The sequence below is a fragment of the Mesoplodon mirus genome (genome assembly GCF_964341445.2).
Source record: "Mesoplodon mirus genome assembly, chromosome: 3".
NCBI classification, from domain to species: domain Eukaryota; kingdom Metazoa; phylum Chordata; class Mammalia; order Artiodactyla; family Ziphiidae; genus Mesoplodon; species Mesoplodon mirus.
Window position 1 is genome coordinate 8404737 of NC_138978.1, and position 285571 is coordinate 8690307.

The following is a 285571-nucleotide window of genomic DNA, read 5'->3' on the forward strand; positions in this document are numbered from 1 at the left end:
ATTATCACCCCCTATTTGACTGATCGGGAAACTGAGGCACAGAGAGGTTAATGCCTTGCCTAAGGTCACACAGCTAAAGAGTGAAAGGACTGGGCCTTGAACCACGGCAGCCTGGCTGCAGAGGCTGCAAACTTTCCTCTCCCCCATGCCTCACACATTTAACAGCGAAAGGGCAAGAACAAAACTGCTGGGGCCTGCGCTTGTGGGCAGTGCAAGCGGGTGGGAGGCATGCCCCAATGCTGCCCACCACGCTGTTTCACACTTGGCATTCCCTGGGGTGCTTCCAGGACTCACCCCAGCAAGGGGGTCTCTCAGAAGCCCCTCCACGATGCTCTGAAGCTCAAGAGGCCTGTGCCTTTCAGGGCTGGTTGCCAGCGTGGGCTCTGCTGGCTCCTGCCGGGGTCTATCCTGGCCAGCAGTGAAAGGGTCTCTAGGCTCGGCCAGGCTGAGTGATGAAATGTCCGTGGGAGCCCGCAGGCTCTGAGGTTGCTGGACGTGTGTGTGGCCCCCCTCTCAGCCTGCTCCACTGGCCAGCTACAGGCTGACTTGAGGCCTCAGGCTCTACATGACTTTACCACAGATGAGGCAGTGGGTTTCTCGGAGGTGGAGGCCGGATGGCTCTCGGGAAGAGCTGTCAGGTGGCTGCACTCTGCTGGCAGCTGCTCAGCAGTAAGAATTGGCAGGGGGCTGCTGGGCCCTCCCTGTGCCTCCCCTTGCGCTCCGGTCCTGAGGCCCTCAGATGGGCACTGGGGCCTCACTGCCGCCACCACACCTTGGAAGTATTCACCATTGGGGCAGTGCTGTGGCATCCGTCCCCAGAAGGAGGGTGAGTCCCCTCCAGGTCCTGACTTGGTTCTGGGAATGAGAGGTCCAGGTGCCCTCTGGCCCCTCCCTGGGTGGCCCCCCAGCTTCCATTCTGGAGGATGTTTCCTGGGGCTGTCCAGGGGAGCAGCAGGAACACAACACCTCTTCAGCCAGGCTGGTCATCCAGGGCTTTGTCAATGGCTGGACCTCCTTGCTGGCCTGCCCCCACATGGGCTAGTAGGCAGCCGCATGCCCCTGTGACAACCTTCCAGTAGGAGGGGACTTCTTGGTAGCTAGGCGGGGCTCTGCTCAGGCCTAGACTGCCAGTTAGGATAACAGATGGCCTGAGACTATTGGGACCCCCAGAGAGGCAGCTGGAAACGAGACATCTGAGGACAAAGGCATGGTCCAGGCCCAGGGGGCAGGAAGACTGGACAACTACTCTGGACACTGAGGACAGTGCAGCTGAAGGCAGGGGGTCCAGGTCACCCCACTTTCCCTGGGGGAGGTGATCCTCTGGGAAAGGGAAAAAGGAAGCCAGTAGATGTCCACCTTCTTCCACAGGTTTGGCTGTTTGCAGAAAAGGTCCAAGCCCCTTTTTCAGTGGGAGAACAGTGGAGAGAGAAAAAGCATCAGAAATAAAAGGATGTGGTTTCGGCCACCCTGAGGATGGCAGACCGGGGAAAGGCCTGTGGCAGCTGCGACCTCAGGCTGGTTCTCCAGGCCTGGCTCCTGGGCTCCAGCTCCTTTGAAGCGTGCCTCGGTTTCCCTCCCGTCTGTGTGCACCGCTGCAGGCCCTCCCCTCCACCTCCTTGTGCCGGGTCCCAAGGCCCTGCGTGGCTGTGAGCCAGGCAGGACAGCTGGGCTGCGCCCAGGTGGGAGCTCTCGGGGAGCCCCGCTTTCTCTGGGGAATGGTCAGAATTTGAAGAGGAGGAGACATGGCCGGAGGTCTGAGTGGGACTCCCTTTGGTAGAGTGGTGGTGAAAGAGAGGGGCCTCGTGCCTGGCTGGGTCCACTGACGCCTCGTGGGGATGCGCCCTTCAAGGGAAACCGTGGGTGGAAGTCAGGGCGAGGGACTTCCATTGGCCAGTCCACAGGAAGGCTAGTGAGCGAAACTCTGAGAAAACCCTTCCCGGAGGCCTCCAAAGGCAGCTGGTCCTGCAGTTTGGAACTGGGAAAAGGCAGCAGATGGTATTCCTCCTGGAGGGGCTCCTGCTGGGGAGTGGTCCTCGGCGTGGCAGTTGAGGCAGACAACTCCCTTCCTAAACCTCCCAGAAAGGAAGCAGAGGTCAGTCCTCCTCCTAAGGGAGCAGAATCCTCCCAACACCCTGCTGGAGGGGCCACATGGGTCTCCTTTTTACAGACGGGGAAATAGAGGCTTTAGAGGTCAAGTTCAAGCACCGGATTAGGAACTGTCCTCCTTGGCTGAATTTCACAGACCTTTGACCTGAAGTCCTTTTTGAGATCATGCAGGCATCAAAATCTATTTCTTTTTTTTTTAATGTTCATTTTATTCATTTATTTGGTTGCGCCGGGTCTTAGTTGCGGCATGTGAACTCTTAGTTGTGGCATGTGAACTCTTAGTTGCGACATGTGAACTCTTAGTTGCGGCATGCATGCAGGATCTAGTTCCCCAACCAGGGATCGAACCCGGGCCCCCTGTACTGGGAGCGTGGAGTCCCAGCCACTGCACCACCAGGGAAGTCCCTATTTCTGAAATTGAATCACAGAATTTCAGGTTTTTTCTAAAGAGCACCTGTCCCTGACTCTCTGCCTCTGCTTGATGCCACCAGGCGGTGTCGTCTCTGAGCCATTCCCTATTCTGAGGCCAAATCCATCAACCCAGCCCAGGAACCACACAGACCCAGACTCTGCCTCGACCCTGTTGACATCCTGGGCAAGATCATTCTTTGTTGTGTCGGGGAGAGGGCTCCTGTGCACTGTAGGGTGTTTAGCAGGATCCCTGGCCTCTACCCACCACACGCTAGTAGTGTCCCCCTGCGTCGTGACAATCAAAAATGTCTCCAGACATTGCCAAGTGTCCCCCCGGGAGGCAAAAATGCACCCCCAGTTGCAAATTCTGGCTCACGGGTCAAATATAGCCCTTAGACATGTTTGGTTTGGCCTGCAGAGGGTTTTAAATATTTTAAAATTAACTGACAAAATTTTATAATTTTCCAGCTTCTCCTGGAAAGTCAGAAGATTTGGCCACACTGGCCTGCCTCCCTACAAGGCAGGAATCGGCTCCTGTAAATGAGACTACTCTCTTGAAAAGAGCCTGGTGGGACTTCCCTGGTGGTGGCGCAGTGGTTAAGAATCCTCCTGCCAATGCAGGGGACACGGGTTCGAGCCCTGGTCCGGGAAGACCCCACACACCGTGGAGCAACTAGGCCCGTGCACCACAACTACTGAGACTGGGCTCTAGGGCCCGCGAGCCACAACTACTGAGCCCGCGTGCCACAACTACTGAAGCCTGGGTGACTAGAGCTCATGCTCCGCAACAAGAGAAGCCACCGCAATGAGAAGCCCGCGCACCACAACGAAGAGTAGCGCCCGCTCGCCGCAACTAGAGAAAGTCGTGCACAGCAACGAAGACACAATGCAGACAAAAATAAAAGAAAAAGAAGGGGTCTGGTGGCTGCCAGTTCACCACTGGAGTCCCCACCACTCCCCACTGGCTCCTACACTGAGCTTTGGCATCCTACCCTTGGGCCATGGGTTTTCTTACCCTCATTCCTTTACACTCCCTGCCTGACCCCTAGAGGCATTTTTGCCAGTAACCCCTGCTTTACAGTGTAAAACAGCGGGAGCTAAACCACCCTCTTGGCTTTTCTTCTCAGGCTGGGCACTCCATTGCCTCCACTGCTCTTGACACCTCCAACCTTACATAATTAGGATTTCTCCCACAGGTTCTAATCACTTTTTGGCGGAGAGGAAGGAGATTTTTAAAAATCTGTAACCACCAAGTGCTTAGGCAATCCTGGTGCCCTAATATTCCAACATATTCGCCACATATTATCGCAGAGAAATGTTCTTTGTCTAAAACATTTTTTTTTTTAATGCCTGGTGTGGGGCTTCCCTGGTGGCACAGTGGTTGAGAGTCCGCATGCCGATGCAGGGGACACGGGTTCGTGCCCCGGTCCGGGAAGATCCCACATGCCGAGGAGCGGCTGGGCCCGTGAGCCATGGCCGCTGAGCCTGCGCGTCCGGAGCCTGTGCTCCGCAACGGGAGAGGCCACAACAGTGAGAGGCCTGCGTACCGCAAAAAAAAAAAAAAAAAAAGATGCCTGGTGAAAATTCAATCCAACAAGCATGTATGAAGTGCTTACCAAGGGCACGGCAGTATGATAAGGCCCCTGAAGAGTAAAATGCTGAATAGGGCATGGCCCCTGATGGCAAGGAGTTCACAGACCACAGGGAGAGCCGAGAGCATGTACCACGAACACTAAGAAAAGAAGCTGCAGGGGAGGTGCAGGGAAGGTGCGCTGGAAACCAGGGAAGGGAGAGGTTAATTCTCGCTGCTGATATGAAATTAATAAAACGAGGAAGAGAACATTCTCTCCCCGTGTAAATCTCTCCAGAGAGGCCAAAACGCCTTTCTAAAATGTTCTTATTGCTGTCGCCGCAGCTATTTTTGTATTTTAGGTACTATGTCCCTATCAAGAACCTACCCTCTCTCAAAGCCCAGGACAAAGGTCACCTTCTCCTTGGCGTCTTCCTCAAGCCCGCCTGCCCTCGTTACAACTCTCTGGACATTGCTTCTCTCCCCTTCCAGACAGGCCACGAGTTGAAAGCAAGGACCAAATCTGGTGGCCTCTGTTCCCTCCCACGGGGCCTCACGCATGGCAAATGCTTAGTGAATATTTGTTGGATAAAGTTCTGGCCCTCCCTTTCCAAAATCAATGTCATCGCTGCAGGAAACTGTTAAAATAAAAACAGCCGAAATGTGTAAAAACTTTCAGGAAACATTTCCATTTTTAGCAGACTGTTAGAACTCATCCCCGCCCCGCCTTTTCCTTTGTTTCTAATTCTGAATTTGGGGCTGGATGGTAGGCAGTCCCCCTTTTAATCTTTAAATATAGTTCTGAATATAATTACATTTTTATGCAGCACCGAAACATCATATCCTGGTAACGGGGCATTCTTGCACTATTAACATCTGAGTTAAATCTCCTTTGCGTCTGTCTTCTATTGAGGACAGTTAGGAAGTCGAAGATGAAAGTGATCGACATCATTTGTGAATTATGTGTATTTCCTTATGCTGTATTTCAATGGGTTCTGCTCCTAGTGATTTTGTGAATACCAGGTTGTCTGGTAGCTGTGCTTTCACCAAAAACGCCTTTCAAGACTTGAATCGCAGCATCCTGGCACGGAGGACACACACCACGTTTAGAGGAGGGTTTGTCTTGGTTAAGAAATAAGTGGTAAAGCAACTATACCCCAATAAAAAAAAAAGAAAAATAAATAAGTGGCCTCGCATAGTGCTCTTTGCCAAGGAGCCTTCTCCGCGCCGTAGGTCGGCGGACCCCGACCTTGTAGGCACCAGGGACCGGTTTCGCGGAAGACAATTTTTCCACGGAAGGCGGGGGGATTGTTCAGGTGGTAACGCAAGCTATGAGGAAACGCAGATGAAGCTTTGCTCGCTCGCCTGCCGTCCACCTCCTGCTGTGTGGCCTAGTTACTAACAGGCCGCGGCCCGGAGGTTGGGGATCCCTGCGGTAGGTGACCCGTGGAACTGGAGCTCACACCAGATCGCTGGATGATCGAAACAGAAGTGGCTCATCTTGTGCCAGGAACTCTGCTGAGCTCCTAACTCCATCATCTCCAGTCCTCACGACAGGTAGCGGTATTCCCACTTAAAAAAAAAAAATTATTTATCTATTTGGCTGCACCGGGTCGTAGGTGCGGCAGGCGGGCTCCTTAGTTGCGGCATGCATGTGGGATCTAGTTCCCTGACCAGGGATCAAGCCCGGGCCCCCTGCATAGGGAGCTCTTAGTCTTATCCGCCGCGCCACCAGGGAAGTCCCGGGCTCTTTCCATTTTGCAGATGGAAGAAACTGAGGCTTAACAAGGTGAAGTGAGTCGCCCAGGTCCTGCAGCTGGATAGAAAGTTGATGTGCCCCCCGCCCCCTCCCCGGCACTTTGACTCCACCTTAGCTCCCGCAGCCCTCCTGCTCCCCAGCCAGTTCCAACCAGTGTGCCTGACACCATCGTTTCCCCGGGTTGGGTGTGAGACCTGTCAGGCCGGGGAAAGGAAGCCTTGTCGTGGGAGAAAGAACCACAGGCAGAGCCTGCAGGCACACCCTCACCGTGACTCTCACCCACACAGTGGAAGGAGCTCTCCACCGTCCAGAGGATGGGGGCGGCCACCTCAGCAAACCCCAGGCTCAGGACTACCCTATAGAAAGCCTGCGTCCCCAGAGCTCCTTGGGCCTCCTGGCATTGCTGTGGGGCAACAAGGAGTTAGTCGCGTGTGGCAGGGTGGTGCATCCTGTGTCCTGTGGCTTCCCTCCCATGGGGCCACCCTGGCAAGAGTGCCAGGCTTCCGGGCTATAAGTGGCAAAGGTCCATTTTCTGCTGGCTCCACAGCTCTGCTGTCACGTCTCTGACTCCACATGGCATCAGTGGCCCAAGGAGAAGGGGTCTCCAGAAGGGGCAGGACAGCCAATGCCACCACCAAGACCCTGACCTGGACCTGGAGCACCCCAGCCGCCAGGATGCCGACCAACGCAAAGTCCCTGTTTTCGGTCACTGTGAAGGTAAGGAAGTGGTGGACTCGGGAATTTTAGGCTCAGACTTTCCTCCAAGTAGGAACCTCTTTTGACCAGATCCAGTCTCTGCTTTGGGATGTGAACAAGACCTCCATCTCTGGCTGGGATGACACTGGAATGGGGAAGGACACATGACACAGAAAAATGCACACTCTGCAGGCACGTGGACGAAAGGGTGGTGACAGGACCTCAGCCAGGGGCCACGCCCATGGCCGGCACTTTCGGGATTGGTGACATGAGATTACTCAGTGTTTGGTGTCACTGCCTGGGCTGGAACGTGACCGCACTGATGCGGAAGAGAAGGAAAGGCCATCCCCAAACACCTGGGGAGCCCGCTGTTTGCAAAGACCTGTGAGGAAGCAGATGCTAAGAGCAGGGCTGCCCGTGGAAGTTGCAGAAATGTCTCTGCCAACACTGTCTTCAGCTCGGTGACCTAGCCTCGTGCCCCTTCCATTACCAAAGCTGCTCTTAAGAAATAAAGCTTGTATCAGTTGTTTACACTTGAGCAAGAATTTCGTTGTGTCAGCCCTCTCACAGGGGCATTTAAAGCCAGCTCTGCAGTGGCTAAATGAAAGCATCTGTCTCCACGTAAAAGGATTTCAAGCATCATGAATAAGGAAAGGGATGTTTGGGGGCTTGGTGAGGCCGTCCTCAATGCCCTAAACTCCCCAGAGCCCCACCATGAAACCTCGTCCATGATAAAATTCTATACAAATGTCAAGTCTTAGTCATCTCAGACCTACCCACTCAGGATGAAGGCTTTTTTTTTTTTTTTTTTTTGCGGTACGCAGGCCTCTCACTGTTGTGGCCTCTCCTGTTGCGGAGCACAGGCTCCGGACGTGCAGGCCCAGCGGCCATGGCTCACGGGCCCAGCCGCTCAGCGGCATGTGGGATCTTCCCGGACCAGGGCATGAACCCGTGTCCCCTGCATCGGCAGGTGGACTCTCAACCACTGCGCCACCAGGGAAGCCCAGGATGAAGCCTTTGATGTACCTAACTGTGCATACAGAGTTCCTTAGAATTTAAATTTCCCGGAGGTAGGAAGTGGTCTTCCAGATTCCGGGCCTCTCTGTATCACACCACAAGCTGAACGAAATACTTATCACATACGAGGTCTAGATCAAGGGTCCCAACCTCTGTCAGAGCATGGAGCCCTCAAGAGCCTGATGAAGACTGCAGACCCTCTCTCATCTTTGTTCTCGGACCGCCTGGAGGCCATCTTGGGAATTCCCAGGAGTTCAAAGAGCCCGGGTTTGGAAAAGTGGAGGATTCCACTTTTCATCCACTCTCTACACCCCACCCCCGCTCCACACACACTTGTACCCGCCAGAAAGAGCCAAGGTCTCTCTATCCCAAGCAATCCAGGAACGTACGGCCAAGGTTGGGGCTAAGAAGAGGCGAGATGGGGTGGGACCACGGACATAAGGTGCCAGAGGAGGGAGGAACACAGAAGGGACAAGGGAGCGATGGAGCCAGAAAGGATGGGCATTGGGGGCCCTCTTGGGTCTTACCCTGTGGGCCAGCGGCTCCTAAAGACAAGGCATAGCCGCTCCCCACGAGCAGCAGGGGGCCTGTGGGGTGTGCAACTCTTGCTGAGGCAGGGGTGCCTCCCCGTGGCCTCCAAAACTGCTCCTTCCTGAAGCAAACTCCCTCCACAGGGCCCCCCTCCCACCTTCGCACCAACCTGTGGACTGAACCCCCAAGGGTCGCAGAGCTCAGGTCAGGGACGGTTCTCCAATGCAACCAGGATATATTATTTAGCCGGGATATTTTTAGCAGGAAAGCGAGCTGAGAGCAAATGTCATGTGAGCCGTCTTCTCTTACACGGCAACTTTGGGCTATTTAAAGAGATGGTAATTACGCTCCTGCCACCATGATCAGGACGACGAGCTGAATGCGTGATTGCAGGAGCCGCTCATCTGCCACGCAGAGCGCTTGACACTAATGGAGCCCAATTTTCGAAGCTGCCTGCCTAAATCTGTCCAGTCTCCAGGTGGACATCTGAATCGGCACTGGAGCGCTGGCAGACTGCTCTCCGGGGCCTCCCCGAGGGTGCCACGCCCTGAGGCTCCCCGCCTGGGAGGGGTGCTGCCCACCACTGACCTCCTGCCTCTGGACAGGGTCTTGCCTTGGGGCTGTCCATGGGCTCTGGATGGTGAGGGTGGTGGTGATGTCCACGCTGATCATCGTGCTGTTGATAATCCCATCAGGCTGGCGTCCCCCAGAGAAGCCACTGGCTCCCCTCCGATGGACAGCAGCCATGGGGTCTGGACAAACAGCAGGTACTCATAAACAGTCTGGCCAAGGAGATGGGGTTGCTAGGGGTTCAAGGAGAAGGCACACTTGAGAGAACACTCAGGAAGGTGACAGGGCCAAGGGGAGAACAGGCAGGACCACGAGGGAGGAAGGCAACCTGGACATTTACGCTCCTTATGCGCCAGGGAAGGAGACCCCTGGCAGGAGCACTGGGCACGTGGTAGGTGCGCCACGGGGCTGAAAGATCCAATGAGCCGTTACCCCCACTAGCAAGGCCAAAGGGTGACCCACACTCTGCCCAGTCTGAGTCCTGGCCTCGGTTCCCTTTGCAATGCTCCAGAGGGACATTGGCCATCGGGGCCTTGAATAAAGGCGGGTGCCTGGAGGGCGGGAGGGGGACAGAGAGGGGTCCCCGGCCCCTATCCTAGGGGGACTATAGCAAGAGGAATTCAGAAGACTTGAGGAAGGGAAAGCTCACTGACTTCAAATATTCAAAGGGCCATGAAATGGAGAAGGGACCGGCTCCTTCCGGGGGGCTGTGGAGAACAGAGGACCAGCAGAAGGAAAGTTTGGGGAAACAGCTGTGCAATATGGCAACAGGTGGTCTTGCAAAGGAATGAGCTCCCCATCACTGGAGACTGTGCAGAGAGAATCTTAGCACGAGGAGGACCTCAGAGGCCTTCAACCCAAAGCCGGGACCCCTCCTCAGGTTTCCTCTCAGATGGCCTCTGCCTGCAGGACACCAGGGAACGCTTCCAGCCTCGGCTGCCGAGACACGAGCCCAGCAGAGCTGGCCTTGTCCACCAACTCCCCAAAGGAGAACAGAAACCAAAACCCCCTGCCTCAGGGTGTCCCCAGGCACCAGGCCTGGCAGAACCTTCCAGCAAGTTGCTCCTGACCCACCTACCTGTCCACTGGTGCTTCCCACGGGTAGGGGCAGGGAGACCTGCAGAACAAAAAGGAAGCAACATGTCCTGGCAAAGCAGCAAAGGAAGGTGAGAGTAAACATTTCTGTCTGAGCACAGAAGCGCTGACAATTACCCCAGCAGGAGGCCCGCACGGCTGGGTTGTTTGCTCATTAAGACAAGAACATCATTTATGTTCTGAGACTCCAGTGTCAACAGGCCCAGGGAAATGTCGTTGCCTCAGCTGCCATCCTGGGTCTGGCCAAGGGGGCAGCTAGGGTCCTGGGAGCAGCTGGCAAGGCCAAGAGCGCAGGCGCATAGCCGGGATGGTCCTCTCCCAGTCCTCCCAGCTTGTTTTTCTCCCCATTTCACCCGTTTCTCCCTCGCCCTTTCTCTTTCCTTTTCAGATCCAAAAAGCAATGGTGGAGGGAGGGCTTCCAAGGGCGGACACTTTCACCACCGGCACTGAACTTGGGGTGACCATCCAACCCAGTTTCCTGGGGACTGAACAGGTCCCCCTGGGACTTAGTGCCAAAACAGGAAAGGCCCAGGCAAACTGGGATGGTCGGTCACCGTACCGCCTGTGAATCTCGCAGCCACGCCACGAGGGGCACCGTTCTCCCAGACGGTCATCTGAGAAATGCACAGACGAGGGGAAGGTGGTGGTGTGGGCTGGGCACCTTTCCTGGAGCTTCTGCTGCAGCCCACAGCCTCCACCCTGCCCTTCTCTCAGTTCTTTCTGCTTTCTCCAAGCTCCACTTTGCATTTGCTTCAGACCTTGGCAGGGAAGTCTCGGCACAAGGAAGGAGTCACAGACCAGCCGAGGGTCCCTCGGAGATCATGTGACCAACACCCCTCCCTATCCAATGTGGGAAGGGATGAGGCCAGAGGGGACTGGCTTGCCTTGATGATGCCCCCATCCAAGACCACTCCCACTCCTCCAAACGGAGGGACAGAGAGGGGCTCCCTGCAGCAGAAAGAAGCAAAAGGGACCGGGCAGCTCAGCCTTCTCAGCTCCCCAGCCCTGCTGCTCCTTGGCCCTGAGAGCCCCTCCTGGCAGCAGGTTCACGATGGCCCACGGGGAGCTCCTTGAGTGAGCCTGGCTGTTTCCTTGTCTTTGGAGGTGCTGCCTTCACTTGTGGGGCAAAGGGGCAGGAATGGGACGGATGCCTGAGGTTTGGTGAGAGGATGGAGAGGATTCGGCATCTGCCTTTGCCACCACCAAAGCTGTCCCGTCGTTCCCACTCCTGGCCTCCACTGCAACCTGGAGGAAGGCAGGGAAGCCCCCCGGAGGCTGAGCTTTGAAGAGGGAGACAGTTCTGCTCCAGGAAGGAAGAGAAGACAGATCAAGAGCAAAGCAAAATGCACGGCCCTTTAAGGCCCCACGCGGAGGCTATATTTAGGGCCGCAGGACCTCGGGCAGCCTTCCTGGGAGCAATCGCTAATCACTGCATTGAGTTTACGGGTGCCCCTGGGCACACTTAACCCAGGGCAATGAATAGTTATTGCGCGGCCTCCTGCTCAGGGCCTGTGGGCACACTTAAGCGAGTGCGCCGGATCGCTGGGAGCGGGCACGGCTTGGGTACACCCTTGGGCACCCTGCGCTTTCAGCGGGGAGAGGCAGAGTATTAAATATCTATGTGCCCTGTGCCCACAGCTGCATTTAGCCAAGGGCAAGGCCGGTGAAACGGCTTTAATTAAAACTTAATGCAAGTTCAAGGTGCAGACACGGAAGCCGCGGCTGCAGAAGTCACCAGGAATGAATCAGTCAATTCGATGAGGTTCTTAGGTGGGGGAAGGGGGTGGCGAGGAGGGGGGCCTGGGCTGCGGAGACCTGTCTTCTGCTGAGTACTTGCTGCCCACCTCTCTGCATCTGTGCTCTAGGACTTGGGGCCACCGCACACGCCCATACCTCGCTTGATGAAGGATGCTGGGATTCGGGTATCAGGGCTTCAAAGGCAGGTGGTTGGAAATAAAGCAGGCCCCTGGGCCGGGGGCGGGTCCTGCTTTTCTCAGCCACGCGGCCCAATGTCGCTTGACACGGGCAACGCCGTCCCCCTGGCGGCAGCTCCCAGAATTACAGGCCCAGTGCAGAGGGAGGAGTGACCAGTGCCGGAATGTCAAAGGAACGTGCTGGTGGCAATGTTTGGGGATCCTGGGGTCCGACCCTGCGATTCTTAGGAGGACCAGCACCAGGCTTGGTGTGGCCACTTGTGCCACTAAAAAGGCAAGTAGGCAGAGGAAGCCTGGGAAGCAAAGGAATCTCAGAGAGGTCTGCCCATTGGCCCAAGATGGCAGTGAGCTGGGCTCAGAGTTGGAGGAGCTAAGGTCCTCTGAGCCGTGGTCCAGGAATGCTCCCTGCCAGACACACCTGCTTTAAAATTCAGACCAGGGCTTCCCTGGTGGCGCAGTGGTTGAGAGTCCGCCTGCCGATGCAGGGGACACAGGTTCGTGCCCCGGTCCGGGAATATCCCACATGCTGCTGAGCGGCTGGGCCCGTGAGCCATGGCCACTGAGCCTGCGTGTCTGGAGCCTGTGCTCTGCAACGGGAGAGGCCACAACAGTGAGAGGCCCGTGTACCGCAAAAAAAAATTCAGACCAGATGAGAACACAGCTATAAAGCCTTCCTGGGGTAAACGCTTCACGTCTCATTCAAATCTGTTCCCTTAGCAACAGCACAGCACCTGGCATATAGTAGGTGCTTACTAAATGCTTGTTGCATGAATGGTGATTGTCATTAGCAGGCTTTTTGTGCCAAACTCCTCTTTTCATGTCTCCTTTCCTGTCTCCTGATCTTTAAAATGGAGGCATTATACCTGATTGTAACAGAGGTACTTTTATGACTAAAAGTCTATAATTCCTCGGCACTACCCAGGTCAAGAAGGAGCATGCAAACTGGCAACTTTTTTCAATGGAGAGAAAAAGAACACAAGGACATAATATTGCAGATTTGGTGATGATCCCGTCCTCCCACTGTCCCCAGTGCCAGCAACAATGGGAAGTGGAGAATATTAGTTCAGAACCTTTAATAGTCCCACTCCCACTCCATCCCATCTCCTCCCAGGTTGCTCAGACAACAGCCCAGCGGACCTGGGCATCCAGCCAGGGCCCACAAATGTCTTCAGAAGAACCATGCCACGCGGCACCTCCAGCTGCCACCTGTGGGCCCGGCCACATCTTGAAGCTCAGGAGCCATGGCCTCTGGAGAGAAGCCCAGCCTGGGAACCCCTACTCCCACCCCCAGGCCTCTGAGCCCATTAGCTGAATGAATGTGGGCCAGCAGTGGACACTCTCTTGGCCCAGCCTGGACGTGATCACTGGACACTTCATTACGTAGCAGTCACTCTGCTCCAACCTTTTCACCTCCCCTTTGAAATATTCTGGTTTCCAACCTGTAATTTGCTTTCTAGAAGTAGGACAAAATTCCTGTGTGCAAATGAAAGAGGAAAACACAGTTAATAGGCTGCAATTATAGGTCAGTGACTATTCACAGCAAATATGATTAACATCAACCCACTGGAAGCTGGGCAGTTCTCATGGAAGAGGCTAGGAAGTGAGCTGAGGCTGCCGGGGATCAAAACCTGGGTTCAGTTTCTGGAATCCAGCAGTTCAGCCTCCACCAGGGAAGCCCTCAGGGCCAGTGGATTTCAGGAAGGTCCAACCTGTCCAGACAGAACAGGAGCTTGTGCCTGAACATCCCTTGACAGGTGTCAAGCATCTGCTCACAACTTGTCTCCCTCGATCCTCACAAAGATCCCATAGGGTAGGCTTTCTTATTCCCATTTTACAGATGAAGCAGTTGAGGCTCAGAGGAGGTAAATACTAAGCCAAAGGCATGTGGCCACTCTGGGACTGCCTGGCTCATTCCATCATGTGCCAGATTGAGCTTCAAAGATGTCAAACCAGTGGGTCCCACAGGGGATGCTGGGACTGACCTCATTTAGCCACAGAGGATGAACCCAATTTGAGGCTTTGTGGTGGGGACTGAGAAGAGTGTGTACTGATGGGGTGGGAGGTGGGGAACGTCAAAGAGGAGGGTGATTGCAGAAAGGAAGAGAAAGAGAAGAAAGAGGATAATTCCTGAAATTTCTCCCCCATTATGGACCACAACCCCCTCGGTAGAAATTCTGGGCTGGATTGAGGGAGGAAGACAAAGAAATGAAGGAAGAGGAAATGGAGGTGAGGAGAAAAAGAGAAGAGGAAAACATGAGGGTCCATGGAGCTGTTCACACCGTCTTGGGGGCCAGGCGGTGGAATAAAGCGACAGGTGTGCCCAGGGAGCTGCAACCCTCCAGCCCCCAGTCCCTCAGCCGCTGCCTAAATCAGGGTGGCTCCTTGTCCTCCTGGCCCCCAAAGAAGCATCAGTTCCCCCTCTGACTGACATGAGCCCACCCCTCCAGCCCCAGATTTGAAACCTGCTTCCCTGGATGGGGTCCATGTTGTATGGGGCCTGCAGCTCATGCAATTTGGGAGAAGGACCTCTTTAAGAAAAAGAATATAAAAATATCTTACTTTTGCAAATTTTACAGAGTCATATGGTCTTGTAGGCATGTAATGGGCTATGCGACTGAGGGGCCCTGGGTTTATGCTCTGTCAGATCCATGGTCAATCAGCATTTACTCACCTCACTGAGCACTAACTGAGCACCTACCGTGTGCCAGGCCATAAGGCAAACACTGTGGGGGGGACTCCCTTACCCCAAAGACACTGCAGATCTAGCAGGAGATGCGGTGTGAGCAGCTGTTATTAATCAGGGTGGCAGGTGCCAAGGTAGAAGCAGGTACAATGCACAGAGGAGGAGAGATCAGCTATTAGGAAGACTGCCTGCGGGCCTGGAGGAGGCATCATCTGAGCTGGGTTAACAACCTCAGCAGTCTTCTGAGATCTGCGCCCATAGACTCTGAGAGGGCAGGGCCTGGTCTCACCCCTCTCCCTCGGCTGACTTCATGTGGAGGAAGGGCCACAGTGTCCCCTTTCTGGACACCTGAGCTCAGGCTGAGCTCCTTGTGTCTCCCAGAATGGAAGCATCTCAAGAGACATCATTGAGTCTGATGTTTCCCAAGCCTACTTCCTTCTGCGTGCAGAAGGCGAAGTATCAGGCTCGAAAAATGAAATTACCATCAGGACTGTGATGCAGGAAGTAGCCCCATTTGGCAGAAAAAGAATCCAGGCTGTTGGGGGTCCTGAAGGTCCCTGTAATGAGAGGGGGACAGCAACATGGGTTGAGCCTCTGCTCAGGCTGCTTCTCTGCAAGGTCAGAAACCTCAGACACCCAGATAGAAACCGAAAGGCTGCTCTGCCTAGAAGCTCCTTACTGGTAATAAATAAAAAATAGCAGTAATAGGAAAAAGTCTGGAAAGGTATACCCCAACAAGAAATCCCACTGGTCCTACCTTCAAAATATATCTAGAATCCTCCCCGATCTCCCCACTCTGGTCCTGGGTTTCTGCAGCTGCCTGCTCCTTGTCTCCTGGCTTCCCCCCCTCACCCCTAATTGTCTGCACTCCACACAGCAGCCATGGGATCCTGTTCAAAACTAAGTCAGCTCGTGCCTCCCCTGTTCAAACCTCCCCATTTTTCACTCTGAGGAAAAGCCAAAGTCCTTGAAGGCCCCAGTGATTTGCCCCCTCACCTCCCTGACCTCCTCTCCCACTTCCTCATCTCCCTCCCAGCCGCACTGCTCCAGCCACACGGGTCTCCCCGCCCTTTCTCAGACATGCCAGTCCTACCTCAGGACCTTTGCACTGGCTGTGCCCTCTGTGTGGAACTCCTTCTCTTGGATGCCTGCATGGCTCACTCCCCCACCTCCTTCAAGTCTTTGCAAAAATGTTGCCTTTCAGAATTGGAGACACAGATGCAGAGAACAAATGTATGGACACCAAGGGGGTAAAGTGGCGGGGGCGGGGGTGGGGTGGGATGAATTGGGAGATTGGGATTGACATATATACACTAATATGTATAAAATAGATAACTAATAAGAAACTGCTGTATAAAAAAATAAATTAAATAAAATTCAAAAAAAAAAGTCTCCTTTTCAGTGAGGCCCACCCTGACCTGCTTTATCCTATGGCCCTGCTTCCTTTCTCTGTAGCACCTGATACCTTCTAACCTTATTTGTTATATTTAAGGCTCATGTCACCCCACCCAAAGGTCAGCTCCATGGGGCCAGGGAGTCTGTTTTGCTCATCGCTGCATCCTTGGTGCTTTGAGCAGTCAGGCATATAGACGGCTGTCAATAAATATTTGTTGAATGAGTGAAATATACAGAGGACTGTCTCTGGGTAGAGAGATTATGGGTAATTTTCATTATCTCCTTTGGATTTTCTCTAGTTTCTATAATTATCACATACTGCTTTGTCATGATTTTTTTAAGTCATTTTTAAAAGCTCATGGTTTCTTTTTCCAATGCTTGACTCAGTTGTGTACTTGATAGGAGATGAATGCGTTATTTCAAAAAACAGCTCTGGAAGCCTTTCTGGAGGAGATTCTCCGGTGACATGCCTTTTCTTTTAAAAGCACGCAGCTTCCACCTCTATCTTAGCAAGCGATCACGGCCCTGCCTCTGGCAGGGGGAAGCTCTGAAAGGTAGATCACTGGGGAAATAAAGTGTCTTAGCCTGGATGTGCAAATTGACCTGGATCGTTTTAGTTTTGCATTCACGTTTGCACTTTGTAAATATTTGCCTGTCACCGCGCTGCTCACACCTGCTTGCTGTCCCCTCAAGTTTATGGAAGGCAGCAGGCACTGCCGTTTCTCCAACCCCACCTGGAGCTGCTGGCGCTGCCAGCCTGGCCGTGTGAAAAGGAAACTCGCCTGCGAAAGCCACAGGTGTCTCTGACAGCGCCTAAAACTAATGGCCTGTGGCTGGCCGCTGTGACTAATTCTCTGATTATTGACTTTATGATTTTACGCTTAAAACTTCTTTATAATAACACACAGAAATGTTTAATGAGCTCTATCCAGAGCCATAAAAATTACTTATTGAACAAGCGTTTTAAAACTATTAATCTATTGTTTTCCATTAATAATGGCTCTCCAAAGAACGGGCGACAGCTTAATGTATCCACAGCATTTCTCCTCGAAAAGTGGCCTTTTAAGACATAAATGCCGCTCCCAAAGCATCGCGGGCTGGCCGGCCATTAGGTAGCTGACCCTCCCAGGACAGATTTAGGCTCTACCAGTCCCAGAGGGTGCTTTAAGGATTCCCAGAATGACCAGGGGCCCTGGGAGATTTTTCTAGTCTCTCTGGAAAGCCCCTCTCCTCAATTTCTCTCTTTTTGTGAAAAAGACAAGAGGTATTCCGGGGGCCTGTTTTGCAATGCCCGAGGGAGAGCACAGAGGGAAGCAGACAAGTTATACATTACTATCCTTGTTCCTTCTGGAAGGTTCCAGGTACCCATCTGGTTGTACCCATCACCCCTTCTTCTGTTGGCAAGCCTATGGCTGAAAGTTTTCCATGATACTATGCCCCTGTTTTTGCTATTTTCGGGGCACAATTCCCCCACTAAGTATGAGATGGCTTCCTACTTCAAGTGTGTAAGAATAACCCCTTTAAAATAAATCATCCGGGACTTCCCTGGTGGTACAGTAGTTAACAATCTGCCTGCCAATGCAGGGGAGAGGGGTTTGAGCCCTAGTCCGGGAAGATCCCACATGCCGCAGAGCAACTAAGCCCGTGCGCCACAACTACTGAGCCTGCGGTCTAGAGCCCGCGCTCTAGAGCCCGCGAGCCACAACTACTGAGCCCGAGTGCCGCAACTACTGTGCCTGTGTGCCACAACTGCTAAGCCCGAGTGCTACAACTACTGAAACCCACGTGCCTAGAGCCCGTGCTCTGCAACAAGAGAAGCCACTGCAATGAGAAGCCCACACACCATAACAAAGAGTAGCCCCCGCTCTCTGCAGCTAGAGAAAGTCCGTGGGCGGCAACAAAGATCCAAAGCAGCCAAAAATAAATAAATGAATTAATTTAAAAAATTATATTTTAAAAATAAATAAATAAAATAAATCATCCATTTATTTTTCTGGGTAATTTAGATTGTGAAACATATTGGCACCAGATGGGCACTTCTTCTAAGAGCTTCAGGCTGTTCGTTCATTCAGCAAATATTTATTGAGTGTATACTAAGTACCGGGCTGTGTTCTCGGTTCTGGAGACACAGGAATAAACCAGAAACACATGGGCCTTGCCCTCACAGAGCCCATCTGTCAGAGGGGAGCAAAGATGACAGCAGGTGAACATTGTAGAAGATAATTTTAAGATCATTTAAGTAATAAATGCTGAGAAGCCAATGGGATAAGATTGTGACAAGAGTGGGTGGGGACTGCTTTTGATGGAGAGTCAGGAAGGCTTCTTGGGGAGGCGGCCTTTGAGCAGAGATTTGAGTGACAGAAAGGAACCAGCCATGAGAAATATTCCTGGCAGGGGAAAGGCAGTGCAAAGGCCCTTGGGTGAGGTATACATACAGGTCTCTCTCCCTAGGTGAAGGCCCTGCCCAGACAACAACAGTCCCTTACCTGGCACGTGCAGGATCTGCTCAGCCACTGCCTCAAACCCTCCATGTGGCTCCTGGGACCCATAGGGCATGTAGTGGAGAAGCATTCAACCTCGTCTGTTGAACAAGAAAATACTTCTCCTCCAAGCCCTACTTCAATGGAATGGTTAGGAAGAGGCACAATGGAGTCATATTGTCACAATGAGAAAGACCCTTTACACCATGCAGAGGTCACAGAACAGTGTCAGAGGAGATATGTTTTAGGGTTGCAGCTTCTCAAACTTCAGGTGCCTACAAATCACCTCGAGGTCTTTTTCAAATATAGATTCTGATTCGGTAGCCCCAAGGTGGGGCCTGAGATTCAGCAATTCTAACAAGCTCCTAGGTGATGCCAATGCTGCAGGTCCAGGGACCACACTTTGAGTAGCAAGATCCTAGAGGTCATTAAATCTCACCACTGTGTTTTACAGGGGGAGACGGAGAACAATGTGACTTAATGGTAACAGGGATCTGGAGTCAGAGCACCTGGGTCTGTTCTGTGTGTGTGTGTGTGTGTGTGTGTGTGTGTACCAGTTCCTTAGTTTTAGTTTCTTCCTGTAAATTGATTGTATAATGACAATGGCAGTGATGACGGTCACAGTAGTGGTAGAGATATGGATGATGATGGTGATGATGATGGTAGTGATAATGGTAATGATGGTGATGGTGGTGGTGGCAATGGTGATGATGGTGATGATGATGGTGGGATAATGGTGATGGTGATGGTGGTGGTCATGATGGTGATGATGGTAGTGAAAACGGTAATGATGGTGGTAGTGATAATGGTGATGACGGTGGTGATAGAACTTCACAGGGTGGGTGTGAGACTTGAATGAGGTCATGCACACAATGATCGTCACGGAATGCTCATCACAGAGAGCGGTGCCTAAAGATGACAGCTCTTACAATGATAATTACTGTCACCTAGAGATTAAAGGACTTGTACATAGTCACGGAGCAGCAGGACCAGGTGCCTAAACATTCCTACCATCATTTTGCAGTTCATAGTCCATAAATTAGGATGTCAGAGAAATCGAATAAACACTAGAACGCACATGACCCTGAATCAATACTGAACTCAATGTGATGTTCCTCTGCTGGCTGGCCTCAAGGTCATTGTTGTAGACACAGCCTCCTACAAGGAGGCTAGAGAAAATGGGGGCTCTGGGCTGAATCTGTCCAACACAGGTACATGATAGGCATGTGCAGTTTAAAGGTATGAATTGGCCCTGAGTAGGAGCTTGTTTACAAGTCACTCAACTCATAAAAGTGAAGTAGGGGGAAACCAGGGCATTCTTGGAGCTTTGCAACTCAGCTGAGGACTCTAGCTAGTGGGCACAGCCAGAGGTGAGAGGCAGTGTGCAGTGTTCTGGTGACACCCTATCTTTACCTCTGCTCCCCACCCCCAATCCACCCCAGATGGCAGTCAAGAGGGATCTTAAAGTGTAAATAAAGGACTTCCCTGGTGGTCCACTGGTTAGGACTCCATGCTTCCACTGCAGGGGAAACAGGTTTGATCCCTGGTCAGAGAACTAAGATCCCACAAGCTGCATGGAGTGGCCAAAAAAAAAAAAAAAAAAAAAAGTAAATAAACTCATGTCAGTCCCTTCTCAGAACCCTTCAATAGCTCCCCACTGCCCTTGGAATATCTCACCTGATAAGTGTCTTTGTCTACCTGGGGGCCTTGGACCACACAGGATAATCTGTATTAACTGTGTGATATATGGTGGGGGGCTTTGAACCTTGTGGTATCAGCTCAGCCTCTGGAGGGGCTGGAGACTGAGGTCATCCCACAGGGGGTCAGCCATGCCTACATGACTGACCCCTAGTAAAAACTCTGGACACCAAGCCTCAGGTGAGCTTTCCTGGTTGGCAATACCCTGACATAGTGTCACACATCATTGCTGGGAGAAGTTAGCTCTGTTCTCATGACTCCACTGGAAAAGGATGTCTAGAAGCTTGTATCTGGATCTGTTCTGGATTCTGCCCTGTGCACCTCTTCCTTCGGCTCATCTCAATCTGTAACCTTTAACTGTAGTTAACAAGAACCATGACTATAACAGCTTTTCTGAGTTCTATGAGTCTTTCTAATGAATGACCAAACCAAGGGTGGTCTTGGGGACCCCTGAACTTAAAGATGACGTTAATGGGCTTCCCCAGTGGCACAGTGGTTAAGAATCTGCCTGCCAATGCAGGGGACACAGGTTCAAGCCCTGGTCCAGGAAGATCCCACATGCCACAGAGCAACTAAGCCCGTGAGCCATGGCCGCTGAGCCTGCTCTCTAGAACCCACAAGCCACAACTACTGAGCCCGTGTGCCACAACTACTGAAGCCTGCGCACCTAGGCCCGTGCTCCACAACAACAGAAGCCACCGCAATGAGAAGCCCGCGCACCGCAACAAAGCGTAGCCCCCACTCACCACAACTAGAGAAAGCCCGCGCGCAGTGACGAAGACCCAACTCAGCCTAAATAAATAAATAAATTCATTTAAAAAACAATTGATGTCAAAAGAGAGGTTGGTCTTGGGGACTCCTAAACCAGCACCTCCCTCCTTGGGTACCGAGAAGATAAAATGAGATGATGTACATACAACACTCAGAATAAGTGTTCAATAAAGATGTGCTATTTTCTAGTGTCTTCTATTTGGTGTGGTGGCAGAGCCTCTGGAGCTCGCCTGCCTGGGGTGAAATCCTCTGGCTCACTGCTATGGGACTTCAGACAAGCCAGTCCCTCCCCTGGACTTTGGTTTCCTCGTCTACGAGTCATACTGTCATAAGGATGGGTCAATGGACACAAATCCCTGAAGGCAGGCCTGGCACACAACACATGCTCCACACTGGTTTGTATTACTGAAACAAGTGCTGAACTCTGAGTCAGAGGATCCAGGTCCAACCCCAACTCAGGCACCAGCCAGCCACGTGACCACCGGCACTTGGTCTCCCAGTTCCTCACTGGGAGAACAAGAGACTGAAATCCAGGTTTCTGCAGAAGGCTTCTCACTTTCCAAGTGACCCAGAATCACCAGGTCACTTATCAGTCTGCTCAGTGGAGAAATGCTTGAAGCCTGATGCAAGCCATAAAAATGTCATTCATATACCTGTTGAAATTTCAAGCGCAGGGATGGGCCTGTCTTTGTTTGATCTGAAGGGGAGGATCCCTGGGAACACCACAGGTGAACACAGACAAGACAGACGGACCTGTAGGAGAGGAGGGACAGAGAAGGGCCGTGGGTAAGAGACAGCTGCTACTGATCTACCTACCTTCATTCAGTCCATTATATTTATTTGCAGTGCCCACCCCATGCAGTGACCAAGACAGGGAAAGACCACCAAAAACAAGTAAAGAGGGCTTCCCTGGTGGCGCAGTGGTTGAGAGTCCGCCTGCCGATGCAGGGGACGCGGGTTCGTGCCCCGGTCCGGGAGGATCCCACATGCTGCGGAGCGGCTGGGCCCGTGAGCCATGGCCACTGAGCCTGCGCGTCCAGAGCCTGTGCTCAGCAATGGGAGAGGCTACAACAGTGAGAGGCCCGCGTATCGCAATAAAAAAAAAAAAAACACAAAAAAACCAAACAAAAAAAACAAGTAAAGAAATAAATGAACAAAGTATCTCAGAAGATGATACAGCTCTGAAGAAAGTAAAACAAAGCAATGAAATACAAAGAGTTTGGGTTGGGGAAGGTCGGTGTTAAAAGATAATTTTCTAAAAGCTGTAACATCATGACTCCTGTACTGACTAAAAAAAAAAAAAAAAAGAACCCATGTTAAAGATTTTATCTAACTCATTATTAATGAGGGAACCAGGCAGATGTTACAACCAGTTCAAAGGAGAAATCAAAGAACAGACACATTTATGATGAAAAATGTTGGAATGAATTTTCAAATAGACCAAAACTGGCTTCTTCCGCAGGGTGTTGGAAGTTGATTGAACTGCCCTGGACTCACTTTATTTGCAAAGACAAGGAACACTTGCATTGCCATAGGTGCTCCACAACTTCCAACACTGTAAAATAGGTCAGAGACAATGAAGGACTGGAGTCAGATAGCAGGAAGGGTGTCCTGTAAACACTGGAGACAGGCAGTAACCTTTTTTGCTTGTTCCAAACTCTCTATGTCAGATAAAACATTGCTGAAAAGTAACATCTGAGCCAAGACGGTGTGTCAAGGAGTCCCGGGCAAAGCTCTGGGGAGGGGTATCCCCAGCAGAGGGAACAGTAGGTGCAAAGATCCTAAAGTAGGGGATGAGTCAGGTGTGTTTAAGGAACCAAAAGAAGGTCAGTGGAGCTGGAGCCAGTGACAAGGGAGCAAGTGGTGGGCACAAAGTGAGACAAGCAGGCAACAGCCAGAGCAAAAAAGTGCAGACTAGGATTTTATCTTAAAAATGAAGATTTTTACCCTGGAGAACTCAGCAAGGAAGGGACAGGCTCTCCCTTATGTTTCAAAAGAATCTTTCTGGCTGCTGAGACTGTGGCTACTTAAAAATGACTTGTAGGGGCCAATATCACTGGTGAACATAGATGCAAAAATCCGCAACAAAATACCAGCAAACAGAATCCAACAGCACATTAAAAGGATCATACACCATGATCAAGTGGGGTTTATCCCAGGAATGCAAAGATTCTTCAATATATGCAAATCAATCAATGTGATAAACCATATTCACAAACTAAAGGAGAAAAACCATATGATCATCTCAGCAGATGCAGAAAAAGCTTTTGATGAAATTCAACACCCATTTATGATAAAAACCTTCCAGAAAGTAGGCATAGAGGGAACTTACCTCAACATAATAAAGGCCTTATATGACAAACCCACAGCCAACATCATTCTCAATGGTGAAAAACTGAAACCATTTCCTCTAAGATCAGGAACAAGACAAGGTTGTCCACTCTCACCACTATTATACAACATAGTTTTGGAATTTTTAGCCACAGCAGTCAGAGAAGAAAAAGAAACAAAAGGAATGCAGATTGGAAAAGAAAGTAAAGCTGTCACTGTCTGCAGATGACATGATACTACACGTAGAGAATCCTAAAGATGTTACCAGAAAACTGCTACAGCTAATCAATGAATCTGGCAAAGTAGCAGGATACAAATTAATGCACAGAAATCTCTTGCATTCCTATACACTAATGATGAAAAATCTGAAAGAGAAATTAAGGAAACACTCCCATTTACCACTGAAACAAAAAGAATAAAATAACTAGGAATAAACCTACCTAAGAAGACAAAAGACCTGTATGCAGAAAACTATAAGACACTGATGAAAGAAATTAAAGATGATACAAACAGATGGAGAGATATACCATGTTCTTGGATTGGAAGAATCAACATTGTGAAAATGACTATACTACCCAAAGCAATCTACAGATTCAATGCAATCCCTATCAAACTACCAATGGCACTTTTCACAGAACTAGAAAAAAATGTTCACATTTGTATAGAAACACAAAAGACCTCAAATAGCAATGAAAAGACCTTTCTCAAGCAGTCTTGATAAAGAAAAACGGAGCTGGAGGAATTAGGCTCCTGGACTTCAGACTATACTACAAAGCTACAGTAATCAAGACAATATGGTACTGGCACAAAAACAGAAATATAGATCAATGGAACAGGATAGAAAGCCCAGAGATAAACCCACACACATATGGCCACCTTATTTTTGATAAAAGAGGCAAGAATATACAATGGAGAAAAGACAGCCTCTTCAATAAGTGGTGCTGGGAAAACTGGACAGCTACATGTAAAAGAATGAAATTAGAACACTCCCTAACACCATACTCAAAAATAAACTCAAAATGGATTAAAGACCTAAATGTAAGGCCAGACACTATAAAACTCTTAGAGGAAAACATAGGCAGAACACTCTATGACATAAACCACAGCAAGATCCTTTTTGACCCACCTCCTAGAGAAATGGAAATAAAAACAAAAATAAACAAATGGGACCTAATGGAACTTAAAAGCTTTCACACAGCAAAGGAAACCATAAATAAGACAAAAAGACAACCCTCAGAATGGGAGAAAATATTTTCAAATGAAGCAACTGACAAAGGATTAATCTCCAAAATTTACAAGCAGCTCATGCAGCTCAATATAAAAAAAAACAAACAACCCCATCCAAAAATGGGCAGAAGACCTAAATAAATAAACATTTCTCCAAAGTAGATAAACAGATTGCCAACAAACATGAAAGGATGCTCAACATCCTTAATCATTAGAGAAATGCAAATCAAAACTACAATGAGGCATCATCTCACACCAATCAAAATGGTCATCACCAAAAATCTACAAACAATAAATGCTGGAGAGGGTGTGGAGAAAAGGGAACCCTCTTGCACTGTTGGTGAGAATGTAAATTGATACAGCCACTATGGAGAAGAGTATGGAGGTTCCTTAAAAAACTAAAAATAGAACTACCATACAACCCAGCAATCCCACTACTGGGCATATACCCTGAGAAAACCATAATTCAAAAAGAGTCATGTACCACAGTGTTCATTGCAGCTCTATTTACAATAGCCAGGACATGGAAGAAACCTAAGTGTCCATCAACAGATGAATGGATAAAGAAGATGTGGCACATATATACAATGGAATATTAGTCAGAGTCATAAAAAGAAACGAAATTGAGTTATTTGTAGTGAGGTGGATGGACCTAGAGTCTGTCATACAGAGTGAAGTAAGTCAGAAAGAGAAAAACAAATACCATATGCTAACACATATATATGGAATCTAAAAAAAAAAAAAAAAAGGTTCTGAAGAACCTAAGGGGAGGACAGGAATAAAGATGCAGACATAAAGAATGGACTTGAGGACACAGGGAGTGGGAAGGGTAAGCTGGGACGAGGTGAGAGAGTGGCGTGGACATATATACACTACCAAATGTAAAACAGATAGCTAGTGGGAAGCAGCCGCATAGCACAGGGAGATCAGCTCGGCGCTTTGCGATGACCTAGAGGTGTGGGGTAGGGAGGGTGGGAGGGAGAAGCAAGAGGGAGGAGATATAGGGATATATGTATATGTATATGTATAGCTGATTCACTTTGTTATAAAGCAGAAACTAACTCACCATTGTAAAGCAATTATACTCCAATAAAGATGTTAAAGAGAAAAAAAAAGACTTGTAGGGACTTCCCTGGCAGTCCAGTGGTTAGGACTCCACACTTCTACTGCAGGGGCACGGGTTTGATCCCTCATCAGGGAACTAAGATCTCACAAGCTGTGCGGCATGGCCAAAATAAATAAATAAATAAAAATTTAAAATAAATAAAGTAAAAATGACCTGTAGGGAAGAGCCTAAGCTTCCTGGGAGGAAATTTTCCTTAGGGAAGTTCAGAAAGCAATCCTGGAGCCAGAAGCTGGAGAGGACTGACTATAACAGGAAGAGACAGCTACTGAAGCCTGCGCACCTAGAGCCCGTGCTCCGCAACGAGCTTTGGGAATGAGATTGGTTCAACCACTTTGGGTGCCTGGTAGGATCTACTAAACTGAACATTCCTCCTCCAGCCTCTGACCTCCAGCAATTCCACTCCAACTGAAGTGCGAGCACATGGGCACCAAAAGACACAGAGAAAATGGTTCACCACAGCACTATTATTTCCTAAAACTAGAAACTGCTCAAATGCCCATCAATAGTAGAATGGATATAGGGGTCAGTTCATCCAGCTGTCGTGTGATAAAAAGGAACAAATTACTGATGTGTACAACAGCACGAATGAATCTCAGCAACATTTTGAGGAGGGTAGGAAGCCACGTATAGAAGAGTCTTTGATTACGTTGATAGAAGTTCAAAAAGAGAAAAAAACAGCCCTTGGGTTTGGAAATCTGGAGAGTGGTTACCTACAGGGAGGAAGACAAGAGTAATGAATGAATGAGAAGAAGCCCAAGAAGGGCCACCAAGGAGATGATGATGGTCTGTTTCTCGTCCTGGATGGTATTTACAAAAGTGCTTGCTTTGGAACAGTGAATGGGGCCATACACTAGCTGAAGGGAAAACTGAAATCCTTTGAAATAGATCTCCCAAATTCCTAGGTTTCTTTAATAGAAAACCAGGAGTTGTCTAGTGCGCTCTTTGGGATTATTTGATTCTATGCACCTTTCATCACCTTTGAGCTACTTTACAACTCTGTAAGTTGTTAAATATCGATAATAATACAAATGATTCTTGTCCAGAAAAATGCATATATTGTGTCCAGTGGGGTTGCAGTTGGTTACTGACTTGTGGATACTGACCAATTTTGTATCTACTAAGCAAATTCATTCCAGCATTCCTGACTGCCTATACGTGTGTCTGCTCTTTAGATTGCCCTTGAACAGACTGTAATGTGTTACTGGTTCTCTTGTTAGTTAATGGGTTAAATAAGATCTCTACATGTGTTTTTGTTTGTTTGTTTTTTAATGGCCGCACTGTGCAGCATGTGGGATCTTAGTTCCTCAACCAGGGATCGAACCTGTGCCCCCTGCAATGGAAGTGCGGTGTCCTAACCACTGGACCACCAGGGAAGTCTCCACATGTTCATTTTATATTTGTATGAAAGTCATGATTATACCATTTTTTAAAATTCTCATTTAACAAGATCTATAGGTTTTTCTGTCTGTGTGTTAGACTTCAATTTTAAAAGTTAAATTTAAAAAGTTAAATATAAAAGGGCAGGGACTTCCCTGATGGAGCAGTGGTTAAGAATCCTCCTGCCAATGCAGGGGACACGGGTTTGAGTCCTGGTCCGGGAAGATCCCACATACCGCAGAGCAACTAAGCCCATGCACCACAACTACTGAGCCCATGAGCCACAACTACTGAAGCCCGTGCTCCGCAACAAGAGAAGCCACCACAATGAGAAGCCTGCGCACCGCACTGCTCGCCACAACTAGAGAATGCCTGCGTGCAGCAACAAAGACCCAACTCAGCCAAAATAAATTAATTAATTAAAAAATAAATGATAAAAGGGCAGGGAGGGTAGGGTGCTGTGGCTCCATCTAAGACTGCTGTTATCAAGCCCTGGGATGGGGCAGCCAACTGCCAAGGCCCCCAGGCTCCCCAGAGTGGGTTGGCAAGAATGACAGGGCAATTCCCTGGCCGGGAATCTGAGCCGAGCCTGAAGCCTGAGAGCCAGAGGAACAGGAGGCTGAGGGAGCCTAACTTCATTCACCAAATTCACCAGCAAGAGAGGTCTCCCTTGGAGGAGGCAGGCCCCTCCCCCCTCGCTGAACCTGCTGCGTCCTCTGGCCCCAGGCAGGGGGGAACGCTATTGTTATTTGATTAATTCTGAAAACAAAGACCTGGCTGGGGCAATAGGGCTTGAAGTAAGGTTCTCTAAGGGCGAGTAAATCTGGAACTAGAACGGAGAAATAAACCAGGGAAGGAGAAGCGTTGTCTCTGACATTCGGCCCCATCCTCCAAGGGAAATTCCTGCATCTGCCTTTACATTAAGGAAAGCTACATGAAACTGACCTTGCAGGAGGCTGGGGGCTGCCGGGGTGGGCGGCCACCCTTCCTTCCCGACCCACTCCAATACTCCTCCTTGAGCTTCCGACCCACTGAAGATTGACAAACGATTAAGAGAAAGATGCAGGTTTGGGTTTTGCCCCCTCACTTCTGCAACCCAGCTCAGGCGGCTCCTGAAAACTCCCGTCGCGGCTTCGAGATGGAATGACGCCCTCTCCCAAAGCTGAGCCCCCTCGTTGGGCATTTGTGAGAAGTGGGTGGGTCCTGGGGACCTCACAGGGGACAGAGCCCAGGCCTCCTCCCTGGCCTCCTCCGCTCACAAAACTTGAAACAGAAGCCCTGCAGCCAACTGCCAGCCCCACCCCGGGGGGAAGTGACAACAGCCAGCTACTGTTGACATTCAAGCCGGTCCTTGGAGGCCTCCCTTCCCACTCACAGGAGCTTTTCAAAGTGCTTCTGAAAAGTGGGTCTCAGCTGGGGAAGGGAAGCAGCAATCGTGCTGCTGATGCAAATGAGATTCTCTCCATATCCTCACCGTTCCCTAGTTTGTGACCAGGGCCCCTGCCATTTGAAAGCTCCTTGAAATCAAGCATCTCTCAGGCATCGTGAACCCTAACTTGTTTTAAGGACCGTCTAAGCAAAACAAGGAGTGTTGCGCTTTCTCCTTCACAAGACAGAATGACTCGAATTCCAGGAGCCCCAGGAAGGTGGGAGCAACTGTGGCTGGGCATCACCCCAGAAGCCCAGCCGCTCCCAAAGCACGCCCAGACCTGGTCAAGCCTCACACATTGGGGCCCCTTTTCCCACTGAGATGTGAGGTTTCAGGATTCTGACAAAGAAAAACAAATATCGTATAATATCGCTTACATGTGGAATCTAGAAAAATGGTATACATGAACTTATTTGCAAAGCAGAAATAGAGTCACAGGGCTTCCCTGGTGGTGCAGTGGTTGAGAGTCCGCCTGCCGATGCAGGGGATGCGGGTTCGTGCCCCAGTCCGGGAAGATCCCACATGCCGCGGAGCGGCTGGGCCCGTGAGCCATGGCCGCTGAGCCTGCGCGTCCGGAGCCTGTGCCCCGCAACGGGAGAGGCCACAACAGTGAGAGGCCCGCGTACCGCAAAAAAAAAAAAAAAGAAATAGAGTCACAGATGTAGAGAACAAACGTATAGATACCAAGGGGGAAGGGGGTGGTGGGATGAATTGGGAAATTGGGATTGACATATGTACACTGTTATGTATAAAATAGATTACTAATGAGAACCTACTGTATAGCACAGGGAACTCTGCTCGGCGCTCTGCGGTGACCTAAATGGGAAGGAAATCCAAAAAAGAGGGGAGATACGTATACGTATGGCTGATTCACTTTGCTGTACAGCAGAAACTGACACAGCAGTATAAAGCAACTATACTCCAATAAAAAAAAAGAAAACATATTGCATAAATGACTTTTTTATTTGAAGAGTTTTCAGCCTCTAAGTTACCATGTTTTTAGGTAAAAAATGTATTTCATTTCCAATGCTTTTCCTATTCGTTTCCTTTTCTTTGGGATTATCCCTGTACAAACTTGGTTTTGTAAAAATTGAGTTATTTAAATATATATTTCCTTTAAATTAAATATTTAACAATTCCAAAAAAAATAAAATCAAATCATTTTTAAAAAGAATTCTGACAAAATATTTGGTTTCTGCTCCAAGCCGTGCTCAGCACTCCACCAGCCTCCCCAAGTCCCACAATAACAAGGTGAGAACTTTGGGGACAGCCTGGATAAGGGACACTCATCAGACCACCCCTGGGGACCCCTGTGTCCTCAGGCTCAGCAGCTTTCTCCTGCGCTGGACGAATTTACCCGGAAGCAGTTCCAAGCACATAAATGAATGGCCAGCCTCTCCCCGTCCCCTCCAGTACAGATCTCAAGGGTCACTCAGAAAGCACAGGTAGGCATCAGCATCTCCCAACTTCTGCTTTAGCCCTGGGCTCTCCCAACTTCTGCTTTAGCCCTGGGGGCGCCAAGTAAGAGTGGGGATCAGAAAGATGACAATAGGTCGGTTTCCCTGAGAGGTAAGGCCTCAACTTCAGTTTGCAGGAGAAGCCTGTGTAGGGAGGAAAGAAAAGTTTTCCTAGACCTTCTTAGGGTCCCTGGTGGGGTCTCAAAATTAAACTGACGAGACAGATTAACAGGAGAAAAGCATACACATTTATTTCATATAAGTTGTTTTTTAAAATAAGTTTATTTATTTATTTATTTTTGGCTGTGTTGGGTCTTCCTTGTGGCGCAGGCTTCTCACTGTGGTGGCTTCTCTTTGTTGCGGAGCACAGGCTCTAGATGCGCGGGCTTCAGTACTTGTGGCACGTGGGCTCAGTAGTTGTGGCTCACGGGCGCTAGGAGCGCAGGCTCAGTAGTTGTGGTGCACGGGCTTAGTTGCTCCGTGGCATGTGGGATCTTCCCCAACCAGGGCTCGAACCCATGTCCTCTGCATTGGCAGGTGGATTCTTAACCACTGCGCCAGCAGGGTAGTCCCTATTTCATATAAATTTTACTGGACTCAGGAGCCTTCATAAGAAAATGAAGACCCAAAAAATGGTCCAATCTGAATGTTTCTATGCTAGGTTTGAGGAAGAGTGAGAAGTCGTGGAAAGCAAGGACAAAGGGTGTGAGTTGAGTGTAGTCAACTGGGGGAGACAAAGCAAGGCCTGTTCACTGAGATTCCTCTCAGTGTCGCTCTGTCTTAGAGAAAAGGATGCTCTCTTCCTCTGGGTACAGGGAGGGCACCTCTCACCTGAGGGTTTATGGCCTGCTTCCAAGGAGAGTCACAGAGTCCTTCTGCTTCTGCTGTTTTTCTCCAACTCCTTCAGCTTAAAATAACCAATACACCAAGGTGCCGTATTTGGCGTAACGTGTCCTGAACCTGTCAGCTCTCTCCAGGCCAAGTGAAGGAAAGAAGCTGAGAAGTCAAGTTTAACCTGAGGAACAGCCACGTTCTCTTGACCCGACTTCCCAGAAACCTACCCAGGGGTCCCACCCCCACCCCAGCAGAGTTCAAGTGCAGCTGGGAGCAGCTGCACCAGCTGGCAAAGCTTGGAGGGAGTCTGAGAGGATGAGTGGAGACTTTATGAATAAACCAGCCCAGGTGAGAAAAATCATGATGGAGGGGGGACGTGAACTGACCTGAGGTTCTTTTTTTTTTTTAATTTATTTATTTTATTTATTTATTTTTGGCTATGTTGGGTCTTCGTTGCTGCACGTGGGCTTTCTCTAGTTGCGGCAGTTGGGGGCTTCTCTTTGTTGCGGAGCACAGGCTCTAGGCACCTGGGTTTCAGTAGTTGCAGCACATGGTCAGTAGTTGTGGCTCGTGGGCTCTAGAACGCAGGCTCAGTAGTTGTGGCTCACGTGCTTAGTTGCGCTGCGGCATGTGGGATCCTCCCGACCCAGGGCTTGAACCCGTGTCCCCTGCATTGGCAGGCGGATTCTCAACCACTGCACCACCAGGGAAGTCCATTTATATAGTTTTATGATGAAAAGCATACCTTTTCCACTATACTTTCTAGTTGGATATTATTGGTGTGGAGATATGATTTTTTTTTTTTTTTTTTTTTTTGCAGTACGCAGGCCTCTCACTGCTGCGGCCTCTCCTGTTGCGGAGCACAGGCTCCGGACGTGCAGGCTCAGCGGCCATGGTTCACGGGCCCAGCCACTCCGCGGCATGTGGGATCCTCCCGGACCGGGACACGAACCCGTGTCCCCTGCATCGGCAGGCGGACTCTCAACCACTGCGCCACCAGGGAAGCCCCTGGCCCCAGTTTTATTGCTAACCAGCTCGGGTGAGTCACTTCATTTTCCTGTGCTTGCCTTTCCACATATGCTGTTATGGACGGAGTTGTGTCCCCCCAAAATTCATATGTTGAAGTCCTAACCCCCAATACTTCATTATGTGACCTTATTTGGAGTTACAGTCTTTATGGAGGTAGCTAAGTTCAAATGAGGTCACTAGGATGGGCCCTAATCTAACCTGACTAGTATCTTTATAAGACGAAGTTAGGACATAGACACACACAGACAGAAAACCACGTGAAGACACAGGGAGAAGACAGCCATCCGCTAGCCAAGGAGAGAAGCCTCAGAAGAAAGCAACCCTGCTGACACCTTGATCTCGGGCTTCTAGCCTCCAGTATTGTGAGAAAATAAATTTCCATTGTTGAAGCCCCTCAGTCAGTGGTACTTTGTTACAGCAGCCCCAGCAGACTAATACACATGCAAAATGAGGGCTTAGGACCCCAAGGCTCCTAAGAACCCTTGCGAGTAAAAAATATACAGTTTTGATTCCACTGTTCTATTTTATCTATACATATGCCTTTCTTTCCCCCCCAAAGAGTTGCCATCACTGAAAATCAAGGAGCTTCAAAATTCTGGCAGAGAGCTGGACACACAGTAGCTCTTAATAAATGCTCACTGAGTGAAAAAAGGAACAACAGGGCAGAAGTAGTAGGGAGTGCCCTTAGTTCTGTGAAGTATAGTGGACATTCATTCAACAAATGTTCATTGAGCACCTACTATGTGTCAGGCCCTGTTCTAGGTGCAGGGATCACAATGGTGAACAGGAACTGTCTTCCCTGCCTTCCTGGAGGTGACATTCTAGTATTGGGGGAGGGGAACAAGCCATAAGCACATAAAAAATTTAATTATGTAATAGGGCTTCCCTGGTGGGGCAGTGGTTAAGAATCTGCCTGCCAATGCAGGGGACACAGGTTTGAGCCCTGGTCCAGGAAGATCCCACATGGAGCTAAGCCCGTGCACCACAACTACTGAGCCTGCGCTCTAGAGCACGCGAACCGCAGCCACTGAAGCCCGCGTGCCTAGAGCCCGTGCTCCGCAACAAGAGAAGCCACCACAGTGAGAAGCCACCACAGTGAGAAGCCCACACACCAGAACAAAGCGCAGCCCCTGCTCAACACAACTAGAGAAAGCCGGCGCATAACAACAAAGACCCAACACAGTCAAAATAAATAAATTAAATAAATAAATTTATAAAGACAAAAAAAGAAGTTAATTATGTAATATTGTTAGTCAGCCCCAACTACTTATTGATGAGCTACTTTGTGCCAGGATCTGGCCCAGAGGTGAACAGGGCCTTCCTCCTCTGTTTCAGCTACAGCCCAAAGCAGCCACTCTACTACAGGGCTGCCGTAACAAAGTACCACACACTTGGTGACTTACAAAAACAGAGGTTGATTCTCACAGTTCTGGAGGCCACAAGTCCAAATCAAGTTGTCAGTAAGGCCATGCTCTTTTTGAAGGCTCTAGGGGAGGATACTTTCTTCCTTCTAGTTTCTAGTGGTTGCCAGCATCCTTGGCGTTCCTTGGCTTAGAGACGCATCACTCCAATCTCTGCCTTGATCTTCACATGGCGTTCTCCCTGTATGTCTCTGGTCCAAATTTCCTTCTTCTCATAAGGATACCAGTCACTGGATTAGAACCCATCCTAATCCAGGATGACCTCATTTTACATTGATTACATCTGCCAAGGCTGTATTTCCAAATAAGGTCCCATTCACAAGTACCGGGGGTTTGAACACATCTTCTGGGAGGACACAAGCCAGCTCACAAAAGCCACCATCTTGCTTTGCCCACTCAGAGTGAGCAAGATTGCAGCAGAATTTAAACGTCAGGAATCTACCTCTCCATTTCATTCTTAGAATCCAATTAATTCTTTTTTTATTATTATTGGAGTATAGTTGATTTACAATGTTGTGTTAGTTTCAGGTGTACAGCAAAGTGATTCAGTAATACATACACATATATTCATTCTTTTTCAGATTCTTTTCTCTTATAGGTTATCATAGAGTATTGAGCAGAGTTCCCTGTGCTATATACAGTAGGTCCTTATTGGTTATCTATCTTACATATAGTAGTGTGTATATGTTTATCCTAAGCTCCTAATTTATCCCTGCCCACGTTTCCCCTCGGTAACCATAAGTTTGTTTTCGATATCTGTAGGAATCCAATTAATTCTGTCAATCATTTTCAGATTCTTTTTTTTTAACTGAGCTGGAAGAAAATTATCCCAGCTACATAAAAATTAAAAAGTTGGGAGTCTGGGGATAACAAGACCTTTTCTTTTTCAGTTGGACTCTCCCTTTACACAGCATTTTATTATGATAATTTTCAAACATACAGAAAAGTCGGAAGTGTAGATAAACACTTATGTAACCACCACAGAGATTCTACTTAGATTGTTGACCTATTGCTCCATCTATTTTGGATTATTTCTTTTGACTCATCGGTCTGTTGATCAACTTTTCCTTAATCCCACGTTGCTCTGGATTTATCGTGAGCCACCTGAGAAAACATGGGGTTGGACATCAGGACCCAGTGCGGTACCTGAAGGCTGCTCGTCACCAGAGTCTGTTCATGCATGGATGGAAGGCCCTCACGACACCCAGCAGAAGCAAACAAGAGCAGAACACACAGCTGGTTAAACCTTCACAAGTATTCTCTGGAGGCCCCGGCCTCTTCAGAAGGCCTCACCCAGGAATGCCAAGGCCAGTATCCCCGTACACAGCTCACTCATCTCACTCAAGAGAACCTACGAGGACCAGCCCCGAGCTCTTGTTTATATCTTTTTTTTTTGCGGTACGCGGGCCTCTCACTGTTGTGGCCTCTCCCGTTGCGGAGCACAGGCTCCGGACGCGCAGGCTCAGTGGCCATGGCTCACAGGCCCAGCCGCTCCGCGGCATGTGGGATCTTCCCAGACCGGGGCATGAACCCATGTCCCCTGCATCGACAGGCAGACTCTCAACCACTGCGCCACCAGGGAAGCCCCTATATCTTGTTTTTAACTGAAATATAGTTGTTTGTTTTTTGCAGGGGTTTTTTGGCCATGCTGCCTGGCATGGGGGATCTTAGTTTCCCAACCAGGGATTGAACCCGTGCCCCCTGCAGTGGAAGCACGGAGTCCTAACCACTGGACTGCCAGGGAAGTCCCTGTTGAAGTATAATTGATTTACAATGTTTCAGGTGTACAGCAAAGTGATTCAATTCCATATATTTTTTTCCAGATTCTTTTCCATGATAGGTTATTACTAGATATTGAATATAGTTCCCAGTGCTATACAGTGGGTTCTTGTTTATTTTATATATAGTATACAGTAGGTCCGTTGTGTTTCTATTAATCCCAAATTCCCAATCTATCCCTCCCCCCTTTCCCCTTTGGTAGCCACAAGTTTGTTTTCTATGTCTTTGTTTAAACCTGAAAAAGAGAAGAGGAAACAGTATTTGAAAAGCAAATTTCTTCCCTATTTGACAATCCAAAGTCCATTCCTCCTACACACATACCCCTACACACATAGCTAGACACACCCCTATTCAAGCCCTTACACATATGCCCTTCACACACACACACACACACACACACACACACGCGCGCGCGCGCGCAGCTCCTGTGTTGGACATTCTTAAAGAAAGCAGTTTCATTGGGATCTTTTCACTCGTGTTCAAATTTCATTTCTCCATTTGGGAAAAATCACATTTTCAAAATTGCTTTTACTCAATAGATTGGATGCCTTGGGAAATGGCCAAATCACAACCCCCACACGGTTTCACCACGGTTTTATTTATTAACACCCTCCCTCTCTTGCAAATGAGAAATTGTGAAATCCTTTTTAAACGAAGGGCTCTTATACCTACTAAGCTGGTTTTTCAAAAGCAGAAACCACTGACCCACTCACTAGTTTCCTTTGATACTTAGAGATCAAATGGTAATGAAATATATTAACTCCAACTGCCAAGCTTCCAAAGCATTTTAATTTCGCCCATCTCAGATCTGGCACCATCATTACCACTTTATAAATGAGGAAACCAACATTTAACCAAATGATTACCAGCCTTGTTAGAAAGCTACTGAATAGTCAGTTACAAAACCCACACGGCACCCTGGGAACCAGGAAATGAATGGTCAATGACTGTGATAAGGAAACCCAACTTTCTTCTTTGCTCCGTTAGAAGCAGCAATTTAATCCATTCTCAGGAGGAGTTCCCTCTCCTCCTGGAACAGAATTCAAATCTTTGATTATCCTTCCCTCCAAAAGGGGAGCCCGTTTTTCTGCTGCTAAGAACCGCCATTTATCAAGTGATTCCAGAATTAGACATGGTTCTAAGACACAGAGCATCTAATTCGGGGATTTTTACCCAGGGTCCACCCCAAGGATACATGTATAGAATCTGGAGGGCCCTTCAATTTGGATGAGGGGAAAATATCACATCTTTATTCCCACTAACTTCTAAATGGAATTTAGCATTTGTTTCTGTTATGAAACCAGGCAACAAGCCTCATCATTATTGTGACTCTGTCCTCAGTGGAAATCCCAGGTATTTTTGTACCATGTGACAGCTGTTACAGATATCTCCAGAGATCTTTTACAGGTATCACTACTTTTTTTTTATAATAGTGAATTGACCTGCTGCCATTTAAATCCTAATAAAGCTGTGCTTTTTATGTCATACGTCATACATTAGCTTAGCATTTTGATAACTGAATTTTGATATAATTTTTTTGTAAAACACCTTTATTATTTTCATTTGTGGTAAAAACCACGTAGTAATATAAAATTCACCATCTTAACCATTTTTAAGTATACAGTTCAATAGCATTAATTACATTCACAATATCGGGCAACCATCACCACCATCCTTCTCCAGAACTCTTTCTATCTTACAAAACGGAAACTCTATACCCATTAAACAATAACTCCCATTCTCCTCTCCCTCAGCCTCTGGCAATCACCATTCTACTTTCTGTCTCTATGAATCTGACTACTCTAGGCGACCTCATATAGGTGGGATCATACAGTATCTGTCCTTTTGTTTTTGTTTTGTTTTTGTTTTGGCCATGCTACATGCCATGCGGGATCTTAGTTTCCCAGCCAGGGATAGAACCCGCGGCCCCTGCATTAGAAGCATGGAGTCTTCACCACAGGACCGCCAGGGAAGTCCCAAGTACCTGTCCTTTTGGGTTTTTTTAAATTTTATTTATTTATTTTTGGCTGTGTTGGGTCTTTGTTGCTGCGCCCTGGCTTTCTCTATCTGTGGCGAGCGGGGGCTACTCTTCGTTGCGGTGCAGGGGTTTCTCATTGTGGTGGCTTCTCTTTGTTGTGGAGCACGGGCTCTAGGCACACAGGCTTCAGTAGCTGCGGCTCGTGGGCTCTAGAGCGCAGGCTCAATGGTTGTGGCCCATGGGCTTAGTTGCTCTGCCACATCTGAGATCTTCCTGGACCAGGGCTCGAACCCATGTCCCCTGCATTGGCAGCGGATTCTTAACCACTGTGCCACCAGGGAAGTCCTAAGTCCCCGTCCTTTTGTGATTGGCTTATTTCACTTAGCATAACATCCTAAGCATAACATCATGTTGTAGCATGTGTCAGAATTCCCATCTTTTTTAAGGCTGAATATTCCACTGTATGTATGTACCACATTTTGCTCACTCATTCATCCATCGATGGACACTTGGGTTGGACATAATTATTTCTTTGTTATACCATGTATTTTATTACATGCATTTTAAAACGTTCTTTTATTTATTTATTTATTTTTGCGGTACATGGGCCTCTCACCGTTGTGGCCTCTCCCGTTGCGGAGCATGGGCTCCGGACGCGCAGGCGCAGCGACCATGGCTCACGGGCCCAGCCACTCCGCGGCATGTGGGATCCTCCTGGACCGGGGCACGAACCCACATCCCCTGCATCGGCAGGCAGACTCTCAACCACTGCACCACCAGGGAAGCCCCTAAAAACGTAATTTTGGGGAGTCCATTGGCTTCACCAACCATCCAAGGGATCCATGTGTAATACACAAAAGTTGAAGAAGCTCAGTGAGACAGACATTAGGAAATGGGCTCAGAGAAGTTAAAACATTTGCCCAAGGTCACCCAGCAGGGAGTCAAGCCCAGCTCAGTCAGAATCCAGAGCCCACCTCTATGGTATGACTTCCCTTTCACTGCCAATGACTTAGACTCTGGTTTCAATGGACATTTGGTGTTTTTCCAGAGAGACCCTCCAGGAGCACTGTGAAGGGAACGGAGGTAGCTTACATCCCAGCACTGAAGTTCAGGGCATGGGTCACCATTTGTGGGAGGAAAGTCCAGCACTCTCTCCACTCCCACTTCTCAGGCAGTGCCCCTTTTGTCTGGGTCTTCACTCACCTCTGTCCAACTCCCTAGTGAGGACCCCAGGACATCTGAGACACAAAGGGACCCCTGGATGTCTCCTAAGTTACCTAAACCCTGAGATCTGGGACAGTGGGGAGTGTGCACCCCATTATACCCCCAAGTCTGTGAGCAGACAACTAGAATACCCTCATCCTCACCTAATAGCTGGAAGAGGGCAGTGATTCCTGAACCTTCTCTGAAGTCATATTGACAAACAATCACATGCTTTAACTCCTGATATAAAATTTGGGCCTTGTAATTGCTCTAGTCTAGCAAAATTTCCCCCTGAGAAAACTAAGAACTGAGATTATTCACACTGGTGTCATGAGAGACCCCCTGGAAAATGCTAAACTCTCCGACATCACCGCATAACGATTCTTTTTCCCTATCTTATGAGCACTGATGGGGTTAATATTAGGAGGTAATAGCAGAGGGGAAGCGGAGGGAGGGATAAACTGGGAGAGTGGGATTGACATATATACACTACTATATATAAAATAGAAAACGAATAACAGGGAACTCTACTCAATTTCCTGTAATGACCTATATGGGAAAAGAACTTCTAAAAGAGTGGATATATGTATATGTATAACTGATTCACTTTGCTGTACAGCAGAAACTACCACAACATTGTAAATCACCTATACTCCAAATAAAAATTAATTTAAAAAATAAATGACAGGGCTTCCCTGGTGGCGCAGTGGTTGAGAATCTGCCTGCCAATGCAGGGGACACGGGTTCGAGCCCTGGTCTGGGAAGATCCCACATGCCATGGAGCAACTGGGCCCGTGAGCCACAACTACTGAGCCTGCGCATCTGGAGCCTGTGCTCCACAGCAAGAGAGGCCGTGATAGTGAGAGGCCCGCGCACCGTGATGAAGAGTGGACCCCGCTTGCCACAACTAGAGAAAGCCCTCGCACAGAAACGAAGACCCAACACAGTCAAAAATAAAATAAATAAATAAATATTTAAAAAAAATAAAAAATAAAAAATAAATGACAGTAGCTAATACTTATTGACACCTTCTTTGCACCAAACATGTTAATTCTCCAGGAATCATATGCAGCAGGGGCTACTACTGTCCCTCATTTTACAGAAGAGGAAACAGAGGCCCAAAGTGGTTAGTAATTTGCAAGAAGTCACACAGCTGGTGAGTAGCTTGAACTCTGACCCCAGGTGGTCTGCATGGAGCACATCATGGCCAAGATCTGTGAGTCCTCTTTCTAGGACACAAGCCTCAAGTTGCAACAAGGGAGGAAGGCACATAAATGTCTTTGAGTTTCTTTGTTAAAACTTTTTCTTCACCTTGTGTAGAAGATAAACTGGTTTGCTTTCAAGAAGCAAATTAACTGTTAGGAGCCCAGATTCTAGAAATATTCAAATTCACTAGACGTCAGAGAAGTGCAAATTAAAACAACATTACAAGAGAGGATTTACACTCATCAGAATAGCAAAAATCAGGGAGGTGGACATGAGAGAGGAGGAGTGTCTGCAAAACCACGCAGAGAGGCAGGAGGACATAGAGCTAAGAGCCCGGGTGCCACAACCAGTCTGGGGGGGAGTCACACCCACCCGGGCACCTCTGCGCTGTTTTCCTTATCTGGAAATGGAGGTGATTTTATCTATTTCATAGAATTGTTGCGAGGATTCCAACAGCTAATGACACCAAGGGCTGGCAAGGGCACCTGTGCCCGTAAGGGCTCCATGAAAACAGCACAGGCAAGCCTGAGCTCCCGGAAGACAAGGCCTTTTCTCTGTTCGTTGGCTGTATCTCCAGTGCCTAGAATAAGTGGGAACTTAGTAAGTGAAGTGCTCAATTAATATTTGTTGAATAAATGAATGCATTTACAAATGATATGGGGAGAAGGCGATATCTCACCACTACTTGATGAAACATCAAATAGTGAAAAATTAAAAATCTTGGAAATTGGGACAATACGGAAAGAAGGAAAATTAAGTAGTTTGTCCACTCCATGAGCCAGCTATCTCACTTCGATGTATCTCAGAGACTTCCTCCTCTGGTTCACGATGGGTAACAAACCAGGGGACAATCCAGGGACATTCACAGGGAACAAGCGAGTCAATGTGGGAGAGCCACATGATAGAACATGCTGCAGTAGTTAGAAGTGATCATCCAGAGCAGGGCTTGGCAAACCTTCCTGTAAAAGGCCAGATAATAAATACTGTAGGCTTTTCAGACCATAGGGTCTCTGACGCAGCCTTAGATGGTCTGTAAATGAATGGGCGTGGCTGTCCTAACAGAACCGTTTATGGACACTCAAATGTGAATTTCATATAATTCCTACGTGTCCCAAAATATTCTTCTTCTTTTGGGTATTTTCCCCCCAGGCATTTAAAAATCTTAGCTTGTTGGGCTTCCCTGGTGGCACAGTGGTTAAGAATCCGCCTGCCGATGCAGGGGACACGGGTTCGAGCCCTGGTCCGGGAAGAACCCACATGCTGCGGAGCAACTAAGCCTGAGAGCTGCAACTACTGAGCCTGTGCTCTAGAGCCTGCAGGCCACAACTTCTGAGCTTGCATGCCACAACTACTGAGCCCATGCGCCACAACTACTGAAGCCTGCACGCCTAGAGCCCGTGCTCTGCAACAAGAGAAGCCACCGTGGGCTTCCCTGGTGGCGCAGTGGTTGAGAGTCCGCCTGCCGATGCAGGGGACACGGGTTCGAGCCCTGGTCTGGGAAGAACCCACATGCTGCGGAGCAACTAAGCCTGAGAGCTGCAACTACTGAGCCTGTGCTCTAGAGCCTGCAGGCCACAACTTCTGAGCTTGCATGCCACAACTACTGAGCCCATGCGCCACAACTACTGAAGCCTGCACGCCTAGAGCCCGTGCTCTGCAACAAGAGAAGCCACCGTGGGCTTCCCTGGTGGCGCAGTGGTTGAGAGTCCGCCTGCCGATGCAGGGAACACGGGTTCGTGCCCCGGTCCGGGAGGATCCCACATGCCGCGGAGCGGCTGGGCCCATGAGCCATGGCCGCTGAGCCTGCGCGTCCGGAGCCTGTGCTCCGCAACGGGAGAGGCCACAACAATGAGAGGCCCGCGTACTGCAAAACAAATAAATAAATAAAAAATAAAAAAGAACAGAAAAAAAAAAAAGAGAAGCCACCGTGATGAGAAGCCCACGCACCGTAGCGAAGACGCAACATAGCCATAAATAAAATTAATTAATTAACTAAAAAATTAATTAAAAAATAATAAATAAAAATCTTGCAGGCTGCACAAAAACTTCGGGGGCCCAGGTTTCTCTCAGGGTCCATAATTTGCTGTTCTACATGTATGTCGGCAACATACAATCAAACACAATCCAATCAACAAACCTGGTGATCTTGGGCAGGATAAGGGTTAAAGAGAAACGACCATACATCCTAATTTTCCAGGGACAGACTAGTTTACCCCACATTGTCCCAGTAATTAATAGCCTGTCTTTCACTCTGAAAAATCCCAGACTGGATGATGAATTACATGTCACCTTCCCCAGTTAAACCATCATCCTAGTTATATAAATTACAAACATACGTTCATTTGTGTATCCCCCAGCATGTAGAGCAGGGGTTGGCAATTTTTTCCCCATAAAGGACCAGATAGTAGATATTTTAGGCCTTGTGCCATGTGATCTGTTGATGCAGCATGAAAACAGTCGGAGACAACACAGCAATGAAGGAGTGAGACTGGGTACCACTAAAACTCACTGATGAACACTGAAATTTGAAGGTTGTATAATTTTCACATATCACAAAATATTATCCTTCTTTGGATTTTTTCCAACCATTTAACTATGTAAAAACACTTTCAGCTTGTGGGTCATACAAAATCTGGCAATGGGCTAGATTTGGCCCAAAGGCTGTAGTTTGTTGACTGCTAGTCTGGAATAACACCTAGCCCCGTGGTAGGTGCTGCAGAAATGTCTGGTTTTTGCTGAGTACACTCACTGTGAAAACCCGTGCCTGTTTTACAAGGACACATGCAGATTTAAGGACAGATAAACACCCGAGTGAGGGTCTAGGAGGGGAATGGGGGGAAAATAGGGACTGGGAATAAATAGGGAAAATAATGAAATAAGAGAAACTTCGTCCAGACTGAGCAGAATGGTGGATCATGAACTGAAGAAGGTAATAAACGCTACTCCACTTCTGCGGCCCAAAAAGAAAAAGGAAAAAAAAAAGTGAGGGCTCTGGAGCCAGAGAGCCCTACATTTGAAATTCTGAAGCTGCCCACCCTATCTGGTGACCTTGAGCAAGTTTAACCTCTCAAAGGTTCTTTGGAAAATGGAACTAAATATACTACCTACTTCCTAGGGCTGCTGTGAGGATTGAATGAATCCATACAGGTAAGGGCTTGGCATAGTGTCTGGTCAATGAATGTTATACTGTAGTGGTCTTTTTCCATAAAGAATAGAGAGAAACGTGTGCCCCAGGGGTCCAAATAAGGTGATTGATTAGAGGTGATTAAGAGGACAGGCTCAGGAGCCAAGAACCCCAGCTTTGCCACGCACTGGCTGTGTGACCTTGGCCAAGTCTTGTGTCCTTCCTGTGCCTCAATTTCCTCAGCTGGGCAATGCTAATAATAGTAGTACTTGCCTTGTAGGATTAATGTAAAAATTAAATTACTCAAAACATAGCCTAGGGACCTCCCTAGTGGCACAGTGGTTAAGAATCCTCCTCCCAATGCAGGGGACACAGGTTCAAGCCCTGGTTGGGGAAGATCCCACATGCCACGGAGCAATTAAGCCAGTGTGCCACAACTACTGAGCCTGCGTTCTAGAGCCCATGCTCCACAAGAGCAGCCACCGCAATGAAGAGTAGCCCCCATTCTCCACAACTAGAGAAAGCCCACATGCAACAACGAAGACCCAACACAGCCAAAAATAAATAAATAAATTTATTTAAAAAAAAAAACAAAAACACATAGCCTAGCAATTCTGACATACGCTGCAACATGGATGAACCTTGAGAACATTATGCTAAATGAAATAAGCCAGTCACAAAAAGACAAATACCTATGATTCCACTTACACAAGGTACTTAGAGTAGCCAAAATCATACAGACGAAAGCAGAATGGGGGTTGTTGGGGTGATAGGGAGGGGAGAATGGGAAGTTATTGTTTATAGGCATAGAGTTTCAGTTTTACAAGCTGAGAAAGTTATGGGGCTGAATGGTGGTGATGGCTGCCCATAATGTGAATGAATATATGTAATACCACTCAAGTGTACACTTAACAATGGTTAAGATAGTAAACTTTATGTTATGTGTATTTAACACCATAAAAAACATTTGGTTACAAAAAAACAATGAAACAAACACACCATAGCCTAGCATATAAGTGCTCAAATATTATACATTAGTATGTTATCACTCTGGACCCACAATTTCTGCCCCAGGGGAAATTAAAAAAGGAATCAGACCAACAATCCCCTGTGAAATACTCCAAAAGATCCAAGGAGTTGGGCTGTGGGCTTTGAGGAAAGATTGCATTGAGGAAACATCTAACATGAAAGACAAGATCAAAACAAACAAACAGACAATAATTATTCTGATGAAACAGACATAATGTTGTGCACAAGAAAACATCAAAGAAACTAACATTAATATTCTCAGAGAGTTAAATTAAAAATATTACCTCCATGAAACAAGAACAGTTGCTATAATCAAGGAAAAAATCAGAGAATAGGAAAGATCTTTTGGAAAATAAAAACATAGATTCCAGAAAACAAAAAATTCAATAGAAAGACTGAAGGTAAGGTCGGTGGATAAATTTCACAGAAAGTAGAAAAAATTTGCAAAACAGAGGAAAAAATATTTTTTAAATGGTGAGTCATTGCAGGAGATTCAATAGCTAACTAAAGACTTTTAGAAAGAGAGAACCAAGAAAACTGTGGGGGAGAAATTGTCAAAGTAATAATACAACAAACTTTTCCAGAATTAAAGGAGAAGAATATTCAGAATGAAAAGACCACCATAGGCCCAGAACAATGAATGAAAAAAAATCTCCAGGAAGACAAAGTAAGACATCATCTTCAATTTCAGAATACAAGTGGTAAGAAGATTATGCAAGAATGTAGAGAAAATGCAGATTACGTGAATGACCAAGAATACAATGGACTTCTCAAAAACAAGAGAAGCCAGAGGGCAGTGGAAAAATATCTTCAAAGGGCTGAGAAAAAATAACTTTCAACCTGAAATTCTGTCTACAACCAGACTATCAGTCAAGTGTGAGAGTGGAATAACGCCATTTTCAGACATGTAAGGAAGTCCCAGGATGACAGCTGATACAAGTCCCAGAAAGTGACCAGGAAAGGGGGTCTGAAACCTCCAAGAAATTTAAAAATGGAAATGATAATTGTCTGACAGATTTAACTATAAGGAAAAACTTAAGAGCTTTCTATACCTTTTGGAGGGTATAGGGAGATGTAGCTGTTCAAAGAGAACAGAACAAATGAAAAAACAAGAGGGGAGGGAAATTTAAAAAAAACAAAGGAATTAATAACTCCAAGAAAAACAAAAAGTTGCACAAGAAAAGATACTTCTTGGTTCAGCATTGAATAAAATTTATGTAGTCATAATAATGAAAACATTGAATGTGTATTTAACCAAAATTTGTGATATAAGTATATTAAGAGGATGGAGGAAATGATAATGGAGTGTGTGAGTTAAAAATCCTCACCGATCATACAGGAAATCAACAGATAATTTCTAAAACAGGTGAATCAAAATATAGCAGAATAGTTTTATTATTTAAAAAATATGTAAGTAGGGCTTCCCTGGTGGCGCAGTGGTTGAGAGTCCGCCTGCCAATGCAGGGGACACGGGTTCGTGCCCCGGTCTGGAAAGATCCCACCTGCTGCAGAGCGGCTGGGCCCGTGAGCCATGGCTGCTGAGCCTGTGCGTCCGGAGCCTGTACTCCGTAACGGGAGAGGCCGCAAGAGTGAGAGGCCCGCCTACCAAAACAAAACAAAACAAAACAAAAATATGTAAGTAAATCCATAAGAAGCAACTAAAAGAATGGTTGGTTACCTCTGAAAGGGATAGGAGGGTTTTGGGGAGAACATGGGATGGCAGTCTTTTGCTATTCGTGTTTTTGCACTAATTGGCTTTTTACAAAAATAATTTTAAAAGTCTAAGACCTAGGCTAAATAGGGGAGGCAGATCTTAATTTTGGAAGGTTCTAAGACACTTCAATGAAAAGGAAAGTAAGTCATGACGAATAAAAATGGCTTGCCTTGGTATTATATTATTTTACCTTTCAAAAATGCTTCTGACAACCAAGGCAGCAATGAGCACACCTAATGACCAGATTCTAGTTTCTAAATGTCTTTCCTGACTAAAAGGAACCAGGGCTCTTTAGAGGAATGGCTGATTCCAGGGCTGGCGCAGGGACAGTATATGGTGAGTCTGGAACACTTTCTTGTGCCAGAAAGCAAGAACGTACTCAAAGACTAAAGGGAGGGCATCCCTGGTGGTGCAGTGGTTGAGAGTCCGCCTGCCAATGCAGGGGACGCAGGTTCGTGCCCCGGTCTGGGAGGATCCCACGTGCCGCGGAGCGGCTGGACCCGTGAGCCATGGCCGCTGAGCCTGCATGCCCGGAGCCTGTGCTCCGCAGCGGGAGAGGCCACGATGGTGAGAGGCCCGCGTACTGCAAAAACAAACAAACAAACAAACAAACAAAAAAGACTAAAGAGAACACATCAAAAGAACACAAAGCCAGTTTAAAGGGTTTCCCCAGGCCATAATTAGGACAATTTGATCATTAAAAACACGAATGACTGTAATTATTGCAAAACATTGAATAAATAAATTCCAAGAGTTCATAGTGACTAAAAAAACAGGAAAAAAATAAAATTAATTTGTTTCCATTGGAGATGACTATGATGTCAACCTACTCTGAAACTTGATACAAAGTTAAGCATTTAGGGGGAACTGTAGTTCATCTCCAGTTAAGGAAGGAAAATTCTTCTTTACAAAGGAATGTAGAAGAAATGATATATTTAAAATTTTGTCTTTTTGCAACCCCCAGTGAAGTAACTGAAACAGGCAGGGATCGTTAGTGGATGCTAAAACCATTAAGTAAAAGGTTGTAGGGAAATGGGATATTTCCTTGTGCCAAAGTATCCAGAGATTACTTGCAAACTGCAAAGAAGGAAAATATACTTTTTCTGTGGAGGGATCCAGTGGTCACAATATTAACCAAAAGACCAAATTTAGGAGCTTCCCTGGTGGCGCAGTGGTTGGGAGTCCGCCTGACGATGCAGGGGACACGGGTTCGTGCCCCAGTCCGGGAAGATCCCACATGCCGCAGAGGGGCTGGGCCCGTGAGCCATGGCCACTGAGCCTGCGCGTCCGGAGCCTGTGCTCCGCAACTGGAGAGGCCACAGCAGTGAGAGGCCCACGTACCACACACAAAAAAAAGACCAAATTTAGCATTGCTGAAAGTGAGACAACCAGTCATTGTGTTCCCGATGGAGTGCAATGGGACGTACACGGCTTTACCCACAAAGTGTTCTGGCCATTTTCTAACCTGAATGTGACCATGAGTTTAGACCAACTTCCACTATGCAGGAAAATAGAGGAGAGAGGAATGAGCTAAATAATGCCATGAGGAGCCAATCAGATGAATCCAGAATGTACAGTTGACCCTTGAACAACACAGGGGTTGGGAGTGCCGACCCTCCAAAAACTCAAAAATCCGAGTACAATTTATAATCCGTTTCTGTGGTTCCTCTGTATTCGTGGCTCCCCTGTATCTGTGGTTCCCCAGCCTCAGATTCAGCCAACCAAGGATCATGTAGAAGTGTAATATTTATTACTGAAAAAAAATCCATGTATAAGTGGACCCATGCAGTTCAAACCTGTGTTGTTCAAGGGTCAGCTGTACACATTCCACAAACTATCTGACCAGATCTCTTTAAAAAGCCAGTGCCTTAGGTGGGGAGATTATTTTAGATTTTAAAAGACTAAAGGATATAATAACCAAATGTAATATGTTAATTGGATCCTGACTCAATAAAGCAAATGTAAAAGACACTATGTTGTGAAAATTTTGAATATGGACTAGATATCAGATAATATTAGGAAATAACTTAATTTTCTCGGGTGTAAAAGTGGTATTATGGTTATGTATGAGAATGTCCTTGTTCTTTTTTTATCTTTATTTTTACTATTTATTTGTTTATTTAGGCTGCACCGGGTCTTAGTTGAGACATGTAGACTCTTAGTTGTGGCATGTGGACTTCTTAGTTGCAAACTCTTAGTTACATCATGCATGTGGGATCTAGTTTCCCTACCAGGGATCGAACTCAGGTCCCCTGCATTGGGAGTGTGGAGTCTTACCCGCTGGACCACCAGGGGAGTCCCAAGAATGTCCTTGTTCTTCGGAGATACAGGTTGAAGTATTTCCTGACTGCAGCTTAGTTTGAAATGGTCCAGCAAAAGTAGAGAGTTAGCTATATACACAGATAGATAAAGCAAATAGGGCAAAATAGTCACAGTTGTTGCATCTAAGTTGTGGCCATGTTGATGTTCTTCAACTGGACTGTTGCTTCAATTTTTCCATACTTTGACATTTTTCAGAATTAAAAGTTTAAAAATTAATTGTTGAAGAAATAATGGGGGAAAAAAAAGAAATAATGGAACTAGAAAATCATCATTTTGCAACCATTCGAGTGGCAACTAATTAGGCAAGCGTCATCGATGGATCCTAAAGCCAGTAGGTGAAAATTTGAAAACAAACAGGATATTTGGGGTCATCTCAGTGTATCTACCCATAGGTTTGTTTGTTTTTTTCCACACGGCTTGCAGGATCTTAGTTCCCCGACTAGAGACTGAAACTGGGCCCTCAGCAGTGAAAGCGCAGAGTCCTAACCACTGGACCACCAGGGAATTCCCTCCCATAGATTATTTATTAGTTCCAAAAGGGGGAAAATGATATTTTTACAGTGGAGAATAGCAGTACAAGAAGGGCACAACACTGCCTCTGTGGTATTCTTGCCAAAAATTTATATTATATTAATGTTAAAATTCCCGAATTTGATAATAGCACAGTACTGGGTTATACATATTATTATTATTTTATATATCTTTCGAGAGACATGGAGTGATAAAGCAAATGTGACAAAATTTTATCAGTTGGTGAATCTGGACAAAGGGTACACAGGAGTTCTGTCTACTATTCTTGCAACTCTGTCATGTTTTAAATTATTTCAGAGTAAAAATTTTTTAGGAAAATCTAAGTTAGACCTAGACTAGTTGGGGAGGCAGTTCCTAAAAATGTAGGGATTAACAGAAAATTAAAATCTTTTTTTTAAGTTTTTTTTTTTTTTTTTTTGGTTGCACCGGGTCTTAGTTGCAGCCTGCGGGCTCCTTAGTTGAGGCACATGAACTCTTAGTAGAGGCATGCATGTGGGATTGAACCCAGGCCCCCTGCATTGGGAGCTCAGAGTCTTAACCACTGCACCACCAGGGAAGTCCCAAAAATTTAAATCTTGATAAAATAAAGTTACTTTTCTTTAAATACTTTTATTACCTTGGCATTTCTTTTAGCTTTCAGGAATACTTGACTTCATGGAGCTGGCAGAAATGGGACTCCAAGAGAGGGGCTGGAAGGTGCGAAGGCATGCGTGCCCAACTGACCGGGTTGCAAACTGAAGTCTGTTCCCACTCTGGTTCTCTGGCCAGTACCCTTTCTTTCCAGGTGAGACTCCTCATTCTTATATGGAAGCCAGCTCCCCAAAGAGCGGTTGGGGAACCCATCAGACCCTCAGCATCTGCCCAGCACTGGCACCCACATGCTTTATACCTCTTGGGATTGTTTTCCAATTATTCTGTCATCACCCTCACCTGGATTAGACCATTCCATCCAGGCCATGACTGGCTTCCAGTTTTCTTGCATGTCTTTACAGAATGGTTTTAGCACAGTGCTGAATAAGGCATAAAAGCTCAATATATCATTTCTGATCCATTATTTTCAGAAAGCAATGAATAAACAGATACTTTTTGGCCTTCTAACAATCTTTGGGCTTAATGTGTAAGGGATATGAACCAACAAGGAAACAAAGCAAGATAATTTTTTTTTTTTTTTTTTTTTTTTTTGCGGTACACGGGCCTCTCACTGTTGTGGCCTCTCCCGTTGCAGAGCACAGGCTCCGGACGCGCAGGCTCAGCGGTCATGTCTCACAGGTCTAGCCGCTCCATGGCGGCATGTGGGATCTTCCCGGACCGGGGCACGAACCCGTGTTCCCTGCATCGGCAGGCGGACTCCCAACCACTGCGCCACCAGGGAAGCCCCCAAGATAATTTATAAAGCACATTTCAAACAAGTAGAAGTTGTTTTGTTTTTTCTTTTGAAGTATAGTCGATTTACGATGTTGTGTTAGTTTCAGGTGTAAACAAGTACAAGTTTTGACAACCAGTACTATCAAGCTGAAACCCAGAGATGAACTCCACTAGGAGTGGGAGAACTCCAGGGTCCAGCCTCCCTCTGGCCTTAGCAGTTCTCTTCCTGAAGGAGTTACTTACCTTCCTCAAGACTGTGTTTGCTGGTCTTCCCAACTGGCCTGAAAACTTCTGGGAGAAGGGACAGACCTTGTGGTTTTGTCCCTGTGTGACCTCTCTCCAGTTTCTGCACACTCAGCTCTGCCCACTTGCTGCAGGCATCCCAGGCCCCACGGAGCCGCCCACACTAAATGCCTCAGCCTCAATCTTGTCAGAGAGAATGGTCCAGGGAGGTGGACAGAGCACAGCTTCAGGATCTGACAAACCCTGGACAGTAATTTACGGGCAGTGTGACATGCTCAGGCAATTTACACGGCCTCTGAGCCTCAGTTCCTTCTTCTGCAAAATGGGGGTAGTGGGAATTCCCTGGCAGTCCAGTGGTTAGGACTCCATGCTTCCACTGCAGGGGGCACGGGTTCGATCCCTGCTCTGGGAGTAGTAAAATTGACTTCTCCCCCAAAATGAGTGGGTGGACTGTGATGACAGGCCTCTGTACTTCATCCAGTGTTTGGAAACCTTAGTGACCGTCAGGGGCCATCTGTCCAGCTTCATCCCCTGTGTGTTGAGCTACCCCTGGGGGTGGGTAGAGGTCACTCATTCTGACTGCCTCCACTCCCTCCTTTCTATCTCCCCAAGTTGGTTCAGGTATAATCTGCTCAATATGAACAGCAGGTATCAGAGATGGATGTGCAGGACTCAATATTTATTCCCTAGGAGGCTATAAGAAGCAGGAGGCACCATCTCCCGACCCAGACTGCCTGGGTTCAAATCCCAGCTCCACCATCTACCAGCCCTGTGAGCTTGGGCAAGGTTACTTAACCTCTGTGCCTCAGTTTCCTCATCTATAAAACAGGAATGATAACAATGACACCTACCCTATAGGGTTATTCTGAGGATTAAATGAGTTAATGCATAAGTATAGAGCGCTTTGCTAGTACTGCATTTCATTGAATCTGATACGCTGGTACACTAGGAAATTAAGATTGTTGCCAATTAAACTAGGACATATCATCAGTGGAACTGGAACTGAAATCACATATTGATTTCAGAAATGTGAACCATAACATATGTCAAAATAGATGAAGTACACTTTTATTATTAGCGTACTTAGCTGGAATACAATAGCATTAGAGTTAGGGGTCAAATCCCAGATTCACCATTTACTACCTGGGTGACCTTATTTATGCAAGATCCTGAGCCTCTCTGCGCCTCAGTTTCCTCCTCACCTGTATGCGGATAACATCAGTAGCACCTACCATACATGACTCTTGGGGTAATTAAATACGTGAGGACTTAGGAAGTACCTGGTACACAGTAGGCACTATGATTGGTATTATTTAGAACTATTCTCTCCAGGTGTGGAGGTTGGCTGGGGAGAGAAGAGAGGACGAACCTGGCTGGCTTTTTAGATAAAAAGGTCTTGGCCTCCACGTCCCTCCCCAGTCTCGCAACGGTCAGGAGGGCCCAGGTGCCCCGCCCCAACCCGGCGCCCCGCCCCCGCCCCCGCCCCCGCCTCGCCCCGCCCGGCCCGGCCCCTGAGCTAGTCTCGCGCACTTTTAAAGTGCGCGAGCTCAGGCCGAGACCCAGGGCCGGCGGATGGTAGGGCGAAGCCATCTATTATGCTACGTGGGGGGAGCTAAAAGCCTACGCCTCCAGATGTTTTTCCATTTTTAGCTTTTCAGGCCCAGATTCTGGTCCCCTTTTAGCCTTCAAATCAGCCCCCTATACTCTGACTCCGAGAAGGGCGTTCTGATTCTCTGGGGAAAGGGGTCGTTGTGTCTCTGTGCGGCGGCCTCCCCCTCTGGACGGGAAACCGGTGGGAGAGGACGACGACCGGTGGGGGGAGGAGGCGGCCCTAGCGCCATTTTGTGGGAGCGAAGTGGTTGCTGGGCTGCTCTTGGATTCCTCGCTGCTTCAGTTTCTCTGTCGGGCTTCCTAGCAGCGGCCTAGCGGGTGAGTCGCAGACGCTTCTCACTGAGGATGCCCTGTGTGCCTCGGCTCCCGCAGTGGGGCGGCCCCCGCCCCGGGAAAGGAGCCGTGGGGCCGGGCCTGCCTCATTCTGCCCGAGCGGGCTCGCGTGGGAGCGACGTTAGGGCCTGGCGCGGGGTGGCAGCCGGCGCCGAAGCAGGGACGCCGGGCCCGCGGAGCCGTGCAGCCCGAGGCAGAGGTTTGTCCTGGCTGCTTCCGGGCCCGGGCACTGTTTTGTGTCTTCGTACTTTGCGCCAGCACAGCGTTTAGGCCTGGTGCCCCAGCGGTCCCACCCCGGCCGCGCTTAAAAACTCCTCCCACGGTTGTCACGCACTGGCTTCTGGGAGGTGGCGGCCCGCGTCGCGAAGGACCTGTCGCCGCTGTCATTGCGGCTCAAGTTTGGAGAGCCCCCAGAAGTCCCCAGATTTGGAACAGGGAGGCACTTTCCCCTTGTCCTCTTCATCTCGTTCACTGCTCCTATTTAGTCCTCCAGACTCAGTTTCTGCCTCGCTTTCTTAGGGAAATCCACTTTGACGTTCCCCTCACACACATCTCAACCAGTTTAGTTTCTTCCCAGTCCCTAAGACTACTCCTTTCCAGTAGCATAATCACGATTGTAATAAAATAATTACTTGTTTGCTTGCTTTCTCCTGCTTATCTCCCCCTTTGCAACCAGCATGCCAGCTGGGACTGTGGTTTCACACACAGTTAATAGTTGCAGCACCTGATGGTTAGTAGGCACTCATCAAATAATGGATGAATGAACTAGCAAGGCATTACATTTTAATAGGAATAGCTATCCTTGCCTGTACCTCCTCATTTTTCAGGGATAACCCACACCTGTAAGAATCCAAACACGGAGAATTTTTCTGGAAGTCAGAACAATGACATGGTAGTGGTATTAGCTGGGATAATTACTTTGACACAAGTGTTGGTCATTCGTCTCTCTTTTCCATTTAAGCAAGACAAGCAAAGATGTCCGAATATATTCGGGTAACCGAAGATGAGAATGACGAGCCCATTGAAATACCATCAGAAGACGATGGGACAGTGCTGCTGTCCACAGTTACAGCCCAGTTTCCAGGGGCATGTGGGCTTCGCTACAGGAATCCTGTGTCTCAATGTATGAGAGGTGTCCGTCTGGTAGAAGGAATTCTGCACGCCCCTGATGCTGGCTGGGGGAACCTGGTGTATGTTGTCAACTATCCCAAAGGTTTGTTGCCATTTGGTTTTGCAGTGATGCTAAAGTATAAAGTAGAGGTTTGTGTCTCGTTCTAAGTCATAGGTCATGGCCTCTTCATGGTGAACCGTCTCCTGTAGCCCAAGTGTTTCTTTAAGTGTTACCGTCAGACAAGTTTGAAAGACCACTCGTTTAAATTAGTGAAAATTGGAAATGACAGGACATTTTTAAAAAACTGTGTTAGAACAATTATCTGGACTAACGTTGCTGAGCTAATGCGAAATTTAAGGAATTAAGAATGCTTTGCAGTTGTTACCAGTCTGTTGTAAACAGATTTTTCTGAAGGGCCTCCGTATTTTGGTTTGGTCTTTGTCCTTGCAGGCTTACATCATTCATCCAGCTAATCTTTTTTTTTTTTCCTCCTTAAATGAACATCAGTTGCAGTAGCCCAAACCTTGAATTAGTGCAGTCGTAATTATAATTTTGGGTTCTGGTCTTATTCTCACTGCCCCTTATCGATGATGTTTTTAATCTAAAAGGAAGCATGATGATGTAGAAGTGAGCCAGGGAAATGAGTACATTTTAGCAGTAGGAGTGTGCTAGTTGGTAGATCTCTCTGTTACTTTTTTTTTTCTTTTTGCGGTACGCGGGCCTCTCCCTGTTGCGGCCTCTCCTGCTGCGGAGCACAGGCTCCGGACGCGCAGGCCCAGCGGCCATGGCTCACGGGCCCAGCCGCTCCGCGGCACGTGGGATCTTCCCGGACCGGGGCACGAACCCGTGTCCCCTGCATCGGCAGGCGGACTCTCAACCACTGCGCCACCAGGGAAGCCCGTGTCTATTACTTTTATTGTAACGTAATATTGCAACAAAGTCATATTATTTGGTCAGTATTTAAGACGTTGCGTCAAGAAATTTTTTTATATATCAAGAAAATTGTTAATAGCATCAACTTGATTTTTTTTTTTTAGTATGTAGTTTCTTGATCCATTGGCTGTAGGTTAATATTTACCCAAACTTAAAATGTCATTTATATAGTAATGTGTCGATGTAGGTTCATGGTTGTAACAAACGTACCACCCTGGTGGGGGATATTGATGCTGGGGGGACTCTGCAGGTGTGGGGAGCGGGGGTATATGGGAAGTCTCTACCTTCCTCAGATTTGCTGTGAACCTGACAGTACTCCAAAAAATGGTCTGTGTGTCTGAATGTCATTTAGTTCCTCTTCCAAATACTGATTTTTTTAAATAACCTTAGGTTTCCTTTCTGTTTTAAAAAAATTTATTTATATTTATTTATTTTTGGCTGCATTGGGTCTTCGTTGCTTCGCGCGAGCTTTCTCTAGTTATGGTGAGCGGGGGCTAGTTTTCGTTGCGGTGCGTGGGCTTCTCATTGCGTTGGCTTCTCGTTGTGGAGCACGGGCTCAAGGTGCGTGGGCTTCAGTAGTTGTGGCCCATGGGCTTAGTTGCTCCACGGCATGTGGGATCTTCCTGGACCAGGGCTCGAACCCATGTCTCCTGCATTGGCAGGTGGATTCTTAACCACTGCACCACCAGGGAAGCCCAGGTTTCTTTTTTATTACAAAAGTAACGCGAGTTCATTGCTGAAAGTTTAGAAACAAAACAAAAAGAAAGAAAATTGAAATCACCCTTAAATCCACAGCTGGAGATAAAAGTTGCTAATTTTTTAGTAGTCTTCAAGTTATAGGCCTTAAAATAATCAAGCAAATATATTTAATAGGCACAAAGATAGTATCACAGTTATACAACCTGTTTTTTTTCTTCCTTAATGTATTTTAAAGTGAAAGTGAAGTAATTTTTGTTTTGATACACCTTTTGAGAGGAGAGAACATACAGTTGTAATCTTGAGACATTATGGAACCAGAGGTTGGAATCCTTGGATTGGCTCCAGAAAAGCACCTTAGCCACTTATTCAATTCTTATTCTGTCTGTGAGAGCTAACATCACTCTTTGGCGAAAGTTTCCAGCGTCTTAACTGTTCTGAGAATGTTTGTACTTCTCATTTCTAGATGAAGAGGGTGTGTGTCTTAAGAAGTGTTTAATGAAAGTTCTGAAAGGTTTCTGCTCATTTTGTTTAGATAACAAAAGGAAAATGGATGAAACAGATGCTTCATCAGCAGTGAAAGTGAAAAGAGCAGTCCAGAAAACATCTGATTTAATAGTGTTGGGCCTCCCGTGGAAAACAACTGAACAGGATCTAAAAGAATATTTTAGTACCTTTGGAGAAGTTCTTATGGTTCAGGTAAACTTTGATTTCATTTAACGGTTTTTCTTTTGCAGTGAATGAGCACCCAGAATTCCTGTTGTTTTAGTGACGCTGCCTTTCATGTTCAGTAGATGATATATTTTTTTATAAGTTTTCTTTCTTTTTTTTCCCCCAAATAAATTTATTTATTTATTTATTTTTGGCTGCATTGGGTTTTCTTTGCTGCATGCGGGCTTTTTCTAGTTGCGGCGAGCAGGGGCTACTCTTCGTTGCGGGGTGCAGGCTTCTCACTGCGGTAGCTTCTCTTGTTGCAGAGCACGGGCTCTGGGCGCACTGGCTTCAGTAGTTGTGGCACATGGGCTCAGTAGTTGGGGCTCACGGGCTCCAGAACGCAGGCTCAGTAGTTGGGGCACACGGGCTTAGTTTCTCTGCGGCATGTGGGATATTCCCGGAGCAGGTCTCGAACCCATGTCCCCTGCATTGGCAGGCGGATTCTTAACCACTGCTCCACCAGGGAAGTCCCGATGATATTTTTAATATTTGTTATGTGTATACGTAAGAAATTTGGTTTATACTATTTCCCTTCACGTATGTGCTCTGAGTTGGTTACGTGTGTGTGTGGTTTTAGTAAATTTAAATGATTTGTTTCTAGGTTAAGAAAGATATTAAAACTGGTCATTCAAAAGGGTTTGGCTTTGTTCGTTTTACGGAATATGAAACCCAGGTGAAAGTAATGTCACAGCGACATATGATAGATGGACGATGGTGTGACTGTAAACTTCCAAATTCTAAGGTACTTTGCTCTATTTTTTTTTCTCTGCTTTGGCCATTTTTGCTGACAGACTTACTTAGAAGACACTGTAAAATAAAACATTACGGTTGGAAAATGTAGTGGCAGGGTGTGTTCTTGAAATCTTTTTGCCTTGTTAAAGTCTCAGGACCTTAATGCATGCTGAATATTTTATATGTTTGTTTGAAATATTCAGTTCATTGCTCCTCCAAACTAAAATGTTTTTCGTTTTGTTCTTCCTTTTTCTCTTGTTATTTTTAGTGATTTAACAATTTCTTACATAGTTACATGTTAATAAAGACAATTAGAATATGTTAATCTTTTTAAAAAGCCTAACTTGTTCCAAGCAAGCAAGACTTGCTTATTTGGAACATTATCATCTTTGCCAAGACATTTCTCAATCATCAACTTTCCTTAATCCAAATATACTTTCATCAAAGTATAAGACACTGATGAAAGAAATTAAAGATGATACACATGGGCTTCCCTGGTGGCGCAGTGGTTGAGAGTCCGCCTGCTGATGCAGGGGACACGGGTTCGTGCCCCAGTCCGGGAAGATCCCACATGCCATGGAGCAGCTAGGCCCGTGAGCCATGGCCGCTGAGCCTGCGCATCCGGAGCCTGTGCTCCGCAACGGGAGAGGCCACAACAGTGAGAGGCCCGCGTGCCGCAAAAAAAAAAAAAAAAAAGATGATACATACAGATGGAGAGATACACCATGTTCTTGGATTGGGACATCTTGGATTGGAACAGTCAACACTGTGAAAATGACTATACTACCCAAAGCAATCTACAGATTCAATGCAATCCCTATCAAACTGCCAATGGCATTTTTCACAGAACTAGAACAAAAAATTTCACAATTTGTATGGAAACACAAAAGACCCTGAATAACCAAAGCAATCCTAAGAAAAACGGAGCTGGAGGAATCAGGCTCCTGGACTTAAGACCGTACTACAAAGCTACAGTAATCAAGACAATATGGTACTGGCACGAAAACAGAAATATAGATCAGTGGAACAGGATAGAAGGCCCAGAGATAAACCCACGCACCTATGGTCACCTTATCTTTGACAAAGGAGGCAAGAATATACAGTGGAGAAAAGACAGCCTCTTCAATAAGTGGTGCTGGGAAAACTGGACAGCTACATGTAAAAGAATGAATTTAGAACACTCCCTATTACCATACACAAAAATAAACTCAGTGGATTAAAGACCTAAATGTAAGGCCAGAAACTATAAAACTCTTAGAGGAAAACATAGGCAGAACACTCTGTGACATAAATCACAGCAAGATCCTTTTTGACCCACCTCCTAGAGAAATGGAAATAAAAACAAAAATGAACAAATGGGACCTAATGAAACTTAAAAGCTTTTGCACAGCAAAGGAAACCATAAACGGCGAAAAGACAACCCTCAGAATGGGAGAAAATATTTTTAAATGAAGCAACTGACAAAGGATTAATCTCCAAAATTTACAAGCAGCTCATGCAGCTCAATATCAAAAAAAAAAACCCAATCCAAAATTGGGCAGAAGACCTAAATAGACGCATCTCCGAAGAAGATGTACAGATTGCCAACAAACACACGAAAGGATGCTCAACATCCCTAATGATTAGAGAAATGCAGATCAAAACTACAGTGAGGTATCACCTCACATCAGTCAGAATGGCCATCATCAAAAAATCTACAAACAATAAATGCTGGAGAGGGTGTGGAGAAAAGGGAACTCTATTGCACTGTTGGTGGGAATGTAAATTTGTACAGCCACTGTGGAGAACAGTATGGAGGTTCCTTAAAAAACTAAAAACTACCATACCACCCAGCAATCCCACTACTGGGCATATACCCTGAGAAAACCATAATTCAAAAAGAGTCATGTACCACAATGTTCATCACATTTACAATAGCCAGGACATGGAAGCAAACTAAGTGTACATTGGCAGATGAATGGATAAAGAAGATGTGGCACATATATACTTTGGAATATTACTCAGCCATAAAAAGAAATGAAATTGAGTTATTTGTAGTGAGGTGGATGGACCTAGAGTCTGTCATACAGAGTGAAGTAAGTCAGAAACAGAAAAATAACCGTATGCCAACACATATATATGGAATCTAAAAAAAAAAGGTTCTGAAGAACCCAGGGGCAGGACAGGAATAAAGACGTAGACGTACAGGATGGACTTGAGGACGTGGGGATGAGGAAGGGTAAGCTGGGACGAAGTGAGAGAGTGGCATGGATGTATATACACTACCAAAGGTAAAATAGATAGCTAGTGGGAAGCAGCTGCATAGCACAGGGAGATCAGCTTGGTGCTTTGTGACTACCTAGAGGAGTGGGATAGGGAGAGTGGGAGGGAGGGAGATGCAAGAGGGAGGAGATATGGGGACATATGTATATGTGTAGAGCTGATTCACTTTGTTATAAAGCAGAAACTAACCATTGTAAAGCAATTATAGTCAAAGATGTTTAAACATATGTATATACTTTCATCAACTTTAAACTTTAAAACTTATTCTTCACTGAAGTCTTACAAGAAGAAGTGCTAATGCAAAAAATAAGAATGTACCTACTTTTTAATGACTCACCTAATATAAAAGGCAGATAGGTTGTATTACATCCTCTACCATAATGCTGTTTTCATTGCTCATAAAATATTTCTGATGGTTTTCTTCCTTTCAATTTGACCAGCAAAGCCCAGATGAGCCTTTGAGAAGCAGAAAGGTGTTTGTTGGGCGTTGTACGGAAGACATGACTGCTGATGAGTTGCGGCAGTTTTTTTGCCAGTACGGAGAAGTGGTAGATGTCTTCATTCCCAAACCGTTCAGGGCTTTTGCCTTTGTTACGTTTGCAGATGATCAGGTATTTTCTCTTAATAATTTTGTCCCAGCTAATTAGGTAATTTCTGTGGAACTTTGCCCTTCCAGCTAATTGTCACCCTTAGCTAATCTCTCTGACCTTGTACGCTGTGGGGTATATGGGCCTAAACATTTGTGATAAACCCCTTAGATATTTTTTTAGTACGTGAGGTTTAAGTGGGGGTGTTACATGTCCTTTGAAAAAGAACTAAAAAATCCCTGCTGCCATTACTAAAGCTAAAGGCTATTTTATGGTTTTAAATAAATAAGTGTTCATTGCTTACTTTTTCTCCAGTTTAGATGATGGCTTGAAATCTAAGTTTTATTGCTACTTTGATGTATGAGTCAGTGGTTTAATCTCCTTTATTTACATCCCTTATTTTTTTGTAGGTTGCCCAGTCTCTTTGTGGAGAGGACTTGATCATTAAAGGAATCAGCGTACATATATCCAATGCTGAACCTAAACACAATAGCAATAGACAGTTAGAAAGAAGTGGAAGATTTGGTGGTAATCCAGGTGGCTTTGGGAATCAGGGTGGATTTGGTAACAGTAGAGGGGGTGGAGCTGGTTTGGGAAACAATCAAGGTAGTAATATGGGCGGAGGGATGAACTTTGGTGCTTTTAGCATTAATCCAGCAATGATGGCTGCAGCCCAGGCAGCTCTGCAGAGCAGCTGGGGTATGATGGGCATGTTAGCCAGTCAGCAGAACCAGTCAGGCCCATCAGGTAATAACCAAAGCCAAGGCAACATGCAGAGGGAGCCGAATCAGGCTTTTGGTTCTGGAAATAACTCTTACAGTGGTTCTAATTCAGGTGCAGCAATTGGTTGGGGATCAGCATCAAATGCAGGGTCAGGCAGTGGTTTTAATGGAGGCTTTGGCTCAAGCATGGATTCTAAATCTTCTGGCTGGGCAATGTAGACATTGGGTTATCATTGGTATAAACTGGTGGGAATTCAGATTTTTCTAAACTCATGGTAAGTATATTGTAAAATAAGTATGTACTAAGAATTTTCAAAATTGGTTTGTTCAGTGTGGAGTATATTCAGCAGTATTTTTGACATTTTTCTTTAGAAAAAGAGGAAGAGCTAAAGGAATTTTATAAGTTTTGTTACATAAAGGGTTGAAATATTGAGTGTTTGAAAGTGAACTGCTGTTTGCCTGATTGGTAAACCAACACACTACAATTGATATCAAAAGGTTTCTCCTGTAATATTTTATCCCTGGACTTGTCAAGTGAATTCTTTGCATGTTCAAAATGGAAACCATTGGTTAGAACTACATTCTTCTCTCCTTGTTTTAATTTGAACCCCACCATACGGATTTTTTCCTTAGGAAAATCTCCTTTTTGGAGATCGTGGTGTCACAGTGTTTGGTTCTTTTGTTTTTTGTTTTTGTTTTTTAACACTTGTCTCCCTTCATATACAAAAGTACAATATGAAGCCTTCATTTAATCTCTGCAGTTCATCTCATTTCAAATGTTTATGGAAGAAGCACTTCATTGAAAGTAGTGCTGTAAATATTCTGCCATAGGAATACTTCTGTCTACATGCTTTCTCATTCAAGAATTCGCCATCACGCTGCACAGGCTGTGTCTTTGACGGTGGGTGTCCCATTTTTATCCACTACTCTTTATTTCATGGAGTCGTATCAACGCTATGAACGCAAGGCTGTGATATGGAACCAGAAGGCTGTTTGAACTTTTGAAACCTTGTGTGGGATTGATGGTGGTGCCGAGGCATGAAAGGCTAGTATGAGCGAGAAAAGGAGAGAGCGCGTGCAGAGACTTGGTGGTGCATAATGGATATTTTTTAACTTGGAGAGATGTGTCTCTCAATCCCTGTGGCTTTGGTGAGAGAGTGTGCAGAGAGCAATGATAGCAAATAACGTACGAATGTTTTTTGCATTCAAAGGACATCCACACCTGTTGGAAGACTTTAAGTGAGTTTTGTTCTTAGATAACCCACGTTAGCTGAATGTGTTAAGTGAAACGATACTTGTATTTCCCCACCCCTTTGTCAACTGCTGTGAATGCTGTATGGTGTGTGTTCTCTTCTGTTATTGATCTGTAAGTGTGGTAATGTGAACTGAAGCTGATGGGTTGAGAACATGGACTGAGCTTGTGGTGTGCTTTGCAGGAGTACTTGGAAGCAGAGTTCACCAGTGAGCTCGGGGTGTCTCACAATAGGGTGGAAGTTCTAATGTCTGTTAGCTACCCATAAGAATGCTGTTTGCTGCAGTTCTGTGTCCTGTGCTTGGATGCTTTTTATAAGAGTTGTCAATGTTGGAAATTCTTAAATAAAACTGATTTAAATAATATGTGTCTTTGTTTTGCAGCCCTGAATGCAAAGAATTCATAGCAGTTAATTCCCCTTTTTTGACCCTTTTGAGATGGAACTTTCATAAAGTTTCTTGGCAGTAGTTTATTTTGCTTCAAATAAACTTATTTGAAAAGTTGTCTCAAGTCAAATGGATTCATCACCTGTCATGCATTGACACCTGATACCCAGACTTAATTGCTATTTGTTCTTGCATTGTCCAAAGTGAAAAGTTTTTTTTTTTCTTTTTAAATCTAGTTTTTAATAAGTCTGGGTGACCGCACCTAAAATGGTAAGCAGTACCCTCCAGCTTTTTCTTAGTGCCTCTGTGCATTTGGGTTATGTTCTATTTACATGGCCTGTTACAGATCTCCATTGGGAAATCATGCCTTCTAAAAATATTCTTATTTGGAGGAGTGGGCAAAACAATGTTAATTATTTTAAAATGCTTTGTAGCAAAGCCTATGAATTGAAGGGAATATCAGCGCCTTTCTAGTTGGGGATTTGAAAAGTGGAATTAATTGCAATAGGGATAAAGTAGAAGAAACCACAAATTATCTTGTGCCTGAAATCCATTAAGAAGCCTGATAGCTTTAAGAACTAGCAGGGTGGGTTGTCTCTGTGGAAGTGTTAAGTGAAATGGGCTTTGTCTTCCAAAGGTGGGGAAATAGAGTAATGTTGAATAAAATCGCTTATAAAACTCAGATTAGACTCTCACGATGCATTGTTAAGTATGTAAAAGCAATAATATATTCTCTATTGTACTTAAAATGTAACTACTATGAGAGTTGAGCTCCTTTTCTAATGGAAGAATGTAAGTTTTTGTGTTGATAATTTACCTGATGCCCTTATCTAATTAGATTATGATAAATAGGTTTGTCATTTTGCAAGTTACATGTTTTAAACTTATAAATGAAATCGTCCTTTAGACTTATGGTCGCCACATTGTTTTATTCTGTTTCCTCTGTAAAAGGATCTTGCGTTGTTTTAATTTTTTTTTTTTTCTGCATCTAAATTGCATGATTTCCAAACCCTGTACCATCTGAATTTTGCATTTTAGCACTTGCACTATTACTCAGCAGCAGTAACATGGTAACACTTAAAATGGTATTCGGGGACCTCCAAAGACTAAACTGACAAGCCTTCAAGGAGCCCAGGGGTAAGTTATCTTTGTCAATGGCATGGTTTTGATCCCTTATTTACACTTGTGTAAATCTAGTTACCAGTCTTAGAAGGCTTTCAGTGTTGACTAGCCTTCTGTTAACATGTTTATGGTACTACATAGCTATGGGTATTTAATTCTACCCTAAAGAAAAAAAGAAAATGAAGTTTAGAAGTAAACTATTTGGCAAAGATTTGTTTTTAAAGTCTATTTGATCATCTAAATGCATTCATTCTAAAAAATTTTTTGAACCAGTTGAATAAAAATTTTTGTTGTCACCACAGTTTAGTGTCTGGAGTCTTACTGGAAAAACACAGTTTCTTTTTTTTTTTAATGTGACAAAGATGCTGGAAAGTTACCTTTAAAAAGTGAGTCTCAAGAAGTTGCACTTCATATGCACAAGAGAAGTTAGTCAAAACTCACAATGAATTTCTACATATAATGGTAACTGTTTGGCTAGAATGAAAAACTTTGTTAAATGTTAAATATTAAAACTTTTTAGGGAGGAATGGCCAACTAAATGAAATGAGATTTTTAAGGTTAAGTCAGAGCTTAAATGCTGTCCTTAGGAAACAGATGTTGAGTACTTAGTAATTCAGAAGATGTATGTGATAATTAGAATAATTTTTTTGTTGTTGAATACTAGGAGAGTAACTGTGTATTTAAGTTCTGCACTTAGCTGTTGTACGATCTGTAATCTATTTTTAAGTGTGCCCAAGTATTCCACGTTCGTGGTAAGAAGGAAAGAAACACTACAGATTGATTTATCAATAATACCGCCTCTTATTTTTAATGTTGTATTTCATCTTATGGAAATGCCACATTTGATTCAACTGTCTTAATTTGAAAATAAAATATTTAGGCTATTTCCAAGTGCTAGGAACATCCTCACAGCTAAATTAAAATCTTAGCATTGGAATTACCAGGTCAAAGACTATGCATGCTTTTAAGATTTGTGAAATATATTGCCAAATTGTCCTTCAGAAGATTCGTTGTCTTCGACAGTGTGAAATAGTGCTGTTCCATGTTCTTTTTGTCTGCCAGTTTGAGAAGTGAAAAATTATAGCATTGGTTTTAACATGGAAATCAGTCTATACCTAGGCCAAAGTATTGATATTTCCAGTTTATCTACCCAAGAAAAACATGATTCAAAGTAATTCCTGAACCAATACTGCTATAATATGTAACGCTCTCAGAGAACAAAAAGAACAAGTACAAAAAACTGGAGAAAAACAGTTAAAGAACATGAACAGGCAATTTCCAGAAATGCAAATGGCCAGTACAAAAAGACACTGGACTTTTGTAAGTAAATCCAAATTTAACCAGTGAGTTTCTATTGGATTGGCAACGATGAATATCACTACAATGGTTTATGTCCCCTTCAAAGAGTAAGTGGTGGAAAAGTGGCAAGTGGAGAAGTGCCTGAAAGGCACATCTCACCTGTAGTTTGGTTTGATTTTGAGGTGGAATGGCAACTGTCGTGTTAATGTTTCTCAGGTCAGTTTGCTGCTGAGGTCTTTTACAGGTATTTTTTAGAACAAAGAATCATGTACTCACTGAAGACACACAAGTTAAAAATTATTAATTATGTTCTTGATCCAGGGAATATAGTTGATGACTTTTGTGTAGACCCCATACTGATCTGCTTCCCCACAATTAATGGAACCCCAGGACACTATTCCTCCCACAAACCATTTCTGTGTCTCATTGTGTAGAAACACTAATGCCCCCCCACTATCGCCTTTACAGCTGTCCTTGCCCCCACTTTCTAAACCAGCACAAAGCATGTTGTCAGTTACCCTTCCCCCCGGATAGGACTTCTTTTCATATGCTGCCGTACAGTTTTGATGGTCAACAACTGGTATGTCAACAAACATTAGATTTCTGGCAAGAACACCCCTTTGGGTTAATCCCCATCCAGATGCAGTTCCAATATCATTGGTTCTCATGAAGCATTCAGCTTCTTTTCTTGGCAAACAAATAGGCATGATGTTGCTATTTAATACAACTTTGTTCTTCAGTTTAATCAATGCTATGTCATTATCGTAACCAGCATTATGAGTGTAATGTTCATGTATAAAAATGGCCTCGGCCCAGGCTTGTGTATAATGAGGTGACAGTCTCTTCAGGGCACCCATTCTAATGTCTAGGGAGGAGGCGTCTTCTCTTTGCTCATATACAGCATGAGCAGCTGTTAGGATCCAGTTGTCATATAGAAGTGCACCTGCTGCTATAGTTTTACCTAATAACAGGGCTTGCCAAGGAAAATCGCCAAGCTTTGCCTTTTGTCCTCCATATATGCGACCTTCTGTGGTACGGGTGGATATTCCACAAACTGGGGGAAAAAAGATGTATAGAGCCTTTATAGAAACCCGATGGTGTTTTTTCTCCAGTTATTACCACTTTGGAGTTGTGTATATGTAATGTCAACCAAAAATTGCATCACATAATTTGGTGGGTGTCCACCTAAACAGGCAAGTGAGACTGCTTAAAACACTGTTCAAAGACCTGATAAAACCATTTGGTATTTTTTAGCTCCGCAGAAAATGAGGTGAGTGAAAATTAACTTTTAGAAACTGTTTTGCTAAAATAATTTGGTCTCACAATTGGGAAGATATTTAATACGGCAAACAGGAATTGCCTGAGCTGATGTGCGTAGGAAGTGAGAACCTTTTCATTGCTTCTGTTTTCCTACTTGTAAAATGGGGTATTTACCATGTAGTTCTGGGAAAGCAGAAACTAAGGTCGCTATTATAGGATTTGCAGAATTACTTTCACCTTTGTACATTAAAATGTTTTTAAAAATTAGAATGTTGCAGTTGTAGCCAGGAACCTTCAGGTTCAGAAATTATTTTTGGTCTAGTTGATTCTTCCAAACACTAAACTTTATTATGTATTGCTAACTAAATATGCTCATTAATGTAGCAAATATACTTCCTGTTGCGGCAGAATACTCTTATTAAAGCTTACAAACATTGTGTCAGCTAAGATGCAGGTTTTTTAAAAAGACTGATTTAAGCCAGATAACACAGGGGTGATGAATATATTATTACCTTTCTGATTTTTTTTTAAAAATCATTCAACTATATCTTCAGAGCCGATTCTGGTAAAACTTTTTTTTAAGTACTGTTAAAAGGCAAATTGCATTAATGTTTAAAAACTAGATGTCATTGAAAACAATTGCTTAGGGAAATAATGAGGTTATTAGCTTTGGGTTTTAATAGCATTTTTAAAGAGAAGAAATCATGTTTATAAATGTATAAATGGTTCAAGATAATTTAAAAAATCATTTAATTTTTTATGCTTGCCTAGTTGTAAGGTCAAAAATAATCAAATGACTGATACAGTCAGCACCAACGACCTCTCCATATGGAAAGGGTAATGAGAACATACTGTTTGGAAATAATCAGTTGGTCTAAGAGCCAAGTGCTGAAGTTACGTTTCTGCCTACACAGCTGAAGCACTACTTACTGTCTGCTACCCAGTTCTACTTTCCATCAGTTATGAATCTCGTGTCTAAATGTATCCATTACCAGGCTCACAGACGGGGGGTGATTTTTCTCCTTTGGAGCTCGTCCAGAATCCATCAGCCTCACACACATATTTACCTGCAAATCATTGAAAGAGCAAAAATGTTTAACTGCATATGAAAAGGTGGTTGTCATCTGCTTGAATACCCCCCTTGGAAAATGTAGATTCTTGAGCATCAGTCGGAAATAGAGGTGTCTGAATAACCATTTTACATGATTTCATAAATAGGAGGTCTCTGCATTACCATGTATGCTTGCAAAGTGGAAACCTTTTAGATGTGTAACTTGAATATGTATCAAGATCTTAAGTGCTTAATGATAAGGTTTTGACTTGTTAAATTAAACCATTTGGAATATATTGTGTGTTTGTAGTAGTCATTTACTAGATAAGATCTGTTTTCAGATTCTTGCAAATTGACATTAAAGTCACTTCAGCTATATTATTTTACTTAGCAGGTGGAAGAAGTGCCTTGTAATCTTTTGTCTAGTCTTAGCCAAAAATGCTGGATTAGTTTATTTTCAGATCATGAGGGCTTAGGTTCCAAATATCACCCACCCCCAGCTTTGAACAATTTGCTTACCATCATTTGTTTTCATTGTGTAGAACTCATTACAGCGGTATTTAACCACAGCTTTGTATATGGTCACCTCGGTACCCGTTATATAGTCCACTTGGCCACTGGGTAGATCATCAGGAGGGCCACAGTCAACAACTAATAAACATGGGAGAGGGAAGTCAGTTTATACTTTGAATCCTAACATTAAAACGATGTGGAGTCTGATAGGTGGTTGTGCTGTGTGTTATAACTTGAAGTCATATTCAAGATGGACATCATTTCATCTCTGAAAATGGAATCACCTTAGTGTGATTTTAAAGCATCACTCTCATCTCTGTTCCTAACTAAATGGCTAGGTTGAAGTGAAGACCCTGGGCAAGGAGTTGTATGATGCCTTCCCTAAAGGAAGGGAATTTGAAACTACTTGGACTTCCTTAGCACTCACAAAAGAAAGGAAACAGCACAGCCTGCATATGCCTGTACAGTCTGGTTTGATGTTAAATGGTACAATTTGGTTATCCTTAAAAATAGAACAATACAAAGAAGACTGAAGAACTTGTTCTTATGCTCCTTTTCCTAAGTTGACCTTTTTAGAAGACCTGGAAGTCATAATACCTTGAGTTTGGGTTAGAATTCACAACTGTTAGGACATTACTTAATGTGACATAACTAACCAATTTGTGAGACAAAATGATACCAGTCTAAAAGTCATAGTTTTGTACACAGACATTAAAAATTGTTGATGTATTTCTGTGGATATTAAAAGATAACAAATAGTTTTCAGCAACTTAATAGCAGTGTGTCTGGCTTTGTGTCAAGTGCGTTGTCTACGTTGTCTTAATTCTCCACAGATGAGATGCCTGTAACTACCCAGTGACAAGTGGCAGAATCAGGGCTCTAACCCATACCTTAGTCCAACAGTCCTTCGGTGCCAGCTCTTCTTTACTGGTTTTTAAACTTAAAGAATTAGTAGTCTCACAGGAATATAAATTTTGAAATAAAAATATTCCCCTAGGAATTTTGTAGAAACCCTTGCACAAAATATGTGAAAGTAGGGACTTCCCTGCTGGCGCAATGGTTAGGAGTCCACCTGCCAGTGCAGGGGACGCAGGTTTGAGCCCTGGTCCAGGAGGATCCCACATGCCACGGAGCAGGTAGGCCCGCGTGCCACAACTACTGGGCCTGCACTCTGGAGAACGCGAGGCACAACTACTGAGCCCACGTGGCACAACTACTGAAGCCTGCAGGCCTGGAGCCTGTGCTTTGCAACGGGGGAGGCCACTGCAGTGAGGGGACAGCATGCTGCGGCGGAGAGTAGCCCCCGCTCAGTGCAACTAGAGGAAGCCTGCGCACAGCAACGAAGACCCAATGCAGCCAAAAACTAAATTATTTTTTAAAAATATGTGAAAATATGCGTACAGAGGTGTTAACTATGGCAGCGTATGTAATAGTAAAAAACTGGAAACTAGAAATCACATGAAGTAAAAAGCATAGGTCCTCTGATGGAATACTATGCAGTCATTAAAAAGAACGAGCAGCTCTCTGAGTGCTTGGATTGTTGCGGAAAGATATCCCAACAATGTTGGGGGGAAGAGTACATTGCAGTCAGATTTAGTTCAAAAGTATGTAATAGTGAGATATGTTAGTATGAATAGTATAGGAAATAAAGAGTATGAAGGAATGGACCCCAGTGTCTTACAGGTAGTTTGAGGATTTGGGCAAGAGAGGCTTTCACTGTATATTTTTGTGAATTTATATGGTTTTTCCATTTAACATTTATCATAATTTTAAAAATATTAAAAATAAGGTACGTGATTCTTAGTTCACAAAATGGTAGTGAACACCGTTATCCCAGTTTGATGCATATATGCCCCTACAAACAGTAGCCTCTACATGTTTACATGTGTGATATATGGAATTGGAGGGCTAGGCACCAAAATAACGAGAGTGACTATACTCTGATACGGCGGGATTATGAGTATTATAATGTTTGTAATTTTCTCTATTTCCCATCTTCTTTGAGTATTTTATACTTAGAAAAATATTTTTAAATACATACTTTTCTGAAGCAAATACTTTTCCTAGTAGCTTGGTTCTGTTTTAACCTCTTAAAAGTGCTCTGAGAGACTGGGGATGAGAAGCAAATTTGGAATTCAAGCCCTGATAAATCATTTTTTTAAAAGACCAGAAGCATCAGTAGTAGCAGAAGCAGCTACAGGCGTTGTGGTCACACATACGTACTGCTGCACTCTGGCATCGGTTGGTCCCAAGATCCATCTGCCTGACAGACTGCAACAAATGATTTCAGGGGCAAATAACCCTAAAGAGGAATTGAGAAAATATTAATTTCCTTGTTTATGTTATGAAACCACTCCCCAAAGCTCTGCTCCCACAGTAGTTCTTCTTCAAGTGTTTCAAGAGATGCTCCCAAGGGGGTGATGCATCCACACGACTGGACACGCAGCCCAACTGCCTTGATACATGTGTGTACTTGTTGGTGATGTCACCTATGTGTGTATCTCATTTTTAAAGATGTTGACTTGTGCAGCAGTTTATATCCACTTAATCCAAGAATACGTCAGATTTCTCACAAGTTCCTGCTGGTGTTCCACCATTTTTTTTCTTTTTTTTTTTTTTTGCGGTATGTGGGCCTCTCACTGTTGTGGCCTCTCCCGTTGCGGAGCACAGGCTCCGGACGCGCAGGCTCAGCGGCCATGGCTCACGGGCCCAGCTGCTCCGCGGCATGTGGGATCTTCCCAGACTGGAACACGAACCCGTGTCCGTGCATCGGCAGGCGGACTCTCAACCACTGCGCCACCAGGGAAGCCCCCACCATTTCTTTATGTAAAGTGCCAAAGGGTGACAGTCAAAAGTTTGGGGAAGATCAGCCTGATCAGACATGGAGTGAATGTGTCTGGATTTTTCTAGCCTGCGGCTATTAACTGGAGGAAAGTTATTTAAAATATCAATATTTTCAGAAGCTTCACATGTGTGTTCTCAATCACTTTCCATTGCTAATATTTAGCGGGACATTTTTGACTTATTGAAATATTTTTCTAAAATCAGACTTTAAAATGAAAGAAGGTGGCTTTGACTGAAGCTTTATGCTTCAAAGGAGAGCAGGATGACTTCTTTTTTCCTCAGAAACTGAACCGGCTTGCGGTCCAAGTTGCTGTGGAAAGAGCCTGCCAAGAAGTTTACAAGTTGAGCAAAGTGTCTCACTTTTTGGGGGGGCGGGGGCGGTTGTGCCTCCACAGGACTGGTTGCATAACCAGCTATCTTTTCAGTGTTATTGCTTTTTACCACTGGGATTCAGTGACATTTTGAAGAACATAAAGAGGACATGTTAATCGCTTACCTGTGCCCCTAAAGCAACACACTAAGCATTTTTTGAAATTATCCTCCTTCTCCCTTAACAGTGGTCGCTGTTTATAACTTTGCAGAATATACTGTTTCCAAGGGCCATTTAATTTTTTTGTAGGCCCAGGAGTTGTTTCATGTAAAGGTCATTTGACCAGGAGGAGTTTGATCTAATGCAAGGTGATAACACAGAGCACATGACAAACATTTCAGCTGCTTTACCAAGAGCTGCTGTAATGTGTGGACAGAGAAAAGGTGTACATTTTAACCGCCAGCTTTCCAAAAAAAAAAGAGAGAGCTTTTTTAAAAAGCGGAGTTCCGGGCTTCCCTGGTGGCGCAGTGGTTGAGAATCCGCTTGCCAGTGCAGGGAACACGGGTTCGAGCCCTGGTCCGGGAAGATCCCACATGCCGCAGAGCAACTGGGCCCATGGGCCACAGCTACTGAGCCTGTGCTCTAGAGCCCAGGAGCCACAACTACTGAGCCCACGTGCCACAACTACTGGATCCCGCACACCTGGTGCCCGTGCTCTACAAGAGAAGCCACCGAAACAACAAAGAGTAGCGCCCCGCTCGCCGCAACTAGAGAAAGCCCGTGCGCAGCAACGAAGACCCAACGCAGCCAAAACTAATAAATAAATTAAAAAAAATTTTTTTAAACTGGAGTTCCTAAGAATAGAAAATTCTCTGTAGCCGTTTCTCTTAGCAAATGTATCATTTCTTTGAATTTTATTGTTTAATCATAGGCAAAGTAAACCACCATGCTGACAACGGCTGTTTCCCCATTTTCCTTTCACATACTTGCTGATATAAATATGTATTCATTCAAAAACCGTCATGATTGTGGTGCACTTAAACAGCTTTGTATTAACTTACTTGCAGAAGTTCGTAGCCCGACTCGCAAAAGACAAAGAAGCGGTCTTTCATGATGTATTTGGCCTGCACAGGGGAGATGTGGCCGTTAGGTGGTGCCGTCGGGTCAGGGCAGGGCTGAGCTGCACAAGGAAACCAGATGTCGGGGGTTTAGCTCTATAGCAGCAAGTCTGAATTTAGCAATTAGAAGTTCTTGGTTTATAAATGAAACACTTAACGTGTAAAGAGAGCTTGCCACAGTGGGGTAGAGTTCTTAAGATTTAAAACCAAAGGCAAGATTAAAGTCTCGGCTGCTTATCGTACAAATTAGGATTTGTCTCCTGGCCTGGGCTTCAGCCAAAGTGATGAAAAGAAAGCCAGGCATGTGGTAAGGGAGCAAGGTCATGGCAAAGGGAGAATCTGCTCCACGCCAGGGGCCTCACACACACTGCTGAAAACTGGGGGAGTGTAACTTGGGGGGGCGGGAAGAGCTGGACAGCGTGAGTTAAAATCACAGGAAAGCCTCAGTTTCCTCATCTGTAAGCTGAGTGATAAGAACGTTTGCTCAGCTTCTAGGGCTGCTGCGAGGACCAAATGTGAAGCACAGAGGAAATCGCTTTGCTAATAAGTGCTGGGCAATGGGGGTTTGCAGCCAGTGAACCCTCACAGCAGCCCTTGTGGCTTAGAGAGGCACCGGGGCTCAGGGCCAGACTGGCACTCAGGAAGCCTCGTACGTCCCTCGTGAGCACGTGCCCAGGGCTGGCTTCCACTTTGGCCCCCAAACCCTGGCCTGTTGTCACCCCAAGGCTTCAGCCAGTCCCCCATGGCTGCCCATCCCCCAAGGCCACCCCTCAGCCCACACAGGTCATTTGCCCAGTCCCCTCCTTCCTCCAGCAGCTGACTCCTGTGTCCTGCAGTGACTCTCAGTCCCAGGCAGGCCCCAGAGTCTCCCCTCTTGGAACCAATCTGCAGGGATGTTCCAGATGGCCCTGTCGGGGCCCAGGGCTTCCCGAGGCCACCTCATACCCAGGCCAGGGCCCTGCTGGCACTTCCCTTCACACACACCTCCAGGCTCTGCCCTGGCTCCTTCTCACCCACCAGCCTGGCAAACCTGACTCTTCCCTCTGACTCACTCTGAAACCAGTGCTTCAGTTTTAGAAGTTTTATTACTTCAACCCACGGGAAAACAAAAGGCTTTTTAAAAATGAACAAGAGGCCCGTGAAGTGTTCCCAACGTGCTGGTCTCTCCCTTCCTGACCCATCTCTCACCCTTTCCCACAGAGCTGGCCCAAAGGTTAATATCTTTCCTAATTCAATCTCATTTTTTAAATTACTCAGTACCTCCTCCATGCTCACTCGGTGTCTTCTGAGTTAGCCCACTAATCCCCACCTTTCCAAGGAGATATTGTCCTTCATTGGATAATTGGGACATTAAGTCTCAGAAAAGTTATGTTAAGAGGTTCAATGTCACATGGCCAGGAAACAGGATGCGTTACAGCCCGGACGCCAACCCGGACAGTCTGACACCCAGCCTGCACTCTGAGCACGGCTTGGGGCCTTGGGTATTTTGCTTTGGAGCTTCTCCAGCTCAGTTACTCTGTCCTTCCAAAAACATCCTGAAAGACCTGTTGGCTGAGAGTGGGGAGAGGGACAGATACGTCCAGAGGTCAGTGCCCAGAAGGTGGGGGACTTGGACTCGTGTCTCAGGAGGTGGCACCAAGAACTACCGTCTACGTTTGAGGGTCTGTCACGAGGAAGAGGTGGTGGAGGGTTGGAGAGGCGGCGTGCAGACTCCCTGTCCAAACCCTCCATGTCAGGCGGGAGCCCCCATCTCTGCCTACCCCATCACACCCTCTTACAGCTCACACCAAGAAAGCTGGAGCCTCTGGGCTTTTGCACGTACACTTCCCTTGCACTTGGAGCACCCTTCCACCTTCCTCCAATACCTACTTATCCTTTCAATCCAATCTCGTATGTTTCCTGTCCCGGGCCCCTTTTGTTAGCACCCAGCCCCTGCCTGGGCCAGGTCCCTCCTCTGGACTCTCACTGTGTCTGGTGCTCGGCTGTGCTTGTCACAGGGCTGTGGTCATGTTGCTGTGACTAGACTGGACTGACAGCAGAGGTATTACGTATTCCCCACACAGGGCCCGGTGCACATCCATAAGACGGATGGATGGATGGATGGATGGAAGGAGGGAAGGATGGACAGATGGATGTGTGTGAGGGGTGGCATGAACATGACTTAGCATAAGGATTATAGCTGTCCCGTGATGTCTGCGGGGCATTGGTTCCAGGAGCCCCGTGAATACCAAAACCTGCGGCTGCTCAAGTCCCTTATACAAAATGGCAGAGGGAATTCCCTGGCAGTCCAGTGGTTAGGACTCAGCGCTTTCACTGCCGAGGGCATAGGTTCAATCCCTGGTCGGAAAACTAACATCATCCCACAAGCTCCTCGGCCAAAAGAAAAAAAAAAGGCAGAGTGTCAGCCATCTGTATCCATGGGTTCTACATCCACGGATGTGGGGAGCCAACTGTATTTTGAGCTGATTATTTTATGAAACAGCAGACACAGGAGAGACTCTGAAAACAGAGTAGAAATTACCCTTCTCTAAGGGAAATTTACGTTTACAGAGGAAATCTCCATTTGTAAGAGTGTCTCCCACTCTGTACCAGGAGGAGGATGACTAAATCACTAGAAACTCTTAACAAAGGAAAAGACAGAAAAATTTTTTTTACTAAAATTAAATTTCAAAAGCAAAAAGAAGACAGAGTCTTTAATCTGCATAACGAATCTTACTCTTGCTTACCATGCTTTTCCTGGTCACCTCCTCATAACTGGACTTCCCTGTACCCTTTCTCTCTTTTGTCTTTAGCTGAAGATGTTTAAGCCTGAATTCTAAGCCACCGCTGAGACTCATTTTCCCCTGGGTTATCTCCCACGCATGCACGAGATATCCATGTTCATAAACTTGTTTCTTTTTCTCTCGTTAATGTCTCTTGTTCCCAGCCAAGAATTTGGAAGGGCAGAGGGAAAATTATTATTTCCTCCCCTACAGATGGAAGGCGGGATGGTTGGATGGCTGGGTGAATGGCAGAGGGGAGGGTGAGAGGTAGGGAAGGAGAGAAGGAAGGCTGTGTGGACGGGTAAATGGGTAGAAGGAGGGATGGTTGGATGGAGGGGTGAGTGAGTGGGTGGATGAATGGGGGGGTGGCACTTCCCATAGGGGACCCCTGCCTCACAGATGACCCCACTCAAACCTGGCCTGTCTTCTGATGGAGTTCAGGACACACTACCTCAAAATACGGCACCTTGGCATGTTGATGATTTTTTTTTTTTTTTTTTTTTTTTTTGCGGTACACGGGCCTCTCACTGTTGTGGCCTCTCCCGTTGCGGAGCACAGGCTCCAGACCTGCAGGCTCAGCGGCCATGGCTCACGGGCCCAGCCGCTCCATGGCATGTGGGATCTTCCCGGACCGGGGCACGAACCCATGTCCCCTGCATCGGCAGGCGGACTCCCAACCACTGCACCACCAGGGAAGCCCCATGTTGACGATTTTAAGCTGGGAGTTTGAGAAAATGGCAGAAGCAGGAAGGTCACTCTGATTCCTCGCCTCTTGCCCTTCCTCCCTGAAGCAGGTCATAAGACCCTCATGTGACAAGTGTCTGCCCTACACCCAGAGGGAAGCCTTATCACCAAAGACAGAAGGATGCCAAGAAGAATCCTAACAAACAGGCCTGGCTAAATTCCCCCACCCCGCTTACCACCCTTACTTCATATTCCTCAGCCTATCACACTCCTCAGCAAACCTAGCACAAACGTACACAGGCCCAGCTGTCTCTCTGAGTCTTTATTTCCTTAAAAAGGCTCCTGTGCCACATAAAATTTACATGAAATAAACATGTATGCTTTTTTTTCCTGTTAACCTGTCAGGTTGCTTTTCAGACCCAGCCAGGGACACTAAGAGGGTTAAGGAAAACTTTTCCCTCCCCTAACTTCCCAGGCCCAGCCAGGAAGAATTCCATCCTATGTGGCTCCTTGACGCTTCTGGAAGAGCTCCCTGCCAAATCGGAGCCCCACCTGCCCTCACCTGTGCTGTTGTAGTGGATCTTCCAGCCCGTGTGGTCCCCCGACTGATCGGTGGCAAAGGTGATGGTCACAGTGTTGCTCTTGCTTTCAATCCTGCCGGGCAACGCCTTCCCACAAAATGGGCCATATTCCTCCTTGTCTGTTTGAATCTGAAAGTGGAGAGGCCCCTGTCACCTCAGGACCTGCCGGGCCAGGGGGAGGCAGCGGCCAGGGGAACCAGACCTTCAGGGAGTCGTAGGGGCACTGGGTCTCAGGGTGCATCTCCACGTCAAAGGACTCCACGAAGTCCAGGGTGACATGGAACCCCTCCTCCAGGCGGATGTTGTAGGTGCAGCTGGAGAGCTTGGGGTACGGCTGAGGGTATCCAGGGCTGCTGAGCACCCCAGACCGGGCAGTGAAGACCTGGCCTGAGCACAGGGCTGGGGAGAGGGGAGAGGACGGGCAGGATGAGCCAGGCGCAGGCGGCGTGGCTCAGGCCACCTGTCCACCGTCACTCGTCAGCCCCAGAGGCATCTCCCAAGACTGAACGCCCCACCCAGTGGCTGAAGGCACAGTTTAGGGAGAGGTCTCCCTGGCTTCCAGGATTTAGCTGAAACAAGTGACACTTGGAGGTACTTTCTCCAGGGGCCCCACTCACACCCCTAGGGAGGATGGAGGCCCTAAGCTGAGGCTCCTGGTTCGGGGAACCCTGGGCCAGAGCCACAGTTCCAGGGGTGCGGGGAGTGAGCCGTGTCAGGGTCTGCCCAGGGGAAAGGGGCACCAGGAGAACTGAAGGGACTTTCCTGTTCCCAGGAATTGGGTGTGGGGAGGTGGCAGGAGAGGAATTTCCCCTGGGCCCCTTCCAGGAACACTCAGGAAGGCATCCCCTTGCCCACCATCCCTGGGTCTAGGCTCTGCCCTGGGGGGCAATTGAGGGCAGTTCAAGTCCACACTGATCGTGAGTCTGGTACCCACTTTCCCCATGGAAACAGCTGATCCTGCCTTTGCAGAGGGAATGTCTGCTGGCATCCCTCGTAGGACGGTTCTACCCCCCATCCCCCCGGTGGCAGAGGTGGGGACACAGGCATTCCGGGAAGTGAGGAGTCCCAGCACTGCCTTTCTTCTTCCACGTGGCTGCTTCCCATGGGACAGAGGGAGTCACCCCCGGACGTGGGGGACCAGACTGCCCCTCAGTGAATCGATACCTCCTTGGGCCTCTCTGCTCGGGGTCAGACTCCCCCAGCCCAGCACACCCAGGACCTGAGGTACCCTCTGCACAGGAGGTGGACCCCAGGATGCTCTGAGCTCAGTCCTTGGATTCCTGGTGGTGGAGGAGCAAGAGCTCGGCTCCCCTGTGTGAGCCCCCTGCCCTCCTCTGGGCCTCGGTGCCCCATCATCAGAATGAGGGTGAGGACAGAGAAAGCCCCTCTGGCAAAGGAGCCTGTGGCCCCGCAGAGGCGGCTCCCACCAACTAGGGCCCATCGGGCTGAGATGAGGGTGGGAAGGAAGGGGCCAGAGTGCACACTGCTGCCCCCCCCCACCCTTCCCCCGCCAGAGACACGCAGCAGGTGGAGGTGGAGCCGAGTTTATTGTTAGGTCCATGGGCGGGGTCAATGGGGGCTGCAGGCTGCAGCGGTCTTGCCCGAGCCAGACCGGAGCTGGAGGGCAGGCTAGAGGTTCTGCTCTGGAAGAGAGAACAGAGACGGGGAGAGACACGGGGGAGGGCACTGAGCAGGGGAGCAGGCTCAGCACCGAGGGTGGGGGCTGCTCGCTCTCAGGGCGCCAGCTGGTTTTCCGTCCAGGCCCCTGGCAGGGGCGCAGAGGGGAGTCCGGGCCGTGGAGGCCAAAGGGGTTGGTCTGCTGGGGGCTGAACCGGCAGCTTTGAGCTGAAGTTTCATGGAGGGAAGCTTGTGTGAGGCAGGCCTAGGGCCCCCACTCCTTCATCCTGAAGCCCCCCAAGGAGGATGAGTCCTGATTGGCCAGGTACACAGTGAGGGCCTACCGCATGCTCACCAAGTGAATGAGCTGGAGAGGAGTGAGAGTGAACCACGGACAGGGTGGAAGCAGGTGAGGAGTGGAAAGCGTGGATGGATGAGTGCCTAGGTGGGTGGATGGATGAGTGCTTAGGTGGGTGGATGGATGGGTGGATGGGTGGATGGATGGGTGGGTGGATGGATGGGGATGGGTGGGTGGATGGGTGGATGGATGGGTGGATGGATGGGGATGGGTGGGTGGATGGGTGGGTGGATGGATGGATGGGTGGGTGGATGGGTGGATGGATGGGTGGATGGATGGGTGGGTGGATGGGTGGATGGATGGGTGGATGGATGGGTGGATGGATGGGGATGGGTGGGTTGATGGATGGATGGGTGGGTGGATGGGTGGGTTGATGGATGGATGGGTGGGTGGGTGGATGGGTGGGTTGATGGATGGATGGGTGGGTGGATGGGTGTATGGATGGATGGATGGATGGGTGGGTGGATGGATGGATGGATGGGTGGGTGGATGGGTGGATGGATGGGTGGATGGATGGGTGGATGGATGGGTGGATGGGTGGGTGGATGGGTGGGTGGATGGGTGGATGGGTGGGTGGATGGGTGGGTTGATGGATGGATGGGTGGGTGGATGGGTGGGTTGATGGATGGATGGGTGGGTGGATGGATGGGTGGATGGATGGATGGATGGGTGGGTGGATGGGTGGATGGATGGGTGGATGGATGGATGGATGGGTGGGTGGATGGATGGGGATGGGTGGGTGGATAGGTGGATGGATGGGTGGATGGATGGGTGGATGGATGGGGATGGGTGGGTGGATGGGTGGGTTGATGGATGGATGGGTGGGTGGATGGGTGGGTGGATGGATGGATGGGTGGGTGGATGGGTGGATGGATGGATGGATGGGTGTGTGGATGGGTGTGTGGATGGATGGGGATGGATGGGTGGATGAGTGGATGGATGGGTGGGTAGTGGGTGGGTGGATGGTTGGGTGGGTGGATGGGTGGGAGGGTGTGTGGGTGGGTGGATGGATGGGTAGATGGATGGATGGTGAGAGGGGACAGAAGATCTGAAAAGGAACCGTCACCCAGGAGAAGTGTCTAGTGGGCCAAGGCCAGTGGGCCCTCCAGTCGCCTGGGCAGAGCAGCTATGGTCTTGAGAAGCCAGCTGTGTCTTGGGCAGGGTGGGGGTGGGCTGGGCACAGGGTCCCCCTCCAGCTGCAGCTCACCTGAGCAAGCGCGCTTGTTCCTGTGGAGAACGTAGCCCATACGGCAGGAGCAGTAGAAGCCACCCAGGTGATTGTGGCAGTGGTGCTCGCAGAGGGGGGCCTCTCCTGGGGGCACCTGGCACTCGTCGATGTCTGGGGGAGGGGCCGGCAGGCAGTCAGCAGGGAAGGAGATGGGACATCGCTGAGGCCTAGGCTCGGGTTTAGGGGCCCTCCAGTATCATGGCCTGACCTGAGAGGAGCCTCCTCTTGTCTGCAGGTGTTTCATGCCCAGCTGAGCGCTAGAGGCCCAGGGTCACTGCGACCTCCCTGCAGCACTTGGAGGGAGACCTAAATACCATCTGTTTTAAACCAATGACGGTTTAATGGTCCTGCTGGTGGTGACTAGGCTAGTGAAAGGAGCGCCCAGCACGGGAACCCAGTGGGTGGGCCTCTATATGGGTTTCACCAGATTCTTGCAGCAGCCTCAGGGTGAGCACAGAGAGGTTGAGCCACTTGCCCGAGGCCAACAGCAAGTCCCTGCAGGAGCCAGAATCTGAAACAAATGTCAGACTCGAAGCCCACAGGCAGATGCAGCGCTCAGGCCAGTGGGGGGCATCACTTTCCATCTGTGAATGGGCTCACTGGGTCCTTGCATCACGGGGGCCCGTGAGGATGTCCTGGCTCAGCACCTGGCACAGAATGGGGCTCAGCCTAGAGCAGAGGTCCTGTCTGTTGCTGATATTTGCACTGTGATGATGATGTCAGACCAGGTGGGGACTCTCTCCTGCTGGTTTGGCAGGAGTCCAGCCTCAGGGAGCGGGGCAAAAGGGAGGGCTGCTCTGGCCCAAGACGGAGTTGCCCCCGCGCCAACCGGCCTTCTCTCGGCTCACCCTCTGCTGAGTAGAAGGCCTCGAAGCCCGCGAACGGCTTCTCGTTGGAGTAGTCGGAGCGGAAGGTGACGTCGAGGCTGGAGCCCGACGAGTAGAAGGTGGCGTTGCCGGGCGCCCGCTCCGTGTCCGTGCTCTCTGACCCGCACAGCGTGGCCAGCACCGTGGTCCCGGCGCTCAGCTGTGGGGTTGCGGGTCACGGGGGGAAGGCGAGACCCCGGGCCTGCCGGCCCTCCCGCCCTCCGCTCTGAGGCCAGCCCCCGCCCCCAGGTGTCCCCAGCCCGCCCTGCCGGCACCTTGACGAAGTCATACTCGCAGAGGTAGGAGGGCTCCAGCTGGAAGTGAGTGAAGTAGAGACGCAGGCGGTAGCCGGGGGGCGCCGTCAGGGCCCAGCGCTGCTCGTGGTTGTTGGCATACGGGCCCGGGAAGCCAGGAGATGCCAGGCGCCCGAACACGGGCTTGGGCCACTGCGGGCCCGAGGACGTGGTGGCTGCCGAGCCCCACAGCAGGCCCAGGATGACCAGCAGCCTGAAGGCAGAGCAGGGGAGGGGCGGTGAGGCCCAGTCTCACCCCTCACCCCCGCTGGGGAGACCCCGAGGGCTTCCACCCACCTCATGGTGCACTCGGCCAGGCCCGGTCTGGAGCCCCAGGGCGCCTCACCTTTGATCTGTTTGTCCAGCGGCCGGCCCTGCCCCCAGCTGCCCTGCCCCTGGCATTCTGGGAACAGACCCCATGACTCCTGCCTGCCCAGACTTCCGGGCAGGGAGGACAGGATGCTCCAGGAGCCAGGGGGCTGAACCTGGCTGACAGCCAGCTCCGGGAACAAACCCTGAACCTCTGTGGTTCCCCCGCCGTGTGTGACTTCCGAGGTCGCCCAGGGTCTCTGTGACAATGACCTCGGCAGTGATGGCTTCTAGGTGGAGATGGGGGAGGCACACACACACACCTACCTTTGCCTCCTGAAACGCTACGATAAGAGAGAAGAGAAAAGTCTTAAAAACAGGAGCCCAGACGATGGGGAATGTGGGAGAGGAGGGAGCATCAACATTTGGGAAGCCGGGGAAACAGATGGACAGGTGGAAACAGCTCTCCGGGAAGCAACTCTAAGTTGGCAGGAACCAGGAATTGGTGGCACCAGGTCCTTCTGGACGCATGTAAGAATCTGGCCAATCCCTATTTCCCATCCCCCGACCTCAGCAGAAACGTGGAGACTTATTCTTGGAGGGAGTATATGGAGAGTCCCAGGCCCAGCTGAGCCTGGGAGGGGCAGACAGAAAACAGGGGCACTAAGCAGACAGACCAGCCTCCCTTTGACTCAACTCCTAGAACCTGGCCGCCACCAGGCTTCTCTCTTTTTCCTGGGAAGTGTGACGAGTTCAGGAGGAAAGACCTAAAGACACTGACTTAAGGTTCTACAAGCAAATGGCTCAGCCGCCTCACCCACAGTGAAAGTCAGCTGACAAGCCCCCATCATGCGCTCAGAGCTTCCAATTAGCTTTTTAGTCCCCAGTCTTACACAGGAGCAGAACATTCAAGGGTTACTGAGGAAAACCTCACACGTGAGGGAGAAAGACCAAAAAAATCAACCAACCAACAACAAGAACAAAACAGTAAGAAGCAGTGAGAAGAAAATGTCCAAAACTAAAATGAAGCAATAATTAATATCTTCAAAGCAAAAAGAGAGGCCAGAACAAGAAGCAAGAACAGTATGCTATATAACAAGAGCATTCAGAGAACAAAAAAACAGTTTGGGGAAATAAAAATATGACAGAAACAAAAAACTCAATAAGATGTTTGGAAGATAAGATTGAAGAAATCTTCCAGAAAAATAGTCAAAAAGAAATGAAAAAAGCAGTAAAGTCCTATACAGTATGTCAAAGACTAAATAACAGGAATTCGGGCTTCCCTGGTGGTGCAGTGGTTGAGAGTCCGCCTGCCAATGCAGGGGACACGGGTTCGTGCCCCGGTCCGGGAAGATCCCACATGCTGCGGAGCGGCTAGGCCCGTGAGCCATGGCCGCTGAGCCTGCGTGTCCGGAGCCTGTGCTCCACAACGGGAGAGGCCACAACAGTGAGAGGCCCGCGTACCCCACCCCCACCCACACACAAACGAATTCCAGAAAAAGACAACAAAGAAAACAGAGGAAAGGAAATTATAAACAAAATAATGCAAGGAAATTTCCCAGAACTGAAAAGAATGCGAGTTTACTAATTGAAAATGTCCTCCAAGTGCCCAGAACAACAGATGAAAATAGAACTTTACACCTGATATTTGCAAAACACCAGAGAGAAAAATTATGTTCTACAAACTCTGAGAGACAGAGAGAGAGGGGAGGAGAGTGAAAACAGAGCAGATCACATACAAAGGATCATGAAAAGAATGATTTTGGAGCTATCGAAATAACAGTGGAAACTAGAAGCCAGCGACCAGTGAATCCCATATTGGGGTATTCAGGCCCTCATGTGTGGTCCTCTCCCACACTGAGTAGGGCTTATGGATAGGGCATGACTGGAATGATGGTGTGTTATGTGTGGCTAGGCATACAAGACATCGCAGCGTCCACCTGGCTCTGTCTCTGATCACTCGCTCTGGGGGAAGCCAGCCGCCATGTGTGAGGACGCTCAGTGTCCCTGTGGAAAGGTCCACATGGGGAGGAACTGAGACCTCCTAACATCTGTCAGCGTAATCTGATAGTCATGTGACTGAGTCATCTTGGAAGCTGACCCTCCAGCCCTAGCGACAGCTTTACTGCAACTTCATGAATGACTCTAAACTGAACCAACCAGCTAAGTCACTCCCAAATTCCTGACCCACAGAAAAGACATGTTTATTGTTATTGTTTCAATCTGCTACATTTTGGGCTAATTTTAAACACAGGAATAGATGATGACAATGGAAAACAGCAAATCTCAAAATGTTGAAGATAATTTCCAACATATTTCTATACTAAACCAAATTCTGTATCCATCAAGCATGAAGATGGAATCAAGAGTTTCATGCATGTCAGGTTATTTAAAACTTTCATCCCTTGTCCCCTCTCTCAGAAGGCTCCTCTAGGATATGCTTCACCAAAACGAGGGAGTAAACCAAGAAACAGGAAGATATGGGGTCCAAGAGACAAGAGTCCCGACAGGGAGTCCCACTTGGGGTAGTCAGGAGGCTTGGAACAGATTCTTCAGGAAGATGAAAATGATAGGACACCAGTAGAGTCCAAAGATCCTCCAAAAAATTTTTTTTCCAGTAATTATTTTTCCTAAATGAAAGTGTTATATACATTATGGTACAACTCATAATAAAGAAATGCATGGTATATATATTAGTTTCTTATTACTGAACATTCCATTAAATATAATCATGAATTATAATTATAATGAGGCTAGGTAAAATACTTAGAATCTCACAATAAAAAACAAAACAAAACTGATTAGCGTATTGACCAGAACCTCAGGAAGTGTTTTGAATCCAAACATCTTAAGAGCTTTAGCGATTTGGTAAAAGTTTGGGGCTAAATTAGTGATAAATTTATTGAAAATTAAGCGAATGCAAAAACCCTCCAGGAAAAACAAGAAGCTGTGCCAGAGATAAAAAGTTATCATTTTCTCTGAGTCTCAGCTGCAAACGGCATTTGCATAAGTTGTAACGGTGCAAACACTGACTGCGGAGCCAGCCAAGATTATCGTTTAATGCTTGAGAGTGTGGTGGGGCAGGGAAGCAAAGAGCTAAATCCTCAGGTTCCCCAGTGGAAAATCAACAATTATGACTGAAACTGACAAATCGAGAAGTAGTAATACAAGCGTATTGTTTAGAGGCGTGACCAAAATGATCAGCTGAAAGAGGTAAACGTGGCTGCCTCCGGGGAGACAAGCAGGCACAGCAGGGCTGCTATTTCCCTCCTAACAATCCGCATGGGAACTACTTGTATCCTTAAACCAGGGGCGGGGGCGGGGAAGCAGGGCTAATTTTTTTTTAAACTTTAATTTTATTTATTTTTTTATACAGCAGGTTCTTATTAGTTATCCATTTCATACATATTAGTGTATATATGCCAATCCCAATCTCCCAACTCATCCCCCCCAGCCACTTTCCCCCCTTGGTGTACATACGTTTGTTCTCTACATCTGTGGGCAGGGCTGATTTTAATACCTGAATTTCAGAGCTCTAGATAGGATTGATTTTATTCTCCGTGCCACAGACTGGGCCTGTTCACGGCCCTCTTCCAGATTTCTGGAACTTTGGAGGACTCAGGTCGCATCCCCACAGAACGCCTGCTTTTGCTTCTGCTTCTGTGGATCAGTCTGTGTCCAAATCACATCCACCCAGCTGTGGGGTTCAGTGCTTGTCCTCAACGCCCACCCTTTCCAGGTGGGTACATGCACGCAGACTCCACTAAAAGTTGGGGAAATGGAGGGACTGACACTGCAGACACCTTCTAGTCCAGGTCAGGCATTCCTGCAGCAACTTCTGCAACCTGGGCCCTCTCTTCTTCCTCTGCCCTGAGAAGAAATCCTGATTTCCACCAGCTCAGTGAGAACGACGTGACATGTGCTCCTTAATGAAGCCTTGTAACAGGTGAGGACCACTGCTCTCATTTTACAGACAGGGTGACCGAGTCAGGAGTTGTGAGTAGCTCAAGTCACAGAGTTAGTGTGACCCAGGTCCAGTACCCCCAGCGCTGGGACCACCCCTCTTCCCTGCCTACCTTCACTCCCTGGGTCATCCTCATGATGGACCTTCCTGGAGCCTGGTCAGTAAGATGAGCCATGGGGAGGAGGGCCACTGAGAGTGGAAGTCCAGGCAGCTGCCCCTGCTGGGAGCCCCAGGGTTCCCCGGCTGAGCTGCAGAGGCCCACGGAGCGGAGTGGCTCCTGGGAGGCCCGCTGCCTGGTAAGGCCTCAGGCATGTCACCTCATCTTGTGTGGCGTTAACAGTATCTTCCTTCCTGCCTTCCTTGTCAAGGTTAAAGGAATTCAAGCAGGTGACAGGACAGGGCTCCAGAACTGGCCGTCGCCAGTGCTCCTTTGCCTGGTACTTTCTTGCCAGCCAAGTCCTGACTCCACCGGGCCTCCGCGGGAGGGGGAAGACCCAGGGGGTTGGAATGGGGAGGTTAGCTTGGGATCAGACTTGCTGACCAGGGGTGAACCCCAAAACATGCTCACAGTCCAGGGGCTTCGTGAGGGTGGAGCATGGGAAGCCCAGAGGGGGCGAGTGACTGGCCTGAGGCCACTCGAGGAGTTGGTGGCACAGCTGGACCCCTGTTCCCACCCCTATTATGACTGCAGTCTTAGCCCCTGCCGAGTGGGGCCTCCAAGGTGGGTGTCCAGGGTAGGAGTGGGGTTGGGAGTATCCTTGAACCACCACCAGGGTTCCCACACCCACGCTGGCCCCCAACCCGCCAGCCCCAGTCTCCCAGGTTAACACATTCCCTGACCACGTCCCTGCCGAGGGCAGGTGTGGGGTGGGGGAGGTGATGCCGGCTTTTGCAAGGAGCAGGGGCCAATCTCCCGAGTTAGGAGGGGGCTGGAGGCCCCCTCCCCCAGCCTGCATCCTGTTGTGGTGGCTCCTGTCCCAACACCAGACCCTCAGTCCCCGCAGTCAGCAGGACCGAGGTGCCTGCCGGTTCAGCACCTTGGAGAGGGGACAGTCACGTGCCCACAGAGTCCTTGTGTAGCCGCCCACACCTGCTTTCTCAACCTCTCAACACTTGGGGGAAGCTTCTAGGAACTTACCAGAGGGCAGGCTCACGAGGGGGGCAGGCAGGATCTGAGACCAGGTCTGTAATCTGAGCCGAGTCAAGGCACCTGACTTGCGGGCCCAGGGAACCAGACCTCAACCATGCTCCTCAAAGCTGCCTCTGGGGTCACGTCCGCACTCACCCCAGGATGGGACCTGGCCCAGAGTCTTCTGAGGACCCTGCCGGGCAGCCCCAAGAGAAAGCAAAGCCCTTGATTTTGACAACCCCCAGCCCGGGCCCCATGGGCCTATCACCACCAGCCTTGTGCGGGCCTTGGTGAAGGAAGGCTAAAGCTTCTCAGGACAGACTTGGGTCCAGTTTGATGACCGCTGCATCCCTGGGCACCATGGGGCTCAAGGGGCCGGTCCACGGTTACACAAGGAGGCGGGCCTGCCTACTCCCATGGCAGACAATTGAAGGCCAGACAGCAGGGCCAGCTCAGGGTCTGGCACACAGGGGAACCCATTAATGGCTGATGCAGTCCCTGCCTGGGCCCATTTGAAGTCCAGGGACACACGATTCAGCATTTTGTTATAAATACACGTGTTTGGTGAGTGAGGGGCGACAGAAGGTGGGTGGATGCTGTACACAGCTGGTATAGGCTTGGAGGCTGAACTCCACACACAGGAAGACAGACAGTCCGCCCAGCAGGGCCGGCCGGGCAGTGTTCTGGGGCCTGTAACACTCGGTTGGTGGGTGAGCCAGCGGGGGTCCTGTCCAGGGCTGGTGGGGCCCAGGCGCCCCGGAGGCTCCCTGGCCGAGGTCCTGGGCAGCGTGGGCAGCGGCACGTGGGCTCAGTGCACATCATTCAGAGCCTGGTGGGACACGAGGCCTAGTCAGGAGGGTGCTGGGTTGTGAGGGGGCCAAAGGGGTCCTTCAGGGAGCCCTGGGTCTCCCTGCCCCGCAGGTAGCTCACCTTCCGGGCAAACTCGGGCAGGACGAAGGCTGCCTGGTGCACGTCGGAGTTGTAGTATTTCAGCTGCATCTCTTCCACCTGCTTCTGCGTCAGCTGTTGCACGGGCTCCCGGAAGTTGGTGCTCTGGGGACAAGGGGGGGTCTCAGGAGAGCGCTTTCCGTGCCCACCTGCCCTGCTCCCGCCCCCAGGACAGCCCACAGCTCACTGGGTTTTTGCTGCACAGCATGAAGCCGATCTGGCCACTGGGGTAGGTGGGGATGGTGCAGTAGGCGTAGTCCACCACGGGGAAGAGCGACTTGCAGAAGTGCCGCATCTCCTTGATGAGGTCCAGGTGCAGCCACTGGCACTCGCCTGGGGGCCGGTCAGGCAGCATCAGCACTGGGCAGGCGGTGCTCCCCCCCGCCCCACCCCGCCGCGCTCCCACCCCAGCCGGCCCCTTCCCACGGGGTGGCCCGCTCACCCTGGCAGCAGAGGATGCCGTCCTCTTTGAGGGCGGTCTTCATGAGCTGGTAGTAGGACTCCTTGAACAGACTCTCAGCAGGGCCTGGAGGGGAGTAGGGGATAAGGGACAAGGAACGTTCCGGCTGAGACTGCCTGAGCCTGGCTCTGGAGGCGGCAAGGGCCGCTGTCACCTGACCACACAGACCCTCACAGCTGCCCAGGGGCAGAGCTGAGAACTGAAGCCAGGTCTGTAGAGTTCAGAAACCAACTATGAAGAGGGTGCTTTTGAGAGGGGCAGGGATCCAGTACCCTAGTATGAGGGGGCTCCACATTTTAATCCCATTCCTGGGGGGATGCTCATAGGCATTGCATCAGGGGAATCTCCACCCTGAGCCTTGGTTTAAGGCTAGATACCCCGCACACCCTGATGCTGGCCTGTCAAGAGCAGAGAGGAGGCTGAAGAGGAAACTGGGGCCTCAGTGGCCCAAGCCCAGAGCCCCACTCTCTTCCAGGTCCTCAACCAACTGGTGAACTTTGTGCAGTCACCCAGTCCCCCTATTCTGCTGAGCCATGTTTGAGTGGGGAGGTGACAACTTAGAAGGGAAAAGAGCTGCACTAATTCTGGGGCCCCCTGTGTCCTCTATTCCGCAACTCAGACTTGGGACACAGCGGGGGAGGCTGGCTTTCCCTCTGGTGGCTGCCAGAGGCCCCAGGCCATCCGTTGCTTACCCATGGGGTCTGAGGAGTCAGTGATGATGACGTCAAAGGCGTCCTGGTTCTGTTTCATGAACTCAAAACCGTCACCCACGTGTAGGGTCAGCTTTGGGCTACAGTAGCCAATGGCCATGCCCGGCAGGAACTTCTTAGAGACTTGAATGACATCCTGGGGAGGAGACAGGAGGGAACAGGTTGGGCCACGGGGGTTGGGGGCCCTGGAGCCAGACAGAGTTGAGTGGGACCCCCTCTCAGAGCCCGGTCACCTTGGACAAGCCACTCCCTTTGTGGAACCCCAGTTTCCACATCTGTAAAACAGAGAGCAGTCCGGTACCTCCCGGAGGGCTAGCTCCGGCCTGCAGCCCGGCCCACACCTCCGCCACCCCTGCTACCTCTCCCCAGACCCAGCCACCACAGCTGAGTGGCTTTCTTGCTATGTCAGAGGGTTAGAATTCCAGCCTCCACCGGGAGAGCCTTTCCCTGTCTCCACGTGGCCAGCTGCTTCTCATTCAGACCTCAGCATCAACCCACACCCTAGGGACCTTCCTCACCACTATGCCTTCTCTCACATTCCTTTATCAGATAACCCTTTGATATCGCCTCCTAACTAGAATATCAGCTCCAAGGAGGCAGGGACTGAACCCGGAACCTAGATGCTCCCTGAAGCAGGCTGCTGTAAAGGGCAGGTGCACTAGTGGTTGGGACTTCTTCTCTGAAGCACCAGCTCTTAGTCTCACTAAGAACTAGCATCAGTGGCACACCTACTCTGTGCCAGGTGCTTTACTATCTGGTGTTCCTACTGAATCCTCCAAGGTGTTCTTGAGACCAAGAAACAAGGCCGAGAAAGGTTACGCCACTTGCCCAAGGGTAAACAGCCAATTCAGGGAGAACTGGGACTTGAATCCAAACCCCGCCCAGCTCTGCGTACTCACCTCGTCAATCTCGCACTGGACCACCGACTCCACGGAGGAATGCTTGACCACCTCCCGCAGGACACCCCCATCCCCGCCCCCGATGATCAGCACCTGCCAGGGGAAGAGTCAGCCAGGAGCGGGGCCCTGGGCACCAGCCCCACCAAACAGGCTCCAGCAGGACTCAGTGGCTGGCCTCCCTGCCCCCCAAACTGCGCTGAGCAGACAGAACCACCTGGAACAATTTCTCCGCTGCTCTGTTCCACAAGCCTCATTACTTCACTTTCGACTCTTAGAAAAGCTCTCCGGCCCTAGGAACCTGGCACGATGTGTCCCCCTTTCCTGGAAACTCCCTCCAGCACTGCTCCTTCTCAAGCTCCAGGCCTCAGCCAGGCTGTCAGCCCCCAATCCTTGTAAAATGGGTGGCTCTCTCCCCACTAGCCCCCTCGTCCTTGCTAGCACTTTCTCTGAAAACCGTTTGGGAAACACCTGAGCTGAGCACTGAGCGCAGCTGCGGCCCCCAGCACTGTTCTGTGGGACCTATCACTGGCCTCAGGGCTGGATGTGGGTGGGATGGGAGTACCTTGCGTGGGTTGGGGTGGCTGTAGAGAGGCAGGTTGGCGATCATCTCCTGGTAGGAGAACTCGTCCCTCTCTGTGCACTGGATGACACCGTCCAACACCAGCACGTTACCGTAGCTCTTACTGCGGGTGGGAGTGACAGTCAGGAATCTGGGTTCCCCGGGAAAGGGGCAACGTGCCCCGACTCGCCCTGGGTGAGAAGAATCTCCCCCAACCTGCAGAGGGGCTCCAGGGGTGAGTCCTAAGGGGTGACACGTGGCGAGGATCGGCGGGCAGGCCCGCTAGGTGGAGGCTGGACTCGGGGTCCCGGCTCTGACGTGTCCGGGACTGACACGTGGAGCTCGGCGCGTCGGGTCGGCGCAGACTCCGGCTCCCTCCCCGCCGAAGAGGACCGCCCGCAACGCCGGCCCCCCAAGCCCGGCGAGACGGGATGCAGGGTGGGGAGGGGACGGAGGGAAGAGACGGGCCTAGTTACGAGAACTTCTGACAGTTCTGCAGGGACAGGAGCGGGCAGAGACGGCCGGGGGCGTCCGGAGGTAAAGGGCGCAAGACAGGGGTCCGGCAGGAAGAGGGGCGGGCTGGGCCGAGACCGGGGCAGGAGTCCCGGCGGGCTGCGTGGGGTTGGGCAGCTGGCAGCCGGCGATCTGGGCTGAGAGCCGTCGCCGGGGCTCCGGGGCGCGGGGCCGGGCGGGCGGGGGTACCTGCGAAAGACGAGGATATCCTGGTACCGCGAGCGTCGATGGTGTAGCAGCTGCTCCACCTGCAGAGACAGGGCCTGGCCGGGCCACAGGCTGCACGTCTCGCGGAACCAGCCCTCACGGATGGCAGCGGGGTCGGAGGCGGCGGGGCCGTCAAGGCCGGGCTCCATGGCGGCGGGAGGGCGGGCGGCGCGGGGCGCGGGCCCGGGACTGCAGGCCGCGCGGAGCCGCAGCACAACGGGACCAACTCCTCCCCGCCGCCCGCGCCGCAACCTAACCCTGCCGGCGGGGCGGGGCCTGTTGCCAGGGGCGGGCCCCAAGCCCTCCAGTGGCGGCGCGAGCGCTCGGCGGCCCGGCGGTCCCGCCCCGCCGGCACTCCGAGCGCGCTCATTGGCCGTCTCGCTGGAGCGCGGCGCCCGGTGGCTGCGGCCGGCTGTCAGTCGGCGACAGCAGGGTAGTGCGACCTGCTTCCCGGGGCCACGTGGGGCCGGGGTTGGGGAGGCACCGACGGGCGCGGAGAGGGAGCGAGGGGTACCCGACTCCGGAGGGGAAACCTGAGCTGACATCTCGGGCTCGGCGCGGAGTGTCCGAGCGCCGGGACGTGCGGACCGCCGGCACGTGCGGACCGCCGGCTTGAACCCTCGGGCTGGAGACTCCGGAGTGGGCGGCTACATTGTCCGGCGAAGAGTTACGTTGTTGGCGCTGGAGCGACGGAGTAGAATGTTATCTCTCACCGCGTCCCCGAATTTGACTCCCTGTTGGACTTCAGCAGTGTGTGTGGTTTGTCGGGGGCATAAGGAGGGTTTTATTTACTTGAGAAGGACCATCACAGCCCCACGACTTAAGCTCGATTTAGCCATTTCCCCTTAGATTCTGTGATCCATGAGCGTATGGCTGCTGAATGAGAAAGTTCTTAACGAGTTTCTAAATTTACCAGCAGGGTCCCGAAAGAGGCCAACACATGCATATTCAGCACCAAAAAGGACTGGCCCACAGTTGTTTTTGTTTTTTGTTTTTTGTTTTTTTTTTGCCAAACTAGGCCTCGCTCCTTGAAGGGTGGGTGGGTGGGGAATGTGCTTTCTGTTTTTATGAAAATGTCAAGGAACTTCTCTGAATCACATTAAGCATGCTAATTACCAAATATTAAATGCTAATTGCTCTACATGCCTCATTCTTCTCATGTCGGGGAAGGGAGATGAAATTGGTAATAAGCTACTGGTGACATTATGACAGGGATGTTTTTTGGGTGATGTTTTGCAACCTCTGCTTGGAGTTGGGAAGCCTGTGTCCTTAACCGCAGGTGAAAAACACACTGGTGTTTATCAGTTAGTGCAAGCCTCAAGCCTTACATCAATGAGCCTTGGTTGGGTTAAACTCCTTTTAAAGGGGAAGTGAGCCAAGGCAGTAAAAGAATTGCTAGGAGGTGGCTCCCACGGAACTGTTACCCGACCCAGGGTCAGGATCACACAGCAGATGAGATCATCAACCAATACATCAGCTGCTACAGGCTTGACTGGGTTCAGCCGTGTACTTGACACCACAGCCTGCACATCAAGACGTCTACGCCTCCGAGCTGTGACAGCCTGCTCACTTCTGTGTACCCTGAGCCAGACTGTAAGCTCCATGAGACTAGGGACGGTGCCTGTAGCTGGCAGCACTGAGTAACAGGCTGAGTGGACGTGGGAGGCCAGGATGTGGGTCCAGGCACCCAGTGGAGTCAGCTGCCTTGGCTTTCTTCCAGGCACTGCACAGCTGAGCCCAGATGGGGGCCCTGGCATTCCTGGGGCACTGTGCGGGGCGGGGGTGGGGCAGTGGAAGATCAAGTCTATCCCATCCCTCCCCCAAGTTGAACAAAGCTGCTCCAGCATGTGCATCCTGAAGCGAGGACAATAAATGACACCCTTGGCCCTCCTGTAGAGGAGGTAAAGCTGTGGTCTTGGCTTCAAGCGCCAACAGCAAACAGGACCTCTAGGCTGGTATGTATAGCAGCAGGTCAGACCTTCCAAGTTAAAAGAAAACGGCCCTGAATACATTTCAAGCAAAAATTCCCCAGATGTACGGGACATTGAGCCCAGAAATGTCACCCAACTTCAGATTGCAAGGAGGAAGAACTGTGGTTTTGCCATTAGTAGCCATCGTTATACAGCCCAGTTAAATCTACAGCTGATAGGGAAAATCAGGATGGAAAAAACCAAGGTATATGAAACGTTTTTCCAAATTAGGCCAGTATGCATTTACAATTCAGTTGTAAAGCCTTACTCTCCAGTGGGTCAACTGTCCCAACCTCCTAAAGGGTAGATAGTTTATAAGAGGACAAGAGGTGGGTGAACAGCCACCGTTCAAGGCAATGGGGCTGCCACAGAGCAGGAATGTGTTTCTGTCATTGATTAGCACTTGGAGTCATTTTTTTAAAGCATTGTGTTCAGCCAGCTGTGGTTATGAGTGGGAATTTGGCCAGTACGTGGTGTTAGTTGGTTGAAAATGCTTATGGCAAGCTTCCTAAGGACCACAAACAGCAGTGTACCTCCTGGAGCAAAGAGCCCTTCTACTCATAAATTCTCTACCTCCAACCCCACCCGGCCCTGCCAGATCATCTTCCCAGAGCACAAGTCCCGTCACAGCCTCCACGGTTCAGAATCACTGAGGGTTCAGAATCACTGAGCAGTTCCCGACTGACTGACATGTGCCCCTCCATACACTGGCACATCCTCCCTGGTCCTTGGGGATCCGAGCAATCTCCCCATGACTTGATGCTTCAGGGAAACGGAACTACAGCTGTTCTCCAAACCCCCAAGGCTCTTGGCTCTATCCCATGGCTCAGTGGTCCTGGACTTTGGGGTTCCATGGGCCAAATTTCAAACACACATTTGGGCACTGACGTCGGTTGCCAAGTTTTTCTTTTGCAAGACAAGACACCTAAAAAAGACCTCCACTCCTATGGTCTATGGTCTCCATCTTATTAAAAAACAAAACCAGAGACAAAACGAGCAAGGATAACTTCCATATACAGGACAAGGAATCATTTTACCTCTGCGAGAAACTTAATACATTGTCTCCATCATTCATTTCACCTCTGACCAGTGGTAAGCCCACTAAACGCAGTCTGGGGCCCACTGCCTTGCTTATAGCACGTGGTCCTCAAACTTAAGCACACATAAAAGAACCATCTGGAGATTTCAGACCGGGTGTCCGGGCCCAACCCTCCATCCTGATAGGGCTGGTCTGGGGTGGAGCCTGGGGATCTGCTTTTCTAACCAGCTTCCAGCTGGTCTCTATCAGAGGCCCACTCTTTGAGTAGCACTGGCTACAAGGTTCTCTGCACTTATTCCCTTAGTCTTCCAAGTGCGACCCAGATGCACCTTTCAGGAAGCCTCCTCAGGCTGTCCTGAGTAGAATACAATTTCTTGCTTAAAAACATTCCCATCTATCTTTTTTTGGCCGTGACACATGGCTTGTGGGATCTGTTCTCCAATCAGGGATTGAACCCAGGCCACGGCAGTGAAAGCCCAGAATCCTAACCACTGGGCCACCAGGGAACCCCCGCCCCCCTGCATCTGTCTTTTTTTTTTTTTTTTTTTTTTTGCGCTATGCGGGCCTCTCACTGTTGTGGCCTCTCCCGTTGTGGAGCACAGGCTCCGGACGCGCAGGCCCAGCGGCCATGGCTCATGGGCCCAGCTGCTCCGCGGCATGTGGGATCTTCCCGGACCGGGGCACAAACCCGTGTCCCCTGCATCGGCAGGCGGACTCTCAACCACTGCGCCACCAGGGAAGCCCCATCTGTCTATTTTTCATAGCTGACTCTGCCATTTTTTGGCAGACAGCTCACTGTGTATCAATGTCCATTCTTTCCAAATTCTGACTATACAATGATAGTACCCAGGACTTTCAGCTGGGCACTGAAATAACGACTTTCCTAGTATCCTTTGCTGTGGTCATGTGGCTAAGTTCTGCCCAATGGGAAGTGGACGTTGGCTGATCTCCCCTCCTTCCAGTTAAACAGAATGAGGAGGTAGTGGGTGGCTCTGGGGCAGTTACCAGGCCCATGAGGTGGCAGCCCTGTGTTTGACTTGAGGACGGTAGAGCAACAAGACAGCAGCCAGGGCCTGAGGACCACCAGTCACCGCACCAGCTCTGGGCTGACTGTATTTACAGAAGAGACAGAGGAAAAACATCTTTTTGGGCAAGCCACCGATCGTTTGGCTTTTCTGTCAGCTTCAACCGTACCAGCCCTACCTTGTACAGACCCTGGCTGTCCTGGGGGCACTGCTCTGTGGCACAGCCACGTCTGGCCTGGCAGCCCTGTAGGGCTCACACGCAGTCAGCCCGCTCAGTAACTCGTGGGAAAAACTTCCAATAGGTTCCTTGCTTAAATATTTGTAAAAACCCCAAAAATAATGGTATCATTCTGTGCTTTATTTGATAGCCCATCTCAGGATTAAAATCAAATGGAATTCTGAGGAAATAATCAGACTGGGGTCACAAATTTATACAAGTTCAGTGTTGCATTAAAAATAGTACAAAAATAGGGGCTTCCCTGGTGGCGCAGTGGTTGAGAGTCCTCCTGCCAATGCAGGGCACACGGGTTCGTGCCCCGGACCGGGAAGATCCCACATGCCACGGAGCGGCTAGGCCCATGAGCCATGGCCGCTGAGCCTGCGCGTCCAGAGCCTGTGCTTCGCAATGGGAGAGGCCACAACAGTGAGAAGCCCGCGTACTGCAAAAAAAAAAAAAAAAAAAAAAAAAAAAAGTACATGGTTAATAATTAAAATGTTTAATAATTAAAAATGTTTAATAATTCTAAAATGAATTTTAGAATGAGAAAAGTCTCATAATATAAACTTTAAAGGTGAAAAACTATAGGGGCTTCCCTGGTGGCGCAGTGGAGAAGACTCTGTGCTCCCAATGCAGGAGGCCCGGGTTTGATCCCTGGTCAGGTAACTAGATCCTGCATGCATACCACAGCTATGGAGCCCTCCTGCCGCAACTAAGACCCGGCACAACCAAATAAATAAATAATAAATAAATAAATATTAAAAAAAAGGTGAAAGACTATAGAAATATAAAGCCGTTTGTAAGTTACAGATATACATGGTGGACTTCCCTGGTGGCACAGTGGTTAAGAATCCGCCTGCCAATGCAGGGGACACAGGTTCCAGCCCTGGTCCAGGAAGATCCCACATGCCGCGGAGCAGCTAAGCCCATGTGCCACAACTACTGAGTCTGTGCTCTAGAGCCCGCACGCCACAACTACTGAGCCCACGCACCACAACTACTGAAGCCTGCGGGCCTAGAGCCCATGCTCTGCAACAAGAGAAGCCACCGCAATGAGAAGCCCGTGAACCACAAAGAAGAGTAGCTCCCGCTTGCTGCAGCTAGAGAAAGCCCGCGCACAGCAATGAAGACCCAACACAGCCAAAAGTAAATGCATTTATTAAAAAAAAAAAGATGTACATGGTAAAAAGCCTTTCTATCAAAATGTTAAAGGTTATCTCTGTGTGGTAGAATTAAAGATGATTTAATTTTTCTCTTGGCATTTATCTGTCTTCCTCATTTCCTACAATAAACATGTTATTACTTTTATAACTGGGAAAAAAAGTGTAAAAAGAAAAGAGAAAGAAGCAAAGAGACCAGGCCCTTGTGAAGCGCCGCTGGTTCTAGGTGCCCAACGGTCCCTCCCGAATGTACTTTCCGCCATTTGGCTTCATTCATGTGACCTGAAGGCGTGTGAACGAGTGAGAACTCTCGGGATGGACAGTCGGGTGAGTGTTGTGCTCCAGGCCTCCCTTTCCTGAGTCACAGGAGACCCTCCTGCATTCCCCCCGGAGGTGGTTCTGGATTTCTCCAGAAACCACGCCCCAAGGGCACACTTACCCCAGGCCACTGACGACTGATCTGGACAGGATGAGATCTGCTCTCTCCTGCCAGAGCCGTGGTGGCCGCAAAAGAAAAGTCAGGAACCAGCTTTCTTCCAGTAAGAATTATTTTTAATGGTTTAAAAATGAGTTCGTACAAAAGCAGCACCACCGTGTGGTGCTTCCAGTCCATGGGACGATCCCCAGGGTCTCTTCCAACACTATCTCTTTGGCCAATTGTGCCTGAAGCCTCTGTAGAGACAGCACGGAAACAAGAGAGTTAGTTCTTCCAGTTTGGCTGAACGTCGGCTCTCAGCCAGTTTATAAAACGCTGCGAACCTTAATCATGCAGAACTGAGGGAAAATGGACTGTCTGGGGGTTGCGAGGACTAAGCGGGGCAGCAATGTGCCCCGGAACTCCAGCGGACAAGAGCGGGGCCGGGACGGCCGAGCTGACCGAGATCTACAGGCAGGTCCCTCCTTTACAGCCACAGCCTGGGGGTGAGTCCTCTGACCTCAGGGTCTGCCTCAAGGATCAGGGTTTCACGCCTCGAACTAAAGTATTCCTGAACAATGACAACCCACATTTGCTTACGGACCATTTTTCTCATTCCTCAGAAACAAGATGATCTAGGCAAACAAACAGACTATTTGCTCTGAGGTGCCCCTGGGAAACCGTATGGTACCGGGAGAGCGCTGAGGGTGACCGGAGCCCTGGGAGGCCGTGGCTGTGACTGGCATCCAGCGATCACCTCTCCTGTCCCAGCTAGTTTTCCAAATGACAGAGGGCGGGTTCGGGTTGGGAGAGGCCCTCGAAAGTCTTTCCACCTGAGGCCTCGGAGCTGCTCACCGGGTTCCCCGGGCCATGCCGGCCGTCTGGCACGTACCTGTCTGACTTTCCAGTTGGAAAGGACATGCTTTTGTTTCCCATCGACTGTTTAATTTTTTTGGCTGCAGTGCATTTCTGAAAAGAAGCCATTGAAGCTGAGTGACAACCATGACCGCAAGACGCACAGGAAAACACCCCTGAGCTCAGACGGCCCATCAAGGACTCCAGCGCCACTGGTATGACTCTGGTTTTCTTGCAACTGGACATTTCTGGGTGTTTCTGAAGGCAAGGCCGGACATATGAGCTACTGAAGAAACGGCAGGGCTCCACGTGGGCCTCGCCCCCCCCACCATGCCAGACGTCCAGCCACCCTCTGCTCTGACTGGCAGCAACGCCCACGGGGGGCAAAGGCAGGCCTGTGCCGGCAGCCACAGGGAGGGTTTCGGCCTGTGGCTATAATTCCCATGGCAGCAAACAGAGTAACACCCTTCAAAACCACACACCCACTTCTATAGACTCTTTAATAAAACATTTTTTTCTTGCGAGAATAGTTGATGGGTATTGCCTGTACTTGGGAAGAAAGGAGGTGAGGGAAAAGATATGCAAAAAGGATTCCTAGATGGACCTGTCTTCCAAGCAGTGGAAGAGGTCAGCAAACACGCACCTCGAGCATGCTGGAGTTCTCAGTCTATTACTTACCTTGCCAGACTGTGGCTGCTTATTTGGGTCAAACTGGGAAGAAGGTGTGGATTTGCTGTCTCCTGAAAGGTAAAAGAGACGCCGGTGATCATGTGAGTGAATACACACAACAGACTTACTACCAGGCTGGGGACACAACATTCAGGAAGTGTGGGCTGCCAGTCCACTACCCCTTTACTGAAACTTCTGGCTGATGTAACTTCACAGATCATGTTCCCAGTAGCTAAGGGCAGCCTGGAGCCAAGGCTCATTTCTCACAGGTCTATTCTTAGGTCAGGGGCAGGTGGCTAAAGCACTGGCCACTTTACATCAAGGAAATCTATCTGGTTTCTGTGCAGGAGGAAGCCACTGTCAGTAAACTGGGACCAGAGGTGACATTCCTGCAGAAAAGACTGCTGTGTTGCCAAGGAGGCTCTCTGTAGTCAGGAATGCCAGCTACAGCCCCTTCAAGGTAGACAGGCTCTCACTGGCTCAGGAAGCACAGAGCTTCAGCTCCTGGGCATCAGGTTTTCTCAACAAACCGAATCTTTAGTGTGTGTGTGTATCTGTCTGTCTGTGAGAAAACGTGTTTCTGGGCACAAGCTCTTGTGAAGAAGGATGAAGCCACGATTAGAACAGACACCATCGTGCTGAACCACCAGAGCGGCTCCTAGTCAGTCCCAGGGGCTGAGGGAGGTGGGTTTCTGTCCGGTCACCACCGTGTCCTTGTCTTGCCCTCACAACTCCTGCTTCGTGCCAGGTCTCGGGCAGAGCTTAAGCTCCGCCGAAGGCCCGCTGTTTCTTTACCCCACAGCTTCCTCCCATGTGACGTGGCAGGTAGTCCTTGCACGGCACCAGGTCTGGTCTCACCAGCAAAAGCCTTGAAATCCGACTTGCTGTAGTCATATGGGGTAAAATCTTTTTCTGGTGGATCTGGGTCTTTCAGCTTCTTGGAGGTTTTGAGTCGTTTCTTGTCTTGTTTCTGTTCTGTCGTCCTCGGGTCACTTGTTGTTCGTTCCCTCTTCTTGGCAGCGTTCTCCAGCTGTGGATTGAACAGACCCGTAAGAGAGCAGCACGCCCCGCGTGCCCCGCAGAGAGCACATCGCGAGGGACCCACCGCCTCCTGGGCTGTAACAACTGATGCGGTGATGGGGAGCGGAGCGCCGGCGGGGAGCCTGGGCGGGGCTGCTGCCAGGTGGACCGAGAGAGACCAGCTCCCAGAGGGACAATGATATCAGGCCACTTCGAAAGGCCGGGGCTGAGCATTCCAGAGCGTTTGGGTGCCGGGGAGTGAAACAGCTCCCAGGAGGGGTGGGACACAGAGCGGGCTTGAAGGCCTGTCTACGTCTACAGGTGAGGGGCATGCTTATCCCAAACGCGGAGGGAGGCACATCGAAGGGGGATGACAATGTCAGCTTTCGTAAGGGGCACGAGGAAGCACCACTTGACAAGCCAGCGTGAGCTGGGAAGAAGCAGGCGTTTAATCCAAGGCTGAGGGTAAGCCCTCCTGACGTTCGAGAAGAATCCTGACCACAACCAGAGAACGCAGAAAAGCCAGCACGTACGGCAGCCTGCTGGCGGACGGGCACGGCCTGCTCCGCTGCTGCTCTGCACTCCTCCTTGGCCTGGTCCCGGGCAGCTGCAAGAGAGAGAACCATCTCTGTGCAGGCCTCTGCCCTCCTCTGCCCACAGCGGTCGCCCCAGCTGAGCGCACCCTCCCTGCCCCTCAGCCCCCTTTGCTGGTCCCACCCCACCTCCCCAAATCCCCACAGGGTGGCTGCAGTGGGGCTCGGGCCCAGATGCTCTTCTCACCACCTGCCCTCTCAGTCCACACCCACACCTGCCCCGCAGGCACTGGCCTACGGGACACCTCTGAGGGTGCTGCGCCGGGATCTCAACTGTGACACATGAAGGACCAGAACCCAAACCTCGTCCGCCTCAAACCGGCTCCCTCTTCAGCCTCACTGTCGACGGCAGCCCCTCCTCCTCAGGCACTCAGGACGAAACCTCTCGAGTCCACGGACCACACCTGAGTCCTCACCCAACGCTGTGGGCTTCACTACGGGCCACACCCAGGCTCTGACTTCTCACCACCTGCTCTGACCCCAGGTTGTCCACACCAATGTCCCCTCGCACCCACATTCCGCCCCTGCCCTCTGCGCGGCTTCCAGGGTGAGGCCTCCACAGCCTAATTCAGCGCACGTCCCTCTTCTGCTCAGAACCGTCCAAGGCTCCCAACTCACTTGGAATAAAAGTCCTGACAATGGACTCCTGCTCTCTGCCCTCCCCTCCTTCCCGCCTTCCTCACCCCCGGGGCCTCCTGGCCATGCTGAGCAGCACGGCGAGCTGTGGCCTTGGCCTCGCTGGGCCTCCGGTCCGGTACTCTCCCCCCGATCGCTGCAGGTCTCTGCTCAGCGCCACGTTCACTGACTGCCGTACGGAAGTAGCCCCGCGCCCCCTCAGGCCCACCCCCCAGCACTTCCTACCTCGCTCTCTGAGCAAGTACCCGCTGCCCTGACAGCTCACACATCTACCGGCTGACTGTCCGCCATCCCTCAGCAGGGGGGAGGCTGCGGAGGGCAGGGCCGGGTCTGCTTTGCTGTATCTGGCACTTCGCTGAACGATTAAATCGACAGAACGATGTGCAAGGGCCGTTCTCTAACAAATGCGCTGAGTTTCTGAGGAAGCAAATGCTACGCTACCTGTTTGCTCAGCTGCCTTCTTCTTGGCAGTTTCTTTAGATTCTTTTTGAACCTGTACCTGGCTTGCCAGCTTCCAACGGTTGCTGATCTATAATGAAAACAAACAGAACAAAAAAACTCCAGAACTCAGCCACCTAGGAATGCTTTATTTTTTTTAATGAGGTGATGCAGAGCATGCTAACCTAGCAGCTATATACATTCTAGGTTATAAGTTCCATATCTAACGACACACAAAATAAAACCTCAGGCTGGCTTTATTTATAAGCTACTTATTGAGAAGGACAAAGTACAGCTGTATCCCAGGCACTGGGCTGGATGCTCGCATATCCACCATCTCATTCAGTCCCTTCTGCGATCCCGGGACAGTGGCATTAACATCACCCCTGCTTTACGGACAGGAAACAGTCTCGGAGAAGCTAGATAACTGGTCCAAGGGGCATGGTTAATAAATGGCGGAGATGGGATTCAAGGCAGGCCTCCTGCAAGTCTGACGTGCTTCTTTATGACACCGCCTGTACCTGCGGCCTTAGAACGCATCTAGGTGACAGGAAGCAGCAAGCACGGGGAGGGACGGATGGCTGCTGAGTGTGCCACGACCAGTGGGGGGAAACCCTGCCTGACTCCCCGTCTAACAGCAGCAGGCTAACCACCAGTGACAGGGCGGAGGCCCATCAGGGTGTCGGCCTGATTCTCCTGCCTAAAGAAAGAGTGGTGCTGGGACCAGAGGAGGGCAGGCCACCCATCTGACCAGAGCGCTACTTCCTGCAGGGAGGAAGAGGGCTTTTAACAGACAATTAACGTGCGGGCTCCCGGGAACATCGCATGGGGACCCAGGGAAGATGTGCTCTCATTCTTACTCATAATGCTGTTAAAAACAAACCACACAATATACGACAGAGTGTTTTAAAATTTAAGCTGTCACCTTTAAGAACCTTAAAGTCATATTCATATATAAAAACGCATCAAGCTGTACATTTCACATCTGTGTACTTTACACCAAGTAAATTAAACTTCAATTTAAAAAAACCAAAACCAAAGACCTGTTTCTTAAAAAGTTCCCCAATGCTTTCGAAAATCTGATTAAAGTCTGGCTGCTCTCTCTGGAAACAATGCTTATATATGAAGTGTTTCTTGCATTCACTTTCAGGGAGTTTCACAGATGGGCTTATTTAAAACAGAAACCTGGTTTAAGAAATTAAGAAGTCCCCTTTTCCTAGAAAGTCACTCTTAGAAAGGGTGACAAATCCACTTACTTCATAGATTTTCGAAGATGGATCGAACTTTGCTGTCTGAGAAACGTGAGCCCGGGATTCTAGTGAAGGCAGAAACTGGAGAGACGGAGACACAGTCACGTTAACCGCTGAGAAATGGAATCCGGACCCAGAGGTCGGTGGCGCGGAGATGGGAGTTTTCTTGCTGGTTCCATCTTAGGAGGCCTCAGTGCAAAGCATCAGCCTGGCCGCAGCTGCCTGGCCCTCAAGTGGGGTGTTCCTTTCGGCTTTGTCTCAAAAGACCTGACCCCAGGTCTCAACCCACCGCCGGGGACGACTTCACAGTTTTGCGGCTTCCAGTCTCTGCACGCTCTCGGCTTCTTTTCCATGCAAAAGGCACCTACAGCTACAGAAAGCTCTGCATCTTCTGTCAGCCCTTAACATACACAACCATTACTTACCATCCGAAATGGATTGTCAAAGGACTCCATTATGTTCTGGGCTTTTTTCTGTGCAACTGTTAATGGACCCTTTCCATTTTCTTCAGCACTAGGTTCCTGCAGGGACAGAAAATGATCACTCATGTCATCGTTCTGTGACATTAAGATACAAGCAAGAGGAATGACAGTAACAGTAACGATACTAACAGCTGACAGTCATTCATTCATTCACGCCATGCCGCATATGGGGATTTTAGTTCCCCGACCAGGGATCAAACCCGTGCCCCCTGCAGTGGAGGCACGGAGCCCTAACTACTGGACCACCAGGGAATAACTTAAATTTATTTTTTTTATTTAAAACTTTGTTGGGAGTTCCCTGGCAGTCCAGTGGTTAGGACTCGGCGCTTTCACTGTAGTGGCCCAGGTTCAATCCCTGGTTGGGGAACTAAGAGTAAGCTGCAAAAAAACCAAAACCAAAACCAAAACCAAACAAAAAAGAAAACAAAATCAAACAAAAAACAGAAACAAATCCCCCCAAAACCCAAAGACCCAAAAAACTATTTTAAAAATTTAAAATTTAAGTATAGTTGATTTACAGTATTAACGACTATTTTTTAAAAGCCTCCCCTATGTATAAGGCACTGTAATAACCTATATTAGCACACAGTAGGGTGTTTAATACATATCTATTGAATCAATGAATTCTCACCATGTCCTTACAACCCATGAGCTATGTGGCATTATTCTCACCATCTTACAGATGAGGAAAGTGAGGCTGGGAGAAGTTAAGAAAGTCTTCCAGAGCCTTGCAGCTAATAGGTGCAGAACAAGGATTTAAACCCAGGTCTGGCTGCCTCTAAAATGTGGGGTTGTAACCTGAAATTACCTGAAATTTAAAATCATACACCTTTATAGGTAACCAATGAAATTATGCAACAGAATGTTGCTTCCACCTGAGTTCATCAGCATGTGCTACCCTTTGGCTTTTTCTGTAGTTAGGCTCCCTGCCACACAGGGCACGAGGGGATCCAGCATCCTTTAGACCAGGCACGGTGCTTACACATCCACACAGCCGCAAGTTCACGCTCACATCTTTAGCTGCCTAATCACTTTGTGGCTCAATGAATTCTGCGGTCAACTAAAGCTCCTAGACTTCTTTTCGCAAGAAGCAAGACTAAATGTATGTAGTTAAGTGAAAAGGCAAGCTCACTCCCAGGAGGTGCATCTCGCAGGTGGCACCTCGCCTCCCTGGCTTTGGCCCAGCACCCGAGTGTGGTGGGATAGTGTGAACGGAGACCCCGTACCTACTGGACCACCAGCTTCTTAGCCATCTGGACATCTGCTAAGCTCGACACTTGTCTTTTTCCATATAGACAGTATCCTTGCTTCTCTTTCTCAGTTCCTTCTTTCTAGAAATTATGGTTTTTCCTTTCTACCACATCTATTGCTTGCTGTATTCAGAATTTTATCTGTGCATTTTCCTTTTGTCCCTGGTCATTTCAGTATCTGTCCATCCTGACCAACAAATGCACCTTGGTCTTCCTTGTGCAAAGAACCTGCAGCTCAAGTCACTGGCGGAAAGGAGAAGCGTGCTGAGTGGGATAGACCGGGATAAGCTCTGTCGCATCCCAGCCCGATTCCAGGAACACGGCTGGGCTCAGGCGGGCCACGCTGGGACTCCACACTGGATGGAGTCACTACCTACCAGGACTCAGCCTCTCTCCGGGATGGGGAACAAGCTCCTACCCACTTCCTGGTGCCTGATTTCCCGCAGCTCACTTCCTCTAACGAGCCAGACCGGAGAAATGCTCTTTAAATCTTCTCTTTTTCATCCAAAGCGCATACAGGTGGTGCTGGCGGCTGTCAGGAAGGTATACACAGCACACACTCTTCATCGGAGAGATCACTCCATCCCTTCTGGGAATCAGGGTGAACTGTCCTTTGACCGTGGATGTTCGGGAAAAGTCCCTGCTTATGCGTCCCTGGAGCCCACACCGGCTTCCCTGGGGGGCCACTGGTGAGTATCAAGATGTCAACCCTCCCTTGAGGATCTCCTCATGCAGAGCGCACAGAGAATCCTCTGCCACCTCTCACAGACCCCCTCGTCAGGGCAGCAAACACCATCTGGCTGATGGCCTCCACGCCCACTCCCACCACCGCTGGCTTCTACTTCTGGTGTTCGGCTCAGAGGTGGCCACGACACTCCAGGCAGACAGCCTGTGTGATAAACCCAGTACATCCCCCCGGTCTGTCTCCCCTCCCTGAAGATGTTACTCACGTTAAATAACGTGATGACGGCGGTAGCGATAAGGCATCCGGTGTCCGGCAGGGCCTCCTCTTCTTCTCGGGCAGTGGGGAGGCCCTCCTGCTTCTGCACCGGCACAGGCCCTACAGGGAGGGAAGTCAGCACGGTCGAAGCCTGTGGGATGGCACACCAGGCAGCCCCAGCTGTCCAGGATATTCCAGAGGGCTTTTCATTACCATTGGTTCCAATGAGAGGACAGCTGTCTGACGGGGCGTGGGAGCAGTCGTGGGGGCCGAAGAGAGCATTCTCCAATCTCTGCATCAAAAAGAAAGCACCAGGTTGGCACGAACAACCTGCAAGCAGGGGGCAGCCTTCGGCCCGAGGGGTCAGGCCCTGGTGTCTGTCAGGGAGGTTGGGTCCGCGCTGGCTTTGACTCATGTCTTCCCCAAAGAAGCAACAACAAACACATCACGGTACCTCAGGGTTGGGCGGTGGCCCGTTCTTCCTCACTCCAGCTGCAACTTCAGACTGAAAAGTAAAAACAAAGAGAATTTGAGGAAAGTTCCCTACATTTGATGATACACACATTTTTTCCCCCTCAGCGCAGACGGGTCCGTTCCCTAGACAGTGTTTTTCTCAAGAACCCAGAGATTTTCTCTCATCCCTTCAGCCCTTCCAGTGCCTGGCACTATAATTACTTAGTGCTCAATAATTATTTGTTGGATGAAAGAATAAAACCTTTTATCGTAACAAGGCACAATGTGGAAGGATTCCAAAGAGCTTGATAAAGATTCTTCTCTTGTCACCAGAGTTTCTCTCTTTACTTGGAAAAAGTATAGAGCCAAGAAAGAAATTTTAACATGAAGACAGTAAATGTGTTTATCTTCAGATTCTCTTATTTTTTTATTTTTTTGTGGTACGCGGGCCTCTCACTGCTGTGGCCTCTCCCGTTGCGGAGCACAGGCTCCGGACGCGCAGGCTCAGCGGCCATGGCTCACGGGCCCAGCCGCTCCGCGGCATGTGGGATCTTCCCGGACCGGGGCACGAACCCGCGTCCCCTGCACCGGCAGGCGGACTCTCAACCACTGCGCCACCAGGGAAGCCCTCAGATTCTCTTCTTTTTCACCTTTCCAAAGGGGCTGATTTTAAGTCTTCTGGAATCAATATATCTTTCAAAAAATTATAAACATGATTTACCACATACTGACACTGACACAAAACATGAAAAATGGTCCCAATAAAACACAAATCAAAACATGCAAATTTACCTGACATCCTGCATTATCTACACAAGAGCAGAGGCGTGCTGGTGTGTGTGTGTGCCCATGCGTCGCACATACAGACGTAACGTATGGATCTGGATTATGGGCTGGGGACCCTGCTTTCATCTAAATTTTCCTGAACTTTAGCATCTCCTTCACAGTTAGCTCTTTCCGAATTCCCCTCTTCTATCCAAGGTTCTCATGTTTCCCATCACCTCGGCTTTATACGTGGAGTGAACTGTCCTTGACTCCACCTCCGTTATTTTCAAATCCACTTGCCAGTCGGGGAACACCTCTAAAGCACTTAGCATGGTGCTCCAAAAGAAATGGCAGGGAACTCCCTGGCGGTCCAGTGGTTAGGACTCGGCGCTCTTACTGCTGAGGGCCCAGGTTTGATCCCCAGTCTGGGAGCTAAGACCCCACAAGCCACATGGTACAGCCAAACAAATGAAAAAAAGAGATGGCAGCTGTTGTCTCCATCTGTTAGTTAAGTCCCACCGATCTTTTCTTCTGAAGATGCTTCTTGTACCCATCCTTTGCTTTCCATTTCTGTGACCAACACACTCATCAGGGCACTATCACTTCACTCCGGACCACTGCCCGTTTTCCAAAACAAGCTCCCCGTGCTGAGATCCCCACTCCATTTTATCCCGCCTCCAGGTTAACTGCCTCCGAACAACAGCTAACCAGCCCATTAGGCATCATTAGACATCAAGGACCGTTGGATGATGAAAGATAAGGTCATAAAAAAAGGATGAGTTTTAGCTTTTGATTATCATAAAGATACACCCACTGGATTTCCTAAATCCTATTATGTCTTCAGGATTTTTTTAGAATGGAGACCAGCTCACGTACATAGGACACCACAAGAAGTAAGACACTGGCAGACAGGGTTGAGAACCTGCTGAGTTGGGAACGTTTAGCAGAAAAGCTTTCTTACCTTGAGCAGGGGCATCTCTCGCGCCTGCTGAATTAAAAGATGCATTTCATTGATCTGCTGCCGTACAAGAGGTGGCACAGGGTTACAGCAGGCTATGATGCCCTGAGGTTCCCTGAAGGCAAAGCGAGAACACACTCAACTCATCGCCTAGGGACACAGCCCTCAGAGGCTCCAGGAAAGAACGATACCCAGATAAAGCCAGAGCACTGGAAAGCTCAGGTGAACACCAAGGAAACACCGTCACGTCAGGGCAGCCCAGCCAGCTGCTCCCAGACGTGCTCCCTGCTGCCCTGAGCCCTGAGCAGAAAGCCTCTTACGGCTGCCTCCTGCTAACAGGGAGGGCTGGAAAGCAGGGCTGCAGCTCCGCTGTACTGCGATTCTGCAAGGAGGTGACAGAAGATTATGAACTTTGATTCTCTGCTTATACTTCAACTAACATCATACAACATCTGAAATCGTAAGACAGCTTAATTTGGAAGAAGGTACAGACATTTTCCTTCCTTGTAAGTGGATGCCATAGGCTCAGAGACTTACATGGGACTCAGTATAAGGCATATCCACTGAAACAGTTCCAGTTCAGAAGTTTTACTGCCTAAGTGGCAGCCCAAGGGCAGAGATGCTGCATTCCTTGGCGCTAACTTCCTGGAGCACTGATCTTCTCTGAGTAAACAGCCTTGAGGCAACAACAATCAGGGAAGCTGGATTGTGAAGGACAACTTTTCTCTACTGAGAAAGTCAGCGAGCATATGAATCAGGTCTCACTCACTTGGGCAGTTCCTCGGCTATCTTTAGCATCATGTGGTTTGGCAGGACATATCTGGAATAAAACACACAACGGGATCACATTAAATTCAGCCAACAATTTCCACTATATGCTATAACCCTGGGAAAACAACCAACTTTCACGGCAAAAAGGAAAAAAAGTCGATTATTTGCTTGTTACCAGACCTGGCAAGATTAAAAGAATCTCTAGTCTCTTACCCATAACTTTCATCTTCCCTGCGAGCTGTTTTATCTCTCCAGGCAAACAGCAGCTGAAAGGCCGTTAGCTGCTGTGTGTTGAGATGTTTCTTTTGCTTTCTATACAGTTCCAGGTAAGATTCATCCGTGAAGATAGGTTTGATGAATTTCTGCAAAATATCAGCGAATATTCAAGATCAGTGGGCATCACTATTGTGCCCTGGGCTCTCTTCATGAATGGAAAGAGCAAAGCAAAGAACAAGCGGGACCTGAGCGGAACCGGGTGTCGGGCTTTACCTTGAGGCAGATGTCACGGCTCCGCTGCCACTCCACCTGCAGCTGCGTGGGCTGCTCGTTGCCACGCTCCCACAGCTCCAGCCTCATCTTATCATAGATGTAAAGCAGGTAATGAGTGTCGTCGCGGGCATAGTTGAGCATCTCCTCGGGCAGAGGTCTAGAGTTGCAACAGAGAACACTGTTTCACGCCTCTCCCCCTGGGCGGCAATTCAACTTGTCTACGCTGCTGGAGCTGAGACGTTTTTGGCTCCTTCTGATATCAAAGATTCTCTCCCAGCCAACGCTACAGTTCTGCCAGCATCTCCTGCATCTTCATATGACGAGCCGCTCTTTTCACAGCTGGGCAGAAAGGGCGGCAGGGCGATGATGCGGTTAAAAGTGAGGGCCCTGCCCTCCTGAGTTTGAATCTTAGCCCAGTGTATGGCACGGGGCATGGGTGAAATAACAGGTAATGGTTTTTAGATTTTATCATTTTCATCTTACATTTGGACTTCACTAGATTCTCTTTAGAAATTCTGGCATGAGAAGTGGAGAAAAGCTTGGTGCTTCTCCGTACAACAGCTGCAACCTCAGAGAGGAAACCGGCCGTCGGAAAATGACCAAGGTGAGCAAGAATCCCATAAAGCATGGCCAAGACTCTGTTACAGCCTTTGACTACAGTAAACACTGACTCTAAGGCTAAGTCAGCTCTGTTCCTTAGAATCCTCTCACACCTATGGGAGACCACCTCACACATACACAAGCATCCCTACCGGGGAGATGTGAGTTACAAACAAGAGACTGGCGTGGACGAATGCTGACATGGTGTGGCTCTTTCAACTACTACTTCCATGAAGCACAGTGCACTATTCGTTTCTCTAAGACAGTAATTCCCAGCTTTTTCAAATAGGAAGCATTTTTTTAACCAATCCATTTAAAAAGTTTTAAATTCTTCACATTACAGAACTAAACTGAAATTTACTAACATTCCCCTCTATGTAACATAATCAGCCCAACATAAACTTCATTGCTATTCTAAACCTTCCAGTTGTCCTTATGCCACCGAAAACAACTGGAGAAAAGCCCAACGACATTCAACTGAAGATCCAAATGGTGTTACAGCCTGAACAAGGGTCTCCAGGAGTGGGAGTTAATGAACGCCCAGGCCTTCTTCCGCCATCCCCATTTCCTGGTCAAGAACAAACTAACCGTATTCTCCAATCGGCCAGCTGATACTGCTTGTTTGATTCCACGTTGCAGTAGAGCTTCAGCAGATGGTCGAGGGAGTGCCTGCCCAGGTTAAGAAGGCGTGCCGCCTGATGGGTATCAAACATGTTCACCACATACAACCCAAAGTCCTTCTGTAGCCACTCTATGTCTGAATCGGCACCATGGAAGACCTGAAAACAAAACCACAATCAGGCAGTACAGTGGCACAAGGCCACTTATACTCTGAAATGAACTCTGCCCCTAGGTTATTAGAACACTGGAATTAGAAGCCAGGATAAAGATTAAGATGGGTTCAGTTTTTAAATGCCTCTTTTAATTTGGGCCACAGCCTTCTACACTCCTAATTGCATACTTGTAACTGCTAACAGCTGATGATTCTAAGAAAGCTGCTCTGCTAGCTTCAAGGGTAGTCATTAAGTCCAAACAATCTTGAGAGCATGGGCTCACTGTAGTACTCATCAAAGTCATTTAACATTTTTCTGGGTGGTAACGAGCTAAGCCTTAGCTCTTCTAACAGGGGTTTAGAAACAAAAGCAGTTTAGCATGTGGTACCCTAGTGTGAAGTTACTGTTATTTCTCTCAACTTTATTGGGTCTACGTTGAAATGACGAAAACAGTAAACTGAAAAGCACCTAAATCTTGCACTCACATGCAAGAGTGGGAAAAGGCTGGCTGACCTTAACAATAGCTGGGTCTGTGAGGCTCTCATTGAGAATGTACATGTCACTGCGAAGCTCCAGGGTGTCAACGATGAAGTCTTCTGTCCGGGTGGAAATCTGCATCAGGCAGGTGAGCCCTAGGAAGCTCCGGTAAGAGTGGTGCTAAAACACACAGAAAGAAGGGAGAACAGGAGAAAAAAGATTTTACCAGGCTTACCTTTACCGATTTTGAAGTCAGTTATAAAGCAGAGTAATACAATTAATTTTTACCAAAAAGTAGATTTAAGTTAGTATTAATTTTATATTTCTTGAGTAGGTGAACTCACAGGAAATGTAAAAATTTCATTCCAGGTCATTAACAAGTTACCTCCAAGTCTACAGCAAATTCTTGACACTTCAGGAGCTTTTCATTGAGTTCCACTAGTTCATCCAGCGAGGACACGAAGTGGCAGGGTGTCTCTCCTACAGGTCTGTATAACTGCATCACAGAAGTACGGGCAGAAAGAGAAGACTGTTAAGAATCATCTTTCATGAAAGTACCAAAATTACGAGTTCACGAAATAATCCAAAGTCATAACCTTCTACTTTAAAAATATTTAAGGAAAGCCAAAATTACATCCAGTAATTCTATGTATTTGAGTCTTCCTGGGCTACTTGGGTACCATCCATCAGCTAAGGTTGGGCACTTACCTGAGGCTCTGGCTTTTGAAGGACTGAGTCTGGTGGAGTGAAGTGATCTAGTTCGTACTGATAAGGATGTGCAAACCTGAATCAATAAAACAAAAAGAAAAATATTTTTGATTAATTCCATGATTCAAGGAAGAACAACTGCTTTAATCCAATTCGTAAAAACAAACAAGAAAAGACCACTGTGAAAATATTTTTAAAAGCATCGTTTCAACGACGATTCAAGTGCATCAAAAAAAAAAATTGGGTGAAACGTGTTCACCCTTAAAGTATGATAATTCAAAATCGATTCATTTATAAAGATTTGAGCACTAATTGGCCAAACACTGTATGGTTGCTGTTGTGGATGATACAGAAAGGTGAAATATGTAATTCCTTGTGGTTTGGAAAAACGAACCTGTGAGGTGAGAGAGGGTGGTCAATACCTCAGTTGGTCATATACCAAATGATGTATTTTTTTCAGTTCCTCTATCAGATACTTGCATAAAAATCCTAAGTTTCTGAGTTCCTTGAGGGCAGGGCTGCCTTTCATTACCTTTATTTCTCTAGCACTCAGCTAGTGCCCTCACAGTGCAGAGCTGGGGCTGAGGCACAAATGCTCAGACACTGGCTGCGTGTGAGAAAAAGACCAACACTGACGAAGTTTTCATCACCGTTTTTCTTTAAACTGAAATCAAAGTCCTCTTGTCTGTTTTTCTTTAAAATTTTTTTTCTTTTTTTTTGCGGTACGAGGGCCTCTCACTGCCGTGGCCTCTCCCGTTGCGGAGCACAGGCTCTGGACGCGCAGGCTCAGCGGCCATGGCTCACGGGCCCAGCCTCTCCGCAGCATGTGGGATCTTCCCGGACCGGGGCACGAACCCATGTCCCCTGCATCAGCAGGCGGACTCTCAACCACTGCGCCACCAGGGAAGCCCCTCTTGTCTGTTTTAAGCAAAGTTTTTCCAAGATGCTTATCCTGCCAGTGAGAAATGTCTTTTCCGTACTGAATTTATTGGTAAGCATTACCTTCTTGTTTGCGTCCACACCTAACAAGAAAGGCAGAGTGGTACAAAGGGAGGACAATTTTAAGAAAACTTGGGCTTAAAGTTCTAGTTCTGTGGGTAGTTAGCATCCCTAATTTTGTTTTCTCATCTGTCCAGTGGGGACGAGAGCAACTGGCAGCTCTCAGGACTGCGTGAGGGCTATGTGAGACGGTGCTTGTGCGAGGCCCTCTGCGAACACAAGCAGGAGGTTTAATCGATGAGATGCACGTCAGGGTAAGGTGAACAAAGTCACCCACTCCTCAGATTCTGTTCTTATTCACACATTTTACAAAAGTGACACAGAGTGAAAATGCGGCACGAGGGTCAGGACTCAGGGCAGGACGTTCAGACAGGCAAACACTTACATGTCCTGCTCCACCTGCTGGGTTCTCTGCTGGTGGATGAAATCCGCCAGGGCAGGGGGGACATCCAAGTCCTCAGGTCGGTCCTGTGGGCGCTCCCGCCTTTCTTTAGAGAGTGCTGGAGACGCAAGCAGTGACAAAGACACATTCACATCTTGTCTAGTTATGGAGGGTTAACTGGCTCCCTCTGAATTTGAAGAAAGGAAGGTGGGAGGGATACCTTTTCCCCTTGATCTGTTTTTGTTGGGCAGAGTTGGCACCACTTACCCTGAGGGAGGGGTTTCTGAGCATTGGGCTTGATGAAGATTTTAGGAAGAAATGGTGTGTTGGAATTGTCAATCTTCTCTCGGAATTTAAGCTGAGGTCGGATGATGTTTTTTGCATGAAGCAGCCGGAATGTTTCACATTTTGTTTTTTTGCTATATTCTCCTGCCTATGATCAACAAATATAAATACTTTATAACACAGCAACTTGATGAATTAGAAAACTAAATTCCAATTTATGCCTTCCAAAGACCACTCATATAAGAATGTATGTGTGTGTGAGACTGGGGGGTTAGACAAGAGGGCGTAATTAGGTTGTGTCTATTTATGAGAACAAGTTAGGCAGTGGCCAGTTCTGTGTCCAATAAGTTAAAACAGAAATGCAAATCAGAATGGGCAAGGGCCCTACTGCAAAGCTGACACTGAAAGCTCTAGTCACCTGAAAAGCAGCCCTCACCTTCCGGTTCCAGCTGGACACTATGGTTTTAGGGACCTGCAGTCCTGCAGGGAGGACAGGCTGTTGATTCTTATTCACACCTGATGCTTCATCCAGTAAAATGCCCTAAGAGTAAAAGAGAGATTAATTTAGTATCTTCCTTTCAGGGTTAACAGAGCTAATTACCTAAAATTTTTATGAAATACATTCAGAGAATTATGTGCGAGAGTACACACTTATAAGGGTGGATCACTGTAGGAGAGGTGATTAGAGAGTCATCGCAAATAACTGAAGCATTATTTGCTCAAAGACAGGGCTGTAATCAGGCACTCCCTACCCTTGATCAAGTCTCTTTACAGTTCTGAATTGGGCTGAAAATTCAAAAGTGATTCAACAGTATGTTGTGGCCCACTAAAATAATTAAAAAGACCCTAGACTGTATTAAACATAGAGGTACGGTATTTAGAGTGAGAATGAAGCGTGTCCTGATCTACTTTGTAAAGATGTGGAATCTCAGTTTGGGCACCATTAACAGAGGTGCACCCAGTTGATAAATGCCAGGATTTGAAATCATGAAGTATGAGAAACCACTGAAAGACCTGTGGGCATTTAGACCGTGGAAGAGATGACTTCAAGGGACAGGAGAGCATGTTTTAAGTATCTGCAGGACTGTCACACGGCTGAGAGTTAGATGTGCTTTGGACAATCTGTGTGTATTTCTGTAAAGGATGTTATGCTGTAGCGTTAGGTGTTAAGGAGACAGTCAGCTAGATCAAATGATTCACATCTCCCTCCAATTATGCAAGTCAGGGTGTTTAGCAGACTGTGGATAATAGTAAAAATAGACTAAATTTTGGTTGGGATCTGTATCCAGAGGCCTCTTCTCTTGCAACAAAATGGGATTCGCAAATCTGGAAGGCAGATTATTAATATGGAACTTTAAAAATAGCCTTCCCTGGGCTTCCCTGGTGGCACAGTGGTTGAGAGTCCGCCTGCCGACGCAGGGGATGTGGGTTCGTGCCCCGGTCTGGGAAGATCCCACATGCCGCGGAGCGGCTGGGCCCGTGAGCCATGGCCACTGAGCCTGCGCGTCCGGAGCCTGTGCTCCGCAACGGGAGAGGCCACAACAGTGAGAGGCCTGCGTACTGCAAAAAAAAAAAAAAAAAAAAAAAAGCCTTCCCCCGGGGCACTGATACTCTGAAGTGATGTATCTGAAGACAACTGTGTTATTTTTGGGAAAAAGAAGCCAACTAGCAGAGGGAGGGAATGTCATTACAGGCCAGAAATGCTAAACTTCCTTTCTTTTCATTTCCTAAGGTGCTTGGGTTTCTTTTCATATTTAATAATACGAAAGCTCTTCATTTGTTAGTAACCTTAAGAGTAACGTGAAATACTCACCACTCTTTCCAGAATAACATCATTGGTATCAACCAGCAAATCAAACTTGTCCTCCAGCTCAGTCACTTTCTTCTGATCCTTAATGTTGCTTCGACACCCATGGTACTGCATTACCCTACTCATGCTAGAAGGGACGGGAAAACCACAATCAGCTTGTATACTTTTATTCACTTGTTTACAATCTAGGAGAAAGCTCCCAAGGCTTGGCTCAGACTATTCCCAATACTTTTTGATCAAACTAATAAAACCTGCACCTTTAGCCAAAAAAACACTGCTAGCTGTATGGCACTGGGCAATTCACTAAATCTCACTAAGACTTATTTTTCTCATCTGTTAGTTGAGGGGGTGGAAGAAACTATCCCAAAGCTCCCTTTAAATTCTAAAAAAACACATACAACACTATGTAAATAATGTACTCTGCATTCATTGTTTTAACGTGACATCTAAAACAGATTCTCTATTCACAGTAGCCCGGAGCTGGAAACAACCTAAGTGTCCATCATCGGATGAATGGATAAAGAAGATGTGGCACGTATATACAATGGAATATTACTCAGCCATAAAAAGAAACGAAATTGAGCTATTTGTAATGAGGTGGATAGACCTAGAGTCTGTCATACAGAGTGAAGTAAGTCAGAAAGAGAAAGACAAATACCGTATGCTAACACATATATACGGAATTAAAAAAAAAAAAATGTCATGAAGAACCTAGGGGTAAAACGGGAATAAAGACACAGACCTACTTGAGAATGGACTTGTGGATATGGGGAGGGGGAAGGGTAAGCTGTGACGAAGCGAAAGAGAGGCATGGACATATATACACTACCAAACGTAAGGTAGATAGATAGTGGGAAGCAGCCGCAGAGCACAGGGAGATCAGCTCGGTGCTTTGTGACCGCCTGGAGGGGTGGGATGGGGAGGGTGGGAGGGAGGGAGATGCATGAGGGAAGGGATGTGGGAACAGATGTATATGTATGACTGATTCACTTTGTTATAAAGCAGAAACTAATAAAAAATAATAATAATAAAAAATAAAAAATAAAAAAAATAAAACAGATTCTCTAATTCTGTCATGCAACAGTTAAACGAAATCAATGTTTGTGTAATGCCTGTCCTAATACACTTATTAGAAAGTTATTACTAAAAAAGAAAATAGATTTAAAAAAAAAGAAAAAGAAAGCTAATACTTGTGACTTTCCAAGTTGTGTGAGAGAATCTTGGATCTAGGTTTTCAAGTCCCATATTAATTAAAAAAGATTCATTGTCTATAGCTGCAATAGTCAATATATATATTTTAAAAGTAAAACTCACAATTTACCAAGTAACATTTCCCTAATTAACATTTCCCACTGTCTCGTTTTTACATTTTATAGCTCTAAAGCACAGAAAATTATGGTAAGAAAAAAACAAATTTCAGGAAAAATCATCTACTTCTTTATAGTTTTTTCTTTCAACATGAGAAACCAATATACAGTACTTACCACTGAAGCAACCTGTCTCCCTGTGTTTCACAAAATGCCTGGAAGCCAGGAAAACTTCGGTAAAAATCATACTCATCACCAAACTGTGGTAGGCCCCCAGATGCCTTGGTGACTGCCACCACTGCCCCAAGAGCAAACTGTCAAAAACCAGAAAAACAAGCATGTTTTAGACACGGATCACCATTCATTCAGCAACTCATTGTTTTCAAGATCTGCTATATATAATGAATTGTGCTAGATGATGAAGACCTTCATGCATCCCACACATATTCACTTACTGCCGATTTTACACCAAGCCCTTATGATACAACAGTGAACATGAAACCAAGCTTTGGAGCTTACATTCTTGGGAGAGTAGGAGAGAAGAACAAATACATATATAATAGGACTAATATTCAAAACAGCCTGGGTTTGAGTCTTGGCTCTACTACCTATGGACTGTGACCTTGGGCAAGTTATTTTATTTATCTGAACCTTAGTTTCCTCCTTTGAAAAATAGGCATAAGGGGGACTCCCCTGGTGGCGCAGTGCTTAAGCATCTGCCTGCCAATGCAGGGGATACGGGTTCGAGCCCTGGTCCGGGAAGATCCCACATGCCGTGGAGCAACTAAGCCTGTGTGCCACAACTACTGAGCCTGCGCTCTAGAGCCCACAAGCCACAACTACTGAGCCCGCGTGCCACAACTACTGAAGCCTGTGTGCCTAGAGCCCATGCTCCGCAACAAGAGAAGCCACTGCAATGAGAAGCCCACTCACCACAACAAAGAGTAGCCCCCGCTCACTACAACTAGAGAAAGCCCATGTGCAGCAACGAAGACCCAAGGCAGCCAAAAAAGTAAATAAATAAATAGATGTAATCTCTCATTATTAAAAAAAAAAAAAAAAGAATCCGCCTGCCAGTGCAGGGGACACAGATTCGAGCCCTGGTCCGGGAAGATCCCACATGCCGCAGAGCAACTAAGCCCGTGCGCCACAACTACTGAGTCTGCGCTCTAGAGCCTGCGTGCCACAACCACTGAAGGCCCTGTGCCCAGAGCCCATGCTCCACAACAAGAGAAGCCACTGCAACGAGAAGCCCGCACACCGCAACCAAGAGCAGCCCGCGCTCACCGCAACTAGAGAAAGCCCGCGTGCAGCAATGAAGACCCGATGCAGCCATGAAGACCCGATGCAGCCAAAAATAATAAATAAATAAATAAAAATAATAATTAAAAAAAGAGAAGTATAAGGGACTTCCCTGGCGGTCCAGTGGTTAAGACTCTACACTTCCACTGCAAGGGGCACGAGCCACGTGGTGTGGCATGAGCCATATGGTGCGGCAAAAAAAAAACACAAAAAAAACAATATAAGAATATTCTAGATCTTTTGGATGAGCAATTTAGAATGGCTACTGTCCACAACTGGACTAGTGTTTATGGCTCGGTGCCAAGTAGGTCTCTATTTTAATTGTTGTGTGATAATGAGAAAAAACCTGAGGTGGCTGTCATAGGTAAATGACGGTCATATCAAGGCCAACTGACATTACTGGGAGTTGTGTAATAAATGTTTTCCAAGAAAAAAAAAAGAGAGAGAGAGAGAGAAAGATGGGAACTTGAATCATGGTGGGGTACATGGTAGCGCTGAGCCACCCAATCAGGACCATGGCTAGTGGCCCAGGAACTATTCAGAACCAAATAAGTGAATTAATAACAACATCTGCTAATGATAAATTAGATATAATGTGAGTGGCGTTTTGGAGGATCTGTAGTGCTAACTTACAAACTATTTTAGTTTCATGGTCTTGGAAGAGCTATGCATGAGGTGTTTAATCCCAGGTTTGTTTGTTCATATTTAAGCACCATTAGACAAATAATCTAAATGAACTCTATGTTCCTTCGAGGAGGCATTGATAAATGTTCTATGGCACCTCCAGGAGGGACACTCGGTGGCAGCTGTAACAGGTGACATTAAACCCAGGGTTTGGGATTATGTAGGACTGGACCTCAGGAGAGGGAAGAAGGGTCATCCCGGCCGCGGGAGGCATAAAGCAGCCGAGTCTCTCTGGAGAGTTGGTCGGGTGGCTCAGGCCTGGGCGGGGGCGGGGTCGCGAAGGCTGGGGACATCAGGGTGACCAGGAAGCCCTTCCCAAGAGGCGGAGACGGCTCTCCATACTCGGGACTGCATGGGCTCAAACGGGAGATCAAGGATCCTGGGGAGTGTGGCGTCCCCCAGTGTCAGCGTGCGAGGCCCCACCCCCGGAGAATGAAGACTGTGCCCGGAGCGGGCAGCGACCCCTAGACCCCCGCCCGAGGCTCCGCTGCAGCGTGCACGCGGCCGCGTGGGCGGCCTCCGAGAGGGTCCGCGCCTGCTTCCGGTCAGGCGCGGGCGGATCCCTGTGCCCCCGAGGCCTCACGAACTCACCTTCACGAAGCTGTCTGCATCGGGGAAGCCGGGCAGCACCATCTCCCCGTCAGACGTGGTAGCGCTTGTCGCCGACTGGGCCTTGGACTCTCGGGGACTGGGAAGCGCCATTTTTCCGGCTTGAACGGCTTTTCTCGCGAGAGTGCCTCAGCCAACGCGACGTGCACGCACTGCGCATGTGCGAAGGCTGTTGTTGAGTTGGGGCGGTGTCAGCTGAGTACCCTCACCCAGGGAACTTGACGTTTTTCTTTAACCTCATATTATTTCATGACAGCAACCCAGTAATTTACGGTAAGACCTGGAGGACCCAATTATTCTTATATTTAAAGCCTGCTCCTCCCAGGCTCTGGTTCCGTGGCCCCCTCACTCACTTGGTTTGACTCCTGCAGTTATCCCCTCTCTGGCGTCATCTGTCTTTTCCCTCGCTGCTGGTTCATCCCTAACAAACTACAGGTATGCTGGCATCTCTCCCAAATAAAAGACAAGATAGAAAACAACACTCCACCCCACACCTCCTTCCAACCACTGTAACATTCCTCTTGCCCTTTATAGGTAAACTACTAGAAAAGGCGTCTATATGTTCCTACTGTAGTTACCTCCAGTTCTCTGGAACGCCTCCAATCAAAGTTTCCTCCCCATCCACGTCTTAAGGCACTTAGTGTGAACTCAAACATTTCTTACATGAATGCCTGGAAGAGCTCTTGTTAGGAGGTTGGCAGCGGTGGATTTTGGAAACCCGGTAGGGTGTGTCCTCTTTCCTAAGATCAGGAGTGGCACACCCTTAATACAATTTGTTTGGCTTAGTAAATGTTAGCTGTTATCTTTTTTTTTGGCTGCACCTCACGGCTTGCAGGATCTTAGTTCCCCAACCAGGGACTGAACCCGGGCCCCAGGAGTGAAAGCTCTGGAGTCCTAACCACTTGACAGCAGGGACTTCCCATGTTAGCTGTTAATCAGAATATCTTATTAACAGAATGCTTGTTTTTCATTCTCCCTGCCCCCCATTTGTGTACCTCAGGTACACAGGTACCCTGGCCGAACAAAGGCCTAGGCTAGCTAGCCTAGTTCATTTTTACAACTAATATTTTGAGCACTTAATTCATATAGTTCAACCTAGGCTGTGCTGAGTGCTGTACATGGATTAGCTCATCCTCAAAACAACCTTCTGGGGTAGATCCACATTTTCAATGGAGGAAACAAACACAGAGATTAAGTAACTTATCCAAAGTCACACAGATAGGATGAGATGGAGTTGAGATTTGAAACTAGGTAATTGGATACCACAGCCTTGACTCTTACTGCTTTACCTGCCTCCAAGAGATTTAAGGCCCTCCCTTCACACAGCTTACATGAAACTATCCTGGATTGATAGGGGAATTAGACTGTCTTTTAAGGCCTCCGTTAGCACCTCACCTTCCTCTGGTAACTCATTTCAACAAAGTCAGAGGTTTTGCTTAGGTATAACTTAAAACCCATTGGAGGGATTCCCTGGCGGTCCAGTGGTTAGGACTCTGCACCTCCACTGCAGGGGGCATGGGTTCAATCCCTGGTCGGGGAACTAAGATCCTGCAAGTTGTGTGACCAAAAAGAAAAAACAAAACACAACAAAAAAACCATTGGATTCACCAAACATCTTAATCCCAAGGACTCTCCTGTCCTAAGGAGTATGTCCTTACCACTAATGGCCACCATTTTCCTGAGTCCGTTCTTTCCCATGGCCTTTATCTTTTGTGAATGGTATCGCTGTAGTCATTGATAGTTATTTCATATAGAATCTGATCATATTTTCAGGAGCAAAATAGTTGATACATAGCTTAGGATAGTTATAGAAAATCTGAAGGTATGAGACTTTCTAGCTGTGAGGGTTAAAACTGTTTTATCACTGTTGAGATTTAAATCCATCTTTTGTTTGTTTTTGGCCTCGATGTGGCATGCAGGGTCTTAGTTCCCTGATCAGGGATTGAACCCGTGCCCCCTGCAGTGGAAGGGTGGAATCCTAACCACTGGACCACCAGGGAGTTCCCTCTGTTTTTAATAGAGGAGTCCCCCAACAAATGTTTATGGAGCACTACTGTGGGCCTGATCTTCTGGCAGATTTGGGGGATGTGAATTCCCACAGGATATGGTTCCTGGCCTTATAATATTCTTGCTCCCCCTATTACAAAATTTTTTTTAAAAATTTTATTGAAGTAGAGTTGATTTACAGTGTGTTAATTTCTGCTGCACAGCAGTGATTTAGTTATACATATATATATTCTTTTTAATATTCTTTTCCATTATGGTTTATCACAGGTTATTGAATATAGTTCCCCATGCTCTACAGTAGGACCTTGTTGTTTATCCATTCTGTATATAATACTTTGCATCTGTTAATCCCAAACTCCCAATCCTTCCCTCTCCCACCTCTCCTCCCCCTTGGCAAACAAGTCTTTTCTCTGTGAACAGAGTGAGTCTGTGAGTCTGTGTCAGTTTTGTAGATATGTTCGTTTGTGTTGTATTTTATTTTATTTATAATTTATTTTTGGCTGTGCCGCGTCTTAGTTGTGGCACTTGGGATCTTCGTTGCGGCATGCAGACTCACTTGCGGCACGCATGCGGGATCTAGTTCCCCGACCAGGGATGGAACCCGGGCCCCCTGCATTGGGAGCTTGGCGTCTTACCCACTGGACCACCAGGGAAGTCCCTGTGTTGTACTTTAGATTCCACATAGAAGTAATATCATATGGTATTTGTCTCTTTCTGACTTACTTCACTTAGTATGAGAATCTCTAGGTCCATTTTACAAGTTCCTTAAACAGCTTTTATGGTTCATTATTTCTTACTGGGTAGCTGTGGCCCACAGGAATTTAGAACAAGAAATTTAGTTCAACAACTAAAACCAATATTCTTTGGAAGAACTCTGTAGGCTGCTTTCTCTTCAGAGGAATCTGTGTCTAGTACTTCCCAGTTCCATATTCAAGTTCCCTCCTCTCCATTATTCCAACGGTTTTACTAGGCCTTACAGCTTGTTTTTTTTTTTTTGCGGTACGCGGGCCTCTCACTGTTGTGGCCTCTCCCGTTGCGAAGCACGGGCTCCGGACGCGCAGGCTCAGCGGCCCTGGCTCACGGGCCCAGACGCTCTGTGGCATGTGGGATCCTCCCAGACCAGGGCACGAACCCGTGTCCCCTGCATCGGCAGGCGGACTCTCAACCACTGCGCCGCCAGGGAAGCCCGGCCTTACAGCTTTTAATTTTCTCTCCACCTGTTTGATACCAGTTTCTCTTAAAAACACTACTCAGGTCCTTTTCTCTGTTTTAAAACTTCACGTGGTTCCCGCCCTGTTGTCCACGGCATCAGGTTCACACTCCTTGCCGCTGAACTGCGAGGCAGGCCAGTCTGGCCTGGTTCTACGTTCTAGCCTCCTTTCAGTTCCTATTATTCCTTTTCCCATTATTCCTTTTATTTCCCACTGACCACTGAGCCAGACATGCTGAACCATGAGGTCCAAGTGTGTGAAACTGCTGTTTCACGTATAAAAATGGCCGAATATCTACAGTCTAATATGGTTCAAGTTAACACTTGCCATTCCTGCACGGTATTGTGCTTTCATACTTCTTTTCTGCTGAGAACGTCCTCACTTGCTTCATCTGACAAACTCCCACTCCTCCTTTAAGACCCTTGGCAAGGGTCCCCCCTTTCTGTGAGGCTTTCCTGGTTCACCCGGTGGAATCAGTGACCCCACCCAAGGCTAGCGCCCTGCACGTGGCTCTCCTCACCACGCAGCCCGGTGGCTTTATCAGTCCACTCCTGAGATGCCGGCTCCCCCTCGTCTGGCCGTGAACAAGCCAAGGATGGAGACCACGTCACGTAGACCTTTGTCCTGCACAGTCCCAGTACTCAGTGTTAATGAATGTTGAAGGAGTAACTGCTTCCTTTATGAACTAATAAGTAGGAATAAAAAGCCACTCATATACATGTTTTTAAAATTCTGATGTCATTTATTGGCACAAAAATTATTCAGATACAACATGGTGTCTAGACATGGCTACACTTTATATTTTGTGCATTTAGTTTAATATTTCTTTTGCTCCTAATTCCCAACATGTACTAGACTTTCCCCCTCTGTGTCAGCACCTCCATGACAGCATTCCTGTATCCCAAGGCCTTGCTCTAAACACAGAGCGTTCAGACCTCACTGAAAACATCCCAGAACCGTGCTGGGGGAGGCCAGTGTGAGCCTCCTACTGCTCTGTGATCCGCTCCGTGTATCTGCTCAGCCGAGGCCGCCCGGCGATCTGAAGAAACTCCCCTCCGAGTGGCTCCGGTCTTGAAGTGCGTACGGTGCAGCATCACAGGTGAGGCAGAAGACAGACCCTTCCCACCCATTTTGGCCCATCTTGCAAAGGTTGTTGCTGCCGTCCACGGACCAGTGAGGTAATGAGATGGGCGAGGGTGAACACGTCAGCTTCTCCTGCTTCCTTACAGTTCAGAACCCTAAGCCGTGTCCTCCAGGACCTGAGGCTTCCTGACTGTGCTGAGTTTGCTGTGTCCATGTGGAGAGGATCGACTAGGCCATTCTTCTGTCAGCAAACGCTTATGAGTTCTTCTGTGAGTTAAGTCAAAACCCGTATTTCTAAAGTTATGAAATCTGTTCCCCAAAATCAATGGCTTGATTTCTGTAGTATTACTGCATTTACTGTCCTGGGAACCAAATCAAGCCTTGTGTTTCTGACAATATATTCTTCAACAGCAGCTAGAAAGTTGGTTCAAACCAACTATTAATATACAGCAGTTCTTTTCATTTACATTTCAAAATATTTAACAGAGCTGAACTTTCTGACCATGGCTTCAGTTTAGTGGAAGCGTACACCAAAGTACAAAAGCCTCAAGAGAAATGCTGTGGGCATGTCTGGGCCTCCAGTTACCAGAAAGGACACCTAAGAAGACAGAGAGAAAAGGAGTATTTTAATAATTTGGGCTTCTTCAGAGCTTTACGTGGATACACTGAAAATGGAAAGAGCAAGGTCTGACAACCCCTGGGACGTTCCCTGAGATTTTCACAACTAATTGTGCAGGACACGCTCATAATTTCCAGTCCAGGGCTGACGCCTGCTGGGGTCCCAGAAGGACGCCTCCCCACCACCCTCTCTCTCAAGTTTCTACCTTCAAGCGTGCCTCGGGCGATTAATCAAAGCAGACCCCAGAGTGGTCCTTGAGGTTACAATCCTGGATGATAAATTTGTCTTTTCATCTCCTTCTCTCTGTCTCTGCTTTGGTTTCTTCTCCTGCCCTTCCTGTATCTCTGAATCGACAGCAAAAATCTCCAAAGAACCCCCCCACCCCAAATGAGGGGGCCTCACCTATTCTTCTAAACCAATATAAAATGTAATTTTAATTTATTTTGGTGTTTACCTTCCAAATACACATCCGCATTTCTCCATTTTCTCCTTTTGGGAACAATGAGCACACACGGCAAATACAAACTTTTTTTAAAAGAGATTTGAAACACCATAACACGATTTCCCTTTATGGATACTGCCCCCCCCACCCCGCCCAAATCTTCTTCTGTGACTCTGGGATTGGGGCACAGGGTGGGGTCCTGATTGCTTATCTGAACAGAGGTGCTTTGACAGGCCACTCACCAGCCGATGTAGCACTGGCAGAGGTTTTCATGGGATGTTGCCTGTTTGATGAGCAGCTCAACTTGTGTTGGGACATCCAGCGTTTCATCGTGAGAGAAGTCCCGACCTAGGACGTGAGAAACAAAAGCATCCAGCCTGCACCCGGTTATCCGTCCTTGCCCCCTGTTTGGCTTAACTGTTCCTGCAGCCCAGATCAGTTCCTCCTCATACATGAATATAAAGGCTATACAATAGTTGGATTTTAAATTCTCCTCCACGTGACTTGGGTAAACACCGGTCTCCTCTTAATACATACTCGGTTCTGGAGGGTAAAGTCCTATGGTCGGCTGAGTTCAGGAGTGGCGAAGGTCTGGCCGATGGGCTTATGAAGACTCCTTCTTCCAGTCCATAATCATCCCTGAGTTGGGCAAGTGGCCGAGGAACCCGGTTCTTTTCGATCCTTCTAGCCTCCCCTTCGAGTTCTTCCTCCCGCAGGGCCGCCTGCTTTCATCACACATTTACACTCTCCCACCTCACTCAGGCACTCAGCGCTGCCTGGCCGGCCGTGCTGCTTCTCTGGCAGTGCGCCTTCCCATCTCCGCAAGGGCCACTCCGAGTCCTCGGCTTTACCTGAACGTCCCAGCCTCTCCTCTGGCGCCTCGCCCTCACCAGCGCCCTCATCTCCCCTCTACGATTTAATGGACTCGCTAGCGCACAGTGTGTCGGGCAGTGTTCAAGGTGCTGGCTTCCTCTCCTTCCTTCCTGTTACCCCCCAGAGCTGTCCCTCCTCCCATTTAAGGCCGAGATCACCTGCACTTGGCTCCACCACCCACTTTCTTAGGAGCCTTACGTCAACTCTCCTGCCTCTCACTCATACCTGCAAACTCTCCCCCTCACGTTCTCACTTTTTATGTAAACACGTTCCTCTCCTACTGAAGGAAAAAAAAGCCTCTCCAACTGCTCCTTCTCCAGCTTCATCCTCTCTCCTGCCTGCACAGCCAAACTTCTCAGGAGTTTTCAAACTTGTCTCCACTCCCTCGCTTCTCTCTCTCACTTCACATTCTCTTCAATTGCTTTAGTCTGGCTGTCAGGCTCATCACAGCTCTCAGAAGGTCACCAGAGACTTGGAGCCACACTTGATCCCGCCCCACCCCTCATGCCCCATCATCAATCCTTTGGCTTTACCTTCTAAACGGCTCCTGAATCCACCTCCGCTGCCGCCTTGTCTAATCAACTGTCCAGCCTGCATGACTGTGGCAACTGCTTCCTCCCCTTAGCCCCTGCTCCACCCGTAGCCAGAGCAGGCAGGATTTCACAATGCAAACCTGCCCAGGCCCCCCAACCCCTTAAAACCTTTCAGTGCTTTTCCACTGCCCATAAGACATAGGATAAAAATATAATGTCCTGTATGATCTGGCCCTGGCCTACCCAGAGTCAAAACATTTTGCACTGGGCTCTTCCCACCTTTCTCTGGGGCAGTTAAGACTGGCAGGCTTTTGGACCTTTTTTCTTGCTATACTCCCTCCTTTACCTGGAACAATCTGCCCTAATCAACTCCTCTTTCAGATTTTAAGCTCATGGGTAGTTTGGTGAGGAAAGCTTTTCTTGAACTCCTGAACTTAAATTCCCTGTTATCGGCATCAGAGCCTCAGTCTCTCTCTTTCACTCACAACAGTATTCCTCTTTAGATTCTAAGCCCCACAAAGGCAGGGAAGCTGCCTGTTTTTACCAACACCGTTTCTTTAGCATCTAGCACTTGTGGGTGCTCAATAAACCAATATGCCTTGACGACAAAGCTTATGTGCCAGGCCCTATGCTCAGTGCTGGGCCTCCCACGTCTCAGTTCATCCTCACCGCCTTCTGAGGGGTCTTTTGCCTCCCCGCCTCCCACCCCCAAGTCACACCATCTGGTTAATGTGACATGTCTCCTGTTCAAAAGTATGTGTTTCTCCCCTTCCATGTTCTCCACTCAATAACAGTTACCTGAGCACAGATGGGCAATGAATCAAGTGGTCAGATTTGCTCTAATATCAAGCCATGACGATAAAAAAAGTTTTTCCTGAATTTGGCTCTGGACCCAACAGAACTTTACTGTTAAACTTCACTGTTTTAACAACATTACTTAAAGAAAGTTTATTGGTCATTAGAGGATCAGAGAGGGTCCTTAACTGATGGCCTCAGAGACACTCCAGTTAGCAGCACAGGGTCAAAGTTTAGGCACCAACACCACTGGAAACTGGGCCAACCACCCACTAAAGGAGATTTTATGTCCGTTTCAAGTAAACACATACACACACTCACCAGTGAGCTTATCTCGAACTCTGTTAATAATTTGAATAGCTTTCTTATTTAGGGCCTCTGGTTTCACCAAACCGTCTCCAACTGGAATACACAAAAGTAGAAATAACAGTAAGATTGGATCATCACAACAGGTTCAATGGATGCCCCTGTTTTTCTCAAATATTCACTTTGTAAATGTTGAGTAATTCTTCTTCTTTGTCTATCTTTGTCCTCAGAATATAACGAGAAATTCACAGGATCTTTTCTGCTCAAAGGCAGTTTTGTTGCTTCCTCTTACTGACCCTCATCATGGTGCACACAGCTGCTATTTTCTTAATGAGCTAGTCACTGGTGCAATTCCTCAGAGGTTGGACTTACTGAAAGAATGAATAGATTCTGGCACTGTGGTCCCTGTTTTCTTATGGGCTGGTTCCCCAAGTTCCACACCATCCAAAATTTCTAGGAGGAAAAAAATCAGTTAGCAGAAAATTCAAACACCAAGAAGCCACTGTTTCAAGGTATTAGCTCTAATTCTTCATGTACTATATTCCCTTTAACACCTGCCCTATCTATCTCAGAGGGGAAAGGAGAAAGGAAGTGTTATATTACTCTTTATGTATTTAAAAGTTTTTAGTGAGTTCCTGGGTGGTCTAGTGTTTAGGATTTGGCGACTTTACTGCTGTGGCCCGGGTTCAATCCCTGGTCAGGGACCTGAGATCCCACAAGCTGCAGGGTGCAGCCAAAAAAAAAAAAAAAGTTTTAAAATCTGCAAAGCATGAATTTGCAAACATACAGCATTAATAAAATGTTCTGACATACAGAATAGGATCACGAGTCAAAGATCCGGTAACAAAATTTGGTTGGACAAAAACTGGTAATAACATAAAGAAAACTAGCTTTCAATGGGTCACATACATGACTGAAATGTTATTCCTTGGAGGAATTTATACATCAGTTCTGGGGAGAAAAAGTCCACAAGCTTTAGGGTTGCCCTCCAATGACTGTGGCCTTCAGGAGAGCAGAGTCTACAATCAGAACATGAAGTTCTTTACACACTGTCCTTGGACATCACAGGCCTTCAAGCTGAAGCTAGTGATAATAATACTTTTATTAATGAGTCCCTGGAACTTCATTAAAAAATATTTATATATTTATTTCTGGCTGTGTTGGGTCTTCGTTGCTGTGAGCGGGCTTTCTCTAGTTGCGGCGAGCAGGGGCTACTCTTTGTTGTGGTGTGAGGGCTTCTCACTGCGGTGGCTTCTCTTGTTGAGAAGCACGGGCTCTAGGCACGCGGGCTTCAGTATTTGGGGCACGCGGGCTCAGCAGTTGTGGCTCACGGTCCCTAGAGCGCAGGCTCAGTAGTTGTGGCGCACGGGCTTAGTTGCTCTGCGGCATGTGGGATCTTCCCGGACCAGGGCTTGAATCCGTGTCCCCTGCATTGGCAGGCGGATTCTTAACCACTGTGCCACCAGGGAAGTCCCTGGAACTTAACTTTTAAGCCACATAAAAACAACCAGGTCCACCAGCACCTGGTGCCCCCAGAACAGGCTGTCCTAATTCCCCTCTGCAATAATGTATTAAGGAGGTGGACCCTGAGACTTAAACCAGTAAGTATCACGTAATTTGGGTGAGGCCAGTCATCTGTATGAGGCCCCCCAGACACCGTGGGTGATTCAGGTATTTATGATATCCAGTGTAGAGTCCAAGCTATTCATAGATGATACCAATCCAGGATCCCAGTTTCGTGCCGAGAACACTCTCTTCCTTTCTACACATCCAGATTGCATCCATCCAGTAAGGCTCAGCTTAAATTCCACCAGCCCACGATCTCCCTAAACCACTGCAGTTCAGAGTGATATCTCCTTTCTAAGGCCCACCATCCCTCTGTTACCAACCAAATTATGTGGTACCTGTGCAGTGCCCTGTTCTCTTTATTATTTCATATATACTCCGGTCAATTCCATAATGGGATTGTGTGCTTCTTCAGGGCATTCTCGGTATCTCACATTCTTTCTGCACCTCTAAACACTATTTGGCTTAGCTAAGTAACTAGTTGCAAATGTTCCGTAAGTATTTGTAGAGAATATTTTACTGTTATACACCCTGACAGTACTTCCTAAAGGATGACTGTGTGGGATGTTGCTAGATGCGGGGGTCAAAGGGTTGGGCCCAGGGTAGGGAGCAAAGGGCAAGCGTAAATAAAGTTAAACAGCTTTACTCTGAGACGTCTCAGAGCATTTAATATGCCGACCCTGTTCTGACTCTTGGAAGGACATTATCTTCTTGGAACCCTGTTCTGTGGACCACATTCTTGGAAACAATGTTTCATGTGGTTTCCCAGCTCCTCAGGCAGCAGTGTCAGTACATTTCTGCTGCTTCCATCTTCCTATTTCTGAGCTATTAACAAAGCTTTAGGATTAAGGTATTATAGCTAGTAATTATCACAACCCAGGCACCATTAAAGGGCAGGCTAAATACAGGCTAATAGTCAGACATACTTTTAATTATGTTTTTACAGGTAGATTAAGATTGGATAGTTTGATCAAAATTTCTGAGCTTTAGCTACCCACTCCTTCCTGAGAGGCATTAAAGAAAACACACGTTAGGTGCTTACTACTTTAAGCCATGCTTCCTAAAGGCAGTAACCAAGCTCACCCTCTTCTAGAAACACTATGGACAGAAAAGGACAGAGTCTGCGACCCTCAGGGGATGTGCCCACCTACTGACTGGCCAGCAGAGTAGGAATCTGTCCTCGTGCGGGAGCGCTTGTTGCCTTTGGTATTTGCTAGGGAAAGAAATAAAGGGAGGATTAAAAAGTGCTTCAAACTTTGACTTGAAAACAACTTGATTGATATATTTTCTTACAATCATAAAAATATAATTTTCCCAAAAGCTATAACCCCTAAGAGAGAACCAAAGACGTACTGCTCGGGAGAAAACGGGTAGCTGTTAGCACAGGTATCCCATCCTGAGGGACACTTTATATGGTTGAGCTGGATTCAGACAATGTAAACCAGACAACGAGGTGCAAGTATGACAAGCACAGTGGAAGAGACGCCTCTTGTTAGTAAACACCTTCTAAGGAGGTAGGAAAAAAGAATAGACTGAGATACTGCTGAGATACCACAACTGCTCGCAACTCCTGTCAAAATTCCATCTGCTACTCAACATGAAACCTAAACAAAAATCATTAGAGTACTTAATTTACCCTGAAAAAGGTTTCAGTTAGTATCTAAACTGATGACTGGAGTTTTCTGTCTTAGTTAATAAAAATACTTGAAATTCATTTCCAGCCACCAGAGCTGCTTTGTGAAAATGTAATGCAGTAGCCTAGTAATGTGTCTTGGGCTCCGCGCTTGAAGGGGGACCGGATCGTGAAATGGAATGTGTCAGATACTCCCACTTTGGGAGGGTGCGGACTCCAGTTCCCAGGCACTTGCTAAGACTCACTGTCCATCAGCCTCCAGTTCAGCAAGGGGTCGTAGACGAAGGCTTCCAGCACGGCCATGACGCTGTCCTTGTGCTCCCGAAGCACTTCCATCACCGTGTGGCATGTGATTCTGTAGTTGCCGTCCAGGCCCGTGACCTGCAGACGGGCCAGAGCTATTCACCACAGAGCTCACCAACAATGGCCCCTGAAGGCCTTACAACCGAAAGTCAGGCAGTCAAGAGGGCGTGTCACCTCCACTCAGGAAGACGACTTAGCCCATTACTGATGGGCCAGGCTGGGAATGTCTTCAGAGCAAAGGGTCAGGTCAGGACTGTGATTCATATGAAACAAGGCCTGGAGTAAAGGTTGGTAAGACTTTCAAAGACTGATCATTTCTAACACAATGGAAAATACCAGGAAACGACTACAGAATAACCTGGGCATTTGGGGAACTAGAGATCTAACAAGGAAGGAAGTCTGTCCTCAGAGAGGGTTGGAACTGTATTGGTCCCACTTCAGATCAGCTCATTACCAGTATCAACTCACCTCCATAGCATTGGTCAACATTCTTGTTAGTCTAAATGGAATCTTCTCTGGGAATTTCTCTCTGGTCATAGCAACCTAAGGATAATAAAGGGAAAAACCAAGTCCACTGGTTAGACTTTTCCTCAGCTGAAGCCAGGGGCAGGCAGGTGGTTTTCCTTTGCATCACCAGCACCGACTTCAATTAGAGCACAGAAAGGAAGCAGCTTGAGTTTAGTGACGGGTCTTGTCACTGGGATCGAATAGACAACTAAAAATAAAAGAGAGAGGGTGGGGGAGAGGGAGAGGAGGAGAAACGGGGAGAGGGGGAGAGGGAGGGTGTGGAGAGAGAGAGGAAAGAGAGAGGGAGAAAAAGAGAGAAAAAGACAAGTGTGCATCACGCCCAGGCCTTTGACCAGCAGGCCATGTCGAGGATAAGGGATTCCTCCATTTAAAGAGGGTGTGTGGGGACTTCCCTGGTTAAGACTTCACCTTCCAGTGCAGGGGGTACGAGTTTGATCCCTGGTAGGGAACTAAATCCCACATGCTTTGCGGCTAAAAAACCAAAACATCAAAAAAAAAAAACAAAAAAAAAACCCAGAAGCAATATTGTAACAAATTCAACAAAGACTTTAAAAATGGTCCACATCAAAAAAAAAAAAAACTTAAAAAAAAAAATTAAAAAGGACTTCCCTGGTGGTCCAGTGGTTAAGACTCTGCGCTTCCAATGCAGGGGGCATGGGTTTGATTCCCTGGTCGGCGAACCAAGATCCCATGTGCCGCGCAGAGCAGCCGAAAAGAAAAAAACAAACAAACAAAGGAGGGTTGTGAACCGTGCCCCCCACCCCCCTTTTTCTGAGTCCAATTATGGCAAGTATCAAAGAGCATGGATTTCATTTATTAGACTGATTTTCTATCACCTTGGTAGGAGAGGCAGGGGTGAGGATACTGCATTTTGGGCTTAAGTTTGCCTAAATGGTTGGAGGTGGGTGGAAAGTGGTCATCCGGGAAGGTGAGGTTACGTGGTGTTCTGGAACGCGTGTTCACCTCAAAGCAGTCCCCAAAGTCAATGTGCAGGATCTTCCCGCTCAGCCGGTCCAGCATCAGGTTGGATGGGTGTCTTTGAGAAACAGAAGAGAGACCGGGGGAGGTCAAGAGAGCAGCACAGATGAACAAATCCCCAAGTCTGTGAGACTCTAGGCCAGGGGCTGGCAAACTACAGAACTCAGGCAAAATCTAGCAGCACCCCTCCAACTTTTCTAAGTAGAGTTTTACTGGAACACAGCCACGCTCATTTGTTTATATATTGTTTCAGGCTGCTTTTTTTTTGCTGTACGCGGGCCTCTCACTGCTGTGGCCTCTCCCGTTGCGGAGCACAGGCTCCGGACACACAGGCTCCGCGGCCATGGCTCGCGGGCCCAGCCGCTCCGCGGCATGTGGGATCCTCCGGGATCGGGGCACGAACCCGCGTCCCCTGCATCGGCAGGCGGACTCTCAACCACTGCGCCACCAGGGAAGCCCCAGGCTGCTTTTATGCTACAGCAGCAGAGATGAGTAGTTGTGACGGAGATCGTATGGCCAGCGAAGCCTAAAATATTTCTTATCTGGCCCTTTACAGAAAAGGTTTGCCGACCCCTGCCCTAGGGCTCAAATGAGAATTTATCTGTGTGAATCACAAGCTGCCCCACGATACCGAGACACTTTGCTTTCCCAAGGTCTGTGGTCACAGGATACATGGTTTCCGGCAGTGGTGGCATCTCAGGGTGACAAGGTTCCATCTCCGCTACGTGGCACCTATCATAGGGTCTCATCTCCCTGAGCCCCTGAGCCAATTCAACAGGTGTTTTACTAAGTAGTTTTTGGATCTTAGTTCCCTGACCACGGATTGAACCGCGCCCCCTGCATTGGGAGCACGGAGTCTTAACCAGTGGACCACCAGGGAAGTCCCTCTGAGTTTTTTAAAAACAGGAAGTTATTATTTCTGTGGGATAAAATTTTTTTCACTCTCAAATAATTGCATGAAACATGATCTCAGGAGAAGAACAGTAGACGTCGGAATACTAGTTTCTTTTGGTTTATTTTGTTTTGAATTTCTGAACATTCCTAAACTACTTTTTCAGTCAGTACACTAGGATGAAATTTATTATGTAGGAATATCAGAAGGATCTACTTTGGTTGGTTTCAATTAAGGAAATAGAATTATTTATCTTAGCATGGTGGTGATTGATAAATGTTTATGGAATCAATAAAATCAACTGGATTTAAAATGGGTTTTAATACATTAAACCAACCTATGGAGAAAGTAGTACCCTTGAACTATTGTTTTTCTTCTCTTTAGTTTGATGTGTTGTTCTGTTGGCATGACAATAAATAGGGGACTAAGGTTGATGCCCCCAAAAGCGCCTAAAGTACAAAATACAAATATTTACCAAACGGTCATAAATCTCACTGGAAAACAAAATGAAGCCATTCAAGAAAACTACAATGGCTACAAAATGAAGCCATTCAAGAAACAAGACTCAAAGAAACAAATTCACTCACCTATCGCCCAGGCCCAAAATATACCCAACCATGGACATGACCGCTAAAGAGCGGGTGTAATTGGTTCTTCGATCAAACCACACCTAGAACACAGGAGCACACGTGAACCAAGCCTCTGGAAACTAACTTGTTTCAACATAATTATACCCCAATCAGTTGTTTGCTTATAGTCCATCAATAACCAGTTAGAATGTATAAGGGAACCAAAATCACATTCATAATTACACAGATAAACTATGCTCAGAATAAACTTAATTAGAAATGTGCAGAACTTAGATGAATAAATAAATTAAACTTTGCTTAGAAATATAAAGACTTGAGTAAGTGAAAATATCCATTTAAGGATATCCACTTAAGATTGAAAAGATGTAATATCCTCCCAGATTATTTAATACACTTAATGTAATTTCAATAAAAATTCATTGGCACGTTTTTGGGGGACCTTGACAAAATGATCCCAAAATTTATCCGGAAAAAAAAAAAATGTAAATAGCCAATGAGAAGAGACTTGTATTAACAGTGGGATACTTGAGGAGAAACAGGCAGAAAGATCAATGAAATAGAAATTCTAGAAAGAAATCCAAAGGCATATAAGAATTTAGTATATAATAAAAATTGACTCTTTTAAATAGTGGTGAAAGGATGGATGATTTGGTAATACTAAAATATTGCTTAATCATCTTAAAAAAATAAAATATATGCCCTAACTTTAAATTCCAACTTGGGTTAAGGATTTAAATGTAAACACAAATCTTTTTCTTTCCCTTGTGATAAGAACTTATGTAATTTACTCTCTTAACATCTTTTATATTTATCATACAGCAGTATCATATCACATCACAAATCTTATAATTAGTACAAGAAAAGATAAGTAATCTTGAGGTGGAGACTTTCTAAATATAAAGCCAAAGGTAGACTTTAAAGAAAAGGATTAAAAATCTATTAACTTCTAACATTTAAAAATGCACATCAAAACCAAAACAAAAATTTCAAACCGAGAAACATACTGTTAACAAAACTGAAAAACCAAATAAATAGGAAATTTATAATACATATGAAAAAGATTGAACAGCCTTAATAAAATACTATCATAAAGCAATGGGTGAAACTTGAAACTATTAACTACTGCTAGACTGCATGGCTCGCCCATTCAGTTTCTGCTCTAAAGGACTGCCCATCATCCACAGCTAATCATTACAGAGACTCGTCCACCAGGTGCACAGGAACAAACGAGAAAACCATTCCTGACCAGAGGGGGTGCACCAAAGGGCAGCGGCACGAGTGGGGTAGGGTGCGGTGGGGTGCCGTACCTCGGAGCTGGGGCTCTTCAGCCACAGCAGCTTGGCCAGGTCGTCCCCAGCCGTGTTGTTGACGGCGTGCTCAAACACCTCAACCTTCTGCATCAGAGTCAGGTGGTCGTAGTCCGGAGCCATCTGCACCAGGACACAAGGGCTGTGAGGAAGCGGCCTGAGACAGGCAGCTCACACCCAGGAAGAAACAAGGCTCCGTGACCAGGCAGTGCTGGGTTCTAATTTCCCCACCACCGCCAAAAGGAGAAGGGAAACAAGGAAAAGCAGTGGCCACTCTAACCCAATGACCACAGGAAGTGCCAGGGCCTTGCCTCAGTACCAGCCTACCGGTATGAACAAGAACACTGGAAGGTTCAAGGATTCGGGTAACCAACAGTTCTCGTTCTCCTCACTCACACACCTCCTAAGCACCATTTCCCCATATGGCCAGGCAGCGCTCTGTATACATCGTTAGTATTCAGTAGATACGTGTTGCCTGATGAATAATGCGGTCCAGTCTCACGGAGGGTGATGGAAACCTAATTTCTGAGCTTCAGGGTCCTTCCGTTTCTTAGAGAAGGTTATCTGCTTTAGGACTCACATCATTAATCCTTCGTCAACAACTAATTCCCTCAAACAGATTTTTCAGTGATGGACACGTACAGGAGAATGAGAAAAGCAGCTTTGTACAGATTCCCTGACTGGTGAGTTTTGCCTCTGAGACACTGAACAGTTGGGCCTGGCAGACGCATCACATACCCGCAGCATGATGCGATGCTCAATGTTGAGAAGGATCTTCTTTTTCTCCCTGTAGTCCCGGATGAGGGCGTGCAGCGTATCACAGTGGGGGACCCAGCCGATGAGGCCCGAATTGGTTGATAAGGGAATGACAGCATATCTCTGGATGCTAAAACCCAAGGGGAAGCAGGGTCATTGAGCAGCAAACAGTAGAACTTTTTTTTTTTTTTTGCGGTACGCGGGCCTCTCACTGTTGTGGCCTCTCCCGTTGCGGAGCACAGGCTCCGGACGTGCAGGCTCAGCAGCCATGGCTCACGGGCCCAGCCACTCCGCGGCATGTGGGATCTTCCCGGACCGGGGCGTGAACCCGTGTCCCCTGCATCGGCAGGCGGACTCTCAACCACTGCGCCACCAGGGAAGCCCAATATCTATGTTCTTAACAGAAAGAGGAGTAAGAGAAGACTGAGGACAGGAAGGGCTTGGCAGGGCTGTCATCCTGTAAGGGTAGAACACATTGAATTTGTGGAATCTCCAGTCTAAAGGCCACAAAGTATTCCTTTCTGAATCCTCTGGAGGTTATCAAAGGCACTTCCCATGAGAACACTCTAAAAACCTGGAGAATTCTTCTCTTTGACACCTTGGCTATTGATGACTTCCTGTCAGGTATGTAATTATTTATTTGGCAAAGGTACACGACCACCTGGAGAGATGTTAAGAAATAACTAGAAGATTTCTCAAATCAGTGCCATTTTCATGGCACCCTGAATACCTGAGGTTTTTCCGAAGAGATGTTGGGTCATTGGCCAGAAGGGTGTTGACCAGGCCGAAGAGCTGCATCACTCGCTCGTCCTGCCGCAGATCTTCATGGCCCTTCAGGAGGAAGACAAACTCGTGCCCGTTGCTGCCTGTAAAGAATGGGGGGAGCAGTCAGCAAGGATCAGAGGGTCTCAATCCCACTGGCTGGTGGACCACCACTGCATTCACAAGTCTGTGGACACATAACTTACCCAGTTGTACTGTCCCTACAAAGAGAAGAAACACTCCCTAGAACGGATGAAAAGAATGGCCCTCCTGTTAATGGTCCCCCAACGAGATGTTGTTCAAATCAACATAAGTAAAATTTTTTATAAACTCTGTCTTCAAGGGCCAGGAACAAGTCTGCACAAAGATGGTCACTCTACATGTCCCCTCCCCAACCCACTTTCTGTCCTTCTCTGTCCTGCTCTGACCCGAGAAGCCTGACCCCTAGAGACCACATCCCCTGGGCTCCCCTGTGTGCTTGGCCAATGGGGGCGGTGGCAGAAGGTCAGAGGGTGGGAAGAGGGAGAGGTCAGGGTACTTGCCCCTGACGACTGGCCAGGCTACGGTTCTGGAAGTAGCTCCCTCCCACTGAGCCACAGCTTCCAGGGGACGGCCTCTCTGTCCAGGTTACAGCCCTTGCCAGGCTCTGTGCCCTCTTCGGGCTGGAGGTTGGGGGTGAGTACTAACTTCACACTACCGGCTCTCTTAACTCAGCCACACCTCCGGAAACAGTCCTTCGGTAAAGTCTCTTTAGTTAGACGCTGCTGAAAGCTGACCAACACGTGTTTTAGTATTAGAAAAGGCCAGCCGCGGAGAGACAATAACCCGTGGGTCACCATTCGCTGCTGACGGTGAATAATCACTGCTTAAAAACCACAAGCACTGTTAAAGGCGGGAGAGCTGAGAGCGCCGGCATAGCACTCAGGCCTCCCGAAACCACACCCCCAGGGAACAAACCTCACTGTTGGAACTGATTTCTACTTCAGTCTGTTCACTTTACACAGTGTTTCCCACAAAGAGAGAATGTGAGAGTAAACAGGGACACTCAAGGCCGGTGCCCTTCCTTCGACGTGGCCTGTCACCTGCCGTGCTTGCATCCGGGGCCTCCTTCTTGCCTCAGCAGCTCCCTGACAGCTGCCCACCCACCCATCCTCCACATCGCAGGCCTTCACAGCTCCCTTCCACCTGTTCTGGGTGGGGGGGACGGTGGGGAGGAGTGTTATGCTTCACTTAAGTGAGCCCGGCTGTATGAATCAACGAGGGGTCCCAGGGAGGAGACAGTAAGGAGAAACGCACTTTTCCCTACTCGGCTCTCAATAAACGGGAGAAAGATCAGTCGTGTGGACAGCAAGCAGTTGTTTCAGGAGAGAGGAGGGGTCCACCAGGGTGAGAGGGAGACTTGGGTCCTTACCCGAGTCTCGGGTCCGCACGATGGTCCTTACCCATAAGCGTCAACTTCCGGGGCCTCTGCTTGGATGTGATGACTTGTAGAGATGGTGCAATGGACTGAATGCGAATGATCGGCTGGTTGGGGTCGTATGTTCCTGGCACAGCCAATTCCAGGTCCCGGCACATCAGAAGTTTTGGGGACACGTATTGCAGCTCTAAGGATGTGAGCTGTGAATAATTACCACAGGGTTTAGTTTTCTGCCTCAGGGAGGAATTTAAATGCCATTTAAGTATTTTTCAATGGGTTGCTAATAGCGATGACTTGTCCCAAAGTCTGCAGGTAGAAGTGGAACCAGGTGCTGGGGGGGTTAGTGTTAGAATGTTCACAGACAACAAAACAGAAAGGACTATAATGACCGTTAACCCTACTGGAGCCTCAAGATCCTACCTGAGGCAGCTGCTTTGAGATTCGTCTGAACACGTGGTAATAGAGGTCCCAGGCTTGGGTGAGGTCCTTGACATTCCCTGATTTCATGTATTTCCTGCACCACTCTTGGGCCTCCATTAAATCTCGACCATACGCCTGAGAGGGAATGCAGGGGAAATTTGCAAGTTGTCATTTGTGTTGACTAAGCCACAAGGCTGAGTCCCCAAGCAGACAGCAGAACTCCTTGGGATCGCACCCTGGCCGGAAGGCACTGGCCTGGATCGCTCAGCAGGGAAGCTTGGCAGTATTCCAGCCTCAAAGTCCCAACCTCAGGATGGCTTCTCAGGTAAAGTAAGTTTGGAAGAGAGATGAGATGGCCTCGTGAGGAATCCCACAGTTTTCCAATTAAAGTTTCAGGAGGGTTCTTGTAACTTAATGACAAATAAATTTCTGGTGTTTTATATCCTATGACCTCCCTCCATCAGAATACATTTTCTTCAAGTCAGTAAAGAGGTTAGAGGGAAAGGCGTCTGCAAAAGGCTCTGGAGTCCCGCCAGTTGACGCTTTTTCATCCCATACCTGGTTAAAGGATGTTTCCTTCAGAGTCTGGGGTCCCCGCTCCATCATAGCATGCAGGGGCTCCAGCACCTCGAACATGCCTTTCACGTTCCTCTCCCCAAAGTACAAGCGAGAGGCCTCTTCCAGGCCTTCGTGCCACATCTCATGCCAGAGAATGGCCACTCGGATCAGCTCCTCACTCACCTGGATCAGAAAGGGGAAGGAGGGAAGCACCAAGGATAAGCTAAGCTCAGGAAGGCCTGTCTCGGAGAAACAGAAGGTACTCTATCTGGCAGCCAGAGGGAGTACGCAGCCCTGTCATGAGGAAGAAAGACAACCTCACTCAAGATGTCTGCTCGGTGACCAGAGGCCGTGAAGTCTGCCCCGGCCCTGACTCACCATCATGGCCTGTTGCACCAAGGTGTTACTATGCTCGCACATGTTCTTCAGAATCTTGTTGGCCGCATTGTGACGGGCCGTGGTGGTAGACTTAGAAGCCACCGTCAGTGGGTAGATGAGGGCCTGAAGCAAATACAGAAGGAACATTTGCAAACTCGTGTGAAAGGAGGATGACAAGAATATGATACCGACACTTGTCTGAGTCTACCAGGCAGGGGCTATTCGATCTTGGCGGGGGTTCTTTCTTTCCTGGAAGGCCCCTGGGTCCCAGAGCCTGCCAGCTGGGCAGGCCCTCCCAGGGGCAGGACAGGACGCTTGGCTCCCAGTGGCACTCACATTTCTAGAGCAGCTTTAGGAAAGGCTGACCACCAAATCAGAAGGTCAGCAGTTAGATGAGAAACTGCCCCGGGTCTTCACGTACCTGGGGGTGGTACCGACCAATGTCTGTGAGAAGCTGGTGAATGAGACGTCCCACCAAGGGCCTCGGCGTATCAATTCTCGCAATGAGCTGAGGTATAACCTGATATTCAGAAAGACACAGTGTGCAGCATGAGATGTGGAAACAACTCCGGTTATTCTTCTGAGCCACGAACAGCTCTTATGACTTGTTTGGTAGATGCTGTTGGGCTTGGAAATGGTTCATTCTCTTCAGTTCTCTAAAAGGAACTGAAGAAAATATGGAGTCTTGACCTTGGGGTCGATCCCTACTTCCTCACCACCGTACAGCACATGCTTCCTTGCTATTCTCAACAGTGTATGATTCTAAGAGGCGGCAGACGAGGAGCAAGATCTGACCCATCCCCATCTGTAAGCAAGTGTCCCCACCTGTAACCAAGTATCCCAACCTGTAGCCAAGTACCCTCTCCTGTAACCAAGTAGCCTTACCCATGACCAATTGTCCTCACCTGTAACCAAGCAGCCTCACCTATAACCAAGTACCCTCACCTGTAAACCAAGTGTCCTCACCTGTAACCAAGTGTCAATCTGGATCGCTTTCACCCCTTCTACTAAGGCTTCGTTTACATCTGGCCAGTGACCATAATCAAACCATAAGGTGAGGACTCTGGAAAAGAAAAATGAAAGTCATAGAAAATTTAATTTACCAGCTTTTTTCTGTTTTTTCATCTTCAAGACTCTTGGGAAGAGAACTGGCAGAATTCCATATCAGTGGCTCTCCAATGTGTTTGGTCTTGGGACTGCTTGGGAGTGGGTGGGTGGGGATGGTCAGCGGTGCTCGGCCAAACACAGGAAGATCATTCCAAGTGAATGATTATTTCATTCCAGGTAACACAGAGGGGTCACCATGGCATCAGCTCATAACTCGAACAGACGAGCCCATGGATAAGCTTTGCACGTGCAGAAAGAGTTGCCTGTAGCACAGCAGCAACTTGGAAACCTGGCACTTAGCCGGTGGAGACCCCCAAACGCAGGAGGGCTGGTCACCTACAGCCTCTGGACTGGCTGGCCTGTGCCATTTGTTTAGGCCTCTCAGAGTTGCCTCCAAAAGCTGAAGGAATTTCAGCGATATTGTAAGAAACAGCTGCGTTTCTCCTTCCCACATAACAAGCCACACACGGGCAGTCCTTGGGCCACTGCTCCCTCCTCTTTGCAGATTTCACCTGCACAGGTGGGGCCTGGTCAGCTGCGACTCTGGGACGTGCTCATCGGGGTGGGTAGGGAAAGAGGACTTTATGTGTGACTTCTGTGACCTGCCATCCACATGGCCCACCAGGGCTTCCCTTCCTTTCCCTGATACCTGAGCGTGTCCTGGAGGTTGTTGCCTCGTGACAAAGAGATGGATCGGAAGAAGCCCTGGACAGCAGGGACGGTGTACATCAAGAGGGTTTTGGACAAATCCTGTTGGAACACACGTATGTTAGTGACACTCTTGCCTCAGCTTTCTCATCTGTAAAATGGGCATAACAGCATACTAAATAGTATCCACTTCAAAGAGTGGTTATGAGGATTAAATCAGCTAATACACAGAAAGCCTTTAGATCAGCACCTGGCACAGAGCAAGCACTCAGTAATGGCAATGGTGCCGTCACTGTTACTATCTTGGGCTAACAGTGGCTTCCTGAACAGGGTGGCAGAGGAGGTGGGGCCAAGGCCCTGAACATGCTGATCTCTGGGCTGGTCAGCTGCCCCAGGCCCTGAACCGACAGCCTCAGGGGAGGTGGAAGGGGAGAGAAAAAGACAGGGGATGGACTCTGCCGGGCTCTGTGCTCAGAGTGGGCCCGAAGATGTGCAGGCTGCCTTCACACCAGTGCAGAGCATTAGGAGAATGAGCTCAGTCACATGGGAAGCATGACGAGGACCTCATTCTTCAGCGCAGGGGCTACGTCAGTTCCCCAAACCCAAATATATAAACAAAAGGACTGTCTCTAACAATGCCGATGGCAAACCATGTTTTCTGGCTTCAACCAGAGCTTCCGAGTAGGGCCTCAGGCTCCTATCAGCCTCCATCCCTCAGAGCGCCTGGTGCCTGGGTCAGTTGATGGGGGAGGAAGGAGGGGTACCTCAGTGACCTTCTTCTGCAGAGGAGACGGGGTAGGGCTGTTCTCAGTGCTCTCAGCCTCGCTCTCGCTGTTACTACCCTCGGTGCTGGTGGCAGTGGCCGTGGCCGCTGTGGTGGCGGCAGTGGCCACATTGGTGATGTTGGCCCCGCTGGCATGACGCAGTTTCTTCTTCTCATCACGGGCTTGGTTCTGATGTTTGTAGTGGAGCACAGCCTCGAAGTTCATCACAGCCCACGCGTGCCAGGCCTGTGGGCGGGGACAAGAGGACAGACATCAGGGCTGTGACATCAGCAGGGGCAGGAAGCTCAGGCATCAAGGGCCTTGAGGGGCGTGAGGCCACAGCTGAGAAAGAGTGCGGGCCGCCCTTTCTTCTCAGTGGTCAGTAGAGCAAATCCTCACTTCATGGAACACTGGGGAATGGGGCATTTTACTAAATCCAATGCAATTCATTCATTTTGGGGTGCATCTGCTGTATCGGGGGCTATGGTGAGTGCCATGGGCGGGGTGGGGGGCACATGAGGAGGAACAGGCTATGGGCCTTGCCTCAGGGACCTGCTAATCTAGTAGAGTAGGTTACTCAAAAACCTAAAAACAGGCAGAACACAACCGGGGCAACGAGAGACAGACAACGGGAATGCCAGGGACGGGCGGGCAAGGCGTCACAGAGGAGAGACTGCGGTGGGTCTTGAGCAGCCTTAGATGGGCAAGGACGGCACAAGAGGGCGACAGGGAGGGCATCCTGGCAGAGGAGGAACAGGGACAGAGATGCAGGCTGGGCAAGCACGGCACAGTTCACAGGAAACAAGCAGGCAGATGTGACTGAAGCTTAGGGCACACGCAGGAGAGCAGCGAGGGGGAGCCCAGCAAGGCGGCGGGCTCAGACGGAGCGGCCGGCACGTGAGACCAAGGGCGTCCCATCTCATTCTGTAGGAAATGGAGTTTTTAAAGCTGAGTTAAAAGCTGGGCTTCAAACATTCCTTTGGTAGCAGATATAAAACAGATTATTTAAGAGGGCAGAGGTTCAGGGGGTGAGGGTGAAGGTCTTAACCAGGCCAGAGGACAGTGGGGAAGGGGACACACTGAGAGCACAGGACCACCACGGAGGGTGACTCTTGGTCATTGTTCATCCCTCGCACCTGGCTCGGGGCCTGTCAGAGAGCCAGTGCTCAGCGACTGCTTGCCCGAAGAAGCCTCTGGTGCTAACCATTCACACCTCTGACGCTTTGAGCTGCAGTGATGCTATGGAATAGCATTGCCTGGGGTACAGAGCATGAGGGAGAGTTTGATTTGGGACCTGGTAAGTCTGCAGTGATAGGAGGACATTAAATAATCCACTCATTGGGCTTCCCTGGTGGCGCAGTGGTTAAGAATACTCTGCCAGTGCAGGGGACACGGGTTCGAGCCCTGGTCCGGAAAGATCCCACATGCCACGGAGCAGCTAAACCCGTGTGCCACAACTACTGAGCCTGTGCTCTAGAGCCCAGGAGCCACAACTACTGAGTCCGCGAGCCACAACTACTGAGCCTGTGCTCTAGAGCCCACGAGCCACAACTACTGAGTCCGCGAGCCACAACTACTGAGCCTGCGAGCCACAACTACTGAGCCTGTGCTCTAGAGCCTGTGCTCCGCAACAAGAGAAGCCACTGCAATGAGAAGCCCGCGTACCGCAACAAAGAGTGGCCCCCGCTCACTGCAACTAGAGAAAGCCTGCGTAGAGCAACAAACACCCATCACAGCCAAAAAAAAAAAAAAAAAAAACTACTCATAGTTGGACTTTCTGGATAATCAGTAAATTCCTTTGCATCCCTTGCTAAAAACCTTTCTTTAACATGGAAGTGTCCATTTCCCCAGCTAAGCAGAGTAGACTGATCATAATCAACCTCTATTTGGTGAATAAGAATCCTACAATGACCCAGGTTCAGTTTTCCCATACTTTTGTTTATTCAACAAGTACCTCTTATATATGTACTGTGAGCTGGGGGTCCCGCTGAACAAGACAGAAAGAGTCCCGCACGCGCATAGGACTAACATACACAACTGATGGTACAAGACAGTATAGACCCAAAAGGGCCCATGCTAGGAAAAAACTAAAACTGAAAGTCCTGGAGCCAGTTTTTTACTTGTGATTTGTTTCTTTCTGAAAAGCTGAATGAAGAAAAGCAATCTGGTCAGGACACAATTCTAATCAGTAAGGTTCCAACTAACCAGGGGTTCACTGGCCACATTCTTCCAGCCTCAGACTGAAGCTGTCCTAGAGAGAATGATCACTACTGCTTCCACAAAATGAGCATTTTTCAGATTAGACTGAAGCATGCTTAAAGCAGAGTTAAGAATTTCGTTGTAGATGTTTCTGTGGTCTCCAGATGCAGGTTTGGATCCCAGAGGGATTAATTCACACAGTATCAGCCGGTTAAGGAGACACCAGAGAGAAATGGAGGACACCTGCCACACCACGTAGCTCTTACCAGGAGGCCCCTCAGAAAAGAAAAACATGAGAATGTGTGCTCTCACCAAAGACGTATATGCCCAAGACTCAGTCCTGTCCCAGTCAATCACATCTTTTATACATTTTCTAATTCTGTTTATCTTCTTGAAAAATTTCCTATGATATAACAGGATGTTACCCAGAGCTTTCCAATAAAAACAGAAAGTTCAGTTCTTAGATGAGGAGCAGACAGGGATGCGAATCAGAAAGAAGCTGGGAAGGGACAGATGACCCAAGGGAAGATACAAGTTCTAGAGACTAACCATGTGTCCAGATGCTCTAGGAAAACAAGCCGCTAAGAGTCTGTAAGACAACAGCATCCCCAGAGCCACGCACACACTCACGGTATAATAAGTCTTTTTCAAGTCAAAGAATCTATCAATTAGACGTGGAAAGGGCCTCTAACAAACTGGCTCCCAGCACTCAAAGAAGCCAATTCGCGGTATCAGACCAGGCCACCAAGGCCTTGCTGTAAAGCACGAGCCACTGGGGTGCACAGGCAGGCGTCTGGAGGAGGCAGCGGGAGGTCCCCGTCTCTGGTTACCTTGTACCAGCTGCGGTCGTGCTCCGTGGCGGCGCTATAATACTGCAGCACTTTGGGGATCGTGCTCTCGTTGATGCCCTGCAGGTTCAGCTGCCACTCCCCGAGTTTCAGGAAACATCTGAAAACAGAGAAACGAGACCCCAGGTTGCCCCCTCCTCAGAAGAGCCCTTCCAAGGAGAACAATGAATTACGTCACAGGAGCACAAAAGCCTCCCTGATATTTATTCCTCCTCTCGGGAAGCAACATGAGGGAACCATCAGAATTCTTAGCCACATGGAAGGAAAAGACAGGCTTTGGGGATCAGTTTTTTTAAGGGATGGTCTCTTCTTCTTGCCCCCTGTCTTTCAATGCTAGCATAAACCAGGTACCTGGCACACGGAGGTCTGAATGGACCTGTCTCCCCCAAATTCATTATGGTGGGTGGTAGCTGTTGAGAGCAATTTCTCTTTCGATTGCTATATAGCTTCTCCCTTACTTTTTCCTTTTACTGATTGCTAAGCTATTCCAGGTTCTGTGCTAAAGGCTTGATGTATTCTTCCCATTAATCCTCACACCATTTCATTCCACCCTAGGAAAAAGGAACTCTCACTATCCACTTTTTATATAACGAGGAAACCGAGGCACAGAGAGGTTAAGTAACTTATCTAAAGTCACACAGCAAATTAGCAGCGCATCACACTCTAAAGCCAGACACCAGGAGAACAGCACACAGGTGCTCCTGGGCTGCTGAATCCTGGGAGAGTAAGTGGCAGAGATTTTGGACTAGCGTGATTTGACGGCTGCCCGGGACCCCTACTGGAGAAGGTGCGAGAGACGTCAGCAGCCGGCTGCTCCGGGAGCCCTGAGCGCGCCCTCGCAGCAGCGGCCTCCGGCGGGACAGGGCTGCGCACGGCGGGCCGGCCGTGGGGAGCTCACCGGGCCATGAGCTTGTGCAGCTCCTGCTTGTGCTGCTGGTCCTCAGCGGCGCCGGCGCGCTGGGCTTGCTGCTGCACGGTCTGAACAAAGTGTTGCATGTGCTGGAAGGCATCGATCTGTAGCAGGACAAAGGCACGGGGAACCACTTGGTACTGGGCCCAACCTCAGGAGACAGGCACTGCGGTTCACAGGCACCTGAGCCAACCCTCTCCCAACGGAACACCCTAGAACACTGGGTGAGGACCCCGTAGGATGGAGGACCGGGGCGTGACGCTGAGAGATGGCTGGGCTTTTCAAGAAGATTCACATGTTTTCAATTCAAGTCTTAGCTCTCCTTGGCCAACTGTAATTACAAGTCTTAATAAGCCTTAGAAAAACTACTCGCCTGACTACCCCAAAAAACAATTCATATGAAGTAATCTCAAACCACTGCTTACTTCACTATCAATATATTGCCCTGGGGGAAATCAGGCTCATGGGGAATTGTTTCAGGCTAGTAAAACTTTAGCATGTGTTTAAAACACTGTGGTACCTTGGACACTAGCATAGCAAAAATTACAGTTTAAAAAAATGTGATACATCCCGTGATAAACCATAATGGAAAAGAATATGAAAAAGAATGTATATATATGTATAACCGAATCACTTTGCTGTACAGCAGAAATACAACATTGTAAATCAACTGTATTTCAATAAAATATTTTTAAAAATCTGACAGAACCCTCAGTACCCAAATAGAACAGAGAGATGGGGTGAGGCCCCTCATACATCCAAGTGGCATGGGGGGGACACTACCCAAGCAAACATTTAGTTGAATAGGGTGGCTTAGGAGCAAAATCTGCAGAGCGTCCTCCAGCAGTTACGTCTCTTTACACTATGTGATTTTATACAAAGTGAGCAGAAGGCATCTGGGTTAGTAACAGATAGTGGAACTAGGGAAGAGCAGAGACAGAGTCAGAGATCTGAGAGTCAGTTACAAGCCATTTGTATCAGCCTGCCGTGTCCACACATACCAGCATCGTGATAAATGTGAAAAAGAGAGTATGTGTTCTTTGCTACAGAAAAGGAGAGAAAAAACCCCAACACTTCAAATAAATGTCAGAATGATTTCCTTACTGTAAATCATGTAAGAGTCTTTTTTTCTTTTTTTGAATAGAAACATGTCAGTAATGATGGTCCTGAAGGAAAATTGAAACTCCCTGGCTTGGGGGTCAGGACCAACCTCAGATACTTTGAATATATAAGGAATTAATTAATTAATTGGCATCGAGAGGGCTTAACCCAGAGGCAGAATGACGTGACAATGATTTACCAGGCAGCTAATCCACACGAGGGCAGGGCAGACACACAGATGTTCTAACAATTACCAAGACACCTGTCTCCCTCAGACATCTGTCTTCAGACTTCCACTCCTCACCAGTGGCTTTGAAAAATGAGCTATATCAGCATCTCGCACCTGGGAAGTGATAAGCGTTCCTTTAGTTTTTCTTCTATGGGAACTACACTGGCTAGACTTAAATCTGATTAGGAAGAGAAAAAAAGAATTGGGAGGGAGTCCTTAAATGATCCCTCATGAAAAAGGTGGAAGATAACTCATGGTGGTTAGTGTGTACATCAAGCAGGTAAGAAATGAACTAGGAACTCGGATGCCAGGTGCTTTTCAGAGCCCACAGGTTACGTGTCACTGACTGTCGAGAGAGAGTTTAAATTCTCTTCGGGAGACTCCACAAGAACAAAACAAAAACTGCCAAAACTGGGAAGGCTGAGTATTAGTTTGGATTTGAAGCCCAATGTTAGGTTTAGTCAGTTTACCCAGCATGGGAGACTCTAGTATCTTTCTACTCTGTGGCATGGAGGCATCTTATTTCCAAGGAATTGAAAATGTTCTATCAAAAACTCCTTCTTGGGCTTCCCTGGTGGCGCAGTGGTTAAGAATCCGCCTGCCAATGCAGGGGAACACGGGTTTGAGCCCTGGCCTGGGAAGATCCCACATGCTGCAGAGCAACTATGCCTGTGCGCCACAACTACTGAGCCTGTGCTCTAGAGCCCGTGAGCCACAACTAGCAGCAACAAAAACCCAATGCAGACAAAAATAAATAAATTAAAAAATAAATTAAAAAACAAACAAAAAACCTCCTTCTTTTCTCCATCCCCAGGAAGTGAGTAGGGGGAAAAATGATTCCTTCTCTCTTACAGATGATGGACTGCTCGCTTGGAGGAAGGGGTTTCTCTCAGGCCCAGAGTGTAAGCTGGGCAGACTATTCTGGCTCTTGACTGCCTGCGTGGTTTGTGGGCAAGAACTATGTTCTCGGCTTAGTGAAATTTCACAGAAGGAACCAGCCTGCCTCTAGGTTCTGTGAACTGTCTTGTCTAGAAAAACAGTGGACATACACCTATTGCCTGATGTCTTCCTGCAGAACGGGATCTGCTTTTCCCCATTTCCATCTGCCTTAGGCAAAGCAGAGAGTACAATCCTTATTTATGGAGGAAGAACACAGTGCTCAGAGAACTAAAGTGACTTGTTCAATAGCACAATTATTATTAAGTAGTCAGTTTTCTTGGAGTAGCTCCTGAACTCTTACGAAGATGTGGCATCTCTAGCTCCGGGCTTGACGTTCAAGCACCTAATTTTAAATAGATTTCTAAATCTTTAATCCATGTGGTTTTATGGTCTCCCTCCAGAATCTGGGTTCCTAAGAAAAGGCCATAATCTGTGGAGAAGTCGGGCTGTGGTCCTATGTTGAAAGAAGCCACTCCTCGGTTGAAATACTAGCCAAAACACTCCTTCCGCCTGCCTTCGGCAGGACATTCAAAGACTTGGAGGCTACATATAGGAAGGAAACCAGATTATATTCAGATCCAGCACCTTCTGTTTTTCTCATTTGCCTGGAGGAAGGTCAGGCTTTGAATCAGAAGTGCTCTGGCCTGGGAGGCTCACAGAGACTAAACCAAACCACCCCCTCTAAAACAACAACAAAAGAAAAAACCCCAAACTGCACATTTGGAGAAGGACACTTGGGCCATGATATTTGAAGTATGCCCCAATCAAAGACCCAGTGCGTGGTGCAGGGCTGTGGCTCCCACTCTGGGTGGCATTCAGAGTCACAGAATCCAGCACCCACAAAAGAAATCAGCTTCTGACACAGTCCAGGGATCTCCCAAGTAAGCCTTCAGCCAAGCCTCCACTGCTATTTTATTACATCTTCCACAGCCGCAGCTCCAGTGGCTGCTCTGCATTCCTTTCTCATCTCAGGGACACTGTGGGGACAACAACAGGGAGAGGAGAGCTGGGACTCCCTCCTCTGTTTCATAAGGACGATGATGGGGGAGCCAAAGCAGGTGCTGATTTTGCCTCCAGGGCCTACTTTTTGTTAATCATCACCATCGTACAGGGAGATTGTTTTAAAAAATAAAAACAAAAAAGAAGCCACATCTATTTCCCAAGGACCTGTCTGTAAATAAAGTCAGAGGAATTCTACATTGGCTTCGAGGTGACTTTCCCCACTGGTTTCAGCATCAGACTCTGGGTGTTGCTGCTTTTGAATCCCAAACTAACGACAGGAGAGGAGACGAGAAGTCTGAAAAACCAAGTTGGTCTTACGAAAGTTTCAGTCTGTGTTCTCACAGACATGCTTTTTTGGGTACTTCTCTTAGGGGGAAAAACAACACAACCCAGAAATATTTTCTATGTTTTAGCATATTCTAGCTGCTAGTAAATAGAACTGTGATCGCACTCATTGGTTTCATCAATGGTATACGTGCATCTCCTCGAATATGATTCACTCTTTGAAATCAGGCCAAACAGCCTCCTGATGGGAGTGAACTCCCTGGCACGGTGGTTTGGACGCTGTTTCCTTTCGGGCCTGGAGGAGGCAGTGAGAAGCAGATTAGGCGAGCATTCTGGAGAAACGTGGTCTCCTGCGGGATTCTAGCACAGACCTTGCGAGCGCTCTTCCACATATTTTTCATGTAGGCGTAGGTCACCTGGGGGTGAACTGTTGGCAGAGGGTGGTCAAGTTGCCGAGATGGATCAACTCCCAGGAGCAGCACTAAGGTTTTATGAGCAAGAGCCTTCAAAACAAGAGGTTGGGGTTATACACAGAACTGGGCCAGGAGCACCCCCCAGACTCCCACCCTACCCACACGGTGGGGACACTCACCAGCCTGCCACTCTTGCCACACAGGCTTGCATACTTGAGCCAGGTCCTCATGTCCTCGTGAGGGCTGACCACTAGCGACCGCACCATGAGGATTTTCTGCCAGTCCTCCACAATACGCTGGCAGCCCTGGAACGTCCAGAAGCGAGGATTAGACACGTGCTCTGCTATAACTTAACCCCTCACAAGCAACAGTGAAACCCACCCTGAAACAAAAAAGAGATTCATTTTTATAATCTCAACTTTCTCAAGTGAAGGGTACTGTGAGTGAAACGCCTCTTAGGAACTTCTCAAAATTCGAGAAGCAGTGCACCAAGAACTCTGGAACCTGAATCCTGGCCCGTCCACTGTACCACCTATGTGACTTTGGACAAATTACTTAACCTCTCTGTGACTGATCTGTAAAATGGGATAAAAATGGTACCAACTTCATGGTGCCATGGTGAGGCTTAAATGAACTAAATTATTTAAATTTCTTTTCTGAATTGTAAATAATGTACTTTTAGCTTTAATTTTTTGCTTCAGTCTCTCTGGTTGAAGATGCCTATCACTGACAAAGAAATTACATTTAAAATGTATCATTCAAAATTTAAAAAACTAATTAAGTGTAAAAAAAATTGAAATAATTAAATTTTCAATTGATGTTGTTTGTAAGTTGGTGGTGTTTATATTTCTGAAGTTATCAGAGCCTAAACTTGCACTCAGATCTTGACCTTGTCTTTCCTCTACATTTTTATTCATCTCAGATCAAAAACTGCACATAGAAGGGAAAGGGACTCATTCATTCACACACATAAATTCTTTTAAATTAAAAAGAAACAAAGTGAATTAATCATTATCAAAGGGGCTAAGCTAATTTTATATCAAAAGACTGTTGAGAATAGAGCGAGCCTCTCCTCCTCCACCTTCCTGAGAATAAGTCAGATTCAGAGACAAACACCAGGGGAGATGGGTTTCTGATATCTCTCACTTCATCAGAGAGTTCCACGAAACCAAACAACGAGCTGTCCTCCATGGAGGTAAGTCTAAAAGTCTAGCGACAATGGTTGCAGGCTTTTAAACATGACGGGACACAATCTGAGACTGAATAAAGAACCCAAGGCAAGAAAAGACCCAATGCAAGTAAGGTTGACCTCTCAAACTGCCCCGCGGGAGCCACTGGCTGGGGAGTTCAGTTTAATTGATCGCAAAACGGCACTCTTCCAGCCTAGGCAGTTGGCTGAGTGTTCTGACAGCAAGCCATCCACAAGAGCCAAATTCCTACCACAAAGTTAATGCTGTATTCTTAGGCCTTGAACCACAATTTTCTGTCCTGTTATGTGTAACAACAGTAATTTGGAAAGTTAGAAAAACAGAAAAAAGTACACTGAGTGACTGTTTTGGTGACTTCTCATCATCTGCTAGTTTCTCCCAGATGCTGAAATCACTTGGCCCCTGGAAACCAAAAAGCATCTTCCTGTCTTAAGGTAGGAAAGTCATGAGGGCCTAAGATGATGATGGTATCTTGGACACAGTAAAGTCAAACACGGGTCCCTTCTCTCTGAGACTCATTTAATCTACCCCCTTCCAAGTCTCTATTTTGCCCACTTGTTAGAATGGCAGAAGATTCATCAGATCTCTGATTTGGAAACTCTTCACCTCATTACAGGCACTTAAAAACACCAGGGTGTGTACAAGTCAAGTGGGAAATTCTGGCTTTGTGGAATTCCTTTCTGGGGTTCAATGGACAATTTTCCATCAAAACATTCACTGGGCACTTCATAACTGCTAATAAAACATGTGAAAGAACTGCATGTGCTCATTTCAGAGCATAAACGACTATATTCATAGGCAATCCTTTGCCCAGCTCTTTTCCTTTCCAGTGGAATGTGCCTGGAACTTCGTGGACAGGAATGCAACTTGGAGTCAAAAGGCTCTGCCACAGCCTACTGAAAAGTTGGAAGCACAAACCTCAACTTGTCTGGGGACAGAATCTGGAATTAAGTGTGGATTGGGTCAAGAGGAAACAGCTTAAAATTGACGAAGGCTGATTATGACAAGCAGGGGGAAAAGTGGCTTCTGGAGCAGTGAAGGCTTTGCCAACAAACTTCTCCTCCTCCCGACTCAAGGAATGGGAGAACTGTCCTTTCCAAGGACACTTAAGACTCCTGACTCCCAGATCTGGAACTGACAGCTCCTCAAGCTAAAATGATCAGAATGTACAACGAAAATACTGATGGAAGACTTGGAGAAGTTTCTCGATGAGGGGAAACTTCAGTGGAAAAAAGTCTGCACAGAGATTATGGGGTGACTATGAGCTGAGGAACTGTAAACGGCAGGGGTTAGTAACTGAACACATCAGGCCACCCCACTTAAAGGGCTGGATGCAGGTGGTCAGCAGGTGGATTTAGAGCAGTGGTTCTCAGTGTCAGTCACATCCTGGAATTATCTGGGAAGGCTGAAAAGATACTGATCCTGGGTCTATCCCCAGAAATTTTGTTTATTTGGTCTGGGAAGTGGTCTGAGTATCCAGATTTTTAAAAGCTCTCCAGGGGGCTTCCCTGGTGGTGCAGTGGTTGAGAATCCGCCTGCCAATACAGGGGACACGGGTTCGAGTCCTGGTCCGGGAAGATGCCACGTGCCGTGGAGCAACTAAGCCCGTGGGCCACAACTACTGAGCCTGCGCTCTAGAGCCCGCAAGCCACGACTACTGAAGCCCACGAACCTAGAGCCCGTGCTCTGCAACAAGAGAAGCTGCCGCAACGAGAAGCCCGGGCACCACAACGAAGAGTAGCCCCTGCTCGCCGCAAACAGAGAAAGCCCGTGTGCAGCAACGAAGACCCAACACAGCCAAAAATAAATAAATAAATAAACAAAATAAATTTATTAAAAAAAAAAAAAGGCCAAAAAAAGCTCTCAGGTCATTCTATTGTGTGGCTAAAGTTGAGAACCACTGATTTTGAGGACAAGATTCTCAACTGGCTGGCCATAATGTCACTTATTAAAGATATTTTCTTTTGGGAATTCCCGGGTGGTCCAGTGGTTAGGACTCTGCGCTTCCACTGCAGGGGGCACGGGTTCGATCTCTGGTCAGGGAACTAAGATCCCACAAGCTGTGCAGTGCAGCCAAAAAAGAAAAAAAAAAAAAAAAAGATATTTTCTTTTCTTCCTAGAGAAGGGTAAAAGGAGGCCGAAAAAGAGGTCATTCTCTCGCAGCTAGAGGCTTATTCGGTGAGAAGCCTCTGGGTGTTCTGCCCTGAATGCAAACGGAACCTCTGTGAGGCTAAGCGGGGCTTTCTACCAGGCTCACCTGCAGTCTCTCCCACCAGATCTGGCGGATGATCTCCCGGCGCTCGGGGACAAGTTTGTACTGGATGACCTCCTCCAGCTCGGAGAGCATGTGGCAAGAAACCATGGCCTGATGGAAGCAAATCGCATTCCAACTTAACACAGCGCGAACAATCCGAAAGCCAGGCTTCATTTCAGTCATTCCTTTTGGTCCCACAGGCACGCTCTCGGCAGCCTGTGTGTCCTCACGAGCCCACTCTGCAAAAAGAACTGAAATGTGCTTCCAACCCTGCACCGTGCAGACGGTCCACACTCACCCCATACGCCCGGCTGTAGCTCTCTCCTGCCATCGCAGTTAACTCGGCGTCCAGCAGGTCCCGGGCTTTGTCGATGCACTGGAAGAGAAAAAGAGAAGCCCTGGAACTGAGCTGTGGACTTGGGAGCTGAGGGGAGGGAGGGCTGTGATTTTCAGGCTTCCCAACTAGCTGCAGAAGTTACCTGTCTCACTGAAATCCTAGTGATGAAGAGAAAAGTTCACTGAAGGAGGGAAGAAACCTTTTACCAGATTTGAAAGCCTAGAGAAGAGCATTATCTGATTTCTCAGAAAAGACAGAAATGTATGGCAGCCAAAACTTAACATCTTAGATGCCGGGTAACAAAGGAAGGGAAATTCGTGCTTAGAAACAGAGCCACTGTTTTCTTGCAGCTCGAGGACAACTTGTGGATCTACCTTCTTTCAACTTCTCCATGTTGGGCATATTGGTAAGAACAGACTGTGCAAGCACTCAAATGGCCCAGCTGGTTGTCTCTGGCTTTTAAGCACCTTGTCCTCCTGAGGGAGTGCCTCTGAAATTGGCAGAAGAATGCCAACCCTCACCATGTAAATGGGAGCTTTTGTGCCCGTGACGGGAATGACCCAGGTCTCAGTTCTCATCGTGTGAATCAGAGCTTGGGGCGGTGGGGATGCCACAGGACTGCAGTTTGAGTCTTCTCTGTTTCATCAATTAAAACCCCTGCACGTGGAGCTTTTCTTTTTTGAATGTTTAAGGTTAGTATGACTATGTCCCCGTCCGGTAGCGCTCAGGTCATTTACCCAAGCACCTCACCCAAGACAGTCGGGTGCCTGACAGGCTGGATGTGATTACCTCGTTATTTTAGCCTGCAAGTCAGCACAGGATTTCCAAATCAAGTGCTAACTTTCCTAGAAGGTAACCAGTGTGTGACACGCCTGCAGAGCCAGAAGAACCTCGTGACTGATTTCTGCTGCAGGAGGGGTGTGCTGCTCTCTGAATTCTCCTTTGGTAAAACAGTTTCTCTCTACTACAAGCAGTGCTAAAGCAACATGGTAAAAAGGATGCAACGATGACCCAAGGAGCCAACTCCAAAAGCAATCTAAATGGTAACTTCCAGAACACACGTCCCTCTCTCAGAGCAGAAAGTGGCCCTGGCTGATATGCTGGGAGTCATCTTCTTACCGAGCCTTGCGCTCCAAAGCCATTCTAACAAGGCCACAGAGCCAAACGCCAGAGCTGAAGTACAACAGCCTGTTTACACAGGCGCCACGTGCTAGGCGCGGACACGGTGCACGTGATTACCTTCCCGTTGTAGGTGGTGTGGGTACATGGAGGTTTGTACCTGCTGCGCCAAGGAGAAGAGGTCCTGATGCAGTGCCAGCACGGCTCTGTAAAATGCCCCGTCGTGGGTATCCCGAGGGATCATGCAGGTGTACTCCTCCATGCTGTCCCACTGACCTACACGCGTGCACACACACACACAGAAAAGCATTAGGGTGGTCAGCTTGCTGGGCTAAAGGCAGCATCTCAAACAGGCCTTGTCACTGTTACTTGAATTTAGCTTGGGGTTCAAATAGGACATGCTTGAGCCTGCTGTACCCGAATCCTGCAGAGAGCCTCTAGACTCTGTGAGGCTGAGAGCCAGTTTAACAAGGCCACATCTGTCTTCCAAACACAGGCCTCCACTGCTGCCCCAGGGAGTTCCATGAAAGGTGGAAGGAGCCACATAAGCACAGGTCAGGAGGGTGCCACGCAGTACCTCATTAACCTAGAGAATTCGCCCAGCTTTCTCTGGTTGAGATGGAAGAGCTTTCTTCCCAACCAATGGAGGATCTCACAGTTCAACGGTACCTTGGACATTACATTTCCCCCTAAACAACTGATATGGTCGTTATCCAGACAGGGGACAGGATGAGACAAACAGTTTGCTTGGCTCACTCTGGCAGTACCTTTGCCTCAGAGGGAGGAGATAAATATTTTAAGAGGCTCTGTTACAACAGAAAGATGGGCTAGGTCATAGCACAGTAGTGTCATATCAGGGCAGACTGGGGAAATGGTGGCATCTGGAAAGACACAGTCACTTCCCCTGGTGGGGTGAGCATGTATCAAATGCCAGGATTTCCAAAACCATCTGCAGGAAAGATACCAGCTTCATTAGCCGCAGACTGCAGGGCTGCTGATTTTACGAGGCCTTTTCCTGCCTTTCACTCCAGACCACTGGTGCATCCATTCTCTATGCCTCTGGGCAAAAGCAAATAACAAATGATGACTCCTCAGGAAGCAGTTTGGTTTTGAAAAACGTTCTGGATCCAGCTCAGAGCTCATGAAAGGAAAGGATATAAGCTGTGTGACTCAGAGGGTGAGAATGGAGGTGGATGTTATGTAACCTTCCTCTGGACTCCACAGGTGCAGCTTCCACCTGGGACATCCATGGGCCCTTTCCCCTCTTACTGAGAACATCCCTGGAACAGACACTGGGAATCCTCTCTGCTGGGGTCTGATGTCAGAAAACGACACTTGTCTGTGGGGATTAAAAGGAAATTGCTGCTTGAAAACACTCAGGGAGTGGGAGGAAGGTGGCTGAGTGTCGGGCAGCAAGGAGGAGAACAGAGAAAACAAAAGTGCCAGAATGTTCCTAACTGTTGGAGAAGGTGAACAGCATATCGGGGTTCATTATACTAGTCACTTTTATATTTGTTGGGAAGATTCTATGGTAAAAGTTAAGAAATAAAAGGAGCTAGACAGCTGACTTCTCTCATTATTCCTGTAGGATAAAGACATGTTGGTGGGGCTCCAGCAACCATACTGGATCATGAGGTGGCGACCCCACGCAAAGCAGAAACATGGAAAAAGGCTAATGATGATGGAGCCAGAAGACGAACCAACTTCACTAAATATCTCAGTGTTGATGCTTTGCTCACTGTTTTCCTTGGCCTCCCTGTGAAGAGCCATTATTAGACACATCTAGCAAAGTTAGTCAAAGTCATGAGGTAGAAAGGACGGATGGAGGAGGGAGAAGTGGACATGAACAGCTTTATGCTTCTATAGACCTGACATCTCTGCCTGCAGCCACAGTGCCGTACGTTTCAGATGCGAGCCCCAGCCTCACTGTCCTCACCGGGACCGGGTGCCTGGGAGGGGGGCCTTACCTAAACCCCATGCGGCTGCAGCAGCCATCCGGGCCATCTTGGCTTGGGTCTCATCAGTAACCAGGGTCCACTTTTCACAGCACTGCTGGTGAAGCTGCCCCCTGAAGGGAAAGAATTATACGGTCGGGTTAACAGATGTCACCTCCATCGTTCTCTCCAGCCCCGTAGATTAGCTGGAGGCTGCGGAGGAACTGGAGGAGAGGGGCCTGCCTTGAACCGTGAGCCTTTAAAGAAAAAGTACTTTTGACTGTGTGATATAATTGAGAAGTGACTGGCCATTTGTTGTCTCTATGGCCTGGTGGCTCATAATTTGTCTGAGAGCGAGTTTATCTAAGATAGGGACCGTGTCTAACTAACTAGGTGTGACGTGAAATGTGAACATCTGGCCCCCTTCATAAATATTAAATAACTTTTCTCCTATGCCAATGAACTCTGGGCTCTTTCCCTTTGGCAGGCCTACAGAGAAAGCCATCGGAAGAGACACATCTGGACATTCTTTTGGGTTCCAAGCTATAGGGAGAATTGGCTTTTAAAAGTATTATACCAATGGCTGCAGTCTGAAATGAAACTCAAATGAAATCAGTCTGCACAGAGGAAGAAGGTGCTACAACGGTCACATCTACCAGAAATCCAGATGTTGCTCACTCTCAGAATTGCGCACAACTACGTGAGTGTGGGTATGACCAGGAGACACTGAGATACGTATGGTGTTCAGCAGACTCTGGTACACAGAGCAGAAGCCCTCAAGAAAAGATGTCCTGTTGGCTGTTAAAACTGCTTCCCTCGCATGCTGCACTTCTGAAGGAAAGGAAATAAAACTCTGCTACAGGGCAAATATGAGCTCCTGCTTTCATGTGAGCTTCAAGACTCAGCTAGGAGACTCCTTAATCTTTCCTACTTTCTGAAAGAGATGCTCTGCAGGATGTTTTAACTTGGTATTGGGAGTGGAGTCAAGAGAAAAGGTACAAGTTCCAAGTGGCCCAGCTCAGAAGCCTCGTGGGACATGAGCTACACTGCACTATCAGGTGACATGGGGGACAGGGAGGGGGGAGGAGATAAAGATGTTGAAGGGATCTGGGCTGAGCTCACCGAGAAGCTGACTGGTGACCACATCTAGGAGAACTGCTCGGGGCCATTATCCAGCATCGTGGCCTGGCAGTCATTACCTTTCACTGTCTCTCTGCCACAAGGTCAAGAGAGCCAGGGACGCAAGCATTCTAGCTCAATACACAGCCAAGATAAAAAAGAGGAAGAGGAAGTGGGCAGCCATCCTGCCTTGTGCACTTACTGAAGCTCAGAGACAGCAGCTAGACGAACCTCAGTGTTGTTTTCCTGCCGTCTAAACTGAGAAACCTTCACTCTGGGTCCTGCTGGAGGTTGTCTTAGAGCAGCAGTTCTCAGATTGTTATGTGCATCATAATCCCATGGAGGGCTCCTTACACAGATCGTTGGGTGCCATCCCTTGAGTTTCTGATTCGGGAGGTCTGAACTGGGGTCTGAGAAAGTACATTTCTAACAAGTTTCTAGGTGTGATGCTGTGATCCAGGGGCCACAGTTTGAGACCCACTGGCTCAGAGCATAGAACAGCTCCTCCGGGCAGCACATTTTTTGCTGGGGTCCTGTCTGGAGGTAAAGGAAAGCGACATGATCTCTGAATGCTCCTTCCAACCCTGGAATTCAAATTTGTACAGCTGGTAGCCATAGGCAATTCAGCCTCCCTCTGCTGTTTCATCAGGACACCCCATTTCTGTGTCACAGGTCTGGGATTTAGCTTTCCTCTTCATCTCGAGGCAGGGAGCGAGTTCAGTGTGAAACGCCACAAACTGTTAACTCCAGAGACAAAGCAGGGAGCAGTGCAGGAGCAGCATCCTGAAAGGCAGCTCCGCCAGGGGACACAGACACCGACTTCAAGCTGAGGCTGTGTCAACAGTTGTCAGAACCTGGTCGGTGTACACAGAGGCGGGGTTCCTCTCCCACAAACATTTGTTACAAATAAGGATGCAGAATATACTGAGTCCTAACTCTCAAAGGCACGGGGGTGAACAAAATCAAATAAATAAAAAGTATGAGACTGTCCGTGGGGCAACTACTAGGAGGCTCTTTGGCACCTCTCACCGACACCAGGGAGGACTGGGTAAAAGGTCCTCCAAAACTCTGACTTCCCACCCAGTGCAGCAGCAAAAAGTGTAAGGAGCGTTCTTCAATTGGCAACGCCTAAAAGTACTTGGCTGTCTATGACCTCATTCCTGAGGAATCTGTCCTCAAGGACCCAGAGGCCATGAAAGGAACAGTGCAGGGAGGAGGCTGACTTAGGTTCAAGGGGCTGCAGGTGTGGCTGGGGAGCTGGGGGAGGGGGTGGCTGTCTCTGGTACTCAGCTCCCAGGGGCTGAGCATGGGGAGGGGGTCTTAGCTCACTGGTAACCCTGGATCACTCCTGAGGGCCACCTCCGGTGAACACCTGCCTCGGGCACGTTCAGGATACTAACCCAAAGCAAAAGCAATCCAGAAGTTGCACTCTAAATAGAACTGGCTGAATAAACCATATAAAAAACCTGCATATGATCAGGAAAAGAATTCTACTTCTTTCACCTCTTTTTAAAATCTCTTTTAGCCTACTTCATTCTTAAACCCCTTGGTCAGCATCACTAGCCGCTTATACTTTACAGGTAATTATCAAGCTGGAACGAATTCAAGAGCTCAGAGGTAGATGGCCCTGGGCAGTGCAACGTCAGGAGACCCGGATGACTCTGCTCTCCGGAGACCTCGGGCAGGTTATGTCAACTTCTACGAGCCTCAGTTTCCCAACTGTCACACATGGAGATTAAACAAAATCACATGTAAAGTCTCTTCTAACGCATCCAAGCCAACCCTACTTAACCCACCTAAGGACAGTGGTTGTCTCTAATTATGAAAGGCGGGGAGGGCAGGAAAGGTTTCAAGGATGGAGAAACAGTTCAGGTGGACCTTGAAAGAGGGGAGAATTTCAAAAAGTAGAAGAAGGAGAAGAGGAGGTGAGCATTTCAGGGCACTGAATGGAAGAACGCAAAGAAAAAAACTTCTGGGGGGCTTGGAGAATGGCCGATCAATAGCCCTTTGGTTAACGTTCAAACTCTTAACGTGGAGCATAAGCCCCACTTGATCTGGCCCCCGCCTAGCTCTCCTGCCTCACCTCTTACCTCTTTTCTGCGTCACACTCGACCCCACAGCCTTACTGAACTTTCAGAACCCTAAACATAATGATGTGCTGACCTCTCCTCACTGTCTGGGTCCCAGTTAGGTATCACTTCTTCCTGGAAGCCTTCCAGAACCTTCCAAGCTAGGATTAGGGCCCCTTCTGATATCCCACAGGCCCTGGGCTTCTCCTCTCCTTTAAAACTGTATTCACTCTGTGCTACAGCAGCCTGGTCGTCTGCCCTGTAAGCTCTGGGAAGGCAGGGGCTGTGTCTAGCCCCTGAGCTAGCACAGACCCTGGCAATGAGTAAGCGCTCAGTACGACTGGCTGAATGAATGAATGGGGCACTCAGTCCCACATGCGAGAGGAAGCTGAGATAATCTGCTCCTGGGGAGGCAGTACGGCCTTCTGTTTGTTAGTTAAAACTGTAGTTAAACTAGTTCATGACTGCAGGATGGCATTTTGCTTTAACTATTTTAAAAAACTGCACTTGATGCTGGAAAACGGAACAGGAACCATTTTTCCTTTAACGTCCCCTAACAACTCCCCAGGCCAAGATGCAGGCAAGTGTTCTAAACCAAGCATTACTGTCACTTCTACCTGGCATGCCCTTTCCCTCTCCCCATTCTCCTTCGCCTGTCTCCCAGCCGTAGGCCTTCCTCCAGGGAGAACTGCAAGATCACCCCGTGCCCCACTTGGGTCTTTCAGAGCTGTGTGCTCAGACCATTCGTTGTCCCTGGGCTCTCAGGCTCTAGTAACTGCCTGCAACGTGCTTGTCTCATCAGCCTCACAAAGGAAGAGGCCTCTTTTTTTGTGTGTGTTGTTTTTTTTTTTAATCTCTGGAGCCTGGCATAAGTGCTGAGCCCGTAGTAAGCATTTAATAAAGGTGAAGGACCTGAAGAAAGCAGTCATCTGTTCTTCTTTCCTAAAATCATTAGCAAGAGGTAATAAAGAAAAGAAAAAAAATCAAGGTTGCAGAGTAAGAATATGAAGTCTTCATCAGTCAGTCAAGGTCAAGAGGCAGAGAGAAAATAGATGTAGATGCCAGGAGCACACCCACACCTGTCCTGTCCCAGAGCATTACAAAGTTTAAGTTAAAAAAGAAAGAAAGAAAGAAAGGAAGGAAGGAAGGAAGGAAGGAAGGAAGAGAGAGAGAGAGAGAGAGAGAGAAAGAAAGAAAGAAAGAAAGAAAGAAAGAGTTTTTCTATTTAGCACTGAGACAGAACAGAGAGAGAAACATTCCAAAGTGATAGATGATTCCTGGGAAAATAACCAAGTGAAACAAAAATGAGAGTCTTAGATGAGAACTCTGGTCGGGAGAAGCATTTCAAATGCAACTCGGCCATCAGCCCGCTACAGCTTACCATTCCCCCAAGGCCTCGAGGCAGCGCATGCGGCCCAGCATCAGCTCTGGGTCATCCTTGTTGGTGTCCATTTTCTTATCATAGGCCACAAGAGCATCCTCCCACTCATGCAGTTTCTCATACCAGGTAGCCTGGATCTCCTGCCAAGTGGAAAAGAAAGAGGACTGTTGGGAGGCACAGAGAACACAGGGGTACATTTTTTTTAATCCACAGACTCTCTTTCCTGAGTGTGCCGTGCTGTATGCGTGACACTTCACCCATCACAGTATGCCTTGGCTTGGACTGAAAAGAACTTCAGAATATCCGGAGGTATGTTTGGTGACAGTGGGAATGCTGGTTCCTTGGCACAGTGATGGAACAACCCTGGGATAATCTGAGAGCAGATGTCAGGCCATGCTTTCCCCCCATCACTTCCAGCCCAGACACAGAAGTCAGCAGAACTCCAGCATGTGGGGATACGGGGATAGGGGAAATCATTTAGGACGGCAGGAAGCCCCAACCAGGGCTCCTGTAAGGATGCCAAGGCCTCGATCTGCTGGAATGCTGACAGTGGGCCACATGGCAGGGATGGCAGCTGCTTTCCTGATGAGGCCAGAAAGACCAGGCCACATCTGCATATCTGCTGGAGGAAAACCACTCGCTTTTTAAAAGCTCTCGATTCTCTGAGCTTCTTAATGCATTTTTAAACTTTCAGGAAATAATAATTTAAAATACAATATAATACTGCCACTTAAAATTCTTTGGAAAAACCTTCCTCCCTTCTTCTAGAGTCTCCCCCATCCAATGTTCCCTCCCGCTTAGCACTTGGCAGCTTTACCAGTGGCAGGGGCCAAAGGACGGGTTCCATTACCCGGCAGATGGCGCGCCATGCTGCAGTTCAGTGCCAGCCACGTGAATGAGCGGTGCTGCAGTCTAGAAGCTGCAGTCTACAGCTCTCTGAATGGCCCAGGGACTGTTTTATGTCTCTTTCTGCCCTCCATCTCAGTCTGTCTTCTGGGCTTCTTCATCACCAGCTTGGTAAATGACCATTTCTCTACTGGGCCAGGGGAGTGGCTCTCCAGGGATTTATTTAACAGTACGATCCTGCAGTGGAATGTGTATGATATAATGCAGGGCCCACATTTGCTTCCCCCATTACCTTCCTCTCCTTTCTAAATGAAACTCTTATTTGAGCAGCACGTACACGAACAGCTACTGTGTGCTAAGCTCTTCTTTTTTTTTTTTTGCGGTACGCGGGCCTCTCACTGTTGTGGCCTCTCCCATTGTGGAGCACAGGCTCCGGACGCACAGGCTCAGCAGCCATGGCTCACGGGCCCAGCCACTCCGTGGCACATGGGATCTTCCCGGACCGGGGCACGAACCCGCGTCCCCTGCATCGGCAGGCAGACTCTCAACCACTGCGCCACCAGGGAAGCCCAGAATCTTTTCTTCTTGAACCTCTGTAAGGAGGTCATTTCTATTTTAGGTAGCTAACTTGTGCCTGCTTCCCCCCCGTGTGTTTTCAGCAGAGCCAGCCCCCTCTTGCTTCCCCTGGCCTAGTTCTGCAGCCACAACAGCCCTTTCCCCAATGTCCATGTACAGTGAGGTTTGCCAAAATGGACTCTGTGGAGGGTAAAACCACCTAAGCTCCATTTCCCAAGCTCGTCTAGAATCATGCCGCTCTATTACGCCTAAATATGAAAGCAAAAACTTACAGAGAATACAGTGACTGCAGAGACTGTACAATTAAAAACTCTGAAATTAAAAAGTAACACTGGTAAATTTCCCATTTTGAATTTCTGTCCTGGGTGGAAAAGAAACAAAGGCTCATGACTAATGTAAGGCACACACTCAGTATGAACAAGCAGAAAGCCGGGGGAGCGGCGTATGGAGGTCACGTAGGGGGCAGGATATTTTGAATTGCAACAGATTGCAGAAACTGTAAGGTTTAAGCAATGAATCACACAAAATTCTAATGAGATTGCTGTTACCTAACCTGCGCTGAGAAAGCGCAGGCCCTGCCAAGAAAAAGCAACCACTGTCAAGCTTAATGTGACTCAGCCACCTAAATATAACAGAGAATCCACCATAGGTTTAGCAGCCATCCTGGAGCAATGGCCACTTTTAGAACCTGGAGACGGGGCAACTCTTCATTTAAGGTTGGTACTCTGAGCCACCGGGGTATAAAATCGCCTGAATACCAGACGTCTGTGGAATCCTTGTTTCAATTACTGCGGTCTAAGCGCTAAGGATATCACAGGAGAGGACATCTCTGGGTGGAGTACATGAAGCGCCCTCTTGGCTGACCTTCTTCCCTCTGCGAACACGGATTGTGGCAAAGGTGGAGGAGACACAGTCCCTTCTGTTTTGTCATCTGGAGATGCTTTCTTAGTCTAGTCATAGATATGTGCTCAAGATGGCCAAATATTCCCTGAAAGGTTTCAGTCCAATTGACCAGCCCTTGTAGAAGGCAAAAGCCCGTGAAGTAGTCACTTTGCTTCACTCTGACACACTGGGCTCTTGATTAAGGCAGACTGGAGTAAGTGACCTACTTGACTAATAAAAGGTTCCTCATCAAATATATGGACCCAGAACTTCCTGACCTTCCAGGAAGTCAATGTTAAGTTGATTAAGTTGATGCCTTATATATGGTTAGGAGTTACCAAAGCACTCTCCCAGGAATACAGAGAGTAACGGAATCATTTCAGTATCAGTTGGGCAAAGATGGCAGGAGGCAAGAAGCTATATAAGCAGTAATGAGATGGAACAATCCCTCAATATCAGGTGTAAATTATGGCATATTTTTTCTGGAGAATTACCCATGGTTTCCTCTGAAGTAGGTACTGAGCCTTAACTATGGGCCAGTGGTAATGCTGGCTGTCATAGACGACACAAAGACAACTCTGGTCAGGGTTAAACACCTGGGCTCTGACACCAGACTGCCCGGGGTTCAAGTCCTGGCTCTGCCACTTATTCACTGTCAGCTCAGGTAAGGTTGTTACCCTGCTGGGACCACAGTCTCCTCATCTGTAAAATGGGATAACAATAGTACACATTCAAAGGGAGGACTGAATTAGATGAAGTACATAAAGCACATAGCAAAGGGCTAGGTGCATGCTGAGAGTTTGATAAATACAAGTTATTACTGTTTTTTAGATTCTGCCCTCACGATCTCTGTTTAGCTTGAATATACTCCATACAGCCACTGTCTCCTTCAACCTCAAGATATAGGTAAGTCAGCATCAGATTTTTAACAATTGGCAAAAAAACAGAAAAGGAAAGTAGCTTTCTCAAGGTCGTGGCTTAGTGCCTCCCTAGCCAGGTGGCTACCTCTTGCTCTTCTAAAAGGAATGAGGCAACTTACCAGCTCTCCGAAGTGTTTCATGGCATATTCTAATACCCCGGCAGCTGCCTCTGGCTGCTGTAGCTTATTATTAATGCTGGGAAAACAAAAGGAAGAGGTGGTTACACTCAGCATGTCAGAGGGTGGGAGGTGCAGGGTCATTTGTGGGCAGATGGCTCACCAGCATGCTGGGGACAATGTCTTACAGATGTAGAAAGAGCATCAGTGATCTATTACCACCCAGAAAGCTCGGCCTGAATGATTTCATCTTGATCTCATACTCCTAATTTTGAAGGGGCCGCATTTGGTGGACAGGAGGCCTTGCCTGCTCTGGGGCCCTTCCTCCAAGCAGCAGACTGGTTTCCTCTCAGATATCATACGTCAGGCAGCACATGCCTATTTTTAAACTAGAAGCCCTGGCTCTAGAACCGTTCGTGTTGTAGAACACAACCAGATGAGGTACCTCTGAACTTTTAACTCTTACTTCTTCTCATCAGTTGCCCTTGGTGATAAGAATAACCAAAATGAATAAAAATCATCAGGCTCTGTGGGTGACAAAGAAGTGGCACTGAGGCTGGGTCATCCACGTCAATGACAGAGAACCCAGCAACAGTCTTGACTGCTCCCCTGACGGGGCCCATCTCTTTCAAATTCAGATGCTTCCCTAGTCCCTTTTCAAAGACCATGCCCTAGGGCCTCCCTGGTGGCGCAGTGGTTGAGGGTCCGCCTGCCGATGCAGGGGATGCGGGTTCGTGCCCCGGTCTGGGAGGATCCCATGTGCCGCGGAGCGGCTGGGCCCGTGAGCCACGGCCGCTGGGCCTGCGCGTCCGGAGCCTGTGCTCCGCAACGGGAGAGGCCACAACAGTGAGAGGCCCGCAAAAAGGAAAAAAAAAAAAAAAAAAAAAAAAAAAGACCATGCCCTCCCTCTGCAGCAGGCTGTGAAGGGACCGCATCCCAAGTCACTTGCCTGGTCTCTCTGGCGGAGAGATGCTTTTCATAACAACACACAACTTTGCTGATGTCATCTGTGGGCAGCATATGGCCAGTTGGAGCTGGAGAACTGTAAGTGTATTGGGGCAACTGGGCAGGAAAGCTGGAAGGCTTGCTGCCTGAAGTTGGTTCATCAGAGAGGCTGTGAAGAGGTCCTGAAAGTAGGGGAGCTGCAAGGCTCAGACCCTTGTTCCAACAGGGACCTATGTAAGAGGGTAAGCAGCAACTAACCCAACACTAAACATAAGCTTGAGTTATGGAAGGAAGGAAGGAAGAGAGGGAGGGAGGGAGCAGGACTGAGAAAACCACAGGACAACAATGACTACATCTGTTCACAGGCAGGGAGCAAAATGTGACAGACCAACTTGGGAGTCTAGACTGGGTGTCCAAGCTCAAGGCTCCAGGCTCTGCAACCAGAGGCGAAAGTAACTGCACAGACATCCCTCTCCTTTATTTACAGGAGCAGATGGGCAACCTCGTGTGGGATCTACTGGGCGGACTGTTTGGTGCTTCTGTGTGGGTCCTAAGCAAAGCAATGAGCCCAGATGTTCTCTGTAAGTTTTCTGCTGCAGGATTCAGAAATATTTTTAATTTCAAAGTGAAGCTGTAACATCATGGTTTCCTTTAGGAAGCCCTACGAGAGTTTTTCTAAGCTGAGAATGAAAAGCCAAGTCCAGAGGGACTAATTCCACTGCATGCTCATTGTGAAGCAGTTTCCCATTCCTCTTGGCCTCTAAGTCAGGTTCTCAGCTTTGTTGCTCACTCACATGGGGCTGAGTAAACCGTATTAATAATTAATATTACTGGGTATAGATTTGTGATAATCTAGCTCCTTGAGCCCAAATAAAGATTTTGGAAGCATAAGAAGGCAGGAAAAAAGAAAGCCAGTATATATTCTATATATTATATTATACTCAAATATGTACTATATCATATGTAACTATATATAGTGATATAGTCTATATATTATTTTTAGTCCTAATGTGGACTATTGGGATGGTCCTGGTAGGAATATAAAGTGTTCTGATGAGGAAGATAAGGAAAGTGTTCCTTGCCTGAACCAAAAGAAGTTAACTCTAAGAATCAGACATAAAAATCCAGGAGTTCTAATAACTGTCTTCCAATCTTATGTTCTGGAACATACTCTAATTTTCAAGAACGAATTATAAACATTACCAAAACTTGCCTCACTCTGGGGAATAAAGCAACACAAAAACAAAAGCAAGCAAAAGTCACCCCCCCACTCTCCCATTTGTTACACATAAAAAGGAGAATTTTACAAGAAACTGATCAAAATCAGGAAGTTGTGACTAGAGACTTGAGAGGAGAAATATAAATTTTACCTTAACGTTGCTATGGCTTTGGCATACCTCCTCTAAGGACAGACCAACACAGCTTTGCAAACTTAAAAAGAAAACTCATCACATGGCCCCAACTCCTTTAAGAGAAAGTCCACATAAGTCACCTGCACAGAACTTCCCGCATGAATATGTGTGGAGGCAGGTGAGGATGCAGACAGAGCCCCGTGGGAAGGAAAGGGGGGCTGGGCTCCCTGCGGACCCACACTGACCAGGCCTCCATCAATGGCCAGGAAAAGCGGGGGTGCACCTTGGGATGCATGACAAGCTCTTGTCCAACAGTAAGGACAGTCACTGAAAAATGACAACTTTAACTAAATGGACTAAAACAAACCCATGAAAAATGAGTGGGAGCAGAGAGAAAGGGTCCCTTTGATAAATTAAGTTCTGGTTTGAGGACTTGAAAGTAAAGGAGATCGTACACACCTACTTCTGACAGTTCAGAGAGGAGAGATTTCAAGTTAACCAGCTGTTCTCATCCTGTTATTCTTTCCTCCTCCCTGTTTGCATTCTTCCTTCCCGCAGAACTTTCTCCCTAAATGCACTGCCCTCTTCTTTCCTTCCGTGAGTCTCCCATGTGTGCCTACAAGGCTGCCGGAGAACGCAACTGCGGGGGCTGAGGCTCTGGGGGTTCTCCTGGTGCTCAAGAGAGTCTACCATCTTGTCTGGGACCTTACCTTTTTCTCCTTCCTCCACGGCTTCTGGCACTCCATCACGGGAGGCAATGGATTATAATAACAACAAAAAAATACCTAAATTTACTGAGAGCTCACTGTAGGTGCCAGGCGCTATGCTGATTATTGCTGATACGTGTCATCTTAATCCTACGAGATAGACATTATTAACACTCCCATTTTACGTATACAGAAACCGTGGCCCAGCCGGTCATCCTTTCCCTTTGAAACTGTACCATTAAAAGGATCTGAAGTGATAACTAAGGGTACAGCTCTGCAGTGGGAGAGAAGCATGTCAGCTGTCTACTCTTGGCATCAGTGGGCCTGAGCAAATACGTGTAAAATAAGTGACTGAAAGCATGGCATGGGACGTTTCCATGAGTGAACTCTGTATATAATCTGCTGTACGGGAAAAAGGAGCTGTAATGCACCTTCACTTTAGCTTCCTCACCAATACCATGGCTAACACCCTGCTCTGACCCCTAAGCTCCCGTTTCCTATTTTTTATTTCCTTTCAGAAGCCACTGGCAACGCCTCCACACCTCGCAGCAGGACAGTCAGCATGCGGCCACAGTGGGCTTTTCCGAGGCAGCTTGTTTGAGGCTGCCAGGCTTACAGACAGAGCCCAGGCTGCTAAGTGGGGGATGAATAAGCCTCTGTGGAAACTCAGTAGTTCCCAGATACTAAGGCCCCAGTCTCCTGCTTGCTTGGGTGACACAAGACTGTCCGTTCAAATACTCCCTTTTTAAACTCAGATGTGGTTTTATGAGACTGAAGGGAGCGACCGTATGTGTGGCTCATGTGCAGAAACCACCTTTGCTCAAAAGGCCCCCAAATGAGGCGCTCTCGCTTTATGGGGCAGCTGAGAGTTTTCTACAGCCCGTTCAATAAATGCTCCCTTGTGTGTCCCAGGGTCTTTCCGTATTAATGCTGGAGGCTTATAAAGGGCAAACTGTTCAAAGCTCAGCCCAACAGCAGAGGAGTGCTTAACAACACAAACCAGACCTCACCGACGCTAACAAACAAGTATAGAGACATGGAGGCTTAGGGAGCAACGTGCCCACGACAACGGTGCACAGGATGACAGGTCAACCAGATAGCCTGTCTCCTCTCCACGCTCACCAAGGCCAGAAGGAAAAGACGGCTGCGGCGCAAGAATTTCTAGGCTAGGGGATCCCGTCCCAGTGCTGTCTTGGCATGGGTGTCGGGGCAGATCTGTATCCTGCTTCACTGCGCAGTGAGAACACCCAGCTGAGCTCTTGTATGGCTGCGAGTCGACAGAGCAAACAGAAGCTGCCCACCCACAGAACAAAACGCAGAGCCCACAAATAAACCTGGTGTTAGAAATACAACGAAGAGAGACAGACAGGGAAACACAACGAATTAGGATATCAAGAGGGGAAAAGGCAATTATTCAGACATCTTCACTCATTCATTCCCCACCTCCCCTCTCTCACTCCAAGATTTAATTTTTATCAAAGGAAGCTGAGTTGAAGAGCTTGAAACTGGGAAATTCTTGGCAATTGAGGGAAACGCTTTTTAGAGTTGAGTCGAATTAACAAATAAGAAGAAGATATGGCCTCAATGCCTCCTACACCAAACAGATTACACCAGGCATCTTTCCTCCACTATCTGAAACTCTCTTTCCAGACGTAGGGAAAGCGTGTAAGCTGAGGAAGGGACTCAGATGTGAAGGAGCTCCTCGTTGCCTTGGTGGGTTCCTTGTCCAAGAGCGAAGGCTGAGAAGCTAGCGCTGGGGGTGGGGACTGTTTACTTCCCCGTGACTCGCCCCTTCAATCTTTTCCTCAGTGCTTTTCACAGGCAAGTGGTGACCAGTCTCACTGAGGATGAGACTGAAGAAACAGCGGGTCATTAACTGCTCCACATCCTAACTAAAGCTGAGCCATTAGCAAACCAATAGGAGAGTCTCCGGCTGGGCATCCAAATGCCACTCCTACCACCTGAAGGGAAACCTGAGGAACTGTGCTGTTTCCTAAGTCATTGCTCCATGGGCTTCTGGACTGATGTCAAATCCAATGTCATCTGGCCTGGTAATTCCTCCTGGTACGGCTCACTTGGTTATCGACCTCATCTCTTAGCCCTGGTGCCTTGATGACCTTCGGCTACTAAGAGCAAAGTGATGCAGGATCACTCAACACGAGCTGGAGCCCGTTGGAAAGCCGGTCACACGAGGAGCATCTGCAGTCACATCTGGGGGACTACTCAGACTGTCCTAGGGCTCCCATCAGAAGTTTATGAGAACGTCATGCACTTGCGTCCCAAATGGCTCTGGGCCTTCTCTCTCCTATTTCTAGTGCAGACTGTAGTCTACGTTTTATTTGGTTCTCTGTCAAGCAAGAATACTCTGAATTCCCTTGGTGCTGGGCTGGTGACACACACAACACGGCTGACAGCGGACCTGGGCGGGTCTGGCTGAGGAGCTCCTGAACAGCCAAGTTGAGGCCCAGATAGACCCTGCTTTGGGTCCTCACCACTGTATCAAGCAGTCTTTCTTTTTTTTTTTTTTAATGAATTTTTTCTGTTGCTTTATCTTTTTTTTTTTAATTAATGCACTTAAAAAATTAATTTATTTTTGGCTGCATTGGGTCTTCATTGCTGCGTGCGGGCTTTCTATAGTTGCTGTGAGCAGGGGCTACTCTTTGTTGCAGTGCGTGGGCTTCACATTGCGGTGGCTTCTTTTGTTACTGAGCATGGGCTCTAGGCGCACAGGCTTCAGTAGCTGTGGCACGTGGGCTCAGCAGTTGTGGCTCACAGGCTTAGTTGTTCCACGGCATGCGGGATCTTCCCGGATCAGGGCTTGAACCCGTGTCTCCTGCATTGGCAGGCAGATTCTTAATCACTGCGCCACCAGAGAAGTCCCCCAAGCAGTCTTTCCTATTTCTCTTATAGAGCGGTAGCTGCTTCTGTCCATCCCTGTTACTTCTTCCAGCAGCAAGACTTAGCTCTGTGTCCAACGGATGATTAAAAACAAAACATCTTGATTCCTGTACAGAGCCAGGAAGATCCAGGATTGGTGGGGCCCTGATGTCTTTTCATCAGGCAGTTCCCCTGGGACTCTGGGGAGCTCAAGGGTGTGACAGTCTCTTTTCGAGCAGGACAGCAGTGAAGACAGAAGGCAACGTGAGAACATCCGAAATGTGCAGTGGAGAAAGGCGGTGAGGGGCAATTCAAATGCAGGTGGGTAAGGAGAGGGAAGGGGTGGGGAGAGCGAAGGGGACTGGCAGGCCTTAGGGTCCCCCCCTTAAAGCCACAGTCAGGGCACGAAGATAGCACCCCAGGGTCTGGCAGGTCAAACTTTCCTTTCTTGCTTCAGAAACTTAGGAAGAGTAAATTTACTCCTTTTCTACATATTAAGAAAAGGAGGCTGGCCTCATTAGACGGTTTCAAAGCTGGGACATTTGGTGTCCTTGGCACCCTCAGGGAGCTAAGGCACCAAGACAAAAAAAATTTGGTGCAAGAGGTGGGTGGACTGCCTTGGACAATCAAATGGGTTCCTGACGTCTCAGACCACAGTGGCTTAAGGATAATGAGCTCTTACTTTGTCTTCACCCTTTCCTTTGTCTGCTCACAGTGTAAATGACACATCTGTCATGATATCTAGAAGACTTGCTAGATCTGTATGTGAGAAAGTGGGGCCTTAAGAATAAAAAAGATAGAATGCTAACAACTGTGTAGATTAGGGAAAGGAGAGACAAAAACTACCTTTTCGAGACTGGTAGTAGGAAGTATATCTTTTTTTTTTTTTTAATTAAGAAAAATTGGGGGGAGGGAAGTTCACCACGACATTAGAATGTTACTTTTGCCCATGCATATTCTGTATAAATACATATTTTACACACAGTGCTAGCTAGAGTGATCATACAGTTTTGGATTCTGCTCTTTCACATATCACAGGTATTTCCTACTTTATCCAGAGTCTTCATAATTATTTTTATTTTTTTATTTTTTGCGGTACGTGGGCCTCTCACTGTTGTGGCCTCTCCTGTTGCAGAGCACAGGCTCCGGACACGGAGGCTCAGCAGCCATGGCTCACGGGCCCAGCCGCTCCGTGGCATGTGGGATCTTCCCGGACCGGGGCACGAACCCGTGTCCCCTGCATCGGCAGGTGGACTCTCAACCACTGCGCCACCAGGGAAGCCCCTTCATAATTATTTCTAACAGCTGCATAAGAATGTCACCCTGCTGCTGGATCGCACATACAAACCCGTCTCGTGGGTGCACCCTCGTGGCTGGGTGAGAGCAGCACTAGCTAAGCCACCAGGGCGCCAGGAGCGCGGCAGGAGCTCACACTCTCTGCTCACAGGTGATCTGTCCTGTAGACATCTGCAGGGTCAGCCCTGGGAATCCGAGCGGCCTCCCTGAGGATGAGCACAGCACTCAGCAACAAGTAGGGTAAGCGGGCCCATTTCACCCGTCACCTCCAGGCCCCTCCTGGTTGGATGCGGGGCCCGGGCTCCCCAGCACAACCAGAGTAAGGCACTGAGAGGTCGCAGAGACCCGGAGTGTCAGAGCACACGATTTGTGCTGGTCGGGTTTCCAACCCAGGGGCCTGTCAGCGGCGTGCTGTAACAGTGATGAATGGCTGTCACATTTCCAAGGCTCTGGCTGATTTAGGGAGCCGCTGGCAGGCGCATCACTCCCAGCATGTCAGCCAGTTAATTACTGCCAACTTCATCTTTCTTGTCGACACTTCTTGACAAATTGGCCATTATCTTTTTATTCTACAACAGTGAGCACTGCTCCTTTTCTGGTGATGCCTGGAGGTTTTTCTCCTCCTTTCTGCTTCCTCATATCCAGAGTGAAATGAAGAGCTCTGAGAGAGACGATTAGGAAGAAGAAGCTGTCAGGAAACAACAAAGCGGGGAGGGCTGACAGACTGAAGCCCAAAGCTTATTTTTCAACTACCTTGACTCAAAATAGAGTTGATATTTTGGGTAAAATCCTGATTTCTTGGCTTCTGCATGTCCAAGAGCTCTGACTCAGTCTATTACGTGGATGAAGTTGGGAAACAAAATTAAATGACCCGGCATCCAGTGACTCGGCAGCTTTGAACTCTCCACGCTTATAATTGTGTGAGCAGATGTGCGCTGGCCTTGTACTCCAGTACGGAGTTAGGCCACATTGTAGAAATACGGATGCCCATTCTGGGATCAGGAAAAGGAAAAAAGATGCCTACCTTTTTAGTAAGGAAAAGCTGACAGACGAGGACCATAACATACTGTAATTGAATCACCAAGATTCATAGCCAAGGAGATGTCCAAAAGAATCTGGAGAGATCAATGGTGTTACCACTGATACATTTCATTGTCACTGGGACAGACTGTGTCAGAGGTGGCCATGGGGCACCTACCGTATTTCATCAATTCTAAGAGGTACGCTTTAACAGCTCTGAAACCATGATACAGCTTATAATTCAAGGTTTCAGAGTGCTGTGACCCAGTTTAATTGCCAGCAGCAGTTTGTTCCCCCTCGCAGTGGTACATGAAAATCAGAAGCAGCTTTGCTAAACCTCCAGCCATTCCTGAGGATGAGCTAGACGTAGTGGAGGGGCAGAGGCTAACTACTGGCTGACGGCAAGCGGCGCCCTTTAGAGTGGTCTTGGGTTACAAGGAAAGACCCTCTGTCCTTTTGGTCAGCTTTAGGAGAAACCCCAGGACTCTTCCCTTTGTACAACTCCTCACTCACGGTCAGCTTTCTGCACTGAAAAGCAGCTTTCCTTGGAGTCTGTAAGATGCTCTATAGAGGCAAGCTGTTGTAAAGTGAACCTGTAAGAAGTCTTTAGAGCAGCCAGAAATAAATTTAAGCTCTACTGATGACTGGTGAGGGACCGGGCCTCTTGGGTAATGGCTGGATGTAAAAGGGCATTAAAGAAGAAGATGGGGCTAAAAAGAAAGATATAATCTGTGCTTGTGCTTGGGCTACACAGGGGTTTCCTTCATCTGCACACTCTTTGCTGCCTGGAGCTTTTCTAGAGGGGTATGGATTCCTCGGGGCACACTGGCACTTTTGAAGGCAGCATGAGTCCAGACGTTTGGAATGTGTTTTTACTGAGAGGTGCGAAGCTTTGAGCAAATCCTTCCCCTCTGGACAGAGCGTTTTCTCTTCCAGCAGAGGTGCGGGAAAAGAACAAGACTGTGTACCTTTTCTGGAAGCCTGGAAACAACTGTAAAAGCTGGGCTCATACTTCCAAGCACGCAACAGAGACACCTTGGGAACATGTGTTTAGAATTAAGACACAGAGTGGGTTTGTTCGTCCATCTAGCCCATTGCCTGTAGGCTGTAAAGCCCAGTCACCCTCACTGTTAAGTGGTTGCTCAGGCACAAACGGGTTCAATTTCTTTAACATTCTCAAAGAGTTGCAGGCCATTCCCCATTAGTGCTGCCTAAGACAGGGAGGCTAAGACCCAGGCTGACGGGAAGCTCCTCAGTCCCAGGGCAACTGCACACGGACTTGAAATCTTGTCCTGCACCCTGGCAGGAATCCGTCTTTGGCTAAGAGTGATTTTTTGCAATTGCAATGTAATGGGTGTTTGATTTCCCTTTGGAGACAGACAAGATTTGTTGGGTTCCTGGATTAATTACGGGGAATACAGCTGCCCAGAGACATGACATGTTACTTTCTGTGTTCTGTCTTCAACATGAGCTGCTGCATGTGGCCCCTCAGGCCGTGATGAGGGTTAACCGACAGGTCGATGCAGGGTCAAGTTATCGGATATGCCATTCATACAGGCCTCCAGAATCAACGGCGGGGGTGGGGGGCTGGGGGGTACAAAACCCTACCACAATGCTCTGTGGCCCTCTCACTAGTCTTCATATGTAAAGAAACAGGGGTGAGATGCAAATCAATGGTTTCCAGAGATACAAAGTGATCATACAATCAGGATGTTACCTCAAGTTACTGGTTAAAAAAAAGAAGGCTGAACCAAATGATCTCAACTCTTCCAGTTCTCACTTTCTTTGATTCTATAACTAAAATCTATGGAAGAAAATGTTAAAGCAGGAGAGAAAGCAATCCCCTGCAATGAAGAGCTCACCATGATAAAATACTGGCAATGACCATGGAGAGAGACTCTAAGTCTCCATGTCAGATGTTTATTTAGGAGAAAAGAACCTTCTGCTGGGAATTCATTCTTTCATTTGACAAGTTCCAATGCAGTATCTCTTTTGTCTCAGGCTTTGTGCTAAGTGCTGGTTGCTAGAGCTACTATGGTAGATAAGACAGGTACGGTCTTTGCTTTCACAGAGCTTATAGGTCAGTGAAGTAGATATACAAAACACAAATGGAAGTAAGTGCTGTGGAGGTAAACACCATGAAGAAAACAGAGCACAGAGATGGAGAATGGCACAGGGGACTTATTTTAGATTCAGGTGGACAGGGAGGTTTTTCTGATGAAATGATCATCGATTACCTAAATATCAATACTACTTAATATTTGCTAGATATGGACTATGTGTCAGACACAATTCAAAGTGTCTTACAGCTCATATAACTCAATAACAAAAAAACAAACAACGCAATCGAAAAATGGGCAGAAGACCTAAATAGACATTTCCCCAAAGAAGACATACAGATGGCCAATAGGCACATGAAAAGATGCTCATCATTGCTAATTATTAGAGAAATACAAATCAAAACTACAGTGAGGTACCACCTCACACTGGTCAGAACGACCATCATTAAAAAGTCTACAAGTAAGGGACTTCCCCGGTGGCGCAGTGGTTAAGAATCCGCCTGCCAATGCAGGCGACACAGTTTCGATCCCTGGTCCGGGAAGATCCCACATGCCGCGGAGCAACTAAGCCCGTGTGCCACAACTACTGAGCCTGTGCTCTAGAGTCCATGAGCCATAACTACTGAGCCTGCATGCCACAACTACTGAAGCCCATGCACCTAGAGCCCATGCTCCACAACAAGAGAAGCCACCACAATGAGAAGTCCACGCACCATAACAAAGAGTAGCCCCTGCTTGATGCAACTAGGGAAAGCCCGCGCACAGCAACGAAGACCCAATGCAACCAAAAATAACTTAATTAATTAATTTTAAAAAATACTAAAAAACAAACAAACAAAGGACTAGTGTTCAAAAAAAAAAGTCTACAAATAATAAATGCTGGAGAGGGTGTGGAGAAAAGGGAATCCTCCTACACTGTTGATGGGAATGTAAACTGATGCAGCCACTATGGAAAACAGTATGGAGGTTCCTCAAAAGACTAAAAATAGAGTTGCCATTTGATCCAGCAATCCCACTCCTGGGCATAAATCCAGACGAAACTATAATTTGAAAAGATACACGCACCCCTATGTTCACAGCAGCACTACTTACAATAGCCAAGACATGGAAACAACCTAAAATTTGTCCACTGAGAGACGAATGGATAAAGAAGATGTGGTATAGATATACACAATGGAATATTACTCAGCCATAAAAAGGAATGAAATAATGCCATTTGCAGCAACATGGATGGACCTAGAGACTATCACACCAATGGAAGTAAGAAAGAGAAATACAAATACCATATGATATTGCCCATATGTGGAATCTAAAACACGACACAAATGAACATATCTACCAAACAGAAACAGACTCACAGACATAGAGAATAGATCTGTGGTTGCTAAGGGGGGGGTGCGGTGGGGGGAGGGAAAGACTGGGAGATTGGGATTAGCAGATGCAAATTATTATTTACAGGATGGATAAACAACAACGTCCTACTGTATAGCACAGGGAACTATATTCAATATCCTGTGATAAACCGTAATGGAAAAGAATGTGAAAAAGAATATATATATGTGTATAACTGAGTCACTTTGCTGTACAGCAGAAATTAACACAACGTTGTAAATCAACTATACTTCAATAAAATTAAAAAAAAAACAAAGTGTTTTATGTGCATTATCTATTTTTAAATAAGCTTCCTGGCTGAAGTACAACATATATACACAGGAAAGTACACACCTAACTGTACAGCTTGATAAATTATCACAAAGTGAAGACACCCTTATAACTACCACCCAGACCAAAAAACAGAACACAACACACTGCCAGCATCCCAGAAGCACCCAAGCCTTCTCCCAATCACGGCTTCCCTTCTCATCCCCAGAGGTAACAACTCATAAGAGGTAACAACTATCTCACTTCTGATACAATTGGTTAGTTTCACCAGGTTTTGAACTCTATAATATAAACACTCAACATTATGTTTACGAGACACATACATGTCGTTGCATGCCACAGTAGTTTTGTCTCTTTACTGCTGAACAGTATGTCAGTGTATGAACATACCACAATTTATGTGTCTTACTGTTGATGGGGGTTTACGCTGTTTTCAGTTTGGGGCTATGGTAAGTCACGTTACTACGTTCCTTTTTTTTTTGGCCGCACCATGTGGCATGTGGGATCTTAGTTCCCTAACCAGGGATCGAACCCACGCCCCCTGCATTGGAAGGGCGGAGTCTTAACCACTGGACCACCAGGGAAGTCCGGACAAACATGTGTCTTTGGCGCGTGTGTGCTCGCATTTCTGGTGGGAACAAATCTCGCAGTAGAATTGCTCGCTTACAGGGGCATGTTCCAGTCTCAGAAGATACTGACAAACTGCCACTTTACATTTCGACCAGAAGGGTATGGAAATCCCAGTTGCTCCACATCTTTGTCAACACTTGGAATTTAGTGTTTTCCATTTCAGCCATTTTGATTGGTGTGTAAGTTGCACCTTCTGGTTTACATTTTTAAAAAAAATTTTTATTTTTATTTATTTATTTTTGGTTGCGTTGGATCTTCGTTGTTATGTGTGGGCTTTCTCTAGTTGCGGTGAGCAGGGGCTACTCTTTGTTTTGGTGGGGCAGCTTTCTCATAGCGGTGGCTTCTCTTGTTGCAGAGCACGGGCTCTAGGCACGCGGGCTTCAGTAGTTGTGGCTCGCGGGCTCAGTAGTTGTGGCGCATGGGCTCAGTTGTTCCGCGGCATGTGGGATCTTCCCAGACCAGGGCTCGAACCCATGTCCCTTGCACTGGCAGGCGGATTCTTAACCACTGCGCCACCAGGGATGTCCTGCACCGTATAGTTTAAATTTGAGTTTCCATAATGATTAATGAGCCTGAGCAGTTTTTCATGTGTTGACTGGCCTTTTGGACATAATTTTTGTGAAATAAGCGCCTGTTCACATCTCTTGCCAATCTTTTAATTGGCTAGCTTTTGTTTGTTTGTTAGGAGTTCTATATATGCTCTGTATACAGTATACACAGAAGTATGTACTGGAGATACCTTCTTGCCTTTTCACTTTCTTCATGGTGTTTTCCAGTGAAAAGAAATGACTTCTTTTATTGCATTTAATGATGTTTTCCTTTATGGTTAGTGTTTTTCAAATCTTGTTTAAGAAATCTTTGCTTATCCCAAGATGCTGACGATAATCTCCTATGTTATCTTCTAGAAGCCCTATTGTTTTCCGATTTAGAATTTAAATCTCCTGGACTTGAGGTTTTGGGTGTGGTATGGGGTAAGCGTCAAGAACCTTTATCCCCCCATAAGGCTATCTAGCCTACCCAGAGGAACTCACTGTTCTATAGTGGTACCTTGTCATAAATCAAGGGTTCATATATGTGTGGGTCTGTTTCTGGACATTCAAATCTGCTCCATCTATCTATTTGTCTATCCTTGTGCCAAAACTACAATGCCTTAATTACTTACTGTAGCTTTAAGATAAATCTTGATTTCTAATAAGGTAATTCCTCCAAATTTATTTTTCTTCTTCAAAAATGCCTTAGCTATTTTTAATCTTTTGCTATATTTAACTTAGTCCTCACAAAAATCCTGTGAAGTGGTTATAATTTTTTTTTTTTTTTGGCTGTGCTGCATAGCATGTGGGATCCTAGTTCCCCAACCAGGGATCAAACCCGTGCCCCCTGCAGTGGAAGCACGGAGTCCAAACCACTGGACCGCCAGGAAGTCCAGTAGTAGTTAAAATTTTTATGCCCATTTCACAGATTGGTCAACTCCGAGAAGTTAATTAATTTGCCCAGGGTCATATAACTATCAAGTGATGGGAAGGGATTAGAACCCAGATTTATCTGATTCTAGACCTAATTACTTTAAGTCCTTCAGATACCACCTCTTTAATCCTCAAGCCAGATGAGCCCTTCAGGGCATTTAATGTGAATGCATTACAGTTTTAAGAAATTCTGATGTTCTAAGCCACCCACTTCCAGTTAAAAACCTTGTTTGGTAACTACAAAGAGCCACTGTCCTGGTGAGACTCAAAAAAAAAAAACAAAGCAAGAAGTAAAAGCTTCCTGGCTTCCTTCCACAGCCCCCTGTCTCCCAAGCAACACTTACGGCCTCGCAGGGATGCACAAGGGCGCTCAGGCCCAACGCGCCTCCATTCCTCCAGCTTTAACTCCTGCCACCACTCCTCTTCCTTCTTGCCCCTTAACACCACACTTGACTACTTAGGCTCTATAAGCCCAGGCTTTTCATACAGCTGCACCTTGGCTCAGAATGCCCTCTCCCACTGCTGGCTACTTCTTCCCTTAAAAAAAACAAAACCCCCCACAAAAACAACAACCCTGGGTATCACTTCCCTCGGGAGACCTTCCAGAACCTCATCTGGGTTGGGCACTCCCCCTCTGCTGTGTCCCCCACCCCAGCATGTCACATTGTCCTGGAGTTCAGCTGTCTGTCTCTCCACCTAGCCTGCGAGGCACCTGAGGCTACAAATTCCTAAGAGGGTTCAGAGACAGACTTTTTTGCTAGGTGCTATAATTAAACAGTAGACGCTAAGAGGAGGCCTGAAAGAAATGGTTTCTAATAAGCCCAGGACACACTCTCTGGGAGAAGTGGCAAACTAGAAGGCTTAGGGAAGAGGTGCAAATACCTTCTGCGATGGACCTGGACTTTGGGCTGAGATGGAAGTAGGACTGAGTGGTAGAAGGGTCAGGGGTTAAATGGCCACATGTAGTAAGGCAGCTGTGGCTCATTAGAAGACTTTGGAAGTAAAATATGACCACAAACACACAGCTAAACTAACAACAAGGCAGATTCTTCTGAGATGTATTCATTCAACAAACAGAGCCTGGCACCGAGGGCAGCTGTTCCTCCCTCACCAGTCTGGAAGGATGGTGTAAGAGCAGGCAGGGGCACGAATACACTGGAAAACGAGGAGTCGCTCCAACAGGAACATTGTCAAGAAAATGAGACATGACGCCCCTATTGGGGGAGAAGCAAAGACCAGCTCTTGGCCCTTCTCAGCTCTAGAATTCCCAGGCTGCTCGGACACATCCAATCCTTGGTGCCAGCCTAAGGCAGCAGAGCCCAGACTGTGAAGTAAAAGCTCACTGGCTTTTCTCAAAAGAACATAAGCTTTATTTTCATAAACATCTGTCTCAGGAGCTCCAAGCTGACCCTCTTTCACCACCAGCAAAATGGAGAAAAGGAAAAACTGTAAGGTGTCCAACACAGGTTTTCCATATTTTCTCAATTAATTCCCATTTTTTATGGTCACATTGTTCACCGAAGGGCAGAGAAGGGATTAAAAGCCTCTCAGAGAAGGGAAAACTGCTCTAGTCTTCCCCATTTGTCCTGGTTTCCTCTACTGGCTTAGCTGTACTCAAAACAAGGACTTATTTTTCCTTCCTTCTGAAATTCAGAATCTAGGACACCCTAGGGTTGTAGATGTTTTGGAGGACAGATAATCTTCTGGCATGGGATATACTCTTAATTAGCAATTTTTCTCAAAATGGGGGGGGGTGTTGAAGATTTGGGCAGATTAGACAATTTAAGAAAATCTTCAAATAAAAAAAGCTTCTGTCTCCAACTTAAGCCTTATGTTAGAAATAAGTTTCCAGAAAACAAATGTCAGAGAGTAGGCACTCAGGCTAAAAGCTAGATGCTTTTGATCCAAGCTTAGGAACCCCTTCCTACCTTTCCTGGAAAGGACTGCTACACGGGTCGCAAATATGAATGATCGATTCATTTTCTGCCCAGATATGAAAATCTATTCATAACAACATTTTTCTGTTTGGGCAGAGGAAATGGTTACTGGAAAGAACAAACAAAAAGCCGGCCAGGAATCCATAAAGCGCCATTGTTCCATGATGTTCTCTACCAAGACAGCAGCATCATGTGTGATGCTACATACAATTGTGTGCCGCACGGTTTAAGCTCAGTGCTCGGTGTCGGTTAAGCTGGGTAGGAGATCATCTTGAAGATCCTCATGGAGTTTAGCAGACCCCGCTAAATGACCCTGTCGGATGCTGGCGGTCGGGGCCAGGTTCGCCTTAGTGAAGTGAGCTCCGTGAGCTAATAAGGCTGCAGTGCCCGGCTGGACTAGACATTTGCAAAGAGAGAGCAGGGACCGGCTGACAGTGCCAATTCTAAAAAGACCCTTTTGAGCAGAATGACAAGCTGCTATAGGACTCCAGCAACATCCTCACTCCTAAGCAGCCAAAGAAGATGAGCAGGCTAGCAAACAAACCCTGATCCACCTGATCCACTCCTGCTTTTTGATTTACAGGAAAAAAAAAAAAAAAAGTGTTTGGTAACTCCAGCTGCCTGAACAGAAATGACTTTCTGAGAAGCAGAAGCCCTGACTGGAAAAAGGCTCTGGGGGTCACGGTGGGAAGGAGGGCTGCCAGGCCTCAGGCTTGTGTGTGAGGGGCCCATACGGAATAGCAACAGTATAAGCACTGCACCCGGAAACAGCAAGAGTATGTTCCGAAGACAGTTACCGCGTATGGACAGAGGGAACTTTGTTTACCTGCTTAGTGAAAAGCTCATGTTAAGGATTTAAGATTTGCTGAAAACCCAGGTTTTTCCCCCACTTGTTTTCAAAGGAGGAATCTCCTTTAAATACAGTACATGAAAAATTACAATATCGCTATTGTCAGGGATATATATATCATATATAGAGGATAAATCTGCAAACCATATTCCGTAGGAAAAGGGAAATGAGGCTCTAGACATGGATTATTAGGCAACGGGGATGTTTTTCTCTGCGTTTTAACACGCTTTCCCGGTTGAGAACCATGGGCCGTGGCTGTGCCTGTTCTCTCTTCTGCATGAACACTGATGGGCGTGCAGGTGCCCATCCCGGGACCAGGTCCTGCGTTTTCACCCCTGCTGCCACCTCTGCCACTTCCATGCCAAATGTCAAGTGTGAGAGGCGAACACTGGCCCATTCTTTATTGAAGGAGAAAGTATGTAAAAAGAAAGAACTCGGTAAAGCCTGTGGGTACAAGCTACCAAGTTCTTTTTTGTTTCTTAAGAGATTTCCTCTATCCTTCTATTTCTAAAGCTTTTCTAAGTTGGAAATTTTCAAATGTGAGATAGCGTTAGATCCAGGCCCAAAGAGGGTTTTGTAAAACACTGAATGATGATCAGAGAAAGGAATAATGAGCCTTGCTAAAAGCACATTCAGAAGGAGGCCAAAACAGACTAGAGCCTCGTATAAACAGCGTGGATTGCATTAACAGGTCTCCCTGTGAGTGGAGAGTCTTATTCCCAACTCTCTTTGCCTACCTTATGCTCACCCCACGGTTATATAACCTTTAGAATGGAATCTGGAAATTCTTCTGACCCTGCCCTGCTTGCTGATAGAGCAGAGCCAGTGGCTGGCAGGGGTACAATCTAATAGGCAAAACTGGAAACACACGAATTCAGTCCTCTTGTCTTAGCCCAGAGACTGTGCAGGCAAGGAAAGAAAGACTGCCCCCGTCTCTCTCCTCCCCTCCTCTGGCCTAAGTTTACACTGACTTCACCCAACAGGCACCTGACCCTCCCAGATGAGCTGGGAGGGGCTAAAGCGCTATGCACGGCCACGGTAGGGGTGGAGGTGCAGGCAGCAAACAATATTTAAGATGCTGAGTTTGTGGAGCATTCAGTCTTGGGAAGGAAAGCTACAGGATACCCAATGAAGCTGCGCTTTCAGAAACTCAAGTTTTGAGAAAGGCTAAGAAAGAGCAAGGGGGGAAGATCAACAAAGTGGCAAGTCCACCAGGAGCGAAAGGGCTAGGTTCTAATTTGCCGCAGCTTTGCACACCTCAGCTGGACACAGCCGGATTCCCCCAGAGGAAGAGCCTTCCTCAACCGGGCCCACCCAAGATGCTGAAAGAGACTCTCTCGGCCGTGGCCTGGCTCTGCATTTTCACCGTGGCCTTTGTCAGCCACCCAGTGTGGGCACAGAAGCCCCCTAAGCGCAAGACACCTGCAGAGCTCACCGTGGCCGGCTGCTGTGAGGAGGCGAAGGAGCTCAAGGCCCAAATTGCCAACCTAAGCAGCCTGCTGAGCGACCTGAGCAGGAAGCAGGAAAGGGACTGGGTCAGCGTGGTCATGCAGGTGATGGAGCTGGAGAGCAATTCCAAGCGCGTGGAGTCGCGGCTCACAGAGGCCGAGAGCAAGTACTCCGAGATGAACAGTCAGATCGGCATCATGCAGCTGCAGGCAGCGCAGACCGTCACCCAGACCTTGGCAGGTAAGGAGGACGTGTCCTCACGCTACTCACCACCTTCCCCCTCACGTAGTCGAGCGCCTCCCGTCTGAAGCGTTGCTTCTAGGTGACGTGGTCGTCAGAACGATCCCTGGGGGTTCTTATGGAACTTACTTTCTTGGGTACGTGCCACCAGCTCTATTTTCTCTTTAGCAAAGGCTTACGAAGTATTTCTTTTGATTTCTAAGGTTCTGTACGTTTACCCAGCTTTTTTTTTTTTATCCCTGCAATGTTTCGGCATACTGAAGGCATGAATTACCATCTTGGAACACAGAGAGACCATGCGGTTTGCTCAAAGTCACAAAGCAAGTCTTAGAAACTGGGTTCAAGTTTTCCTGATTAGTCCACTTCCTTACCCAGAGCTGACCGGCTTGTACCCTCAGTCCCAAGGAAGCAGGAATGAACACCCAAATCATAACGTCTCTAGAAGCAAAGTTTTGCCAAAAACAGTTCTCTCGGGTCCCTGGGATTTAGTGGAATGGGCATTAATGGACTTCGGTGTCCTGTCTGCCAACCTAATACTCACTGGCTCAGAATTAAGTGCACAGACACTGCCCGGAGCCATCTGAAGGATTCCTTCAGGTTCAAAAAGGACTGACTCCTCAAGGTCCCGCAATTCTGGTATTTCTATTTTTTCCCACAATTGCAAATAAAATTCTCCCCAGTTATACAGGAAAATGCAATGCTGAAATTTACATCTTTAGTAGGTCGAAAAGAAGACACGCTTACTGTTTTCTTTTCCAAAACAATTTTCAGTTTCTACTTAGCTTAGACAGGCCAAGGTGAATTTATTGTTCAGACAGAAATTTGGTTTGCTGAAATTATCAGGAAATTATTAGTTACAAGGAGCAGAGTCTATAGATATGTCATTTCTTGCTGATATAAAAACTTAAAAGAAAATCTTTTTGGTCATATTATAAACCAAGCCAAGAATAAAGAGCAAAGTAAGTCTTACTGGTTATCCTCAACTCAAATGAAGAAAAAGTTTTAACATGAAATTAAGCTTAAAAATTTTGTGTGGGATGAACTGGGAGATTAGGTTTGACATAAATACACGAGCACGTGTAAAATGGAGAGCTAGTGGGAACCTGCTGTAGAGTGCGCGGAGCTCAGCTCGGTGCTCTGTGATGACCTAGGTGGGTGGGATAGGGGATGGGGGGGAGGGAGGTCCACGAGGGAGGGGACTTTCTAAGCATGTACTTCCTGACTCTCAGTTTGGGACTAGAAAGGTCTTTTCAGGCCATTTTCCAGACAAGTGAGTCCTGATTTGGTCTGTGTGATGAAACCAGACACACAGGGAGACCAGGCGAGACAGAGGAATCTGACCAATGCCATGTCCTGCTCCTCCAAGCGGGATTTTCTCATCTCCCAGCAAGGAGTTTCTTGGGAGTCAAATGCAGCTCTCTTGCCGGGCCTCTTACTCTTCCTGCCCAGGCCCTCATTCCTTACTTTTCTTCTCTGCTACCAGGTGTGGGGTCACCTTTATACTCTGTGAGTAGCGAGCCCCCTGGAGAAAGCAGTAAGTTGATGCTTTCATCAGTAAGAGGAAGTGATGACCTCGGATAGGGAAGACAAGGGTCTCCCATTTCCCCTCCCCAAAGTGCTCTGTCTTCAACAATTCCCACAGCGGGAAACTGCCAACTGTGTCCTCTTCTTGAAGGTCCGGTGCAGCGGTCACCGAGAAAAGGATCCCAAGACACAGTGGGCAGGAGGCATCTCCTAGACAGGCGAGAGCGCCTGCTCCCTGAATCCTACCTGGAAAGGCTTCCCTTCCACAAGCCTCTTTGATATTTAGAACGACAAGGAGACAAAGTCCTTCATAAAGCACGAGACCCCAGGGCAGCTGAGGGAACGTTAAAATCAACCCCAGAGTGAGAGCCCGCCTGCCCAAATCTCTCATTTCCTTGTTTTAATAATGGTGTCAGGGGAAGGCCTCCAAGGGTTCCTTAGGGTGTTTGCATTTTCATTTGTCTAGCAGTGTTGGATTAAGGAGGGAAAGATAAAATTATAAATCTCTGCTAATAAGGGACCTAGTAGGCAGTAGCCATTACCTCTGAAAAGCAAGAAAAACAAACCGAGAAACAATAAAACCAGACCCTATGAGATCTTCATGACTTATTTAGGACTAGAGGCTGGCTGTCCCAGAAGCTGAATCTATTAAACAGGAGGATCTGTTAGTGGCCCTCACACATTGTAACGTTTCCAGAATTCATGCCCTAGAACTACAGGAGGATCATTTATTTCAGCAAAAACCTGAAGCCACCTGTTTGTACCGTTGTGTTATCCAGGTGAAGGGTTTCCCTAGCCCTCAGCCCTACCACCAGTGAGGCCAAAACACACCCATTCCTGGCCTCCTGATGCCCACCTCTCCCAAGTCCAGACACTGCCCAGCAATGAACACTCCTGTGAATTTTGTGGTAGAAATGAAGTCTCCCTTCCTAAACTTTCAATTTAGATGCAGCGAGGATGCCGGCTAGCCACAGAGCCCCGGGGTTTGGATGCTCAGCCTGTGGTTTTCTCCTTTTGTAGATGCCATCTATGACTGCTCGTCTCTCTACCAGAAGAACTACCGCATCTCTGGAGTGTATAAGCTTCCTCCCGATGACTTCCTGGGCAGCCCTGAGCTGGAGGTGAGGTCATCACGGCCCATGTACTACCATCTATCCTCCACCCCCTCAAAGGCTGGGGACAACAGGGCTAGTCACAGTCTAAAGAGAGGGAAGCTCAAGACAGAGAAGCAAACACATCAACACCAGAGAGCTATCTAAACACTCAATTTATGGGGGGAAAAAATCCAGGCATCTGTTTTGCTCCTTCAAATCATTAGCAACCAAACACTAAACCTTCTCACATAGTTAGATAATGCTATAACCACCACCTAACTAGCTGCGATCCCTTGCCACATCCTAGGGCAGTGACTCTTTGGGGAGAAAAGAGAACATATAGGGAGTGTGTCAGAAGGACCTGGACTTTTTCCTTTCAGACTCTCCGTGCACTTGTTCTTATCCTCAATTTTGATTTCAGTAAACCACCAGCCTGCCCAGCTTGCCAACCCTGGGGCAGAATCGTTGCCTAGTGAGCCAGCATGGCTGTGGAAGGGCACACGTCCCCTGGCTCTGTGGGCTGGGAGAAAGGTGGGAAGCCACGCTCAGGCTCGCGCTGCCTGCCTCGGCACGTCCTGACCAGGGGGGGCATCCCCTCTGCTCCAGGTGTTCTGTGACATGGAGACTGCAGGTGGTGGCTGGACCACCATTCAGAGGAGAAAGAGTGGCCTTGTCTCCTTCTACCGGGACTGGAAGCAGTACAAGCAGGGCTTTGGCAGCATCCGTGGGGACTTCTGGCTGGGGAACGACCACATCCACCGGCTCTCCAGGCGGCCAACCCGGCTACGCGTGGAGATGGAGGTGAGCACGAGACCGGGGCCGCCACGCCCAACCGTGTGCAACTCCTGGGCGTCATTCCTACTCCTGTTCACCATTGGCTGGTGTACTCGTTAAGATGGTTTTCCTGCAGGTTGCAGTACAGTTGAGGAAGAATAGGGCTTTTTTCCCTATTTTTCACAAAAACGAGGCTGCAGGTACAAGGGAGAGGCCAGACTCAGGCCAGAGCAGAGGAATCCAACAGTCAGCTGGGCTGAAACACTGTGGTCCCTGCCCTGGCCTGGGGCATGAGGTCCTCTACATGCAAACCTTACTGGTATCGGTTGGTGACCCTCATCAAAGGCCCTGAAGCGTCACTATGTTCTCAAGTTACTCTTATGACATCTCAGAGTGGGATACAGCAACACACACACACGTGTACATCTTACAGACAGGGATGTAAAGGGGAAGAGAATGAGAGACTAACCAGGGCCATAGGGTGACCCAGGAGAGAAGTCTGATCTAGGACCCTTGTTTTCTGATTCCCAGCTTAGTGTGTTAAACTAGAGGTAGACAAGTAATAAAGTAGTAAAAAGGTGTATGGCTGCAGCTGGGGAGAGGGAAGAGGTGCAGGATGGTATGAAAGGAGGCCCTGCTGCGTTTTCTAAGGCTCTGCCCCCCGGACAGGACTGGGAGGGCAACATGCGCTACGCTGAGTACAGCCACTTTGTCTTGGGCAATGAACTGAACAGCTACCGCCTCTTCCTGGGGAACTACAGCGGCAACGTGGGGAACGATGCCCTTGTCTATCACAACAACACACCCTTCAGCACCAAGGACAAGGACAATGACAACTGCTTAGACAAGTGTGCCCAGCTCCGGAAAGGTGAGAGTTGGGGTTGGGAGGTGGGAGTTCAGGTACAAGGCCATAGTCCCACTGGAGGAGAAAGAGTGAATTTGTAACTGCAGCTGGTATTCTGGCTTTGGTACTCCCGTTTGACACTGACCCAATGGCTTAGGCACAGTTTAAAGAACATCACAAATCCCTGCTGCCTAGTCTATCGGCTATTTCCGAGGACATCCTAACACTGACCTGTTTCCTGCCCCAGGTGGATACTGGTACAACTGCTGCACAGACTCCAACCTCAATGGCGTTTACTACCGCCTTGGGGAGCACAACAAGCACCCGGACGGCATCACCTGGTACGGCTGGCATGGGTCTAGTTACTCCCTCAAACGAGTGGAGATGAAAATCCGCCCAGAAGACTTCCAGCCGTAAAAAGAAGCCTGCTCTGGAGCAGGGCTGGAGAAATGGAGACAAACGGAGGCTGGGAAAAGGCAGAGGAGGAGAGGAAGGGAGTCTAGAAAGGGCAGGGACAGAAAATGGCCTATCCTCTTCAGTGAGAGAGCAAGTCTCTTAGGAGAACAGAAAACACTATGTACTGAGGACGTTACAGTAAATGGAAGTATTTAATGAAACACAGTGGGTCCAGACACAGACTTCTCAGGGGGCTGCCCTGAGTGGGCTGTCTGCCTGTGATCCCTGACATAGCAGCAGCTTCTTTTCCACATGATTTTTCTGTGAAAGAAAAATAACTGTGAGTTCACTTTAACCATTTTCCTTAAGGCCTAGGTTATGTGAGGGCGGACAATAAACCCCTTTGCTGAAAAGGACCACATTATTTTGATTCTCTTGGGTGTTAGACAAAGGAGTGAAGAGGGTGGTGGAGGACAGGAGTTTCTGCTTTTAAATCCAATGAAATTATCTTCAGTCTACACAATTTTTTTTTTTAAAGACAAAAATTTTTCTGCTGGAGGTGAACGGACCCAGGCTGGCATTGACTGGAGGAAACTCCAGGGCTCTGGGCCTTGCAGCTGGCCTCTGAGCACCTCCCCTGCTCGGCCTCGATCAGGGCCCAGCACGGAGAGGCAGGAAGTGGGTGCAGCGGTGGCAGGAGCTCCAGCGGGAGGGGAAGATAAGTCCCTGTGGACGCCTGCAAAAAACTGCCTTAAAATAGTCACAGTCAATACAGATATGTCTATTTTTATTTACTTTGTAAGAAAAGGGCTTCCTCTTTTATCTCATCTATAAAAAAATGGCTGAAACAGGAAGGTAAATGGCACTATGGTTAAGAAATAATTCATGCTGTATATAAGCATTTTGCTTTGTAGAAATACAATACTGTAGTTTGTTTTAAACTTTCAAAGTTTTTTCTTCCTTCTACAATAAACTCTTTTAAACCTCGTTCCTTTTAAAATGATTACTGTTACCACTGGGAGCATGGTGGAAAGTTTGAAGTGAAAAATCAGAGAGTGAGCCGTGAGAAAGAGACTCCGGAGTGTGCTGCAGTCTTCAGGGAAACCAAGGGAGGAGCAGGAAGCCAAAGACGAAAGAGCGAGGGACAAAAAGGGCGGCGGCATCCACCGGAAGAGGTCAGACTGTCTGACCTCCACCCAACCGCCACAGAGGCCAGTGCCACCACCTGGCTTCAAAACACTTTGCAAACCAACACTCCTACTTTCTACTTGAGCAAACTTACATACACGCAGAGGGAAAAGAAACATCTTTAGCCATAACAGATGTCAAATAATTTTGACCTTCAGGAAGCAATTTTTCCTTGTCAAAAAGAACCATTCACTTGAACTAGTCAGTGTAAGGTAAGCATAATTCTCGAACTCACTATTTTTTACTGTACCTATAGTCCTTTGATTGTTTGGGAACCTACTTAACCTTAAAAACAAGACCCTCAGGGTTTTCAAAGAAGTAAAGTGAGTAGAGAAGAAGTACACTGGAGTAGGGCTTCCCATGGGACAGGCAGTCAGACAGAAACTTCCTAAGGCAGGGAGGGGATCTGAGATGCTCATGGGCATCTGCTTGGAGAGAGGAGAAAAAGATTGGGGGTTAGGAGATGAAGAGAAGGAAGAGCACAAGATGCCTAGGGCAGAAGTAGCTAATAATTTTCTCTCATCAGCTATACACCCCACAACTAAAGAAAATCGAGGCTCTAGGCAACAAAAGCTAAGACAAATTAAGTGGGACTACCTCAAACTAAAAAGCTTCTGCACAGCAATGGAAAACGATCAATAAATTGAAAAGACAATCTACAGAATGGGAGAAAAATTATCTGTAAACCATAACCCAGGGTTAATATCTAAAAAATATAAAGAACTTACACAACTGAATAGCAAAAAAGCAAATAATCCAATTTAAAAATGGGCCAAGGACCTAAACAGTCCATTTTTCTGAAGAAGACATCTAAATGGCCAGTGGGTACATGACCGGGTGCCCAACACCACTAATCATCAGGGAAATGCAAAGCACAGCCACAGTGAGATATCACACCTGGTAGGATGACAATTAAAAAGACAAGACATAATAAGCGTTGGCAAGAAAGTGGAGAAAAGGGAGCCCTTGTGCACTGCAGCCACCACACCACTATACCAGTCTGGAGGTTCCTCAAGACACTGAAAACAGAAGTACCACGTGAGCCAGCAATTCCATTTCTGGATATATATTCAAAGGAAACAAAATCACTATCTCAAAGAGATATCTGTACTCCCATGTTCACTGCAGTATTATTCACAATAGGCAAGATATGGAAACAACCTAAAATGTCCTTCAAAAGATGAATGGATAAAGAAAATGTGAAATATAGTTTATGTATATATATACTATGTGTGTATATATATATGTACATACACACACACATATAATATACACATAATGGAATATTATTCAGCCATAAAGAAGGAAATTCTACCATTTGTGACAACATGGATGAATCTAGAGGGCATTATGCTAAGTAAAGTAAAACAGAGAAAGACAAATACTGTAAAGTATCACTTATATGTGGAATCATTTTTTAAAAAACTGATTTCATAAAAACAGAATAGAATGGTGGTTGTCAGGGGATGGGAGAATGGGGAAGCAGGGAGATGTAGGTGAAAGGGTACAAACTTTCAGTTGTAAGATGAGTAAGTTCTGAGTATCTAATGCACAGCATAGCAACTATAGCTAATAATATAGTTTTGTATATTTGAAATTTGCCGAGAGTAGATCTTAAGCATTCTCACCACACACACACACACACACACACACACACACACGAGCTAACCATGTGAGGTGATGGATGTGTTAATTACCTTGATCTCGGTAATCATTCCATAATGCATATCAAATCATCATGCTGTACATTTTAAATATATTCAATTATATTTGTCAATTACTCCTCAATAAAGTTGGGGGGACAAAACATCTATATTACATTAATCAAAACCTATAGTTGCTGAAATTTACTCATACTTTTATAGATACACAATTGAATGACATCTAAACTTTTTGTGACAAGGTTAATGTCAAAAAAAATGTCACCATATGTGGTATTTTAGAAATCGACATTCGAAGTCCAACTTATTTGGGCAAAAACATGATTCTATTTCTATCTTTTTGGTCACTTTTTAAAGTGTTTAAAGGAAAACTTTTTAGCATGTACTCAAAAGCAGAGCTAGCAGAGAACTTGGTTATTTGATTATCCTTTCAAATGAAGGAAGCACCATACACAGCAGGCTGTTTCAGCCACAGTGGAGGTACTTATTAGCTGGGTGATTTTTCCTAAACTATCTGTAGTGAAATAATCAACCATGTCAGCATTTACATGAAGATAATTAGATCCTGAAGTTAATATTCTCTGATGATCATTAGGGGAAGTGAACAGTTCTCTAGGAGCTGTGGAGCTAACATTTAAGGCTGCTTGTAATTTCATAACAGCAAAAAATTTATTAAACAACCTATTTTTTTCCATACCCAGAAGACTCAAAACCATCTTATGAGAGAACATAAGCAAATGAGGGGAAAAGACCATGGAATTTCAGACTCTGTCTTTTACATTCATAGAACTCCAAGGAGGAAGACTCAGGCACCAAAATATTTAGCCAATAAAAACCCACCCTGCCCTCGGGTGGTCTCTGAGGCACAGAATCCAGCTCCTAATCCCAAGCCAGAGAGCGCGCTCTAACCCAGATGTAAAATCTGTCTTTCCTAGGCTGCTCTGTCCACAGAACTGCTTCTAGGCTAATTTCATTGGGACAAGTAAGCACAGGTTGGAAAACAACAGAAGCCCAGGTGCTAAGGGTCAACAGAAATGACAATTCTGGCTAGAATACTGGGGAGAGCCATCTGCAACCACATCTCATGTAAACGTGCTGGCCAGGCCTGATGGCAGATTTCACAGAGCAGAGGTCTCCAAGTGCCTCCAGTGAACTGTCACCAGGCAGTGGGAGAAGAGAGGTCATTTTAGATGAAGGCAGCAATTAAAAAGGGTTTATGGCCTACCTGATGAGAGACTCTAGGATGGCAGGGGTGGGACCTTTCTGGAACTCCAGTTCTTTGTAGTGTAGCGCTTTGGCGTATGCTCGGCACTTGGCAGCCCTCTCACCCAGCAGAACAATGCCATTGTCATCTCTCAATGGCAGGGGGCCCTGGAGAAGAGCAGAACCCCACAGCATAGGAAAATGGCAGACGGGGCACAAGCAAGAGTGGCCTGTGCGGGTGCTTCTCCCCTCTCACCAGCTGGTTCCCTGTCAGGCTCCATCTGGACAATTGGGCAAAGTCTCACCTTGTCACTGTGTTCCATGAATTCAGCCAAGTTTAAGAGGGTTTGTGTGACTTCAGCGATGTCCTGGGAGGTGAGGGCCAACTCGATGCTTCTGATGAGTTCATCCTGCTGGTCTTCATTCAGCTCAGACCAGCAGGACACAAATGCAGCGTTAAAGAGATCCCTGAAGGCAGACAGGAGTGAAGACAAAGTTGGAAATGCCTCTCCCGCCTCTGCCTGGTGCCACAAAGTCACACCTACCAATCTACTCCCGGCATCACTGATTATGGTTATACAGGCCAGGGCTGTCCAAAAGAACTTGCTGGAAATGGTCTATATCTTCCCTGTCCAATATGGTAGCCATTGGTCAATGAACACTTGAACTTTGGTAAGTGTGACTAAGGAACTGAATTTTAAGTTTTAGTTAATTTTAATTAAGTTAAAATAAGCACACGTGGCTAGTGACTGTTGTATTTTACAGCGCAGGTACAGGGAACTAGGGGTGGGGGCGGGGCGTGTGGGGAGAAAGAGCAGAGAAAAGTAACTTGTCTCCACAGTGGTTGCATCACTTCTCTTCATTGGAGGGGATGAACAGAAAGGGACTTCTAACATAGCAGTTGACATAAAAGATTCAGAAAACAATAATCTTCAAATGATTCTTGGGATGTTTCTTCTCAGGCAATGTCCAAAGTCCTAAGGTCAGAAGTGGCAAAGGCAGCATGTGCTATTGCTTTTCAAAATATAAGCAGAACCTTTAGTAGGATGGTCATAAACAAAATGACAACAGAACTTAAGAAACTAGCAGTATTAGAAAACAGAATCCAAATCCACAAGTCTTAAAAGATTCTCTTAGCCAAACCTCTAACAGCTGGGGCCTTGGGAAGACCTGGAAGCAGAGGTATCATTTCTAAGATCACTACAACTATTTAAAATCACTACAGCACCACGTGGGTGAATATATTTGCTACCCCTGACATCTGAATTTTAATCCTACCCTCTCTTTTTTTGGTGAATATGTGGAGAGGGGAGTTGGAAACTACAGGATATGCCTAGATAATGTATGGGGTAAAGCATCTGATGCTTATACATCTACTTTTCATTACATATTTTAAAAGGTTAAGTCAGATCGATGTATATATAATTTTGGAATCTGATGGAAGAAAATAAAATTTGAAATTCAAAGGATAACATGAAGATCAAAAGAAACCCTGTGTAAATTAAGAAGTAAGCTTTCTGATCTAGGTCCAAGGCCAAATGAACATACTTGGCACTAAGGGGACAGACACATATGTATATATTTATCACAAGCCTCTTTTGGATGACAGTGTGCCCAAAAGGGACTTGGAGCAGATGAAGGTACGCTACAGTAGCCGAGCGTGTGAAATCTGCACACTATGGAAACAGAGAAGTCCTAGGAATGATTTTTAAGCATTATAAAATATTTGAAAGAAATCAGATGAACTAAATCACGGCATCCAAGCAACAGCCTCAGGGACCATCGCTATTCTTGCTAAATACGCTCCAAATAGCAAACCAGCTGTGCGGATGAAAGTGAAATGGAATACCTCATTTTTTTGCTTCTTGCTAATGAAAAGCATTGTTAATTAAAGCACCATTTAAGGCCTCATTATAAATAAGAACTGTCCATTGTAGAAAAATTTAGAAAATAAGGAAAAGAATAAAAAAGAAAAGAATTGCTCCTTCAATCCTCCTACTTAGAGATAATCATTATTGTATTACTTTCTAATCTTTTTCCTATGTACATATATTTTTAATCGTTGAAATCACACATTTACACCATTTTGTATTCCATCTTATTCACTTACATCATACTATGAATCTTTTACATGCATTAAAGCTTTTTATAAACCAAATTTTCCATGACTATTTAAGATTCGCTGTTAAAGGTTTATAGTATTTTTTACGGCAAATTCTGTTTTCCGAAGATGGCTGCAGCACTAGCTCCTGTTCCATACGCTCTTCTAGGAGCCTTCCGCTCCCCTATAAAAAGGTGGCACCCACGTCTCCTCCCCCGGAGCCCGAGTAGGCCTCTGTGACTGCCTTCAACGCAGCGGGACAGAAGTAGCACTATGTGACCTCCGAGACTAGGCCATACAAGCATCGTGCACGTCTGCCTCGTTCCCTGGGGGACACTCACTCTTGAACCCAGCCAGTTTCCTGTGAGGAAGCCTGAGCAATCCATAGGGCAATCCACGTGGAGAGGAACCAAGGCCCCTGGCCAGGGCTGAACTTCCAGCCAATAGTCAGCCCCAACTTACCAGACATATGGATGAGCCATCTTGGAAGTGGCTCTTCTAGCCCCTGGACAAATACCCCTGACACTGTGTGGGGCTTAGACAAGCTGTTCCCACAAGTCCTGCCCAAATTGCAGATTTGTGAGTAAAATAAGTAATTTTTTTAGACTGCTATTGTTTTAGACCACTAAGTCCTGGGGTATTTGTAATGCAGCAATAAATAACTGGAGTATCACTATTATTGGAAAACAGGTTATATTAAGCTATTACATAGTTGTTTTCAGAGTTATAAATGACTCTGTAATTAAAGTTTTGGACCTAGATCTACTAAGGAAAGGTATACTAGCAAGGTTAAGATGGATGTTTTTCCTATAATAAGAGCTTCTTTAATTTGCCTTTTTATCTTTTCCCCCAGAGGTTAACAAAATTAAAAAAACCTTTTACTATTACTGCTAATAAAAACTAATTCTTATACAACATTTTCTACGTGCTGACCCTCTTGATCCCAATCTGAAGCTGGGAGGAAGGGAGCCCTGACACACCATACCTGGCCATCGGGTTGTAGGCCTGTGCCAGGGCCCAGCAGGAGCGCAGGGAGGGCGAGGAGGAGTCCTTCAGCAGCTCCAGGCTCAGCCGCCTCAGCCATTCCAACCAGTCATCTTTGGAGACCCTTCTGGCAGCTCCCCAGGCCTATCATGCCACAGGCGACAAAGGAAAACCATCAACTGTAAGGGCCAATTGTAAAGAGCCCTTGCTTATCTAATGATTATTCCACTTCTTTGATTTATAAAATTATACCTCTCATGATAAAATTCCCCGAGCACAAATACAAAAGAGTAATATTTAAAGCCATAAAACAAAAGCAGCAAACTCTCATAATATAAAGAAAGCCTGTTTTACACCTCATTTGCGCTGGACTCTATCTGCAAAGCAGAGAGCTCTACAGCCCCAGAGTGGATGGGGACCATCACACTCAGAATGCATCCAACACAGCGTAATGGCCTCCAGCAGTGTGTGAGGGGCCCGGGACACCCTGCAGTGGGACACTGGCTCATCTTACGCAGAGTCACCCAGAGAGGGGGAAGCGCTCAGGTTGACACCATCCTCAGTAGTGTGACCATCAGGTGAGCACTGAGCCCGAGTACACGGCAGTGTGGTGGAATGAGACAAAAGGAGTGAACAGACTGAATTTTTACTTTGTAGTTTATCCCCTCCAACTTTCCTCAAAACTCTGAGCTCTCCAGGCACCAAGAGGTACTAGCAGGGGCGGCTTAGGGAGGTGGATGGAAAGATCCAGGCCCTGGACCTGGGCAGTAAAGGGGAGTGGTCAGCAGCCACACTCTGTGGAGCTCAGTGGCTGGAGTTCAAATCCCACGTATGTAACGTATTGGGTGTCTGATCTTGGGCAAGTTACTTAACTTCCCTGTGTCTCAGTTTCTTCATCTGAAAAGTGTGGATAATAGTCCCCACATCAGAGGGTGTTCTTTTTAAAATTAATTAATTAATTTATGGCTGAGTTGGGTCTTTGTTGCTGCGCGCGGGCTTTCTCTAGTTGTGGTGAGCAGGGGCTACTCTTCGCTGTGGTGTGCGGGCTTCTCATTGCGGTGGCTTCTCTTGTTGCGGAGCACGGGCTCTAGGCGTGTGGGATTCAGGAGCTGTGGCTCACGGGCTCTAGAGCGCAGGCTCAGTAGGTGTGGTGCACGGGCTTAGTTGCTCTGCGGCATGTGGGATCTTCCTGGACCAGGGCTCGAACCTGCCTCCCCTGCACTGGCAGGCGGATTCTTAACCACTGCACCACGAGGGAAGCCCCCAGAGGGTGTTTTAAAGATTAATTAACTAAGTTAGAGACTTCCCTGGCAGTCCAGAGGTTAAGACTCCATGCTTCCACTACATGGGGCACGGGTTCAATCCCTGGTCAGGGAACTAAGATCCCGCATGCCACACAGCATGGCCAAGATTTAAAAAAAAAAAAAGATTAACTAAGTTAATATGTGTAACAGATTTAGCACAGTGCTCAGCACAAGTTAGTGCTTTATGCTGAGTGCCTGCTACTCTGAAGTTAGAAACACCTGGTTGGAACCCTGGCCCTGCCACTCACCTGCTGTAAGGACTCTGGGCAAATTACTTGTACACTGCTGTCTGAGTCTTAATCTTCCTCATTTAGGGATAATGCAGCTAAAGGGCCTAGCTGGAATAGATGAGCAAAACATGGTGGCTTGTATTATCAGAATGACATCTCGTTGAATTGGCTTAGCCCTAACTACTAAATCCCTAACTTTTAAAATATATTCTTAAAACATTTTTCTGGCAGAACTGACATGTTAATCCTCCCTAAATAGGGAAATCAGATAAGTTAAAGCAGAGTTCTCAAGTGAAGTAGTCCAGGGAGTGAAAGAGACACCCATGTGCTACACCACCTGAGCATCAATGACCCAGTCCATCACCTCCTGGGATAAATGGAGATTTGCTATAGCTTTTGATGAGTTACCAAGCAGTAACATTACATAAACTAATATTTTTTGTCAAAAACTGAAGTAGAGATACTACGAGAGACAAATTAAAAATTTATGTGAAGGATTCTCACTCACCATACAATGAGAACCCCTGAACTAGAAGAAGATACCAAAGACTTTTAGACCTTGTTCTGTTGAACGAAATGGGAACATCAAGTCCTTTTCGATCCACAGATTTCTGGTTTCCTTCCTATACAGCGAGTCTCTGGATACCGGCGCTGTATTGCAAGGCATTTAGAAGTCAGACACATACAGGGAAGCATTACTAATATCTTTTGCCCTCTAATGATATGAGGCTGAGCTTGGGTAAGGCGAAGGCAATGCAACACAGTGGCTAAGAGACTGGTCTCTGGAGTCATACCTGGGTCAGATCCTGGCTCCACCATCTACTGGTTGACACTGAGCGAATTACTTAAGCTTTCAGTGCCTCAATGTCCACATCCATAAAAGAGGGATGGATACTAGTGACAGCGTCAAACTTACAGGGTTACTGTGAAGATTAAATGAGTCAATACATGTAAAGTGCTCACAACAGCGCCTGACGCGTGGGAAGCGCTCAACAACTGGTGCTGGTGGTTAGTGCTATCATTAACATCGGTACCATTTGATAAATGGTAGCAAAAGGCTCTTCAAAAAATTCCAGCTTAAGGAACAACCGCACAATCTATCAAACAGGATGTGTCCCTCACCTGGGCCTTTCCCCACTGCTCTGTAATTTAAAACATAGTCAACTCTCAATTCTCTGGGTTCTACAGTAACTGTTGAAACTCCAGCCAGTTTCCTCTCCTCACCCACCCACCGCTGACTGCCTCATCTGGTTACACTGGGGCACGCTGATGGAACGCCAGCTTACTCATTTAGAAGGTAAGCCCGGATAGATTATCATGAGGCAGGAAAGCTGCTGAGAATCTTGGAAGGCATCCTAGAGGTTCACATAAATGGTCTGTATGTTTTCTGTACTATGTAAATCCTCTGTTAGCATAGCCAACAGAAAGGTGACTGAGGTGGCAAATTCTTCTTCTGAAAGCTGGTTAAAACTGACAAATACACCAATCCTTAATTATCATCACATGAGTATGTAGAAGCACAATTCACTTTTCGATGAAATGGATCTGAGAGTCAGCTGGGGCGAGCTTGGCTTAGGTTTTTTTTTTTTTTTTTTGCGGTACGCGGGCCTCTCACTGCTGTGGCCTCTCCCGCTGCGGTGCACAGGCTCCGGACGCGCAGGCTCAGCGGCCATGGCTCACGGGCCCAGCCGCTCCGCGGCATGTGGGATCTTCCCGGACCGGGGCACAAACCCGTGTCCCCTGCATCGGCAGGCGGACTCTCAACCACTGCACCACCAGGGAAGCCCACTTAAGGTTTTTTAACTTGATCTGTTCTCTCAGGTGAGACAGACTGAGATTCTTTTTTCTGTTTGGCAAAGGTTATGCTTATCTTTCCAAGTCCTGGGTAGAAAGCAAAACTTTCTGGAAGCAAACTAGACCACTGGGGAATTTCCTAAAATAGAGAGAACAAAGCCCTAAAGCTGAGTGGACAGCTGCCTGGTTGGAAGGACATTCTGAACCTAGGCAGGCTGAAAACATCTGGGTAGAAATGTGCATCTGGCCTCCCTGTCTGGCCCCTCCCTCAAATGTGAGGTGTCAGCATGGAGGCCTCAACAACTGCTTGGGAATGCCAGGTGTTGATGACCTTTCTCCTCCTGAAGTCTTGGACTAGCAGTTACAAAACACACAGAGGTAGAGCATCAGCGCTCATGACCCAGGGGTATTTTACCACTTTCATCTTAAATCATCAAACGTTTCTCAGTAGTGGTCACTCTGCAGCTGTCTGTGTGGGTAAAGACTGATGTCAGGAGTACAGGCCAGTGTTTCAAAGCTGTGGGTGAGCACACGCACACAGGTCTGTGTGCAAATCGTTATGGGCTTGGCCAAAAGAAGACACCAAGTCAACTAGGACCCAGCCCTGCCCAGTTCTTTACCTCTATCTGCTGCTACACATGAAATGCAGCTGTGTTGCATCAGCTGCTAATAAAGAAAACTACCACATTGAAATTCAAACTGGGAGCTGCTTACAGTCATTAGAAGTACTAAAGATTAATGCAAAATGTGGAAAATAAGCAACCTGGTATATTTATTTAAAAGTCAGTGAAGTATATGATTACTCTGTTTAGATCCATCCATTAGAGATGATTTGAAACTGCCTGTTTTTAAGTGCATAGCTGGTGGCATACATGATGAGAAGCTGGTTATATCCCAGGCTTTGGTCAGCATAGAGAATCCAGTACTGATCTGCAGAGATCTAAAACCTTGCTACTCAAAGGGTGGTCCGTGGACCACTGGCATCTGCATTACTTGGGAGCTTGTCAGAAATGGAGACTATCAAGGCCTGAGCTTGGGCCTGAATCAGAACAAGCATTTTAACAACAAGCTCCCCAGCATGTGGTAAGCCCAATGAGTCTGAGAAGTTTGAGAAGCACTGCTTTAAAGGGCCTGCATCAGGCTCAGTGCTAACCAGGAGGCTCACTGGTTGTGTCCTGGTCCTGTAAAAAATGAGAATGCTATTTGCAACAATGCATTCCACTGTCAAAGCTCCAAGGGGACACAAAAGGACACCTTGTTCTTTATTTTCCTTCTATTAAATAACTGTATAATTCAGATACTTGGAGAAAAAATAAAATGACCTAAGTTCGTGGTATCTAGATTTTCAGAAAGATGCTTGGTTTTTGGTTGTTTTAAACAGAAGACAGCAAGAGCTGAAAGTTTTGAACAAAAGAGAAGAGCAGGGGCTCTCCTTTCCAAGCCCCCCCAGGAAATGATGGACCTGCCTTTTGGAGGTTGATGGTGCTGACGTGCAGTTTCTTCATGGGTCCCGTTTCCACTGGTCCGCTAGCCAAGGCATCCCCTTGGCCACTCCGCAGCATCCGATGCTGGTAAATCAAAGGGTCCTCTTCTTCATCAGCAAGGGTGTATCCCTGCAACCAGAGATTTAGAGAACCACAAGCTGCTCCCCGTTTAGAAAACATCCTTAAACCTTGGGAGGGTCACACCTTCGGGAAGAGCCAGGATTTAGGTTACGATTCCACCTATGGACAGAATGAATCATAGGTGGGCTGTATTCCGCACTGAGACCAGTCTGTGTTGGTCACTCCTGGCCACCGACAAGCACTGACTTAGTAGTATGAGCATGCAACTGGCAAATGTGAGACAACCGTGAGTCATAAACATGACGAAGAGCTGGGCCGGCAAGGAGCTGCCGCCTGTTTTTGAAGGACCTGAGAGCCAAGGATGGTTTTTGCATTTTTTAATGATTGAAAAAAAATTGAAAGAGGATTGATATTCTGCAACATGTGAAAATTATTAGAGAATCATATTCTGGTGTCCATAAATAAAGTTTTACTGGAACGCAATCAGGCTCATTCGTTTACATATGCATACGGCTGCTTAGAGGCTGCAGTGGCAGAGCTGAGTAGTTTCATCAGAGACCACATAGCCTACAAAGCTGAAAAAACTTACCATCTTGACAGGAAAAGTTTGCCAATCTCTAGTTCAGAGCTAAAAAGCTAGATATACCCCCACTGCTAAGATTACAAGAATACCAATTGAGAAAGACAATGCAGGACTTGGAAACAGAAACAAAGCGCAGCTCACCTTGACAATCCTGCAGATGAGGACATCATAGCGCTGATGGTTGATTCGGTGTCGCACCAGAACTTTATTTACCATTGGAATGAAAATTTGGTACTATAACAAGAGAGGAAGCAGATCAGAAACCATTACTTTGGAGAGTGGGAAATAGAAAAAAGAATATTACCCCTACCACATTACAGCTACTACTTCTGGGTTTGGGACTAGCTCTGTGGTACTTTTTACCCCTTGTGCTATGATCCTCATCCCCATCACCTTCCATCTGCGTCACTGCAACAGCCTCTTATTTTAATGGTCTCTCTGCTTCCCCTCTTGGCCCACTCTATTCTTCCACACAGCACTGAGAATAATCATTTAAAAATGTTAGGTCAGATCACAGTATTCCTGTGCTCAAAATTTCCAAAGAATTCTAGCCTTGCTCAGAGTGAAAAGAAAGCCAACTATAATGGCCTACAACAGCGATGTGCAAATTTTAGTGGGCATCAGAACCACCTGGAAGGCATATGAAACCAGAGGTTGCTGGGCTCCACAGTCAGAATCGCTGGCTTGGTAGGTCTGGGGTGAGGCGTGAAAATCTGCAGTTCTAAGGAGCACCCAGCTAAGTAGATGCTAATGCTGCTTGTCCTGGGGTCACATTCTGAGGACCACTGGCCACAATACCTAGCTTCCATGCCTACCGCCAGCACAGCCTCTACGAGGTTCTCTCTATGCCCTTTTCCAAGCCCTTTCCCCGGGCTCCCTCCCCTGAAGTCACTGCCCTCCTGCTGCCCCCACCCTTCAAGCACGCTGCCATCTCGCACCTTTGCCTCTGCTAATCCTTCTGCCTGCAGCCAGCTCCCTGGCGTTGAGCCTTTCCTTTACTTAGGTCTCTGCTGAAATGTTACCTTATCAGAGAGGTCTGCCTCTAAAGAAACAGCATCTCTCCCTACTCCCTCCCATCCCTCTTATGAGATAAATTATGTCTCGTAGCTTTGCTTCATTGGAATGTAAGCTCTGTGAGAACAAGGACATCTTTCTGTTTACAGCGTTATCCCCAGAACAGCACTCAGCCCACACTGGTGGCTCAATAAATACTTGCTGAATAAAGAAGGAAAAAAAGGCACAATTCCTAGCTCTTTGTCAGTGACTGAGGCCTACAGACTAACAAGCGGAGGAGTCTGCAAAGGCAGAAGAGCGCGCGTGTCGAGGACTCCTGCCTCACCTTCTTCCCCAGCTGAAACACGAGTGAGGACAACGTGTCCATGGCTGTGGGACGGAGTTCTGGGCTCTGGTCCAGCGTTCGCACAATCGGGTGAATGATCCGAGAGGCATAGTCAGTGAAATCCAGGGACTCCGTCAGGCGGTCCACTGTCTCTAACGCTGCCCTACGACAATCGCTGACATACAGTAATTGCTAACACACAGCCCAAGGGTAAGAGAAGTGGCTGAGGGCTACCTTAACAATCAGCACCCAACGGGAAGGAATGGCTTCTGACATTATTTTGGGTACAGAGATCTAACACATATTCCTGTGGGATGGGGACAGTGAAGATTTCCATAAACCTGGTACATATCTGGACTAAACTAATGAGAGGTGAAATAACAAAAAAATAGAAAGATGGCCTGGGGACTTAAGAAAAGGGCATTTTCAACAAAACATTCAAAGCTTGATAACTGTTAGTCCTAAAGAGTAGGTGCTCACTTTCGAGATGGCAATGGAACTTCAGGGGCATCAAACAACTTCACGACAGGGGGCAATAACAAATGCAGATAGTCGTCCAGGTTGGCGCCAAACAGCTGGATTGCAGCAAGCAACTGCAGAAAGGAGAAAGGCACGGCGATGAACAAATACAGTCAGGTATCAAGGCTCTAAGTGCCTGAAGGGCGGCAGTGGTATGGATCAGTCAACATTCTTTGGGGACTCTGAAAAGCCTTTATTAAATGGCTCCGAATTACATTCTCTTGGCAGCACTTTTCCCCGTCATTTTATTTCACTTACATGTTACTTTGCTTTCTCTGAACTTATTTCAACTGGTAAGGAATCAATTGCTGGATAATAGAGAAAACTGGTATGCTAAATAAAATATTTACCAAGAATAATCCATCAAAAGAGACAAAACATAAGGATAATCAAGAGAGGATTAGAAACATTCTGTAAACCGTACACTGCACGCATCAGGTACTACAGTATTCTTTAGAGTCAGTCTTACGGACCGAGCATCCCTGTCACTCAGAACAGGGTCTCTTAGATGATCATCCAGGGACTCTGATGGACTCTGGAAATCTCTCCAGAGGATGTCCCGGGTTACTCACCTTGATGGAGACGATGCGGCCTGAGCTGTTGTCATGCATGAAGACTCGCAGCATGTGTGGGATCAGCTGGGGCAGGTAGAGCTTAAATTCACCCCCAAGAGCTACCACAATCTGCTCAATGAGAAGAATGATCGTGCTCTGGATGGAGGTGTTCATGACCCAGAATTCCTATAAAGAGGGCAGAGACAGAGGAGCAAAGTCGGGGGCCCTTCTGCTGAAATATGAACCAAGGAACTGAGACAGCCAAAACGAAGCACAAATGCAGCGAGCGTGGTCTGTGCCGTGGGACTCCTTCCTTATCCTCCTCTCCCCAGGCCTCCCTGCATCCCACGTCAGTCACGGTGAGCAACTAAACTGCATTTCCCCCAAAGCACCAGGCTACAGGGCTCCCCCGTGCTTTGGTCATGCTGCTCTCGGCTTAGAATCCCACCCCTTGCTGAGCTAAGCCCATCTGTCTTTCCAGGCCTGGCTCAAGCCTCTCTTGGCAGAAGAAGGCGCTCCTATCTCCTTCCATTATCCACTGCGGGTCCCTCTACTCTGCTCTCTTCTAGCACCTGTAATACTTAATTTTCTTTGCCGCCTTCCCTCTACTCGACTGTAGGCTGGTTAAGGGCAAGAAACCCTCCGATCCATCTCTGTCTCCCTGAATCTAGCAGAGCGCCTGGCGTATTCCAGCCACCCACACCCATCTGGCAGAATGAACGAACGACCAGGCCTGCATCACTCTAGGAGCTCTCCAGCCGTCTAGGGGTGGTCCCACTTTGGGTAGCGCCTGGGCTCTGCCAGAGGGTGACTTCAGTGTTAACAAGATTTCCTGCCCTTTTGGATTTAGACTTTGCTCAACAGCATCTGACATCTGTCCCAAACCATTCTCGGGCCTGGAGAGTGCCACAAGAGGAGCATTTTTCTACATTCATCTAATTATATCCCACATAAATTACTAAAATAAAAACTTGGCCAACTGGCTCCAGATCCTGTCTCGGTACTGCAACGCAAATTGGTCCAAGTCTCTCACTCCAGGAAAAGCTGTCATTTCAAATCAATTCAGAAAGACAGTGGCCTACTGCCTTCTTTAAAACCTCCAGAGTAGGAGACTTAATGATGGCAACATATGCTTATTAATACTCTTGGGCCCCCATTTAATGCAGAGTAGAAGTCAGTGGAAAAAAAAAAAAAGATAACTCCTCAGATGGAAGGCTTTAAAAGAAGCCTAAGGTATTTTTATTTAGAAAAAATTGTTCTTAAATCATAGTACCTTAGAAAGTAAAAATATTTCGAAAAAAATCTATACTAAAAGGTGCTGGTAAAACTTTCTTTCTCTCTGCTTGGAGAGAGGTATTCTCTTTGAAAAAGCTATTTTCTCTAGATAAAAAGCTTCGACAAAGAAACACTACAAATTTTATGGCCTCCGTGGTTTGTCTGATGTTCATTCAGTGGGACCACACTCTGCCTTCTTTAGAGAAAGCCCGCCTACCTTTCCACTGCAGGGTCATCGGGGCTCCTCACAAAGGGTTTTCTCTATGTCAAAGAAACCAGGCAGCCTCCCCAGGGATGTCGGCTGGATCACTGTTCACAAAGCCCCGAGCTCTTCCTGGGCTCGGAGGAGCTCACTAAAATGCCCAGGATCAAGAGCCAAAGAAGAGCCCTGTTGGTACCTTCTCTATCATGGAGGAAATGAAAGCTGTATTTTGCAGGTGTAAGGCTCCCAGCCTCAACCCCCTATATGTTTTGTCGTAAGTCATTTTTGGGGAATAAGTCACAGATTACTTCAGCTTCAACCCCCCCGAGCGCACTGCTTCCTCCCTCCCCGCCCCACCCCCAACTCCCTTACCACCACCCGCAGGCTCTTTAGCATCCTGCCTAACTCTTCCTGTACAGAGGCCCCTGTGGCAGGAGGCAGAGAACAGAGCAGCTTTTACTTATTTATACATATAGGAGTTTTTCAGTTCTGAGACTCATTTTCGGGGAAGTTCCGTTTTTGAAGGCAGCCACTTTCATTTTAGTCCTGCTGCTTCTTCCAAGCTAACTACAAAGGTCTGGTGTAGAAGAACAAAAATCACTGGAATAATTGTCTTCCAGTTCTTTGAGGACACAGCCATCTCTGCAAAGCAATCTCCCCAGCGGAGACACTGAAATGATAGAGAACAGTAGGAAGCAGCCTCTCACCCCCAATACAGAAAAACGATACTGCCATCAATGGGGAGTCCTTTGCACCTAGACCTGAACAGACATTTCTCCAAAGAAGATACACAGATTGCCAACAAACACATGAGAGGATGCTCAACATCACTAATCATTAGAGGAATGCAAATCAAAACTGCAATGAGATATCATCTCACATCGGTCAGAATGGCCATCATCAAAAAATCTAAAAGCAATAAATGCTGGAGAGGGTGTGGAGAAAAGGGAACACTCTTGCACGGCTGGTGGGAATGTAAATTGATGCAGCCACTATGGAGAACAGTATGGAGGTTCCTTAAAAAACTACAAATAGAACTACCATACGACCCAGCAATCCCACTACTGGGCATATACCCCTGAGAAAACCATAATTCAAAAAGAGTCATGTACCAAATGGAAGCAACCTAAGCGTCCATCATCGGATGAATGGATAAAGAAGATGTGGCAATGGCAATACAATGGAATATTACTCAGCCATAAAAAGAAACGAAATTGAGTTATTTGTAGTGAGGTGGATGGACCTAGAGTCTGTCATACAGAGTGAAGTAAGTCAGAAAGAGAAAAACAAATACAGTATGCTAACACATATATACGGAATCTAAGAAAAAAAAAAAGTCATGAAGAACCTAGGGGTAAGACAGGAATGGAGACACAGACCTACTAGAGAACGGACTTGAGGATGTGGGGAGGGGGAAGGGTAAGCTGTGACAAACTGAGAGAGTGGCATGGACATATATACACTACCAAACGTAGAATAGAGAGCTAGTGGGAAGCAGCCACACAGCACAGGGAGATCAGTTCGGTGCTTTGTGACCACCTAGAGGGGTGGGGATAGGGAGGGTGGGAGGGAGGGAGATGCAAGAGGGAAGAGATATGGGAACATGTGTATATGTATAACTGATTCACTTTGTTATAAAGCAGAAACTAACACACCATTGTAAAGCAATTATACTCCAATAAAGATGTTTAAAAAAAAAACTGGGGACGAGAGCCTCTTCTCAAACACTGTTGCAGGGACTTCCCTGGTGGTGCAGTGGTTAAGAATCCGCCTGCCAATGCAGGGGACACGGGTTCGAGCCCTGGTCCGGGGAGATCCCACATGCCATGGAGCAACTAAGCCCGTGTGCCACAACTACTAAGCCTGCGCTCTACAGCCCGCATGCCACAACTACTGAGCCCGCGTGCCAAAACTACTGAGCCCACGTGCCACAACTACTGAAGCTGTCGTGCCTAGAGCCCGTGCTCCGCAACAAGAGAAGCCACCGCAATGAAAAGCCCACGCATCACAATGAAGAGTAGCCCCAGCTCGCTGCAACTAGCGAGAGCTTGCACAGCAGCAACAAAGACCCAACGCAGCCATAAATAAATAAACTTATGTACTTAAAAAAACCACAACACTATTACAGTCAGAAGGCGGCATTTATGCTTTTGAAGGTAGCAGGGAAAAGCATCACCTTCTTCCTCAGAGCCTGACAGCAGTCCATCGTATTTAATGGCCCCAGGAAAACCCAATCCCCAATCCGCTCTTAAGGCCACGGTTTTACAGGCAGGAAGGAAGAGGACTTTTGAGAGAACAGTAAAGCACTGTTGTGATGTTAAAGTGAAACTGCTGTGCTGTGTGCGAGGCAAAGAACTCCAGTTTATTTCTGGCAGGACAATTCCTTCAGGATTTCTCCTCAGACTTTACAGCTTGAACTCTTGTACCTGGGAGCCTGTAGAGAGAGCCCCTCCACCCCCTTTCATAATCCAGTGGGATACCTTGCTCCACTTTTTATCCTCAGGTTATAACGGCTCTATGATGACCCATGAAAAAAACGTCCACATCATCCAAACCTGCTGCTGAATGCTCCTGGACCCAAACAGTGAGGAACAGGCCAAAGCATTAATTTCTACTCACTCTCATGAGTGTGACTATTTCATCCATGTAAGGCCTGATGTGGCTCTTCACAAAGGACACCAACATTCCCAGCTGCTGGAACAGAAACTGAAACAGAGAAGAGGTCAGCAAGTTGGCACCACGAAGGAGGTAGAACTCCCAGGCTTACCCCAAGTGCACGCTAATGAATAAAGACAACTATGGAATCGGTTTCTGCACCACCCTTTCTTCTGAGAATAAGCTTCAAAGAATGAGACTTAAAACCATCGGTGGTAACGGTGGTGAGGGCTGAAAAATATGTCAGTGGCTTTACTCACCAGGTGAGGCAGTTTCTGCTCAGCAGGGGCTTCGGGGCCAGACTAGCTGTTCTGAACTGTTTCTGTTACCTACTAGCTTTGTGACCTTCATTTAATCTCTCTGCACTCAGCCTCTTCTGTGGGAAAATGGGAGATAACAGTTCTTGTCTCATAGGCTTGTGGTAAGAGCTAACTGGGCTAATACCTGGAAAGCACTAGGACAGGGACACAAATACTGTTAAATGTCCAGTGAACATCATCTATCATTGAAGGATTTCTGGAGTCACTGAAAACTTAAAAATGGACATGAAATTTTTAATTAACTGTAGATGTATCTTTTGTTTATTCAGTCTTAATTCACTACCACTTACTTTCTAAAATAAATACAGCTAACTATTATGGGTATTGTGGTTCACTTATAGTAATTAACTCAATTAATTAGGTCTTAATTAATTAGTTAATTGTGTCTCTAAGAAACTGTGGGGACTTCCCTGGTGGCGCAGTGGTTAAGCATCCACCTGCCAATGCAGGGGACACGGGTTCGAGCCCTGGTCCAGGAAGAGCCCACACGCTGCAGAGCAACTAAGCCCGTGCACCACAACTACTGAGCCTGGGCTCTAGAGCCTGTAAGCCACAACTACTGAGCCCGTGTGCCACAACTACTAAAGCCCGTGCGCCTAGAGCCCATGCTCCGGAAAAAGAGAAGCCACCACAACGAGAAGCACGCACACCGCAACGAAGAGTAGCCCCCGCTCGCCGCAACTAGAGAAAGCCCGTGTGCAGCAACAAAGACCCAGTGCAGCCAAAAAAAATAATAATAAATAAAATAAATTAATTTAAAAAAAAAAGAAAGAAACTGTGAACCAAAACAGCAAGCAAATTGAGAGAGGGCTGGGATTAGGAGATTCTATTTAGGTTGGTATCTTGCAACTGTTAAGAGATGCCATTCACGAAGTAAAGTTGGGAATAAAGACGGCTTAGGTAAGAGAAATCCCAACTCCTTTCCAGGTTAAAGATGTCTTCAGGGTGTAGTTTTTATTTTGTTATGATCCTCAGATAGTGCTACATGTCAATATCAAGTCGCAAATCATACTGTAAACCTCCCTTTCCCCCTCACCCCCCCCGCAATTTTTATAGCTCTCTATGCCTTTGCTGCCCTCCATTAACAAGAATAATTTCGTACATATGTATTTTCACCCTTATCCACATTTTAAAACTTGGGTAAGTTGGGGAAAAATAAAAAGTATGTTTCAAATAGTGAGTAATGGACTTATAGAACTCATTACCTGGAGAGGTGAGACTGACAGGACACATAGGACTGGGCTCAAAGATAGTTTGGACTAATTTCTAAGGACAGGGACACCAGTGGCTTCTAAGGGGGTTAGAACCTGGTCTCACATGGCATACAGGTTCAACTCAGTAGAGCCACCCCTACCTATCTCCTGGGTACCTCCTCATGGAATCACTGCTGACAGTTTTTGTGAAATGGTCCCTACGAAAGTATATTACAGAGATCAAGGGACAGGAGACTCTAAAATACAATGGTTTTTGAGATAAATGTTTGTTATGCAGAACCTGAAAGAAGGTAGAAAATCTAAACTGGAGGAAAAGCAGGGCATCGGGGATGGCAGGTCAGGGGAAACCCTGAGACAAAAGGACAAAAGCCTCCTGATCCTTGCTGTCACTTCATATGAGGTGTCCATGGGGCAGCCTCGGTGGCTGATTCATAAGGGTCAGTGGATACACCCAGGCAGGTGCCTCATCCCCAGGGAGGGGGCCCGAGTAGCCACCTCATTTCTTCTCCCTTAGATTCTTTCACAAGCTTTTTTCTCTTTTCCCTCCTGAACATTAGTATTTTAAAAGAACACATAGCTTTGTTCCTGAAAATATGGTGGGTTAGATGCCCTCCTAAATCCCCTTGCTATGAAAAGCCTAAAAGTAATGCATAAAAGATAAACGTTGTTATTAGATTATCAGAACTGAAACTTTCACATAAAGCCAGACCTTCAAAAAGCTACATATCAAGAAAAATGGTGAAACCTCCTACCCCCAAATCTGTCCACTGGCAAAGGAGACAATGTAATCTGTGAGTCTTGATGTGAGGTCTAGGTAGGAAAAAAAAGCCTTCCTAAGAGTTTGTAATTTCAGGCCACTCTCATATGAGTTTAGGGTGTTATTTTAACTACCTGTGTGGCCTGAGAAACTCTAAGCCAAGACACTAACTAAAAGTTCTCCTAGACCACCTGGTAGAAGCAAATGCAAGCCCTCTCTGGAGAGACGTAACTTCAGAGCAGATATTCCAGTATTAACTGCTCCAGGGGAAGTCCAGCTGAATATGATGCATGATCCAAAATTGTAAAACACATAAGGACAGACTTACAGACTTGCTGTGAGTACGCCTCAGCAGAAACAATAAACAACAGAATTAGACTCATCAAAAACCTTATGTATATTGGAATTATTGGATAGAAAATATAAAGTAAACCTGTTTAAAATGCTTAAAGGAATAAGAGAATAAAAAAAATGAGTAAGGGGGCTTCCCTGGTGGCGCAGTGGTTAAGAATCTGCCTGCCAATGCAGGGGACACAGGTTCAATCCCTGGTCCGGGAAGATCCCACATGCCGCAGAGCAACTAAGTCCACGAGCCACAACTGCTGAGCCTTCGCTCTAGAGCCCGTGGGCCACAACTACTGAGCCCGTGTGCCTAGAGCCCGTGCTCCACAACAAGAGAACCCACCGCAGTAAGAAGCCCGCGCACCACAATGAAGAGGAGCCCCCGCTCGCCGCAACCAGAGAAAAGCCCGCATGCAGCAACAAAGACACAATGCAGCCAAAAATAAAATAAATAAATAAATAAAAATTTTTTAAAAATGAGTAAGGAACAAGATACTATCAAAAATACTAGGCATGTTTGAAAGAACCTAGTATAACTTTAGAAATTATAAAATGTAGTAGGAACTAAAAACTCAATGACAGGTCAAAAAGACATAGCTAAAGAATCAGTGAATAGAAAATGGATGTGAAGACATATCCAGAATACATCTCTGAGAGACAAAGATGAACAACACGGATAAGAAACTAAGAGACATTAAGGACAGAGTGAGAAGCTCTAAATGTTGAATCTAATTCTGGAAGGAAAAAATAGAAGGGTGGAATCCTCACATTCAGAAAGCCCACAAATCCCCATCAGGATAAGAAAGAGAAATGCATATCTAGACTTACAATAGTGAAACTTCAGGACAACCAAAAAAATGAGAAGATCTGAAACAGCCATAGAGAAAAGGGAGATTACATGAAAAGGAACCATAATTTCTCAACAGCAACAAAAGAAGTCAGAAAACAGTGGGATAATATCTACAGCTGAAGGAGAACCCAGAATTGTATTCTCAGCTAAATAAAGATTTTATAAGAGGGTGAAATAAAGATTTTTTTCAGATAAACAAAAACAGAGCATTTACTTTGATGGATGCTCAGAAAAAGAATTTGCCTTAGAGAGAAGGAAAATGGTCCTAGGAGGAAGCTCTGAGATAGGACACAGAAATGAAGTGGCAAAAGGGATAAATATAAAAACTGTCTGCATAAAATAACAGTAACATTTAATTTGGAGTTAAAAAAAAGTGACACTAGATAATAACATAAGAGGGAAGGGAGATATAATACTTTGATCAGTCATTCTAAGTTTTGTATATTGTTCAGGGAAAGGATGGAGACAATGACTAATTTCAGACTTTGTTAAATAAGGTATGCAAGTCAACTTTTATGGGTGAAAAAGATAAAATTGGATGCATTCCTCATACTGTACACTGGGACATATTCCAAAGAGCTCAAAGATCTAAATGTAAAAGGTGAAGCCATTTAAGTACAAGAAGAAATAGAGGTGAAAATGATGTATACACAAAGCTTTTCACTGCAGGATTATTTTAAATATCAAAGACTGGAAAAACACAGTCATCAATAGGGACTGGTCAAATAGCTGTGGCATGTTCACACAATGAAGTACCAACTGCCTCTAAAGGAATGAAGACATTCTCACTATACTGCTATGGCATGAACTCCAGGATATGCTGCTGTGAAAGTGGAAAAAAGTAAGATTCAGAAAGTTTATACTATGTTATTCTTCTAAGGAAGGAAGGTGGGGGAATATATTCCCTTATATTTTCAAAAATAAACACTGAAAAGATAAATTTAAAAACTGATAAAACTGGTTAGCTTAGGGGGAAGTGTGGTAGGCAGAATTTCGGTACCCAAAAAGGTCCATGTCCTAATCCCTAGAACCTGTGAATAAATTACTTTACATGACAAAGGGGACTTCTGCAGATGTGATTAGGGAGCAGGACTGAGATGGGGAGGTTATCCGGGTGGGCCCAATCTAATCACAGGAGTCCTTAAAAGCAGAGAACCTTTCCTGGTTATGTTCAGAGAGAAAGATTTGAGGGAAAAAGGAGAGTCAAAGAGATACAATGTTGCGGACTTTGAAGATGGAGGAAGGAGGCCAAAGAATGCAGGCAGCCTCTAGAAGCTAGAAAAAGCAAGGCAAGGGGTTCCCCCTAGAGCCTCCAGAAAGGAACACAGTCTTAATGGCACCCTGACTGTAGTTCAGTATGATCTATGCCAGACTTATGACCTAAAGAGCTGTAAGATAATCCATTTGTGTTGTTTCAAGTTACTAAATTGGTGGTGATTTGTTATAGCAGCAATAGTAAATGATAGAAGAAGGAAGAAACAAGGTATAAGAATGGGGAGGGAAGCTAGTAGTCCTTGCTGAATATATCTTATTTTATAGTTTTGACTCTTGAGTTATGCTAACGTCTTACATAACTAGAATGAAAGTTAAATTAGAAAAACTCACAAGAAATTTCTAAAAATTGAAAATAGAGAGGAACAAATGAGTTTAACTATAAACCAAGTTGGTTGCACAATCACTCAAAGAATTATTTCAAGTGCCTTCGAACACAGTATCTTGGTGTATATCCCCAAGAAGACACATCCTAAAAACAATAACAAATAGCAAAAGACCTTGAACTGCATTCAGTACTCATATTGTTAATACTAATACTGGTCATATACTATTTATATGTATACAAAAATACATATATTTTGCAAGATAAAGCAAGAAATTACGGAGACGGCAGAACCAAGGAATCAAGGTTTTCAGTGTAACAGAAAAGAGATACAAGTATAAAATCAAAGAAGTAAAAACTCTTTAATCTTAAATCTGAATTGGAAATATCAGTATTAAGTTATGTATTACTTTTTCCTTTTTAAAAATTATTACATATTTCTGGTTCTGTTCACTGAGAAGACCTAGGAACAATGACACACCAGCAGCAATGAGCACCCTAGCACACAAACTGCAGAGTCTCTAAGTTCCATCTCTCACTTGAAGAAACCATAGCTCCTTGGAAGTGGCTATGTCTAGGCTTGAGTGAAGTATACTTGCGAAGTCTGAAATAGCTTTTTTTTGCCAGAAAGAAAGAAAGTGATCAAAGACTAAGATTACTGGGCAATGTTAAAAGAACACAGAGCCAGGTTGAGTGGGATGATTAGATCATTAAAAGAAGACTGTCGGGGCCTCCCTGGTGGCGCAGTGGTTGAGAGTCCGCCTGCCGATGCAGGGGATACGGGTTCGTGCCCCGGTCCGGGAAGATCCCATATGCCGCGGAGCGGCTGGGCCCGTGAGCCATGGCCGCTGGGCCTGCGCGTCCGGAGCCTGTGCTCCGCAACGGGAGAGGCCACAACAGTGAGAGGCCCGCATACCGCAAAAAGAAAAAAAAAAAAAAAAAGAAGACTGTCTTCAATGAATAGAAACACTAGATAGATGGACAGATATCCATGAGTTGTTAATGATACTCCAAAAAATGGCAAGGGGTCGAGGGGGTGCCTGGGTTACTTTTAAGAGGTTGCAAGGGACTTGATTCATTAATCTGAAAAACTGATGAATAAAAGGAAAGAATCATGCATTTATTCTGCCTTTCCTGCACAAACTATCCATCACATTAACTAAACAGTTGATGACACAGAGTCCTTTATAGGTGATTTCTAGTTTATAAATCCAGAAGGAATAACAGAATTAGAAAACCGCCATTTTGCAGTTGCTATTCAAATAATGGTTCTCGGAAACAATTAACAATAAACGATAAAATGACTGGGAGAAAGGCTGATGGTGAACGCAGAATCACAGCACCTGAATCCTCTGGTTAACCTTCACATCACTAGAAGTGGATCATTTAGAAAATATCTGCTTATTAAATGTTGAAATAGGAAGTATATGGTACCACCTATGAAGTATTTCCTGCCGAAAGAATAGAACCTGAATCTAATCAAGCCTCTAAATTTAACCGGTTTACAAAAAAAAAACTTAAAAGACATCTTGAAGATACAATCAGCCAAATCCAGAATGGAAGATTATGTAGGACAACTGACCTGGTTTCTTCCACAAACACATGGCACGGAAAGAAAAACAGTGAGGGAAAAGGGAGAAGATACAGAAAGAGAATTAGACATGTCAACCAAATGCCATGTTATTTGGATTCTGATCTGAATAATCCAATGTAAAAAAAAATTTTAAGACAAACAAGGATATCTGAAGAAGGATTGGTATTAGATTATATTAAAGAATTTTCATTAATTTTGTAGGTGTCGTAATTGTGGTTATATAAGGAAAAAAAGAATTGAATGGTGAAATAATATGTTATCTGGAATTTGCTTTAAAATACCCCAGAAAGAAAGTGTGTGTGTGTGGGTGTGTGTGTGTTGGGGGTAGGGGGTAACAAGATGAAACCAAACTGATAAAATAATTGTTGATGAGTATGAGAATTTGATATAAATTGTCTACTATCTGTTATGGTTAAAATATTCCATTACAAAATGTTTAATGAAATTAAAGGTGGCCAAAGAGTAGAGGGCAAAAGAAAAGAAAATGAAAGCTCAATCAAGCCCAAAAAAGACAGAAAAGAAAGAAAAGAAATACACAAAGTAGGACAAAAATAAAGCACGATGTAAGATGATGGAAATCAACCTAAATTTATCAGCAATCACAATAAATGTAATTGGATTGAATGCACTGATGGAAAGACAAAGATTTTCAAATTAGATTAAAAAGATAATCTAGCTATATTATTATATAAATTATTATGAAATACCCATCTAAAGCAAAAAGTCATAAGACAGTCAAAAGTGAAAGGATAGGGCTTCTCTGGTGGCGCAGTGGTTGAGAATCTGCCTGCCAATGCAGGGGACACGGGTTCGAGCCCTGTTCTAGGAAGATCCCACATGCCACGGAGCAACTAGGCCCGTGAGCCACAATTACTGAGCCTGTGCGTCTGGAACCTGTGCTCCGCAACGAGAGGCCGCGACAGTGAGAGGCCCGCGCACCGCGATGAAGAGTGGCCCCCGCTTGCCACAATTAGAGAAAGCCCTCGCACAGAAACAAAGACCCAACACAGCCAAAAAAAAAAAAAAAAAAGTGAAAGGATAAGAAAAGACATACATCTCCAAAAAAAGCTGGTATAGCTAAATTAACATAAGGCAAAATAAATTTTAAGGTATTATTAAAGATAGAAAGGGTCATTGTAAAATGATAAAAGATTCAGTTTACCAGGAAGATATGATGATTTAAAATGTGTATGCACCTAAAAATATAATCCCCAAAATATAAAGAATTGACTAGAATTGACTACACTATGAGAAATTAATAAATCCATCATTATAAAAGGAGATTTTTATCTCACTTCTCTCAGTACTTGATAGATTAAGCAAACAAATATTAACAATACAAAATATTTGAACACAGCAAGTTCAAATCTAATGAACATATGTAAAATCTTGTGTAAAACATTAGCAAACACACCCCATTCACAAGCATAAAGGAAATATTAACCAAAAACAATCAAGCATTAGACTGTTAAGGCAGTTTTGGCACACATCAAAGAGTCAAAAACCCAAGGCAATTAAGTTAGAAACCGATATCCAAGAAAGAAATTTAAAATCCCATGTTTGCAAATTAAAATATCCACTTCTAAATAACGCAATGATGAAAGAAATCATAACAAAGATTGGAAAAATACTTATTTCTGAACAGTAATGAAAATATTACATCATTCTTCATCAATAAAAAAGGAATGAACTACCGACACATGTTACGGCATGGACGAATCTCAAAAGTGAAAGAAGCCAGACACGAAAAGCTACGTATGCGTCCAATTCTACGAAATGCCCAGAAAAGGCAAACCTACAGAGACAGGAAGTAGATTAGTGGTTGTCTACGGTTGGGACAGGAATGGAAAATGACTGCAAATGGGTAGGGAGTTTCTGTTGGGGTGATGGGAATTTTCTAAAATTAGATTGTAGTGATGGTTGCAACTCTGTAAATATACTAAAAATCACTGAATTTTACTTAAGAAGGGTAAATTTTATGGTATGTAAATTTCATCTCAATTAAGTTTTAAAATGCAATTAAACAATACTTGGAGTTACGTTTACAGCCTTAACAGATTACATTTAGGCAAGAAGAAAGATCCTCCGTTGATGAGCTAATATTCAAACAATAATTCTTTTAAAAAAGCAGAAAAAAGAAAATAGGAGGAAAGTAATAGTAAAGAGCAGATTAATGACACAGAAACAAAGATATGAGATAAGAGAAACAAAGGCAAAAGTTGGTTTTTTGAAAAAGAAAAATATGATGACAAATCTCTAGCAAGAAATTAAAATGTAAAAGAACAGGGCTTCCCTGGTGGCACAGTGGTTGAGAGTCCGCCTGCCGATGCAGGGGATGCAGGTTCGTGCCCCGGTCCAGGAAGATCCCACATGTCGCGGAGCAGCTAGGCCCATGAGCCATGGGCGCTGAGCCTGTGCTCTGCAATGGGAGAGGCCACAACAGTGAGAGGCCCACGTACCGCAAAAAAAAAAAAAAAAAAAAAAAAAAAGTAAAAGAATAGTGAACAAGTTCATGCCAATAGGTTTATTACTTAGATAAAACAAATAATTTCTTAGAAAAATGTGACTGAAACTGTCTCAAGAAGAAACAGAAAAGCTAAACAGATCTTTGAACCTATAGTTTAAAAAAAAATTACAGGTTACTTCCACTCAGGAATACAGATGCAAAATTCTAAATTAAATATTAGGTATAAAATCAATGTATTAAAAAACTGTATCATAACCAAAATGGTTTTGATACAAGATATCAAGGATGCTTCAGCATTAAAACATATATCAATGTAATTAAATATATTAACATGTTAAAAGAGAAAAACCAAATGATCATTACAAGAGATAAAGAAAAGGTATTTGATAAATCTAATACGCATTCATGATAGAAACTCTTTAGCAAATAAGACTGAAAGGGAACATTTATAACCCTTGTGGACCTACAGACTTGTCATACAGAGCGAAGTCAGAAACAGGAAAAAAAATATACCATATGCTAACACATATACATGGAATCTAAAAAATAAAATAAAATGGTTCTGATGAACCTAGGAGCAGGACAGAAATAAAGACGCAGATGTGGAGAATGGACTTGAGGACACGGGGAGGGGGAAGGGTAAACTGGGAAGAAGTGAGAGAGTGGCACGGACATATATACACTACCAAACGTAAAATAGATAGCTAGTGGGAAGCAGCTGCATAGCACAGGGAGATCAGCTCGGTGCTTTGTGACCACCTAGAGGGGTGGGATAGGGAGGGTGGGAGGGAGACGAAAGAAGGAGGAGATATGGGGATATATGTATAGCTGATTCACTCTGTTATACAGCAGAAACTAACACAACATTGTAAAGCAATTATACTCCAATAAAGATGTTAGTAGAGAACAAATGTATGGATACCAAGGGGGAAGGGGGGGGTGGAGTGGAATGTACTGGGAGACTGGGATTGACATATATACACTATTGATACTATGTATAAAATAGATAACTAATGCGAACCTACTGTATAGCACAGGGAAGTCTACTCAGTGCTCTCTGGTGACCTAAATGGGAAAAAATCCAAAATAGAGGGGATATATACGTATTCATATAGCTGATTCACTTTGCTGTACAGTAGAAACTCATACAATATTGTAAAGCAACTATACTCCAATAAAGATTAAAAAAAAAAACCTACAGCAAACATTATATTTAGTGATGAAATCTTAACACTAGTCCCATTAAAATCAGGAACAAGATTAAAGGTTTCCACTATCACAGAGGCTAATCAGCACTGCAGTGAAGGTCCTAGGAAAGCAGTAAGGAAAAGTAACAACTGCTTTACCGACCAAAACAAAAAAGCCAAAACTGTTTTTTATTTTCTGCAGACTATATGATTAGCTAGAGTGAAAACCTGGGAAAATGTACAGGTAAATTATTAGGATTAATAAGAATTCAATGAGGTTGATTATGTAAAAATAAAATGCGCTTGTATATTCCAGGCAGAAAATTAGAAAATATACTTTCTAAAAAAAATACTATTTCCTCTGAATGTACCTCAAATTGAGTATGTAATCACAGAAGAAAAAATAATTAATTCCAGGATCCTTAAAATGCAGTACTCTGATCATACACCTTGTGGAATACTTTCTAAGAATAGTAGGAACTGCAAAGCCACCTTGAACTGTATTCAGTAGGATCACTGTTGGTAGTGGTACAGATATGGTAATCACAGAACCACCGTGCGTGCTCTATGGTTCAGAGAAAAAAAAAAGAAAAAAGAGAGAGAGGGCAAGAGAGAGCAAGAGGGAAATTCTTCTTTACAGAAAAATGCCAGCTATTAAAAATAGAAGGAGGGGCTTCCCTGGTGGCGCAAGGGTTGAGAAACCGCCTGCCAATGCAGGGGACACGGGTTCGATCCCTGATTGGGGAAGATCACACATGCCGCAGAGCAACTAAGCCTGTGCGCCACGACTACTGAGCCTGCGCTCTAGAGCCCATGAGCCACAACTACCGAAGCCCACGCACCTAGAGCCTGTGCCCCACAACAAGAGAAGCCACTGCAATGAGAAGGCTGCACACCGCAACAAAGAGTAGGCCCCGCTCGTCGCAACTAGAAAAAGCCAACACGCAGCAACGAAGATCCAACACAGCCAAAAATAAATTTTAAAAAGTCATTATTTTGCAACCAACGTGATAATTGATTCCAGCAAGGATCATCAATGGTGGCTAAAATCATTGGGTCAAAGGTAGCTGGGGAATAGGACAGTCACACAGTCTCAAAGTATCACCCCACACATTACTTAATGACTAAGGAAAAAAGGTAACTTTACAATGGAGATATCTGATACATACCAACCTCACCATGTGCTCAAACTTAGGACCAACAATAATTGGACAAACTGACATTATGAAGCATTGTAACTGCACCTCTGTAGTATTCCCACTAAGCGTTTGACTTAAATCTCATCATGCCGAAGCAACCAGAAATCCACTGTGGGATATTCCACCAGATTATTGGACTGCACAGTAGATTATGAAGAATAACAATACTGTCCCCCCGCCTCCCCTCCAGCCACTCATCTTTTAGCCATTTTGAGGTATAAAACAGGAAGTTGAGCTGAACTGATTACACCTGTACACTTAGGTGTTAGAAGTTCAGGGGGAGGAAAGGCATTAGGCATAACGGCCAGCAGAGTACACTATTAGGAAGCTGGGGCACAGATGGACTTTGCATGCAGGCGTGGCTCGGAGCACGGAGCAGGGAGCAGGGGGGAGCAAGGGCTGGGGGTTTACCCACTTACTTCCCGGATGGCCCCGTCACAAACTCGAATGACATTCAGGAATGTGGGCATGACCTGGGGCAGGAACTGCACACACTTGAGCCCCAGGGACTTGAAGATGAAGGTGATGGCCTGGACGACCATGGTGTGATGGTGAGAGAGGGACTGGTCTCGGAAGATGCGCATCAGGGCCACCATGGACACGGCTGGGTAGAACTCGTCCAGAGGCAGGTTCCCCATGTTGACCAGCATCTCACTGGTGCTGTAGTCAGCTAGGACCAAACAAAGGTGAGGATCACGAGCTATACATGACTCTGACTTTGTACGAAGCATGGTTACCGACAAACAAAAAAACCTCCTGATGGTCACCAGCATTCATATCTCTCTGCCTGGTATACTCTTAACGCCATTGGGAATACCAGGTATATTAGGAGCCAGTGAGTAGGCTCTCACCATGAAGGACAAACAGTTTTTGGCTTGTCTATTATCTAAACTACAAAAGCCTAACACAGTACATGACGGGTTTTCTTTAAATTGCTATGTTTAATTTAGCTTCTTACCATTCCAGTTCACAACTTCAGTAGCTGAAACCATCAATAAAAAGTTACTCCGCCAAATGAAAATAAAGGGGATTAAATTAGGCAAACATCTGTTCAGCAGCTGCTTGGTTCCCCTAGGGAATTCAGAGAAGTTAACAACAAATGCTACCTGACCTGAACAACAAGGATCTCAAGGACTGGGGGTGGAGGAGGGTATGGAAGGCGGGGGAAGGGGGGGAGGGTATGCGGGTGGGTGGAGGTTTAACAGCACAATAAGGACGCTAAGAACCAGAACATCCAAGAGACTGGATGACTGGCACTGCTGAGGACAGAGGAAAGGCTGGAGGATGTGGCTCAGGCTCTGCTCGAAGGCTGTGGGTCTGACAGGATTAACATTGCAGGCACACTTCTCTCATATACAGAACAAACTGGAAGCAGTATGATCCCATCCACAGAGTTCAGAAACAAATTATTTTATTTGGGGAAAATAACATTTTGCTGAACTAGATGGGAGAACCCCTACTGAACTTTCACACTTTGAGAAATATGCCTGCCCTGATGGACACTGGGTTAAACCTGCATCCCCACACCCTACCCAATCTCTTAGGCTACTTATCTAAAGACAAAGGAGCTCCAGGCTAGACCACTTGATGGAAGAAAGAGCCCTGGATCCTGATTGCTACTAGTTTTTCCACACCCTCTGAGCCTTAGCATCAGATTTCCCTATCAATTAAAACAAGGAGAATAAATTCTACCCTCTTCCTCCTTGGGTGCCATGGGAATAGAAAACATCAAAGATGCACTAACAAAGAATGACAGATGAACAAGGGTGATGGGGTGATAATTCACGTCTCTCTCATCAGCACCAAAGAGTGACTACAGACATAGCCTGTTGACCTTAACAAAGAACCTGGACAAACGGGAAGACTGGACACACTGGGAAGCAGCGCCCCTGCTGTGACTCAAGAGGAAACTACTGACGTTCCATTCAAAAGTCACGAGGTGAGTCAATATGCAATAATTTCACAGTTATCCATCCCAAGGCTCTTTCTAAACACAGCCAGTGAGGGCTTAGTGAGGCAAGAACTTGGCAAGCCACTCAAGGTTCTCCTCAACTTACAGGAATCCTGACTTGACTTGGATTCTGACAGGCTGACAGCAGAAGCATCCCGGGACTGGTCGATCATGCCAATGTTCACTTTGTGCTTGTACGGATCCAAGGCCCCCAAGAGCCCTAACACACGGATAGCCTGCGTGGGAAAGGGGAGGGGAAAAGAACACATTCACCACAGCACCCGACTACCACAGCTCTCATGGATACTCATGTTCCATGATGCCCAATTCACATCCCACAACCAGCTGCAGGGACAAAACGGAGAGGGACAGGAAGCCGCATCAGTACTGTCAGAGCATGTTAATGACACAAACGTCTCTCCATTCTCCCAGCAAAGTCTTTAAACACCAAGTTTGCGGTGTTTCCTACCTCTCGCCGTGTACCCTGGTTCTGCTCAGTCTTCAGGAAATTCAGCAGCACCTCAAGCAATGTGGGGTACTTCCTGTAGGGCTCCACCACGTAGCCAGTGCTGGCCACCAACTGTCCCAGGGTCCACAGAGCCACCTGGACAGGCAAAAGATCACATGGTTTGTAGCACCAGTAAGAGAGAAAAGAAAGCATACTCCGTACTCTTCATTAAATGGTTATAACAAAGTGTTAGAGGCTATTACAAGAAAAGAATGCCCAGTAAAGGCACTAACCATAAACCAAAATCCTGAGAGCTGGGACATAAAAACAAGGCTACAAACCCACACAACAATCGCTGGATCAAAGGTAAAGAACAGTCCCGCCTTTCTCAGGAAGTATATAGTTCTTCTATACCCCGGATGACTGACAGGAGAAATCGGACTCAAAAGGAAATTAAGGTTGTTCTTACTTTCAGTCTAGTCACCTAATGACCTCGATGACCAAAGCGAAGCCAGGGCCGGGGGAGGGTGAGCTGAAGCTCCACTTCCCTCCACAACCAGAGGCCAAGACTCTCTGTTTCCCTTTAGGGGCCGGGGCTCTGATAGATGACCTGCATCTTTTTTTGTGTGTGTCTAGAGGAAATGGCACTGGTCAGCCCTGATACTGACAGTGACTCTGGGTCAGGATGAAAGCTAATTCTAGCTGCAAGTCTTTCTTCTTTTTACTCAGAGTCAACAAGTACTTCCGAGTACCTACTAGCGCTAGGCATTACTGGCTGGGCACACTAAGGTGACTGAGAGAGGCGAGGCCCCTGGCCTCATGGGGGCTATCCTTCTCAAACACAAAGTAGTGGTACTCGCCTGCCTTTTGGCCAACAGAGAGGAGTCCTGGAGCATGTCCATGATGATAATAAAAAGTTCATCAACCCACTTCCTCATTTCTAGGCCACTAACCTACAAAATGAAAAAGGAAGTGGTAGAAAGCATTAGAAATTATGGCATTAAGAAGTATTTTGACTTCATCAGAGGTGAAATAATTCTTCCCATCCTATAGAAAAAGCCGTTGTCCCCTTACCTGAGCCAACTCTCCTATTGTAGCCAAGACATTATTGATCACACCTGGGTTTGGATCAGGGTCTGGATCTTTCAGTTTCAAAATTAAAGCCTATGGAAGGAAGGTATGAGAAAATGAATGCTGGTTAGAGTCTACTAGAAAACTTTTTTTCACATAAGTAAAATTCACCCAAGAGACCATCGCAGTCATAGATAAATTACTTCTAAGGCTTTATGAATCCAGGATTCCTCTGGAATGTGGATTCTTAAGCCTTTGTCCATACTGCACACAAGCCTGACATATGATGGAACTGGGAAGTGCCATGATCTACAAACATTTCCCATGCCTTCTCTAAACTGTATCTGTGTGATCATGTACCCAGATTCACGTAAGTTGTGAAAGACTTCACATAAGTCTAACATAGACTTGAAGGTTGACTCAGATTTTAAAGCTCAATTTTTCTTCATTTTGGGGGAGCTACTTTATGCCGCTATCTTACTTCTCCTCTCCAAGCACATTGGATGAGGTGCTTGAAACATCATATCTTATCTCTTAGAAGGAGAGCCCTTTCCTGCAACTGGTGAGATCCCTGGTATTCCTGAACTGAGGGTGCTTGATGTGGCCCTTGTCTGTGAGCCTGGGACCAAAGAAATTAGCTACTTTGTTCAGTGTACCAGGGAGCACCGAAACACTCCCATCATCCCAAGACATCCTGGAGAGAAAGTACCAGTCTCTGTCTGTTGCACATTACCTTCAGAATAGGCTCCATGTAGGGGCGGATGAGCCGGGGGGCATTGGAGACCAGGTGCCCCAGCATGCGGGCACTCTGTTCCTTGATTCTTCCAATGCCGCTGTGCTCCAGCTCTGTCAAAATCTGTAGGGAAGAAAGGCTTACTACGACTACGGCAGAGGAAATTCGAGAGGGACTGTGTGTTTGAAGCAAGAATGAGGCGCGGGACTAGATGAAGGAACCAGAACTCCACTGCGGATCAAGGAGCTGCTAGATACTCCACAAGCAAGGCCATCTCTGCAGCTCACAGAACAGTCCTGGATACAGCAGTGACTGGAGGAAAAACTGAAACTGGCCCTTTCTCCTTCTGTCACAGTACTCCAAGGTCCCTCAGCCCTCTGCAAAGCATAGCTTTTAACAGTGTAGACAGTCACAGAAGACGGAGAAAACCAACAGGGCTGGCTGTGAGCAGGGTTTTGCAAAAATAAAGAATGAAGCGGGGGGCTTCCCTGGTGGCGCAGTGGTTGAGAGTCCTCCTGCTAATGCAGGGGACATGGGTTCGAGCCCCGATCCAGGAAGATCCCACATGTCGTGGAGCAACTAAGCCTGTGAGCAACAACTACTGCGCCTGCACTCTAGAGCCCGCGAGCCACAACTACTGAGCCTGCGTGCCACAACTACTGAAGCCCACGTGTCTAGAGCCAGCACTCCGCAGCAAGAGAAGCCACCGCAATGAGAAGCCTGCGCACCACAACGAAGAGTAGCCCCCGCTCGCTGCAACTAGAGAAAGCCCGCGTGCAGCAATGAAGACCCAATGCAGCCAAAAAATAAAATAATTTATTAATTGGAAAAAAAAAACAATGAAGGAAGGGCTCTCTGCAAGAAAAATATCTGTACAGACAGCAAATCACTCAGAGTGCATATAAATAATGACAATGGAATCGAAGACTAGTCAGAACAGCTGTGATGTGGAAAGAAATACTGATGCTCAGTTGTGGTTTTGGGCACCTCTAGACAAACCCAAACAGTTAGGGATCATATCAATAGAATCCCCTTGGACCTTAATGAACAGAGATAACATGTGCGATCTAACTGACACGCTGAAATCAGCACGTTATGCTCCTGGTGACACAGACATAAACAACTTAATATAGACAGACTTCTGGAGAGCTGAAGTTGCCAGAAGGAAATCTCTGCACAGTGGGAAAAGTGAGAAACAAAGCTCGTGTTAACTCAGCTACCCAAAGGAGTCGTCTCCAATTTAATGTTATGTTTTGTCTCACATTATTGATTTAATAATCCTGATTTCCTGGACCCCCTTGGCAGTCTGTTTTCACCTGGTCACAGCATACAGCAGTGAGAGGGGATGGAGAAGGATTCTGAGAACAGAAGCATAACTTCAAGAGATGGCTGTCTGCAGGGAAATGGGTACCAGTGAGGAGAGCACAACTCTCTGGGACAGTGCAGGGCCAGATCAAACAGCCCCCAATTTACTCCAGAGCCAAAGAGCGCCACTGCACCCTAATAACAATACCCAATGCCCACCTTGATGAGCAAGACACCAAGAATAGATCAAAGCACATTTAGGTAAGGTCCCTTACCAAGGCATGAAAATGTACAATTCAACTTGGGGAAATCTGTATCAAAGTTTAAAAACAAGAAAAATTATTAAAAATTTTTTCCCAAGCTGTACTTGTTTTATTCATTCCCTTTGTTAGTAAAGTGTTTGTAGATTTGCTGCATTCTGTTAAAACAGAAAAGATAAAATAAAATAAAATTCTGGAGTTTCAAGGGCTAAGCTCAGTACATAGTAAATTCATTTAATGATGCTTCACAATTTCCAGTATCAGAAAAACGGATAGCCTGATAGATTACTATAAGCTTCTTGAGGACACAGCCCATGCCTGCCTTGTTCACTGGCATGCTTCCAGAACCCAGCAGTATTTGGAACACAGAAGGTGCTCAAAACATCTGTTGTCTGAATGAATGTACTGATATTCTCATTAGGAGATATTTCTCTATCAAGCTTATTTAGCACGGTTTGAGCCGGCAGGCTCAACAATGATTTCTTTTCCTTCCCCAAACGTTAGCTATTTCAAAAAGACTTAAAAGGATAGGCACTCCTAACACGGGCCAGCAGTTAAGGAGTGAACCATTAGGCTAAAAACACAAGTGCCAACATAAGTATAATCTTTTAATTTGTTCACTGATGATATAACTCACAGTCACTTTTTTTTTTTTTTTTTTTTTTTTTGCGGTACGCGGGCCTCTCACCGTTGTGGCCTCTCCCGTTGCGGAGCACAGGCTCCGGACGCGCAGGCTCAGCGGCCACGGCTCACGGGCCCAGCCGCTCCGCGGCATGTGGGATCTTCCCGGACCGGGGCACGAACCCGTGTCCCCTGCATCGGCAGACGGACTCTCAACCACTGCGCCACCAGGGAAGCCCTCACAGTCACTTTAATTATGATAGACTGTGAATAAATGACATTTCTTTAGGGTAGAGGTTATATTAATAACTTTCTATGTTTAAGTTCTTTATATGTTATGAAAAGTGTTTATTTCAAAAGAAACCATGGGGAGGATCATGAGGCAGAGGATGTGGTGGGGACAGGATGGAGTCGGGGGACAGCAGATGACCAGGTGCGCCACACTGAGACCCAGAAGAGGTGGGTGGAAATAACTTGAGGCAGGAAGGGCTGGACTCTGTGCATCGTCCACAAGGCAGCCAGAGAACTTACTCGGCCGGATGAAGACAAGAACCAGAAGACAGGCTTCAGCAGGAAATGGAAATCCCACCAGCTCCGGCAGCAATGCCAACCCGCATCTACCCGAGGCTCTAGTCCAAGCAGCTTAGCTTGGCATGTCACATTACTTAGGAACGACAGCCAGGGACCACGGACCAGGGGCAAGGATGACGAGAAGCAGTGCTGGAACCGTTCCCGTATCTGGCCCCCGTGCCTGGCCTGGCATCAGCAGAAGCAGGAGCGGAAGGATCGCGAGGCGCTGGGCAGACTCACACCACCTGCAGCAGAGGCGGTGAAGAGGGGCAGGAACGGGCTCGCTGGTGACGGCCCAGGAAAAAGGAAGAGCCGCGTGAGAGGTTAGCTTGCGAGTCACGCTGACAAGGGGCTTATGAGGTGATGAGCACTAGAACCGCAATTACCAAGCCGGGAAAGCACGCGGGCTCTTCGAGCCACATGTGGCTTCTACCAGGCATCTCGCTCTTTCTCTCCCTTCCTCCTCCTCAACTCTCGCTCCCCAAAGCGCACTCACGATGAACGTGCGTTCCCCACTACCACGAGGTGTGACCGTCACATCCTTACCTGGATGAGCATCTTGCGCAGGAAGGGCATGACGAAGGCGGGGTTCATGCTGCTGAGCCGGCCCACGGTGCAGATGGCCAGCTCCCGGATCTCAAACACCTGGTCATTCAGGGCCACAAACAGGGCCTGCAGATTCTCTGCCTGGGCCAGGTGTGCGTCAAAGCGCTCATCCAGGGATGCCAAGACACAGTAGCGGATGTCGGGGTCTGCAAGAGCAATTGAGCCTTTCAGTGCCTCTTCACTCCTCTCCTCTCTCCAGTCCTTTCCCAGTTTCTGCTTCCACTGCCATCAGCCTAGGGAGAGGATTCCAGATACCCTTCTCTCACCAAACCTGTCATTTTTTTCTCTACTCACAGGAGCAAAGATAATAGAATTTTTTTAAAAAAATAAATAATTAATTTATTTATTTTTGGCTGTGCTGGGTCTTCGTTGCTGTGCGCGGGCTTTCTCCAGTTTTGGTGAGAGGAGGCTACTCTTCGTTGCAGTGTGTGGGCTTCTCACTGCGGTGGCTTCTCTTGTTGCAAAGCATGGGCCCTAGGCTCGTGGGCCTCAGTAGTTGTGGCACACGGGCTCAGCAGCTGTGGCTCGCGGGCTCTAGAGCGCAGGCTCAGCAGCTGTGGCGCATGGGCCCAGCTGCTCCGCGGCATGTGGGATCCTCCCGGACCAGAGATCGAACCCATGTCCCCTGCAGTGGCAGGTGGATTCTTAACCCCGCGCCACCGGGGAAGTCCAAGATAATAGAATTTAAGGCCGATTATCTTACAGCAACAGGCTGGCGTAGCCAAGCCTAAGGCTTTGCCAGAGAAAATGCTGGACATCAGCTTGTTGAGGCCATGAAAGGAAACTGGCTACTTCCAACTGCCCCAGGCACCTACACTTCCCTAGACTGCCTCCGTCTCAAACTTTACCAGGATCTGTTATCCCGACCACGAGCAGTTTGCTGAGCACATCCGCCACCACTTGCACTGCGGTCTGGCTAACCACGTGAGCATGGCCACTGATGAGGTGGACAGAGGGCGTGAGCAGGCGGGAGCAGGTGCGGGCGGCTTCCATGCGGATCTCCTTGTGCTCGCTGTTCAGGAAGTGATCCGCACAGTGGCGGACAAACTGGGTCAGAGAGTGGCCTGGATACAAAGGCAGAGAGAAGACAGAATAAACACTGCTGCTTTGGACAGCAGGTCTGCAACTCGCTAGCTGCATTTTCCATTCCATGGCCACTAATTTAATTTTCAACAAGGTACTGACCAGCAAGATACTGACCCCAAACTCTTCTCTTAAAAATGATCTTCCAATGAGCAGAAAGGCAGAAGGGAGGTGGAAAAGGAGCTGGGAGACATACAAAAGGCATTTCCTCCCTGCCTCCATCCCAATCCTTTATTTCCTTCAAAAAGTGAATTATTTTGTTTTATTTGGACCCAGCCCTTTATACTCTCAGAGAGTAAAACAATTTTTGATCAAATTTACCTCGTCTATTTTAGTTCCCAGATTTAAATACCAAAAAGAGAGTTTGATATAGGCTGGGTTTAAATATAGCTACTTTCTATTCCTTAGAAATAGATTGGGAGGAGATATGGGGATATATGTATATGTATATGTAGAGCTGATTCACTTTGTTATACAGCAGAAACTAACACACCATTGTAAAGCAATTATACTCCAATAAAGATGTTAAAAAAAAAGAGAGAAAAGAAACAGATTATCCCGGGTGTTAATCCGTGTAAATGGAGGAACTGCAACAGGGAAACTACTGATGCTTCAAGTACTCAGACAGCACGTCTACGCTTTTTGTACTTGTTTGTTTCCCTGGAGCCTTAACCAATACCACCTACACAATCTTACATTGCAAAAGTGTCCATTTTTCTCTACTGAAACCTATCTCCCTAAGGCATTAATGTGGGTTTATCGGTAGCTTAGAATTCCAAACTGAACTACACAGTACAGCAGTCTTGGAAATCACACCCCCACTGGAATGAAAATACCCCCAAGCCCTGCTTATACATTTTAAAGAATTCAATACCATCTCAGCCAAAGGCAGGTGACAAGGTGAGGGGGATCCATCTCCGCAGCATTAGTTCCTTGGATCAATGCATAGTTTTCCTCAACACCATCTGCCCCCACCCCCTTTTCCTTTGTCTTTGTATGGGACAAAGAAACAAACGGTAGGAATTAACCATATACGGAAAGACTATAAAAGGATGAGCTGCTGTAGAATCAGCTACCCTGTCTCCAGGACAAGAGCCAGGAATTCTAGGCACCCTCATTCTTTTCTCGAGGTTCCCAGTATCACTGACTATCCTGGCAAGAGCCACAGCAATTTCTTAGTTTTTAAAAAAAAATTTTTTTAATTTAATTTTATTTTTTTATACAGCAGGTTATTAGTCATCTATTTTATACACATCAGTGTGTACATGTCAATCCCAATCTCCCAATTCATCCCAGCACCCCCCTCCACCACCACTTTCCCCCCCTTGGTGTCCATATGTTTGTTCTCTACATCTGTGTCTCTATTTCTGCCCTGCAAACCGGTTCATCTGTACCATCACAATTTCTTACCTTCAAATTCAAAACTGCCAAGAGTTCGGAGGGCAAGGGTAATGCTGCCCACATCGCTGGCCTCAGGGAGGGTCGTGAGGCCAGGGGAAGCCAGCTGATGGGCCAGGCCCTTGGGCATGCCTGGGTGCCGGAGGGGTTTGTGCATAAGGACCAAGGACAGCATCTTCAGGAGTCCATCTTGGATGTCCTTTTTCAGCTGTGGAATCTGACGGCTCAGGTCGTAGAGCACAGCTGTGAGGGCAGGGCTGAGGAAAAGGAAACCAGTCACATAAGGGGCTGGATATATGACATTTGGTCTGGTCTTGGGAAGAAACAGCCCTTCTTGTCCAGCAAGGGGATCAGGCCCCATCCCTGCTTAGTCTTTAAAGCAGAAAGGATACAATGAAATAGAATATATACCTTAAACTCTCTTGGCCTGATCCCATATTTCAAAACAATCTATGATTTTCTGGGTTTTGCCTTGAGAGAACTTGTTTACTGTAATTCAGTCCCTATGGAAAACCAAGTCTCAATAAACAATCTGGGAAGCAGATTGAGAGCATCGTCCTTATTTTATAGATGAAGAGAACAAAAGTGTAGGAAGCTTAAGCAATTTGCCCATCATAATATAAATGATAGCTGCAAACATTAACGGAGCACTTTTTTTTTTTTTTTTCTTTGGCCACGCCACATGGCTTGTGGGATCTTAGTTCCCCAACCAGGGATTGAATCAAACCCGGATCTGGGCAGTGAGAGCACTGGGTCCTAACTACCGGACCGCCAAGAAATTCCCAGTGGTGCATTTCTTATACACCCTGCACTGTACTAAGAGTGGCTATTTCGTGAACTCTTTCACTTAATCCCCACGACAAACCTAGACCATAGGAACTGCTGCTGTACCCACTTTTCAGACTAGAAAGCTGAGGCTCAGAGAAGTTAAATAATTTATTTACGATCACCCAGCTAGATAGTGATGAAACCTGGATTTGAAACTAGCCTATGAGTTTAGTGTGAGCTATCCTACCTATCCAATTTAATGTGTAAATAGCCACACCTCGCTCTTTCAACACAGACCCAGGACTGTGGCTCAAGCCTCATACTACCCAAGCCGGGGACAGCTCAGGTGCCCGACACCCACCTCAGTCCCACCGCCAGCATGGGCTCCAGCAGCTCCTTGATGTCCTGCTGGATGCCTGGCCCCATCGCTCGGGCCAGCATGCTGATGCAGGTAAACACTGTGGCATCCACCTGCATTGCCTTCTGTCTCCTGCAGAGAACCGAAGAGTGGCTAGTTTAGACATAACGGCATTTTGTGATACCCTACCTCCAAATTACCTTGGGGCAAGGAGGGCAGGTTACCCAGGCAGGGCCACCCCATGTGGGTGTGCAGGTTACCTACTACTGCACAGGCCAGGGGCCCATCACACTGTAGTCACTGCAGACTTGGATATTTAAAACAAATGACCAGCAGATGGCAGTAAAGTCTCTTGAGGAAGGGGCCCCACTTCAGAATTCACACAAAAGGCACCACGTGGGTTAGTGTGGTGCTGGCCAAGGTCCCTATTTAGGAAGCAAACTGAACAACGTGCACATTGGGGACCACGAGTGCAGGGCACAGCCATCATGAGAAGAAATTCTTCTCCCTATGGGGAGAAGGCTGGGCTTGAAACGGGCGAGGCTCATTAATTCACCAGCGCAAGCCTCGCTACTAACACACAGGGAACAATGAAGACAAGATTCTAATGAACACGGACCTCCTAAGACTTAGAGGAGATTCCCCAGCCTCGCCACCTTGCAGGGTGCTGAAGGTCTTTCTCATATTTTATTCACTGGGACGTTTCAAGAGGTAGGATAATGTATCCAACTTCAATGATAAAGAAAAAGGTGACCATTAGGTCCCCTCAGTTCCAGTCTAGGAACCCTCCCTTTAGTTGTTATCAAAATCAGACCTTTGAAAGCCAGAGAAAAGAACAAAACTAGGAGATTCCCAGTAAATAATATCGAGAACAGCACCGGTATCTAACACGTTCACAGGTATTCAACCTCCCCAAATATTTACATCCATGTCACTTCATCTGGGAAAGGCTGGAACTCAACTGAGGAAGGGCTATTCATTATATGATTTGCTGGTTAATGACGCAGAGAACAGGCTTCAGCTCCATGGAAACTGGGGTGGAGCATCCTCCCTCTCCAACCAAATGGGGTGGAAGATGAAATCATAATAGAGATGCTTACTTGTGGGCAAAGTCCTTAGGAGGCAGGGCTGCTCGGATGATGTCCAGCACACGAGGTAAATAGACCTTAAACTCAGATCTCACAGCCACAGAAAGTAGCCCCAGGGCTTGGAAGGCTGCTGTCCGTTCCTTCTCCTTCTTGACACAGCTTAGGACATGGTTCATGGTATCCTGGAGGTACTGGGTATCTGAGCACAGAAACGACAAAGTGTATATGGCTCAAGGTGAGGGGTGGTCTACATATGAAAGGTCAAAGTTCCTATGAAACACTTAAATTTAAGAATAAATTAAGAAAGCGTGTTGGAAAGATATTAAGAAGAATTTAGAGAATGCACTAACCAAACTCTTTGCTTGATAATCACTCCTCTGATAGAGCTTTTAGAAATATTAGAAATATAAGCTGTTTTTCCTTTAATTAAAAAAAACACAAAAACTTAAAAGTGTCTCCAAAACAATATTGCATTAATTATCCCCATTAGCATTATATTTTGAGGGACAGATTACACGCTTTTGTTTAAGAAATCTATGTTAAACCTTGGTTAAAAACAAAGAGAGGATCATCTAAGCTATTTTATATTATCTGGAAATTTAAAGTAATATTGAAAACTGTTTGCAATAAACAGGCTATTCCATTCAGCTTAGGCCTAGAAGTCACTTTGCTATCACCTAGGGACTTCTGTTACAGTTATATTTAATAGAACAAGATTTAGTCTGTAATTTGGAAAGCCACATATGTGTTTTCATTAAGTTTACAAAAGCCAGTGTGCGTGGGTAGGTGATTCTTGGGCAGTTTAAGCTAAAGTGCTACGACTCTTCAGAAGGCTGGTATTTCCTGCCTCTTGCCCCTCTTCCGTTTCTTCTCTTCCGACTTTCTGGCCTCAAGTCCGTGCACCAGCAGCATATACACGCAAGACCACGCGTCCGGTGGAAAGTGAGGGGTGTTCAAGGCCACCGGGCCCACATTCAGGAGACAGTGAACTAGACTCCCAGACAGCACACATACAGCACCGCATTTATGCTATCGAGAAACGTCTTCTCTCACAGCTCACGGTCCAATGCCGCTGAAGCACGCTGGGGCTTGAAAACAGTCAGAGACCAAGGGGATACAACTCTCAAATCAGAGCGCACCAACGAGAAAAATGGGACCTTTGCAGGGCAGGACAGCGTTTCAGCAGGAAATGATCTTAAATCAAGAAGGTAATTTCCTTTTCCAGACTTAGCACCCCAAGAGATTAGGAATCTGACATTGCTTGAGATTCCAGCCCAATCCTAGGGGGAGTATTTTTGATATTCCCAAAGCTTGCATCATCAGGAAGCGCACGCAGTGACTTCCAAACTGCAAGCTTTAAAAAAGTGGCGCTTTCCCAATGAGACTGTACTTATGGAGGCTGCCCAGGCTGAATTTCCAGAACATATTTTAGTATATTATTTAATAAAACAACAAAAACTCACATCAAAAGAACAAACCTAGGGGCCCCTCTGAGCCTTTGTGTCCTGCTGCTAGGCCGTCTTTTGAACTTACTGAGGTAACCGCCTCTACAGCATGCCAGACTTTGATCAAATTTGGCCTAGTTATTATTCTCTTTTGAGCCACAGACTTTCAAACCAAGATCATTTAAAGCTCTACTGAATAGGGGCATGTCTGTTCATTAAAAAAGAGAAAAGCTGCTGGGTACCAGGTGAGAAGAATGGAAAACTGAAAAAATATGGGTGATTCTCATTATATCCCTTCTCTCTGGTTCAGTGATTTTATGTGGCTAATCGTCTCATCCTCTCGTAACACCTATTCTCACACCCAGCACACTTACCACCTCACCGGCTGCATTTCTCTGCTTTCATCTGAGCTGGGTGGTGTGAAATGAGTCTGTGCTAGGGAACGGCACCTGCTGAGGGTCAGGCTGGCCTTTCATTTCCCATCCTGCCTCTCACCGGGTCCTGAACGCTTATTAAGCATGCACCATAGTGAAGAGGAAAGAGATGGAGGGCCGGGGTCTCTACACTCAGCAAGGAGGGAGGTGAGACAAGGACACTAAGTATGAACAGGCAACTGGAGTATTATTATAATTTTCACCTTTATCTTGTTTCTAAAATGGCTTTGAAATAGCTAGGGGAAGCAGCAACAATAATGGTTTCTATTTCTTGGAGCTTACTCTGTGTCAGGCACTTAGAGAGGTGCCTAGACGTTAAAGCAGCTCATCTTGTGAGGCAAGGACTGTCACTCTAATTTGACAAGTCAGGAAGTGGAGGCCCGGGAAGGTCAAATAACCTGCCCCAAACCTCACAGTTAAGAACAGAGGCAAGATTCACCCCAGGTCTGATGACGCCAAAGCCTTTCCACAGCTGGGGGTTGTAACGGAAGAGGAAAAGCACGTTTCTAGCTAGAGTGACCCAGCAAGGCCTCAGGGAGAAACCAGTGTCTGAGCTGGGCCAGCTTCAGGAGCCAGGAATTCACACCGCCCAGTGGGAACAGGGCAAGAATTCAGGAATTCGGGAACCCAGTCTATTACCCGTGAAACCAGCCTCTGAAGCATCCGGTCCTTCCTCCCTGTGAGGGGGCGGCAGCCCGATGCCCACCTCAGGAACAGACACAGGACTGTCCCCGGATCCTCCCTGCCCCACAGACTGGACGCTGCACACCACTGAAACCCAAACTGCCCTTCCTGTGGTCTCTCAGAAGGCCATTCATGAATGTGCTGGCTTCCACACACGAGAACTTGCCTGGCTCTAGAAGTGCCTCTCTGCCAGCACATTCGCATTGTTCCTGTGTTTGCTGCCTCAGACATTTACAGAAAACCTGAACTAGATGCCACTGAAGCTGGATAGAGGCAAGAGACCAGAGACTAGCCCCTCAGCAGGCACTGCTTCAAATGAGAAGCAGACATAACTTTCTGGCACCTCGTCTTCTCTGTTTAATTACCCTTGAATGGGTAATGACATGACACGTCCATGGACATCCTCACCTGTGAAGGCAGACGGTCGGAAGGCAGCCAAGCGGGGCAACAAATTCAGGATTGTCATTTGGATCAGCGAGTTCTTGCTATTCCTGCACTTCAGCACCCACTGGCACACCTGAGACAGGAAACACACAGGGTTGGCAAAGGAAAGGGAGGCGTGGAGCCTGGGAGAAGAGGGAGCGGACCTCCTGCCACTGACCTGATCAAATTTCTCCTCCATCAAGTCTCTGCAGCAGCGACTCTCCACCAGGGTGGACTTCGCTGGGCTGGGGGAAGCCCCGAAGCCCATGAGGCCTTGGTGAGAGCTGTACCCCAGCAGTCCCACCAAGGCGTTTGACTGCTGGGGCTGCATGGCCTGGAAACTGGTGAAGGGGGTGATGTGACGAGGTTTCGTTCCGAAGCCCATGAGATCCTTGCAGTACTTGTCGTGTACCAACTGCTGCTGTGTGATTTCTTCCATTTCTTCTCTCAGGCGCTATATACGTGGGGGAAAAGTCACGTTTACTTACAAGTGGCATTTGCCTAGGCACCAGGGAGTCTGCCGACAACACGAGCCCAACCCTGAAACGCAACTCTTCCCACAGTGGGCGGCGGCCACTCTTCATCTCTAGGATTCGATTTCCCCAGAACCTTGCAGGGGGCCTGAACCTGTTCTAATTTAGGCAGAAGAGCACCACCTACTGAACGATGAAGAAGCAGCAGGGGTCTGGCCCCCAAGAACCCCCTACCCCACCCTTGGTTTGGGAAAGCTGCTTGCGGATGGCTGTGACAACAGACCTAGGATCTAGCAACGGTGCCTCCCGCGAGGTCGAGGGGCAGCCCCAGGCCCGTCCTGCGAAGGACGCTCTGCTCTCCCTCTTCTCACCGGAAACCCAGGTAGAGACAACTGAGGCAAGTTAATTTTCTCAGAGTCCTAGGAATTCCATACGAGGCATGGAGGACACTGACTGGCTGAGAACCCCCATCTCTTACCTATTCAAAGGGCTGCTCAATAACTCATTCTCCAGCTTTCCAAATTGAGAAAGATATAAACCAATTAATTTCCAAACTTCTAAACTCTTTCCACAGCTATTTTCATTTTTCAGAATATCTTATCCACTATTCTTGTCAAGGTCACCAGTACTCTTAGGCTGCTAAATCGAATGGTCTGCAGCATCTGATCCAACTTAGTGTTTCCTCCTCCCTGAAACCCTTTCTTCCCTTGGCTCCTTGGACCCTGAGCTTTGCTGGCGCCCCACCCCCACCCCTGCTGCGGCTCCTTCTCGGTCTCCCTTGGTTCTTCCTCACCTCCCGACCTCAGGTTCTCAGCCCCCATCTCTCCTCCAACTATCCTAGCTCCCTGGGGGTCTTCATCCAGTCTCACGACTGGAAATAACATCTATATGCCAATGACCTCCCCAATCTGTCTCTCTTGCTCAGATCTCTCCCCGAAGCTACTCAATAACTCCGCCCACAGACGCCCAACACGCATCTTAAACTTAACACGTTCAAAAGCAAACTCCTGACCTTCTACCCCAGACCTGTTCCTCCCATCTCAGTAGATGGCAACTCTACCCTTCTAGTTGCTCAGGCCCCAAACCTTGACCCTTCCTTCTCTCCTATCGACCTCCAAATCCCAAATTCAGAATCCAGCCCCCCTTGTACCCCGACAGCTCCCACTACTGCTGAGATGCTGCAGTTCCCCCCTGACGAGACTCCTGGCCTCAGCCCTGGCCCCTCCCGTAATCCATTCCCAGCACAGTCTGTACAGGGGCGACTGAGACCCTAGGTGACGAGCCCCCTCCCTGCCCCAGGGATTCCCCCAGCCCCACCTCCCAGCTCCTCTCACTCAGCTCTGTCCCAACGGCAGTCCTGCTCCCTTCATAAAGCAGCACGCTCCTCACACGGGGCCTCATGCTTCCAGGACCAGTGGTCCGGAAGAAAGCTCATCCCCAGATGTTTGTATGGCTTCTTTCTTACCTCCTCCGTGGCTGTGTCCAAACACCATCATATTTTAAAATGTAACCCATGCTAGTAACCCCTGTTCCTTTTCCCTGCCCTACTTTTCTCCACAGCGCTTACCACCATATGCTACACTATGTATTTTTACTTATTTATGTACTGTCTGCCTCCCCTTGCTAGAATGTACTGTTTTATTCATTGCTGCCTTATTCTTCTAGCTCTCAGGACACGGTATGGCTGGCCCATAGTAGGTGCTCAATTAGTATTTGTTGAATGAATGAAAACGTGATGAAATTATAACACCTTACATTTGGATAGTTCTTTATAATGTACAAAGCGCCACCACAAGTACTATTTCATTTAAACCTGTCAGTTAGGTGATATTGCCCTGTTTTACTGGAAGAAAACAAAGATCCCAGAGCGGTGTGGGGTACAGTGGAAAGTACCACATTATACTTGGGTGGGGAAAACTCTGAGGGTGACCACTTACGGAACGCCCACTAGGTATCAGGTGTTGTGCTAAGCACCTCACATGTATTTAGAAACCTCACAGAAGCCCAATGAGGTGGATAAAATCCCCAGTAAAATTGAGGAAAATGAGGAGGGGAAGTAATTTACCCAAGTCACACAGTATAGAGAGGAGCGGGGATCCAAAGCCAGACTCGCTGTGCTTCTACACATACCGCAGCACACGCCGCTCCCACATCCAGGGCACAGCCATCACCAAATGATCGCTGGGGCTAGGGAAGCAGGAAGCCCTGGGGTGAAAGTCCACACCAACCAGTTCCCCACAGGAAGACTCACAGGTGGGGCTCTACCTCCCAGATACACCCTGAATCTGGTGCCAGCAGATTGACCCTGAACCTACTTTTGGGTCTACACTGCCAGTACCAGTCGAAGCCACCACCACTGCTCGCCCAGGTGACTGCAGTCGCCTCCTGGGGCAGCCGTGAGGACAGGACCTCTAGCTACAAGGAGTGTAACCGACCCAGGGCCCCAGCTGCCACTCTGAAATCCATGGCCACGTCTGCGCCAAGGCCACACTTTCCACGAGCTGCTTCCAGCCGACAACGAACACGGTAGGAAGGCTACGGTGGGCCTCCGCCTGACGGCCAGTTCTGGCCTGAGGACCCTGTGATGGCTCCGCACAGCAGACTAGGGTGCTTCCATCCAACTGTTCTTCCCGCTCTTGTTCTCTCAGGGTCGGATACGCACTGAGGCCTGATGGTTCTCCCAGCCTCTCCCAGCTCCCTCCCCATCTTCTCTCAAAGTTCATTTCCCTAATACAGTCCTTGCACTTTTAAGCCCATCTCGGCAGCTGCTTCTTGAGCCAGCACACCTCCTACCTCACCTCCCTGCCTCCCTTCCTGCCTCTCCACAAGCTCTTCCCCACAAGTAGCCAACGACTGTTAAAGATGGATGCCATCACGTCATCCTGTGGACACAGCCCTGTGAGGAGAACGGGAGCCAGTAGGGGCCACGAGCTGTGAGGCCCCGGGTGCGGCCCCTCCCGCCCTCTCCCTTGCTCGCGGTGCACCAGCCACACTTCCCTTCCCGCCTGAACGTATCAAACTCTCTTCCACCTCAAAGTCTCTGCCTGGAGCACCACCTCCCTGCCCGCTGCAAGGCTGGCTCCTCCATGTCACGTGGTCTCAGCTCAAACGGCACCAACCTCAGGGAGGGAGTCCCCGCACCCCCGTCACCCACCACCCCACTTCCCCACAGAACCTGCTGCTACCTGCAATGTTCCTATTTATTGGTCTACCGCCTGCTCCCCCCGCAAAGCGTCAGCTCTTCGAGGACAAGGATCTCGCCTGTCTCGCTCCCAGAACGGCACGTGAGAAGACGGGACCCCCTCAGGCGCGCTTCTCACCTCTCCCTCCATGCTGCTGATGCGAACCAGCTCGTTGAGGATCAGTAAGGCTCCATGGATCCGATCATCGCGATTCATGCCCTTCTCCTTGGCCAAGGTCTCGTCAAACCCCTTCTCTGCTTCCTCAAACGTGTGCTATGGAGAGATACAGAATGCCTAAATGACCCAACGTCCAGAGTTAGAAAGCAGCCCCACCCATCTATATGGGGGGTTCTGAGGTTACCACGCCTGCTAAGGGCCTCGTGCCGGTGTCACCAACAATCCTAACTCACTGAGCTCTCTCGTTTCATTTAGCTTCAACTCTCACAACAATACCATGAGGGAGATACCACTAGTACCCCTACTTAATAGAGAAAAAACAAGAGGCTCAAAGAAGCTAGGTGACTTGTCCAAGGTCACAGAGTGGCCAAGACGAGAACCCAGGTCTTCAATCCCAGGTTCCCATGTTCAGGGCTCTTTGTGTAGGACAAGGGTCCTTAGCAGGTTCACTTGGCAGCGGCAGTCAGCACAGGACTCACGATACTAGAGGAGCACCGGCATCTCTCCAGAGACGCCCATATTTCTATACTTTAACATCTCTGAAAAAAAATGTCTTACAATTGTTGATAAGAAGGCAGTGAGTTTAACGGGCACTATAGTCCCACTCTTAGTGGTACGTAAAGCAATGGTGTGGCTACCGATAAATCTTCGCTTTCGTGAAAATAACTACTGATTCATACTGAGCTTAAAAAACCATGGGAGGGCCTCCCTGGTGGCGCAGTGGTTGAGAGTCCTCCTGCCGATGCAGGGGACGCGGGTTCGTGCCCCGGTCCTGGAGGATCCCACATGCTGCGGAGCGGCTGGGCCCATGAGCCATGGCCGCTGAGCCTGCGCGTCTGGAGCCTGCGCTCCGCAACGGGAGAGGCCACAACAGTGAGAGGCCCGCATACCGCAAAAAAAAAAAACCAACAAACCATGGGAGACCAAAGCAGACAGGATACTTGCTCTTTGACAAGGGGCCCGCTGCTGCCCTGTAGGCCCGATGATACTCTACGCAAATGTGCTTTGCTGGAGGTTGGGATGGAACCATCTCCTCACCCTGTACCACTGTGGCTTCTGCATCTCCTTCGGCTCCCGCTGTGTGGTGAGGATCAGACAGGCACGAAGGGCGGCCACAGCTCCCTCACGGATGGCCTGCTTGGGGTCCCACACGGCCACAAAAATATTGTCAAAGAAGGGCTGCACTTGCTGGAAGAAGAAGGTGGGGACGCTGATGGCCAGCTCCCGAAGAACCAGGACCTGGGAGAAAAGGCACAGAGAACTTTCATCTGGGTCAGAGTCTTGTTCTCTCAGGAACACAGCCTCCTGTCATCCTAGAGCCTACATACACTAGGAGAGGAGCACACTTGCCCACTCTTCTAGCTCAGAAGTTCTGGGGACCTAGGAAGGAGAGTGAAGTTGATCCAACATCTCAGTGTCCATTATCCCAGGGTGTTTAGAAGCAGAATGCTTGCCATGTTAGGACACAAGTTCTGAAGGGGCAGACGTGTTTAATGCTTTGTACAAGCTCTACTGATAGCCTAGAATGTGCCCGAAATACAGCAGGCATTCAATAAACATTGTATTGAATGAATGAATAAGCCTGTTTAATATTTAGTCTTGCTATTAGCTTCATCTGACCCTGGAAAAACTGAAGGTTCGGAGGCGGCCCCAAGTTACAGAGTGAGGAAGTAGCACCAGGGTCCACGCGGGGGCCCCTCACCCAGGCAGGCTCCCTCCTCGCGCTGCTGTCCCCGAAGAGGGAACCGACTGGAAAGGATCCAACTGAAGCTTCTTATCCCCATCACAGTCATTCCTAGATTCTCTCTTAAGGACAGACTCTCCCCCACCTCACGGCCTGGATTCCTAGCCCATCACACCAGGCTCTTTCAGGGATGAGCCTCAGAAAGCAATGAGTATGTGCGTCTAGAAGAAGAGGATACGAAGCCACCACTTCCTCAAATGAAGAACAGCCAACGGGAAAGAGGAAGTCTGGACTACGTACCGACCGATCAATAAATGACTAAAAAATAAACAGGAAAGGCCTGGGAGAAGGCAGGCCAACTCCCCCAGCGCGGGGAGTGAGCCCCTCCCCTGCTCTTCTCTTCAGCCCAGTACTCCCATTTTCCCACAGGATATGGAAGGACCTTGACAGAGGGATCCTGCAGACAGCGCGGTTGCCTGGGGCTTTGTAAGCCTCTTGGCTTGTGGCTTCTTCTTGCCTACGGCTGAGGGGGTGCCTTCTGCCTGGGAGGCATTTTTGATTCTGGAAAACTGGAGGTCAGGATAAGCACTGCACATAGGGCTGCCTCTCAAGCAACAAAAGAGAACGTTAAGCCTCCTCTCCAGGTACGGAGCTCAGGGTGAAGAGAGAAAGGGATTCAGGACAGAACCGAAGGCCACCAAGAAGCCCAGTGCCTTTGCCTGGAGCGTCCCCTGTCATTCTTTGCCTTTCAGGGACCTGAGCACATCGCGTGAGGGACCCCGACACGGAGCCACCACTCGCCATGCACTCACAGCCGCATGTCTCCGGCCCTCGTTGCGGTCAGCACCCAGCCATTCCAAGGCTCGCTTCACCTCAAACTCCACATACTCAGCGGTAAAAGTGTCCCCTGCCATGGCGAGGCGACCGATGGCCTTGGATGCCATTTCCATGACAACCGGGTCATTGGAGGGGAGGAGGTTCCGAAGGTAGTTAGCAAATCTTCCAATTCGGGTGGCATTCCCACCTTCCACTCCTATGAGGCTGGCTGGAAAAGAGAGGAAAGCAAAAGGTGAGGAAGGGCACACGCTGTCCAGGAAAGTATGCTGCCTTCAGACGAAAGCTAGCCAGTGACCGCTTCCTTTTACTTTAAGTGCAGACTGCAATTTCCAGACAGTAAGGATGCAAATAATTTTCATCTTAACCAACAGATTTCATATTTGTGCCAGAACTACTCATATAAAGCAAAATAACCTCATTTTAGTATATATAATTTGTTTTCCCAAGAAGAAAAGGAAAACAAACTGGGACTGAATAATAGTTCACAGGATGGAAGACCAGTCCCTGGAGGTTGAAAATTACCTGCCTTTCATTCACTGCACCCCAACTCTACTTTTCTATTCGTAAGCCCCACTATGCCAAACTTTGCTCTACAGAGAAACCAGAGCCTGCATTTTTGCCGTGGAGAGAAAGCAGGCTTCTAGTTTCAGTTCAGGCACACTGGCCCTAGAAAAGTCGCTTAACAGTTCTGAGATTCCATATCTGAAAAAACCTGCTTTGTCGATGTCCCAGGACTATTGCTAGAATTAACAGCTGGATAAGTACACTGAAAGCCACAAGTCTCCTTAAAATTCATTAAACAAATGTGAACTAAGTGTCCAGTAAGAAGCAGACCCAGGGTGCAGTAGACACAAAGCTGAAGAGTCCTTTATTCCCAGTTCTCACCTTACCAGAAACTCTGTCCTTACCTATGGCCAAGATGCCACCTTTCCTCTCATTGGCATCTGAGCTGGAAACCAGTTCAAAAATGTGATGGTTCAGCTGATCATAGAAGCGAGTAGATTCTTCTTGACTCATCTACAAAAGAAGATGTACTCAGAACAGTTTCTAATGTCTCCCTGGTGGTGGGGTGGCTTCCAAAGACTAGGACCTGAGAGGCAGCCAGGAGGTACAGTTCCAGCCAAAGATGACATGGCTACTGCCTATTTCTATAGTTTTAAACTGAAGAGCAGTTCATCAGTGTATGTAACAAATACTTATCGAGTATCTACTCCTCTGCAGGCCATGTCCTGTCCTAGAGTCTACCTAGTACCAAGGGTATAAGAATACAAGACATTGTCCCTGACCTCAAGTCTGGTCTCTATTTAGAAAGCCCCAGGACTTCCCTCGTGGCACAGTAGTTAAGAATCTGCCTGCCAATGCAGGGGACACGGGTTCGATCCCTGGTCCGGGAAGATCCCACATGCCACAAAGCAACTAAGCCCGCGAGCCACAACTACTGAGCCTGCGTGCCTAGACCCCGAGCTCCGCAACAACAGAAGCCACAGCAATGAGAAGCCCCCGCGCCGCAAGGAAGAGCAGCCCCCGCTCAACGCAACTAGAGAAAGCCTGCACACAGCAATGAAGACACAACGCAGCCAAAAATAAAAATAAATAAATAAAAATTAAGGAAAAAAAAAAAGAAAGAAAGAAAGCCCCAATCAACCAACTCGTCAAACCCATCCCAACCACTGTTATCAGGCAGAAAGAGTGGAAGGTCTGGAATGTGGCACGAAAAAGAAAAAAAATGAAAAGAAGCAGCCGACTCCTAAAATATCACAACATAGGAAACGCCACAGAAATGTGTAACTGCAAAGGAACCTGCCCATTCTACAGACATGAGAAATCGGTGCCTTTCTAAAATGGAACCTCTGCATTTTTCGAATCCTCACTTAGCTGTCAAGAGGCATCTAAACCAGGGATGGTATATGTAACCCCAACACTCCATGATGAACGGCCCCGAACCACAGCAATCCCAACCTCTCGGAGCTCCATGGTGACATAGTGCTGGAGCTCCTTGGCGGCTTTGGCCCTGGTCTCCTCATTCCGGCTCTTCAGGCCGCTGGCAAACTGCTGCAGGACGCTCACATTGCTGGATGCGGTGGTAGTTGTGGCAGCGGCGGCAGGGCCGGTTCCAAGCATCTTGCCCTGAGGTTCTTCGGAGAGAAGCTGCCTTTAATATTCTGAATAACAAACCATGGCGATGAACTCATTTATGGCCCCAGCTCCTCAACACAGATCTTCACCCTATCCATGTTAGGCTGGGGATCCTAAAAAGGTTGGGATACCTCACTAAAGAACATGCAGAGAGACTTGATCCATTCAACAATGACTGATGTTTAAAAGAGGCAGCATAGGAGAGAGGGTCAAATTATGGGCTGTGCTGCCAGACTACCTGGGTGTGAATCCAGTCCAAAATTATATACCTTGAGGAAAGATACTTAAAATGTCTTAGTTTCCTAAACTGTAATAAGAGGATAACAATACCTAACTCACAGGATTGATGTGAGGATTAAATGAGTTAACACACTAAACAGTTAAACAGTTAAAAAGTGCTTAAAATAGTGCCAGGCACACAGTGAGTTCTTAATAGTTGTTAGCTATGATTATCATTATGACTACTATGTACATGGCACAGAATCAGGTACTAGAGGTGGGGAGGTAGAGAGAAAATAAAGCATGCCTAAGACTGTCCTTTTCCTCCAGGAGTTCAATTTAAAGCGGGAAATTGGTTATTATTCTGTAGCAGCACTGCCCAATAGAAATAGAAGCCACAAATGTAAAAATAACTTTAAATTTCCTTGTAGCCATATCGAAAAGGTAAAAAGAAACAGGCAAAATGAATACATTTTATTTAATCCGATACATCCCAAATATCATTTCAACATGTTATCAATATAAAAATTATTGATCTATTTTTCTATTCTCTTTTTTGTACTGAGTCTCCAAAATCTAGTGTGCATTTTACACCTAGGGTAATCTCAACTTGGACCAATCACATTTCAAGTGCTCTAAGCCACACGTGGCTGATGGTTATTGTATAGGACAGCGCAGTTCTATAGAACATTAGGACTTGGAATGTGCTCTAAAGGAGACTGATTCGTTTCCGAGATCACTCATTCATTCCTCACTTATGCCCTGTCCCTTCCCTCAATAAGCTTACAGTCTAGGGGGAAATACAAATAATCAGGCGACCACAATAAAGTGGCCATGAGAGCGCTCTGGCAGACTGCTATGGCAGTAACACATGAACCTATCCTAGGTATGTCCAGATTATATTAGAAAATCAAGTTTTCAAAATTTCTTATTTTTCAAAGAATTTGTGAAATGCAGAGAGAGAGAAAAAAAAAGCAAGGAATAATTGGTTCTGAAAAGCTTTTAAATACTCCAGTGCCGAGAAGAGTGCAGAAGGAAGTGTCAGCCTTCAGGGGAGAGGAAACCCAAGGACTCCAGATGAGAAAACCACAGAGTGTGTGCGCTTGTCTGGGGGAGGAAGGCTAGCAAGGAATTTCCAGTCTCAGGAAGGAACCAGCACATCTTTATAAGGTCTAAGGCCCACAGGCCATCTGCTCCAGAGAGAATTCAATTAAAATACTAGAAGTTAAATCCGAAGGGTCTTGGCGAAGGCTTACTGAAGTTAAAGTCAGGTGGGGTCGGGGGAAGCAGAGAGTATGAAACTCTGGGATGGAACCAAGCTCAGCTCCGGGGAATGGGTTCTTGAGAGGCCTCCACGGTGGAGCGCAAGGGGCTGACACTGACGTTGGTCCTCTTTGAGGACAATCTGTAGGGGGCTCTGAGGAAGGGGTGACTGATGGGCAAGGAGACCCAAAGGCGCCCCAGCAATACAGGAGCTGATGGGCCGGCCTTCGTGGCGCCAGAGACGCACAGCAGGCTAAAGGGTTCGGTGGTTTCCTGCGGGTTCGGGAGGAGGTGGGCGTTGCCTCGGGGGTGCGGGTCCAGGGCTCAGGCGGCGCCCAACTCCGTGGGGGCCAGTACTGAGGGGAACCCACGTCCCAGACGGACGACTTCCCGGGGTCCCCCCACGGACCAGGTTGACCGTGGGTCTGGAAATTCCGCCGCCTTGGAGGGGTCGGTGCCAGGTCCCAGACTCACCGCGCGGCTTCGGCCAAGGCCTCAGCTGCTGCCGCCAGCGCCGGTACCGCCGCTTCAGGCCCCCGGCCCCACCACCCGCCTTCCCCGCTGTCCTCTAAGCCGGGCGGGAGGGAAGGCGGGCTCCCAGCCCTAAGGACCAATCGACGGGCGTAAGGAGAAGATGGAGTGGAACATCGGCCAATAGTCATTAAGGAGAAGTGAGGCTTCGGGACCCGGCTTCCCAAGGGGGCGGGGACTGTTCAAATAGACAAACGCCATGGCCAGTGGCAGGCGAAAGGAGGCTTAGGTCCCCTCGGGAGAACCAATCGGTCATGAGTTGACTTCAGTCACTTCCACGCACACATCCGGTGCATCGCTACTATAATTCCCCTCTGCACCTGGGCTGTGGAGGTACGCATTCCGCTCTCTGGGTACCGTGGAATGGAACCACGAGGCGGTAAACGGAGGTTCGCGACCCCGCCGGATTTAATTTTCGAGACCAGAGTGTGAGCGATGCCAGCGCCTTGTAATCACTGGAGCAAAAGAAGTGGAATTTTCGGACTAGCATCCGTGATTTCTCTTTTGTGAAATGTAATACGCATTTGAAAGCGTTTTTAGATTTCCCCACTTTTCCAAAATTATCTAGCTCACAAGATCATTCGCGAAAAACCGTAGACAAGTTTTAGCTAAATAAGGTGCTCGTAAACAAATAAGTTCAAAGTAGTATCATTTAAAAAACATCCTTTCCAAAATCAATAGCAAAAATGGAATTTGACTACATCTCTTTTTTTAAAAAATCACGGTCTGTTTATTATAGTAAGCATTGAAAATTCCTAAATACCTCACAATAGGAGTCAGATTAAATAAAATATAGTAATTTATATTAAGGAAAATGTAGGTAGCCATTAATAATCGTAATGTAGATGAATATTTGCTAAGAAGAAAAAGGGTTCACAATTATACCATGTAAGTATAATATAACCTATTAAAAATTTATATGTTTCTTATGTATCTGTGTTCACATGGGGAAAATATGCAACTAAGATGTAATGGAATTTGGGGAAGGCATATTTTTTCTTTACACATTACCATCATTTACTTTTTTACTTTAATTAAATAAAAAGTGTTTGTTGAAGAGGTGTGAGTTTCCAGAAGTACTAAATTACCAAATAAAAGAGGTTTGGTAATATTCTGTGGCTAAAAAACGCTTTGGCAGATTTAAGAGAAAAAGAAGTTATGGGACTTCCCTGGTGGCGCAGTGGTTGAGAATCCGCCTGCCAATACAGGGGACACGGGTTCAAGCCCTGGTCTGAAAAGATCCCACATGCCGCGGAGCAACTGGGCCCGTGAGCCACAATTACTGAGCCTGCGCGTCTGGAGCCTGTGCTCCGCAACAAGAGAGGCCGCAATAGTGAGAGGCCCGTGCACCGCGATGAAGAATGGTCCCCGCTTGCCACAACTAGAGAAAGCCCTAGCACAGAAACAAAGACCCAACACAGCCATAAATAAAGATAAATAGATAAATTAAAAAAAAAAAAAAAGAAGTTATGACTACTTTTTTTTTTTGATGTGGACCATTTAAAAAATCTTTATTGAATTTGTTACAATATTGCTTCTGTTTTATGTTTTGTTTTTTTTGGTCATGAGGCATGTGGGATCTTAGCTCCCTGAGGGGATCAAACCCACACTCCCTGCATTGGAGGGTGAAGCCTTAACCACTGGACTGCCAGGGAAGTCCCATGACTACTTCTTTAGGTTTAGAATCTTTACATTGATTCTTCTGTGAAATAATTGTTCCTCTGAATTTCACATTTTTCACTTGTTTTCAACATCTCTATATTTAGTCGTTAAACATTTTTGAATATGTAATACATTCACTATCAAATCTCAAAATAATTAAAAATTATGCTTATCATTATGTCTTGCTCCGCTCCTGCCCCTTCACTACTTATTTTCTTAGTTCTTATGTATCCCTAGATTTTACATTTTTTTACATTTCTATGTAAATAAAAGACAAATATAAATATATATTCTTATTTCCCTCTTTTGTTACGCTATATACACAGTACTGTACTTTTTAGAATTCTAGGATACCTTGGCTTCCCTGGTGGCGCAGTGGTTAAGGATCTGCCTGCCAATGCAGGGGACATGGGTTCAAGCTCTGGTCCGGGAAAAACCCCACATGCCGCGGAGCAACTAAGCCCGTATGCCACAGCTACTGAGCCTGCGCTCTAGAGCCCGCGAGCCACAGCTACTGAAGCCCGCGTGCTGCAACTGCTGAAGCCCACGTGCCTAGAGCCTGTGCTCCGCAGCAAGAGAAGCCACCGCAATGAGAGGCCCGCGCTCGCCGCAACTAGAGGAAGCCCGCGCGCAACAACGAAGTCCCAAGGCAGCCAAAATAAATAAATTTATTTTTTAAAAAAATTCTAAAAAAAAATTCTACGGTATCTTAGAGATCTTTCTTAGTGTATATAAGGCTTCCTTGTTCTTTTGTTATTCTTGTAGCTGCATAGTGTTCCATCACATGGATATATCATAATTTATATTTCCATTTCTCTGTTGATGGACACGTGTTATTTTCAAATTCATGCTATTACTAATGATGCTGCAATGAATGCCTTTGTAGGTATATAATTTTATTCCCTGGCAGCTATACAAAATAGTACCAGAAATGCGATTATAGGGTCAGAGGGTAAATGCATGTGTAATTCGATGGATATTGTCAAATTCATCTCTGTAAGGGAGGTATCAATTTTCATTTCCACCAGCAATATATGAGGTTTTTGTCTCCCTAAGACGTGGTATGGCCCTGTTTTCTAATTAACAATCAAAGATGGTTTTATAGTAATATAAAATATATATATAGTAATCAGTGCATTTATAGGTCTCTTTTCAGTTTACAAAGAGCTTTCTTGTCCATTATGTTAAAATAATAACTAATATTTATTGAGCACTTACTTACAAGCTATCAGGCGTTTTGGCGGACATTATAGAGTAGTGGCTAAAAGCATCTTGGAGTCAAAACTAACCGATTCTGAAACTTAGCTCCAGCATTTACTGACTATATGAGAAAGCACTTATGTACCTATCTCCTTATTTATAAAACTAGAAGGATTATAATGTACCTACTTCGGTAGGCGGTATTGTGTGGGTTAAATGCTAATACATGTAAAGTACCCAAAACACTGTATGACACATATGCACAGTCAGTAAATGCTGTCACTGCTGTTCCTGAACATCTCTATGAATGAGACAGTTCATATTGTTCCCACTTTGTATAGGAGTAATCTGATGTCCAGAGGAATTGGGTCATACAGTTGGTAAGTGTAGAGCCAGGATTTGAATATATCTGCTGCTTCTTCTTGTCTGATTCGGCAGCATTGGCTATTCAGGTTTGGCCAGCATGGCAAGTATGTGCTGGGTGGTGGAGTTGTAAATGTTTAACAACCAGCTGGGAAGGGAGGGCGGCATGTATGTATATACTGGGCTTCCTTCATCATGTGTGACCTGTGAGGTCAGAATGCTCTGTCTTGAAATTCTTAATGATTTTGAACAAGAGGTCCTGCATTTTTATTTTGCACTGGGCACCAAAATCATGTAGTCAGTCCTGTGTCCATATATGTTATATGTGTATTATAACGTTCACTAATACGAAGAATGTGTAGCACAAAACTTACAAATAATAATAAAATACACGATACTCTTTACTATAAATTCCATATAGCCAGTTGATTCTAACAGTATGCTTTCTTTGATATTGTGTAGCCTCTGTATGGTTGCATTGACCAATGAGTGTAGTTCCAACATGACTGTTAGTTGATATTATCTTTTTTTTTTTAAAAAAAAATATGGGCTTCCCTGGTGGCACAGTGGTTAAGAATCCACCTGCCAATGCAAGGGACACGGGTTCAAGCCCTGGTCCGGGAGGATCCCACATGCTGTGGAGCAACTAAGCCCGGGCACCACAACTACTGAGCCTACGCCCTAGAGCCCGCGCGCCACAAGTACTGAGCCCGCGTGCCACAAGTACTGAGCCCGTGCGCCACAACTACTGAGCCTGTGCTCTAGAGCCCGTGCTCCAGGACAAGAGAAGCCACTGCAATGAGAAGCCTGCACACCGCAATGAAGAGTGGCCCCCGCTTGCTGCAACTAGAGAGAGCCCACAGCAATGAAGACCCAAATGCAGCCAAAAATAAATCAATCAAATCAAATCAAATTAAATTAAAAAACATATATATTTTAAAATATTTATTTAGGCTGTGCTGGATCTTAGTTGCGGCTCGTGGGATCCTCGTTGTGGCATGCGGGATCTTTAGTTACGGCATGAGAACCCTTAGTTGCAGCATGCATGAAGGATCTAGTTCCCTGAACAGGGCTCAAACCCGGGTCCCCTGCATTGGGAGCGCGGAGTCTTACCCACTGGACCACCAGGGACGTCCCAGTATTATCTTTTACGTTAAGGAGTAGGTGGAAAGTGAAACAATTGAGATACATTGAACTTCACTAGTTCATCAATGACATGAATGGCTTCCTTGCTGAATTGGATAATATTCTAGTACTGGAAGTATATTTCCTCAAATTTTTGCTGCTACTCAAAACGAAACAGCTACAGAGTTGACACACAAAATTTAATCTGCATTATTAACTTTTCTGCATCACTTTCTTAATTCCAGATGATGTACAAAACAATTATGAAGCATTTGCTGATTTGTGTGGTATGAATACTCCCATCATGGCAGATTTCAAACCACCAGCGGATATCACTGAAAGAACAGATAGGAAGAGATAAGCAGCTGCACATCATTATGTATTTGAATGCAGTTGAAATAGACATAAATAACCTGAAGAGCATAAATGGTAATGTGTAGTGAAATAATTAGGAAGTAATGAGTTTTGAGTATTTGTTACCTTGGCTTTTAATATAATGGATCTACTTGTAAGTTTGTATAATTTAATTTTAATAATGGCTTTGCTTAATGACTGCTCACAAAATTCCTAAAAATTTAACAATTGGCTCTCTCCAGCCAGAACAAGCTACAGATATGGACCATAAGCTCCCAGAAGGCAGGAAATGGAGACACAAAGCTGGCCAACTGGTGGGTGGGGAGGAGGGCAGTTCTGTGCATGAATAAGTAAATAAATTAGAAGAAAGATAAAAAGGCAGTCAGGGCAGTATATGGAATATGCATAATAAAAAGTGGAAATTATTGCTGTTTTTATTATTACCAGAGCTAATAATTTCTTTTTTTAAATTTTAGTTTAGTTTTTTTAAATTGAGCTATAGTTGATTTACAATATTGTGTTAGTTTCAGGTGTACACCAAAGTGATTCAGATACATATGTATATATTCTTTTTCAGATTCTTTTCCATTATAGGTTATTACAAGATATTGAATATAGTTCCCTGTGCTGTACAGTAAATCCTTATTTATCTATTTTATTTATAGTAGTGTGTATCTTTTAATCCCATACTCCTAATTTACCCCTCCCCCCTTTCTCCTTGGTAACCATAAGTTTGTTTTCTGTTTCTGAGTCTCTGTTTTATAAAAAAGTTCATTTGTATTATTTTTAAGATTCTCCATATGTGATATCATATAATATTTGTCTTTCTCTGTCTGACTTCACTTCATATGATAATCTCTAGGTCCATCCATGTTGCTGCAAATGGCAATATTTCATTCTTTTTTATGGCTGAGTAATATTCCATTTTATATATATCTTTATCCATTCATCAGTTGATGGACCTTTAGGTTGCTTCAATGTCTTGGCTAAGCTAATAATTTCCTAGACATCGTCATTTCCCATTTCAGAGCTTCGGTTTTCTCATTTGGAAAGGAAGTTTAATTACACCTTTCTTATCACCCTCAATGTGCTCCCTGATTTTTATCCGTTTTATTCACTGTTGCGTGCAATAGTAGGTGTTCAGTAAATCTTGTTGCACACAGTAGGCACTCAATAAATGCGTGTTGAATGAAAAAAATGAATGAGTCCTATTTCCGTGAGAGAAAGCTCTTGGTAAGTCGTAAAGCGACACGCATTCGTGGCCCTTCTTGAGATACTAAGTGAGGCTGTTTCCAGCAAGTCCGGGAGCAATTGCCGCTCGCGGACCGTCGGGGAGACGAAGGGCTGGACCGCTGGGTCGCTGCACTGCCCCGGCCCCGCCCCCGCCCCAAGCCCCGGCCCCGCCCTCAGCCTGGCCCCGCCCTCAACCCCGCCCCGGCCCAGGCCCGCGCAGCCGGTCCCTGTTTCCCGGCGGGCCGGCAGTGGCGGGCGCGGAAGATGGTTGCCACCGCAGCTCCGTAGAGGCGGCAGCGGTTCAGTCTCGGGCTTTAGGGCGAGGCGGGCGTCTGGAAGCAGTCCTTGCCCAGGTGACAGGAGGTCGAGGAGGCGCCGCCGGGCCTCGTGGGGTGCCAGGCCCGCTCGCTGCAGTCCCCGGGCCCCGCCGCCTCCCTATCCCTGCCCCCGGGTGGAACCGAAGAAGGTCAGGTCTGCCGCCCCGCCCGTCCTCGCCTCAGGGCGGACGCTGTGTGTGGGTGGCTCACTGTTTAGCATTGACTTCACCCAAGTGCGTTCTCCATGGCGGCCTCGCAGGTCCCGGGGGAGAAGATTAACATCCAGGCAGGAGAGACGGCCAAGGTCGGGGGCAGGGACCTGCTGGGCAACGGCTGTCCCGAGCAGGAGAGACCACCGCACCGCTCGTGGAGGCAGAAGTGCGCCTCCTATGTTCTGGCCCTGCGGCCCTGGAGCTTCAGTGCCTCACTCACCCCGGTGGCCCTGGGCAGTGCCCTGGCGTACAGATCCCAGGGCGTCCTGGATCCCAGGCTACTGGTGGGTTGTGCCGTAGCTGTCCTCGCTGTGCACGGAGCTGGCAATTTGGTCAACACTTACTACGACTTTTCCAAGGGCATTGACCACAAAAAGAGTGATGACAGGACCCTGGTGGACCGAATCTTGGAGCCCCAGGATGTCGTCCGGTTTGGAGTCTTCCTCTACACCTTGGGCTGTGTCTGTGCTGCTTGCCTCTACTACCTGTCCCCGCTGAAACTGGAGCACTTAGCTCTCATCTACTTCGGAGGCCTGTCTGGCTCCTTTCTCTACACAGGAGGTAAGAATTGGCCTGTTTGCTGTGCTGCAGGTCTTAGTTGCAGGTATTGGAAACTGCGGTTTGCATAGGAATTATAGGGTTAGTGGAGAGGTGTCAAAGGTTCTTTTCTTTTTTTTTTCCTCTGGCCGCACCGCGCGGCCTGCGGAACTTCCCCCACTCGGGATCCATCCGGCGCCCCCTGGGAGTGGAAGCTGGAGTCTTAACCACTAGACCACCAGGGAAGTCCTCAAAGGTTATTTTCTGAATTAGGCCACTTTATGTGAAATCTATAATGTTTGGGTCGTGTGGATTTGGGGGATAGCATTCCTGGCTTGGCTTATGGATGTTAGGAGTAACTTATATATGGAAATTTTTTGTGTCTAGTTTCCACTGGTTGGTCATACCTTATAATGCCACAGTTTCAAATTTTAGTGTAATTAAATTTGAAAAGCTCAAAGTATACACCTGATTATTTTCAGCTAGTTTGCTAGGTGATCCCTTGCAGCAGGCTGATTAAGGTAGTGATGGGCTGGTGGTTAAGCCCTATTTATTGAGCACCTATTATGTGCCAGCCTCTGTTCTATGTGAACACAGCAGTCAAGTCCCTGCCCTTGTGGAAGTGATTTTATATATCATGAGGAGAGACAGAAAATAAAAATAGTAAATTATGGGTAGGATGACCAACATCCTGGTTTGCTCAGCACTGAGTGTTCCTAAGATGTGGGGCTTTGGAAACCAGGAGAGTTCCTGGTAAGCCAGGATGAATTTGTACCTTGGTTACAGTACCTGAAAAGAAGATAAGTGCTGTAGGGAAAAGAAGGAGAGCAAGGAAGGAGGACACAGCTGACTGCTTTAACTAGTTTGATCAGAGTAGGCCTCGTAAAAGAGGTAACATGTGAACAAAGATTGTAAGAGGTGACAGGTGAGGGAGTTGCCTGAGCAGATATCTGGAGGAAGAGTATCTTGGAACAGCAGTTGCCAAAGGCAGGAGTGTCCCTGAAGAGTTGGAGGAATAGCATGGAGTCCAGGGTGTGAATGAGGGAGAGAGTAAAAGGAGGAAAAGTAAGAGAAGTTCGTTGGGGGGTGGGGGACAGGGTGGCACAAAAATGCTGTAAGCCTTAATGTTTTAAAAGAATCACTTTAAAAGAATCACTCTGGCTAAGGTACTGAGAATGGATAAAGAGGGGTAAGGGTAGCAGCAGGAGCACCCAGAAGGAGGCTGTTGAGTAAACCAGGCAAGAGATGTCTGGTGGCTTGAATCAGGGTGGGAGTAGTGGAGAGGGAAGTAGTCAGATTCTGAATTTATTTTGAAGGTAAACAGGGTTTGCTGATAGTTGGGATGTGAGGCAGGAGAGAAACAGAGAAATTAAACATAACTCTAAGGTTTTGTCCTGAGTAACTGGAATAGTGGTGTTGATGTCTAGTGAGAGAGAGAAGGTTGAAGATAGGTCTGTGGAGAGAAAGATGAGAAATTGACTTTGGACATCTTAATGTATTAGATCTCCAAGGGGGTGTCAAATTGATAGTTGGATATGAGTCTGAGTTCGGGGAAGAGGTCTGAGCTGGAGATAGAGACTTTTGGGAGTCTTGCACATAGATAAAGTTGTACGACTGGGGGAGATCCCAGAGCGGGGCAGTGTTGATAGACCTGAGGGTGAGCCCCGGGGCACTCCAACATTAAGAGGTGGGGAGAGTAGAAGGAAGGCAAAGGGAACTGCAGTGGAGCATCTGGAGGAGAAAGAAGAAAAGCAAGAGACTGTGGTGTCCTGGCAGCCAATTGTAAAAAGTTCAATGAGGGAAATCAGCAGGGTGCTGAAATAGAATGAATGTATCAGCTAGTGGTGGATGGAAGAGGTCCTCTCTGTGAAGGTGACGCTTAAACTAAGACTTGACAGATAAGGAGCCAGCCATGGGTAGAATGGGGGTCTGATTTGGGTCCTTCAGGGATGAAGGAACAGCAAATGCAAACGTCCTGGAGTAGGGTAAGACTTGGCATCTTTTAGGATCTGCTGAAAGGCCAGCTTGAGGAAGACTGAGATGTGGCTGTCAGGGCAGGCAGGGGCTAGATCACGCTGTCTCATAGGGCCTCAGTCTCTGCCGGTTCCTCCTCACTCCCAACCTCCAAGCCTAGTCCTTGGACCTCTCTTCTTCAGCTCCATTCACTCCCTTAGGGATTTTAGTCCGTCTCGTGTCTTCTATTGCCATCTATTAAGCTGGTGACAAACTTCTACCTCCAGACCAGATCTTTCCACTAAACTCCAAACTCAGATCCAGCTTCTTACTCAGTAACTTCTCTGAGAGGTTACAGGCATCTCAAGCTTGACGCGTCTGAGACCAAATTCTTCATCTGCTCCCCATAGAAATCTGCTCTACCCTCAGCTTTCCCCATATCACTCGATGGCAACTCCATCCTTCTCGTTCTTCAGGCTGAAGATCATGGGCATCATCCTTGACTCTTCTTTCTCACGTCTTGCATCCAGACCATCAGCTAGTCTCGTTGACTCCACTTCTTTTTTTTTTTTTTTTTTAATTTTTGAATTGATTGATTGATTGATTGATTGTACACGGGCCTCTCACTGTTGTGGCCTCTCCCGTTGCAGAGCGCAGGCTCAGCGGCCATGGCTCACGGGCCCAGCCGCTCCACGGCATGTGGGATCTTCCCGAACCAGGGCACAAACCCGTGTCCCCTGCACCAGCAGGCGGACTCTCAACCACTGCGCCAAGAGGGAAGCCCTGAATTTTATTTTTTTGTACAGCAGGTTCTTATTAGTTATCCATTTAATACATATTAGTGTATACATGTCAATCCCAATCTCCCAATTCATCACATGCCCCCCCCACCTCCCCGCCGCTTTCTCCCCTTGGTGTACATACGTTTGTTCTCTACTTCTGTGTCTCAATTTCTGCCCTGCAAACCGGTTCATCTGTACCATTTTCCAAGGTTCCACATATATGCATTAATATACAATATTATATTCTCTTTCTGACTTACTTCACTCTGTATGACAGTCTCTAGATCCATCCATGTCTCTACAGATGACCCAATTTCATTCCTTTTTATCACTGAGTAATATTCCATTGTATATATGTACCACATCTTTATCCATTTGTCTGTCGATGGGCGTTTAGGTTGCTTCCGTGTCCTTCCTACTGTAAATAGTACTGCAATGAACATTGGGGTGCATGTGTCTTTTTGAATTATGGTTTCCTCTGGATATATGCCCAATAGTGGGATTGCTGGGTCATATGGTAATTCTAATTTTAGTTTTTTAGTTTTTTAAGGAACCTCCATACTGTTCTCCACAGTGGCTGTATCAATTTACATTCCCACCAACAGTGCCAGAGGGTTCCCTTTTCTCAACACCCTCTCCAGCACTTGTTGTTTGTAGATTTTCTGATGATGCCCATTCTAACTAGTGTGAGGTGATCCCTCATTGTAGTTTTGATTTGCATTTCTCTAATAATTAGTGATGTTGAGCAGCTTTTCATATGCTTCCTGGTCATCTGTATGTCTTCTTTGGAGAAACGTCTATTTAGGTCTTCTGCCCATTTTTGGATTGGGTTGTTTGTTTTTTTAATATTGAGCTGCATGAGCTGTTTATATATTTTGGAGATTAATCCTTTGTCCGTTGACTCGTTTGCGAAAATTTTCTCCCATTCTGAGGGTTGTCTTTTCATCTTGTTTGTAGTTTCCTTTGCTATGCAAAAGCTTTTAAGTTTCATTAGGTCCCATTTGTTTATTTTTGTTTTTATTTCCATTGCTCTAGGAGGTGGATCAAAAAAGATCTTGCTGTGATTTATGTCAAAGAGTGTTCTTCCCATGTTTCCCTCTAAGAGTTTTATAGTATCCGGTCTTACATTTAGGTCTCTAATCCATTTTGAGTTTATTTTCGTGTATGGTGTTAGGGAGTGTTCCAATTTCATTCTTTTACATGTAGCTGTCCAGTTTTCCCAGCACCAATTATTGAAGAGACTGTCTTTTCTCCATTGTATATCCTTGCCTCCTTTGTCATAAATTAGTTAACCACAGGTGTGTGGGTTTATCTCTGGGCCTTCTATGCTATTCCATTGATCTATATTTCTGTTTTTGTGCCAGTACCATATTGTCTTGATTACTGTAGCTTTGTAGTATAGTCTGAAGTCAGGGAGTCTGATTCCTCCAGCTCCGTTTTTTCCCCTCAAGACTGCTTTGGCTATTTGGGGTCTTTTGTGTCTCCATACAACTTTTGAGATTTTTTTGTTCCAGTTCCATAAAAAATGCCATTGGTAATTTGATAGGGATTGCATTGAATCTGTAGATTGCTTTGAGTAGTATAGTCATTTTCACAATATTGATTCTTCCAGTCCAAGAACATGGTATATCTCTCCATCTGTTGGTATCATCTTTAATTTCTTTCATCAGTGTCTTATAGTTTTCTGCATACAGGTCTTTTGTCTCCCTAGGTAGGTTTATTCCTAGGTATTTTATTCTTTTTGTTGCAATGGTAAACGGGAGTGTTTCCTTAATTTCTCTTTCAGATTTTTCATCATTAGTGTATAGGAACACAAGAGATTTCTGTGCATTTATTTTGTATCCTGCAACTTTACCAAATTCATTGATTAGCTCTAGTAGTTTTCTGGTGACATCTTTAGGATTCTCTATGTATAGTATCATGTCATCTGCAAACAGTGACAGTTTTACTTCTTCTTTTCCAATTTGTATTCTTTTTATTTCTTTTTCTTCTCTGATTGCCATGGCTAGGACTTCCAACACTATGTTGAATAATAGTGGTGAGAGTGGACATCTTGTCTTGTTTCTGATCTTAGAGGAAATGCTTTCAGTTTTTCACCATTGACAATGATGTTTGCTGTGCATTTGTCGTATATGGCCTTTACTATGTTGAGGTAGATTCCCTCTTTGCCCACTTTCTGGAGAGTTTTTATCATAAATGGGTGTTGAATTTTGTCAAAAGCTTTTTCTGCATCTATTGAGATGATCATATGGTTTTTCTTCTTCAGTTTGTTAATATGGTGTCTCACATTGATTGATTTGCATATATTGAAGAATCCTTGCATCCCTGGGATAAATCCCACTTGATCATGGCATATGATCCTTTTAATGTGTTGTTGGATTCTGTTTGCTAGTATTTTGAGGACTTTTGCATCTATATTCATGAGTGATATTGGTCTGTAATTTTCTTTTTTTGTATTATCTTTGTCTGGTTTTGGTATCAGGGTGATGGTGGCCTCATAGAATGAGTTTGGGAGTTTTCCTTCCTCTGCAATTTTTTGGAAGAGTTTGAGAAGGATGGGTGTTAGCTCTTCTCTAAATGTTTGATAGAATTCACCTGTGAAGCCATCCGGTCCTGGACTTATGTTTGTTGGAAGATTTTTAATGACAGTTTCAATTTCATTACTTGTGATTGGTCTGTTCATATTTTCTATTTCTTCCTGGTTCAGTCTTGGAAGGTTATACCTTTCTAAGAATTTCTCCATTTCTTCCAGGTTGTCCATTTTATTGGCATAGTTGCTTAGTCTCTCTACTAAGAGAGTGGTAGTCTCTTAGGATGCTTTGTATTTCTGTGGTGTCTGTTGTAACTTCTCCTTTTTCATTTCTAGTTTTATTGATTTGAGAACTGTCCCTCTTTTTCTTTCTTTTTTTTTTTTTTTTGCGGTATGTGGGCCTCTCATTGTTGTGGTCTCTCCCGTTGCGAAGCACAGGCTCCGGATGCGCAGGCTCAGCAGCCATGGCTCACGGGCCCAGCCGCTCCGCGGCATGTGGGATCTTCCCGGACTGGGGCACGAACCCGTGTCCCCTGCATCAGCAGGCGGACTCTCAACCACTGCGCCACCAGGGAAGCCCAGTCCCTCTTTTTCTTGATGAGTCTGGCTAATGGTTTATCAATTTTGTTTATCTTCTCAAAGAACCAGCTCTTAGTTTTATTGATCTTTGCAATTGTTTTCTTTGTTTCTATTTCATTTATTTCTGCTCTGATCTTTATGATTTCTTTCCTTCTACTAACTTTGGATTTTGTTTGTTCTTCTTTCTCTAGTTCCTTTAGGTGTGAGATTAGATTGTTTATTTGAGATGTTTGTTGTTTCTTGAGGTAGGATTGTATTGCTATAAACTTCCCTCTTAGAACTGCTTTTGCTGCTTCCCATAGGTTTTGGATTGTCGTGTTTTCATTGCCATTTGTGTCTAGGTATTTTTTGATTTCCTCTTTGATTTCTTCAGTGCTCTCTTGGTTATTTAGTAACATATTGTTTAGCCTTCAGGTGTTTGTGTTTTCTACATTTTTTCCCTGTAATTGATTTCTAATCTCATAGCATTGTGGTCAGAAAAGATGCTTGATATGATTTCACTTTTCTTAAATTTACTGAGGCTTGATTTGTGACCCAAGATGTGATCTATCCTGGAGAATGTTCTGTGCGCACTTGAGAAGAAAGTGTAATCTGCTGTTTTTGGATGGAATGTCCTACAAATATCAATTAAATCTATCTGGTCTGTTGTGTCATTGAAAGCTTGTGTTTCCTTATTAATTTTCTGTTTGGATGATCTGTCCATTGGTGTAAGTGAGGTGTTAAAGTCCCCCACTATTATTGTGTTACTGTCGATTTCCCCTTTTATAACTGTTAGCAGTTGCCTTATGTATTGAGGTGCTCCTATGTTGGGTGCATATATATTTATAATTGTTATATCTTCTTCTTGGATTGATCCCTTGATCATTATGTAGTGTCCTTCCTTGTCTCTTGTAACATTCTTTATTTTAAAGTCTATTTTATCTGATATGAGTATTGCTACTCCAGCTTTCTTTTGATTTCCATTTGCATGGAATATCTTTTTCCATCCCTCAGTCTGTATGTGTCCCTAGGTCTGAAGTGGTTCTCTTGTAGACAGCATATATATGGGTCTTGTTTATGTATCCATTCAGTGAGCCTGTGTCTTTTGGTTGGAGCATTTAATCCATTCACGTTTAAGGTAATTATTGATATGTATGTTCCTATGACCATTTTCTTAATTGTTTTGGGTTTGTTTTTGTAGGACCTTTTCTTCTCTTGTGTTTCCCACTTAGAGAAGTTCCTGTAGCATTTGTTGTAGAGCTGGTTTGGTGGTACTGAATTCTTTTAGCTTTTGCTTGTCTGTAAAGCTTTTGATTTCTCCATCGAATCTGAATAAGATCCTTGCCGGGTAGAGTAATCTTGGTTGTAGGTTCTTCCCTTTCATCACTGTAAATATGTCATGCCACTCCCTTCTGGCTTGTAGAGCTTCTGCTGAGAAATCAGCTGTTAACCTTATGGGAGTTCCCTTGTATGTTATTTGTCGTTTTTCCCTTGCTGCTTTCAATAATTTTTCTTTGTCTTTAATTTTTGCCAATTTGATTACTGTGTGCCTCAGCGTGTTTCTCCTTGGGTTTATTCTGTATGCAACTCTCTGCACTTCCTGGACTGGGGTGGCTATTTCCTTTCCCATGTTAGGGAAGTTTTCGACTATAATCTCTTCAAATATTTTCTCAGGTCCTTTCTGTCTCTCTTCTCTTTCTGGAACCCCTATAATGTGAATGTTGTTGCGTTTAATGTTGTCCCAGAGGTCTCTTAGGCTGTCTTCATTTCTTTTCATTCTTTTTTCTGTATTCTGTTCTGCAGCAGTGAGTTCCACCATTCTGTCTTCCAGGTCCCTTATCCGTTCTTCTGCCTCAGTTATTCTGCTATTGATTCCTTCTAGTGTATTTTTCATTTCAGTTATTGTATTTTTCATCTCTGTTTGTTTGTTCTTTATTTCTTCTAGGTCTTTGTTAAATATTTCTTGCATCTTCTCTATCTTTGCCTCCATTCTTTTTCCGAGGTCCTGGATCATCTTGACTATCATTATTCTGAATTCTTTTTCTGAAAGGTTGCCTGTCTCCACTTCATTTAGTTTTTTTTCTGGGGTTTTTTCTTGTTCCTTCATCTGGTACATAGCCCTCTGCCTTTTCATCTTGTCTATCTTTCTGTGAATGTGGTTTTTGTTCCACAGGCTGCAGGACTGTAGTGATTCCACTTCTAACATGCACTTGGGACTGGACCAGTTCTCGTCACTTCCCACCACTACCACTGTCATCTCCCTCAATTATTGCGGCTGATTCTTTACCCGTCTCTGTGCATGCACCCTTGTCCCTTTCCTGGTGCTCCCAGATCAACAGCCAGAATAATCCTGCAGCTATGTCAGTCTCAGTCGTCTGCTCAAAACTCTCCAGTGGCTCCCACCTCATTAGAGTAAAGGCCAGGGTCTTTACAATGACCCCCAGGGTCTGACATTATCTGCTCCACTCCCAACCCCCCCAACTCTCCGACCTGCTCTCCTCTTCACCATGCTCCAGCCACACTGCCCTGCTAGCTGTTTCTGGAACACACCAGGCATGCTCCTGCCTCAGGTCCTTTGAGATGCTGTTTCCTCTGTTTAGAACACTCTTCCCCCATATGTGTGTTTGATTTGCTTTCTAACTGCCACCCATTTGCTCTAATGTCAGCTTCTACCCTATTTAAAATTACAAAACAATAACAATTTTTTTTCTGCAGCAGCTGAAAAAAATAAAATCACACACACACCCTGTGTTTCCCCTACAGTGCCTTCCCTATTGCTCTCCTCTGCTTTTTCTTCATAGCACATATTACATTCTAACCACATAAAGTACTTACTTTGTTAATTATCTTCCCCCTTAGACTGTAAACTCCCTGGAGGTAGGGATTTTAGTCTCTTTGTTCTCTCCATGGTGCCCAGAACAGTGCCTGGCAAGTAGTCAGTACTTAATATTTATTGAATGAACAAATGGGGAGACATTGAAATGTACTGAGCAGGGTAATGACATAATCTGATTTATGTTTTTTTTTAACGTTGACTTTTATCGATATATAGTTGACGTGTGGTGAAATGCATGGATCTTAAGCATTATAGTTTGATGAATTTTGACAAATACATACAGCTGTATAACCCGTACCCCTACCATAATACAGAACATTTCTGTCACCCCCAGAAGCTTCCTTGTGCTTTTTCCCTGTCAACCCCACTCTTCCCACCCCATCTAGAGGCAACCACTGTTGCGTGGTCTAGAACATCATGTAAATGGAATCATTCAGTATGAATTCTTGTGCCTGTTTTTGAGTTTTGTTGTGTTGTCATGTGTATCAATAGTTCCTTTGTATCACTGAGAGGTAGCCATTGTATGGACATACCACAGTTTGTTTATCCATTATCCTGTTCAGCGACTTTTGGATTATTTCCATATTTTGGCTATTATGACTGAACATTCGTGTTCAAGTCTTTTGTGGATATTTGTTTTCATTTTTCTTGGGTAAATGCCTAGGAATCGAACTACTGGGTCATAGGGTAGATGATGTTTAACTTTATGAGAAGCTGCCAAAGTGTTTTCTGAAGTGGTTCTACTGCTTTCACCTCCCCACCAGCGAGGCATGAGAGTCCAAGTTACTCCACATCCTTTTGATGCCAACATTTTGATTTATGTTTTAAGAAATTCATTCTGGCTGCTGTGTGGAGAACTAGCCCAGTGTTTCACTGTGCTGGGTCATGTGGAAAATGGTGTTGGGAGGAGGGGAGTGCCTAAAAGGAAACTCCCAGGTGGGCCACATCTCTGAATCAGGTGGAGCACATGAGCCTTGGGTTGGACACTCAGGAAACAGGGCCTTCTGCTCAAGGGCTTTGTCATTTTCTGGTGTCAGATAATCTCAAGAAGCTTTGCTCATGTTGTTTTTTGCCAGGCAATCTAAGGTGGTGTTCTTGGGTACTCTTGCCAGAGGTCAAGAGCCCCGAAGTCTGCTTGGAGAGCTGAGAAAAAATGCAGAAGAAGAGCAGACAGCTGGTGGAGAAATTTGCTAGATTGGTGCTGGGAGCATTCCTGCCTGGCATCTTCCTTGGACAGGGGTAGTTGCCTAAATGTGTGAGATACCGCACAAGACATTGATTTCCTAATTTAGATTGGAGCCGAGGTGCTGCTTGAGAGACCTTCCTCCTGGAGGGCATGTCCTCAGACAACCAAATTATTTATCAAAACACTGCCTGGGAAGTACAGAATTAGTTTGCTGTGTGTTGGGGGTATCAGGGGCCATGCCTGTTATACCCTTTCCTGGAGATGCTTCATTCCAAGGAATCAAGGGTGGTCATTTAGCACTAAAGAATCCCAACCACTAGGTGTGGAGGTAAACTTGGGCTGCGTCTTGTTCTTTGGCTACCATGCTTTTAGATCTTTTACAGATCATTGTCCCTTATCATTTTAGGCTGTTTAAAATGCACTTGGTGACCCAATAGTTTTTTTTTTTTTTTTTAGATTTTCTGATCCTGAGGCCATGCCTTGGTAGCTTGATTAGATCAGAGGTTTCCCAAGCTTCTGTAGCAATATATGTGTGGATCACCTCTTTGAGTGGGTGTCTCTCACCCTTTCCATGCTGCTTTGCCTGTTTCAATCCAAGTGGGACATTTTTCATGACCTTGGTTCCAAATTCCAGGTGCTTGTTACTGTAGCTCTGTGTTCAGTTCATCCTTTGTGTCAAGCGCTGGGGAGCCAGCTGTTAACTGGCCAGACACAAGGCCCTGCCCTCATTGAAACCTACAGGTTAGTGGGAGAGACAGATTAAGAATTAGAAGTGTGGGAATTCCCTGGTGGTCCAGCGGTTAGGACTGTGAGCTTCCACTGCAGGGGGCACAGGTTCCATCCCTGGTCGGGGAACTAAGATCCCGCATGCCACACGGTGCAGTCAAAAAAAACCCCCAAACTAGAAGTGTGATGGAGTTTATGAAAGTGCAAGTCAGGGTGCTGTGGAACATATTGCAAGGGGAACCAAATGTGGTCTGGGGCTGAGGAAGGCTGTCTTGAGGAATGGTCTTTAAGAAGTCTTGAAAGATGAGTAGAAGTTAGCCAGGCAAGGGGCCGGGGTTGGGGGAGTGTCTGAAGGCCCTGAGGAACTGAAAGAAATATGTGTGGCGAGGGGAGGAGGGCTCAAAGTCAGGCAGGAGGGAAGCAGGGCAGGGCCAGAGGTGAGCTGGGTGGAAGATCTGGGGCTTTTTTATCCGGAGGACAACTTGTTGATAAGGGTTTTCAGGTGTATGTTGGGGGCGGGGCATGACCAGCTTAGTATTTTGAGAGGATCATTCTGGCTGCATTGTGGAGGTGCGATTAGGAATGGGGAGGGGAGGTGGTTATGAGAACAGAAGCTGAGGGGTCAGTTGGGAGGGTGTCGCAGTGTTCCAGGCATAAGATGACTTTGACTTGGATTTGGGGCTGGAGAAATGGGGCCACTTTGAAAGATGGGGATTAGACAGGATGTGAAGTAGATTAGCAGTACGGGAGGAAAAGTTAGGGATTATTTAGTGTTTTAACTTAATGGGAACCAGAGAGGGGAAGCAGTGTGATAAGTTCCCTGTCTTAGCTGTTTTACTCATTCTGTGGGTGAAAGTTGCTCTGTGTGGAGTTTGGGAACCCTGAACTTTTCGCTGAGATTAACTGGAGATTTTCAAAACTGGAAGATGCTTCCAGAGGTTGTGGCTGAAAAGTAAGAGGCTGGGGTGGATATTCTGTGAGGGGCTGGTCTCAGGGCATTCCTGACAGAAGCAGTGTCTTGCAGGGGTTGGTGGAGGATGAAAGAAACGCAAGCCCTGGCCTGTGAGACCCGTGAGATCCTTCACGGGCTCTCCCGTTGAACTGTCTGTGACTCGGAACCCCCTGCTCTTTTTGCTTTTTTTCAACTTTTTTCAATTTTTTTTTTCAATTTTTTTTTTTTTTTTGCGGTACGCGGGCCTCTCACTGTTGTGGCCTCTCCCGTTGCGGAGCACAGGCTCCGGACGCGCAGGCTCAGCGGCCATAGCTCACGGGCCCAGCCGCTCCGCGGCATGTGGGATCCTCCTGGACCGGGGCACAAACCCGCGTCCCCTGCATTGGCAGGTGGACTCTCAACCACTGCGCCACCAGGGAAACCCTTTTTTTCAATTTTTTATACAGTTTTTAAAGGTTACCTTCCACTTACAGTTATTACAAAATACTGGCTGTATTCCCTATGTTGTACAACACATCCCTGAGCCCATCTTACACCCAGTAGTTTGTACCTCCCACTCCCCACCCCTGTTTTGCCCCCTCTACCCTCTTCCCCACTGGTAGCCACTAGTTTGGGAAGCCCCCGCTCTTTGTGGCAGGGCTTTGTTGGGGGACAGCAGGAAGGAAAACTCAGGGATGACTCTGAGACTGAACTGGGTGCTAAACGACAAGTCTTCTCTGTCCCTCTGTGCCACTGGAGAAAAAAAAAATCAGATTTTGCCCTGGAGGGGAGGGGAATGCAACCACTGCCCCGCTTCCCAGCCTAAGAATATGCCCCGTGCAGCCACAGCAGCCTGCCTTTTGACTGCCGCGGTTTCCAGCCCCTGATCTCACAGCAACTCTCTATTTTCTGGCCTAGGAATTGGATTCAAGTACCTGGCTCTGGGAGACCTCATCATCCTCATCACTTTTGGCCCGCTGGCTGTGATGTTCGCCTACGCCGTCCAGGTGGGGTCCCTGGCGGTCTTCCCGCTGGTCTACGCCATCCCCCTCGCCCTTAGCACCGAGGCCATCCTCCATTCCAACAATACCAGGGACATGGAGTCCGACCGGGAGGCTGGCATCGTCACGCTTGCCATCCTCATCGGCCCCACTCTCTCCTACGTGCTCTACAACACGCTGCTCTTCCTGCCCTACGTGATCTTCAGCATCTTGGCCGTGCGCTGCAGCATCAGCCTGGCGCTGCCCCTGCTCACCATTCCCATGGCCTTTTCCCTTGAGAGACAGTTCCGAAGCCAGACTTTCAACAAACTGCCCCAGAGGACCGCCAAACTCAACCTTCTGCTGGGCCTCTTCTACGTTTCCAGCATCATTCTGGCACCAGCAGGCAGTCTGCCCAAACTCTAAGGGGACCAGTAGCCACACCCCACAACACGTGCCCCTTTCTTAGAATGTGTTGAAGGCAGAGTGTCTGAGGAGGGAAGGTGATTTGGCAGTGAGGGGCTTCAGGATGGCTTGTGAACGCCCACCTTTTTTTTATTATTACATTCTTAAAGAGAATGTTTTGGTTTTGTTATTTTATTCCGTTTTATGGGGACTCTTGAAACCACTCTGGCGTCAGAACAAGGTAAATTGGACGCATGGCCCTTGTTTTATTTATAATTTCCACTAGAGGGTGTTGTCCGGTCACTTTTAGTGGACAACGATGCCCTAAGGCTTGGTGAAGGAACCGCCCAGGTTGGCCTCCTGTCCTGAAAGGGCCATAGTCACTGGGCCAAGTGTCCTCTGCTGTTTTGGTCTGGCAGGATGCGTTGATGATCCCCAGTGACAAGGAGCACCTGTCTCTTACCCTGAGCACTTGGATCCTGAAATACACTACCTGAGAGAGAAAGTCCCTTATTAACAGCCCGACTGGGCTCTAGGCTTTTTGCCTAAATTGTGATTCAGACCCCTTTGTCCTCACTTCACTTATTGCCACAGTTGAGGAGACGCATCAGATCACCCTGCAGCAGGACAGTGGAGCCGAGGGCTTGGAAGGAAAAAAACAAAAAACAAAAAACAACACCTTGGAGGCAGCTGAGAAAATCACTCTGCTTTTGGGTGGAAACGGGTAGGGCGGCTGGTTTCCCCTTGTAGAGCCCGCTGGCATGACAGGGAGGACTCCCAGCCCTTTCAGTAACTCGCAGCACTCTGAAGCTGTAGAGACCCCGGCTGTCCTTGCCGACCACTGAAGGCCCACAAGGCCGCTTCTTCGCCTGCCCCCATCGTGTTTCCTCGCACTCCCCTATGCCCGCCCTCCACTTCTTTCAGGTCCCCATTTGTGTGTCTCCCATCCGTGGGGAGCCCTGCTGTTTGGGCAGCAGCTTAGCAACTGAGTCAGGGATGGTTGCCCCTGTCCACAGAGCCATAGGACGAGCAGACCAGGGACAGCAGCTCCTCCATGAGTGAATAAGCCAATGGACAAACAGTCCTGACTCTGTTCAGCCAAAATGACAGGCTCATCAGTGAAGAAACTGCATCCTCCTCCTTGAGGACAGATATACAATACTGACCCGGCTTTTCCCAAAGGCTTCAGTTGCCTTGTGCAGAGATAGTTTGTACCCAGGATGGGGTTGATCAAAGCTGGGGTTGATCAAAGCGTTGGTCAAAGCTGCTGCTTGTTTCAGTGCCTGTGAAGTATAACTTCTGGGCTAGCATTGCTTGGTTGCATTGGGTCCAAGACCAAAATAGATTGAGACCATCGTCATCATGCTTTTCTGTTGTGATTATAGCCATTCTGATAGGTATTTCAGGGTCTTGGCCTGCAGAAAATGACATCAGAACTAGCTCTTAATCCTTAAAATCAGGCCAATTATGATTTGGCTCCTTGAGTTAGAATTGGGTAGCTTACTTGGAAAAAACATATTTGGAAATTGCAAAAGTTCCTCTAAAGGTGGTTTGTCTGCAGAGTTCCAGAATCTTCAAATAGTGGTCGGAGCCCAGTAATAAGGAAAAGGAGGACAGCCCTCTCTCCTGTCTGTCTTCTCCTAGCACCATTTTTGTTTTATGCCAGGCTAGTGGCATTTTGGTGCTCACGGGAGTCCTGCCTTCAAAGAGACAAGCCTTTCGGGCTCCTTCCCAGCAGGCCATTGTCATATAAGGCTCACCCCTGAGGCCGTCGGACCGAGAGCTCCCTGCATCCGCAGACCAGACCACCTTGGTAAGCCCTCCCTTCGGGGGTGTCACCTAACCTCTGCACTGTGTTCTGGTGCAGGTTTTAATGCATATTTTTATATATAAATCTTTCTAAAAGGCCAAATATGATGCCAGGTTTTCTATGCAGGTCACTGTAATTTGTATTACATCCCCTGATTCAATGAAGGTTTTCTTTAGACTTGTTAATAAACAAATTTTTTTAATTAATAAAAGGAAAATGTTTATCAGTGGTCTGGCTTCCCGTTTCCCTGTGCTCTCTCCTGCTGCTTGCCTCATCGTCTGCTTGTGCACTCGGATTCATAAACCTCAGGAGACCGGCGCGGGCACATTTAGTGGGGAGGGTGTGGGGTGCCTGATCTTTGGCGGTGAGTTTGACCAGATTTGATGAGCCCTTAGGAGCGACAGTAGGAACCCCTCTGAGCCAGTGTGGATTTGCCAAGAGCCAGGCAGGCCAGGTTAACCTTGTTTCCTTCTGTCGTTTCCTACTTTCCTTTTGCTTGAGCAGGTCACTGCTGATAGATTGGGAACGTGCAGCAGATACAAGACATTTGGGTTTCTGCTGGGCATTTGACGATATGTCCTCATGAACACAGCAGAGATACGTGGAATGGATAATAGTCTAGTTAGGTGAATTTCTGGGAGACTGAAAAGGCTGCTTTGATGTGTGAAAGGAAAACTACCATGAGTAAATACAGTAAGTCCCTACATTCGAACAAGTTGCATTCCGAGAGCACGTTTGTAAGTCCAATTTGTTCCTAAATCCAACAGGGTTAGCTTAGGTACCCAGCTAACACGATCAGCTATATAGTACTGTACTGTAATAGGTTTATAATACTTTTCACACAAATAATACATAACAAACACAGAAAAGTAAAACTTTTTTTTTTTTTTTTTTTTTTTTTTTTGTGGTACGCGGGCCTCTCACTGTTGTGGCCTCTCCCGTTGCGAAGCACAGGCTCTGGACGCACAGGCTCAGCGGCCATGGCTCACGGGCCCAGCCGCTCCGCGGCATGTGGGATCTTCCCAGACCGGGGCACGAACCCGTGTCCCCTGCATCGGCAGGCGGACTCTCAACCACTGCGCCACCAGGGAAGCCCCAGTAAAACATTTTTAATCTTACAGTACGGTACCTTGAAAAGTACAGTAGTACCAGCTACATCACCACTGCTCTTACGCTTGCTTCCGGACATCCTGGGCTTGAAATAAAGATACTGCACTGCTGCACTCTATACGGTCCTGTACAGTAAAGTACACAAAAGCACAACCACCTGTAGAGGATGCACGCACGCGACAGTGTACGCCAGACGTATGAACTAACTTACGTGACTGGACACGCGTCCGCATCTTTGAAAGTTCGCAGCTTGAAGGTTCGTGTGTAGGGGGGTTTACTATATAAACAATATACCTGGGTCCCCCAAACCAAATATATTGGATTGGCCAAAAAGTTTGTTTGGTTTCTTCCATCTGATGGAAAATCCCGAGCGAACTTTTTGGCCAGCCCAATATAACATCAGAAGGGGAAGATCCGTGGAGTGAGAGCTGCAGGCGTGGTGGGTGTTGATGGCTCTGCAGTAGAGCATCACATGCCTTTATTTCTGTGAGTCAGACTTATCCTGCTCCCCAATGGGGGTGGCTGGCAATGCAGCCTTATTCACCTCTTGGGCCTGCTTCTGTCTCCCTGGGACCACCCAGGACCCCTGGGCCTCCGTGGGGCAGAAGCCAGAGATACTTGCTGGGTCCTTGCTCCGTGGGCTCGCTGTCTGTAAGGTTGCTTCCTTGCTGCTTCATGCTGGGGCTCGGCCCTGGAATCTACCCTTGTTTCTTGGATACTCTGCTCTAGGAGGGTTCAAAATGCCCCTGACAGCAGCCTTCCTTGCCGAGTACTGTGGGCCTGGAGAGCCCTTGTCCCTGTCACTCCATCCCCATTTCTGCCCAGTCTTGGGGGAAGCTCCCACTTTCTCTGTGAACTACCTCATCCACCTGACCTACTCAGAGCATGTCCCTCCTTCCTCAGCCCTTGCAGGACCTTTGCACAAAATCCCACCCAGGGGCCTTTAGAAGCTCAATGCTGGCCTCTTCCGGAGTGGAGTGGTGAAATACATCGTATGTTATCTTACCAACTCTTCTGTTACTCCTTTATTTAAGCCAAAAGCTGAGCCTGTGACCTGGCCCAAAGCACAGTTTGAGTCAGTGATGAGCTTTGGCTTCCATGTTGGTTAATGTGACCCGAGGTGGAATTAATAGATTAGTGTCCAGAACAAGGAAGGCTCAGGTCCTGCCCATCCCTGTGCTGTCAACCACACGTGGTGGGCTGGTGGGCTGGTGGGCCGGGCCCATTCCTGGGCATTTTCCCTTCTTTCTTAGTTCTTTTTTTTAAAAAAATTTATTATTTTTTTGGCTGTGTCGGGTCTTCATTGCTGCGCGTGGGCTTTCTCTAGTTGCAGCGAGCGGGGGCTACTCTTCGTTGTGGTGTGCGGGCTTCTCATTGCGGTGGCTTCTCTTGTTGCAGAGCACGGGCTCTAGGAGTGTGGGCTTCAATAGTTGCAGCACTAGGGCTCAGTAGTTGTGGCTCACGGGCTCTAGAGCGCAGGCTCAGTAGTTGTGGCGCACGGGCTTAGTTGCTCTGCGACACATGGGATCTTCCCGGACCAGGGCTTGAACCCGTGTCCCCTGTATTGGCAGGTGGATTCTTAACCACTGCGCCACCAGGGAAGTCCTCTTAGTTCCTTATTTATTTATTTATTTATTTTTGGTTGCATGGGGTCTTCATTGCTGCACACAGGCTTTCTCTAGTTGTGGTGAGTGGGGGCTACTCTTCATTGCGGTGCGCGGGCTTCTCACTGTGGTGGCTTCTCTTGTTGTGGAGCACAGGCTCTAGGTGCACGGGCTCAGTAGTTGTGGCTCACAGGCTCTAGAGTGCAGGCTCAGTAGTTGTGGCACATGGGCTTTGCTGCTCCACAGCATGTGGGATCTTCCCGGACCAGGGCTCGTCCCCTGCGTTGGCAGGTGGATTTTTAACTACTGTGCCACCAGGGAAGTCCCTCTTAGTTCCTTTTTTGATAGAGCAAATGTGATGATAAATCAAGAGCATGCCTTGGATGTAATACACTGGGATTTCAGCAAGGCGTTCAACAATATGGGCTGACATGTGGAATGCATGAAAATACAGCTCTAGGAATTTCATTTCTACCTGCACACACGTGTGTCTTCACACTGGTAACAGCTGCGGCAGAGATTTTACGTCTCAGTGTGGCACCACGTTCTGAAGATGTGTTATTCACAAACTGGATCTTGTCCAGAAAGCAGTAGGCAGACTGGCGAGGGCACTTAAAACCATGTCAGCATAGAAAGGAGAGGGATGTCTTGGGGAAAAGGGATTGGGGTGGGAGGGTGTGTGTGTGTGTGTGTATGTGTGTGTGTGAAACTTCAAAGGCAAAGCTAGGACCAACGGGTGGAAGTTATTTGATCCCAAATTTAAGCTCTGAGGTCAGGAAGAAATTTCTAACCATTAGAGGAATCGGCAAGTGAGATGTTTGACACGTCCCAGTGGGCAGTGAGGTCCCCGTGACTAGAGGCATTCAAGCGAAAGGATGATTCCTTGTCAGGAACATTGAAGTGAAGAGTTGGCCATCAGAGGGGGGTATATGAGAAGGCCTTAAGGGTCTTCCCATACTGTGATATGGGTGTTCTATTATTATGGGATCATCTCTCAGACCTGCCCCCAGGGGTTGGGAGGACAGAGTACGAAAAACACGTTGACAGTTCTCTGTGATGTCAGATCGTTGTCTGCCGACTTTAAGGGACACGGCTGTGATTGATATTACTTTCTTTTCTTTTTTTCTTAAGATTATACACGCACATACACGGATGCACATGCACACAGAGTTGATTTCCTCCTTGAAAGCCCTTGAAGGGAGGTGGATGACAGCTCCTTTCCTCCAAGCCCCGCGGACTACTCTGCTGCTAATGGACTGTCAGCCTCTTTCATTACAGGCTCCAGACTGTGCAGGCTGGTGTAAAAGTAGTGCCTCTGGAAAGAACCTGGCACTTGGGTCTCAGCCAGTTGACATTTGTGATTTGCCCTTTTTCCAATTGGGACAGGCCTCCCACCATGAGCGACAAAGCCAGGATGCCAAACAGTGGTATAAACCGAGTCAGGTCCCCTGCTTGAAGAGGTGACAGGGGCTGAGCCTGGCTCTTCAGGAGGGCCTACAGGCAGCTTCCTGGGGTGGGGGAAAGGCTGTAATTGCAGGGCAAACCCCCCCTGACCTACCTCAAGATGCGGGAGTTCTGGGAGGGTCCTGAGCATCTTGAGAGGGACAGTGAGGGTCTTGATCACATGATTTCAACCAGGTTTCAAGGCTAAGGGAAGTTGGCCTGGGGCCCTCCTATGATGCCGGTACATCCAGAGAGGCAGCCCTCTGCGTGCTGTTACTCTAGGAGCACCCCAAGTCCACACTCCTGCACTCCTGCCATATCCTTGTCCCTCTCTCCCCCAGCCTGCCTTAGAATTGTCCACATTAGGGTCACAGTTGGTGTAGCAGGGCAGGCCCGGGCATGGTGTGGGTGTTACACATCTGTTAGTTTGTCAAATGTCTGTTGTCAGCCACCCCCAGGAGGTGGGAGGACTAGGGTGCTTTACTCACCATCCTAAGTCATCTCGAGCACAGGGCTTGGGACTCAGAGCAGGTGCTGAAGGACTGAGCCACCTCTGGGGGCGGCAAGACTTGTAGGGCTGACCGACAGGTGTTAAGAGTTTGGACCACAGCATCACATCTGCTGCCCCTGAGCGGTAAGGGGCTGGGAGAGGAAGGGAAACTTGGCAGTAACTCTTAAGAGCTTTTTTATTTTTTTTTTTTGCGGTACGTGGGCCTCTCACTGTTGTGGCCGCTCCCGTTGCGGAGCACAGGCTCCGGACGCGCAGGCTCAGCGGCCATGGCTCACGGGCCCAGCCGCTCCGCGACATGTGGGATCTTCCTGGACCGGGACACGAACCCGTGTCCCCTGCATCGGCAGGCGGACTCTCAACCACTGCACCACCAGGGAAGCCCCTTAAGATCTTTTAAGATCCAGCTCATCTTCCTGGTACGTGGAAGCCTCTAAATAAATGTTTGCTGAATGACTGAGTGAACGACAGTAATAAAACCATCACTGTGTGCCAGGCATTGTTCTCAAAGCTTAAAAACATTCTTTTAAGCCTCAGAACAACCCCATGATTGGTGTATTAAGGTCTTTTTTTCATGCGAGAGGAAACTGAAGTTGAGGGAGAGTCTTATGATTGCCCAGGGTCACCCAGCTACTAAGTGATGGAGCCATGATTCTAACCTTGAACTATTTCAGTGCAAGTTCTCTCCCTTCCCTGTCTTTGTATGTCCTGCAGCAGCTCGTACACTGGGCGCTCAGTCAGTTGGCCCGCCCCGGGAGTGGGAGGGTGGTGAAGACAGGGAAGTACGGCTGCTGGCGGTGTGTGCCTGAGAAGTGGGTGTCAGAAGCGTCGAAAGTGACACAGCCTTCACAACTTCCTTGGTCCCACCAGTGCTCTTAGGCAGGGTCTCCTGGGGTTGCTCTCAAGAAAATGCAAGTGACCGGGCTAGTGCAGGCCCACAGAGGTGGCTCAGGGCCGGGGATGTGGTTCCCATCCAGGTGGGACAGCCACCTCCTTGCTGGTGGCACGCTCATGCAGGAAGCAGAGAGCCTGTGACCTGGGGGAAGAGACAGACAAGCAGTTGGAGGGAGAGGAGGTGCCACGGGCTGGGCACTGCCCTTGGCCTTGGCACTGGGCTGCTGCCCTCTGGTCTGCCAGGTGAGGCCCCCTCAAACCCTCTGCCCTGTGCCCCCAGGAGGCCGGCTCTATGGAGATAATAATTAAGCCCACTTGTCTGACTTGCTCCGGCTGCGTGGACTAAGGTTTTGGGTCAAATATTCGCATCCCTGAATAACTGAGAGTGGCTCCTGTCCGCCCACAACAACACAGCAAGGTGCGTCCTCAGGTTAAATTTCTCCTCCTGTTCCCCCATCTGCCTGCCTTCATTTTCCCTCCTTCTTGCAGTCCTCACCCAGCCATTGAGTCAGAGTGCCCACATCAGGAATGGTGACTCTGCTTCCTGAGCACGTGGCTGCGGGGAGACCGAAAGAGCCCCTCCCTACCTTCAGGGTGAGCAGTGCCTGGAGCTGAGAGTTACACGTGTTTGGGACACAGGAGACTTGCTCTCTGGGTTCAGTGAGAGGCGGCTGACGCCTGCCAACTGTTGAATAAACCCTGACAACCACTGCATTGAGGGTAGGGGTGGGGGTGCCGGATGGAGCTAATCAGGAAGGCTTCCAGGAAGTGGTGATGAGGAGTTGCGATCAAGGCTTCCAGGAGGAGGTGGCCATGAGGGTGATGGTTTCCTCAGAAGCTGAGGTGCTGGTGGGTGGCTGTCCCCAATTCACCCAGCTGGAGAAAGTCCCTCGGTTGCCGCCTGAGAGCGTGGGCGAAGTTTTCCTTAATCAACCTCCTTGGCAGCGCGGCCAGACAAGACTGCAGCATCGAGGTAGGTGTGCTATGGGCCTTCGCACCACTGCCAAGGTCAAAGCCCGAAGAATGAAAAAACCTGACACCTCCTTGCTGAGAAACAAACAGGAGGGGATGATGGGACATTTAATCAGCCAAGGCTGCCAATACCTAATCAAGATGAATGGCCTTGAGAGACGAGGTCCAGGGAAGGCATCGTGTTAGGGGAATGGGAAGACCGCCTCCCTCCGGGCTGCACTGAGACCGGGGAATGGCAGGCGAGGAGTAGCACAGATGCAGGGGACGTGCTGAGGGGATCAGAGGTCACCAACGAGGGCCTTCTAGCTGATGCTTCCAGGGCCAGAGACCCTCACTGAGCCCACTCTGGGCCAGCTCTGTCCTAGGACTCAAAATGAATAAGCTTGCCCTTGCCTTTTAAGGGCTCATAGTAAGCTGGGGAAGAGAGCGCACATACATAAGTTATTCTGATGCCATCTCAAGTGTCATAACAGAGGCACAAAGGGCTGTGGGAGAAGGAGGGCAGCAGAGATTAATTTCTCCCCGCCCCACTGTCACAGACCCAAATCAATTCACAGTTTATGACAAAGACCTCTGTCTCGCCTCTGGTTCTCTGGCGCCACCTACAGGTGGCTGTGAGACCAGTTAGTCATTCACAGTTAAATGAGCAAGTATTATGTTCCAGCACTTGGCTAGGCTCTGGGGTATAATGGTGAATGGAACCTGGTCCCTATCCTCAGGAATCTTACAGTCCCAGAGGAAAGACAGACAAACAGGCACTCCTGACATCACTCATGGAGCTTAACTAGTGAAACACTCATGGAGTCTGACAGCACTGGGTTCAGTTAATTCCAGGCTGTATCACTCGCCCTCTGGATGTGCTCAGCCAAGCTATGTAACCCCTACGAGCTTCCAGTTCCTTCTCTACAAAGGAGGATGAAAATATTTGCCTCGTAGGATAGTTTTGAGTTAAAATGTTCAGAGAGTACTTAGCACGGTGCCTGGGATGTAACAGGCACCTCACAAAATGAGTCCCCTTTCCTGTATTACTGATGAATATTTCAGAATGTGGTCGTTTCTGTATAATATCAGGCTTCCGCACTAAAGGGCAGAGGATCCCTGGCTGACGCGATGGTGTTCTTCACAGTGCTGGCACAATGCCCAGTACGGTCATTTCACTCAGCAAACATTCATTGAGCACCTGATAAGAATCAGGCACTGTGTTAAAAACTAAAAATAGAAGGTGAACAAGATCAGGTCCCTGCCCTCACAGAGCTTATAAAATAGTAAGGAAGACAGAAAAGAAAAGAAACTATTCATTGTGAAACTCTGTGTGTGTGTTTGGGGGGATCCCTTTGGTGATTTCCTGGGGGGCTCTGCTCTGGCACCCACACGAGGTTCTATGAGGAAACCTAGGCAGGACCCATTTGTAGCCTTTCAGGGAGACTGGAATCCCAGTGGGGTGACCATGGGAAAGTTGCCCCTCCCCCTACCAGAGCCCGGTATGCCTGAGGTTCTGGCCTGGGGTCTCGAGACTGTCAAGGTGGCTTCCTATTTGAATGCCTTATGGCCCTGGGAGGCTGACCTTTGAGCAGGTGCTAAGAGAGAGTTGGATAGAGAGACAGGTGGTCTTATGTATGGTTGTGAATGGCCTGTCATTCAAAGGGGCTTCAAGAATCTCTACGTTAGGGGCTTCCCTGCTGGCGCAGTGGTTAAGAATCCGCCTGCCGATGCAGGGGACCCGGGTTCGATCCCTGGTCCAGGAAGATCCCACATGCTGCGGAGCAGCTAAGCCTGTGCGCCACAACTACTGAGCCTGCGCTCTAGAGCCCGCGAGCCACAACTACTGAAGCCCACGCGCCTAGAGCCCGTGCTCCGCAACAAGAGAAGCCACCGCAATGAGAAGCCCGCACATCACAATGAAGAGTAGCCCCCGCTCGCCGCAACTAGAGAAAGACTGCGCGCAGCAACAAAGACCCAACACAGCCAAAAATATAAATAAATAAATAAGTAAATAAAATAATAATAAAAAAAATCTCTAGGTTAAAGGGGGTCCTATTTCCCAAATGTGCTATGGGGACAGGTAACAACATCTCCTTGGGCTCTTGTCAAAGTTCAACCAGGGAAGGATATCCAAAAAACATCTGAAGTCTGTTTTACCAGGGTTGTCATTATGTTAAAAAAATTTGCCCACTTGCACATGTGTGCACTTGTGTACGTGTGGGACACCCACTCCCCTGCTTCCTCGCCAACAGGGCAGTTATTACTCTGGGTGTTCAGAGAAGCTGAAAATTAATGAAACTCAGTGCAATGAGCGACACCTTGTAAAACAATCTCAATTACCAGATAACCAATCTCCGTGCAATTGCAGAGAGGATAAACGGAAACCACGGGGCTGTGAGCAAATGATAGCCCCGAGCCGCTCGGGCAGAGGCAGGGAGATGGAGCTCAGAGCAGAGGTGGGGCACGGGGGTGGGGGGGCGGGCTGCTGTCCTGAGAAGAGCCATTCCTTTTTCAAGAAGGGACAGCAAGGGGGACCATGGTCTCAAACAAAGATAACCGAGTTAGTCAGGTGGGGAAGACTGCTGTGTAATCCGTGCCCCGGGCCATCAGGTGCAGCTAATCTTGCTTTGCCTGAGAGCTGGGAGAAGACCTGCTTCCCCAGGTGGGGCCCCGTCTCCTGGGAGAGGCCAGGCCCTGCCCCAGAAACCCCACTGCTGGCCGGGGGGATCCGTAGTCCTCGTGCTCCAGTCCCTCCTGGAGGGTCTGATGACCCGCTCCTGGAAGTGGCCTGGGCTGCCAGGAGGAGGGCGTCCTCACGTTCACCCCCTGGAGTCGAAGCCCTGGGTGTGGAACCGTCCGTCCACGCCGCCCAGGCTTACAGAGTCTCCATCCCCACACCCTCTCCCCGCGGGGCCTCCCCCACAGCTTTGAGAGGTGCGCTTGCTGGGCAGGTGACTTGCTCAAGGTCACAGGACCACAGAATGGCAGATCCTTGACCTGAATCGGTTCTTCTCTGACTCTAAATGCAGCACTCGTTTGGTTAAAAATCTTTTTCATTTTCAATGCTTCTCTTTACAAAGACAGGGTGGTGGAAAGTGTTTTTCTTTTTTTTTTTTTAATAAATCTCATTTTCAATTGAAATCTCCTTTAAAATATTGAAAGAACCACAGCTGCTTCTCTCGTCTTTGTCTTCCTCTCCATTTTCTTTCCTGTCTCTCCTCCCGCTTCCCTCCCTAACCCTTCTCCCGGCTCCCCCTGAGCTCCCCCTGCACATGGGGGCTTCTCACGCTGGTTGCCCTGGGTGTTTGTTGAAGGAGAGATAGAAGAGGTAGGGTTGAGGAACACATCAGAGAGAGGGTCTTGGGGTTCCCACTGTTTGAGGGGGGAGGATGCTTCTATTTGCTTTGTGCAGTCTGACCCCCAGACTCATCTCAGTCATCCCTCTGACCTGGAGTAGAAAGCATGGCTCCAGCAGATTTGCTAGATATCACCTCTAAGTGTGAACAGCCTCAGACAAAATTGCCTACAGAAACCCACGCTGCAGGGTCTCAGGACCCTTTTCCTCAGTTCTGCTGTTCCTCAGTTCTGCTGTCTGGGCTGAATTAGGTTCACATACGTGTATATCACCTTTGAGACTCATCACAATTCTAGGATGAAGTTATGATATATGATGCCCATCTTACAGATGAGGAAATTGAGGCTCCTGCAGCAAGGTTGAACACCTTGCTCTCAAGGTCCCCAGACAGATTCATCCATGCAAGGTCACAGAGCCAGTGGCCAAACTGGAATTAGAAGCCAGGTCCTTTACTCCTCACCCAGTGCTATTTCCACCAGGCTCTGTGGTGTGGTCCCGCATCCTGACCTTGGTCCCGGCCTTGAGAAGGCAGCACCAAGACTGGAGGACTCGTGGCTTCCAGGTTCCTCTTGAGGCAGGGGCCCAGCCCATGACAGAGATGAAAAGCAAGCAGAGGGGCAGGGCTGATCCTGTGGAGAGCAGCGATAGCTCCCCGGGTGAGGATAAAGCAAACAGCAGGAGCCGCCGAATGGGAGATAATCTCTGGGAAATGATGGAGTGTCAGTTGCTTCTGCAGCTGGGGGGCTGCATCTGGGCCCCGGCGCTGACGTGAGCTCCGCCTCCAGATCTGCATTGTCACCGGCTTGTTGGAAAAACATGTTATTGTCCTCTGTTCCCGTCCCTTTGTCCCTAATAGGCATTTAGTGCAGGAGGGGGAATGGAGAAACTGCGACAGAATTGTGTGTCCATTTCAGGCTCTTTCTGGAAGGTTGCATTTCTATGGAACTTGGAGTTTGGGATAGAATGGGTGCAGGGAAGGACCTCCTCCCTTGCCCTGAGTGGTCCTGGGCCAGACTTGGGGAGGAACTGCCCTGGTGGCCCCTCGGCCAGGCCAGTGGGTGCTGAGGACTGGTTCTGGAAGGAAGTGCCTGCCTTCTCTCCTAGGTCCACCACCTGGACTGGACCCTAAATTGATGTCAGGAGAAGGGATGATGGGGACCTCTGGCCTTCTACCTTGACTCTCAGAACTTGGTAGGCTGGATGAGGTCAGGGGCTGATGAGATCAAAATCTTGGGTTGCATTTTTGTTTGGGATTCATTCATTCATTCATTCAGTGATCTGCTGAGCACATTCTTAAAGGCTGAACTCTGCACTTGACAGCAGCATGCTGGTTTGCAGGTGAAAACTTTTCATGGGAAGAACCGTATATCTTCTTATATCAGGTCACCGTGACTATGGTTTAATGGGAGCTCAGAGGCTCTCCTGCACCTAAATAGCTCTGCAGAAACCTGGTGCCTCAAATTCCATCGTCAGTCAGTCCTGTGAATGAAGGCATTATATCTCCCAAAGGTCCGTGCTAAAATATAAGTGTATAACTGAGGAGGGCTCACAGAGAGCAAAAAACAAAAAAACAAAATACTGCCTGTCACCATGGCGAACAGAGCACGGGGCCCAAAATGAATGCTACGCAAGATGGGTAGGTTTTTTTTTTTTTTTTTTTTTGCGGTACGCAGGCCTCTCACTGTTGTGGCCTCTCCCACTGCGGAGCACAGGCTCCAGACGCACAGGCTCAGCGGCCATGGCTCACGGGCCTAGCCGCTCCGCGGCATGTGGGATCTTCCCGGACCGGGGCACGAACCCGTGTCCCCTGCATCGGCAGGCGGACTCTCAACCACTGCGCCACCAGGGAAGCCCAAGATGGGTAAGTTTTGATGGGAGACAGATGAGAAGAGAAACGTCCAGCCCATGGGCTACTGCCCTGGGAGGGAGGGCCTAAGGGGCTGGATGAGAGACGGATTTAGGGGGAGCAGTTCTCAGAGGGACCTGGTTCCACACATCACCGGATGCCCCATTCTGATTTGAGACGGATGGTGTAAGACTAAAGAACTATCCCAGCCCTTCTGCCTCTGTCTGGAATGTGCTGACCCGCAAACCCTGGAGGCTCGGAGATGGGGCCACCTCTGTCCCCACAGGTGCCTCATCCACATCCAAGTGGGGTATAAGGGGCAGAGATGGGGTGGATGGAGGCCCCAGTGTCCCATCCATCTCTCACGCCCCTGTGGCCCCCCCTCGAGCCACACCCTGCTCTGCACCTGTCTCCTCCCCTAGCTGGGGCCTAGGGGCTGATTGCAGGTGAGCTCAGGCCCCAGCAGAGAGTGCCCTGGTCCACCCGGACAACTTCGACAAGAGAAGAGAGAAGCTAATCCTTGAGTGGGGGCGGGGAGGCCCTGTTCTGCCATCCCCCCTTACCTGATGGGTATTAGGGGGCTGATTAACCAGGGAGGTGCCCACCAGGCAGAGATGCCCTTTGTAACCTCTTACTACTTAATATTCAGAACCTATTTCACCGCCCTGTAGCAGAACTTCTAAAAAAGTCACATAATAAGGCACATTAGAATTCATCCAAGGGCTTCCCTGGTGGCGCAGTGGTTAAGAATCCGCCTGCCAATGCAGGGGACACGGGTTCGAGCCCTGGTCCTGGAAGTTCCCACATGCCGCGGAGCAACTAAGCCCGTGTGCCACAACTATGAGCCTGCACTCTAGAGCCCACGAGCCACAACTACTGAGGCCGCGTGCCACAACTACTGAAGCCCATGTGTCTAGAACCCATGCTCCGCAGCAAGAGAAGCCACCGCAATGAGAAGCTCGCGCACCGCAATGAAGAGTAGCCTCTGCTCGCCGCAACTAGAGAAAGCCCGTGCGCAGCAACGAAGACCCAATGCAGCCAAAAAAAAAAAAAAAAAAAAAAAAAAAGAATTCATCCGAAATTGTTTCCATAAAGACGTGTATTATTGCCTAGTGGTGGTTCTAGGTGAGCTCTGAATATGAGAGCTGAGGGGGGCTTGCCCCCTCCCCCTGGGGCCCCACCACTGTGTCCTGTTCTAGGAAGCACTCAGGAAGAGCCTGCTGAATGTTTCCTAAGGCCCTCCCACCCTCCCCTCCTCACTTCACCCCTGCCAGCTCACCTGCCTTCCACACCATCCAACAGCTTGCTGCGTACTCCCCAGTGACAGGGGGTTGGATGAGGACCATTGTCTGGGAGAAGATGGAAGGAAACTGGCCAGAGCCCTGGAAGGCTTACTCACCTCTGCCCACCCCCTCTCCCACCACTCCTGTTCCCATGCTCGGATCTGGTGCGGCAAAAGAGGTGCTTTGCCTTAAGGACGACACTCAGGACTTAGGATGGAGAGGAGCCCTGAGAAGTTGGAAAACTGTCTCCTTGCCCCAAGCAGGGATTCCTGATCCAACAGCCCTGAAGGCGGTGACTATGCCTTAGTCATCTCCCAGGTCCGGGACCCAGGCTGGGCCGATGGGTCTCCTGAAAGCGTGTTCTCTATGAACGCACAACATTTCAAAACAAATACACAACATTTCGAAACTAGTCTATGGCATCAAAAGTCAGGAGAGGGAATTCCTTGGCAGTCCAGTGGTTAGGAGTTGGCACATTCACTGCCAGGGCCTGGGTTCAATCCCTGGTCGGGGAACTAAGATCCCGCAAGCCGCAAAAGACGCGGCCAAAAAAAAAAGAAAAAGTCAGGAGAGTGGTTGCCCTTTATTGGGGTGGGTGGGTCCGAGGGGGGGTCTTCCTGGTGCAGATTACACAGGTGCATTCACTTTGGGAAAATTTGTGAATTCTTCTGAATGGATGTTACACCTCAATAAAATATTTACCCCTAAAAGCCCTTTGTCAAGTAGAGATTGTTAATACTACCATAATTATATCATTGAAATAAAATAATCGAAATAATCTCTGTGAGGGTAGGATGGAACAGGTAGTCAAAAGCAGTGGATAATCCACAATTATTTTGGACTTGGACTTGGAATGAGTGCCTCACATACAACATGCACTTGGTTGCAAAGGATTTGCTTCTGTAAGTGTGCATGCTCTTGCTGCTATTAAAATTAACTGCAATTTCTTTTTTTTTGGAATTTTTGAATTTTATTTTATTTATTTTTTATGCAGCAGGTTCTTATTAGTTATCCATTTTATACATATTAGTGTATACATGTCAATCCCAGTCTCCCAATTCATCTCACCCCCCCCACCCCCCCGCCACTTTCCCCCCTTGGTGTCCATACGTTTGTTCTCTACATCTGTGTCTCTATTTCTGCCCTGCAAACTGGTTCATCTGTACCATTTTTCTAGGTTCCACATATGTGCGTAAAATTAACTGCAATTTCTGAATACATACCATTCGGCCCTGGGTGGTCCAGAAGCATCCCGGTAGCAGTGAAGTCAGATGGAGGCAGGACGGACTTTGACGTGCTCCACCTGCTATCCCCTGCCTCAGTGCTGGGTGTGGTCACTGTTCAGGTCACTGCAGTCCACATTTCTCTCCTGCTTTGGTGGGTACCAAAGTCAGCTCTTTTTTTTTTTTTTTTTTTTTGGCGGTACGCGGGCCTCTCACTGTTGTGGCCTCTCCCGTTGCAGAGCACAGGCTCCGGACGCACAGGCTCAGTGGCCATGGCTCACGGGCCCAGCCGCTCCGCGGCATGTGGGATCTTCCCAGACCGGGGCACAAACCCATGTCCCCTGCATCGGCAGGCGGACTCTCAACCACTGCGCCACCTGGGAAGCCCCAAAGTCAGCTCCTGAATGAAAGCCACCTCCTCCTGGCATGAAGGATCAGGAAGAAACTGCCCACAGCAGGAAGGTCTGAGAGCCTGATCCCGGACTGGTGACTGTGACACCCTGTTTGCAACAAGCCCCTCCCTGTGGCAGGCCCGCCTTGCAGTGTGCCTTTGCCCCACTCTTCTCATCAAGAGGCAGAGTCTCCTTCCCAATCCCTTTTTTTAAATTAATTAATTTATTTGTTTATTTATTTATTTATTTATTTTTGGCTGCGTTGGGTCTTCGTTGCTACGCACGGGCTTTCTTTCTTTTTTTTTTTTTGCGGTACGCAGGCCTGTCACTGTTGCGGCCTCTCCCGTTGCGGAGCACAGGCTCCGGACGCGCAGGCTCAGCGGCCACGGCTCACGGGCCCAGCTGCTCTGCGGCATGTGGGATCTTCCCAGACCAAGGCACGAACCCGTGTTCCCTGCATCGGCAGGTGGACTCTCAACCACTGCGCCATCAGGGAAGCCCGCAGGCTTTCTTTAGTTGCGGCGGGAGGGGACTACTCTTCATTGCGGTGTGCGGGCTTCTCATTGTGGTGGCTTCTCTTGTTGAGGAGCATGGGCTCTAGGTGCGCGGGCTTCAGTAGCTGTGGCTCATGGGCTTAGTTGCTCCGCGGCATGTGGGATCTTCCCGGACCAGGGCTTGAACCTGTGTCCCCTGCATTGGCAGGCGGATTCTTAACCACTGTGCCACCGGGGAAGCCCCTTCCAATCCCTTGAATCTGGGTTGATCTTTGACTTACTTTGACCAATAGAGGATGACGGAAGTGATGCCTTATGACGTCCCCACCCAGGCCTCGGTAGGCCTTGCAGCTTCTGCTCTCCTCCACCTGGGGCTCTCCAGAGACTGCCAGGTGAAGGGGTTGAGTCTGGCCTCCTGAAGGGTGAGAAGCCACACGAAGCAGAGATGAGCCATCTAAGCTGACGTTCCCAGATCACCCACCCGGCGGCAGCCTGTACCAACCACTAGGCGTGTTCATGAGGCCAGTTTTAGACCCTCTGGCCCTCCCAGCCACCAGCTGACAGCACACGAGCGAGCCCAGGAGAGACCAGCCCAAGTAGTCCACCCACAGAAGCACGAGCAAATACCTCTGTTGTAGTTCCAAGCCACAGCAATTCATAACGGAAGCAGTTGCTAACACCCTTGCCTGAGCACCTGCTGGCTGATGCCAGCGTCCCAGGGGACAGGACTGTGCCCTCGAATGCTGTGCATTCTTCCATCCATAAGCCCCAGAAATAACTTTTTGCCCAAGACTTCTTTCTTCGCACACCCCCACCAGTTTCCAGGGCAGATACAGCAGTGCCCATCGCTCTTCATTAGTTTAATACATGTTGAAGCCTCCAAATAGGTGCTGGGGCCCAGGTGGAACAGATGAAATAGGACTAAGTTCTGGGGGATGACTGATAATGAGTAGGGACTGGAAAATCAGTTGTGTTAATTCCTGGCCTGTCACCGGGACCGAGAATTAATGAGAAAATTTGTCCAACTTAATGGTATTTACACATTACACAGAGTGTGATAAACTTGTCTGTAGGTGCTGCCTGGCATTCCAATTATATAAGGCCTGCACAGCCTGAGGGGCTGGCAGGTCTGAGCTGTCCAGGACCTGGGCTGTCCAGTGACCCAACTACCAACTAACCTACGAATTGGTCCCAGACCCCCGAGTGGGTCTCACTGGCATGGCTGGCCCCTGCCTGGTGTGGGCTCTCCAACTGGCAGTGTCTCAGGAATGTGCTGGAGGGCACATCTATGAGCCTGCTTCGAGGATAACCACTCCAGAAGCCACGTGGGCTGTTGGACAAGGGACAGGTTCTGTCTTATGTGCTGGCGTGCTATGAGAGACACAGATGGTCCTCCTGGCCCCCAGGCCCGTTCCCCCAGGGAACCTGTCCTGCAGCACACCCACTGGCCAGTCACTATTGGAAGGCGTCTTGAAGAGCCTCATGGAAACTGATGGAAAAGACTTCCTTAGAGTCTGTTGGCTTTCCTGAAATTTTACAGAGCAGAGCTTGTCCCGACTAGGGCTATCAGGGCGGCATCCCCGAGAATCAACAACTCCTGGTATTCACACCCTTGTGTGGTCTTCTTTCATATTGAATAGGGCTGATCTGAGGGTCCAATAAGATATTAAAGAAATTACTGTGACTTCTGAGGCCAGTTTTTATATATATACATACATATGTGTATGTGTGTATATTTATATATATATGTGTGTGTGTATATATATATATATATATATAATTTTTTTAAAGGCAACTTCTGCGTTGTTCTCTCTTGCATCACTCACTCTGGGGAAGCCACCCTCATGTGGGGAGGCCCATGTGGGGAGGAACGGAGGCCTCCCTCCAACAACCAACCCCATGGGAATGAAGCATCTTGGAAGCAGGTCCTCCAGCCCTGGTCAAGGCTTCAGATGACCACAGCCCTGGATGACATCTTGACTGCAGCCTTAAGAGAGACCAGGGTGAGCTTGCCCCCAAATTCCTGGCCCATAGAAACCGCTAGAGATAATGATATAGAGGTTTATTCTTGTTTTACGTTGCTAGGTTTTGGCGTAATTTGTTATGCAGCACTGGATAACTAATACAGATGGGGAAGGAGATGGGTGGGCAGGGCCAGGGATATCTCACGTGGGGTGTGGAGCGGATGGAAGACCCCGCCTTGTAACTCCTCTACACAATTCAAGTGAAATCCTCTTCTGTTTTGCTGCTTCCCCCAGACGCCTCGCCTTTCCCACCTCTGTGCCTGAATGTGCTACTTTCTTTGCCTGGAATCCATCCCCTTTTTGCTCCCCCTCCTCTGTCTCTTCTCCACTTTCTCTTTTTCCTCCTGAGATGAACTCCTCCTACCCAGGCTTCAAGACCCAGCTCAGATGTGCCCTCCTCTGGAAAGGCCTTCCCAGTCTCTCTTGGGCAGTTTTTGTCACCTTCTTTGTCACCCCCGCCGTGATACCCTACTTTTTAATGGCTATCTGAGTGGATTGAGCTATAATGATTGGTTCCGTGAGCTCTGGCTGGGGTTTAGAACTTGAATTTCATTAATCAACTCTGCCCTCCTTCCATGTTCACTGGCATCCAGGGGATGTTCAATACAAGGGTGTCGAATGAGTAAATGAATGAATGAGCAACATCCAAGGCCATCTTGGGGAGGAAGAAAGTGTCCACGTGAAGTCTGCAGAGCGGGGAGAAGGCAGAGCTTGGCCTGTGTGAATGGAAGTGGTGCAGGCTGGTTATCGGTCTGTGTCTGTAAGTTTCAGGTCTGCTCATCCTAACACCAATGAGAGAGCTCTTTCCTCTGGCCGCCCCCAGAGCTTCCCTGGGTCGGGGAAAGGGGCATCGCTTGGGAGGCCCCTGTGTCTGTGTGTCCCCGTCAAACCTTTCCTGATCCCTGCCCTTCCCCGCTCTCTGTTTTCCATGCCCAACAGGCAGCCCTCCAGAGTTCACCTTCCCTTCATCCAAACCTGGAGACAAATCTGATTTCTAAAACAGGTCTAAAGGTCTTTTCCCAGAGCCCCTGAGCTCGTTTCTCCTTTCTCTGTCTCTGAAGTGCCAAGGCAGTAATTCGGATCTCAAACACCCAAGCAGAGGTGCAGCCAAGTTCTTTATTGCACAGAATGAATTTGTTACGTGGGGATTCTTTGGCCTGAAGGATTGCTTAATGTCCTTATGTCACATGGTATCCCAGCCTGGCTGGTGCTCAGAGGTGGGAGAAATGCCTTGCTTGCCAGTTTGCTAAGAGGAAGGCTGAGGGGGACTGAGATCAGGGAGGGGTCACCTGCAGACCCTAGTCCTACTGCTGGCCACACCTATTTATTGAGTGCCCAGCAAAATCAAGTCCCAGAGAAAGAAGTCATTTGTCAGAGGTCCCAAGGCAGGAAGTGGCGGAGCTGAGATTTGCTCCCAGGCCTGTCTGACTTCAAAGACCCCTGTACTTGACCGTTAGGTCACACTGTCTCAGCCTAGCACAACCGCTCCAGGGGTCACGCAGCCCCTCCCCTCCCAGCTCCCAGACCATCCAGGGGCCTTGTGCATTTTCAGTAGAACTAAGCCAGAAGCTGAAGGAAATGACTGCCTGGGGTGGAGGTTCCTGGGTCCCTGACACCCATGGGCTCCTCCAGTTCCCAGAAGGCAATCGGAGATCCTGTGGTTTCCTGCTTGACCGAATTCCACTCCCGCTGGAGCACAGGAGGGTGGTTTGCCATGTCTGGTAGGAGGACTTATCTTCGGAAACTGCAGTGCATGTGGAAACCTATGAACCCAAGGAGGTGGAAGAAAGATTAAAGAGGGAAAGGATTAAAATCTACAGGGCTCCCTGTGCTCTGCACAGCCTCTCCCGCAAGCAGCGCTGCAATCTTTCTATTAGACAGCCAGCTGGCCGCCAGCTCTGCGGTGAGAAGGGCTGAGCCCCTGACCCCAGCCTTAAGGCATCGAGAAAGCAGCATTTTGGGGCACAGAGATGGGAAAGGCAGGGTGTGTTTGGGAGGCAGCAAAACATAGAAGTGGATTTCACTTGGCTAAAAACAGGGTGGGGGCTTCCCTGGTGGCGCAGTGGTTGAGAGTCCGCCTGCCGATGCAGGGGACACGGGATCGTGCCCTGGTCCGGGAAGATCCCACGTGCCATGGAGCGGCTGGGCCCGTGAGCCATGGCCGCTGGGCCTGCACATCCGGAGGCTGTGCTCCGCAGCGGGAGAGGCCACAACAGTGAGAGGCCCGCGTACTGCAAAAAAAAAAAAAACAGGGTGGAAGTGAAGGGGAGATACATGAGAATGTCTTTGCTTCCATCAGTTCCACACCCCCGGGGAGATACCCCTGGCCCTGCCCACCCATCTCTTTCCTCACCTGTATTAGTTACTCAGTGCTTCACAACAAATTACCCCAAAACTTAGCAGCTTAAAATAAAAATAAACATTTATATCTATTATCTCTCCCATTTTCTGTGGACTGGGAATTCGGGAGCAAGCTTACCCTGGTCTCTCTTAAGGCTGCAGTCAGGATGACAGCCAGGGCTGTGGTCATCTGAAGGCTTGACTGGGGCTGGAAGACCTACTTCCAAGATGCTTCACTCCCATGGTGCTGGTTGCTGGTGGGAGGCCTCAGTTCCTCTCCACATGGTGGTGGCTTCCCCAGAGTGAGTGATACAAGAGAGAACAAGGCAGAAACCACCGTGTTTTCTTTTTTTCATGAACTTGCCTCAGAAGTCACAAACAGTCAATAAAGGCTGGCAGTTACTTTTCCCACTTTCCCCTACATTCCAGATGGTAGTGTGGCTGCTGGGGGTCTCTGGAGTGGCTGTGTCTGCCTCCAGAGTGGCCAGTCCCTAAGAGTTGTGATATCAGTGTACCTGTGACTCTTTTTCAGAAAGCATGACATGAGCAACTGCAGTCTGGGAAGGCAGACCCTTGCTGCACACCCACTCCCAGCTCTGCCACCATCCCGTGCCCTCCACCCATTTCTACCCTATGCTTGCTGCTATCCCACCCCCTCCCCCCAACTGCTACAGCTTTCATATCCAAAGAAGATGCTATCAGCAGTGATTGGAGCATAGGGAAAACTGGGAACAATTAACAGCCCACTTTTATTGAGTACTTACTATGTGTTAGGTTCGTACCAAGCATGGTAAAAGTGCTAACTTCTTACAGCCTCTCAATGGGGTAGGTCCCTCCCCCACTACCATTTTATATATGGGGAAACAGAGGCACAGAGAGGGTAAGTAACTTGCCCAAAGCCACACAGTCCTTAAGTGGCAGAGCTAGAATCTGCCTGCAGAGCCCACTCTGCTAACCTTATATGTATTGCATCTGTGATGTGAGGCAACATTCTCTTTTATGAGGAAGCCAGAGCTCATCAGACAGAGATGGGAGTTCACAGTACAGCAAGAAAGATGGAGGTCAGACACGTGGAAGGCGCTCCAGGCCACAAGTTGTGAGGCCTCAGAGCAGCTTTGTCCCTGCGTATGTTCAGGAAATAGGGTCTTCCAGACTGCAGTGAGCACTCAGGCAGCAGCTGGGCCAAAGGGCTGTGGTCTTTCTTTTCTTAATTTTAAAAAATGGTGGTAAAATATACATAACATAAAATTTCCCATTTTAACCTTTTTTTTTTTTTTTTTTTTTTTTTTTTGCGGTACGCGGGCCTCTCCTATTGCGGAGCACAGGCTCCGGACGTGCAGGCTCAGCGGCCATGGCTCACAGGACCAGCCGCTCCGTGGCATGTGGGATCTTCCCGGACCGGGGCACGAACTCGTGTCCCCTGCATCGGCAGGCGGACTCCCAACCACTGTGCCACCAGGGAAGCCCCATTTTAACCATTTTTAAGAGTGCAGTTAGTGGCATTAAGCACATTCACAAGTTGCACGATCATCATCATCAACCACGTCCAGAACTTTTTCATGGCATCTTGAGGTCTCTGCTGACCCCCAGTTCTCCTGACAGCCTGGACCCCCTCCCTCTGCTGGCAGGGGCGGGACGGGTGACAGCACAAACAGGCTTTCCTCTTCTGAGGGGAGGATTAAAATGATCCACCTTTGAGGTTTGCTCTCTGCTTCAAAGGCCCACAGCAGCTGTGCAAACGATGAGCTATAACAAGGGCATGAAAGGGAGTTTATCAATAGTACTTGGAGCTCAGTAATTCATAAACCTTTCATTAGTTTTACATCGATGACGGCTCAAGTCCTAGGAAGTAGATTTAAGCTGGAAGACAGATGTCTCCATAAATCATCATCTCTGAAAATTAGGGAAATGGAAGGAGGGTTTTTATAGGATTTCGCAGCAGCTCACTTGGGGAGCTTTGCTTTCTTACTCCCTTTCTGAGCTGATGTTGGATTTCTGGCCTCATGTCCTTGGATGGAAAACACAGTCAGAGGCTCCGAGAAGGGATTAGAAAGGGAACCAAACGGCCCTCCCCTTTCCTGGGGCACCTCCAAGCCTGGAGGCTGCAAATCTTGTATCTGGCCGTGTAGTTACCTGCAGAGGGCTCAGGGAAACAGCTCTCTGGAAGGTGCTTCTGGAGAGAAAGAAACTGAAGCAGCAGCAGGAGAGCAGACAGAGGAGCTTTAAAATTCAGCTCTCACCAGAAACAAGAAAAGAAGACGGGGCCTTTTTCTTGCTAATGAGAATAGTAGTGATGACTACAGCTCTTAAAACAGTGCCTGCCACGCAGACAATTCTCAGTATGTATTAGCTATTATTTTGGACATTTCTTATGTGCTGCGTATTTTATCAATGATTTACTGGGACTTCCCTGGTGGTCCAGTGGTCAGGGGGCACAGGTTTGATTCCTGTTCGGGGAACTAAGATTCCATATGCCACAAGGTGTGGCCAAAAAAAAAAAAAAAAAAAAAAAAGATTTATTATTGTTACCCTCCTATTTTACAGATAAGAAAACCGAGGCCTAGAGAAGTTGTGACTTGCCTAAGATGACAGTGGCAGGGCTCGGGCCTGACCCCACCCTACACAGCTGCTCCACATCCCAGGGGTAGCCTCTCTTGGGCATGACTTTGACAATGTCACGTTCTCCTTTCCCTGCCACAGTTTCTTCATCTCTAAAATAGAGAACCAGCTCCAGCCCACCCTGTGCTCCAGACATGAGGTGAGAGGTGAGCCAACCCAGGAGCACCAAGCCTGGGACTTTGGGGGAAGATAAACTTCCTCAAAAGGCAGGGAAGCTGTTGCTTTCAGGACGATGTCCACACCTTTGATTTCATGGTGTCTTTACCATGTCTCATGGAGACTCGGCAAATGTTGCTTATTTTCATTTTACAGATGAGGAAATTCAGCCCTGCCCTCTCCTGCCCTCCCAGGTTCAATCACACAGATGGTAGATGCCTAGGCAGCCTGCAAGCAGGTCCTGGCTCCTACTGTGGTATCAAAGGCCAGCAGACAGCTTAGCCAGCACCGATGAACACTCTGGAAGGAAGTGTCTCCAGACAGGATGTCAGGGCGTGGGTCGCCACTGCTGGGCAGGGGTCCTCTCAGCTGCTTCTCTTCTGCTTTGCTCTGCAGCCCCCGGCTCGGGAGCTCCTGCCCATCCCCTACGCCCCCGCACCACCCCCTGCCCCCGGGCTGCCCTAAATGCTCAGACAGACTAATTACAAGAAATAGCAGAGAAGCACTGACAGAGAACAAGGTGGCTAGGGCCTCAGTCTCAGTGATCTACTCTGGCGCAGCGCCGGCAGGCTCAACAAATCAAAGACTTCAATTTCCTTCCCTCTCCCCTTCTCTTGCCCCTGGAGGATGAGCCAGCAAGCGCCCAGCCGGAGGTAAACTGCTGCAGTGTTTTCTGCGTCTTGGATGTGGAACGAGAAGCCTCCTAGCAAAAAGTGTCCCAGGAGAACTTTTACTCAGGAATAATCTGCATGAGGATTTATTTCCTCCTTGCTGGGCTTCCCGCCGAAGTGCAGGCTTGTTTCCGCTAGGTTCCGGCAGGAGAACTCGGCTCAAAGATTTCAGCGAAGCAGCCGAAGATTCAGATTCAATGAGCGTTAACTGAGCACTGTGTGGGAAGCCCTGTGCCCATAACTTTGCCCACACCATCCTATTTAGCCTTTCTAACAACCTTCTGAGTTTGGGAATCTTATTCCCATTCTACAGATGGGGAAGGTGAGTCCATAATTAGTAATAACACTACCAGCTTACATTTCTTTACTGCATTTACTTGCCATGTGTCACATCTACTCAGTGAGCTCATTTAATTCTCTGACAACCTATGAAGTAGATACAGCTATTATGCCCATTTTGCAGCTGAGGAATCTGAGACCCACTGAGGTTAGGTAACTGCCCCAGGTTATAGGGGTTGAAGGTAA

General features: G+C 47.4%; 7 protein-coding genes across 16 annotated transcripts; 3 read left to right on the forward strand and 4 right to left on the reverse strand.

The window, feature by feature from the left end:
- Window positions 1-7621: 7621 nt before the first annotated feature.
- Window positions 7622-60757, forward strand: TARDBP (TAR DNA binding protein). Of its 4 annotated transcripts, none has more exons than XM_082615628.1 (7): window positions 7622-7625; window positions 51303-51370; window positions 52347-52598; window positions 54661-54824; window positions 55441-55581; window positions 58274-58444; window positions 58831-60757. In XM_082615628.1, exons 3-7 carry the CDS (start codon window positions 52361-52363, stop codon window positions 59359-59361), a joined length of 1245 nt encoding a protein of 414 aa, XP_082471754.1. In that variant the 5' UTR covers window positions 7622-7625; window positions 51303-51370; window positions 52347-52360; the 3' UTR covers window positions 59362-60757. The 4 variants fall into 4 exon arrangements, with proteins under 4 accessions (XP_082471754.1, XP_082471755.1, XP_082471753.1 ...); XM_082615629.1 differs by lacking the exon at window positions 7622-7625 and having other exon boundaries at window positions 51194-51370; window positions 58831-58957; window positions 59974-60757; XM_082615627.1 differs by lacking the exon at window positions 7622-7625 and having other exon boundaries at window positions 51194-51370; window positions 52351-52598.
- Window positions 60758-60889: 132 nt separating this feature from the next.
- MASP2 (MBL associated serine protease 2) lies at window positions 60890-79091 on the reverse strand. 6 transcript variants are annotated; one of them, XM_082615616.1, is made up of 11 exons: window positions 79033-79091; window positions 78669-78900; window positions 78376-78553; window positions 77507-77638; window positions 74527-74723; window positions 74306-74453; window positions 70241-70359; window positions 68249-68327; window positions 66032-66163; window positions 65454-65528; window positions 60890-64255 (listed from the first exon to the last, which is right to left on the reverse strand). In XM_082615616.1, exons 1-11 carry the CDS (start codon window positions 79086-79088, stop codon window positions 63492-63494), a joined length of 2112 nt encoding a protein of 703 aa, XP_082471742.1. In that variant the 5' UTR covers window positions 79089-79091; the 3' UTR covers window positions 60890-63491. The 6 variants fall into 6 exon arrangements, with proteins under 6 accessions (XP_082471742.1, XP_082471743.1, XP_082471745.1 ...); XM_082615617.1 differs by having other exon boundaries at window positions 78984-79039; XM_082615619.1 differs by having other exon boundaries at window positions 64188-64255; window positions 65392-65528.
- A 5537-nt stretch (window positions 79092-84628) lies between these two features.
- Window positions 84629-88639, reverse strand: SRM (spermidine synthase). Of its 2 annotated transcripts, XM_082612609.1 has the most exons (8): window positions 88367-88639; window positions 87668-87788; window positions 87106-87198; window positions 86189-86342; window positions 85479-85562; window positions 85224-85369; window positions 85019-85141; window positions 84629-84917 (listed from the first exon to the last, which is right to left on the reverse strand). In XM_082612609.1, exons 1-8 carry the CDS (start codon window positions 88531-88533, stop codon window positions 84897-84899), a joined length of 909 nt encoding a protein of 302 aa, XP_082468735.1. In that variant the 5' UTR covers window positions 88534-88639; the 3' UTR covers window positions 84629-84896. The 2 variants fall into 2 exon arrangements, with proteins under 2 accessions (XP_082468735.1, XP_082468736.1); XM_082612610.1 differs by lacking the exon at window positions 87106-87198.
- Window positions 88640-94314: 5675 nt separating this feature from the next.
- Window positions 94315-115830, reverse strand: EXOSC10 (exosome component 10). The gene is made up of 25 exons (XM_082611873.1): window positions 115698-115830; window positions 113298-113434; window positions 111817-111940; window positions 110440-110544; window positions 109986-110151; window positions 109722-109836; window positions 108338-108413; window positions 108015-108125; window positions 107666-107809; window positions 106968-107158; window positions 105780-105936; window positions 105504-105652; window positions 105289-105339; window positions 104523-104634; window positions 102798-102848; window positions 102557-102635; window positions 102354-102463; window positions 100097-100192; window positions 99678-99752; window positions 98425-98512; window positions 97288-97361; window positions 96593-96764; window positions 95744-95805; window positions 95103-95179; window positions 94315-94467 (listed from the first exon to the last, which is right to left on the reverse strand). The coding sequence occupies exons 1-25, from the start codon at window positions 115806-115808 to the stop codon at window positions 94437-94439; spliced, it is 2664 nt and encodes an 887-aa protein (XP_082467999.1). The 5' UTR covers window positions 115809-115830; the 3' UTR covers window positions 94315-94436.
- A 3822-nt stretch (window positions 115831-119652) lies between these two features.
- Window positions 119653-240467, reverse strand: MTOR (mechanistic target of rapamycin kinase). The gene is made up of 58 exons (XM_082614800.1): window positions 240374-240467; window positions 238241-238416; window positions 237190-237298; window positions 236257-236489; window positions 234799-234999; window positions 233722-233856; window positions 230107-230382; window positions 229914-230022; window positions 226955-227141; window positions 225858-225986; window positions 224741-224985; window positions 223096-223311; window positions 222188-222393; window positions 218886-219008; window positions 218156-218245; window positions 217942-218034; window positions 217103-217237; window positions 216740-216869; window positions 215102-215352; window positions 203120-203206; window positions 199042-199209; window positions 198431-198543; window positions 197951-198113; window positions 196753-196845; window positions 195930-196076; window positions 191137-191279; window positions 188356-188518; window positions 188073-188218; window positions 160882-160957; window positions 157539-157678; window positions 153003-153103; window positions 151196-151311; window positions 149878-149955; window positions 149583-149690; window positions 146297-146422; window positions 146076-146207; window positions 142137-142252; window positions 141221-141338; window positions 138192-138437; window positions 137429-137529; window positions 136639-136735; window positions 136094-136192; window positions 135673-135795; window positions 135295-135477; window positions 134737-134871; window positions 134342-134516; window positions 132868-133003; window positions 132120-132267; window positions 131382-131504; window positions 130072-130154; window positions 128578-128650; window positions 127555-127629; window positions 127029-127164; window positions 126298-126363; window positions 123957-124037; window positions 123600-123680; window positions 121320-121425; window positions 119653-120614 (listed from the first exon to the last, which is right to left on the reverse strand). The coding sequence occupies exons 2-58, from the start codon at window positions 238400-238402 to the stop codon at window positions 120599-120601; spliced, it is 7647 nt and encodes a 2548-aa protein (XP_082470926.1). The 5' UTR covers window positions 238403-238416; window positions 240374-240467; the 3' UTR covers window positions 119653-120598.
- Window positions 178799-185656, forward strand: ANGPTL7 (angiopoietin like 7). The gene is made up of 5 exons (XM_082614801.1): window positions 178799-179366; window positions 181911-182011; window positions 182591-182785; window positions 183428-183626; window positions 183850-185656. The coding sequence occupies exons 1-5, from the start codon at window positions 178997-178999 to the stop codon at window positions 184017-184019; spliced, it is 1035 nt and encodes a 344-aa protein (XP_082470927.1). The 5' UTR covers window positions 178799-178996; the 3' UTR covers window positions 184020-185656.
- Window positions 240468-246502: 6035 nt separating the features above from the next.
- UBIAD1 (UbiA prenyltransferase domain containing 1) lies at window positions 246503-262336 on the forward strand. The gene is made up of 2 exons (XM_082615824.1): window positions 246503-247457; window positions 259854-262336. The coding sequence occupies exons 1-2, from the start codon at window positions 246929-246931 to the stop codon at window positions 260339-260341; spliced, it is 1017 nt and encodes a 338-aa protein (XP_082471950.1). The 5' UTR covers window positions 246503-246928; the 3' UTR covers window positions 260342-262336.
- Window positions 262337-285571: the final 23235 nt, after the last annotated feature.

Bases quoted from the DNA above. Each gene is read 5' to 3' on its own strand.
- TARDBP (XM_082615628.1), top strand. From the start codon at position 52,361: ATGTCCGAATATATTCGGGTAACCGAAGATGAGAATGACGAGCCCATT. The intron at 52,599-54,660 runs GTTTGTTGCCAT...CATTTTGTTTAG, and splicing joins TGTTGTCAACTATCCCAAAG to ATAACAAAAGGAAAATGGAT. The intron at 58,445-58,830 runs GTATTTTCTCTT...ATTTTTTTGTAG, and splicing joins TTACGTTTGCAGATGATCAG to GTTGCCCAGTCTCTTTGTGG.
- MASP2 (XM_082615616.1), bottom strand. From the start codon at position 79,088: ATGCCAGGGGCAGGGCAGCTGGGGGCAGGGCCGGCCGCTGGACAAACA. The intron at 66,164-68,248 runs GTACGTATGTGT...CATGTTTATTAG, and splicing joins ACCGATGCCAGAGTGCAGCA to TTGTTGACTGTGGCCCTCCT. The intron at 64,256-65,453 runs GTAATGGATACA...TTTTTCCCCCAG, and splicing joins ACCCCCCGTCTGTGAGCCTG to TTTGTGGAATATCCACCCGT.
- SRM (XM_082612609.1), bottom strand. From the start codon at position 88,533: ATGGAGCCCGGCCTTGACGGCCCCGCCGCCTCCGACCCCGCTGCCATC. The intron at 87,789-88,366 runs GTACCCCCGCCC...TCCCACCCGCAG, and splicing joins GATATCCTCGTCTTTCGCAG to TAAGAGCTACGGTAACGTGC. The intron at 85,563-86,188 runs GTAAGCAACGGA...ACTCCCCTCCAG, and splicing joins TGACTCCTCAGACCCCATGG to GCCCTGCTGAGAGTCTGTTC.
- EXOSC10 (XM_082611873.1), bottom strand. From the start codon at position 115,808: ATGGCGCTTCCCAGTCCCCGAGAGTCCAAGGCCCAGTCGGCGACAAGC. The intron at 113,435-115,697 runs GTGAGTTCGTGA...GGTTTTTGACAG, and splicing joins ATGCAGACAGCTTCGTGAAG to TTTGCTCTTGGGGCAGTGGT. The intron at 96,765-97,287 runs GTACGTGCTGGC...TTCAATCCACAG, and splicing joins CCGTCCGCCAGCAGGCTGCC to CTGGAGAACGCTGCCAAGAA.
- ANGPTL7 (XM_082614801.1), top strand. From the start codon at position 178,997: ATGCTGAAAGAGACTCTCTCGGCCGTGGCCTGGCTCTGCATTTTCACC. The intron at 179,367-181,910 runs GTAAGGAGGACG...CTCCTTTTGTAG, and splicing joins CGTCACCCAGACCTTGGCAG to ATGCCATCTATGACTGCTCG. The intron at 182,786-183,427 runs GTGAGCACGAGA...CCCCCCGGACAG, and splicing joins GGCTACGCGTGGAGATGGAG to GACTGGGAGGGCAACATGCG.
- MTOR (XM_082614800.1), bottom strand. From the start codon at position 238,402: ATGCTTGGAACCGGCCCTGCCGCCGCTGCCACAACTACCACCGCATCC. The intron at 230,383-233,721 runs GTGAGAAGCGCG...CCACGTATATAG, and splicing joins TCAGCAGCATGGAGGGAGAG to CGCCTGAGAGAAGAAATGGA. The intron at 146,208-146,296 runs GTGAGTGTCCCC...CTTGTTTTGAAG, and splicing joins GTGGCAAGAGTGGCAGGCTG to GCTCTTGCTCATAAAACCTT.
- UBIAD1 (XM_082615824.1), top strand. From the start codon at position 246,929: ATGGCGGCCTCGCAGGTCCCGGGGGAGAAGATTAACATCCAGGCAGGA. The intron at 247,458-259,853 runs GTAAGAATTGGC...TTTCTGGCCTAG, and splicing joins CTCCTTTCTCTACACAGGAG to GAATTGGATTCAAGTACCTG.